At 38.3% G+C, this 222619-nt stretch overlaps 3 protein-coding genes, 1 non-coding gene and 1 pseudogene across 11 annotated transcripts; 2 read left to right on the forward strand and 3 right to left on the reverse strand.

Moving 5' to 3' along the window:
- Positions 1–7096: 7096 nt before the first annotated feature.
- LOC133096133 (small ubiquitin-related modifier 2-like) lies at positions 7097–7458 on the forward strand (annotated as a pseudogene).
- An 11957-nt stretch (positions 7459–19415) lies between these two features.
- CCAR1 (cell division cycle and apoptosis regulator 1) lies at positions 19416–71410 on the reverse strand. 6 transcript variants are annotated; one of them, XM_061181448.1, is made up of 25 exons: positions 71383–71410; positions 69837–69962; positions 58848–59020; positions 58390–58434; positions 56014–56046; positions 53347–53540; positions 51348–51462; positions 51053–51245; positions 48389–48518; positions 47969–48130; positions 45136–45361; positions 44431–44544; positions 43720–43886; positions 42775–42985; positions 41876–41959; positions 39173–39358; positions 34081–34272; positions 30790–31029; positions 30299–30410; positions 23455–23537; positions 22900–23046; positions 21924–22044; positions 21507–21692; positions 20766–20971; positions 19416–19693 (listed from the first exon to the last, which is right to left on the reverse strand). In XM_061181448.1, the coding sequence occupies exons 1-25, from the start codon at positions 71393–71395 to the stop codon at positions 19634–19636; spliced, it is 3519 nt and encodes a 1172-aa protein (XP_061037431.1). In that variant the 5' UTR covers positions 71396–71410; the 3' UTR covers positions 19416–19633. The 6 variants fall into 6 exon arrangements, with proteins under 6 accessions (XP_061037431.1, XP_061037443.1, XP_061037447.1 ...); XM_061181460.1 differs by lacking the exon at positions 71383–71410 and adding an exon at positions 71286–71359; XM_061181464.1 differs by lacking the exon at positions 71383–71410 and adding an exon at positions 71160–71199.
- On the reverse strand, positions 44018–44082 carry LOC133079381 (small nucleolar RNA SNORD98). The gene has a single exon (XR_009698178.1). It is a non-coding gene; the product is annotated as a small nucleolar RNA SNORD98 (small nucleolar RNA).
- Positions 71411–82448: 11038 nt separating the features above from the next.
- On the reverse strand, positions 82449–209459 carry TET1 (tet methylcytosine dioxygenase 1). Of its 3 annotated transcripts, XM_061197644.1 has the most exons (13): positions 209399–209459; positions 199993–202022; positions 173481–173534; positions 124793–127112; positions 121744–121834; positions 121107–121200; positions 100874–101085; positions 96082–96232; positions 95651–95737; positions 92115–92204; positions 90658–90795; positions 88595–88943; positions 82449–83525 (listed from the first exon to the last, which is right to left on the reverse strand). In XM_061197644.1, the coding sequence occupies exons 2-13, from the start codon at positions 201898–201900 to the stop codon at positions 82513–82515; spliced, it is 6507 nt and encodes a 2168-aa protein (XP_061053627.1). In that variant the 5' UTR covers positions 201901–202022; positions 209399–209459; the 3' UTR covers positions 82449–82512. The 3 variants fall into 3 exon arrangements, with proteins under 3 accessions (XP_061053627.1, XP_061053610.1, XP_061053620.1); XM_061197627.1 differs by lacking the exons at positions 199993–202022; positions 209399–209459 and adding an exon at positions 174073–174137; XM_061197637.1 differs by lacking the exons at positions 95651–95737; positions 199993–202022; positions 209399–209459 and adding an exon at positions 174073–174137.
- LOC133096142 (large ribosomal subunit protein eL32-like) lies at positions 136652–137089 on the forward strand. Its single transcript, XM_061197614.1, has one exon. It carries the CDS (start codon positions 136682–136684, stop codon positions 137087–137089), a length of 408 nt encoding a protein of 135 aa, XP_061053597.1. The 5' UTR covers positions 136652–136681.
- Positions 209460–222619: the final 13160 nt, after the last annotated feature.

Consider the following 222619-nt stretch of genomic DNA (forward strand, 5'->3'; position numbering starts at 1 on the left):
TCAGATGTGTGAAATTTGTCCTATCATTTTATTTAAGCTAGTCCAATTAACAAAAGAAGGGAGAAAGAATGTGAGGGGGAAACTTTTAAACTACAGTCAACTACATAGTCACTTATTTTCCCAAAGGATCAGCTACCATCCAGATATTTCCAAACTCCTACAAAATTGAACATGTCTTCAAAGTTAAGAGGGAAACTGTATGCCTCCAACCTGAATGGCCTGTATTACATGGCAAAACTAGAGAAACTGGAACTTCTCAAGGGCCTTCCATCTTTGGGGGTCTCTGCAGACCAGACACAAACATTTTAGAAGACGGACTTGTTATCATTCTCCACTTAAAGAGGCACAGAATAGTCAAACTAAAAACTAGAAAGTCTCAAGATGGAAGGATTTTTCGCCCCCAGTGGACTCTATGCCTGAGAAAGGACAAAGTAATTCTAACATTATATACAAATCCAAATGGCATGCTATGCAGTCATTAAGGATACGACAAAACTTTATATACTGATACAAGACAATATCCCATATATATATTCTAAGTAAAAAAGAAAACTAAATAGGTCTAGTATGATTTTTTAAAAAAGAAAGAAAAGAAAGAAATTAAGAAACTAAGAAAGAGAAAGAAAGAAGGAAAGAAAGAGAAAGAAGGAAAGAAAGAAAGAAAAAGAGAAGAAAGAAAAAGGAAAAAGGGCACATATATTCATGTGTGGCTGGAAGATCTCTGGAAGGGTACATAAGAAGCTGGTGATAACAGTGGTTACCTCCAGAGAAAGGAACAGGGGACAGGGTAAAAGGGAGGCTTATTTTCCACTATGTTTACCATGTGCAAATACTTGTTCAAAAAATGCTCTCAAAAACGTATATCAGAACATTAAGAGATAAGCTCTGGTCATTTTGAGAAAGACAATAACAACTGTCCAATTTATTCCTTCCAGAGTAAATAATTGCCAACAATTGACTTCACTTTTCCCCTCTCCTATTTCCAGATGATCTCTCTCTTGGCCACCTTATCAGACCTGAAATTCCTGCCCAGACAATCCCACCTTAGGGAAGACTGTGTCTCCAAAGTCACCATTAAGGGCATATGCATTGCTTCTCCCATTATCACTTTTTGTGAAGACTTATTTAGCTCATCCAATTTGCTGTTGACTTCAGAAATACAGTGGCCTTTCATGGGAAAGGACACAGGATCGGTAAAGAGCTTTGGGCTTCAAGACCACTGAGGAAGATTAAGATGGCTTGTCCTAGAGAGCAGGGAAAGGGAAGCTAATGCCTTTGACTGAATTGAGAGAGTGACACTGCTGGGAGATGCCTTTCCCAAGAGTACCCCATATGGAGGGACACTTGATACGTGTGGAGAGTAAACTCCAAGGCATCAGTCTTGAGAACCACAGTGAAAGGGTCTCTGAGGCAAGGCAGTCAGGACCATTGCAGGAGCCTCTCTGAGCCAACACAGCTTTGGAACTTGGTGGTCAGTGGAAGGGGAGGAGCAGCCCTTGACATTAGTACTGTGTGGCAGCAGGTACCAAGGTAACTATAATGAGCACCCCAGGGAAAAGATCAGGCCCCCATTTTCCCCATTTTCTGGGTATCATGTAAACCCCCAAGTTTTTTTGACAATTCCAAGGAGTGGACTTCCCAAAACATGCCAAGACATGGCCAACTCTGGCAAATGGAACTTGGAGTTTGATTTTATTTGGTTTAGAAAACTGGACCTGAAGGGGAACAAATTCATTCTTTTTTTTCCTATTTTTTTAAAATTAATTTATTTATTTATGGCTGTGTTGGGTCTTCGTTTCTGTGCGAGGGCTTTCTCTAGCTGCGGCAAGTGGGGGCCACTCTTCATCGCGGTGCGCCGGCCTCTCACAATCGCGGCCTCTCTTGTTGCGGAGCACAGGCTCCAGACGCGCAGGCTCAGTAACTGGCACACGGGCCTAGTCGCTCCGCGGCATGTGGGATCTTCCCAGACCAGGGCTCGAACCCATGTCCCCTGCATTGACAGGCAGATTCTCAACCACTGCGCCACCAGGGAAGCCCCCAAATTCATTCTTGCTACACTATAATTGTTAGAGAAGATAAACCGGATCATTTGATGCTCACATCTGCCTGATGTCTGTCCTAAGGAGAGCATTCAGTGCTCTTCACACACTTACTCCAGCCTGTCTTTCCAACCTCATCTCCATTTCCATCCTTGCCCTCCTCCTCCAATCCACACCAAGGATCTTATGCTCCAGCTACTCAAAATTACACACCTTCCCAAACATGCTCCCACATCTTTGCTTACACTATTCCCTCTGCCTAGAAGGCCTTTCCCCTTCCCATCAGGTGGTATACTACAAAGGCCAGCTTGTAAAACCTGTGACACATCCAGGAAGATTAAATCTGTTCTTGGAGCACCTCATTAACCCTCTTATAACACATGTGTGTTAAAGGCTGTAATATTTAGTTACCTGTCTCATCAGGCAACCTGAGATTCCTTAAGGGCCAGGCTTCTGCCTGATTCATCTCTGCGACCTAGCATGTAGCCCAGTACCTGGGCCATAGATTTATTCCACCTGAATCAAATCTAATTTAACTAGTGCTTGATCCACGATAACCCTGTTTTTCTTGCTTTCTTGCTAGCCTGGTGTCACCATTCACAAAAACATTTTTGGTTTGAGGGTGAATCACAGGAAGACCTTGGTGTCCAACAGTCAATGCCCAGGGCAGAGCCTCAAGGAACAGGCACACCCAGGCCTCACCTACCCAGGCATCTGAAGTTCAGTGGTTTCTCTGGAGTCTGTTTACAGACTCATGTTATACTCAGAATTAACCACCTCAAAATTTTTTCCACACCAAAATTCATCAGGTTGAAGTTCTTTCCCCTTAACTCAGAAAACCAAGCCTTGACACTTAAGGCTGATTTAGAAAGCATTTTATATATGGGTTCTCTTTATTATGACCATTTCTGCTTCTACAGCACATTTCTTCCCTTTATCAGGGGGAAAAAAAAAAAAAGCTGTAGAGACTTTTGTTTCTATTTATCAAAGAGAAATGTGAGGCTTTCCTAAGCAACTGTGTTGACTCAAAGGATAGAGGAAAGGAGGTGGGAGCATTTAATGCCACTTCTTAAAAGAGAAAGACATTTAATGCCACTTCTTTTTTCTTTCTTTCTTTTTTTCTTTAAAGTCAGCAGCAGCATACTTTGTTTTTAATTTTCTTTTGGCCGTGTCGCATGACATGTGTGATCTTAGTTCCCTGACCAGGGATCAAACCCATGCCACCTGCAATGGGAGCACGGAATCTTAACCACTGGACCACCAGGGAAGTCACAATGCCATTTCTGTTTAAAGAAAAAATATTACCTTCTTTATTCTAGCTGCTTAACTTAGACAAGACTCTGGACCACAGTAGCTCAATCTGTAAAATGGGAGTAAAAATACTTGGCTGACCTGAAGGATTTCTTAGGGTCCCTTCCAGCTTCATGATTCTACAGCTCCACCTTCACTCCCAACAGTAGGAACCCTAATGCAGTTTCAGTAATCACTGAGCCCAGTGAGGTCCTAAGAGACGCAAAATCAGAGCCTGAGAGCCAGATATCCCCAAAGCTAATTCTGATTTGCCTTTAAACATTTCACTTCTTTATCTTCTCAGTGGTAAGGGGCCAAAAAAGAAAATAAACATTGAAGAAAAAAAGTCCTTACCTTGGAACACTAAGAGGCTAAGAATACCAGAAACGGTTCTGTTGAACCTAGGGACAGGACAGGAATAAATACGCAGATGTAGAGAATGGACTTGAGGACACGGGGAGGGGGAAGGGTAAGCTGGGACAAAGTGAGAGAGTGGCATGGACATATATACACTACCAGATGTAAAATAGATAGCTAGTGGGAAGCAGCTGCATAGCACAGGGAGATCGCCTTGGTGCTTTGTGACCACCTAGAGGGGTGGGATAGGGAGTGTGGGAGGGAGACGCAAGAGGAAGGAGATATGGGGATATATGTATACGTATATCTGATTCACTTTGTTATACAGCAGAAACTAGCACAACATTGTAAAGCAATTATACTCCAATAAAAATGTAAAAAAAAAAAAAGAAACCCCATGATTCTGATGTGAGAAGTGATAAAAAAAATTATTCTGTACAGCAGAAACTAACACAACATTGCAAACCAGCTGTACTCCAATAAAAATTTTTTAAAAATAATTCTGACACTTGTTAAAATGGTAAGGAAGATTTTGTTCAAGACTATTGCAAAGTCTAGACAGCAAAGATAGCTGTAAAGCAAAAACAGCAAAGAAGCTGGGGATTTTTGCCAAGGAACAGAGTGAGGAAGTCAGTGGATAGAAAATTACTGATAGGAGACATCAAGGATAGGGGGATTCTTGCTAAACTGACCTAAGAGGGTCCTTGCTAAAGTCACCTCAAGGATTTATACATCAAGGGTGGGGGGATGCAGAACTTGATCAGTTATCAAGGGTTAAGGATATGCACTAAACTGATTTAGCAATATTCTTGGGCAGGGCAGGCAGAAGATAGGATGAGGCCCAATGTGGAGGCCTAGTCAAAAAGAGGGTTCAGAAAATAAACAACAAAAACCTACTGTAGGGGCTTCCCTGGTGGCGCAGTGGTTGAGAGTCTGCCTGCCAATGCAGGGGACATGGGTTCGAGCCCTGGTCTGGGAAGATCCCACATGTCGCGGAGCAACTGGGCCTGTGAGCCACAACTACTGAGCCTGTGCGTCTGGAGCCTGTGCTCCGCAACAAGAGGGTCCGCGACAGTGAGAGGCCTGCACACCGCGATGAAGAGTGGCCCCTGCGCGCCGCAACTAGAGAAAGCCCTCTCACAGAAACAAAGACCCAACACAGCCAAAAATAAATAAATAAATAAATAAATAAAAAGAAGCAGGGCTGTCAGGTTAGCTGTCATCTCAGCTGCTTCTCCTAACCTTAAAAAAAAACAAAAACCTACTGTATAGGACAGGGAACTTATTCAATGTCTTGTAATAACATATAATGGAAAAGAATATATATATATAACTGAATCACTATGCTGTACACCTGAAACTAACACAATATCGTCAATCAACTATACCTCAATAAAAATAAATAAATAAATAAATAAAAATAATACAAATAAATAAAATTTTAAAAAGAGTTCTCGTAAGAAGCTGACTATATAGTTTGGTCAAGGAGCCAGTACAAACTTCCCATCACTCTGCCCCTCCCTACTTCATTAAAGGAATTAATATCCGTAAAGCATTTAAAACACCCCTTAGGGCTTCCCTGGTGGCGCAGTGGTTAAGAATCCGCCTGCCGGTGTTGGGGACACGGGTTTGAGCCCTGGTCCGGGAAGATCCCACATGTCGCGGAACAACTAAGCCCATGCGCCACAACTACTGAGCCTGCACTCTAGAGCCCACAAGTCACAACTACTGAGCCTGCGCTCTAGAGCCCCCAAGCCACAACTACTGAGCCCATGAGCCACAACTACTGAAGGCCATATGCCTAGAGCCCGTGCTCCACAACAAGAGAAGCCACCGCAATGAGAAGCCCGTGCACCGCAACAAAGAGTAGCCCCCGCTCAACGCAACTAGAGAAAGCCCGTGCGCAGCAACAAAGACCCAATGAGGCCAAAAATAAAATAAATAAATAAATATTTTAAATAAATAAATAAATAATATAAAATAAAATACCCCATAATCCCATTTTTGTTTGGGGAGAAGAAAACTGGAATAATTATGATTATGTTAACAAAAGTTATTTCTAGATAGTGGGATTACAAGCAATTTTTATTTCTTTCTTTGAGTTTTTCTATACTTTCCAAATATTCTACAATTAAAAAGTGGCCCCAATAATTTTTGAGCTAAAGGAAGTAAAGGCAGCTGGCTCTTCTGCACTGGGGCCATCAAAGCCAGTAAGTTTTCTAACCAAAATGAGCAGACTCCATCACTCCACCTCCCCATTAAACTCAGGGTCAGAGGCCAGGTCTCAGCTGGAAAATATTACTTCTGGAAAGAAAGCTGGAGCAGCAGCCTGTCAAGAAGGTGTGCAACTAAGTGCCCTGCAGCCAGAGCAAGTCAGCAAAATTCCTATTATTTGAAACATGGAAAATGAGATTAAGTCTTTCCCTGACACCAACAAATAAAGTATGGAGGCCTGAGACGAGATGCCAAATCCAGTTTCAGGGTTTACCCGGTTTTGTTACAGCAGAGGGTATAAAGCTGGGCCTCATATCTCACTATTTACATGCAAATCTGACCAAAAATGAGTTGGCCCTACTCCAGGTGCCCAGATCTCAAAGGAACTCTGTTTCCAGTGAGGCCCATGCCTTCTAGGTACAAGTCTCTCTTCTCTGCTTTATTATGGGGGGAGGGGAAAAAAGATACTAAGGCATCTCCTTCACACACTGAAATCATCATGGATTGTGAAACAAAGTGTTGCTTTCCCCCTTCTGACAGTCTACCTGTTACCAGTTGTTTAAGCTTCTCAAAGGCAGGGATCCAGGATTACCCTTTATTCATCTGTGTGTCCTCTAGAATGCCGCCACAGTGCTGCTCAAAAGCAAGGAAATGGTTCCCTGAATAAGATGATAAAGAACAAAAGTGTGGGACAGGAGGACTAGATGTTCAAGTCAGTACCAACCAGCCCTGCTTTAGGCCTAAACAGATGCAGTTCCCTCGACATTCTACAGAGGATCTGAATAAAACATGAGGCTTTGTAGAAGTACCTATAATACAAGAACAAATACCAAGCCTGCTGAATTCCAGGGACTGCCTTGGGTAACAAAGAGGAAGATACAAAGATAAAGGATACACTTCCAGTATTTCAAGTAGTTTACAATCTAATGTTTTTCAAAACCTCAGAGCCTTCATGACAAGAAAAACAAAGCGGGGGAGGAGAGAATATAACTTAAGAGAGACTAAGAGACATGCCAACCGACGCAATGCAAAGTGTGGGCCTCCTGTGGGTCACTGAACGCTTTGAACAAACCGAACGTAAAACAGCTTATGAGAGGCACCCTCCCCCTTCTCCACCGCTGCCGCCTCCTCTTCTGCTGCTCTGGTGCTGCCTGCGTGCTCCTTCGGTGCGGATCTCGTTCCTCTCCTGTGAAGCGGCAGCTGAAGGGACTGCGGTGCTCGCCATGGCCGTGGAAAAGCCCAAGGAAGGAGTCAAGACTGAGAACAACGATCATATTAATTTGAAGGTGGTGGAGCAGGATGGTTCCGTGGTGCTGTTTAAGATTAAGAGGCATACACCACTTAGTAAACTCAGAAAGCCTATTGTGAACGACAGGGCTTGTCAATGAGGCAGATCAGATTCCGATTTGACGGGCAGCCAATCAATGAAACAGACACACCTGCACAGTTGGAAATGGAGGATGAAGATACAGGTGATGTGTTCCAGCAGCAGACAGAGGGTGTCTACTAAAAAGGAAACCTGCTAGTTTACTCCAGAATTCTGTTCCTCCAGACCAAGAAGACATTCTCAATTAGAAAACCGCAATTTGGTTCCACCACACCCTGACTACTACAGTATAGTTTCTCTATTCTTTCATATTCCCGTTCCCCATTCCTTTATTGTACATAAAGTAACTGGTGTTACTTTTTTAAACTAAATGGCCAATGGTATGTTTTGATCGACATCAAATGGAGATGGGATGGGGAAGAATACTGGCTCTGTGAAAATACCCCCTTTACTCCATTAGTGGCATCCTCATCCGCTCTTATCTTTATATTCCGGTAAGTTATATTGCTCTCATTGTTTAACACAAAAAAAACAACATAAAAATTCTTGCATACCTTGTTCGATTGGAGAATTTTAATGTTTTTCATTTATCATTGTAAAACAGGACAATTTTATAACTTCTTTGTACGTAGCTGTTACATGTAGGGCAATCCGTCTTTAAGTAGGGATAAATTACTCTAAAAGAAATGAATCTTAGATAGTTTTCCTTTCAAGTCAAGCACCTTGTTGTTTAAATAAACTTCTTGTTAAAAATGAAAAAAAAACAATTTATGAGAAATTCGAACATTCACTGAATATCTGATATAAAGAACAAAAGGAAAAATGAAGGGTTACATGAAACGTGATCTATGAAGAAATAAACATGCTCTTAAAATACCTTCACCTTTAAATATATATATCAATGTTTTGAATAAGTTGTTTGGTGATTTTCTTTTCTGCTCTTCAGTAAAAATGATTACTAACCCTCAGTCATCACCTCTAACAATAAGGTACACCTAGGTAGCAGAGTGCTTGTAAAATATACTTGCCAATAAGACACAAAAACATTAACATTTTTAAATAACATCTTTGAAGGAGAAAAATGTTTTCCAATAATCTCTGGCACTGTGTTTTCTTCGCTCACCAAAAACAAAAACAAAGCAAAAAAACAACAGGAAAGAAGAATAGCACTGGAGAAATAGAAGTGGTATGAATGAGCCTTTGAATGGAGTTAGGAGGCTACAATTTTTTTTCTCTTTAACATCTTTATTGGAGTATAATTGCTTTGCAATGGTGTGTTAGTTTCTGCTTTATAACAAAGTGAATCATCTATGAGGCTACAAATTTTGATCTTGCTATCAGAGTTGTGACATTGTTCCTCACAGTAGGACAAAGATTCACATTGAGGATATTAAGATTTGTTTCCTTTAAGTAAACTAATTTCCATTTCGCATACATAACATTGCTTGGGTTGACTTCTGCTCCTATAATGGAATCAGGAAATTTAATATTATGGCTAAAAGGAACTTTGTTTCATCTGTTCTGTCAAACATACTTCATGAAGAAACTGAGGGCCACAGAAGTTAAAGTGCCCTGGGTCCATAGCTAGTTAGTGTTTGAGCCAGGAGTGAAAGCCCCGGAGAGTGAGGGAAAGTCCCTCAGACACTCAGTCTAGAGCAGAGATGGGCAAACTAAGGATGGTGGGCCAAAGCCGGCCCACTGCTTGTTTTAGTATGGCCTGCAAGCTAAGAATGGTGTTTACATTTTTAAAGTTGGAGAAAAAATATCAAAAGAAAAATAATATTTCTTGATATGTGAAGATTATATGAAATTCAAATTTCAGTGTCCATTAAGTTTTTTAAAATTAATTTTTATTGGAGTATAGTTGATTTACAATGTTGTGCTGTCCATTAAGTTTTACTGGAACACCGGCACACTCTTTCATGTATGCGTTCTCTATGGCTGCTCTTGTCAGCAGAGTTGAGTGGTTGCAACAGAGACTGTACGGTCTGCAAAGCCTAAAACATTTCCTCTCTGGCCCTTTATAGAAAAAGTTTGCAGAATCCTGGTCCAGAGCCCTATTCGTGCCAAGATTGCTTTACAGAACAGGGCCAGACACATAGAAAGTATCCTTAATGCACAAATCGTAGGCCTTCTGGGCCTCCTGGTTCAACCCAGGTGCTTTGCGTGTTGGACGCTGCTGGAAGAGGGGAGAACTGGTAGCTGCCCTGCGTGTCCTCCAGCCAACATGCTGAACTGAGGTGGGGTGATTTAGTTTCTGTTCTCACTGCCCATTCAATCATGAGCCTCTCAGCTAACCCTGTCAACAGGGAGGCCAATTAGTGCCAATTTCTACGTGAAAGGCATTTCCTTAAGGCAGAACTGAGATCACCACCTCATTTCACACAAACAATTCAAGGCCACAAGGTTAACCCAGTTAGATTCAAACCAGGGCTTAAAAAGTGAAAGGCAGCCCTCTTACCAATCCCTAGAGCTTTCTGGACGCCTTAGGAAAAAGTGTCAAAGAATTCACCTCATTTACCACAAGGGCACCTAACACTTCAGGGGTAAACAGCAACAGGTGCTGCAAACTTAATATCCCTCCACAAGATTACTCTCAGATTTCCCACAGATGTTTATGGCAAAACTTTATTAGAGCCATGTGTAGTAATCAGCTTCCTTGGAATTCAATTCAAGAGCACTAGGCCCTCTGCTTCAGAGTTCTGAATATTTTAGGAAATCAAAGACCCACCTCCAAGGACCAGTGAGTTCTCAAAATCCATTTCTTACAAGTGAAAATTTTTTTTTTTTTGAAAAGGCCAGCTTTTTATTAGATCTGTGAAAGATTCCATTTAAGTGGATACTTCAGCAATACATTGCTTAGCTTGCCATGTCTGAGAGAGGGGACTTTTAGGACCCTAGTGAACCTTGACTTCTCTGAGGTTTCCAGGAGAAATGGAGATGTGATGGGAGTTTTCATAAAAAATAATGGTAATAGATACGAGGTGCTTAATTTGTGCCATTGATCTCAGCGACAGATAGGTACAGGGCAGGGCAGGGGATGGGGGGGCTCTTACTTTTCTTATCCATCATAATGACCCTATTTGTTAGGTATTATTATTTTAAATAAGATGAGCATATTTGTTATCAAACCAAACGTGGGTCTGCTCACCCACACGCAGCAAAGCCAATCCACTGATACTGGGTTGTGGTGAAGGAAAGTGCCACATTTATTGCAGGGCGCCATGCATGGAGTCCAGGCAGCTAGGGATCGAAAAACCCGAACTCCCTGATGGCTTTCGGGAAAAGGTTTTTAAGACAGGGTGAGGGAGGGGGGGATTGTGGGGTGTGTGATCAGCTCGCGGACCTTCTTCTGATTGGTTGGTGGTGAGATAATCTGGAGTCAACATCATCAACCTTCTGGTTCCAACCAGTCTGAGGTCTACATGCTTGTGGGCAAAATAGAGTTACCTTCTTCCACCTGGTAGGGGTTTCAGTATCTGCAAAGCAGCTCAAAAACAGAATATTATCTATAGCCTTTGAGGAGGAACTAAAGCCTTGACTTTAATGGCTAAACAATTATTATTTTATCTTGCTTGAGTGTTTTGCTTCATTTCTGCATTTTCTCACTTCTCTGATTAAATTTATTATTTGGAACTCGGGGAAGGCCTAGGAGGCTAAAGTTTTTCTACAGAAAAGAGGCAGGCAGAGGACATGGGGGTTCTATTAACAAGTGAAAATATTTTGATAGGCAACTTTGTTTTGTACTAGATAGCCTAAAAATTTACTGTAAATAAATTTTTATGTGCATATTGCAATATTTTAATAAGATGAGCAGAGCTTACTTCTTAAACCCTTTGGTGGATCATCTCATAAAACAAAGATAAAACTTTTGTTCCTGGAGAGTGCATAGTTTGTTATTCAAAGTAATTCATGATTTTTAAAAATTGATGTGCTAGTCACATAATATAAATTTCTTATTCTAAATAAATCAAATTGTTTATTCTAAAATGAACAATTCAGGGACTTCCCTGGCAGCACAGTGGTTAAGAATCCGCCTGCCAATGCAGGGGACACAGGTTCAAGCCTTGGTCCGGGAGGATCCCACATGCCGTGGAGCAATTGAGCCCATGTGCCACAGCTACTGAGCCTGTGCTCTAGAGTCTGCGAGCCACAACTACTGAGCCTGTGTGCTGCAACTACTGAAGCCTGCACGCCTAGAGCCCGTGCTCCGCAACAAGAGAAGCCACCGCAATGAGAAGTCTGCGCACCGCAACGAAGAGTAGCCCCCGCTCGCCGCAACTAGAGAAAACCTGTGCGCAGCAACAAAGACCCAACGCAGCCAAAAATAAATTTATAAAAATAAAATAAAAACAAGCCTCAGGGAACTTCCCTGGTGGTCCAGAGGTTAAGAATCCACCTGCCAATGCAGGGGACACAGGTTCGATCCTTGGTCCGGGAAGATCCCACATGCCGCGGAGCAACTAAGCCTGTGAGCCACAATTACTGAGCCCGTGCACCACAACTACTGAAGCCCCACACCTAGAGCCCATGCTCTGCAACAAGAGAAGCCACCGCAGCGAGAAGCCTGCGCACCACAACGAGGAGTAGCCCCCACTCGCCGCAACTAGAAAAGCCCGCGCACAGCAACAAAGACCCAACGCAGCCCCCCCCCAAAAAAAGAACTGCTGGGTTTAAAAAATAAATAAATATGAAAAACAAGCTGCAGGCTTATACATGAATGAAGGTTAAGTCCCCAAATATTTTTGACCATAAATTATACACTTGGTTTTTCTTGTTGTAGAGAGGACATATTATGTCAGGTATTCAGATAGGGTACTACTTAAGTCAGAGTCACCTCCTTGTTTCAGCCCCATTAATGGTGGAATCTGAATATGATCACTGGGCCTAAACTAAGGCAGTGGTTCTTAGACTAGTAAGCATCAGAATCACCTGGGAGTCTTGTTAAAACACAGATAGCTGGGTCCCATCCCCAGAATTTCTGATTGAGACGGTCTGGGGTAGGGCTCAAGAACTTGCATTTCTAACAAGTTCCCGGGTACTGCTGCTGCCTTTCTAGGTTAACATGCTTGGAGAACCTCTGAACTAAGGTATACACAGAGAGCAGTTTTTCCTACTGATATGTGATTTTTTTTTTTAACATCTTTATTGGAGTATAATTGCTTTACAATGGTGTGTTTGTTTCTGCTTTATAACAAAGTGCTGATATGTGATTTTTAAAACTCCAAGAAAAGTAGCGGTTGTCTTGGAGATATTATCTCTGAGCATTTTGGGCTTTCTCTGTAGGGGTAAATATTAATCCATTGGTAAATATTTTTACAATGGATAGAGTAGACACTGAAATATTTGTTGAATGACTGAAAGCAAGTCCGGGAACCTGCAGGGTAGTCACTGTGAGAAGCTATATACTTTGAAATAGTTTATAAGAAGGGTCACAACTGCTTAAGCAACTGAAGTAAATCAGTCTTTATAGTTTTTTTTTTTTTCACTTCTCATCCTCAAGCTGACATGACTGTATAATTCCTTTGTGAGGTATCAGATACTGAACATAATCTAACTAATGTGGAATGACTGACTTCACTGTCCAAAGTTCGGTCTGGTGGGTAGGAGAGTAAAGGGGGTGTGAAGATGGTAATCTTCCAGGCTTTGTCAGTATTACTGAAAATCAGGCAGATTATAATCTTAGTTCAGGGGAAATTGATCAGTTAGAAATAGACTTCAACCAGTGTCAAGCTCATGAACACAGAGTCCAGCCCCCAAAAAAGAGAGCATTTTGCAGACTGTCAGGATCCCAACCATAGAGGCAGGATTCAGAGCTGGGGCCTCAGGTTCAGCAAAGAAGGCGGAAGCCAGGAGCCAGATAGAAGCTCATCTACACAGATTTTAATTGAAGACTAGAGTTTGGTGAGGGTGGTGGCATTTGGGTTCACACCATGTTTAAAGACAATGAAAGTGATAAATCCTACCTAGTGGTGTAACGCCTCAAAACATGTCAGGCAGTTTGGATTAGATCAGAAACCTGGTGCGCCTAAATCTACAGTTTAAAGATATCTGAAACTTATAGCTAGGCAGGGCTGACATGCAGGCTTAACTGCCTCAGGTGGTTTTACAGATGTTTATTAATCAAAAATATCTAAGCATTTTCATATATTTAATATTTTTTTAGTGTGAGCCATCCTAATTTCAAACTGAGTGAAATCAAATCCAGGGTAAATCTGAATTTGGAATGAAATAAGAACCCTGCCATTCTAAAGCTTAGCCTTCAACTCCACAGTTAATTTTTTCTGTTTTAGAGCTTGGTCATGTTTAGCTCTTGGTTGCCTGGGAACTCTAGCTGTCTGCAGATAAAGACCACCTTAGGAAACTGAAGCCTCTGGAGGTAAAAGCTATGATCCACAAGCTTCTTGCTTTCCCAGACATTCAGCATTGCTCCAGCAGTACTCTTGCTTAAAAGCAAACTCAAGACGGGAAGCAAAACCAATGCTTTTTTTTAAAGAGTCCTTGTGTTTTCTATAGGAGATCCTAAACTGTTGTGAAACTGTGCGTTGAGATTTTGTTCATATAAAGTGTATGAATCTGTTAGGAGAGCTTCCTTCTAAGGGTAACAAAAATCTTATGGTGGGCATTGCTGGGGTAGTTTCTGGGTTATCTCTCATTGGATTTTCCCCCCTTGTATTTTCTAAGTGGATGTTTACTAAGTTATGCTAAGCTTTACTAAGTTATTTAAAAACTTTAAAAATATTTTGAAGTCCAGGTTTAGATATTTCAATCATCTTTTAAATATTTGGATCTTGGCATTGTTTTACATCTGCTCTTGAGGGCAGATGGCTTTCCAATTCACCAGTTTTAGAACGCATGTGCCCTGCACCTAACGTCAAAGAATGCTATGTAATCACTTTAATTTTTCTCCTTTATTGCAATACTGCAGTTTCATTATTGTTAACATGTGGTTAAGATGGTGCCTCTTCACATGAAGTTTGTTCTGGATTCTCAAATTTGGGGGATTAATTTAACTTCAGAATTGAACTTTTTCCAAACACTTTAAAATTAGCATTTGTGTTTTCATGGCTTTTGCCCTAAAAATTCTCTGGGCTACTAAATCAGGTGCAAATTTTACCATTGGTCCAACAACAACTGATACTGTGCTATTGCTCTAGCAATTCAGGCAGATGAAGCATCATAAAGAGCAGGGTACAAGTTTAAATGTGATCTCTAGGAAGCTGTTATATAGAGTTATTACAACACTGATCTTGGAGTTCAAAACTTTCTCACATCTAAAGAGACAAAATATGAGGAATTTGCATGCTGTGTGGTTTATGATCATTCTAAATTTTCAGATTCAAGATAAATCAAAAACATAAACTTGTCTTGGGTTTAGTTTGCTATGATAAATTCTCCTTTGCAAGGGTCATATAAGGGTTTGGAAAATTAATACAGCAGTTAGTAGCCTATGCTTCAGCAAAGAAATTTGTCATGTTATTTTTCCCATTCTAAAGGTGAAAAAATTCAGCAAAAAACAATGGAAAGTTATTCCCTCGTGGTCCCCAGCTAAATGGTAAAGGGTTTAATATTTCACATTATTTGGCCTCAGTAGAACCTCATATCCACTTAATAGTTGAAACTAGCCTCCTAGTCTTTATAAGATTGTATTTCCAAATGCAGCTCACTAGTTATCTCTAGCCTTTTTATCTTCCTTCAGGCATGGAAAGAACAGAATCTACTTCTAACATATAAAGAATAAATATTTAATGCCCATTCATTTTCTTTCTTAGATAGATAGACCTTTTGAAAGCCAGTTCCTGACCACACAAAGACCACTTGCTATTTCTGGCTATAACATAAATATTTAATTAAAACCTACTTTGAACCATTCTTCCTTAAAGCACAAAGTACACTAGCCTTGGGCTGCACTTATGCCATTTCCCAGATCCATCTGTTATTTAATCCCAGGGTTTTTACCAGCTTTGCAAACTCAGGAGGTATTCACCTGGCTGTTGGAAATGTTTCTAGGAGATGAATTTTTAACCTTTGAGATACTGTTTCTGGAAGAGAACCAGTCAATCTGGCTATTATGAATAATGCTACCGTGAACATTCATGTAACAAGTTTTTGTGTGGACATATCTTTTGATTTATCTTGGATATATACCTAGGAGTGGAATTGCTGTCATCCATTGAGTTTTTTATTCCTGTTAATATATTTTAAAAATTTCCCCCAGTTTTATTAACATATTATTGACCTACAGCACTGTATTAGTTTAAGGTGTACAGCATAATGACTTGCATATATTGTGAAATTACCGCAATAATTTTACTTAACATTCTTCATCTCATATAGATAAAAAAAATGTTTTATTCCTTGTGATGAGAACTCTTAGGATTTACTCTTTTAACAACTTTCCTACTATTATAGCTAATATAGATAATGCTGCGATGAACATGGGTGTGCAGACATCTCCCAGGGTTTTTTAGTTAAATGGGAAGAATACAGAAAAGTATGTCTATTACATCTTCCTGAAACTAATATTTTTCTTTCCTTCCTTCCTCCCTCCCTCCCTTCCTTTCCTTATTTTTTGGCTGCCTTGTGTCTTGTTGCTGCGCGTGGGCTCTCTAGTTGCGGCGAGCAGGCTTCCCTTGTTGCGGAGCACAGGCTCTAAGCACGCGGGCTTCAGCAGTTGTGGCTCGTGGGCTCTAGAGCGCAGGCTCAGAAGTTGTGGCGCATGGGCTTAGTTGCTCTGCAGCATGTGGGGTCTTCCCGGACCGTGGCTCAAACCCGTGTCCCCTGCATTGGCAGGCGGATTCTCAACCACTGTGCCACCAGGCAAGTCCTCACCCATATTTTAATAAGCAAACTCATCCATGTTTAACGTATTCCAAATGCCTTTCTTTAGCAGAAAATTAGAAATTTCCAAGCTTTTTTTTTTTTGCCCTCTAACAAATACTGCTTTTCTGATCAGAAAGAAGTGACCGCCTTTGTATTAAGGCACAACTGTCACTGTGGCACAAATCCTTGCTGTTTGTCCCCGTGATCTCAGCTAAGACCCTGTGGCCCACAAAACAAAGGCACCTGAGATTTTTCCCTCAGCTGAAGCATAGGTAAGGTACCTGAGAGCTGAGACTCTTGGGATTGTCATGGTCTTTGGTCCTGTGTCCAAGTTCATGTCTCCACTGGTGCTGAAGATAGATACTAAGATTTACCAATGTAAAAGCATCTGCAAGTGTCTTTCCTCTTGAGTCCACCTTTGACAAAAGTCCCCAAAGCTTGACCCCTTAGCAAAGGTGCAACTCCATATCCTAGCCACTCTTAGGGTATAAAGAGAGAATGAGTTGCCCAGGGGTACACAATGGATGGACTGTTCTCCGCAAGTCATGCACTTGTGCAAGGGGTGAGGTGCAGTTGTATGTAACACATGAAGTGTGCTCTGAGCCTTTAGGGTGCATAGAAAGGATAGATGAAAAGAGCATCAGCTAGTCTGTCCCACCTACCCCAGCCCACCCAGTTCAGGGTCTTCACATGTTTCTTTTGAGAGTGAAAAGTTGTACACATATAAAGTCTAAGTGTCACTGTAATTCTCTTTAAAAAGGATTTTTTGTGCTGTTATATTTTGAGGAGTAATTTTCTACAACTTAGGCAATATTCAGAAAGAAATATTAAAATCTTAAAATTTCATTGTCTTAAAATGACTTAAATGAGCATTAGAAATACAAAAACAGGCAACCAGAACACAAAAAAGATGGGAAAACAAAATTAAATGTTATCATAGACCTATTTTGTTATCTGATTAAGTTTTTTTGGTTTGGTCAATGTCAGTTGATAGAATATAAGAACAGACTGCATGTTTACTTCTGAATAAAAATCCAAAACAGTTTAGAAAGACAAAAACAGGTTCTCTTTACCTCATTTTCACTAAAACCAATTATTCTATATGTAATTTTTTCCCCCCTAGCTTAGTCATCTCATTTTCCACTTCTAATTTACCTCTAAGTAATAATATAATGGAAAGATTTATACTTTTTCTCCATTCTCCCAATATTATTCTCATTTAACTATCTCTGGGAAAAATAAGTCTGACAGGTAGACTTTATAATGATTTTTCTCATTCAAAATCATACTGTATTAAAGAACTATATTCTTCACTGTCTTTTAGTTAAACGATTATCTCCAGGATTTTCCTCTGAGAAAAAAACTTCCTAACTACCCTATAATGATTTATCTTACCTAAAAGATAGAGAAACATTTATACAGAAACTGTATAATTATGGATCAATCAGTAATTCAACCTCAGAGAAGTTCAACAAACCATTACAATCAGAAAGAGCAACTTAAGGTAAAAAGAAAAAAAATTGGTTTGAAAGAATTTTAGGTCTTTTAATCTATTTCTTAGTAAGAGCTACATGGATTCCATTCAGCTTAAGGCACATGTAACAGGGCACTTACATTCTCATATTAACCGTTTGGAACACCAAATCATTATTCTAGCAAAATAAAATATAAAAACCCTAATATACTGTATAATTCTCTGACAGTGAAACGTTCCAGGGAGGGTTATTTACATACAGAAAACCTGATATTTGCTACAGATGCAATTCAGCTTTCACTAGTGTTATTTCAAAGACATGTCGTTTTTAACCCTATACTCCTTTAGACCAGAGTTTTTCCAGCGGGGCACTACTGACATACGGGGCTTGGCAACCTTTTGTTGCGGGGGGCCGTCCCATGCAAAGCAGGTGATTCAGCCAAGTCCTTGGCCTCGACCACCTACATGCCAGTGGCACTCACCTCGGTGGGACGGGTATAGATGTCTCCAGACACTGCTAAACGTCTTCTGGGGGCTAATGCACCCCCTGTTGAGAACCACTGCTTTAGAGTATGTCGCATTTCCTACCTTTTCACTCAATAGTTAATAAACTATTATGTATCTAAAATTCTGAAGGAAGTACACAGACTAATAAAACAAACTATTTTTAATTAAGGAAGGTTTAACTTAAGGCATCATACTGACATCTACTGGCTTAGAACTAGACCGTACATTTGACATATACTGCATTAAAAAAAAAAACCCCTCAAAATTAAAAGTAATATAGCTGCTATTCTGGGAAAATAGAACAGTTAATTGAAAGCAGTTAACATTAAAACTATGTGTTTTATGTAAAGCCTAACATATATAATAACAATGGCAATTAACAATTATTTTCTTAGTTTTTGATGTACAGTCGTTTGGCTGAGTTAAATTTTTTTTTTCCAACACTTTTATTATTTATTTATTTATTTTTTGGCTGTGTTGGGTCTTTGTTTCTGTGCGAGGGCTTTCTCTAGTTGTGGCAAGCGGGGGCCACTCTTCATCGCGGTGCGCGGGCCTCTCACTATCGCAGCCTCTCTTGTTGCGGAGCACAGGCTCCAGTCGCGCAGGCTCGGTAGTTGTGGCTCACGGGCCCAGTTGCTCCGCGGCATGTGGGATCTTCCCAGACCAGGGCTCGAACCCGTGTCCCCTGCATTGGCAGGCAGATTCTCAACCACTGCGCCACCAGGGAAGCCCTGGATGAGTTAAATTTTTAATAAATGTTTTTAGAGACTGAAAATTGGAGAGGATTTTAGGACAAGTAAAAAAAAAAAAGTGTGGTCCAAAAAACTTGCAAAATTTAAGCAGAATCCTATGTTATTATTCATACTGAAATTTTTTTTTTTTAATTTATTTTTGTCTGCATTGCATCTTCGTTGCTGCCCGCGGGCTTTCTCTAGTTGCGTTGAGTGGGGGCTATTCTTCGTTGCGGTGCGCGGGCTTCTCATTGTGGGGGCTTCTCTTGTTGCGGAGCATGGGCTCTAGGCATGCAGGCTTCACTAGTTCTGGCTCGCAGGCTCTAGAGCGCAGGCTCAGCAGTTGTGGCGCACGGGCTTAGCTGCTCTGCGGCCTGTGGGATCTTCCCGGACCAGGGCTCAAACCTGTCTCTCCTGCATTGGCAGGCGGATTCTTAACCACTGCGCCACCAGGGAAGCCCCATACTGAAATTTTAAAAGGCTAAATTTTTAAAAAAAAAACTAGTAATGATAATTCTATAAATAAAATTACAACTGTCTAGGTTTTTAGTAAAAGACATTTGTAATTAAACACTACCGTCAATTAAATTGATGAACTTTATTGGGGTTAAAACTATAACAAAGTTCATCCTAAAACATTTTGCAATGCAAAATTATTTCACTTCAAGGAGTGTTTAATAATTTGGATGCCAGGAATTACAAGCAATTTTCAAAAGCAAAGACTCTCACATTCATAAAACTTTATACATCATTTGAACTAACAGATATTTATACTACTAGAATCAAACATGCATCACTTTCAAACATTTTTGTATCATGATTTTATATATTACATTACTTATCACCATTCTTCATCACTACATGTATTTTATCATACACTTGCACCATTCTCCTTGGATTTCTGATCTTTATCTTCATTCTTCACATTATCCTATAAAATACACAAAGGATAAGTATATTTTATTAAATTCTCTTAAATGTAACTTTAAAAATAACAAACATTAGTAAACAGAGATACTGCAGATAGCCCATTTCACCATCTATGGAAAATTGAACTGGGTGGGGGGAAGGGGAGAGTATGAAAGAAATCTCTCAGTTCTGTGCAGAATGACTTCTAGTATTTGAGAAAGCCACCTAAATCCTAAGAAATTAGAGGTTCTTAGGACTATATTACTAACAGCAGTATATTCCTTGCACTGTAGTTTTTTTTTTGTCTTCTTGTTCTCTGAGTGAGACCCAGGAGGTGGAAGGTCTCTCAATTACTGAAGTTAGTTTACAAGGGCACTGAGTTATGAGATATTTTTGAGACAAAGAATACTAATAAATTAATTCTGATAGTGTCAAAAAGTTTCTCAACTCTGCCCAATAAATGGGTTTAAAAAAGAAGTGAATGGCTTTTCTTCCTCAAGTTCAAACTCAATCTCTGATTCTAAAAGAAACGCAAGTAAAACTTGCTTTTTAAGAAGTCTGCACACAAGGACTTCCCTGGTTGCGTAGTGGTTAAGAATCCGCCTGCTAATGCAGAGGACACAGGTTTGATACCCACATGCTGCGGAGCAACTTAGCCCGTGCACAACTACTGAAGTCCATGTGCTGTAGGGCCCGCGTGCTGCAACTACTGAGCCTGCGTGCTGCAACTACTGAACCCCGCGCACCTAGGGCCCATGTTCCGCAATAAGAGAAGCCACCACACCACAACGAAGAGTAGCCCCCGCTCGCCACAACTAGAGAAAGCCCACGTGCAGGAATGAAGACCCAATGCGGCCAAAAATAGATTAAAAAAAAAAAGTCTGCACACATAAATCATGTTGACATCTGAAGTAAGTTCTAGGAAAATACTATCTCTGGGGAATTGCTTTTGACTAACCTAATGAAGGACAGAATGCTACCACTATTTTCTGTTAGAAAAGCCACTAAGAGCTTAATAATATTAAATTTGCCAGAAATAGACTTTTTAGAAAAGGAATAAACTATGAAAATGTTGAAGGTACAAAACAGCTAACCTTCTTAAGAACAGTGTGGATCTCATCCATTACTGTGGATAAGTTTCTGATTGTCTTATTCAGCTGGTTTTCAAATTGCAAATTCATGTTTTCTGAAATCTTTAAGTTTTCTTGTAACTGACTAAGGTCCTTTTTAACTTCTCTGAGTTCACCAGAGAGGTTTTTGTTGGAATTCTCCAAATTTAATATGGTTTTTTCATCTTCATCTGTCAAAAGACAAAACAAAACAAAATCAAATTCACCATCTTACCCCTTAAAATTTCCAATTTAACTCTGAGGTTAAAAATACTTCAGCTAGGAGAATAAAAAGTGTATATAATTCTTTAAACTGGCCACAAGTGTCAATTTTAATAGTTATAAAGCACACTGTAATAACTCATTTCATTTAAATTAAGTTTTACCTAAGTATTACTTCTAAACCCAAGTTCCATTTTAAGATAATTGTACAGACTAGAGAAAGTAGCAGAAACTGATGAAGACTAAGTGGAACTAGGGGAGGATTAAAAGGATGCAACAGAACAACAATTGAACCTGAGAATGCACATGAAGATCTAAGATTAATTCTTATAAAGCTAAGCAATTTTATAACCTTTAACAGAAATGGTGAAAAGTAAACTTACATTATGTGTCTAGACTAAAACAAGGTATGGATATGCACAATATAGGTATGTACATATGTGTGTACACATATATATCCCAATAGAGTGTTAAAAGTACCTCATATCCAATGCTTTTCCTTACCTGTCTTTTCTTCTAATAACTGCAGCTTCTGTTCCACTTCAGCTCGTACTTTTTCACTCTTTTCCAATTTTTGCAAGAGGCTTCCTACATCGACCATTGCACCATTATACACAATAAGGCCAACATTTTCTTCCACATCCTTTGATTCCTGTTTTACTATCGGTGTTGGAAGTAACAATCTGTTTCCTATAATATAAAAGATACCATATTCTTTTGGCCATGCCACACAGCATGTGGGATCTTAGTTCCCTGACCAGGGATCGAACCCGTGCCTCCTGCAGTGGAAGCACGGAGTCTTAACCACTGGACCGCCAGGGAAGAAGTCCCTAAAAGATACCATATTTTATTATGTTATTTTCTTCTTTAATTAATAATATGGTTATAAAATGGCATGATCTTAAAATAATATACTCAAACCTAGCATATCTTCCTGCAATGCTTCAGATTCTTCATGGTTTTCTTCATCTTTTGAGGTGTCCGTTAATTTTCGGTAAAAGCAAGATTCACGGAGTACTACTTTATTAAGAAGCTTCTTTACCTGTTATTTAAAAAGATGAAAATAAGTTTTTGATTCTCCTTGAACATCAGTGTTCTAATTTTCACATATGATAAACATCAATGGCATCTCAGGTATCCACTACCACTCAATTAGAGCACTTATGCTTTTAACTGTCTTCTCTATAAACCTAAAATCAAATTATCACTTGAAAAAAATTGTCAAAAAAAAGTCTGATAGAAACGTCAATACGTAAAGTATACGTACAAACACGTTTATTAAAGCATAGTTTGTAATTCTAAAAAATGAAAGCCATTTATCAACTGGGACTAGTTAAGGCAATAAAGGCACATCTATACCATGGAATACTAGGCAGTAATAAAAAGAACAAAATGGGTCTCCATTTTCATGGTAGAATGCCCATGATATATTATTAAATGAAAAAAAGTTGTCCATCAGTATGTTTAGAATGATCTCATGTGTTGTTTATAAAACTGGAACTCACATATATATATACATATGAGTTGCTTACAAAAGGATCTAGAAGTTTATATATTAGGCCAGAGGAGTGGAACTAGAGGGAGAGGAGACTTTTAACTTCTTTTACTTTATTTATTTCAGTATTGCTTAACTGTATTACTATAAGCCTGTATTGTTTTTTTTTTTTTTTTTTAATTTATTTATTTTGCATCACCGGGTCTTAGTTGTGGCATGTAGGATCTAGTTCCCTGACCAGGGATCGAACCTGGGCCCCCTGCATTGGGAGCACAGAGTCTTAGCCACTGGACCACCAGGGAAGTCCCTGTATTGCTTTTATATTTCAAAAAGTCAAAGGTACTAAAAAGACAAAGTTACTTAAACATGCTTTTCATTTTAAATATTCACAAGATAGATTACCTGAGCCCGAGAAAGATGTAGTCCAAGAGTATAAAGTATTTCTTCCAAATCCTTTTCAAGAAGGTAACCACAATGGCTTTGATCAAAATAAACAAATGCCATTAATAGATCTCTGTTAATTGTGATCATCTGCGTCTTTTCTTTGTCCTAAAGAAAATGCAGAAGATACAGTACATAATTTTTACCCCTAATAAGTGAGAAAATTAGACTGTGTCCATATAATACCAAAAATCTGCAAACACCTTCACCTCATCTTAGCTAAAATGAATTGATCTGATTTATGTGTATAGAAGAAAGAAGTAAGACATACTGATTATCTGACAAAACCACAAATACCAAAATACAACCGACTGAATTCTGATGAGTGGTAATATATAGATATACAAGGATCAATAAAGTTCATCACTTAGTTATGTTTAATAAGTCTGGATTATGTAAGAAATGGAAATTATCATATTATAAAAAATATAGTTTATACAGAAATGTCAAGTCACTGTGTTGTACACATTAAACATAATAATGTATGTCAAACATACTTCAGTATTTAATACATACCTTATCTTTAGAGGGCCTCTCCTTGCAGTATCTATTAATATCTCTTTTGTCATCTCGTTTGTTTATTTCTTCCTCATCCCGATCTGTAAAATAAATACAACAGCAGCAAAAGACTCATTAATAGATAAATTTTCAACTACTGTACAGATTGAAAATACTTTTCTATTACTGATCAGTTTTCAAAAGATAAAAGAGCAAAGAAATATTATACGACTAAAAACAGTTTGGATTTTATAAGAAACAATTATAAAGAATAAGAACAGGAAGAAACTTATAAAGAGACTACAGGGAAGAAAAAAATGGACTTTACTGATTCAAATATAAGGACTTAATTCAATAAATATTTGGGGGAATTAGTTCCCAAACATGAATGAATTTTATACAAAAAATTGAAACATAAATTTAAGCAAAACAGGGCAGAGTATATTTTCTACAAGATAAAAGGAAAAACAGCCAATATAGTAAAACTAACTGCAGATGGATTATTGCAAAATAAAACTACATATGAGAATTGAAATGTTCTTAATAAAGAAGACCTAACAGTATTAATACCCAGATTTGCTGACACTAATGTATGTGTCCTATGATAAAAGATAGGAAATTTGGTCTTCCCTGGTGGCGCAGTGGTTCAGAATCTGCCTGTTAATGCAGGGGACATGGGTTCGAGCCCTGGTCCAGGAAGATCCCACATGCCACGGAGCAACTAAGCCCGTGCGCCACAACTACTGAGCCTGTGCTCTGGAGCCCATAAGCCACAACTACTGAGCCCACGTGCCACAACTACTGAAGCCTGCACGCCTAGAGCCCGTGCTCTGCAACAAGAGAAGCCACTGCAATGAGAAGCCGGCGCACCGCAAAGAGTCGCCCCCGCTCGCCGCAACTTGAGAAAGTCCGCGCACAGCAATGAAGACCCAGCGCAGCCAAAAATAAATAAAATAAATTAAAAAAAAAAAGATATAGGAAATTCGATAAATTATTCTTAATAAATAAACAGAAAACTGGCAAAAAGTAAACTCCTTTCTCTTACCTATCCATAAGCTACCCAGTTCTCAAAGACCTCAGCCATCGCCCTCAGGTCAAGCACCATTAACAGCTCGTTATTCAACTAATACTGAAGAATAAATCTGTTATGGGTTCAACTGTTATCCCCTAAAATTCCGACGCTGAGGACCTAAGCCCCTAGTAGGTCAGAATGTTGCCTTATTTGGAGAAAGGGTGTATCTATACAGAGATAATCAAGTTAAAATGAGGTTATTAGAGTGAGCTCTAATCCAATGACTGGTGTCTTTACAGTAAGGGGAAATTTAGACACAGACACATGCAGATAGAAGATGATGTGACAATACAGGGAAAAGATGGCCATCTACAAGCAGCTGAGGAGAGCTGCTTGGAAAAGACCCTTCCTCACAGCCCTCAGAAGAAACCAACCCTGCTAACTCCTTCATCTCAGACTTGGCCTTCAGAACTGTGAAGACAGTAAATTTCTATTGTTTGAGCTCAACAGTTTGAGGTACCTTTCATGGTAGCCCTAGTGAACTAATACATCATCCTTTCAAGAATTATATACAACTAAAGAGCTTTTTTGCTGATATTTAATGATCTGTCAACAATTTTAAGAGAAATTTTCTTTCTAGAGGCTTCTGGATCTCTGAAATGGATCTCCATCAGAAAGCCCGGAGTAACAAAGGGTTTGTTGATAAAATAGGAGATACAGTAAACACTAGGAGTTAATTAGTCCTTGAGATATTACACAGCATAAATTTATAATATTTCACACTATATTCCCTTCTTGAACATCCACAACATACATAAGCAGCTAAGAAATTCTGTACTAAAACATGCAGACCTTCGCTTAGCCCAAGTTTCCCAAATTTATTTGACCCCAGTATACTTTATTAACCTTAATACCTGTTAATATTTTGGAACACTCTGAGAAAGACTGCTTTAGGTGAAAAGTTGTACACGAATAGTAACAATATAGAGAAAACTTTATATTAGATAGAATATACATGCTAAAACACACATGAACCTTGATAACATTATGCTAAGTGAAAAGAAGCCAGTCACAAAAGATTGCGTACTGCATGATTCTATTTATATATACGAAATGTCCAGAATATCTATAGAGATGGAAAGCTGACTAATGCTTGCCTAGGGCTGAGGAGATGGGGGGGAAATGGGACTGACTGCTAATGAGTACAGGATTTCTTTATGTGGAAATGAAAATGTTCTAAAATTGACTGTGTTGACGGATGGATATATTAAAAACCACTGAGCTGGGACTTCCCTGGTGGTTCAGTGGCTAAGACTCCACGCTCCCAATGCAGGGGGCCTGGGTTCGATCCCTGGTCAGGGAACTAGATCCCACATGCTGCAACTAAGAGTTCTCAAGCTGCAACTAAAAGATCCTGCACGCGGCAAAGAAGAGCCCACGTGCCGCACCTCAGACCTGGCGTACCACCCAAATACATATTAAAACAAAACAGAAACAAAAAAACGAGTTGTATACTTTTAAATGGGTGAACTGGATGATATGTGAATTATATCTCAAGTTGTTATTAAAAAAAGGAAATAGACAAATGTTCTAAAACTGGATTGTAGTGATGGTTTCACAATTCTATGAAGTTACTATGAATTATTAAATTGTTAAATTATTAAACTAAATTATATACACTTAAAATGGGTGAGTTTGTGATATGTATTGGAACCGAAATAAACTGTTTTAAAGAAAGAGATAATATGTCCTTGGAACCTAATTATTTCATATATATATAAAATACAGTACAGAGTGGTTCAGCTGCTTTATAGTTTTATTATCATGGGTAAATTGATTTACTGCTAAGAGCCTCAGATTCCTCAGTTATGAAATGGTTAAGTAACCTCTCCTTTCATTTATTCACATTTTACAGACATGACCCACCTTATTTTGAGTATTTAACTTGAAAGGTGTCACTTTTGAAACCATCTCTCCTGAAACCTATATTTTTAAAGTATTTTTAAAAAAATCCAGGGACTTCCCTGGTGGTCCAGTAGTTAAGACTCCACGCTCCCAATGCAGGGGGCACGGGTTTGATCCCTGGTCGAGGAACTAAGATCCCACATGCCGCACAGCACGGCTGAAAAAAAAATCCAAGTAATCCTTGCTCATCTTGGAACATGCTGTCTGTGTCTATAAAAACCATTTGGTCATCTTTTTCCACATCACTATCCTCTAACTTCTTTTTCAATGACTGCACAGAATTTAATTGCATGTCTATGTCAAAATGCATTTAAATAATTCCCTATTGTTGAATATTAAGACTGATTCTAGTTTTTTGTTTTATAAATAATTATGAAATAAATATTCGTGTTGGTATTTGAAAGGATATGGTTAATTAACATTTCCAAATTTCTGTCCAGAGAAGGTGCAACAATTTAAACTCACCCCAAGAGTGAAAGTAGTCTTCTCTCTACCCCTGTTAAACTGATGTTACCTTTTATTAGAAACTTAAGTTTCATCAATTTGACAGGTAAAAATTAGACCCTCACTGTTATTTGCTCCTCTGATTACTAAGAAGATTCAACACCATTTTAGACATTAACTGGTATTATACATACACACACACACAAATATATATACATATATATATTTTTTAACCACAAATTCTAATTTTCCATGGGGAAAAAAGTGGTCTTCTGGAAACCTGATTGGATAATGAGATGCAAAGTATGGGGAAAAATGATAACATAAGCAAGCATCAATTAGAAATACCAAGGAAACCAAAAAAACACCAAAACTATAATCATACCACCCTATTTGGCTTTGCAGTTTATGATATTAGTTCAACAAGTATCTATTTAGAGCCTATTTGGATATTTAGGCTGTTCTAGGAACTTCCAATATATATCAGCAAAGAAAATAAAGAAAAATCTCTCTTTTTCTTATTAAGAGCTTATATTCAAGTGGAAAGAAGACAGACAATAAACCAAGTAAACAGTATAGTAGACTAGGTTATAAGTTCTATAAGTAGAACGGGATAAGGAGGCATCAGGAATGTGTACTTTGGTGGGGGTGGGGAGGAGACTGCAATTTTAAATAGGGTAGGGTGCAGAGTAGACCTCACTGAGAAAGCGACAGCTGAACAGAGACTGAAGGTGTTGGGGGAGTCAGCAAGGTGGGTCTCTAGGAGAGCGTGCAGGCAGAAGGAACTGCCAATGCAAAGGTCTTAACACAGGAGCATGTATAATGGGTTCAAGGAGGTCCCAGTGACTGAGGTGCAATGAGCAAGTGGAAAGAGTTGTAAGAGACAAAATTAAAGACTTGATATGGGGGTTTCCCTGGTGGCACAGTGATTGAGAATCTGCCTGCTAATGCAGGGGACACGGGTTCGAGCCCTGGTCTGGGAAGATCCCTCATGCCGCAGAGCAACTAGGCCCGTGAGCCGCAACTACTGAGCCTGCGCGTCTGGAGCCTGTGCTCCGCAACAAGAGAGGTCACGATAGTAAGAGGCCCGCACACCGCGATGAAGAGTGGCCCCCGCTTGCCGCAACTAGAGAAAGCCCTAGCACAGAAACGAAGACCCAACATAGCAATCAATCAATCAATCAATAAAATCTTAAAAAAAAAAAAAAGACTTGATATGGTAGGGTCTTACAGGTCATTGTAAACACTGTGGCTTTTTTCATAAAGTGAAGTGGAGAGCAACTGTAAGAATTCGAACAAATAAATGACTTATACAAAGGTTATTCTGGCAACTTATTGTAAAGAGACTTTAGAGGAAGGGGATAGGCAGGGAAACCAGTATAAGGGACTATTAAAATAATCCGGCAAGAAACAACATGGGTTGGATTAAGGTTAGATCAGTGACGCTGGTGAGAAATGGTCTGATTCTGGGTATATGTTGAAGATAGAGGCAATATGACCTCCTGATAGACTGGAAATGGAATATGAGAGAGAGAGAGAGAGAGAGAGAGAGAGAGAGAGAGAGAGAGAGTGTGTGTCAAGGATGACTCCTAGATTTTAGCTTGAGCAACTCTAAGGATGGAATTGCCATCAAAAGAGGTGGGGAAGGCAGAAGGTAGAGGATTTTTTGTTTGTTTTCTTTATGGTGAAAAGGAAAAGCAGGAGTTCAGTCTTAGACATGTTTAGTTTGAAATGTCAGATAACTTAAGTGGAGATGACAAATAGGCAGCTGATATAGAAGAATAAGAGAAGTCTGACTTGAGATATAAATTTGAGAATTGTCAGTACATGCAGATTGTACTTAAAGTTGGGAGAATGGAAGAGAACACCACCAAGGGAGTTATATGGTAGAAAAGGAATAAAGAACACAACTAAGGGATAAGAGCTAGGACATTCTGACATAAACAAAACAATGAGAACACTGTTTAGTGATTTAACAAAAGCAGTGATAAAACAATACTGGGAGGATGGAGGAGAGAAAATGGGACTGTAAAAAAGGCTAATCTTGGGACTTCCCTGGTGGCGCAGTGGTTAAGAATCGCCTGCCAATGCAGGGACACGGGTTTGAGCCTTGGTCCGGGAAGATCTCACATGCCTCAGAGCAACTACGCCCGTGTGTCACAACTACTGAGCGTGCGCTCTAGAGTCCTCGAGCCACAACTACTGAGCCCACGTGCTGCAACTACTGAAGCCCATGCGCCTAGAGCCCGTGCTCCACAACAGGAGAAGCCACCACAATGAGAAGCCCGTGCACCACAATGAAGAGTAGCCCCTGCTCGCCACAACTAGAGAAAGCCCACGCACAGCAACCAAGACCCAACACAGCCAAAAAAAAAAAGAAAAAAGGGCTAATCTTCATTGAGCAGAGCAGGTAATGAAGATAAAAGAAATACTGATATATGCATATTATATCATTGCTACTGAATTATTAGAACAATTAAGACTACACATTAGATGGCATCAATAGATCGTGTATGACATTATTGTTAATTTTCTTAGGGGTGATTATGGAATTGTGGTTAAGAGAATGTCTTTTCTTAGGCAAGTTGAAGAATTCCTACTTTCAAATGGATCAGAAACATACACATGCAAACACACACACAACACAAGTAAGATAAAATATTAACTACTGAATCAACTGTGGGATATAGGGTATTCAATGCACTATTCTTTCAACTTCTTTTATGTTTGAATATTTTCATCACTTAGAAGAAAAATAAAATGCTGCGGTAGAAAGAAAAAATGTAGAGGCAAACCAAAAACACCTTAAGTAGTAATAATCCTCAAAGATATGTAGTACCAAAACAAAAAAACTCTTACGATTTTCTCATCTCAAAAAAAAATTTTTTTTAAAAAGTCCCAAATCTACATGGAAACTGACAGGTACTCAGTGGTACTCCATAAGTACTTTAGGGCTGGCATCTATGACTAGTAAAGTATTTTGAATATCATTACTACTGGTAAAAGTTTGTTATTTAAAACATGGGTGGTAGGTATATAGGTGCTTATTATTATTAGTCTTTAAACTCTATATGCTATATGTACTCTTTTGCTTGTATCACAGTCTTTAATTAATTAGTTTTCTAAAGAAGATTATATTCTATGAAACAAGGAAGACTATTATACCTTTTCATGACACAGCTGAACACCACACTTGGGAAATTTTTTTTCCCTCAAGCTGAGTTAGAATTATATATGGAACATATGATAGTTAAAAATAAACATTTCTTAAAACAATCCTCTCACCTAAAAATTAGTAAAACAATACTTAACATATTTTCACTAGAGAATATTTTACTGTTTCTAGTCTAAAAAATATTACAATTATAGATTTCAGCGATACAAAGTCCCCAAACAAAAATTGTATTTTTCATCTTAAGGGAAAATAAATTTGAATCATACCATCTTCTTCATCCTCAGCTTCTTCTGCCTCCATTGGATCATATTCATCTTGATTATTATCTTCTTCAGTTTCATCATCATCTTTAGAATCATCTTTTCTTTTATCTTCTTTCTGTAATTTAAAATGTCTTAAAATTAAGCAAGATCTCACCAAACAACTAAAAGAAAAACATTAAATTGACTAAATTTACTTGAAATAGTATCACATAAATATCTTGTAACAATAATATACTTTAAGAATAAACTACCATTCACAATATACATAAATCAGACCATAATGCTATATACCTTAAAGAATAAACTATCAGAAAACTCGTTATAGATGCTTATATAGGCTTAATTCAAAGACTTAAATTTCTAATAATACACTAAAATTTTTTAGTTTGGCCTTTACATTTTACTATTCTGATGGAATTCATTGTCATGTGTTACACTCCAGAAGACTAATTAGAAACTAAACCCGGTTGCTGGTCCTGGAAATATTTACAGACCTTCCTTTCATCTCTATCTTCTTTTTTATCTTTATCATCTCCTGATTTTCTCCTTTTGGGTTTTGGCTCATCAGTTTCATCATCTCTTTCTTCTTTTTTATCTTTTCTCTCATCTTTTTTGCTTTTCTTTTCCTTTTCTTTTTTATCCTCTTTCTCAGGAAGAGACAATAATGATTTATATATTCTGACGCCAAAATCTCTTTGAAGCATTTCATTGAAAAGCTCTGCAAATAATGAAACCTATAAAAAGACAAACAGTAACCCAGCCAACTTTAATAGAAATATTGAACAAATCCAGCAAATCAGTAATTTATCAAATGATAATCTATCACATCTGACAATTAATGTGCACTAACAATAACATTATAATAATTGATGTCAATGATGCTGAGTAGTCTCAAAATCCTCAAAAACTCTCCTGAAGATATAAATACTATGTTTGGTACACTTTGGGCCAAGTATTACAAAAAATAATAACTGCATTACTTTATCATGTACATTTATCATGAGATGTACTCAACAAGTTTTTATAAAATGCCTACTATGTACCAGGGACTGTTCTTGGCACTGGGGATACAGCAGTGAAGAAAGCAGATAAAAATCCCAACTCTCATAAGCTAACAATCTAGTGGGACAAAGTATGGAATAATCAAATCAACATTAAATTATAAGAAAAACAAGCAGGAAAAGAGCACAGAGAGTAACAAGGGAGTGTAGCCAGAGATGGTCTTTCTGATCAAGTGGCGTTTGAAAAGTGATGTGAGGGCAGCAAGGGAATGAGCCATTACATAGATACCCAGAAGAGCATTCCATGCAGGGGAAACCAAATCAAAACTCTGAGTAGGGAGTAAGCATTATTACTATGCAAGGATCCAGGGATAATGACCTTTAATATATTCATGAACCTAAAATTATATACTAAATATCCTATGTAAATATATCTTTTTCTTTTTTTCTTTCTTTTGGCCATGACGCATGGCTTGTAGGATATCTTAACTCCCCGACCAGGGATTGAACCTGGACCCAGGCAGTGAAAGCACTGAGTCCTAACCACTGGACTGCCAGGGAATTCCCTATGTAAATATATCTAAGGCAATTGCATTCAACAGATTAAAAGGGTCTAGAACTTGAAATAGTTACAACAGTTCTAAAATACGTAATCTTTGGCAATGTGTTCAGTATAATTGGTAAAACACTTCAGACTATTTTCCTGATCATAAAGAAATATACAATGTATTAAAACTATAATTGATCTTACAATCTATTTTTCTTTCATTCATGCCGTCTTCATACGTTTTAAATAAATCTATTATCAGTAAAATGACCATTAAGATGTTGAGAATTCTTTTCTCTTAATCATTAATGTAAAAATTAAATAAAATCTCCATTTGTGTAGGTAAATAGCAAGAGTCATATATTTTTCTTAGACCCTTCTATCTTCTATTACTCAAATAAAAAGCAATTAAGGGACTTCCCTGGTGGCGCAGTGGTTAAGAATCCACCTGCCAATGCAGGTGACACGGGTTCGAGCCCTGGTCCGGGAAGATCCCACATGCCGCGGAGCAACTAGGCCCGTGAGCCACAACTACTGAGCCTGTGCTCTAGAGCCCGCAAGCCACAACTACTTAGCCTGCGTGCCACAACTACTGAAGCCCACGCGCCTAGAGCCCGTGCTCTGCAACAAGAGAAGCCACGGCAATGAGAAGCCCCCGCTCACCACAACTAGAGAAAGCCTGCGCGCACCAATGAAAACCCAACGCAGCCAAAAATAAATAAATAAACAAAAAACAAACAAAAAAAAGCAATTAAAATGTGTTAGCTTGGAAGAAACCTAGAGCAGTAACTAGAATATCAGTATTAATTCTACATATCTTTTCATCTACAAGCAGTGAAAGACAAAGATACACCTAGCATTAAAATTAAATCAGTCAAAAATCTATTTATTATTGATATACGGTTTTTCTTAGTTACAGAATAATTTCTTTTAAATTCATATACCAAAATGACTTACATTCTAATGATAGATTAAAAGGAAACTAACCAAGGGGGTATGTTAGGTGGAAAGGAAGAAAAATAAAGGATCATTCTGCTAGCAGAGGGCTGTTCCTAAATCACCTTGTTTCCACCGAGCAGCATAAATTTGACATCCTCTTACAGCATCCGTTAGGTATACAGTATATACTTTATAAGCAGTAAGTAATACCAAAGACTATTTTTTTAATTTATTTATTTACTTCTTGAATGATTACTACATGATAGGCACTATTAAGAGTTAAATTTATGGCAATTGGTAATAAAAATAAAATCACATTGTATATAATGTTTAAGGACACTGGCTTACCGGAATTATCAATGTTTCAAAAAATGTAAATATGTTAATATTGTAACATAGTTTATTTCAAGACCAATAAACATGCATTTCATGTTTATTAATTGCCTCAGTAGTCCTCTATATTTGTTTGCAAATGTCTCTGGTCTAAGCACTTCATTTTTATCTTACCATCTGGTGAACAATGACCTCCTGGGTCAAGTAGGTATGACTGATTTTTACAATATAATTTATCAAATAACACAATGTGAGATATCTTAATAAGACACAATAATTGAACACAATTATAATTTTGTACAGGCTATTTATAAAACTGATATTTGGGGATATTTTACATTGTTTTGTTTAAAGAATGAAGCAATCACTTACTTAGGGATGAAAGTGCATTTCAACTGTTTTGAAAAATGACATGAACTGTTTGTTGTAAAGCTACTCTAAAGTAATGGTACAAAGAAACAGATTCATGTTGAAAATATAAACATCAATTATTTTATCTTACACCTAAATCAATCACAAGTAAAAGTTTCAATCCCACTAAATGGTATTTTAATTCTAGAGTAAATAATAAAGTGCTACCACATTCGCAAGAGAGGCAATTAGAGATTATTGTATCGTATGTCTCCCAATATCCTGATAAAAGAACACACCACTACACCACTACTTGTGATGTAGTCTTGGGAAAAAAATAATTGAACCTGAACCGGATTGAGACTTTAGGTCCAACTATCAATTTATGGGAAATAGAGAGGCCAGAAGAACATTTAAACCATATCACAGGAATGCAATCAGCAAAAAGTGAGTCTGTAGGGAACATTATCTGGTTGTTTTTTCCCAAAAAAAATACATTGTAAGGAAAATACAAAAAACAAAAACAATGAAAGAGGCACTCAAAAGAGATTTAAGAGATATACTGACCAATGTGTGAACCTTATTTGGATCCCAATTCAAACTTAAAACATTACCTCAAATGAATGTTCTTTATTATCCTCTAATCTGTAGTCCAAAAGAACACTCAAAGACATGATGCTACAATCAAACTTGCCACTTTTTGCAGCCCAGTTTGGATGTACAACGATGGCTGGCTCATCAGGCAAAATATATCTTCTTTCCCGACGCTGGCGTTCTAGTTCCTCTTGACGTTTTCTTTCTTCTTCCTACATATTTGAAATTTTAAGTAATGGTTAAACCTGCATGTACATTATGTATACATACCAAATGTACACCATATGTAAAGAAAAAGGGCAAATTTCTATGACTCCTTACAATGATAATACCAACCTTAAGGGCTAAGAAGGGAGCAAAGTTCAAATTTAATAAAGAGGACAGCAGCTTTTATGGCTCCTAATTCGCTTTCTTTTCAATTTCCCAGCGTAAGAAACTGCCTTCTAAAGAGGAAAAAAACCCCACAAACCTATATTAACATCATATAAATCAGGAGATTCTGGGAAAATAGTCGTGGTAACATAGTTTGTGGGTCTACCTGAATCCCCACATTTAAAAAGAGACAGAATAATCTAGATACCAAAACCAAAATCCATGTATATGCACCACAAAACGAGGTGATAAGGTATCCCCACAAACCCCAATATACAAGTAAGTAGGAAAAAGTCACAAGACCCCAAACATCTATGTGTTACTGACATCTGTGTGGGGGGAAAGCAGAAGGAAGCAACGAGGTTGCCTGTTGGATCTAAGAACAGGAAAACCATAAAATAATCAGGCAATGGAGAGCACAGCAGGTAAATTTAAGAATAGCAGCTGAAAATAGGGAAAGGTGAGTGAGGGTATACAAGGGGTCAGTGTTAAGATCTGAAAGGGCCCAGATATTCTAGCCCCACCTATGAACTTGCAAAGCTGAATTACCAGGGCATCCTTCCAGCACAGGGCCCCCACGAGGAGAAACTTCTGAGAGCAGAATCGATAGTGAGCCAGACAGGGACAACAGAGACAACGGAGACAAGGGAGGAGAAGGTCCAGATAAAAAGTGATAGAGGGCAATAAAGATCGAAATCTCAGCAAGCCACCATATTTTTTGACAGAACAAGAAAATAACAGAACACAGAGCTCTGTGAAGTTAGAAAAGCTATCTGAAGCAATCTCCTAATAAACTTTAGGCAAACTACATTCACATAAACATGAGCAGTAGAAAAGTACTGAGGTCAAATCCCAAAGTTATTATTAGAAAAAAAAAAGAACAAGGAGCAGAATCACATCTCTGGCAGACAATGAAAGTGGGCCAGAAAGCCATGGCCAAAAGGCAGATAAAAATCTTAACTTACTATTTTAAAGTGTGCTAAAAGACATTAAGAAAATGTTACAGGGACTTCCCTGGTGGCAAAGTGGTTAAGACCCCGTGCTCCCAATGCAGGGGGCCCGGATTCGATCCCTGGTCAGGGAACTAGATCCCACACACAGGCCACAACTAAGAGTTCACATGTCACCACTAAGGAGCTGGCGAGCTGCAACTAAGGATCCCGCCTGCCACAACTAAGACCTGACACAACCAAATAAATAAATATTAAAAAAAGGAAAAGAAAATGTTACAAGATATGAAAGAACAACATGAATAAGAATTTTAAAAGTAGAAAATGAGGTGACAGGGACTTCCCTGGCAGTCCAGTGGTTAAGACTTTGCCTTCCAATGCAGGGAGTTCGGGTTCGATCCCTGGTCAGGGAGCTAAGATCCCACAAGCCTTGCAGCAAAAAAACCAAAACATAAAAAAAAAAAAAAAAAGCAATATTATAACAAATTCAATAAAGACTTTAAAAATGGTCCAGGGCTTCCCTGGTGGCGCTGTGGTTAAGAATCCGCCTGCCAGTGCAGGGGACATGGGTTCGAGCCCTGGTCCGGGAAGATTCCACATGCCGCGGAGCAACTAAGCCCATGCGCCACAACTACTGAGCCTGCGCTCTAGAGCCTGTGAGCCACAACTACTGAGCCCACATGCCTAGAGCCTGTGCTCTGCAACAAGAGAAGCCACCGCACTGCAATGAAGAGAAGCCCCTGCTCGCCGCAACTAGAGAAAGCCCGTGCGCAGCAACGAAGACCCAATGCAGCCATAAATAAATAAATAAATATATTAAAAAAAAAAAAAAAAGGTCCATATCTAAAAAAAAAAAAAGAAAATGAGGTGACAGAATTTAGGGAACAATCAGAAAAGATAGTTTCAGAAATTTAAAAATAAACTAGAAGGAATAAAAAAGCAAATAAACTCAAGAGATAATGCCTTAAGAGAACAAAAGGTAATGTGGAAATCTTAAAAATCAAAAAGAAATGAAAAGTATTCAAGAAAAAGTGACCAATATTGAGGAAGCAAAAAAGGTCAATACATCAGAATTCCTTAAAGAAAACAAAAGCAAGGGAACGAACAAATAAAAAACTATTACTGGACTTCCCTGATAGCACAGTGGGTAAGAATCCGCCTGCCAATGCAGGGGACACAGGTTACAGCCCTGTTCCAGGAAGATCTCACATGCCGCGGAGCAACTAAGCCCGTGTGCCACAACTACTGCGCCTGCACTCTAGAGCCCACGAGCTACAACTACCAAGCCCATGTGCCACAACTACTGAAGCCTGCGCACCTAGAGCCCGCACACCGCAACGAAGAGTAGCCCCCGCTCACTGCAACTAGAGAAAGCCCACGTGCAGCAACGAAGACCCAATGCAGCTTAAAAAAAGAAATAAATTAATTAAAATAAAAAATAAAAACAAACAGGTAACCACCTGAAGATGGCAGGGAACCAATGCATTTTCATGAAAGCTGGATAAACAAAACAAAAACAGTGCTTGATTTAGCAGCACACACACACACACACACACATATATTTTTTGGCCACACCATGCGGTATGTGGGATCTTAGTTCCCCAACCAAGGATTGAACCCACGCCCCCTGCAGTGGAAGTGCAGAGTCTTAACTACTGGACCACCAGGGAAGTCCTAATATTCTATATTTTAAAAAGAAAGAAAGAAAAGAATCAAGTATTGATCCTGCCTTCTTCTATATGAATTTACCAAAAGGCAAACCTGTACCACCTGGGTAACCAAACAGCAGGTGAGGGGAATATGTGAACACAAAATAAGAATTATGATATCACCATTTTTGAACCCCAATAAATCAATGGATCTAGGATTTGAGCACCAATGGCCACTAACATCAGAAAGTGAAAATCAACCCTCTGCCTTCTTTTTCTGCTCTTCCTGTCCTGAACAATTCAGTTCTAAAGCAATTCCTACAAGCAAAGCAGGTGTCTATACAGGGGATGGAGGCTGTGAGGAAGGAGTGCTACAATGGCCCAGAGCAGATGAGCTGCCCAGTTACCAGGAATTGAAACCCAAATGAAGCAAGAAGGGTATCCATACAGAGAAAGCACAGGGCAGGGAATGAGAGCAGAGTGCGGATATTCAAACTGGAGAGGGAGCGTGATGGACACCTGAGAAAGCAAGCAAATATATTAAGTGCAATAGAAGGTATGTTTCTCATTATTGGAGAAAGGAGTTAAGATACATGGAAAGAGAGAAAACTAGAATGAACTCTGTGATGCTGGAGTAGAATTGGAGATATCAGTACAAACTTATGACTTTATTGTAGTAAATATGATGTACCATTCTTCACTAAAAGATACCAGGACTTGCTGGGGAAATGGCTGATTTCAGTAATAGGGCAGGGATAGTACACGGTGAGACTAAAACACTGTATTGTGCTGCAAAATAAGAAAGTCCTCAGAAAATGACAAGGACATTTCCAAGAACACAGAAGACAATTTGAAAGGCCTCCTGCTGGCCAACTCTGAGACAATTTCACTATAAAAATAAATATAACTTACATAGTAAAATAAGAAATCATGCATCTCTTCAAAACAAGGTAATTTTCCTACATAATTACAAAATCATTATCACATCCAAGAAATTTAACAGTTCTTCACTATTATCTAATATCACATCCATAATCAAATTTCTCCAATTACCCCAAAATTACTCTTCATGGCTTTTTCCCCCTCTATCCGGGATCCAGTCAAGTTTCGCTCAGTGCATTCAGTTGTCATGTCTTGTTAACCTTCTTTAATCTAAACCATTTTTCTTCTTTCATTACATGGACATTTTTTGAAAAGTTCAGACAAGCTGCTTTGTAGAATTTCGTACATTTTAAATTTATCTGTTTTCTTACAATTAGATTAAGGTAAAACATTTTCGGCAGGAATACTTCATAAATAACGACGTATACTTCACAATGCATTCCACTGGGAAACACATAATGTCGGTTTATCCAATTACTGGTGTTGTAACACACTTCTGATTTCCCCATGTTTCAAATTCAGAAAACATCCATAAGTTACTCTTCTGGGCATAAGATTGAGGCATAAATGGGAGTGAATAAACAGCCTCTGAGTCTTAAGGACTGAAATGCAATCAAACACACAGCTTTAAAGCAGCACAACTCTCAGAGAAGCACTTCACTAGAACTCCATCTCTGAACTTAGTGGCTTTGTCAACCAAATTTCATTTCATTTTTTATATCTAAAACATTATTATTCATTTTTAAGAGGGAGGATTAAAAATACGTGACTTGGAAATCACTCAACTGTGTCTCCAGTGGAGAATGAATAAACAAACTGTGATACACTGATACTATGGAATACTATTCAGAAATGAAAAGGAACAAACTATGGAAACACAATAAAATGGGTGAATCTCTAATGCATCATGCTAAGTTAAAGAGGTCAGACTAAAAAGGTTATGTAATTCCATTTATATGATATATTGGAAAAGGCAAACTATAGGAAAACAGATCAGTGGCTTCCAGCGGCTGACGGGGTGGGAGAAGAAAATGCTTACGAAGGGGTACAGGGTATTTTTAGGAGGTGAAAGACCTGTTTTATATCATGACTGTGGTGGTGGTGGTTACACGACTATATGCATGTGTCAAAACTTGCGCAACTGTTCACTAAAAGATTGAATTTTTCTATTCTGTAAACTATACCTTAATACATACATATTCCAAGAACCCTATAAACCAATATTATGTTTAATAGTATTTAAATGATTTAGTATATACCTCTTTATCATCTTCAGATTTCCTATCATCCTCTTCTTCCTCTTCCTTCTCAGATTTCTCTAATTCCTTTTGTTCTTCTTTTTGCTCTTCTACTTTAAGCTGTTTTGTCAATCGGGCTATTAACTGGGATTTTAACCCTTTGGAACTAAGAGCTCGACTTTCTAATTCTTTTCGGAGATCATTTACCTAAATATACACACCATAAAAACACAGAAAAGGAAAACAGGATAGTGAAATAGGTAACTGTGCAATGATCTTTTGTATGATTTTTTTTTTTTAATTTTGGTGAAAGGGACAGTTGTACAGCTCATAAAATGTCTGTGAAAATGCAAACCGACAGTATTTTTCAAAAATAATTTGCAACATGTTTTAAGATGCTTTGAAAAAGAAGTTAATGCTCTTTGACCCAGAAATTCTAATTTCTGGGAATTTACCCTAAGGAAATAACCTAAACACAAGAAAAAAACTTTTTATATCGATACATTCCTTGTCATAATCCCTCCCTCCAAAAAAGTGAAGAATCTAAATATCCAATAAAACGGTAATACCAAAGGAAAAAAAGCAGTACATCAACTAGATGGAACAGTATAGAACATCTAAAAATAATTACATGGGAAACATTATTATTAATTGAAAAGGAGACAGCAACTTTGTTACACAACATGATTAGAACCAACCAACCAACCAACCAACCAGCTTGTACCCAGAAAAAATAATGGAAGATAATACATAGAATTTTTAAGAAATGTTGTGTTTGAATGACAGGCTTGAGAAAATTTTTTTCTTCAATTTTTTATGCATACACCAATTTTTAAAATAAGCATGCTTTATATTTATAATCAAAAGGAATACAAGTTTTCATCAAAAAACCTACAAACAAGAAATGCCGGAGAGGGTGTGGAGAAAAGGGAACCCTCTTGCACTGTTGGTGGAAATGTAAATTGATACAGCCACTATGGAGAACAGTATGGAGCTTCCTTAAAAAGCTAAAAACAGAACTACTATATGACCCAGCAGTCCCACTACTGGGCATATACCCCGAGAAAACCGTAATTCAAAAAAAGTCATGTACCACAATGTTCATTGCAGCACTATTTACAATACCCAGTACATGGAAGCAAACTAAGTGTCCATCGACAGATGAATGGATAAAGAAGATGTGGCACATATATACAATGGAATATTATTCAGCCATAAAAAGAAACAAAATTGAGTTATTTGTAGTGAGGTGGATGGACCTAGAGTCTGTCATACAGAGTGAAGTAAATCAGAAAGAGAAAAACAAATGCTGTATGCTAACACATACATATGGAATCTTAAAAAAAAAAAAAAGGTTCTGATGAACCTAGGGGCAGGACAGCAATAAAGATGCAGATGTAGAGAATGGACTTGAGGACATGGGGAGGGGGAAGGGTAAGCTGGGATGAAGTGAGAGTAGCACTGACATATATACACTACCAAATATAAAATAGACAGCTAGTGCGAAGCAGCTGCATTGCACGGGGAGATCAGCTCGGTGCTCTGTGACCACCTAGAGGGGTGGGATAGGGAGATGCAAGAGGGAGGGGATACTGGGATATATGTATACACATAGCTGATTCACTTTGTTATAAGCAGAAACTAACACAGCATTGTAAAGCAATTATACTCCAATAAAGATGTTAAAAAAGAAAAAAAAATTTCTCGAGATAATATGGATAATTTGTCATCTTGTTTACTAAAATTTTTCTTTATTAAGGGAGAGATACTGAAAATTATCCCAATTTTATTGGAAATGTGCTTTACAAATAAATTTCTATTCATAAAAAAAAGAAAAGGAATACAAACTTTAAATAAGAAAAAATAGCAAAGCCATCAGTTTGACAAAAAGTCCTTGGAGTGCAGGCTTAATCTAATTTTCTGAATCTATAGGACTCTATATGAAACCTGATGTTGAGGAAAATAACCTGGAGTAGTGTAAGAAGGGCAAACATTCTTATGATACACATTCTCTACTAAAAAAGCAATGTTGGTTTAAAAACTACACTTTCATTAAAAAAAAACCTGTATTTTGCTGAGGACAGAAGTTAATAAAAAGGTCAGCTTTTATGTGTTAAACAGGAAGTTGCAAAAGCAAGCCAGCTTCTGATCTTCTGATCTATGTAGAATTTATGTATGTAGAATCTATGGATCTACATTCACAATATAGGCCCAGAGATACAAAACTGCAAAAAGATAATAGGTCCAGAGACGCTGGGGAGCAAAAAAAAAACTAGTTATGATGGGTTAATCAAAGCTTTTCAAAAAAGGCTCTTAAATTATCTTCTTCCTACTTCAGATGTATATCAATCCACATTTTATTTTTAAATTTTATTTAAAAACTGGATAATCTTTTTCCTATGTTTCATTTCTTCTCCTTGAATTTAAGTTAATTAAGTGCAGAAATTCCGCCTCTTGGTCAGTTCCCAAATCAAAAAAGCAAATATTGTTCATACTATAGGCACATGTATATTACATTCGACAGACAGTGGCTGAACTGATGTATGAAGTGACCTTTTAATTTTTACACACACACACACACACACACACAAAAACAACAAAAAATATTTATATAAAACCAGTGGACTTCATTTCTAATGGCTTATATCTGAAAAACTACTGTCCACAACATCCTCTATTCCTGTTCAGAGATTTCAAATTAAATACCATTACTTTCAAAGTTACCTTCATTGTCTTTGGATCAAGTTTAGACCAATGGGTAGGAGTGGAAATTTCTTTAGCTTCACCATCATCCTTCTCTTCTTCATCCTGATATACAAAGTAAAGAACAGAATTACTATTCTGAAACCTTAAAGTAAAGGTAATTTACTTTTAAAAGTCTGTTGCTGATCTGTGCAAGGTCACAAATGTTTCAGATTGTCTTCTCCTAAAGTTATTATTTAGGCAAGTCCACGTACATACATTCTATCACTTTTAACTGATCACAAAGACACTCATCAGCCAATCAAAGCCAGATCTGTGAAACACAAAAGGGTGATAAATTACAACACAAAGGATATCAGGGATGCACAAACACTGCCGATCTCCACTAACCAAACAGTGTGTGATCTTGCCCCAATTTTCAAGCCACCCAAAGTTAAGACTGATTTAGTCAGACCTTTCAAATGTACCAAAGACGATGCCACATAGCCTGAAATTTCAAATCTCTCAGACTTGTGGTTGTCCAATTTCAAATATCCATGACTAGAACTGATGACCGTGAAAGAGAAAATTTTTTAAATTTTAGAAAATGGCAAAATGTTTAAAATGGCTTAATACTGAATCTTGCTCAACAACTGGTCCCAGATTCCAGCAACTAGACCTATGATAAAAACAAAATTCTGTGCAATTTAAGCACAACCTATTTTCCTTTGAGGTCTCAGCACTCTTAAAGTTAGAATAGACAGTTTTTTTTTTTAAGAGAAAAGAACATACAACTATACTGCTGAAAGCTGGATTACCAGTCGCTGTTACCAGTTATGTTCCTCCATGTGTGTTTGTTATGTAGTGTGTGGTGTGCATTTGTGCCTGTGTTCCTGTGCCTGTGAGAAGCGGAAATAGAAAAAGGGATTAGCGTTCAGTGCCTGTTCTCCATCAGCCTCCTTGCGTTCACCCTGAAGCTTCTCGACCAGCTGCTGCTTGTATCCTCGGGAGAGGGTTTCCCACTCTGAGCGGGTGGGAAGGCAATGCCAAACATCCGGGAAAAATAAAACCACTGTCTCCACATGAGCTGGAACTGTACGCCCCTTGTGGGTCTCCTCAGGGCGATGGTAGCGAATCTCTGCAAAACGGTACCTGTTGCAAGGGAAGAAGCATGTTGGAAAAAAAATTCTAAAATACATTTTAAAGACCCTAGTTCACTTGTAGCACATCAAGTAAAGAAATTTTGCTGCAAGAACTTGAGGTTGGTCTAAAGAAAAAAAAATTATAGAAGCCATAGTTCCTCTTTTGGTACATTTGTACAATATTTTATGGTTAAAAGAAGAATATGTTCCCCAAGGCATTTTCAAAGTTTGATTACAGAGCTACCCATATTTTAGAGAATACCTGAAGAAGCTGGATAGCTGTTCAGATTTCATGTGCTAAAAAAAGAATATTCTCAATTAAGTCACAAGAAATATACTAAAATACACAGGACAAATAAGCCTCAAGAGAAAATATGGCTGAACAAAAATAATCAGCAACTACATCATTTTATAACAAAAGAATTATAATGAAATGAAGTTCTCTCTTGACGATCTTCTCCAGCTATGCATGAAATGAAAAATATTTTCAACATACATCCAACTTCCAAAGTTCAGCATAACAAAACATTAAAATTTTCAATTTATTTTGATTAGTTCTTAATCCTTTTCCCCCCAAACATTTTTGGCACCAAATAAACTTTTGCTAAAATTAGTATTTTCCTTTGAGATTACCTGAATGATCAAGATTGCTAAAATAAGGGGTGGGGGGGAAGGCTGATAGACAAGAACATCTATGTAACTATTAGAAAAACATTTCTAATCAAGAAATGAATTGGTACTTACCATTGTGTGCATACACTTAGATCAATGCCTGTCAGAGCCTTACAACAACGAATAGCAGTCTTAATCAACACAGAGGGGTCTTTTTCTGGGTCTGGTCCATCCAACGAAGGAGACCAGTGGCCTCCAATGGCCATGGCTTCATCCTTGCCTTTCATGCCCACTAAAAACTAATTTAAAACAAAGAATCATTTACATATATTATGCAACTTGTCAAATTACAAATGAAATACTTGAAAAGGAAAGGAACAAACCTTTCCAATATCATTTTTACTACCTCGGGTATCTGTCAGTCAAGGAAGAGTTCAGTTCATCGAGTTCCACACTGCATTTCAGCAATGGAATAGGATTTATACATCATAACTCATCCTTCTAAAATATTTCCTCAGATAAAAAGTTCTTTTAAAGAAACAAGCTATAATTCAAAGTTTAAGAGCATCCCAATACACTAAATCCATTATCACTAAGATTTTACTATGCTTCAAATATAAAACATCAAAACGACAGTTGAACTAGTGACATACAAATAAGATATAGCCGTTAATCTGCAATAAGAAAAACATCTACATCATTTAGTGCCGTAACTATATTAAAATTAAATATAAAACAAATCAACAAAATTTAAATGGTAGTATTTTTTAATTCTATATATATACAGTTAGAACTAAGCAAAGCAAATATACACCTAAAGTTAAAATAAATGTTTCACTTTACCTTAACAAGTCTAGCAGGATGTTGAAATCCATCTCGAAGTTCTTGTGGGTCTTCAGCAAGAGCACATGACTTATGATACAAATCTTCCATACTAGGGCTAGCCATCAGCATTACCTATTATAGTCAAATAATTCAATCCTGTCAAAAGTCTAAAGTAATGTAAAAAAATGAGAAGCACTACTAATTATCCTTACATAATAGTTATCTGAAGTTTTTTATAAAAATGGAAAGTAAAACGCTATAGCAGAAATGGTATTAGATACCTTATAATTATATAGTTTTAACTTTTCAAGGAATGCTTTTTGATCAATGTTTTTCAAATAGCAGAAAACTACTGATCATAAACAACAGACTGAATGTTACCCTGAAGACTCACATATACTGCATTCACCCAACATTACATTTTTATCTGGGGCTACCAGAAGTCATAGAACATTCCAAAAAGCTCAATAAAATGAACTTCATCTTCACATTTTTATAAGGTTCAAAATGTTAAAGCAATAACATTTTTACAGCTCAAGAGTTAAGGCAAAAAGAGGTTAAATTAAATTACTTAAATAACCAAAACAGAATCTGGCAGACAAGAAGAAAACACAGGCGTTCAGGTCTTAAACGTAATAACCACTTTCTGAAGATTAATTCCACATACACTCTTAGTATGAATAACTACTCAGAACTTTTAGCTGTGTATCACAGAATACAAACCTTTGCACTGTACAAGTGATCAGCATCTGGTGGATCAAGAACGGCCATATTTTTCTCTAAGGACTCTACTTCTCTGTGCATTACATAGAAATTGCAGTAATTTCCCAGCTGAAATGGTCTTGACAAAGGGAAAGCATCCACCCATGTAAACTGAGCATCAAAAAAGTCACTAGGTATATATAAATTCTGATAACGGCGCCTTAGTTCCATCATGTCACAACTAGGACTGAAAAACAGACATAAGTAGTGAATAAAGAGCCTTAACACCAAATACTATGCAAAGATTCATTCAATTCTAAAGCTAAATATATAATCTGATACAGCTAACAGCCAGTTGAAAATGAACAGTCACTGTTAATGAATGCACTATAGATTTACATAGAAGTACATGAAAATGTCATTTTCAAATGTTTACTTACAGTTTTGAATAAATAACTAGTATCTACGTGTTACCGTTATTTCTTTATTTTTTGTGTGTAGCTTAAAATTCATTTAGACAAGACCCTTTGAAATAACTTCAAGCTCCAGAAAAGATCTGAACAAAAGCAATTCTGCCTCAGTTGAAGCTGCATTTTTGAGAAAATTATGATTCATACAGAATGCATATAAAAAAGGAATAAGAATGGTACCAATTAGTATGAGTGCTCCTCAATCAGGTTTATACAGTGTCGGAAAAAATACAACCTTTATTCTACAGTAAGATCCCAGATCAGGCATAGTTAATTTAAAATTAAATATAAAAGTCTACATGAAAACAAAATCCTAACGTTTTTGGGATTATCCACATCTCCATACCTCTCTATCTAATGATTAAGATCCATACCTGATTATTTACTGTGTAAAGAGAGGATAAGTTTCTTGCCTTTTAAATCTGGCATAATGAATTTTTTTTTTAAAGGATGATTTACTTTTTCCTAAGAAACAGAGCTTTTAAAGGAGAGATCAAAGTAAATCAATCTGGTAATAGGCCAAGAGATTTCTGTTAAAAGCATAATGAAAAGTGGAAAACACCAATAGTCTGTAAGATGAAAAGATAACTACACCATCCTTTCAAATGACAACTAAAGGCAAGAGTACGAAATATGAACTAATGTATCTATAGGGATGTCTTTTTATGTGAAACCTAAAAATAAGAAATATAGAATGATAAACTTGTCAGTTAAGGTTGTTGACATAATTATATTTATATGGATAAAATTTTGCTGTCAAAATATTAAAAACAGCTATCTGAGTTTTGTTATTGTTTTTTAAAGACGTGCTACAAACAAAAAGTATGTGTAACAGTTTCCTAGTTTTTGAAGTCATGTTTTATCCCGTAGGAGAAAAATCTATAAATAAACAAAACATCATTTCTTGGCATATAGTCTCCTATAATCGTATTACTATAAGAAAATCTTGATTTCCACAACTATAGATGATAAGAGATATGGAAACTTTAAAATCACTTTTATTTATAATGTGTTCATCTGATGTTCTGGGGATTTACTTCTAAGTAATGAAGTGAAACTGTGAAGATTTAACTTGGAAGGAGAAAGACAGATGCTCAATTTATATCCTAAGTATCAACTCCTCCCAGAATAGCATTCTAGACTGGGAACAGATGAGTTTAAAAGCAGAGCTGCTCTAGTTAATATTTCTGGGGCTGGAGAAGTGGTTTTGTTTCCAATGAATTTCTCTGAAATATGCAGACAAGATATTTTTTAAGCACACAAGTAAATAGGGGTAACAAGAAGACTAGTAAAAATTAAGAATAGTTGATGATTTGACCACATGCAAGAGTAAATGAACACCTACTACATTAACAATTAAGCAAAGTCATCAAGCAAGATTTTTGTGGGCACTGAGTAGCTTAAATACTACACTGGTTTACTGAATCTAGAACTGAATAAATAGAAATTTTAACTTTTGTAGGCCAGTATTATGAATATTAATTATTATATTTGTTGAAATGCAGCAATACCCTCTCAAGACACTGCGCAGTTATTTGTTCCTATGCCGAACAGCTTTAAACACTATTAATGATTCATTTTTCTTATTTTACTGTAAATTTTTTTTCCATCTATTAATTTATCTTACACACAATTGCCAGCCCCAAGGCCTTCAGATGATTCTTCCTTTCCATTAGAGCAAATTAGTCATTTACCAATTTGCCTCTATATGAATTACGATTTTGCAGCTATTACCTAGTTGGCCACCACATCCCAACCACCACTGAGTATCTACAACTGCCATACACTGGGTTAAGTGCTTTAGATACATGAAATCAACTCAACCTCACAATAATTCTGCTAGTTGATATAACTTCCATTTCACAAGTGAAGCTCAGAAATTCTTGGTAACTTTCCACTTACCTCTGATTTCAAAGGCTAAAAAATGTATTGATGTATACACACATATGTGTATACGTTACGTGTCTTGTGAGTATATATGTAGACCTGTGTTTCTATGATACTACATGGCCACAGCTAACTTGAAATAATTGGTCACTACTGTATCATTACTTCATCATACACAATGAACTATGTATGACCTTAATAAAGTTATCAATAAATCTGAATCTTAAATAATTTTACCTTTAATGAACTACTCCATTACAGAGGGGCTGCCTTTTTCAGTAGCTGGTATCTTTAATGAGTGTATGAAAATAATGCACTCTTGCAAAGAACTAAAATGCTACTTCAAATGCATTTCTGCCCTTATATAACTAAGAGCACCAAATGTCAGGAAATGAAAGTTGTAAGAAAAATATCTCTCAATGTATCACATTCCTCCAAATTACACAAAACTATGAAATTAGTAATTTAAGAAAACAATGGGGAAAAAAAGAACTTACCAATCTAAAGAAAACTTTGAAAACTGAACTGTGTAACGTGGAACAACACGTCGAACTCTCCGAGGTGACCGCTCTCTCTCTCTTCGAGGAGATCTCTCCCGGGAACGTTTTCTCTGAGGAGATCTTTCTCTGGATCTACGTCTTTCTCTCTCCCTTTCACGACTTAAAGCAAATTTTTCTAAAATTACTATTATTTCTGGCATTACTGAAGAGTTCTTTAATGAAATAAATGTCATAGGTAATATAAGCAGGAATCCACAGTATACATTTTTTAATAACTTTTTGAAAATTGTGGTAAAATATAAATAATATAATACACTTACCATTTTAACCATTTTGAAGTATACAGTTCAGTGGCATTAAGTGCATTCACACTGTGCAACCATCACCACCATCAAAAGTATACTTTTAAAAACATACCTTCGGTCATCTTTTCTGTTGGGCACTTGATCCCCTCTGTCATTTCTTCCTGAAAATCTGGATGGTGGATCTAACCTTCGTGCTGGTTGTGGCTGTGAAACTATACGGACAGGAGGTTGCAATAAACCAGCTTTAAAAGACACAGAAGAAGATGTTTTAATTTATTTAAATGAAGTTCAAAAGCATTACTTGGTTAAATTTTATATAGAAAAATTTGGCTAATATTTTCGGTTTTGTGACCCATAAAGGGTAAATGGTAGAGACCATCTGCATATTTGTATATTTTAAAATAATTGTTTAAAAATGTAAAAACCATTTTTAGCTCAGGGACCATACAAAACCAGGCCACAGACCAAATCCAAGAGCTGTAGTTCGCCAATCTCCGACCTACAGACATTAAACCAAAGACCGCTATACAACAGGACATTCGCAGAGCACCAAAGTATCATCCAGACATTATGCACACAAAGAACAAGAACCTTTATAATGGAGAGATCTACGGCCACCACTTGACCAAGTAATCATATTTAACATCAATAACAGTAGAAGAATCTAACTACATGTGCCTTCTAGTATGATGCAGTATGAATTAGAAAACATCACCTATAATGTAGTCTTGCCAAAAGCCTTTAGACTTAACTTCTAGTTTATAGTTTATATGGCAGAATGAGAAACAAGGTGAAAATATCACAGGGAATCAAGACAAATCCAGAACACAACATTCCAAAAGAATCTACAAGTCAACTAGACCAATTTCTTAAAAAGTCAATGTTATAAATTAAGAAACAAAAAGTGGGAAACTATTTTGGAATAAAAAAGACTAAAGCAACATAACCAAATACAACACATGAAACTTGACTACCTTTTCGTTTAGGAAACAAAAAACAACCTTTTTAAAAGACATTTGGGAGACAACTGGGGAGGTCTGAATATAAATAGGATATCTAAGTGCTTTTTCTTAGAAGTCACAGTAGATTCTGGTAATATAGGAAAAGATTCTCTTCTAGGAAAGGCATGCTTAATGTAAACAGGGGTGAAATGTCATAATGCTTGCATTATGATCACTTACAGCAGTGTTTTCAGAAAACAAAAACTAGAAACAATCCAAACTTTAGCAAAGAAAAACATATAAATTGTACAATATTCATACAATGGAATATTGTACAATATTCATACAATGGAATACTGTACAATAGTCATACAATGGAATATTGTGCAATAATGAAAAGAAACTAGAGCCACATGGAATAAATAAGTATGAAAAACTTTAAAACATAATGTTGAACAAAAGTCTTACACAAAAGATTATACAGATGGAATCACACACTATGTAAAATTCAAAAACAGACAAAGCTAAAGTATATTTATGAGCATGCATACTTAGAGTAAAACTATTAAAAAAGAAAAAGAGTTAACAAGTAGTGATTACACGGGTGTTCATTTTAATAGCTCATTACACTGAAATGTTTTATAACTTTGCTATATTTGTGTCAATTTACGATAAAAGAGAAAATGCCACAATTACATAGACTTCTGCTAAAGTCAAGGCTATCATTTTTAATATTGTTTTGATAAGAAAATGTATAGAGTTTCAAATTATCAATTTGCAAAAGAAAATTTAAAACACAGCTCAGGGCTTCCCTGGTGGTGCAGTGGTTAAGAATCAATCTGCCAATGCAGGGGAAATGGGTTTGAACCCTGGTCCGGGAAGATCCCACATGCCACGCAGCAGCTAAGCCCACGTGCCACAACTACTGAAGCCTGCATGCCTAGAGCCCGTGCTCTGTAACAAGAGAAGCAAATGCAATGAGAAGACCGTGCACCGCAATGAAGAGTAGCCCCTGCTCGCCACAGCTAGGGAGAAACCCGTGTGCAGCAACGAAGACCCAATGCAGCCAAAAATAAATAAATTAAAAACAACAACAACAAAAAAACCCCACACAGCTCAGGGACTTCCCTGGTGGCACAGTGGTTAAGAATCCGCCTGCCAATGCAGGGGACACCTGGTCCGGGAAGATCCCACATGCTGCAGAGCAACTAAGCTCGTGCGCCACAACTACTGAGCCTGCACTCTAGTGCCCACGAGCCCCAACTACTGAAGCCCATGTGCCTAGAGCCCGTGCTCTGCAACAAAGAGAAGCCACCACGATGAGAAACCCGCGCACCGCAACGAAGAGTAGCCCCCGCTCTCCGCAACTACAGAAAGCCCGTGGGCAGCAACGAAGACCCAACGCAGCCATAAATAAATAAATAAATTTATTTAAAGAAAAAAAAAAAAACACAGCTCATTTATTTGATGCCCTATGGTTCAATGAGTAAAGTGCTGCCGCCAGACTCCACATGTATATAAAATGTTACGTTCATTAAGAAATAAGGCTCAAAACATTTTCTTCTATAAATGATAAGATGCCAATAGGGGGACAGGGGATTATTAGTTTTGATATTTAAGTTCACAAAGAGTATGTCTTTGAATAAGAGAAATAAAATAAAACACTTCCAAATCGCTATACAAGTAGAAGTGCTCAACACAAGATATTTAAGTTTCAAGTATTCTGGAAGTTCCTGCCTTTTTTGTAATTAATAGCATACTCTCATTATTTTAATAACCGAACAGTTGTGTGTTAGTCTGAACCCTAAAAGGAAAAGATACATTGCATGTAATACCTTTCTGCTGTGGCTGCTGTAATAAAGGCTGGGGCTGCGTCTGCAATAGTGGCGTAATAGAGGCTGCTGAAATCTGTGCCTGCAGCAGTGACTGGGGCTGGGGCTGAGCCTGAACACCAAATGTCGTCTGTGGTGCAATTGGCTGAAGTACAGCAGGAGGAGTCTTCAGTAAAGGTTGGGTTTGCGACTGATTCTTAACAAAAATAAAGAAAACAAATTTTTAAAAAGAAAAATCTTTGTAAATTGGAAGACCCAACCACCAAGTTTTCATAATACCTAATACTATTTTATATACCTGATTTGGTAGTGTTTGAATTCTTTGTGCATTCCATTTAAAAGGCATATTGGGATTATACGTAGCTTCAACCAATACTCTGTCACCCACTTGGGGGGTTTTCCCTTTGACAGCACTAAAAAAAAATTAGGTTAAATACGAACACAATTAGAAGAGATTCCTCCAAAAAAGATTTATATATTTAGCATTTTAAAGTAAACTATACCAGAAATGGAAGCCTAAAAAGCTTTTTTAAAAAGTAGACATACCTCCTAGACTTATTTTTAGAACCGATGTTTCAACTTTGCTTTATAAACAGTTTCAAGTGTAAGAAATAATTTTCTACCCTCTATCCTCCTAATACTGTGTCCCTCCCTCTAAAGCACTTTCTTTTATAACCCAAGAGTAAGATTTGCCTTGGGCTTTGGAAAGATGAGAGAAATGCAGAAAAGATGGAAAACAGGAGACCCACTTATACAGAGAAATCTTACATAGTAATTAAACTTAATTTCCCAAAGTATTTCTAAGGAAGCTCATTAGAAATACATTTGAAGTAACTAAGGAAATATATATTTCCTGCAACCACCACAACACTAACAAAATACTATTTCAAATCCATTAATCAGTCATTTATTCTGTTTTTTAAAATAAATTTATTTATTTAATTTATTTATTTAATTTTTGGCTGCGTTGGGTCTTTGTTGCTGCGCGTGGGGTTTCTCTAGTTGCGGTGAGCAGGGGCTACTCTTCGTTGCTGTGCGCGGGCTTCTCATTGTCGTGGCTTCTCTTATTGCAGAGCATGGGCTCCAGGTGTGCAGGCTTCAGTAGTTGTGGCAAGTGGGCTCAGTAGTTGTGGCTCGCGGGCTCTAGAGCACAGGCTCAGTAGTTGTGGCGCATGGGCTTAACTGCTCCGCGCACCAGGGCTCGAACCTGTGTCCCCTGCATTGGCAAGTGGATTCTTAACCGCACCAGGGAAGCCCAAGTCATTTAATCCTATCATTTTTTTCAACTAAAACATTTTACATACATGTCATTAGATATGTCAAACAGAAGATTAAATTTTAAAAGGCATATAACTATTTCAATTTTTAATCTCACTGTAAGTCTGCTCATGAATAGCTAGAAATGTAAACTCACTCCTACAAAACATTTATAAAGAATTCATGATGACTACTTTGTTCAATAATAAAAAGATATGTTCAGTCACATTCTCCATCAAAAAATGTCACAGGGGGGCTTCCCTGGTGGCGCAGTGGTTGAGAATCTGCCTGCCAATGCAGGGGACACGGGTTCGAGCCCTGGTCTGGGAAGATCCCACATGCCACGGAGCAGCTGGGCCCGTGAGCCACAATTACTGAGCCTGCGCGTCCGGAGCCTGTGCTCCGCAACAAGAGAGGCCGCGATAGTGAGAGGCCCGCGCACCGCGATGAAGAGTGGCCCCCGCTTGCCACAACTAGAGAAAGCCCTCGCACAGAAACGAAGACCCAACACAGCCATAAATAAAATAAATAAATAAATATTTAAAAAAAAAAAAAAAAAAAAAAATGTCACAGGGGACTTCCCTCCTGCCACAGTGGTTAAGAATCCGCCTGCCAGTGCAGGGGACATGGGTTCGAGCCTTGGTCCGGGAAAATCCCACATGCCACAGAGCAACTAAGCCCATGCGCCACAGCTACTGCGCCTGTGCTCTAGAGCCCACGAGCCACAACTACTGAGCCCGTGTGCCTAGAGCCTGTGCTCCACATCAAGAGAAGCCACCGCAATGAGAAGCCCGCGTACCACAACGAAGAGTAGCCCCCCCACTCACCACAACTAGAGAAAGCCCGTGTGCAGCAACGAAGACCCAACGTAGCCTAAATTAATTAATTAATTTTAAAAAAATGTCACAGGTACAGGTTGAATGATTAAAGCAGAAAATTAGAGCTAAACCATAATTCCATGCCACAGTTAAGTAGGTGTCTTATCAAATTACTTAATGCTAAATACAAGAAGGCATGTGTCAACACCTAATGAAGTTTACCTAAGCTGAAAGAATACATCTTCATCCACAAATCCAAATGTATCGTGTAGTTTTGTAACCACGCCTGTAAAAACACGCTGTTTCTGAGGTTGTGTCTGTTGCTGACTGGACCTTGGTGTTGGATATGATACAGTTATCTGAGCTGCTGGTTGAGGAGTTGACAAGCTAAGGCTTGTAGGCAGTCCGACAGCCGGCTATAAAACAAAATCAACATCAAATTAAGGTAATGATATGAGGCAGTCTAGAAATTAAAACTGACTACTTAAAAATAACTCAAAATGCTAAAACAATTTGAAGTTAGAAAATACATACGTACACCTTGAAGATGAAAATCAAGTCTGAAAAATTATGTTACTTTTGATCGATTTCATGATTAAGTTCCCTCAGATGAAAGTTTCCACAGGAAGTTTCAGGAAAAAAAAAGTCACCACAGTGCAATGAGTTAAAAAAACACCGCATACTCTAGCCCCCTCTTAGAAATTCAAAATCCATAATGGCATAACAAAGACTCAGGAAAGTCCTAGATAAGTGAAATAAGTCAGAGAAAGACAAATATATATATGATCTCACTTACATGTGGATCCTAAAAAAACCAAAGAATTCATAAAAACAGAAAACAGATTGGTGGCTGCCAGAGGAGGGGGTTTGGTGGGGGAAATGGGTGAAGGTGGTCGAAAAGTACAAACTTCCAGTGGGGATGTAATGTACAGGATGGTGATTATGGTTAACAATACTGTATCCTACATTTGAAACTTGCTAAGAGAGTAGACCTTGAAAGTTCTCATCAGAAGAAAAAAGAAATTCACTTACGTGAGGTGATGCACATTAACTAAACTGACTGTGGAAATCATCTCACAATATATACGTATTATTAAATCATGCTGTACACCTTACACTAATACAATGTTATATGTCAATTATATCTCAAACTGGGAGGAAAAGGTAACACTTTCATTGGTCTTTTCTGACACAATCAATCATGAATAACAACATATTACTGATTAAAACTTCTGTATGTAAACAGAAATAAAACCATTAAAAAGAAAGGAACAATCCTCTGATTCTTCAACCCAAACGAATTCCATAATTCATTTTACACCTGCCCAATAAAGCAAGTCTCTAAGTTCTACAATTAAAAAAAAAAAAAAAGCTAAGTCCTATATATGTAAAGGAACTCAGCATTTCTTAAACTATAGCCACAAAATTTTCTCACAAAGTTTCTTTAACATCCTAAGACAAGACACTAATGCTTTATGGGCACACTTCGGGAAATGTTATTCTAAGAAAAGACTAACTTTTACAGCTTTTCTACTCAGTCTGAAAATCCTACTATTGGAGATTGAAAATAGGACACAGGTGTTCATCAATTTTAGTTCCTTTTTTTTTGGTTGTGCAGCATGTGGGATCTTAGCTCCCTGACCAGAGATCAAACTCACACCCCTTGCAGCGGAAGCACGGAGTCTTAACCACTGGACCACCAGCGAAGTCCCAATTTTAGTTCTTTAATAAATACAAAGTGAGGTTTATTTCTCAATTGAAGTATACTTTATTTTTTAAAAGTAACAAACAGGTTCAAGACTATAAAGGTACAAAAGGTTATACAGTAAAAAGCTTCTCACCTATTCCTGTTCCTTAGCTACCTAGTTCCCTATCCATGGGGCAATCACTGTTTCCAGTTATTATTAGAAGTTCTGCTTTCTTTTTAACAGTTGCATACACTAGGGGTCAGTGAACCACAACCCACGGGCCAAATCCAGCCCACAGCTTATGATCTTTACACAAACTTACAAGCCAAGGGTCGTTTTTACACTTTTTTTTTCTTTTTAGGTTGCGGCGTGTGGCTTGCGGGATCCTAGTCCCCCGACCAGGGATCGAACCCAGGCCCTTGGCAGTGAAAGCGCAGAGTCCTAACCACTTGACTACCAGGGAATTCCCAGTGTTTACAATTTTAAAGAATTGTATAAAAAGAAAAAAAAAAAATGCAACATAGACTGTAAGTGGTCCACAAAGCCTAAAGTAGCATTACATATCAAAAGTTGACAAACTTTTTAATGTTGCTGAAAAATCAAGCTGATAATGCAACACAATAACTCACTTCCTAAGGTCAAACTAAAAAAGATATAACATGTACAAAAAAATTCTTAAAAATACTAGCTACAAAGAAAATGTAAAAGCCAAAATCAGTACTAAATTTAAAATAAGACCTCATATTTATTCAAACTAGATCACAGCCGGAACAGCAATCAAACAGCATAAAAGAAAAAACAAAAACATGTTTTCCATCTTTATTTAACATTATATTGCTAAAACTATTATGTGAATCCAACAAATATTCATCTTTAAACCCTGAAAGAGGGACTTCCTTGGTGGTCCAGTGGTTAAGACTCTGTGCTCCCAATGCAGGGGGCCCAGGGTTCGATCCCTGGTCAGGAAACTAGATCCCATATGCCGCAACTAAGAGCCCGCATGCCGCAACTAAAGATCCCTCATGTCGCAATGAAGATACCGCACGCGGCATGTCGCAACTAAGACCTGGCACAGCCAGATAAATAAATAAAGAAATAAAAATTAAAAAAAAAACCCTGAAAGAAAACCTAGAATAGGAATAAAACTTTGGTCTACTTTTCATTCAGATATTCAAAAGAAATAAAGTAATGCCAAACTAACCTGTGTTAACAGGGTCTGCTGAGGTTGCTGCAACTAAAAACAGGAAAAACAAAAACAGGAAAGATAAAAGAATCAATCAGAACTGCTGTTTCACAGATGTTTCACAAAAGGAAAAATTCCTATTAAATAAGTACTTTATCTCTAATTAAGAAATATGTGAAAAGTAACAGAGGTCATTAAGTATAAGGTTTCCTACAACTATTTTTAATAACTGCAGACCTTAAATATAACTAACTCATTCAATAACGATAAAGAAATTTTTTTGTGTTATTTCAGAGGAATAACACCCACCAAAAAACACCACAAGTCCCTAGTGGGGTAAATTTCTACTTCTGCCCCATATTAATTACCATGCTACAGAAATGATTCAATATCATCCGTATGCTACCTGTATCAAAAATATTACTGGCTGTCCAATTCATATATATCCCCCTAAAATGAGAAGCAGTCCTTACAGTCAGACTTGCCAAAGGTATGGGGATCATAAAGGACCACACACTCTAACATATATAGTTTTTCTGGCAATAGCAAAGTATAACATTACCAGAAAGCAAAAGGAATTGGTGGAAAGGGGGAAATTTTAAAACTCTGTAACAGAAGTAAACTTTCTGAAGCCTCAGAACTGTGTTTGTATTAACCATCAGGAGGGTCTCCAAAGAAATACTTATCCCTGCTTGCTCCCTGTCATCCTTCAGCATTCTCGTCAAGCTGCCCAGCTTGGAGTTGTCTATCATGCACTAGTGTCCCATGGTTACAGCTAGAAGAGCAGGAATCTCCTGATGATGCTTAATGGCTTGAGGAAAAGGTCTTTTTTCCTACTGCCGAGGTAAGCAGTCTGAGGAGAACATGGGCATCATTTCTGTTTGTGGATATCCTGGTCACGGTAAGATTTGGACTTAGGTAAGATTTCCCTTGGGACATCCTTAATGCTTATCAGCTTCTAACTAGTGTTTTAAGCCCAATGGCAGAATCTGAAGATCACAGTTCTTCTGTTCATGACTTTTTATTCACTATGACTAATAAGCTTCCTAATAAATCCTTGCCAGACTTAAAAATAAGCTAGGAGAAAACAATCTATATGACATTCTAATTCAAAACACTCAGTTTACCTAGGTCGACATGTATTAAAGGTTAAATCTATCAAATTTCCATTTTTCTGTAAGTTAAGAATGGATGAATAATGGCATTTTTTTAGGACAAGAACATTTGAGTATTGCCATTTTCATGTGGTTCAAAATAAAACACAGGCTTTAATAATGTATTTCCTAACAGTACTAAAATAAGTCTAAGGGTATTTGAAAACAAGACAGCCAACTTGGACACCAATCTCTTATCAACTTTTTAGAAGTTTAAAGCAATTATTAGTGGGATACTATAATCTTCAGGGCAAATGAAATGCTTCTGAAACCCAAAAGGCAAGGACGAAATTGGGGCATGGATCTAGGAACAAGTGTTAATGGACTGAGAAGCCTCTTGTTTCTCCACAGTGTCTCTGGATCCAAGTTTTTGGTCCTTGTCTCTTGTATCCCCTTTTCCTCTCCTGACTGCTATACTTTCCTGAAGCTTCCTTAATGGCACTGAGAAGGGACGAAGACTACCTCTTAACCCTGGAAAACCTAGAATGGGTGCTTAGACTAGAACCTATCTAGATTTGAGCAAGTCAAACTCTTCTTTGCTTGATATGCTTCTCCTTGGGTTCACTCTGTTACCTCTTTCTACCATCACAGATATAATAACCCTTGAAGAATATGATTAGAGTATAAGCTTAGGGAAAAGGAGCCAAAGAAACTTTGTTTAGTCTAAGAAAGGAGTTTTCAAATTGTTCAAATGTGCCTTGGGAATAGGGGTGAGAACTACAAGGGGAGGCTTCCTCCCATTTTCAACACTATTTTTATATTTTATATATTAGGTTTCAATACACAATTTCATTAGGGGAAAAAAGGGCAGGGTTCCATTGCTTTAGATAAATAAAGGCTGAAAGCCAAAGGTCTGTCTACAGTTTAGCTTCAAATGGGAAAAAGGAGCTTTTCATTTCCACATGTGGTCCAGTACAGCACAGTAGGGCTAGAGGTTTCAAACAAGAGTACTGGGCCAAAGACTCATTGATAGAGTGATTCTTTCCAGATTATCTTCTGCATGCTTTCTTAGAAACATGTGACAAAGACTGGCTACTAGATGAGGATTTGAGTCTTCAGGACCTCTCTCCTGTCCTCCTCTCCCTTGGAGACATTCCTTTTTACCTACCACATTTCCTCCACCCCAAAAGAATTCAAATCACACATTAAGGCTACTGATGGGAAATAAAATCTACAAAAATTTAGTTGGAACAAATGACTTCTTAAAAATCAGTTTTTAACATGGAAAATATAAACTAACCTGCTGTTGCACACTATACAAGGCCTGCTGAGGTTGTGAATATTGCTGGAAAAAAGATTTTTTAAAGAAAAATATGGATATTAGTTTTAGTCATTCTCAAAAAGCCATATACATATATATATACATTCAAATACATAACCAGAATTAAACTAAAAAGAAATTTTCTGGAACATCTACACTTCATCTAAAATAAACAAAATAATGATTACTTATACTTTGGGATTCATCAAGAATGGAATTTTACTCAAATAATTAAGATACAAGAACTTAAGAATTTTGACTATGCAACTACATCTCTCTGTATGTCCTAGGCATAAAGAATTTTTATCACCAGAATAAAACAATAGGCATAACAGAACCCCACAACTATTCATTCTTTAAAATGTGAAGGTACCTACCCTAGCTACTCAGATTTGAAAGTTTTGTATGTCACATATTAAAACCCATTAAAGATTCACCTGTTGCAATGCAGCTGCTGCAGCTGCGGCTTGTTGCTGCAATGCTGCAGTTTGAGTTAACTGATAGTTTGCTGGGGTTTGTGTAGTAAGGCCTGCTGCTGCCAATGCAGTTTGCTGTGTGTAAATGGTAGGAGATGCTCCAAGGAGTGATGGCTGCTGAACACCCAATGCAGCTAAAATGAGATTAGAAAGGGGGGGAAAAAATCAAGATTATTTGGATCCTTTCAAGAAATTTTCAATGAGTGCTTAGTAATGCATTAGTCTGTCATTGCTTAGTAAAAACCTAAAGAAAAATTCTACTAATGCTCGTTGAATTTAAATGATTCATACCCCACCTCAGATTCCAATGGCTTTATATTAAATATATGCTCAAGTCATGATAGATATAAGAAAACAATCTATAAAATTGAACTACAGAATGAACCCAACCAACCTTACCTAGACCAAGTGGCTAAAGTACCCTTGAGAAATATTTTTAGTAAGAAAAGCAGAAAATAAATTATCTTATTTTACTAATCTAGAATGTATTATCTTCAAGCAGATTAGAATCATACATTAAGGACAGCGTTGCTGGAAGTGATCCACCCTTAAAACATCCTACTGGACAGAATTTTCATGTACTTCTACTCTATTAAAGAACTGTAAAACTAGGAAACAGACAATAGGAACAGTTTAAAAACACAAAGTTAAATAGCAGTCTAGCACTGCACTTCCCAAAACTGTATCTCCTAGAGTAATGACTAGCTCCCTGGGACATTGAAGTCTGGGAAAAAGGGGTTCAAGGTTTAAAAAGTTTAGAAGACAGTGAATTAAGCACATATTTTTACTGCAGGAATCCTCAGAACCTTTAATATGCCACTAAGCATTGTGAATCTCAAAGAAGCCGCCATAAAAGCAATATTTGCTCATGTAACACTCCATTTTCTGAAGCATCTTGCTTATATCTGAGAATAACTAAAAAAAATGCTGCTCTATAGCTACTAAGTTAATAACCCTATAGAAAGAACAATATTGTGCCTTACAGGAAAAGAATAGAAATCATTAATGAATTAACCAAAGCATCTAGTCTAGAATCTACCAGAAAATCTTTAGAAGTTTGAGGTTCATCATCAATCAGTTGTTTAAGAGTCCAGGTTAATTCTACTCAAAAGTAAAACAAACCAACAACAAACTTACGCAAAAACAAACAAATCCCAGAAATCAGGTTTGGAATTCATATAAATTACAAATTATCCCCTGCTAAAACACTGATTTTTAAAAATTAAAAAAGGTTGAGGGAAAAAAAAAAGAATCTAAGGTGGGGAAAAAAACCTACTGAATGTCCTGAACACACAATTCTAGACCCTTACAACATTAATCTCTTATTCCCTTATTTTTGTTTTTTAAATTTTTATTGGAGTATAGTTGCTTTACAATGGGTTAGTTTCTGCTGTACAGTAAAGTGAATCAGCTATACGTATACATATGTCCCCTCTTTTTTTGGATTTCCTTCCCATTTAGGTCACCACAGAGCATTGAGTAGAATTCTCTGAGCTACAGTAGGTTCTCATTAGTTACCTATTTTATACGTAGTAGTACATACATGTCAATCCCAATATCCCAATTCATCCCAATCCCCCTGCCCCGATATGTCTGTTCTCTACCTCTGTGTCTCTATTTCTGCTTTGCAAATAAGTTCATCTGTATCATTTTTCTAGATCTCTCTTGTTTTTAAGGTAAGTCAGAAAAACCAGGACTAACAAAGTTAATTTAAATAGAGAGAAGTGAGGAATGTCTTAACACCAATGTAAATTCAAAATGAAGTTAACTGCAGTGAGAATGGAGATAAAGGTACTGAAACTAGGGCACAGGTTCTAACCAGTAGTTCCTGTTAACCTTCTGAAATTGTATATAAAATTACAGACAAGAAAGTCCAAAGCTTTCATTAGATTTTCAAAAGGATAACAGACCCAAAAAAGGTTAAGAACTACTGTTTTAGGATAACAGAAGCAAAATTCTCTTGTAAACACAAGACAGGGAAAGAATCTAGGAAAAATTATTAGTATTTAAAATTCTTAGATTGGGATGTTCTGCACTTGACAAAGTAACATCTTGTGATTCAAGTATCATACCCGCACGCATCTCCTTCACCCACCTGAGCTCTGACCTCAGATCTGCTGGTACCAATTTCCAGAACACTGGAAAGTACTGATAGCTGCCACAGAAGGGCTCAGAGCTAATATCTCAGAAAGGGCTCTTTTTTTCCTACACAGCATTTAGTAAGTGGGATGATAGCTGATATCCACAATCTCTTTTCCACGGCTGACAGTCAATGTGATGAATTAGAAACTACAAAGCAGACTGATTGGTACTGAAAGGCTCAACTGCTAGGAGAACTTTATGGGAAGGAAATTGACATTCTAGTAGTTGCTGCACACTACTAGCTAGTTATTTCAAATTTTGTGAAATCACTGTGCATGTGGTTGTGGCTTTTACATGTCTGTATAATGTAGCTCTCTTTAAAGTCATTTACCTTTGCGATTTTAACCTCGATAAAGTACATTTCATTAAAATTTATTAATGCTCTTCTTTTTTGTGGCTATCTAAGAAGGTATCCTTGAATACCTGTTTATAGCATTCTCTACTCTTGTGAATTACTATAATCAATATTCTGTAAGATAATTCTATACTTACAAAGTACAAAGGTATGAATCTCTGACTTAATCTTTCTCTCTCCATAAGTAGCCTAACACTTATCAGTTGGAGATTTTTTTCCAATTACCCACATTGGAACAGTCTGTTCATTTATCTGTACCTGATTCAATATGACTGTTGAAGGTCTCATGGCCCATCTGAAACAGATACACTTATAACTATGTATCAATACTTCCACAGACAAACCTATGAAATGAGCCCTAAATGACCAAAGGCTACCAGAGGTGAATAAGTAAATCTAAGGGGTAAGTTTCCTTAAAGCTTTAAGGGCAAATGTAAAATATATTATTTTCTAAAATGTAAAATCAGTTTCATATGACTGAAGCATTCATTTTATGACATACTAGTAGTTATCATATACTGAATACCAGTGAACACACCATTAAAACACATAACAGAAACCTGTCCCCTGTCTGTTGTCCCTTGATCTTATCAAACTCACAAATTTAAAAATCCTTATTACCCTTATACCTATCTTTACTAAGATGGGTCATCCTTCTGAAATAATAAAATTCAAAACCTCATATATATATACACATATGCATAACTGAATCACTTTGCTGTACACTTGAAACTAACACAACACTGTAAATTAACTATACTTCAATTAAAAAAAAACTACTTAGAAGCAACCTTAGACTAAAAAACCAAAAAATCTCTGGGACTTCCCTGGTGGCGCAGTGGTTAAGAATCCGCCTGCTAATGCAGGGGACACGGTTCGAGCCCTGGTCCGGGAAGATCCCACGTGCTGCGGAGCAACTAAGCCTGTGCGCCACAACTACTGAGCCTGTGCTCTAGAGCCTGCATGCTGCAACTACTGAGCCCACACGCCTAGAGCCTGTACTCCGCAAGAAGGGAAGGCACCACAATGAGAAGCCCACGCACCAAAATGAAGAGTAACCCCTGCTCGCTGCAACCAGAGAAAGCCCACGCACAGCAACGAAGACCCAACGCAGCCAAAAATAAATAAATTTATATAAATACATAAAAAATAAAAATAAAATAAAAAAACAAAAAACCTCAAGCTAACCCAAGAAACTTCATTGTTTTCATCTTTTGCAAAATTTTTTTAAGGCACTGGTCAAGCAATGCTTTATCCTTCGAAATTTCCATGTATCAATATATGTTCAAAAGCAATCTTACACTGTATGGAAAGAAAAACAACATAAAGACGTGGGGGATTCTCTTTATAACTTGTGGATTTACTAAAACACGTATAAACCCAAGTTTTAAATCAAGTGAACAAGTCTCCTAAGTGTCATCTTCAACCCAACATCCTTCCTAAGAAGTGATCTTCAAAGATTAGATTTCACAGAAATTCAAAACTTTTGATGCCCTCATGCACAGATAACTTTCTTACAATCAGACAACTCACTGGTCAAGGCATTGCTGTTGCTTTTTTTTCTAAGCCCATAATGTACCCAAATAACTGGAAATACTCATTACCTTTTAAGAATTAGAAATTAAGGCATTAAGAATAAGAAATTAAGGGAGTCAAAGGTACAAACTTCCAGTTACAAAATAAATAAGTCACAGGCATATTAAAAAAAATTAAGGCACAAAATAGTATTTTAAATATAACATATTCTAAATGTTGTAATCTTCTATACTAACCTCACTGTTCAATACACTAGCCACCAGCCATATATGGCTATTTCAATTTAAATTAGTGAAAAGTAAATAAAATTAGAAATTCAGTCCCTCAGTCACATTAACCACATTTCAAGGGCTCAAGAGCTACATGTGGCTAGTGGCTACCATATTAGATAATGAAGACACAGAATATATTCATCATCACAGAAAATTCTACTTAGTGGCGATAACTGTTTTATAAAGAAGAGGCAAAGCCTTAAATAAGTCAGTGTTATATGGGAGTCTCTATAAAGACTAATAGCCTAGCAGACAACAGCTCTTCCACTCTCTTGAAGTCCCATGGAAGTGATGACTAGTGATCCTGGCCATAGTCTCTTCTAGCTACTACTCAAGTACGTTGGTCAACCCTCCCAGGAAGTTAAAGACACCATTTGTAATGTCATGATTTCTTCCATCCTTGAATGCCTCAGATATTTATCTAGTTTTCAACTCCATTTCTTTCAACGAGTTTTGTATCACCCAAAGTTAATATTCCAACTTTCAAGGTTACTTCCAATACATTTTCAGCTATAATAGACCAAAATTATTTCCCAGATCATAAAACACATAGTGCAAGAGAAGCCACAAATGCATAAACATGAGTTGCACACTCAACTAAGCATAGAGAGACGGGGCACTCACTGGTGTGTAGTTTGGTATGTTGATGCAGCTCTCACTGGATGAGAGCACAAACAAGGCATGCTCAGAGGATAAGGGAAAAAATATGTACTAACAATGAGCCTTAACAGATTTCTGTGCATTTTGTTTTTTTACTCTTAGAACAATGTTTTGGAGACAGTTTCTTGTTACATAGCACTAGTAGTGTTTAAAAAGAGTTAAGCCCACACCAGTAGCAATCTTCTTTTTGGCCATGCTGGCTTGCAGGATCTTAGTTCCCCTACCAGGGATCAAACCTGGGCCCTGGCAATGAAAGTGGGCAAAGCGCCGCATCCTAACCACTGGACAGCCAGGGAATTCCTGCAATCTTCTTTTTCTACCAAATGAGTTGAAATATCCAGCACTATCAAGAGATAACTAATGTAAGTATACATAGTACATCAGCTATTATTTGTTTGAAAAACATCATGAATCTTGCAGTTTAACAATTTGAGCTTCTGACTCAAGAGATAGGGGTTTTAAAAGACAACCACTGGGCCAGATTAAAGAGGTAGAAAAGATGAAGTCATATTTTATGGAAGCATCTTTAGTGTTCATCAACAGATGAATGGATAAAGAATATATGGGGTATACATATACAATAGAATACTCCTCAGCCATAAAAAAGAATGAAATCTTGCCATATGCAGCAATATGGATGGACTTGGAAGGCATTATGCGAAGTGAAGTAAGTCAGACAGAAGACAGACAAATACTGTACGATATCACTTATACGTGAAATCTAAAAAAATACAACAAACTAGTGATTATAACAAAAAAGCAGATTCACAGATACAGAGAACAAACTAGTGGTTACCAGAGGGGAGAAGGCAGGGATGGGTAAGATTGGGGTGGGGGAGTGGGAGGTACAAACTACTGAGTGTAAGATAAGCTAACAAGGACATATAGTACAGCACAATAAATATAGCCAATATTTTGTAATAACTTTAAATGAAGTGTGACCTTTAAAATTTGTACAGGGTAGACTTCCCTGGCAGTCTAGTGGTTAAGACTCCATGCTTCCAATGCAGGGGGTGCAGGTTCCATCCCTGGTCAGGGAACTAAGATCCCACGTGCTGCATGGTGCAGCCAAAAATAAATAAAATTTTTTAATTTAAAAAATAAAATAAAATTTGTATAGGGAATTCCCTGGCAGTCCAGGTTAGTACTCGGTGCTTTCATTGTCATGGGCCCGAGTTCGATCCCTGGTCAGGGAACTAAGATCCCTCAAGTCGCATGGCACAGCCAAAATAAATAAATTAACTAATAAAATAAAATAAAACTCGTATAAAACAATTTTAAATGAAGTCACATTTAAAACAATTGTATTAGTCTCAGTCACCTGTGTTAAAGTACTACATAGCACTATGATCTTAACTCCTGAACTGGTTCATTTTTTGTCTATAACCAGAATGTAGTCATCTTACAAATGGTCAAAGAAATGGGTGAGAAAATAGGTCTGAATTGGCTAAATCCACCCAAACATTTTAATACTGCTGCAATTATGTACATATACACATGCAAATATTTTGAGTCAAATATACTGAAGATACTCCTCTAAGTCACTATAATTAATCTAAGGAATATTTAAAGATTCAGTCAGTGATTTGCCAGCTCTCTCTCTCAATGTCCCTTTACACAACAGAAAATTGTTAAGCTTTCAAACCTAAAAGCTCTGGTCCCAATTATGACTGTCACTGAATATGTAACACAGCACTTCAGCTAGAAGATAGAAAAGAGGGTAAATATTTAAAAAGAAGTATTTCAGTGTAGGAGATATGAGAAATGAGGTTGGAATACAGAAAATCTTGAATACCATCTCAAGAAGTTTGAACTGTATTCTAAAAGTCCTTGAAGATATTTTTGAGGATGAATAAAAGAACAGAGTAATGGAAGAAACAATAAGCACAATTTTGAGGTCCTAACATTGGACTCTTCTGTGACCTTCTGTTGATAAACAAATTTCTTCACTTTTCTGGGCCTCAAATTCTTCATCTGTTAGAAAAACGAGTTGAGACAGAATCTAGTTCAGGGCCCATTCAGCTTTGGAAAATTCAGTAATTTAGATAGAAATTATGCTTTAGGAATATCACATCTGACAGACACACTGGATCTGAGGGAGAAATAATAAGCAGCATATCCAGTAAAAGAAGAAAGCAAATAAAAGCAGTTAGAACTTAATAAAGGATAATAAATATAGAGTATGACTAAGTGATAGATGGGGAAAAGAGTATCCTGACTTAAGTGAATGATTTACGGTAAGCATTACAGATTAGGATATAAAGCTTTGGGAAAGGTATGGAAGGGCCTGAAAGTTAGGTGAGAGACTTTGGCATAGGATCTGCAAGCAAGAGAAAGCTGATACAGTTATCCACATGTAAAGTGCAGAGGGCCTAAATGTAAAATAGAGGAATATATCTGAGGCATTTTCAAGGGGGAAAAAAGTCAAGGTTTGATATATGCTTGAATATGGGGAATAAAGGAAAAGAAAATTAAAGATGACAGACACGTAGAAATTACTCACTCCTTAATGGAACAGACTCAGCATTAAAATTAATCAGAAACAATTCAAATACTAATTCTGGACTTTACGACAGATTTCAGCAATAAAGTGCTAGTGTGCATGCTTTTACTGAAGTTTTTAATCTTATTTTAAATACGTCATCTGTGTGAATGCACTGAAATTTTCAAATCACTGTTAGCTGAGAATTTTCAGAGTTAGTACAAATGCAAGATAACCTTGCTAGAAAATGGAATAGCAAAGCCATTAACTGAACAAAACCACCTTAAGTTATATACAAAAAGGAAACAGTAGTAATTTTTTATATTGTTTTCAGGAGAAAATGAGTCAGATACATAGCCACAAAGATCAAAATATTTCATTTGAACTGAATTATTCAGTTAACCTTTTTCTGTTGCGTGATTATTTGATTTATGACATTGACCTCTGATACTAATATATCTGGCATGCATATATATATACTTTTTTTTAACTAGAATAAAACAGGTAGCTATACTATTACCCAGATTAAGTCCTTTTAATGCCCTTTGCTGAAATTTTTTCTCAAATTGTAGTTGAAGCTGCCAGGAGAAAACTTAAGGCGTTATATACTTAGGCTAAAATGTTCTCCACTGAAATGAGATGTAAATAAAACTATAAGGTTTTTAAGGTGTAAATAAAATTCTAATCGCCTTAGGGTTGAAAAAAATTCAACTTTAATAGAAATTAGCTTGGCTCTGAGAATCAACTCTAATAAGATAATGATTAGTCACAAAGACTTGAAAATGAAGGCTAGAAAATATTATAACAGGCTTTCAGGAAACAGCTCAAAATATAGCACCTAAAAATTAAATATTTTAATAAAAACATTGTCACTAGAGTTCCACTTAGAACCTACTCCAGGATTTTTGTAAGAAAACTAAGCACAGATGCTAACAAAACACTTGCCTAGTTACTTAAGTCATAATGTATCAATAAAATATCAGATTTTGAAAAACTGTGATTAATGACAGGCCCCAGAAAATCCATAAATAATTTCCTACCGCACAAATAGAAACGGTTGGGCTTCCATGGTGGTGCAGCAGTTAAGAATCCGCCTGCCAATGCAGGGGACACAGGTTCGACCCCTGGTCCAGGAAGATCCCACATGCCACAGCCCGTGTGCCACAACTAATGAGCCTGCGCTCCAGAGCCCGCGAGCCACAACTACTGAAGCCCATGTGCCTAGAGCCCGTGCTCCACAACAAGAGAAGACATGGCAATGAGAAGCCCGCGCACCACAACGAAGAGTAACCCCCGCTTGCTCCAACTAGAGAAAGCCCGTGCGCAGCAACAAGGACCCAACTCAGCAAAAAATAAATAAATTTATTAAAAAAAAAAAAAAAAAGAAACTGTTTACACAAATTCCGTCATTTACATTTGGAAACTTTATTGTCAAATATGGAAAAGGAGACCTATATTTACTACTGACTTTGACTAGTTTTTGAACCTTTGGTGTCTCCTTTGCTCAGTTTTAAAATGAAAACAAAGAGTATAGCGCACATTTAAGTAATTACAATACAAATGTTAAGAGCTACAGACAATAGAATTCCACCATAACAGCTATTCTACTGGAACAATACAGGTACGAAATTAAAACAAATTATATGCAGAAAAAAACATGTCAACATGCTTAGTTTACCAAAATACCAGTATACAGCACTCGTTTCTGGACACAAAGTAGCTGCTAATAATTCCTGTTTCAACAAAACTAAGTCATTGGGACTTTCCTGGTGGCGCAGTGGTTAAGAATCCTCCTGCCAATGCAGGAGACATGGGTTCGAGCCCTGCCCTGGGAAGATCCCATATGCCGCGGAGCAACTAAGCAAGTGTACCACAACTACTGAGCCTGCGCTCTATAGCCCGCGAGCCACAACTACTGAGCCCGAGTGCTGCAACTACTGAAGCCCACACGCCTAGAGCCCGTACTCCGCAACAAGAGAAGCCACCACAATGAGAAGCCCACACACCGCAACGAAGCGTAGCCCCCGCTCGCCGCAACTAGAGAAAGTCCGTGCACAGCAACGAAGACCCAATGCAGCCAAAAAATAAATAAATTAATAAATAAATAAATTTATAAAAAAAAACTAAGTCATTATCAGGTTCCCCACTATTTAACACAGAGGAGAAATACATGGATCTGAATTAACATAATCTTTAACTATTATTTCATATTATTTTCAGTTGTCTGCAGAAGTAACTGTTGATCATTTAACCCCTCAAATCAAGAGTAATTAAAATAAAAACCCTAATGTACCCATTTCCTTAAAGAGAAAGGTCACCGGGACTTCCCTGGTGGCACAGTGGTTAAGAATCCGCCTGCCAATGCAGAGGACACTGGTTTGAGGCCTGGTCCAGGAAGATCCCACATGCCGCGGAGCAAATAAGCCCGTGCGACACATCTACTGAGCCTGCACTCTAGAGCCCGCAAGCCACAACTACTGAAGCCCGTGTGCCTAGAGCCCGTGCTCCGCAACAAGAGAAGCCACCACAATGAGACGCCCGCACACCACAACGAAGAGTAGCCCCTGCTTGCCACAACTAGAGAAAGTCTGTGCGCAGCAACGAAGACCCAACGCAGCCAAAAATTAATTAATTAATTAATTTTTTAAAAAAGAGAAAGGTCACCTATATAACAAGATAATCATGTCCATCATACTTAGAACACCGAAATTAGACGATCACATTGTCTCTGCAACTGACCTCAAATAACAAAATTTTAAGTAAAATGCAGCAAAGAACTAGTATCAGGTATGTCATAAATAAAAATATATTCAAATTAACAGAATAAGGTGAAACTTTTCTGGGTACTCAAAGAAACCCAAAATTTCATTCTGTAAACTCCTAAGGAAACTTGCTTTAATTTTTCAAACCATAAGTCAAGAAACAGTAAAAAAAAAAAAAAAAAAAAAAAAAAAAAAAGTCTTCCTACGAGCAATGGGAATATTGAAATTTCAAGCACTTTCAATGACATATTTTGTTACTTTATTTTGAAAATGACTTTTTGTTGACTTTATTTTGAAAATGTAAATATTCATTTGCTCCTTTTACATCTATTTATCATTTTCCTTTGCTTGATAAATTCTTTAGAGCTGGTGTTTCTACTTTAAATTCAAATAATTGAAAACCAGTCATGTATAGTTTTTATATAGTATGGATTAATACATTTATTTTAAAATATAACTTATGAATACTGACACCTTAACATGACAAATGAGGAACCTCTAACATAATTAAACCAATTAATCAATTTAATGTTTGAAAAACTATATATAACTGTCCAAACTGCTGTGTAAAACAGATATTTTGCTAGTCGGTCCATGAATTTTTAAAAGAAGCTTCACAGATAAGCTTAAAACATACAGCATTTGCAAACTTTTTTACAATATTATGCATAGCCTAATTCACATAGTTATATCTCCAACCCGACATACATCTACAGTACACGTGTTCAGAAGAAGCCTGACCTGGCTGAGATACCGCAGTGGCTGTAAACTGAGTAGCCCATGGCGGATTCTTCTGTCCTCCAAACTGAGCCATGATAAAAGGGGGAGGGAGAAAACCTTCACTTGTTTGTCTTCTATAGCAGCGATCTATTAAGAAAGGATCCACAGGTTAAAGTTCAACCAAACTACAAATATCACAAAAGTATTATTTTAAAGAAATGTTCAATTTGTCAAGGACATCTTCGTAGGCCAAGTATAAATAACAAGGGGCATATGAACGTCCGATATGCAGCAAAAACATTTCACATCAAGTAGTTCACCAAAAGTACCCAATTTCAATATATGACATTTGGGGTACACTTACAAGAAAGGCACTTCCTTCTGCGACTACAAACTGTCACATTTAAAGAGAAGACCATCTGTTGTTTTCTATCCAATTCTTAACAATAAAAAGTACACAGCCTTACGTTCAAAAGAAATATAGCCTGCGTGTTTCTTTTGGCAATGAGCTGGGTACTGAAAGTGGAGAAACCAATAACGGAAGCTGGGACGAGACACCGAATAAAGGGATTCAAGAATATCTTTTAAATAACGAACATCTCCTTACTTTCTAGAGCAGGGAAGGAACTGGGGGGCTCCTTTTCTCTCCTCTCCCTCGAGGGGAAAGACAGTTGAAATAACGGATGCCCCTTAAAGAACCATCGCGAAGACCCCCTCCCCCCAAAATCAAGCCAGAAGAGGCGAAGATCTCAGCCCGCGCACTCCCTTTCCCCCCACTCCTCGGAGGAGCCAGAGCTCTGCCATCCATCTTCCTCCAGCCCTAGCTCCTCGGGGGCCGCACACCAGGGGAGGCGGAATCCTCCGTCCCACGAGACTAGGCGAACGCCAAGAGGGGGATACCGAGAGCCCTGACCCCCTTAAGCCCCCGGCGGAGCGGAGAAGGCCTCCATCCCCCAAAAGCCGTGCCGCCGTGAGCGGCCCCGACGTCCCGGACCGCAGCCCAGGAGGCTAAAGCCTCAGCGGCTCGAGAGCTAGGGACGGCGGTCAGCAGTCCCTTCGAGCCCGCCAGGCCGAGGCTGAGGCTGATGGTCGCCGGGGACACCCGAGGGGCCGCCGGAAAAAAGCGAGGCGGTGGGGGAGGGGCCGGCCGCGCGGGGCCTGCTCCGACCCGCACAAAAGGGACCGTGTCCCTCCCGTCCGAGTCCCACGAGAGCCCCACCGTCGCCGGCCTACGGACGCCGTGCTACCAAAACGGTCGCTCTCAGCCCTTCCGCGGATCCGCCTGGACGTTAAGAACTCTGGCTCAGCCGCCGGCCGCTCCAACCGCGAGGACCAGACCTTCACCTGAATCCGGTCCCGGCTAACACCGAAGCCATTTCAAACCCGTCAGCCTTACGCGCATGCGCCAACTTCCCCCTTTTCCTCCGCGCCTCTCCCCTCCTCCCCTTCTCTCCGAGGAACGGCGCTTACGGGCCTGCGTTCTACGTGCGCGCTTCCCAGCAAGCCTTCAAGGCGCTCACCCCTCGTACTACGCAGCTAGAACTAGAGCGCGCCTAAAAAGGGTTACCTTGGCCTCGCATAATAATGAGGCTGTGTCTCTGCGCAAGCTCAAAGGAAAAGGCTTGCCTGAGTGTGGGAAGGAAAAGAATCGGCAGTCACGTGATCCGATAAGCCTTCCGCCATTTTGTGTGTTTTCGCTTTTTTTTTTTTTTTTTTTGGTACAAGTATTTGGAAGAATGGATATATCCAGTGGCATCTGCTAACTTTTTTAAAAAATTGAGATGAAATTCACTTAACATATAATTCACTGCTCTAAGTATTTTATGTTGTACAATTCAGGGGCTTTTAGTATCTTCATACGAAAAGCAACCACCATCGCCTCCTCCCTTGAGACAAACCCCTACCCATTAAACAGTCACTGCTTAATCCCTGCTCCTTCCAGCCCCAGGTAGCCGCTAATCGGCTTTCTCTCTATGGACTTACCTGTCCTAGACATTTCATATTAATAGAATCATACAACATACGGCCTTTCGTGGCTAGCTTTTGTACTTTCCTATATTGTGTCCCAAGGTTCATGTTGTAGCAGGCATCAGTACTTCATTCGATTTTATAGCTAAAATGATTACTTTTAATGGATAATACCACATTTTGTTTATCCATTTGTCAGTTGATCTTTTGGGTTGTCTCCACTTTGGGGCTATTATGAATAATGCTGCTATGAACATTCATATACAAGTATTTGTTTGAACTCCTGTTTTCAATTCTCTTGGGGTTTATACCTAGGAGTGGAATTCTGGGTTACCTGGTAAATTCTATACTTAACTTTTTGAGGAACTGCGAACCTGTTTTCACAGTGACTACACCAGTTTACATTCCCAGGGTTAACAACATAAAGTATCCATTCTATGAATATGGAATATCTTTCCATTTATTTAGGTCTTTTTAAATTTCTTTCAACATGTATTACGTATTGAATTTCTCACATCTCTTTTTCCTGGCCACACCACAGTCTGTGGGATCTTAGTTCCCAGATGAGGGATTGAACTGGCCCTGCCAGTGGAAGCCTAGAGTTGTAACCACTGGACCGCCAGGGAATTCCCCCCAAGAACTGTTTTTAAAAGATTACTGTTTTAAAAGATCACTCATGGGACTTGGCCCAGGTTTGGTCCCTGGTCAGGGAACTAGATCCCACATGCTGCAACTAAGAGTTCACATGCTGAAACTAAAGATCCCACACACGGCAACGCAGATCGTGCATGTTGCAACTAAGACCCTGATGCAGACAAATAAATTTTTAAAATATTTATTTGGTTTGCGGCACGCAGGCTCCTTAGTTGCAGCATGCATGTGGGATCTAGTTCCCTGATCAGGGGTGGAATCTGGGACCCCTGCATTGGGAGTGCGGAGTCTTAACCACTGCACCACCAGGGAAGTCTCAATAAATATTTTTTAAAAAATAAAAAATAAAATATTACTCAAGCTGTTGTCTAAAGAGCATCTAAAAGATAAAGGCAGGAATTTCCTGGCGGTCCAGTGGTTAGGACTTAGCACTTTCACTGCCTGGGTTCAATCCCTGGTCCCTAGTCCCTGGTGGGGGAAATAAGATATAGATAAAGGATATTAGTTGAGCTGTTTATTCTTTCATCCCCTAGGGTGTTGCCCAGGTCTGTTTGTATGTTCAGCATCTCACATGTCACCCTTTTAACCAGTCAGGAAGAACGTGGAAAATGTAGTCTCTAGCTGCCCAGCTAAACCTGGGGAGGAGGTGGGGAAGGGGAGGTGGAGGGGAATGGAGTTGTTCCTATCACTAGAAGGAAGAAGAGGACTACCAGGATGCTACAGAGAAGTAGGCTTCAAACTAGATGAATTTAAAGTAACTTAGTTTTCTGTGATATTTGCTGGAATATCACTAAACACCTATTGTCAATATATTTTTTCATTTCAGGTTTCAATAAATACTTTAGGATGTCAACTTTAAAATACTGTTGGCATACTGTGTTCAGGATTAAGTTTTATTAAAATAATGATACATCCAAGGGAGGGCATGAGTCAATCTAGAACCAAGATGATTAACAGCTTTGCTAAAAACTAGGGGTGTGAGCTTAACCACTTTAAGATCCTGAATTGATCTGTAAAGTGGGGCTGATAAGAGCCCTTACTTAATAGCATCACTGTGGGGATAAATAGTTTACATAAAATGCAAGGTTTCTGCCTCATAATAAGGATTCCATAAGTGTAGCCATCTTGATTTTGTGTTGAACCCAATCCATACATTTGGTCATCTCCAAATATTAAATCTTATAGTCCTTTGTAGTTAAAAATGTGTGAATTGTATTGGATATTAAATTTTAAAAATGTGATTTTGAAGAGGAAAGAAAAATTAGACCACCAGGTGCAAAATAGAAGTATAAAATTTATTTAAAACGACCCACAAATTTCTGTGTAATCAGGAATGATACAATTTGCAATAGTTTTTTTAAAAACTCATGACAAAGATTTAAAATATAATTTCAATTACAGTATTCATTTAGCCTTATTCAGTTAGAACAATCAAAAAAAAAAAAAAAGAAACTTTATGCTCTAAATAAATGAGACACACAGGAAAATATAATAGACACTTTTCACAACTATCTTACATGTATGTTTCAAAACTAGTACATTTCAAAGCATTTTGCTACATAAACATGAAATCATGTACAACTGCTGTGCACCAAAATTTAGCTTAATTAGGTCTTTCAAGTAACATGCAATTCCAACTCACAAGTCTTCAAGTACTGCTAGTAAGTGTTCCCTTGTATGCAGAGCACTACATATTGATCCTGAATTGAAATCATCATAATTAAGATTATCTCTTTCCCTTCTACATGTTGAAGTGCTTTCTCTTTAAACTGTTTCCCCCTTACGTTAAGAACCAAAAACGGATATATGTGGGGTTTGAAAATCTTTTCCTCACTAACCTATTTCAATGTATGGGATATTTAATACAGTAGGACGGCAATAGGTAAAATCCTCCAAAGGAAAAAACCAAAGGTACAAAATAAATAGTAAATACACCCCAAAGAGAGAAAAAGTCATCTAGAGACAGGAATATTATTTTGTGAAATTGATAATTCTCTACTGGGAATTTAGTACTACTCTACTTCACCATGGTGAAGAATCTGAATATTTTACTCCCACTAATGATGAATATAATGTCTTCTCCTTCAAAACGGGATATTGATATGCATGTGAATCTATTTGGTAGGTCACCATGTATCATAAGAGAAAATGAAGAAACCAGAAATCAGTGCTTTTCTTTCTGCTGAGTAGTTTTTCGACCTTCTCTTTAGGGAACACTTCGTGATTTCTTAGTAACCCAAAGAGGACCATCCACCCATATGTAACAATGCAAAAGCTGCCCTTTATTTTTACCACAAAACCATTCTGGAAAAATAATTCTCTCAAAGCACCTATCACAATGTTATCTCATAAAAGTTTTTTTTTTTTAAAGGCCATATATCTTTGTGTTTTTTTAAGAGCTCTTTTTGTAAAGTTCTATGTCATCAGCCATTTATTTTACAATGTCACAAAGAGGCATTAGTGAGGCTAGACAGTTACTGAACTGAATCACCAAAAATGTTATTTGACTATTTAGGGCAGTCTGGCCTATGTTTTTTGTTAGTAACCCATAATCTACTGATGAAATAGGCCAACTTTCCTACCTCTTTATATTTATAAAGAGCTTACTAAAAACTTTACTAATACATCTCATTATTTTTCTTAACTCTCTGGGCCAAGGTATGTTTAATCTTTGACCCAGAGATTTTATGTGGCTGGAAAAGTGGAACAAAAAAACAAAACAATTTCGAATAAGTGGGAGACAGAGCTATCTCTTAGAGATGCCAAAAATTTTACATTTTTACCATGAGTGCCTGGGAACTAAAATAATCAGTTTACCCAGCACATTCCTTTCAAGGAAATCGCATTTCAATTTACAAAAACATTAAACTTCGATTATGAATTGCTGACCTTGGTCTTTAAAAATATTATTTAGGAGGTTTCCCTTTGTTTCAGTAGTACAGGGACATTCTTTAAACAACAAAGAAAAAAAATTTTTTTACAGGGGAAAAAATAAAACTTCATTAATCTAAGCCCTAACGCAGAAGTCCTAGGAATTTGGGCAGACCTTCCAACGTATGAATGAGAAAATAGCTGGCTAAAATAAATAGTGGAGACAAAATACCTCAGAAGCATATTTTCTCTACAATAAGTAGATTTTGTATTATTCTTAGATTAGGTCTGACAAAATTTCCACTCAGTAACACTCTCTAAGTCATAGTTTATGGCACAGAAATGTGTTCAGCAGTCTGCAGATATTACCTGTTTTAGTTTCACATGGGTTGACTTGCTGTGTGATTTGAAGCAAGCCATTTGCTATTCTTGCCAATCTGCAGCTTCCTCACCTGTGAGATGGGAACATTGTTCTGTCCAACCGTCAGTGTTGGGGAGAAAAAAGCAGCACCTAGGAAAGCAGTTTGATAGCCTAAAACATTATAAAGTACAAGGATTATAATTCTTCTTACTTCCATATTTGCTTTCAAAAGGGTTCCGCATTTTGAGCTGCTATTTTTCAGAAGAAACTGGTATGGAGTGGGGAGTAGAAACATTACAACTTGCTTTTGAGCTGGTAGGTGAACCTGCAGGCTGCTTATAGGAACAAAATTCTCCCTCTTTTCTGCCCCTTAACTTCCCCCTAGTGCACTCAAAAGAGCTTCTGATGACTGATTTATATAAGAACTGTTCGGATTTCTTTCTGTCCATTTTTTTAACTTTCTCACCCAGATCGTAAAACAGTTCCTATTATTGACAACAACCAAATTCCAAAGGGGTAAATTTACATTAGAAAATAGAAACCATCCACAAAATTGAGCTGGGAGATAAGGAGGAAAACACGCAAAAAAAAAAAAAAAAAAAAAAACAACTTTCTATTCTATACATCAGGGGTCCCCAACCCCGGGGCCGCACAGCAGGCGAGCCAAGCTTCATCTGCCGCTCCCCATCACACCCGTCGCTCGCATCACCGCCCGAACCATCCCCTCCCAACCCACCCCCCGTGGAAAAATTGTCTTCCATGAAGCCGGTCCCTGGTGCCAAAAAGGTTGGGGACCGCTGCTATAGATCACACTTGATAATTCAAAGTCACCAGTCAGACAATTGACAATTAGTATGATGCGTTATACAGAAATAGCAGAGCCAAACAGAGTGCTAGAATATATAACTTCTTACACAACTTTTTGTAAAACACTCAAACGCTAATAAATAAGTTGAGGGTCAAACATTGCTGGGTTAGGTAAGGGGAACACTTGATACTAACCTGGGGTTCCTAAAAACTGAATTTGCCTCTAACTGAAAGGGCTGAATAAAAGCTTTTAATTCTTTTTGGTATTATTCCAAAAAGGATTGGTGAAACAATTTTAAAAGACAGGAAAAGACAACCTGAGCCAGATCACTGCTATCCTTAAAATGAACCCTGTGTGTTTGTGTAGGGGACATGGGGGATGGAGACAGAACAGAGAGGGTGGAAGCAATAGAGTTTTAATTTAAAGAAAATTAAAGAGGATTAAAAACTGTAAAAAGAATGAAAGTACACTTAGTGACATTGTAGCTTCAGTAAAATGAGAAAAGAAAAATAATAACAAGCAGAATTTCTAGTCAAAGATGATAAGGTTATGCCTAGCCAAATGGAGAAGAAACCAATTTACTTTCCAATATAGTTTCTCCAAAAATGAAAATGTTTCTGACGGTTGCGAGATTTTTTTCCTGATGAATGAGACAAGAGAATGCCTTTCATAACAGCTGCTAGGAAATTTTTTTTTTTTTAACTTTTAGGAAAACTAGGTTTATACTGTTACCCCAGGGTTTCCAAAGTTGCACTCATACATAAATGGGTTAAATCAACTAATATATAACATTTCCACCTTAGACTAAGTTTTGCTTTAATTTAAGGGACATCTATGGCTGAACAAACTAGAAGAAAATTTATGACCCAGGCAGGGTCACGGACATCACAGTAGGGATGGGAAAGGAGTACAACCAACAAAGAAAAGATTAATGTTAGACTTTTAAAGCTGGAAGTATTAAACATTGTATACTAGCCAAAGAGAAACACATTTTGGTGCCCTTACAGAAGAAGGGAAAATGAGGAGTGGCAAAATTAGAAATACATTTGGATTACTTGAAGGAACAAAACACATGCCCTTTGAAGCGAACAATGGTATTTGATTGGGTGCCCAGAAGAAACTGGCATTGAAACAAAGTCATTCAGGTCCTGGAACGCAGAGAATTAAAGTTTGTAGAGTTCATTGTGGACAAAAACAGTGATGTCCTGCATAAAAGCGAGCTCCACCACCTCCAAAATTAAGAGGAACTTACACTCTTAATTTATACACTAGAGAAAAGCAAAGATCCCAATGATTCTCAAAACATTTTAAGAAAATACACAAATTGCACTTCTGATAAAGGACATACTGATTCTTTCCAAACTGTATTCCAGGGCCGTGGATGGCATCTTTTTTTTTTTTTTTTTTTTTTTTTTTAAGTTGAGTATTGTGTTTTACTCAGAGGACTTTCTGAGGAATTCAAGCCCAGGAGGCAATCTCTCAGATAGTTCTGAGGGACTGCTCCTGGCATCATTTTCTAAACCTGTTAGAAGAAAGCTCAACATGGAGCATAATTTGATTTAGATAAATCCAGACTTCTTCAGAAATCAGAGCACTGATTCTGTCACTTGGTTAAGTGTGCCACAACCACTGACATTGAAGTTATACAAGTTCGATACATTTATGGGCAAGTTTAGGAGCTGTGCACAACAAAACTATTCTAATACTCATAAATAGTCCCATCAAAATAAACTATGCTGGGACTTAGTTGTGAGGCCAACTAGGCAAGAGTGTGAATAGACTGTACAACTATGGCTAGGGAGTATGTACAATAGAAATATACTTTCCCCAATTATTCCAACCATTCAGTCTTTTCTAACTCCTTATATATGCCAAACACTTGTTCGAGGGGAAATAAAAACCTTTACCCTATCAGTACTTGATATTTGTTTATTGAAATAGCAAATAGGACTATTGCCACATTTTGTGAGATGAATTAACAGGACAGCTTCATAGGTAAAAGTCATCTAGATTTCCCACACAAGGCCCACAAAACTCTGCAGGCAGGGAAATCTTGATCCAATTTCACTTAAATTCTTTCCCTGAACCACTCAGAAAAAAACTCAAAGCCATTTTATTTTTGACTTGTACCAAAAATAAGGTTACTTCGCAGCGATAAAATCCCCTGTGGGTGAGCAGATCAAGTCTGTTTTCCTACAGTCCTCCTAACCACAAAGTGGCCTTCATTTGACTGTTTAAATTTTAATTACAAACATAATTGCACATTGACACTCACATCTGCTGTCTGGGCTCCAGTGATTGAATTGTATGTCTTCTAAGGTGTCTTCCAGGGCTGTGAGAGGCCTCTATATTACCTTATTTCACAATTCTCATCAAAAATTTCTACAAAAGATCAAAATTCCCAGTTGTACTAAATCTAGACAAAAAAGATTTCCATGCATCAAGAAGTTGTGAAATAGAAGGTAGCTATATATTAAAGGTCACATACAGCTACTGATTTACTTGGCACATTCAAAGGAAATGTTGTGCCCATATTCAGTGGAAGTTGTCATGCAATGTCAAAAGTTTGTTCCAGATAAAAGATATAATTTGTTTTAAGAAGACTAATTTAAATAGATTGGGGTGATTTTCATACATGCTCTTGTGAAATAAATGATAATCAGTAGGAGTCCACTGAAGTAGTAACATTAGAAAGTAGGTTACTTCATATGAATTAAGCCAGTATCTCATTTACACAGGGGTATGCATTCAATTAACTATGCAGTGGGGTTATGTCTAATTGCTTATGAATCTCATCTAGTTGAAATTCTATATTTAACAAATGAAATTGTTTCATCCACATGCAGATTGCATAATAAAGTTGTGGAAGGTTATTTAAGATGCAAACATTTTGCTAACATGTTGCAAAAATTTACCTATAGTTAAACATTTTCAGCTAGCCTCACTTTCCAATAATATATTTCAATCAGGTTTATGACATGATGTATTGGTACTTTGTGGATGAATTGGAAAGATGTAGGTGAGGCTGACAAGCACAAGAAAAACTTTTCATCGATGGCCTGAGATCCATTAGAAGCAGGATTTTGAAGGGCAGCATGACATTTTGTAGGATTCTACAACAGGTAGGAATTATTCTCTCATTATAGTTGGTAACTTGGTAACTACTATGAACAGGTTGGGCTAACTTGGGAGTCAAGTATCAATGGATTCAATTATCATACCATGAACAAAGGCAGAAGATTGAAAACCCAACGAGTGCTATAAAAGGGGTAAAACAAAAGGTGATAGTACAGTAAAACATAACAGAAGTGTAGAAATAATGTTAGATGACCAGTTTTCTGAGTGAAAATGTCATTTCAAACAAATTTATTTCCTTGCTTCATGAGAAAGAGCATTCTAAAAACAGTATAGCCAGCATACAATCACAATGCTGCAGGACACTGAATAAGCATGAGCTTTGAAAAAAAAAAAAAAAAAGTCACAGGGCAAACAACGGGATGGTACACTGTGTAATTTAGGAAATAGAGTTCAACAAGGAAGGAATCATATGTGGGTCCCACCAAGGGGTTATCAGTTGAGGCAGGCCATTCATGGTGTTACTTACAATAACAGAATGGAAATATTTTAGTTGAGATAGGGTATTTTCATGTACTTGTTTTGGTAAATTGCAACTAACTTCACAAATCCAAATATTCCCCTAAGTCAACATTGGTGCTTCAAGTTTAGATTGTTTAGGAATTTATTTAAAGTTGGTGACAAACTGATTTGAATTGCTGCAGATGTATCACAATGGATTGTTTTGAAGGAAATTTGCTATTTTTGAAAAATATGTGTTAGATTATCTTTTAGGATTTTAATTCTTCAAGTTTACTATGTCATTGGGTGGTGACAAAGAAAAACAAAAGCTAATACTTAAATTTGGGGGACAGTCAATAAAAATTGAATGGAAGAATGGATAGATGGGTGGATGGATAAAGGGTCTTATAACTTTATCCATTAAATCTGGTGAGGAAATAATTTCTAGTGGGAGCTAAGGCCTAAATTCTAAAACAAAATATCACAAGGGTGTATTCCTGATAGTCTAATACTAGTAATATCTTATTGAAGCAGCTGAAACAATAAACAATCACTTATTTATATACTTATATGTATAAGTAACCTTAGGCTCACAAAAATATACATGTTTTAAAACAAATCTAAGGCACACAAAATACTAAAACAAGTCAATGAATTACTCTATTTTACATATTCAAGAAGCAGAAATCTACTTGACAAGATGATAGTCTATCAATGGACATTTTGTTATTTACAATCCCTTCATATTCCTTTATTCAAAATTAGTCAAAAGCTTGAAACTGATACTTTGCACCATATATTATTTTAATATAAGTTACAATGAGTTTTCCTTTAGAGAGCTTGTTGGAACTTTTGCTTTTGCACCAGAATTGTGAGTGTTAGCGGTTGTGGTCTTCCTATGGCATTTCCAAGGGAGAAGCACCAGTAGGTTTTCCATACTCCCAAGGAATCTGACACTTTGAATGTTATAGCACCTCTGCATTTTAACAGAATCAAGTATTTCATTGAAATTTCTTCTTGTTCTAAACATTTTGTTTGGGGCAATTACTTTTGTTTTGCTATAAAATGAGTCAATAAAGTAATGGGAAAAAATAATGGGGGGGGGGGGACTAAAGTAAATGGAATGCCTATTTTCCCATTACCTAGAAGAACATGAGTTAACATTTCCCCAGAACAATATACTTAGATGAACTACTTTGGATTAGCTCTTAATGGACAAACCATGCTTATAATACCATTCCTACTGTTTGCTTACAGTGTGTGTGGGGGGTGTGATGACGATGATAGGGAATTTATTTTCAAAAGATTTCTATAGGAAATTTATTCTTATTCTAGACCAGAATGACTTTCAGAATGAATAAGGCAATTTGGGGTAGATAAGGTTCTTGCTACTTAATTTTTGTATTTTATCACCTTGAAACTTTAGAAGCATTTGACTCTTCAGAATCCTATTATGTCTCATCTCCTTTTGGAAACACCTTTCATGGATTATATTGAGAAAGCTGGGGTGAAAGTAAATTAGGGCCATTGTTGTTCAATAAATCAGAAGAGACCATTCTTATTTAGTTCCAAAGAAAAGTTAATCAATATTGGTAATATGCTTCCTAATTCCAATTTTAGAGAGAATTAACCATTTTTACATGACCTAACTATTTTATATAAGTAGCTAATCTTTGAATGAGAAAGGACTCATTTAAACACAAACCATATACATGATTAGAATACATATTGCAGGTAACAAGATGGAACTCTACACAGCAAGAATAAATGATTTCTCTTGTATGCAAATATGCACAAACAACAGACAATAGGATTCTTATACTATACTATTTCAAGTTACTTTTAAAAATAGAAAGTGCTTTTAAAATATATATTTACAATTTATGAACAGCCTCCAACCATCACCAACAATAATGAATTATTTTATACAGGAGAGAGATTTTAAGAGAGAAAACATTTCATTGGTTTATTTCAAAGGAATATGCCGAGTTTCTAGCAATGATTGGAAGATGTTAGAACAATGGCACCATGAAATAATAATTCAGCTTATTTTTGTGTCGATGTGGTTAAGCACCAGAAGCTGTGTAGAGTTAACACTGCGTGTCTTAATTTTACATCATAGCACATGAACCTGTTAAAATCCTCTAAAAATGACTCGTTTCATAGTAAACAATTTAAAGCACCAAACTGAGTGATTCTACCAAGGTTAACACCTAACCAAAACATCTCTTTATGTATTTAAAACTATAAAACTTTTATTTTTGCTTAAAATGTGCACCTTCTACCAATTGTCAAAATATAGTCACAGTTAAGAAATACCCACCCCCCATTTTTTTTTTTTTTACCTCAGCCTTCAAATGGGTGAGATGAAGATATAGTAAACGACAACATGACTTTCTTTTAAGAGCACCTTGAAAAAATACACTGCACTCGCAAAGGCATTAAGAAGGGGAGAAAAGCCTTCAGACCCAATGGTTATAGGGCCCCGCAACATGTGTGAGAGCATAAGGGGACACGGTGACAACATTGTCATGGGTTAATGTCAACGCTTTGTGGGAAGGAATCTGGTTAAATTCATTAACTTCAGTGGACAGTTCAGGACCCTCGTTAGCTGCCTGGTCTTTCTGCTCGGAGGCTTTAGTTTTCTTATTCTTTGCTTCTTTCGCCTCGAACTTAATCTTGTTTAGTTCGAAACCGTGTTGGGGCTTATTCAGGTTTTTGTGCTGGTAGAAGACAAGAGAGAGGCGTGTAGGGTGATTCCGGTTGGGGTGTTCGACAGGAGTCGTGGCGTGAAGCTCTCGCCTGGCGCACTCAATCAGAACAGAGCCGTGGGCGGGCGCTATGGCCACCCCACCAACATTGGCATCCAGGAAGATGTGCTCACTGTCTGACCAATACTCAACAATGTGGGGCAGTTTCTCCTCAGCAGGTGACAGGGGGTCGTCTGATAGGGGGTCATCTGATGGAGGCTCATCTGCTTCAGAATGCTGCTCGTCTTCTTCCGCCAGAGAAGAAGCAAGTTCATGAGGAGAAGGGATGAATGGGGGCTGCTGGTTTGGCTGATTAGAAGTTAGCTGCTCAGATGGACCAGTGGGAGGCTCAGAATAACCCAGGGAATCTGTCATGGGAGTAGACAAGGTGGAAAGAGGAACCATTTCACCAGGCTGTGCAATCTCAGCACATTCCCCAGCAGCTACGTTAGCACCACTGTGTCTTGCAGAAGGCATTGTGCAGTGGGGACTGCTACCTCTTTCTGAAAACCCGTACGAAACTGATGCATCGTTCTTAAAAGGAACTGTTGTGACCGAAGCAGTCTTAGGGGACCAGGAGAAGCCTGGAGCTAAGTTTGCCTCTTTCACTGGGTGAGGAATGGATGGGGTCGGTGAGTAGGTTTTAGTGTTGTCCGAACCTTTGAAGATAAGGTGGGGTTCAGTTTCACTTTTTATTTCAGGTTGCACAGTCTCTGTTTTATTCCCTAAACAGAGAAAAGGACACCAAATGTGAAGATAAATACAAACTACTTTTGGTAGTTGTTGTCTTTAAACAGTATTTTTAAAGAGAAGTACAAAGAATAATAGAACAAAACACTGATGATGGCAATGTTGGCCAGCTTTGTTCTATTTACTTTAAGCCTGACATATGCACACGTTAAAAATTGTAGGTAGTTTAGGTATGCTTTTTCACCAAATATTTTTTTCTTAAAGAACTATTTACATTGGAAATAATCATAAATAAGTTCACAGATTTAGCCAGAAGGATATCCATTGTCTAAAATGGTAAGATATTGGAAATGACCCAATTGGCTATGAAGTAAATATTAAAACCATACATCAGAATACAGTGCAAGTGATAATATGGTGACCAAGAACAATATTTCACTACCCAAAGAGCTGTTTAGATACATTTTAGGTATTGCACAATCTCATTTTTGAAAATGTTAAAGAAAGTAACAGTTTATAAAGATTTCTGAGTAATGAAAGCATCATAACTGGCAAAGTTAATTATTAGGCAAAGAAAAGTCACATAAATAAGCTATTCCTACCCCTCAGAACAAGTGCATTTAAGCTCTGTTTCTTTCTCACAAAGTAGGTAGATCATTATTATGACATTGGACAAAAGGTGGGCCATGTGCTCTGACATAGCCACACAAACCTAACATCAAATGGAAACATTTTTGTTGAGGACATTCTCCCTGTTTTGATGTTCTAATAAAATGTTTGCAAGGCAAAAGCAGTAGATTTTAAGCACCAAGAAATAGCAAAAGTAAAGTTGTCTTGTTTTAAAATAATTAATATAATAGTAAACATTTATCTAATTCAGAAGATCTGCAATTTTCCCTCAGATAATACAACCTGGAGACACAATAATTCTCATGTCTAAAGAGAACTTATATACAGGACCCAAGGAGTGGTATGTCAAGAAATCTGTGCTACTATCTGTGGCTGCATCTACTATTATAGAGGTTAAGTTGTCAACAAAGTACAGCTCACAGGAAGGAAAGATTTAAAATATGATGAGTCTTTTACTGAATTGGAAAAACCTGTAAAAAGGCTTTCATGGGTAATATTACAAAAGGACAAGAAGTTTTAGGCCAAATATTGTGCATTTGGCTACTAATAGGGTATATATATATAAAAGTAGAGCATGTAAAGATGCTATTGGGGAATGACACAAAGATGAAAATGTTATGACTGCTGTTAACAAGCAGCATGGAACCAGATATGTGAATCTTAAAATAAACCTAAATTAAATATCTGTAAAGTGGAACTACAAGCAAAAAGGAATGATAATTGTCCCCTGCCTTGCCTCTTCACTATCTCTATTGAATCTTTCTCAGTGTTATATGAATGTCTGCACTGTCAGTTGTCTCCTCTTAAACAAACAACTTCTCTTAAAGATATAAAAATCAAAGAAGTTAAAGAATACACTGTAATTCTTAGTTTGAATGTCAGTTTAAATTAATAGTGTTTTTTTATTTTTTATGCTCCTTGGAGGAATGGCTGATTTTAGATATGGGGCAGGATTACATAAGAGGAACCTGGAACATCTTGTCAGAACAGAAACTAAGGAAGTTATCAAAGACAATCGGGGTCATGACAAAAGAATCAGAAGCCACCTTGAAGTGTTTCTACTGATCCAAGACAGGAATTTGAATGAAAGCATATGAATTTGAAGCTTTTTAAAGCATTTTCAAATATAGTGAAAAAAAAGTTCTTAATATGCATTGAAATATAAACTATGTTAAAAAAAACATAAGTTCAAAATGATACTAAATTAAAAAAAAAGAAAAACAATTGATCACACTGGAAGATGCTTGGGAACTAACTTGTATTGTTAACACTGGTGAATAAAGGCAAATAGCTAAGCATTTATTCTGATTTCTTTAATCACCCATACCTCAGAATTAACAAGTTATTACAAGGACAATTTCTTTTTAAAAGAAGATTTAAAAAGTGGAAAAAGAATGACAAACTCCTAATGAAATAAAGAATATGTAATATGACCATAAGTGTTTCTAAAACCATTAGGTAGAAAGCTGTTAGGGAACATTATAATCAGTGAATTAGGTTAACAACACCTGACCTAGTCTTTTTTCTTTCGGCTGTGTCATGCGGCATGTGGGATCTTAGTTCCCCTACCAGGGATCGAACCCACACCACTTGTAGTGGAAGTGCTGAGTCTTAACCACTGGACCTCTGAGGAAGTCCCCTGGCCTAGTCTAAACATCACAAAAAGACACACCAAACACTATGTACTTCCTGATGTGAAGAAATAGGAGTATATAAATCACAGATATTGTTCTGGCCATAGTAATTTTTTTTTTTTTAAATTGAGGTTGAATTTGCCTCTATGGACAATGGTTTCTGCTATAATGAAAAGTGAAAAAACAAGGGAAAAGAGGAAAAGCAAGCTTTAAATTAAAAAAAAAAAAAGGTATAGGAGACATATCAACTAAATATAATGTGTGACCTCGTTTGGATACTGATTTAAACAAACCAAATGTAAAAAACAAAAAATCAATTAGGAGACAAGTGGAGCAATTTGAACACTGATTGGTATTAAGACGTTATTTGATTTTTGTTTGTTTGTTTTAGGTATTGTGGGTATAAAGATTCCTTCTCTTTTAGTGACACATAAAAGATGATTCAGTGGGTAAGATATGACTTCTACAATTTGTTACCAAAAAAAAAAAAACAACAAAAAACTGCACAAGTCATATCTTTATATTTTCATACCCATGTGGCCTGGGTAATGGTATAGATGACATAGAATGGCTATGTATTGAAAAACTTTTAAACTAGGAGCCTATGAGGGAAGTGGAATTCATTATGTAATTCACTCACTTTGTACATTTTTTTATATTTCCATTTAAGGAAAAAAACCTCAACTCTATAACCTTCACTCCATTCAGTTGACCCCCTTTATAGCCAACATGCATGTCTTCCATTTCTCTCCCATTTCCCTATAAACCTACTTCCTTCATTCTCACCACTGTTCTGCAGACTCTGCTCTAGCAGTCGTCTTCAAATGTAATGATAAAATCTCAGTTTTCCTCTCAATTGCCACAGGAGCAGCATTTGACAGGGCTGATCACTCCTCTCTGTGGTTTCACACCTACCACACCACACCTTCCCAGTCTAAGTCTCTCTTGCTGGTTCGTCCACATCTCTGAAACCCCTACAAATTGAAAATTCCCAGGATTTGTCCTCGATCAAGTTTCTTTTTCACCTCGTTCTCTGTGATTTCATTCACACTCAAGGCTTCAAATACCATCTCTATCCAGTTGACCTCTTAAATTTTATCTCCAGTCTGAACCTGTTCTCTGAATTACACTCTTATTCAACTGCTTACCTAACATCTAGACTTGAATGTCTACAGGTGTCTCGAACTTTTACCATGTCCAAAAGTGGGCCTCTGATTTCCCTCTTTATCTTGCCAAATCTGTTCTTCTCCCTCCTTTCCTCATGATAGTTGGTGGTTTAACCATCCTTCCAGTTTCTTCCAGCCAATAACATCAGGGTAAATCTTGACACTTTTTTTGGTCCACACTCCAGACTTAAATCTATCAGAAATCCCCAGGACTTCCCTGGTGGCGCAGTGGTTAAGAATCCACCTGCCAATGCAGGGGACACAGCATCGATCCCTAGTTCAGGAAGATCCCACATGCCACGGAGCAATGAAGCCCGTGTACCACAACTACTGAGCCTGCGCTGTAGAGCCTGCAAGCCACAACTACTGAGCCCGAGTGCCACAACTACTGAAGCCCATGTGCCTAGAGCCTGTGCTCTGCAACGAGACGCCACCACAGTGAGAAGCACACTCACTGCAACGAAGAGTAGCCCCCACTCCCCGCAACTAGAGAAAGCCTGTGCGCAGAAACGGAGACCCAACGCAGCCAAAAATAAATAAATAAATAAAATACAATAATTAAAAAAAAAAAGAAAAGAAATCCCATTGACTCTACCTTAAAAACATCCAGAATCAGACATTTCTCCTGTCCTCCTCATTAGCCACTCTGGTCCAAGCTCCATCATCTCTTTCTTGAGTTGTTAGGATAGCCTGTTTATGATCACCCTACTATTCTATTCTCTACCCCACTTGACTCTAGTTTCAATCCAGTAACTGGGATGTTAGTTTTGAGTCAGATCATAGCCCTTCTCTATTTCTCACTCAAATATAGGCCAAAGTCTTGACAGCAATCTACAAAGCCCAAGATGAATTGCTCAGATGCCCCTCTTACCTCTCTGATCTCACATCCTACAATTCTCCCCATTTCACACTGTGCTCCAACCATACTGGCCTCTTTGCTTACATCAAGTATTCAAGGTAAATTCCTGTCTCCTGAACTTTGCACTTGCCACTTCTTCTACCTGGAATGCTATTTCTCCAAATAAAAACATTGCTGATCCTCATTTCCTTTAGGACTTTACTCAAATGCCTCATTCTCAGTGAATCCTTTTTTGACAACCCTATTCAAATGGAATTCTTTCACAGCACTATGTCCCCTCTTATTCACTGCTACATTTCCGATACCTAGAACAGTTCAAAGTAGTGCCCAGTAATATTTGTTGAATGGACTACTTAAACTGATGCTAAAGCTGATGAAGAAAAAAAAAAGCTGATGAAGTAAGACTTCAAGGAAGTGATGTCATTTTATGTATGCTGAGAAGGGGCTTTGCTTCAAAATAGCTGGGGAACAAACAATAAGAACATGTTTCATTTTTGCTTTTTTTTAAAAAAAAGAATATAAATAGAGAAAAAAATACCAAGAAATACTGATGGGTCACCTTTTTGTTGGCTTTTAATTTTGGCAAGTACGTAGAAATATATTCACCGTCTTAGTTTAAACTCTAAACAAACTATATAAAAATAATTAGCTAACTTGATTGGTAGATATCTGATCTAAAGTTTTTCTTTTCATAATGCCTCTCTCCTAAGAGAGTAGCAAAGATAAAAAAGAAAAATAAGATGCAAAGACAAGTGCAAACCGAACTGCCAGTGAAAAGTTGTGCACAGAAAATTAGCAGGCTCAATAAGCCTTACCTAAAAGTGGCAGCGATGAAGCCTTACTGTTGTTTGTCATTGAATTATTCTTCCGCTTGATTCGAGGAATAAATTTCTTTTCCACAGCCCTTATCTTATGTGCGAGAACCTCTGTCATCATTGCTGCTCTCTTCTTCCCAGAACGAGGAACTGGCTGAGTAAATCGTGTTCTTTTTCTGCGGTGGGGTGCGAGGACCATGATGGCCCCAGATTTGATCTTGGCTTCCATTCCGTCCCTTGAGCCAAACTCATCTGTGTCTGAAAGTTTATAAAGAGGAAGTACATGCAGCTGCTCATCTTGAGGAATAACACCAAATGAGCGGTTATCTTCTCGTGTTAAAGTGCAGACCTGATAGGAAGAAAACATGAAATGGGAACTAGAGATCCTGCACATTCATAATAGTTATTCCTACCTTCTTATTGTTGCCATTGTGAATGGGAACTGTTTTCAGTTGGTTACTGCTGGTATATTCATTCATTTTGGAAAAATATTTTATATATCAAGCCACTCAATGCTTTTCAATTTGAATAACTTATCAACTGTTTGTAAGCAGACCAGTATAATGTTGAGTTGATTTTATAAGTACATATTATACATGTTTATGCATTTTATAATATTTTAAATAGCCTTCTTTGTTACATTCCATCTTATTTCATTGCCTAAGTTAAGGAACAGTCACTGAATTGTTCACTACCTTCATATTAAATATTAACTAATAAAAAGATATTACTTTAGCTTATAAATCACACTATTTCTTAATATTTAAATAATGTAGACTTCCCTGGTGGCACAGTGGTTAAGTATCCACCTGCCAATGCAGGGGACACGGGTTCAAGCCCTGGTCCGGGAAGGTCTCACATGCCGCGAAGCAACTAAGCCCGTGTGCCACAACTACTGATCCTGTGTGCCACAACTACTGAAGCCTGTGCGCCTAGAGCCCGTGCTCCACAACAAGAGAAGCCACCGCAATGAGAAGCCCACACACCGCAACGAAGAGTAGCCCTCGCGCAGCAACAAAGACCCAACACAGCCAAAAATAAATAAATAATTAAATAATTAAAAACAAAAAACAAAAAACAAAAACATGAGAAGAGGAACTAAAATTTAGTTTGACTTTAAACCTAATCCAACCTGATCACTAATATTCTGTAATGAAGCAACTCACATAAAATGTACTAGCCAAGCATGATGTTGAATCACTCTTTGGCTAAGATTCATCTGGATGGATTTATAAAATTTCAGCATTTGGAAATAACATTGGTCTCAGAGACCATAGTCAACATCAGTGAAAAGGTGTGATAGGCAAGAAGTTGTTTTGGCTCCTTAATCTGTTACTGATAGACCTCACTGAGCAAATAAGGAAGGAAGGCTGCCTTTTGATGGATCAGACTGTACACTTCCAATCAAAATGTAATAATCATAGCTATGTCTTCTAAGAGGCCAAAATGGTGTAGTGCAGAAATAGAGGCAATCACTCTCTATTAATCTGTTTTACTAGGTAAGAAGATAACTACTTGAAGCAAACTCATTTCCCTTATAAAAGGACTATTGCATGATTTTTCCTGAGGTCTTCTCCTTAATTTAAGATTATCTTGATTGACTTCTTGCTATGGGCATGTGATTCTTTTCATGGCTATAAACATAGTATGCACATATACGTGCAAATATTTCTTCTAAATATTTCTACATACTAGCACTAAGAACCAATATTAATAAAAAGGATGGTAAATTTGGCACGGTTCCCTCACAAAAAACCTGAAGTACAGATGGCAAGAAACATGAAGTTGCTTAACTTCCTACCTACCAGTTTGATAGCACAGAATGGTTGCTTCGAATAATCATGTAGTTCTACAACCCAACAAACCTACCACAATTAAATGTATAATTCAAGACTTTCAACAAAGTATTTCAGGCTGGTTCTGTAACTTTTTGGGAGCACTATCGATATATACTATGTGGAACAGACATAAAATAGGATTTGTCACAATAATCATCCTTAAGGACCTCAGCTTGAGCGTACAGTGATGGAGCCTTTAGAATGAAAAGCCACCCAGGTACATACCACCGTGCTCCCATTATTCATGTTGTGAATGTCCCTGTGGGGGTGGGCACAGAAGTCTAGGCAAGCAGTGACCCCAGAGAAAGGACGACCTTCTTTCTTGCCAAGCCGACATTCTTGAGCAACGTGTTCAAGCGCCACCTGAAAAATAAAGTATGACCCACGGTTTTAAGAGATAGAAAGAATCACCTTCAACAAAGAGTAAAACTCACTTTCTGATAAAGTTTATGAGTTAATTACACTTTATAATTTCAGAGATATCTGACACTACAGTATATTATTTTAGTGATTGTCTAGTTTAGTAATATTCAGGGTAAAGAATTTGAGACTGCATGGATTAAAATGGTAATTACTGAAGGCAAGGTGAGGGCATTAATACCTGCTGGTGGTGGATAAACAAGAACAGTAGCCTGAAATATTTCATTAGGAAGAAAGAAAAATACAGTGCTTTGATCATGTATCCAGTTTTCAATGTCTATAAAAAGTAGATGTACATATATATTCATGAACCAGTATAGAAAGTAAATTAATAACTTTTTTAAATGAAAGGTTGGAATTTAACAGAGAGCTTGTTATTCATGATAATACAAATAAATATTTTAATTTTTATTAAATATTTTTAAAATATGGACTTCTGGTTATGTTTCTGTTTTTGTTTTTGGTTGCGCCACTCTGCTTGCAGGATCTTAGCTCACCAACCAGGGATTGAACCAAGGCCCTCGGCAGTGAAAGCGCAGAGTCCTAACCACTGGACTGCCAGGGAATTCCCTGATTATGTTTAAAATTAGGTATTTTACACACTTATTTTCTCCTTTCTCTGATATATGATTTGCAATTATTTTCTCCCAATCTGTGGTTGTCTTTTCATTTTCTTTTTTAGAACAATGTGTTCTGCCAACTCAGTTTTATTGAGGTATTCCTGACATACAACATATGTAAGATTAAGGTGTACAATGTGATTAGATACATGTATGTATTACAAAATGATTACCACAATAAGGTTAGTGAACATTGCAATCCGTTCACATAATTACAATTATTTGGTGTGTAGAAGTAACATTTAGGATGTCTTTAAAACATTTAAGTATATAATACAGTATTGTTAATTATAGCCACCAAGCTGTGCACCAGATCCCCAGGTCGTATTTATCTTATAGGTGGGAGTTTGTACCCCTTGACCAACATCTCCCCATCTCCACCACTTCCCAATTACTTTCTTGATGATGCATTTCTGCTTTTATAAGTTTTATTGCTAGAAACAATCATAACTTTGTCACTCTGGAGATTTAATTCAATTGCCATAATAGACTTTTTAAAAAACACTAGACAATTTTTTAAGCTGTCTGATAAAAGATCTACATTAAGTTCAGATTTGAAAAAATTTTCTATTTACAATGACATTGTTTAGATATAAATTTCAACCATGTTTAAGAGTACTGTATAAGGAACCAAAAACATACCTGGTTTTGGTAAGCAACTGGAGCATACTGCTTATAAATTGGAGCTAATTCTGTAGCCAAACTCTGTAAATTATCTTCAAGGTTTTTTTCCTATAGGAAGAGACAGTCCATAAAAGTTGTTTCATAATAACATTAAGATGAGTGATGAGTTTATTATATAACGTATGAAAATGAATTATACATCATTGCTGATGTGTGGTTGATGCACGGTTCATACTTACCCAGATAAAAGAGCTACCATAGAAAATGATATGGATTGTTTTCATAAAATCTAAACTATTAGTCATTGTTATGCTTGAATTTAGTCTTTTGAAATTAAAAGTCTATGTTATCAGCTAATGAGAAATCTAACTGGTGTTAGAGGTAAGTTGCAAAACTGCTCATGTTGTTAAAAACAAGAACCATATTTCATATCTATTCAATAGTACAGGGCACTTGAAGTAAATCAAGACAATTTTCCTGCTAACAAGTGGAGACTTGGAAGAATTCTGACAGTGAAACAAGTTTCTATAACAGAGATGGGAGAGCAACACACATAAGGCACATACTGTGTATCAGATCCTGTGTTAAGAGCTTCAAACGTAATAAGTAGGCAATGGGCTGTCTAAAACCAGTGTTTTCTTTTCTACACAGGAATGGCTATAAATTGAGGAAGATTTGATAGAACTGTGGAGAAGCCTTAACACCATTTCAAGATTCTAGATTCTAATGACAGTAGAAACATGTAAGATTTTTTCAAAGGAAAACCGTCATGACAAGAATATTAAAAATGTCACTGATGACAGCATGAGGTTCGAAGGACAGAAAGGAGCCTTTGGCAACAATAGTTGGAAAACCATTGTGGTAGTTTTTCAGAGATGATTATATCCTAAATCAAGTCAGAGACTTGATAAATGATCAGTCACATCTAAGGAAGACAAGTGATGGAGAACTGACAGCAAGGATGAATGAAGGACTTAAGAAGGTTTGAAGGCTTCTGCCTCATTTGAGATCTGATGGATGCCTAGAACTCAGGAAGGAAGTCTTCGTGTGGACCAGTTCACCTCTGGTATGAAGCAGACTATTATAAAAACCAAAGCCAATGTAGACATAGGAAGTTAATTCTTGAGTGCTTTTTAACAAGCCTCAGTCTTGGCAACTGCAAAGCATCAGTGATAAACCTTTTGGTTTCCTACTCATTTATGTTGGTGCTTTCATTGAAAAGGATATTCATGTATATAGGGTCTATATCTAGATTGCTCTGTTCCATTCATCTGTCTAATTATGTATTTGTTACTCAATGTAGCTTAATAAATATAGTCAGGGAGGTCAGACCCCTACTTTAAAAACACTTCCTAGCTATACTCACACATTAATTATAAATTTGAGGAAAACTTAGGAATTATTATTTAAATGCCTATTAAAAAGACTATTATATTTTATAACACTTGAAATATTGGGTGGGGTAATTGTGTTTTACTGCTAATAGAATATTAAGAATCATTCAGTGTCACAAGTCAGACTGGGCAATTTGTCATCTTATGGAATATCTCATTTATTATGTGGAAATGAAATGAAGTAGGCAAACAGAAGCTAATTAAATAAAACTTAAATAGATGATTATTAGTATCATTTTTGAATGTAGGTTCTTTATTCATATTGTAAAAATCCTGACTTTCTAATGGTTTCATTAGAATGAATATGTCGGATAGAGATTTCTTATCAGATCTTTACCTAATGGGGCTCACACCTACATCCCTCTGCCCTTCTGACCCTGTACTTCATCTCTAGGACCATCTTCTCCATATCAATGCCTACAATTACCACCTGGCCCAAAGACCACCCCTTGAGCTTCAGGTTCTTATTAATGACCTGACAGCCTCACTTGGATTTCTCTTAGGAATCTCCAAGCCAATGCATCCAAACTGAATTAATAATCTGCCTTCTATAAACCTGGTCCTGTTTCAGCATATCCTATGTCAAGGAATAGTACCTAATAAAAAAAAGTCTTTCCAGAACAACCACTGCTTATCATTTCTTCTGTCACAGCCATATTCTAAGTCACTACTATTCCTTCCCTGGACTGTTCTCATAGCTAGCCCATCTTGCTATACCAACTTTTGGCCAACTCCAATCCACAGAGCAGCCAGAAAGATCCCTTTTTAAAAAGAAAAGTTTAACTATATCACTCTCCGCCTTAAAATTCTTCAATGATCTTCCAAAATTCTTGACATGGTTTACAAGGTCGCTTTATGCACCTCACTTTCCCTTGCCTGCTGTGCTTCACTGGCCATTTGTCAGTTCCTGGAAAGAGGAATGCTTCTTCCTGTATTATAAACACTACATAAACGTTACTCATTGTTAATAATAACCATAAGCAAAAACTGATCTTACATTCATTATATAACAGAGTTATTTGTTATAGAATAAAAATTTAACAGTCATGTCAATATAAATAATATATTTGTATACTAACAGCTTTATCAGATACTTATTTGGAAAAAAAAAACTGGTTAATTTTAAGGGAGAATTCACATCTCATTATCAAGTGTTCTGACCTTTGAACATGGTACCTTCTCATTATCAGGTATTTTATATGTCCTTTTAGTAATTTTTATAGTTTTCTCCCTAAAGTTCTGATAAACTTCTTGTTAGATTTCTTCTAAGGTACTTTATCTGCAAAAGATAGTTCTCTGTCTAGAGTCATTTCCTTCTTTTATTACAGTAAATGGGAACTCTAGAAAAACCAAATAATTTTGATTGCCTCTTTAAAGGGATTATTTATTTATTCTGAGCTTTCCTTGTATATTATATTCCTTGTATTATAGATACAATTAGATTAATTCCTGCTGTTTTATCGATTCCTATTTATCCTGTATCCTAATGATTTTTTAAACTAACTTTGCTGACTGATGAATGGATTTTTTTTCCACCACTAGTTCAAATGTTATAAATTCTATTCGTATTCATCTAAAAAATGTTTAAACATACACTTTTCAAATATGTTTTTCTGACAATATCTAGAGCAGTGTTTTCCAAGCTGTGGGTCATGACTCTTTAGTGGGCCATGAAATCAGTTTAGTAGGTCAAAACTAGCATTTAAAAGAGAAATGAAATTTCATAAAAAATATTTTACTGAATCATAGTGATCCTCAGCAATAACTATATAGGATATATTAACTTTTTAATATCTAAATATTATCTTTGTTACATATAATAAGGTGAAGTATTGTTTTGTGATAGTTTTATTTATTTACTTGAATATATATATGTCTGTAGAGTTGTTTGTAATATAAAATGTTTTTTACTCGTGGTCACAGCACAAAGTTTGAAAAACACTGATCTTGGAGTTAATCAGTATCTAAATCCTCCCAACTCCAAACAAGCATAAAACATTACCACACTTAGTTTATATAGGTGCCCCACCCCCTCCCACTACCTACCCACCCCTGATTTGATAAGAGTATTGAATTATACTTATTGTTATTTCAATTAAAAAATGTAAGTACTCAACTTATTTAAACTTAACAGTAAGGTTGACTAATTTCTTTGCTCACCATGGCCTCGTGTTCCGGACAGATTGGTTCCGGTTTCATATATCTTCTTTCTGGATTACGTCCTTTAGTAATTCTTTCATAGTAGTGCTGTGGGTAGTAAACTTACTGAGTCTTTGAAATGTTGGCAAATAGCTTTATTTATTCTTCCTACTTTGGCTGGGTATAAAACTCTAGATTTTTTTTTAACAGTGATTCTCTTTGGGGTTAGGGGAGAAGAAGGAGGGAGCCAGGGACAATTGGAATTTGGGTTGATAGTTAAAGACTTTACCTAAATTATTTAGAATTTTAAACTATTTTCATATATATATATACATATAGTTACTATTTTGTCACTACTTGTTAATATTTAATTTTTTTACAATTAAAAAAATTTTTTAAAGGAATGTACTCATATATTCATTGTGCAATTCATAAGTAAAAAGGACACTTACGTGTAAGGGAGAACTTGGATCAATTCTAAATCTTCTAGGACTTGGGCTTCTACCAAATTTGCAGCCATTGAAATACATACTCCAAGAACAGCCAAAAGAGAAGGAAGCTCCGCAAGTCTCTGGATCAATTCCTTGACATGTACAGGTACGACTGTAAGATGGTAATTGCAAGGGAATGAACTGATAAAGTAGGACAATACCTCAAATAGAACATTTCAGGTTCATATAACTATAGAAGTATAGATGGATAATGAAATGATTTTAACACATCTATTTTATTACTTATTTAAAGTAGTGCTATGTTAACAACACAAGGCTAACTGTACTTGAATATAACTAAATCTTCAATGAAATGTTTGTTCAAGATTGTAAATCCAAATAAAAGGCAACAAACTATACAGATCTGATATATCCGTAACTTGTTTGATTTGGAGATGTCCAAGGAAGGGAAATAAAGGGCCAGGATTTTAATCCTAGATTGGTTTCCTGTCAGAAGTGAAAATTAAAGCATCTCATTATCTCTTTGGACTTCATCCTTCCTTTGTAAAATGACATTGATATACTCCTGTGAGGACTGATTAAGGATAATATGTGTTGTATGTGAATCACTTTGTCAATTTTAAAGAAAGCCTTTATAAATGTCATGAGAAAAAATTGAGGAGGAAGCTCGTTTCGTTCAGTGACTGAGCAATTTTATAACCTTGGGGGCATTTCTGAAACCCCAAAACGACTCTATACTAAGGATGACAATGATAAGAACATACATACAAAGATGTGAAACCAAAGAAGGAATGTACATCCTTGTGGTTCCTATTTGCATAATGCTTGAAACTTCTAATAGTATGGAATAAGTACTTATATGACTTAAAAATACAAACAGGGACTTCCCTGGTGGTGCAGTGGTTAAGAATCTGCCTGCCAATGCAGGGGACACGGGTTCAATCCCTGGTCCGGGAAGATCCCACATGCCGCGGAGCAACTAAGCCCGTGTGCCACAACTACTGAGCCTGCGCTCTAGAGCCCACGAGCCACAACTACTGAGCCCACATGCCACAACTACTGAAGCCCGCGAGCCTAGAGCCCGTGCTCCACAACAAGAGAAGCCACCGCAATGAGAAGCCCGTGCACTGCAACGAAGAGTAGCCCCTGCTCGCCACAACTAGAGAAAGCCCGCACGCAGCAACGAAGACCCAGTGCAGACAAAAATAAATAAATAAATAAAATAAAATTACTTAAATAAAAAAATACAATTAAAAAAACACATTTTTAAAAAACAGTGAGTAAAAAGAATATAGAAATTTAGAGATCAAATCTGTAAGTATTTTTGGACTCCCCCTGGTGGTCCAGTGGTAAAGAATCCGCCTTACAATGCAGGGGATGTGGGTTTGATCCCTGGTCAGGGAACTAAGATCCCACATGCTGCGGGGCAGCTAAGCCCGAGTGCCACAACTACTGAGCTCACACACCTTAACTGGAGCCGGCGTGCCGCAAACTACAGAGCCCACGTGCTCTGGAACCTGCGCGCCACAACTACAGAAGAGAAGACCCTCACGCCACAACTAGAGAGAAGCCTGAGAACCACAAGGAAGCGCCCGCGCGGCACAACGACAGATCCCGCACGCCTCAAAGAAGATCCCGTGTGCTGCAACTAATACCCGACACAGCCAAAAATAAATTAAATAAATAAAATCTTAAAAAAAAAAAAACTAAGTATTTTTAGTTGTGAAAGTCAGGAAAATGTCTGATATATTTGAATATAAAAAGGATCATTTAAGACACTGTGAAGGAAAAAAAGGAAGGAGGAATAGTTCAAATATTCTAACTTCCACTAAGATGGAATATATGCTTTTAAAGGGGAAAAAGATTACAATAACTTGAAAAGGAAGAAAAATAGGATATAAATAGGATCAAAGAAGGTAAATTTGAAATTGCAGAATTTCAAAGAAGTTGCCAAACAAGTAGAAAAATGTAGTTTAACTCTTAACTGTGAGACCTAAAAGTTTCTATTAAACAGTCAACATCACCAATGATGAGACAAATAGACTTAAAATAGCTCCTAATATTATGGCCTGCCAATAATTCCTGAATTGAATTAAATCAGGAAGAAACAATCCTACAATCCAAAATTGAGCAACAGTCTATAAAATTAGCCTGTCCTTTTCAAAAAGGAAATGCCATGAAACACAAAAAAAGACTGAGATAAAAGGATTAAGAGACCCAAAAGACAAAACAACTCAATCCATCAAATCATGGGTAGGGGAAAATTAGTATGAAGTATTACTGGAGAATAGATGATATTTGAATTAGAGAATAGTATTTTATCTAAGTGAAACTTCCTGGTTTTGATAATTGTACTGGTGTTAAGTAAGAGAATGTCCTCATTCTTAGAAAACACCCTCTGAAGTATTATTTAGGGGGAAAAGTCATAAAGTTTGCAACTAGTTCACAAATTATTCCAAAAGAAAGTATAGAAAATCAATAATGATAATAACATGTAAGCTTGTGTGTATGTGTGACCATGTGTAAATGTAACAAACCGTTAACATTTGTGGAATCTAGGTAAGGGGTATATAAGAGTTCACTGAGATATTCTTGCATCATTTCTGTAAATATAAAATTTTTAAAAAGCGATAGGCTGGATCTACATTGAGTGAAATAGAATAAAACTATTTATGAATTCTTGGGAAAAATAAGTTTATATGTATATCATTTAGAACTGTTTCTCTATACAAGAGGTATTATTATTATTGTGAATCCACATAACAAAATAGAGACATTAAAAATGATGTATACAACTAATATGTATAAAATAGGTAAGTAATAAGAAACTGCTGTATAAAAAACAAAATAAAATTCAAAAATTCAAAAATTAAATGACGTATACATACTTGGGATTAGGAAGATTAACAAAAATATAATGAAATGATTTTAAACATAAAGGAATGTTCTGGAAGGTACACAAATAATCTTGTGTGGAGGTTAGAGAGTGAATGATATATATTTTGTTTATAATTTGTATAATGACATTTCTTTTAAAAAAGAAAGAACTTTATGAGGAAAACTACACAAAACACTCTTGAAGAACATAAAAGTAAACTTTAACAAATGGAAAGAAAAATCATATTATAGGACTGGAAGATTCAATATCATAACAATGTCAGTTTATTCTAAGTTAATTTAATGCAATCCCATTAAAAATACCATTAGATTTATCTTAAAACTAGACAAATTGATTATAAAGTTCATTTGGAAGCACAAACATAAAATAACAAAGAAAGCCTTGAAAAAGAGCAAGAATAGTGAGCTAGCCTTAGCAAATATTAAAATATATTATAATGCCTCTATAACTTAAAAAATGTGGTATTAGTACGTGAAAAGACCAGACAGTGATACAGAATTCATATAAAAGAGAGGACTCCATTATATACAGTTTTTGTATAAGGTAGTATTTCAAATCAAGAGGAAAAGAAGTACTCTTTAGTAAGTAGTATTGGGATAAATGGAAAAAAGAATAGAAATGGATCTCCTCTTCCCACTTCTGTCCAGCATAAATTTGAAATGCATCAGAGATTTACATTTAAAAAATTTCCAATTTCAACAATAAAAGAAAACATGGGTGAATTATTCTATAACTCATGTGAGAGAAAAATGTTCTCAAATACCACTCAAAATTCAGACACAATAAGGGGAAAGATAGATACAATAAATTACATTAAAAAGAAAACTTGTGCAAAAGGTGACATAGCAGAAGTAAAAAGACAAATATCAAAGTGGCAAAAGCATTTAGAAATTAAATCACAAAGGGAGAGAAAAAATGAATACTCCTTTTGAAATAGGGGGTAGAATAATTAACAGATGGCTGACCATAAAAAAGGACAAAATAATGCCATTTGTAGCAACATGGATACAACTAGAGATTATCATACTAAGTGAAGTAAGACAGAAAGAAAAAGACAAATACCATATGATATCATTTACATATGGAATCTAAAATACGACACAAATGAATAAACCTACAAAACAAAAACAGTCTCACAAATATAGAGAACAGACTTGTGGTTGCCAAGGGGTGGGGGAGGGAAGAACTGGGAGTTTGGGATTCGCAGACGCAAACTGTTATAATATAGGATAGATAAACAACAAGGTCCTCCTGCATAGCACAGGGAACTATATTCAATATCCTGTGCTAAACCATAAATGGAAAAGAATATGTATATATATACATATATATATACTGAGTCACTTTGCTGTACAGCAGAAATTAAACACAACATTGTAAATCAATTATGCGTCAACAAAATTTAAAAAATAAAAAACAAATGGCAAATGCTCTTAACCATATGAAAAAATACTCTTATTCATAATATGAAAAATTCAAATCAACGTAAACTGATGACATTTATCCCCTATTAGATGGGCAAAAACTCAAGTTTGACAACATTGGAAAACTATAGAAAAACAGATATTCTCTTACAGTGCTATAGGAAATGCAAAATTGTACAATTCCTTATGGAGGAGCTGTGCCTTTATAGAAAAACCTCTCTCCTCCAGACTCCAGGGGTGAGAAGGATCAGGTACCAAAGAGAGAAGCAAGAAAAGAATATTCTAAAGGAGAATATCCTAAAATGGTCTTAACCCACTATGAAACCAAGTCTCTCTTTAAAGAAATGTTCACTCTTTAGTTGCACAATACCTAAAATTCTGTTCTCCCATATAACATATGTAGTTGGTAGTTAATTTAACATGATATAATAGACTGAATGGCAAAACAGTACAAAACAGATTTGATTACTTTTCATTGAGAGTGCATCTTCGGTCTGTGGGATGACCATTGTATGACTTTAGACTTTCCGTAAGCTGCGAGTACAATTTGTCAGCCATTGGAAGAGGGATGCCGTCCCATACCATGATGAGCACCACCATCACAGCTGTTGGACAGTGGTGGCCTGCACGCTGTCGAACGAGACAAAGAACTTTCTCTTCATCGCTGGTTCTTCTTAAAACCTGCCAAAGCAGAATGCATACATTTATGGAAAACAAGAAACCTAATGTCTAATGCAGTGGATATTGGTTTTAAAGCTCTGCATCATTACATTCTAGTTTTTAAAAAATTACTATTTCTTAAAGGGTTGAAGCCTATAGGACCTTCAGGTGTTAGACTAGCTGCCTCCATACAACTCATCGCAGGGTATCCAAGGTTACTTGACTAACAAACAACAGGCAGAAATCTGTGGAAACAGTCTGTGTTTTATCTCACTGTTGATACAGTATTGCAAAACAGACAACAGAGGATCCCATGGAAAAGAGCCTAATTAACTCATCTGCTCTTCCATAATTGCCACAACAGGACAAATCTAGCTAGATAGAAATAACCTAGTACTCCCAGCATTAAAAATAAACTCTGAGCACTGTATTTAGCATCTGAGGAAAGTTATTGATGTTTTCCTTGGGCACATGGTTTTGCCATATAGAATAACTAATACATAAAGCAATACTCCTGCAATTCCTGTGATTTTTTCCATGCTATCACAGGGATTTATCATACCTATCTTATCATAAGATTGAGGTGGTCTACCTGACATGGAGAATGCAAATTATAACAATTCATTTTGAATATTTATCCTTTTATCTTACACTGCATCATAACCATGAGTTGCTAAAAAAGGATTCCTAAGTATTTAAAATACTGCCCAGTGGTCCTAGTGTTTATCCTAGTGTTTATTTTTTTAATTACATTAAAATATTGACATCATGTAAAACCATCCATCTATGTTTAAAAGTCCCTCCATATATCACAAATTTACAGTGAGACTCATCACATTAATCAGTACATAATCAGTAAATGATGAAACTGCCCACCCCTGTGACGAGAATGGAGCACCCAATAGCATAATTAATATTCCATTTTTGTTGCTATAATATTACAAAAACTTGAGATGAAACTTCTTAAGATGTTAGTTACCCAATATCACTTTCTTCTGTCACTCCAGATGGTTAACAATCATTGCTACCAAGGCATCCCTTGAGTAGAGTTGGCTTTAGGACCTTCCCCCTAAACACAATTACGTATATTAAAATTTTTTTCTATATTTATATGTCCTTTAACAGCCAAATAAGAATACATTTGCTTTCAAATAAGCTCAAACGCAAAATGATATATTGTACCAAACAAAATTACACCAGATAAATCTTCATGTTGTCAAACCAACAAAGTTATAGTGATCCAGTCTTTGTGTGGGAAATGCTAAAATGCTATGTATTCATTGTATTTGTGCCTTTGCCAGATCTTCCGTATTTCCTTCAGTGAATAATGGAAAATTAAACATAATGAGTCTTTAAATTCAGATATAGGTTTAATAAGCTGCTTAAGTATTGCTATGGTATGGGTATTTATGTCCACCCCCAATTCATAAAATAAATCCCAAATCCCAACAATGGTATTAATAGGTGGGGCCTTGGGGAGGTGATTAGGTCATGAGGGGGAAGCTCTCATGAGTGGGATTAGTGTTCTTATAAAAGAGACCCCACAGAGCTATGCCGCCCCTTTTACCACGTGAAGACACAAAGAGAGGAGGGACCACCAATCATGCTGGCACCCTGATCTTCAAGTTCCAAACCCCAGAACTGTGAGAGATAAATTTCTGTTGTTTATAAGCCACCCAGTCTGATATTTTCTCATAGCAGTCTAAAAGGAGTAAGACAAGTATTAAACCTGTATAAGACCTTTGAAAACTATAAAAATATTATTGAAAGAAATTAAAGAAGACCTAAATAAATGAAGAGAGATACCATTTTCATGAAAGAGTAATTATTATAATGACATCAATTTCCCCGAAATTGGTTTCTAGATTTGATACAATTCCAATCAAAACCCTTCCAGGGGCTTCCCTGGTGGCGCGGTGGTTGAGAGTCTGCCTGCCAATGCAGGGGACACGGGTTCGAGCCCTGGTCTGGGAAGATCCCACATGCCGCGGAGCAACTAGGCCCGTGAGCCACAACTACTGAGCCTGCGCGTCTGGAGCCTGTGCTCCGCAACAAGAGAGGCCGCGACAGTGAGAGGCCCGCGCACCGCGATGAAGAGTGGCCCCCACTCGCCGCAACTGGAGAAAGCCCTCGCACAGAAATGAAGACCCAACACAGCCAAAAATAAATAAAATAAATTTATTTTTTTAAAAAAAAAAAAAAAAAAAAAAAAAAAAACCCTTCCAGAGGGACTTCCCTGGTGGCGCAGTGGTTAAGAAACCACCTGCCAATGCAGGGGATACGGCATCGATCCCTGGTCCGGGAAGATCCCACGTGCCACAGAGCAACTAAGCCCGTGTGCCACAGCTACTGAGCCCATGCGTCTAGAGCCTGTGCTCCGCAACAAGAGAAGCCACCGCAATGAGACGCCTGGGCACCATATCCAAGAGTAGCCCCTGCTCACCGCAACTAGAGAAAGCCTACGCAGCAACGAAGACCCAACACAGCCAAAAATAAATAAATAAATAAATTCATGTGTGTGTGTATATATATATATGTATATACACATACATATATATATATATAAAACCCTACCAGAATTAGTTTTGTTTGGGGGTGGAATTGACAAACTTGTTACAAAGTTTATATGGAAATGCAAAGGACCAAGAAGTGACAAGGAACAAAGACAGAGAAAGTGATTTACCAGGTATCAAGATCTACTGTAAAGTTATAGTAATTAAGATACTCTAGTATCAGTGCAATGACAGATAAGGAGATCAATGAAACAAAACAGAGTGCAGGAGATCCATATAAATATGGTCACCTGACGTATAACGAAGTTGACACTGCAGTGAAATGCAAAAAAGCAGTCTTTCAATAAATGGTACTGGATAGACATCCATATGGGAAAAAGAAAAGAATCTTGATGCCTACCTCACACGAGTGACAAGTTATGTTGTAGATCTAACTATGAAAGATAATCATTAAGTTTTTAGAAGAAAACACCTTCAAGACCTGGAATAGGTATAATATTTTAAAATAGATTACCAAATTTAATAATCCTAAAGGAAAAAGTTAAGAAACGGGAATATATTAAAATTAAGAACTTCTGTTTATCAAAAGCATTAACTAACAAAAGATTAAGTATAAAGGCAATCAATACAGTGGGAGACATAGCTGCAATATATATAATCGACAAATTATTCTTACCCAAAATATATAAAGAACTTCCTCAAATGAGTAATAAAAGCAAAGTAGAAAACTGGCTGAAAATATTAAATAAGCTCAACACAAGACAATATCCAAACAGATGTTGAGCATATGAAAATATGCTCAACATTATTAGTCATCTAGCAAAGTAAAAAAACTTAAAAGCACTACATATGTGGGTGGGGTTATGAAATGGTGTAACTGCCATGGAAAACAGTATGAAGTTCCTCAAAAAATTAAAAATAGAACTACCATATGACCAAGCAATCCCACTTCTGAATATATATCCAAAAGAATTGAAAGTAAGGTCTGAAACAAATATTTGCAAACCCATGTTCATTGAATCACACAAAGGAATATTATTCAGACTTAAAAAGTAAGGAAATCCTGTCATGTGGCAAATGGATGAACCTTGAGGACATAATTCAAAGTGAAATAAGCCCGTCATGAAAAGACAAACATTTATGATTTTACTTACAAATCATATTCAAATTCATAGAAACATAAAGTAGAATGGTGTTAGGGGCTAGGGTCATAGAAAAATAGGGAGCTGTTTAAGGGGTATAGGGTTTCAGATTTGCAACATGAAAATGTTCTGGAGATCTGTTTCACAACAATGTGAATATACATAATACTACTGAACTGTACACTTAAAAATGGTTAAGATGGTAAATTTTACATTATGTGTTATTTTACCACACACACAAAAAAAAGAGAGGGCTTCCCTGGTGGCGCAGTGGTTAAGAATCTGCCTGCCAATGCAAGAGACACAGGTTCGAGCCCTGGCCTGGGAAGATCCCACATGCCGCAGAGCAACTAAGCCCGCAAGCCACAACTACTGAGCCCACGTGCCACAACTACTGAAGCCTGCGTGCCTAGAGCCCGTGCTCCGCAACAAGAGAAGCCACAACAATGAGAAGCCCGGGCACCACAACGAAGAGTAGCCCCCACTCACCGCAACTAGAGAAAGCCCGTGCACAGCAACGAAGACCCAACGCAGCCATAAATAAATAAATAAATTTATTAAAAAAAAAAAAAGAGAGAGGAAAGTCTTCTTTAAAAAAGCACTACAGGGCTTCCCTGGTGGCGCAGTGGTTGAGAATCTGCCTGCCAATGCAGGGTACACGGGTTCGAGCCCTGGTCTGGGAAGATCCCACATGCCGCGGAGCGGCTGGGCCCGTGAGCCACAATTGCTGAGCCTGCGCGTCTGGAGCCTTTGCTCCGCAACAAGAAAGGCCGCGATAGTGAGAGGCCCGCGCGCTGCGATGAAGAGTGGCCCTCACTTGCTGCAACTAGAGAAAGCCCTCGCACAGAAACGAAGACCCAACACAGCCATAAATAAATAAATAATTAATTAATTAAAAAAAAAAAAAAAAAAGCACTACAGACCCAGGAGATTGTCTAAAATGAAAAAGATAGGAAATGTCAAGTGTTGATAAGAATGTAGAGCAACTGGAACACTGGTACATTACTCATATGAGAATGTAAAAAAAAGATAACCACTTTGGAAAACTATGTGATAGTATCGACCAAAGCTGCACATATGCATATTCCGCCCCCTCAGCAATTCCACTTCTAGGTATATAACAAACAGAAATGTATCCTTATATTTCCTAAAGATAACACCACTATTGATGACAACCCAAAACTGGTAAAAACCCAAATGTTAATCACCAGAAGAATGGCTCAGTGAGATGAGAATGATCTACAGTTACAAGCAACATGGCTTAATCTCACAATTATAATGCCGTGAGGAAGACGACAGAAGACGTATGCAGAAGAATACATATTACAAGACTGCATTTTCATAAAGTTCAAATCAGGCAAGATTAATCAATAATGTTAGAAGGCAGGAGAGTGGTTACTCTTTAGGGAGTAGCTAGTGACTGGGAGGGGGCAAGAGTACTTCTGAGGGGCAAGTAATATTGACTGCTGGTTACACCAGTGTGTACACTTTAGAAAAATTCTGTGACCTTAGGGATTTCTGAAGTCTTCTGCATGTATATCACACTAAAATTAAAAGTGTACCTTAACCTAAATTTAAAACAAAAAACAGAAACTGCTTAGTCATTTACTGGCTCAGGACATTGTAGCAATTTTATTAACCTTTCTATAGTAGCACAGACCTCAGATCTAATAAATATTACCCACTATTTTGTCTCTTTGCTTTATTACTGCATACTTGGCTCCTGAGCACAGAACTCAGCTCATGGGAGGCTCTCATCAAATATTTGTTGGGGGCTTCCCTGGTGGCGCAGTGGTTGAGAGTCTGCCTGCCAATGCAGGGGACATGGGTTCGAGCCCTGGTCTGGGAAGATCCCACATGCCGCGGAGCAGCTGGGCCCGTGAGCCACAATTACTGAGCCTGCGCGTCTGGAGCCTGTGCTCCACAACAAGAGAGGCCGCGATAACGGGGGGCCCGCGCACCGCAATGAAGAGTGGCCCCCATTTGCCGCAACTGGAGAAAGCCCTCGCACGGAAGCGAAGACCCAGCACAGCCATAAATAAATAAATAAAAATTTTAAAAAAATATTTGTTGAACGAATGGTTAAAACCCACAAAAACCCAATGTGGTTGCATTTTATGAAAATTTCAAAAACAAGTGATACTATTAATAAGATGGAAACTCTCATTTCAGAAACAGATTTTAAGTGATACGAATAGTCTAAATTTTAAAACTTTTGGAGATAACCACATTTTTTTGTAACTGGAACAAAGTATTGATTGGCAAGCTATTGAAGCTGGGGCCTCATGACAGACTTACTTTATAAATTTATTTTATTTTATTTTTGGCTGTGTTGGGTCTTCCTTGCTGAGCGCTTACTTTCTCTACTTGCGGCGAGTTGGGGCTACTCTTCGTTGCGGTGCGTGGGCTTCTCATTGCAGTGGCTTCTCTTTGTTTCGGAGCACGGGCTCTAGACACACGGGCTCCGTAGTTGTGGCTCACGGGCTCTAGAGCGCATGAACGGGCTTAGTTGCTCTGCGGCACGTGGGATCTTCCTGGACCAGGGCCCTGCATTGGCAGGCGGATTCTTAACCACTGTGCCACCAGGGAAGCCTGACACTCACTTTAGATGGTAAATGATGCACCCAAACATCTGAGTAATGTAATGATCATGACTACTGTCCTGTCACTTTTTAATATTCTTATATTACATGCTATGCAATTGCTATATCTGTGAAACATCACACATTCTTTTAGGACTTGTGCTAAAATCATAACCCAAATTGAATAATGTTGGAATGAAGAATGTTTTAAATAAATGGCTTTTGTAAATACCATCCACTTGTCTTTTTTTTTTTTTTTAATATGTATTTATTTATTTGGTTGCATCAGGTCTTCGTGGCAGGCGGGCTCCTTAGTTGCGGCCCACCAGCTTCTTAGTTGTGGCAGGTGGGCTCCTTAGTTTCGGCTCGCATGTGGGATCTAGTTCCCGACCAGGGATCAAACCCAAGCCCCCAGCATTGGGAGTGCGGAGTCTTAACCACTGCGCCACCAGGAAAGTCCCACCATCCACTTGTCTTTTGATATCACTTTATTGAAACGTAATTTAAATATCACGAAATTCATCCTTTTAAAGTATGCAATTCAATGGTTATTAGTACATTCAGAGTTGGCCAACCATTACCACCAATATATAATTTTAGAACATTTTCATTCTCTGAAAAGAACCCCATTAGCACTCATGCCAAATTTCTCTCTTTTCTTGGCCACCATTACTCTACTTTGTATCTCTGTAAGTTTTGCTTATTTGGGACATTTCATATAAATGGAATCCTCTAACATGTGACCTTTTGTTTCTGGCTTCTTTTACTTAGCATAATGTTCATTAATGTTTATAGTATTTATCAGTATTTCATTCCTTTTTATTGCCAAATAATATTCCATTGCATGGATATTCAACTTTATGTTTATCCATTCATTGGTTGCCATTTGGATTGTTTCAACTTTTGCTATTATGATTGATGCTGCTATCAACATTCATGTAACAAGTTTTTATATAGACACATTTTCATTTCTCTTGGGTATATACCTAGGAGTGGAATTGCCTGGCCATATGGAAGTGTGAGTCTTCCAACTTTGCTCTTCTTTCTCAAGATTGTTCTGGCTACTCTAACATATTTTACTGTTAACTTAAGATAGGACACTCATACATTTAGAGATGATGCTGAGAATGTAAACAGCAGCTGAAATCAAATGACCAGTGATTGGAGATTGGTATGCTCTGAGAATTTATTCCCATACTTAGTATTTATCCCTGTGACCACTACATTTCAATACTTTGTATCACAGAGAAAACTGAAGTAGGATTTCCACAGAAAAAGCCATTCTCATTAATTAATGTATTAAACACAACTTTTCTGATTAAAATTTGTATTCAAAATCCATTGTATTGTTATCACTATTTCTCTCCTGAGTTTAAATCCTGCATTTTCTATTTTCTCTAAATTATCATCAAAATTATTTGAGCAAAAGAGTTCTGGGTAGCTATTAAAGCTGTGTCTAATCAAATCCTCCTATAATTTCTAGAGAAATTAACATCAAAAGCAACTATCAAGGAAAAAAATACTGCTGCAAACTAATTTGGAGAAGGAAATGAAGACCTTATGCTCTCAATTTTGAAAAGTAGCTGATAATGAACAGTAAGTTTCTAAAGAGCCTAATCAAACTTATAAGCTTTTGCACAGCAAAGGAAACCATAAATAAGATGAAAAGACAATATACGGAATGGAAGATATTTGCAAACGATGTGACCAACAAGGGATTAATCTCCAAAATGTACAAACAGCTCATACAGCTCAATAACAACAACAACAAAAAAACCCAAACACGCCAATCACAAAATGGGCAGAAGAGCTAAAGACATTTCTCCAAAATGGAATACAGATGGCCAACAGGCACATGAAAAGATGCTCAACCTTGCAAATTATTAAAGAAATGCAAATCAAAACTACAATGAGGTACCACTTCACACCAGTCAGAATGGCCATCATTAAAAAGTCTACAAATAATAAATGATGGAGACGGTGTAGAAAAAAGGAACCCTCCTACACTGTAACAATATTTTTATATTCTTAGGGCATAGAAAGAAGGGTCTCAAAGACCAAGAGCAGTTTCCACCTTCTAGCCATAGTATATTTATATAGGTAACAGAAAAAGTAAAGTAGCTTTTTAATTCCCCTGCCTCCAAAATCCAGAGAACATTAGATATATACATTCTTGCTTTGTACAAAACAAAAAAATATTCATAATGTCAATGAATGGTACACTGACATTTAATTATCTTCCACTGTAATCACTAATTTCCCTTACTGGTATATAGACTTTGTAATTGTTATTTTGGAAACACATCATTTTGTTTGTTGGATCAGAATTACTACTACATTTGCTGGTACCTGCAGATATTTGAACATACAAAGGCTAACCAAACTATTACTTCTGAAAACTTGGATTAAAGGTGAGAATTTAGATCAAATAGACAATGTGATAAAAAAAAATAAAAAGAAACAAGTGGTATTATAATTGGAAGACAATTTTTTTTTACAGAAAATTCTTTCTAGAAAATTCAAGAGAATCAAAGAAAACTCTACTGGATTTTTAAAGAGAGTAAAACAGGTGGCTCCTTATAACTGTTGAGGACTCAACAGCTTTAATATATACCAGCAATAACCAAATAGAAGTCTGGTTTACAGCTTAAATTAAGCATAGCTGTAAGGATTATCTTAAGGGAAATTCATGTAAATAAATCCTAATTAAGCTGTTCCTAGATGGAAGGTTAGACATTAAAAGATTTTAATTCTAGCCACTAATCTACTGTCCATTCTAAGATATATTTAGCTTGTTTCTAAAATTCATATGAAAGATTACACGAACATTAAGTCATGAAAAAGATTTTTTAAACACCTGAGAGGGAAATGTCCTTCTAAATTTAAAACTTTTCTACAAAACTATAGCAAAAAATGCAGTACCAGCCCAGCAATGGTCTAACCTAATGGGCCAATGAACAATGTCAACAAAAATGGACATGCACATGGGACTTCCCTGGTGGTGCAGTGGTTAAGACTCCGAGCTCCCAATGCAGGGGACCGGGGTTCGATCCCTGGTCAGGGAACTAGAGCATGCCGCAACTAAGGAGCCCGCCTGCCACAACTAAGACTGGGTGCAAGCAGATAAATACAGATAAATAAATAAATAAATATTTAAGGGGGAAAAAAAGGACACGTGGAAAATGAAGTGGAATTTTTTTTTTTTTTTTTGGCTGCGTTGGGTTTTCGTTGCTGCTTGTGGGCTTTCTCTAGTTGCAGTGAGCAGGGGCTACTCTGTCGCGGTGTGCGGGCCTCTCGTTGTCGTGGCCTCTCGTTGTGGTGGTTTCTTTTGTTGTGGAGCACGGACTCGTGGCGTGTGGGCTCAGTAGTTGCAGTACACAGGCTTAGTTGCTCCATGGCATGTGGGATCTTCCTGGACCAGGGCTCGAACCCGTGTCCCCTGCATTGGCAGGCGGATTCTTAACCACTGCGCCACCAGGGAAGTCCCGAGATATTGACTTTTTACTTACTAGGTAAACAATGACAAAATAAATTTCACCAGTAGATTAATTTTTTTTATAGTAAAAACGTTTTTAACAACAAGAAAAATATTTATTCTTTACTAAGTATTATAAATTAAGAATTTGGGAAGAATCCATCCTTTTTCAGCCTTTTTTTACATTAAGCAATTTCTTTGAAGCCTTTTTTATAATTTCTAATACTGCATTCAAACAACCCATGAAGAATTGAGCTATATATTCTATTTCAGTATGCAAAGAGAATCAAAAACTCTTGAGTAGCCTGTGCTCGAAAACAATCCTATGTTCATTTAATCAAACTTTCTTCAAATTTAGGAAGTTGTAGAATAAAAAGTTTTTACCAGAAGTTTTACTGACTGTCACTCTTCTGCTTAACATGCTTCAGCAGTTGTCCATAATTTTTAATTGCAATTTTTAACACCCTAGCTCTTAGTTTGGGTATACCCAAAATTGCTAATTATCATCTCAGAGGGTAAAACTAAGATGTGTTTTAAATTTTGAAAATAATAGACTTTTAAAATTTAATTTTAATTTAATATGGAACTTTAATTTTCTGATTGGATACTTCAAATTAACACTGAATTTAATTTTAGTTTAAAATTTAAATTTAATAATTGTATAAACATTACAGAACTATGTTACTTAAAAAAAAGAGCAAATAAAATAATCATTGTAATACAATCTTAGCTCTAAAGATACAGCAGTGACTAGGGTCCTACATCAGCTCCAATAAAAATCTGGGCTCCACAGAAGGACTTGGCTAGAATCACAGCTAGGAGCAACGTTTATGTCAAGTGTCGGGTATATTACCAAAGAGAGATCACTTTTGAGCTTATCCATACCCATGTGAGAGAAAAGTAGGGTTAAATTTTCAACACAAAATGATGGTGGCCACCCCCCCCCCATAAAACCAAAATCATCCATTTAAATCCGCCTATATATTATAGTTAATGAACTTCAACCTTTGGGGGTGGTGGTGGTGATGATTAGGCGCATGCGGGGTGTTCTGGGGTGGTGGTGATAATTTATTTCTTGATCTGGATGGTTTGACTTTGTAAAACTTCAATGTGCTACACACTTGTGACTTGTGTACTTTCTTTGTGTATATTACAGTTCAATAAAAAGTTTCCTTAAAAAATGAACTCTATGGGACATCCCTGGTGGCGCAGAGGTTAAGAATCTGCCTGCCAATGCAGGGGACACGAGTTCAAGCCCTGAGCTGGGAAGATCCCACATGCCGCGGAGCAACTAAGCCCATGCGCCACAACTACTAAGCCTGCGCTCTAGAGCCTGAGAGCCACAACTACTGAAGCCCGTGCGCCTAGAGCCCGTGCTCCACAACAAGAGAAGCCACCGCAATGAGAAGCCCACTCACCACAACTAGAGAAAGCCCGCACGCAGCCAAAAAAAAAAGAACTCTATAAGCAAGCAAGCTAACATAAAAGTAGTTCTAATGGTACATTAGTGGACAGTAGGATTAAGTGAAGAAAAATGTTTTATAACAAAAGAAAAGCAAGGACAGTGAAAAATGTAAGTCAGTTTAACATCAACTGATAGCATCAACCTCTCGGCTTTTGCCTAATTTTGATCACTGAAATATAAAATGGTTTTTTCGCATTAGCAAGATTTTGCAGACAGCAAACAAGTAGCCCAGGACACCAACTACCCCTTTATTATGTTGACATGGTAATACACAAAGAGGTGCCTGATTTGGGCACAGAAATAAGCAGTACCATGGTATAGGGTGAAGACAACCAAGGCAGATACTAGGCAGAAACTTGGAACAAAGGAATAAAAAAAGGGAAGTCTTTGAAGATTATATAAATGTATAAATCCAGGTTAGATGGTTTTAAAACTTTTAGATACTTCAGCTTGGTTTACACCTCACCCCAAAAACTCTGGTCACATCACACCTAAATAGGCAATAAAACATTCACTTGTACATACTCATTGCCACACCTGCTCTATTGACTAATAAACAATCTTACATAGGGGAACCCATGAACTGGGGGCCTGGTGTGAATTACTTAGCACTTGAACCATCTGGGGAAGCTTGCTGTTTGAATTCTTCTCCCAACTCCAGTCATCATCTCAAAGGCTCAGTTGGGGTGGGGCGGGTGGGGGGTAGTATAGGGAGTTAATAGAGCCTACTATATCCAAGAAACTACATCACCCTTTCCACCAAGATCTACTGAATAACAAGGTAACCACTCCCTGACCAGATCCAAAGTGACGGCAGAGAAGAGTCACAAATGTCTGTCAAAGGCTAACAATTAAGGAGGAGTGTTAATGACCACCTGGCAAAGAAACATTTCCAAGATTAAAAGTGTTAAGAACAAAGGCAAAACATTGTGAAACTGGCTTAGAAAGTTGTGCTACCCAGTTATAATTTGTCGTTAGGCTTTCTGTGTGTGACCTAACCCTAACACCTCCCTTCAAGAAAAGGAGGCAAGGGCAGCATGATAAAAGTAAGATAGAGGGACTTCCCTGGTGGCACAGCGATTAAGAATCCGCCTGCCAGTGCAGGCAACACAGATTCGATCCCTGGTCCAGGAAGTTCCCACATGCCGCGGAGCAACTAAGCCCGTGCGCCACAACTACTGAAGGCTGCACGCCTAGAGCCCATGCTCCGCAACAAGAGAAGCCACCGCAATGAGAAGCCCACACAACACAACAAACAGTAACCCCCACTCACCGCAACTAGAGAAAAGCCCATGCACAGCAACGAAGACCCAATGCAGCCAAAAATAAATAAATAAATAAATTTTTTAAAAAGTAGGATAGAATTCAACCACTATTTCTACACATAAGTCTGCACACAGAGATGAGAAAATGTACATAAAATCACAAGATGCTTGATTTACGTTAATGTTTAATATCAAATACAGGACAAATGTAAACTATGCAAGATGAAAAATGTAAACTATGCAAGATGAAAAGTAAGTTTGGAGCAATACAATCTACCAGTTGAAGGTTTATTAGATTCCTTAGTTTAAAATGATTGACCTTCATTTCCTCTCTCTCCTTTTTCTTCATTCCTGCATTAAGTATCCATATAAGACGCTTTTTTCTTTTTTAAATGGAGAGCTCAGCTTTTTTTTTTTTTAAATAAATTTATTTATTTTTGGCTGCGTTGTGTCTTCATTGTTGCATGCAGGCTTCTCATTGTGGCTTCTCTTGTTGCGGAGCATGGGCTCTAGGTGCACGGGCTTCAGTAGTTGTGGCACACAGGCTCAGTAGTTGTGGCTCGCGAGCTCTAGAGCGCAGGCTCAGTAGTTGTGGCGCACGGGCTTAGTTGCTCCATGGCATGTGGGATCTTCCCAGACCAGAGATCGAACCCGTGTCCCCTGCCTTGGCAGGCGAATTCTTAAACCACTGCAACACCAGGGAAGTCCCTCCATATAAGACCTGATTGTGCTAGTGTCATTCAAAATAATAAAGTCCTAAAAACAATGTAGACTATAGAGAAACCTAACCATTTCACTCTATTTTTTATTTAACCTCAAGAGCTCAAATTTGGGTTGGACAACTTTAGCAGACTATTAGTTCTAATACTTAAAGTGGCCCATGTCTCCCTCTTTCCTGAGGGAAAGAGCTAATAATGTATACCAGAGCAATACTATTTCAAGATATCAATTCCAATTGAAAATATTCAATAACAGTCTTATTTAAGCTCTATATTCATTTACTCAACAAAAATTTATTGAGTCCTGAATATGTGCTGGGCATTGCTCCAGACACAAGCAACATAACTTGGAAATTTTGCAAAAAATAAACTTTGATTAACATTACGATTTTTCTAACATATATAATCATTTATGAGGCTATTTTTTTCACAGATACACAGAATTAATTCTTGGTTTTGTTATCAAGATTATTCTTTTGCCGGACTTCCCTGGGGGTCCAGTGGCTAACACTCCGCACTCCCAATGCAGCGGGCCTGGGTTCGATCCCTGGTCAAGGAACTAGATCCCACATGCCGCAACTAAAGATCCTGCATAAATAAATAAATAAATAAACAAACAAACATATAAAAAGATGGGGCTTCCCTGGTGGCGCAGTGATTAAGAATCTGCCTGCCAATGCAGGGGACAGGGGTTCGAGCCCTGGTCCGGGAAGATCCCACATGCCGCAGAGCAACTAAGCCCGTGTGCCACAACTACTGAAGGCTGCGTGCCTAGAGCCCGTGCTCCGCAACAAGAGAAGCCACTGCAATGAGAAGCCCGCGCACCCAACGAAGAGTAGCCCCAGGTCAACGCAACTGAAGAAAGCCCGTGTGCAGCAACGAAGACCCAACGCAACCAAAAATAAATAAATTAATTTTAAAAAAAGATGATTCTTTTGCATTGTCATTAGTAGACATCAAAATTTGCATAAGTTCTTAGCAACTATGCTTTATTTCAGTCTTGTCTCTGAATTGTTTTTGTATTTGTGAAAAGAGCCAGATTCTGAAAGAAAAATTGCAAAAGGTAAAGTAAGAAAATAATTTTGCTATAGCTGCTTCATGGAAAATGCTATATATCTTTTACATACCTAGCAACCCTTAAGAAGACTTAAGCCATTAATAGGACTTTAACAGAAAGTTGCTGCCAAAATCTTTAAGCTGCAGATTTCATATTTGTCTTCATAAAAAAAATAGAAGTATTGATATATATCAAAATTCTATCAGTGTAATTATTATTATGCTAGAGAAGGTTTGAACGGCAGGAAGAATCATCCAAAATTCTACCACTTAACCCAGCCACCTTGCTCTTTTGGGTCACTTACTCAAGAGGTAGCCAGCTGCCATAAGCATATTTTCACCCTTTGCTACTTAAAGGCAAACAAGTAAAATATTCAGAAATATCTAACAGATACAGATTAACAAACCTATGTAAACTATCAGTGCCAAATATTGGGAACCAATCCCTACCACTTATTTCAGCAAATATGCAAGGTCGTATGTGGGGGAAAACACAAAAGAACAGTAACCATACCATTAAGAAATACATAAGGGGGGCGGGGGGGAAGCAGGAAAATTATTACCACAAAAGTTAGGGTGGAGGGGTTCTCGGGGCTTCTGGGAACCTAGAAAAATTGTATTTTTCACCTGGGTAGTTGCTTGATGAGTGTTCAATTTATAACCATAGGTCAACTCTACCTTTATATTTTACAAACTTTTTTTTGATATATTCCGTAACGAACAATGTTGATGCTTAAGAGCATTATTTTGTGAATAAAGATTCACAAATTAAAGTTTTTTGCCTTTAGAGATGATAGGGCTAAGGAAGATAGATTAGATTAGATGTATTATATATTAAATATATCGGATACGGCTAAGATAGCTATATTTTACAATGTCAATGTAGTATCCTTAACATGTTGATATTTTTAGTGAAGAAGAGATATTGAACTTTGTAATAGCCAGTCTCCAAGATGCCCCCAATCATCACCACCACCTGGTATTTATGCCCCTGCATAGTCCCCTCCTACACTAAATAAGGCTCAGTAATGTAGCAACTTCCAAGGTTAATGTCATAAAAGACATTGTGGCTTCTTCCTTATTATATTTTGACTGACTCACTCTGGGGGAAAACAAGCTGCTATGACATGAGAAAACACTTAAGAAATCCTATGATAAGAAAGTGAGTCCTCTAGTGAACAGCTATCAAGGAACTAAAGCCTCCTGCAAATGACATGGGAAGTGGACCCTCCAGCACCCTCCTCCCCAGTCAAGTTTGAGATGATAAAGACCTCTTCTGGAATCACCCTCCTAAGTTACCCACAGATTACTGACTCACGAAAGTGATTAGATAATAAATGTGTTTTGTTCAAAGCTACTAAACTTGGGTAATTTGTAAAGCAGCAACAGAGAAATAATACTAAGCTTAACAAGTAATTACTTAGAATGCTCTTTATAAAACATAAACCAGATAGAGAACACATCCCTAATTAAAATACTTCAAAGGCTTCATGTTGTTCATGGACTAAAATTCACTATGGCCTACAAAACCATTCATGCTCTGGCTTCTGCCTACCTTTTTACCTTCTCCGATTTCCATTCTCTACCTCCTCAACTTCACTAGACTCCTCTTAGATTATTAAAGAATGTACTCTCTTCCTTGACCTTTGTACTTGCTGTTTTCTCTGCCTAGGAATGTTCTTCCTTGCATTCTTGGGGGTATTCTTTGCATGCTCAGCTCCTTTTTGTCACTCAGTAGTCCTCAGCTTAAAAGTTCTCTCCCCAATGAGGTCTTCCCTGACGACCCATTCATAAGAAGAAAACCCTGGAAGGTTCCCACTAAAGAGAGGAAAAAGATGAGACCATATTTAAAGCAATATAAACCTGGAGTTAGTATGTTAGACTAACCGTATTAAATGAAAAAAAGAAATTACTAGTTTAAATTTGGAAAGGAGAATATAAATTTGTCATTACAGATTATGATTGTACATCTGAAATACATAAGAGAAATAAATTGGAAAACAAGAAGCATGTAAACTCTATGGGAACAAAACTTTAGAACACTCCTGAAGGACAAAAGAAGGCATCAACAAATGGAAAGGTATAGCATTTAGCATTTAGGATAAGACTAAACATCAAAAATGTAAATTCTCCAAATTCTCTCTGTAATATGATTCCAATAAAAACACCAAAATCGAGGGACCTCCCTGGTGGTCCAGTGGTAAAGAATCTGCCTTACAATGTAGGGGACGTGAGTTCGATCCCTGGTCAGGGAACTAAGATCCCACAAGGCGCGGGGAAACTAAGCCCGCGTGCCCTGGAGCCTGCATGCCACAACTAGAGAGAGATAACCTGCATGCCACAACTAAGACTGCACGCTGCAGCGAAAGATCCCATGCACCACAACAAAAGAAAGATTCCGCATGCCTCAACCAAGATCCCGCAAGCCGCAACTAAGACCTGACGCAGCCAAAAATAAATAAAATAAATCTTAAACAAAAAAACCCCCCCAAAATCGACAAGGTATTTCTTGCAAATAGACAAGGCGATCATAAACTCATACGGAAAAAAAAACAAGGCAAGAATATTCAGGAAATTTCTGAAGAATTAGCTCTATCAGATATTAAAACATATTTTTAAACCCAAATAATTAGAGTAATTTGATGCTGATACATAACATGATGTGACAGAACAGAAAATCTACTAATATAAACAAATACAAATCAGTAGGGAGAAGAAAGACAATTAAGTGGTATTGGATAGCTGGGTAGCCAGTTGAAAAAACTTAAGTTGTGACTAACATTCTACACACAAGATGAATAAAACAGTTAAGTGCAGAAAAAATGAAATCATTAAAATATTATAAAAAGAAAATTCGAGATTTATAAGGTAGAAGTGGTAAAGATTTTTCTAATTAAGATACACTGAAGCCATAAAAGCAAAGTTTTCCATTAAAAATTTAACTTAACATTTCATCTCATTGGGGACTTCCCTGGTGGCACAGTGGTTAAGAATCCGCCTGCCAATGCAGAGGACATGGGTTCAAGCCCTGGTCTGGGACGATCCCACATGCCGTAAAGCGAATAAGCCCATGTGCCACAACTACTGAGCCTGTGAGCCACAACTACTGAGACAGAGGTGCCACAACTACTGAAGCCCACGCACCTAGAGCCCGTGCTCCGCAACAAGAGAAGCCACCATAGTGAGAAGCCTGCGCACCGCAACAAAGAGTAGCTCCTGCTCACCACAACTAGAGAAAGCCTGCGTGCAGCAACGAAGACCCAACGCAGCCAAAAATTAAAAAAAAAATTTTTTGTAATTTCATTTCATTAAAAAAAATCTGTATGTTAAAAAATATGACAAACAAGGACTTCCTTGGTGGTCCAGTGGTTAAGACTCCACCCTTTCACTGCAAGGGGCGTGGGTTCAATCCCAGGTCTGGGAGCTAAGATTCCGCATGCTGTGCAGCACGGCCAAAAAAACAAGACAAAGAGAAAATATATTTGCTACTTATCACAGTCAATTTTCTAAAGGATCTTCTATAAAAATCAATAGAAGCCTAATAACCCAACAGAAAAAACGGCCCTTTTGTATTATTTCCTACTTTAAAATGTTTTGGATCGACCGTCTTAACTTTCTCAAGAGTGAATAAAATATAAAAATAAAGATCACTCTGACTACTGTTTAGATATATCTTCACCAAAACTCTTACATGTGGGGACTGACTTGTGTGGGTGAATGTTTTGTGGAAGTTGAGCAAATTGAAGGCAGGTATCTTATTTGGGATTCGATTCTATTTAATGTAACAGAAGACTGCCTAGTAACAGGTTTTAGAAGTGAAAAAAAATTCTCTCGTGTTACAGAAATCCAGGTTTAAGAAGCCTAAGGTTGGTACAGCGCTTCTATTGGTACCATCAGGGACTCGGGCTCCTGTCTTTCTTCTCCCCATCCTAGTACATATCTTCTATTATCAAGTCAATTCATGGTTCCATTTGGCTGTTGGAGCTCCAGCCATTAAACCCATGTTCTATAAATGTTGAGGGAAAGGAGACAGACACAAAAGTGTACATTCTATATGACTCTAGTTGCATAGAAATCATGAAAAAGACCTGTATAGTAATGAAGTGGTTATATAGTGGTTATCTTTGCATGGAGTTACCAACTGGGAGGGGCCAAAGGGAGGCTTCTGGGGTGCTAGAAAGATTTATATCACTATCTGGGTAGTGTTATACATATGGAGAATTCCTTGATATGTTCATTTATATTTTGACAGGACTATGCACTCCAAACAGATTGAAGAAACTGAAAGTACTCTAACATATTTAGTGTTCAGTGCTCAGCTCTTGCTCTCATCACTGCTGTCACCCTCCAAAGGCTGAAAAGTAACCAAGACAGGGAATTCCCTGGCAGTCCAATGGTTAGGATTCTCCCAAATTGGTTTGATACAATTTGATACAATTCTAATCAAAACCCTACCAGAGAGACCTCCCTGGCGGTCCAGTGGTTAAGACTCCGCTCTTCCACTGCAGGGGGTATGGGTTCAATCCCTGGTTGGGGAACTAAGATCCCGCATGCCGTGCGGCGCAGCCAAAAATAAATAAATAAATAACCAAGACATACAGTCTGCTGGAACACATAAGGATTTGGCAATTGTCTCGCTTTAGGAATAGCGTGGTTCCAACCCTATCTCCATTTTGCATTTAATGTTTTTTATTCTTCTGAAATGGGCATAAAAACAATGACTTTTCCCTTTTCCAAAATCATGAGTCCCTCTATAGGGATTTATGAGACAATGTATGTCAGGTTCTTAATATGGTTCCTGATATTTAATGAGAGGTAGTTGTTATTATTTTATTATGATTATTATAGTCATCATCATTATTGACAAATGATAGGACAGCATCTCAAATGATCCTTTGTTCAAGAATTCCAAATAAACTGGTCAATATCCTGGTGGATGTGAACATCCTCCTGATATGATACTGTTTCTCAGTTGAGAACTTCCTAAAGAAGCTAAATCCAGTTCTTACTTCTTATAGCTCCGCAAATTTAGAAAACTCAAAGTAGTCATAGAAACAATTTTGGAAATATGTTGTAAGAAGTTTGGTTTTGTTTTCAATATTGTATGATCTTCATTAAGGTGGCCCTATGAGACAATGAATTAGAACGAATTTCAAAATAACTGATAAAAGTAAGATATACGTGCAACTAGAGATTATCGTACTAAGTGAAGTAAGTCAGAAAGAGAAAGACAAATACCATATGATATCACTTATATGTGAAATCTAAAATATGACACAAATGAACCTATCCATGAAACAGAAACAAAATCAGGGACATAGAGAATAGACTGGTGGTTGCCAAGGCGGGGGGCTAGGGGAGGGATGGAGTGGGAGGTTGGGGTGAGCAGATGTAAGCTTTTATATATAGAATGGATAAACAAGGTCCTACTGTCTAGCACAGAGAACTATATTCAATATCCTACGATAAACCATAATGAAAAAGAATATGAAAAAGAATGTGAAAAAAAAAGATATAGGAAACAATATATATAATTTAGTACCATTTATTTATGCTGTCTAATTATAAATGCACTGAATGCTCTCTAAAAGTAACAAAAAACTCTAAGACTAATGACCCTATATCACAAGATACCAACTGAGAATGGCCATACCCTTTTGTTCATTAACATAAAAAGCCCAGGCTAAGACAAAATAGTTCCCTTTTTTCCCTGGGAATAATGGGGGTGGGTATTTTTCTAGTCCACATCTTCATGGAATAAAATTGATTTAGTTTATATGTGGAATATATCCATTTTGAAAAATGTATAAATGCAAAATACTTACCCACTTAGCAACTGGACACCCATTAGAGCTTTTTCCTTCTTTCCCCGTGTACACTACTATTTCTATCCTTATTGCGTTTCCTTTTTGACCATACCTGAGTATGAAACACAGTGAAGGGAAAATAATTGCAATACACTTTTAACATCTTCATGTGCATAAGATATAGATTTACAGAAGTACAAAATTCAAACACTCCTCATAATTATAACTTTGTTAAAAATTTACTTTCGTGTGGCAGATATTTTTATTTGTTATCCAGTTCTGTTTACTTGTCCTTAAGGATCACTCGTTTAAAAAATGGCCTGGCTCCAAGACAAGCAAAAGGAATGTGAATGCGGTGTTGACAGAGGTAATTTTAACTATTTCTACCATTATACAATAATATAAAAAATAAGTATGTCTGCATTTAACAAAGATAGCCTTGCTTTGTGAAGGTCTTATTGAGTGCCCAATGGCTCGTGTAAGTGACTCAGCAGGGACACCAGGACTCTCTGCTTTTCCTGGGCCCTAAGAAACATCAAACTCATGCTCCTGAAAGTTTTCCATTCACCTCAAGTTTGTTCCCAGAGATGATTTCTCTGCATTGAGTCAGATCCCCAATAATGAATGATTTTAACAGGGAAGCATATTTCCTCACCTATTCTCCATGATTTCCCTGACAGCAGCAACACTTGGTCCTGCCCCAAGGTGTGTATAATATGGGCCTTTGTCTTTTTGTATAACTCGATCTGTGGAAGGAATAAGATTATTAGACCCAAAACTTTACAGAATTGCATAGGGGCAAGGAAGAGCTATTTTTTTTTTTTTTTTCAATTCAGAACAATGAATCTTGACAAGATTTTGGTAAGCTTTAGTAATTAAAGTCTAGGACAATAGGCCCTGGAATTTAACTTATCCCTTTCTTTCTGCTCCTAATTAATCCACTCTTTCTCTAAGAATCAGAGGAGGAAAAACATATTTTAAGTTGTGGTTCATATTTATTCTCAGATCTCCTGCTTTAAAAAAATTCTATAAAAATTGAGGTACAAAATTAAGCTACCCAAGAGCAATACATCTTAAAAGCTTGGCCTCAGAATCCTATTAAAATTGAGCCCAACAATTGCACTGCTAAGATTTTATTCTATTACACATGCGCACAATTATGTATTTATAATACACATGTATACAAGAATATTCCTTGCTACAATTGTACGTAATATTAAAAAAGAGAAACACTCTTAACATCTTTCAATGAGGTAAGAGTTAAATAGTATGTTTTAAAAGGCTTAAATCTTGTAAAACTGGAAACAAAATTAAAATCACTAATAATGTTAATTTATATAGAAAAAATATAACAGCCGTTTTTCTCTAGAAAAAGACATTTGCACCATATTTCTGTACCATTTGAATTTTTGTGTAAATTACAGAGTTCTTAGAAAATGGTATTTTAAAACTTGGCCTCTGAGATTCACGTCTAACTAGAATCACTGGGAAATGCATGTCTACCTACACCAAAAGATCACTACTTACCATTTTAACTGGACATCAAATATACCATAGGATTATTTCTGTGGCTACTTAAGCAAGATACGGTGAATAATTTTTAACTTATTGGTAATCTAGAGCAGTGGTTTTTAATCAGGGGTATTTTTGCCAAAGGGGACATTTGGCAATATTTTGGGTTGTGACAACTGCAAACGCGCACCCGTGTGTGTGTGTGTGTGTGTGTGTGTGTGTGTGTGTATCACTAGTGAGTAGAGGCCAGGGATGCCACTAAACAGCCTACAATAGATAAGGTGGTCCCCCTACAACCAAGAATTATCCCACCTAAAATGCCAATAGTGCTAAATTTGAGGAACCTTGATCTAAAGGTTAATTACTCTAATTTTGCTAGAACATAATAACACTTTCACAGAAATCCTTTACCCTCAGATATGATGGGGATCCTTTACTCTCACTTGGGATGATTTCTGAAGTCTACTTTTTTGTTTCTCTTTTTAAGTTCCGATTTCCACACAATGAGCACAATAACCTCAAATGTAACGATTAAAGGAAAACATGTAACTGACAAGTGTATTCAACAGTTCCAGGTCCACTACAGATACTGAATGAACTTTTTTTTTTTTAATTAATTAATTTCTTTTGGCTGTGTTGGGTCTTAGTTTCTGTGCGAGGGCTTTCTCTAGTTGCGGCAAGCGGGGGCCACTCTTCATCGCGGAGCGCGGGCCTCTCGCTATCGCGGCCTCTCTTGTTGCGGAGCACGGGCTCCAGACGCGCAGGCTCAGTAGTTGTGGCTCCAGGGCCTAGTTGCTCCGCGGCATGTGGGATCTTCCCAGACCAGGGCTCGAACCCGTGTCCCCTGAATTGGCAAGCAGATTCTCAACCACTGCGCCACCAGGGAAGCCCCTGAATGAACTTTGAATGCCTGGCTGTCTTGACTCTGACACTGTGATAAGGTAGTATGTATAAGGAAAGGGTCTTGAAACTAGACAATCATCCTATTGAAATTTATGTATGCAGTCAAATTAGACGAGCTCAGGTATATAAATCTTACTGGCATTTTAAATTAAAGACCTTTTTTCCATTTTTAATGATATTCAGAGAAATAGTCTCTTTTTCACTTCAGATTTTTGAAGCAACAGAGGATGGAAGTTACAAATACAGCCGCTGGAGCTGGGACTAACTGTCTTTGAATTCCAGTTGAATCATTTACTAGCTGTGAACTTCTCTGACTCAGTCTCCTCACTTGTAAAATGCGGATAATAAGCATTCCCTTTGGTGGGTTGTTGTGAATATAACAAGTCAAGGGTGTAGGACAGTTTTCAGACTTGCAGTAAAAGATCTGGAATAGGAGCCATTATCATTATTACAATCTTCTGTCCTTGGTCCAAGAATCTCTCATTCTGCCAAATCGACCCCACTCAGACAGCATTGCCACCCCTTCCAGATTGTCAGACCCTCCTCCCTGGAGGCTCTTCATTCTCAGAGGAGCCTATCTTTGGTGCCTGGTATGTGGTAGGCTGTCAAAACTGAGTGTTGAATGATGAGCAGAGAAATGGAAGGATTCATTTCAGAATATCAAATGCACTTTGAAAAATCAAGAACTAAAAGTCATTGCTACACTTCACTATTATTTCTATTGTGGTTACAAAAATATCAGAATGATATACTTACTTTATCCTTCCAATCAATCCTTTAACCACCCACCCATTCTGGAATATACTAATGAACCATCTGCTTCTTGATTGGGTTAGCAATTACACAGATACTTTTTTTTATAGTTATTTGTTAAGTTGTACATATATTTTATGTTCTCTGTATGCATGTTATACTGCACAATTTAAAAATATATATATTTTAAACAAAAGGCTTAAAGGTTGAAATTCTTTTGAATATAGGAAGAATAAACTGTGATAACATATTACGGGACTTCATTCTTATGATATGCACAGTAAACAACTTGAGAGACATCTAGCTTGAGAGAAATCAAATTTTCCACTTAAGAAAGTTTCCAAATTACCAGTTGGATTTCCCATTTATCTGAGCAACATCAATAAAGGTCCCACAGAAAAATGGGTATAGAATTATTTAGTCCATCCTAGCTAGACTATGAATGGGGCAAAAATGTCATATATAAAAGGTAAAACAAACTTGATTCAGTCACGACTTGAGGCCATTAATGCAAGAAAATGAAGAAACTCACTTACCAAGACAGTTGCAGGTAGGCAATTCAGAATCTTTTGTTGTGGACACCAGGGTTTTCGTAGGATTAGTAAAGAAGTTCATCGCATAATCATTAAAACTTTTCTGTGCACTGTCTAGTGGGGAAAATTCTGATGCTCCAACACTAGATGAACAGACGTCCTCTTCACTTTTGGTAGAAACCACTGTAATTCCACCTGAACATACTACGTTTAGGTTCCTGAGAATTTGTGCTGGGTCCGGTAAAGGGGTCTCATGAGAGATACCAGGCAATGTTGGCAGCCTCTGATGTGTGACTTGGTCTTTAACATCCTGTTGGAACTGTGTTTGGTCATTGTCAGCCATCACATTAGCACACTGGTTAGTTGGAGAGGATGGCTGGAGTAAAGGATGAGCTTTCTGATTGACATTCACTGTTGGCTGTACCTGAGCATATCCATTTTCTGTAAACGCCTGTCCGTTGGATTCTGTTTTTAACTGGATTATGGGGAGAGAATCCAAGGGTTCAACCTTCATCTTTTCCTGTGCTAATTCAGGATAATATCGCTCAAATTTTATTTGAGTGAGTGGAGGAAATAATTTTTTGTGCTCTAATGCTGAGCTCCTTTGAGTCAGTGGTTTCCATACTTTGGTTAGGGGAGGGATTTTTCCCAATAGAATAGGAAAGTCATGTGGACCAAATTGACCAAATCTTTGAAATTTAGATGCTATCCAAATGTCATGTAACTTACTATATTCATATGCCAACTGTTCCTGTTTTTTCTGGTCATTTCCTTGACAACTTATGATCACAGGCTTCTTTTTCCGTCGATCTCTTGATGGGGTAGATTTTGTCTTTTTTTGGATTGTGTTCTTTTGCTTTGTTACTGAAGGTCCTTGATTATTTTGTACACTGGAAGGTGGTTTATGCTCTATTGTGCCCTTCTCCTGGCTATAGTTTTGCTGTACATTATATGCAACAAGGCTTGTTGGTGTACTTTCAACTTTTTTGTCCTCCGGTTTTATACAATTGAATTTAATTATTGATGCAAGTTGTGTTAACTGTGCAGCAACATCTTCTTCTATCTTACTATGAACTGTATCTTGACATGAGGGATCATCCTTTGAGTCCAACTTGATGCTGCTGTCCAGTGACTGGTTACAATACTCCGATTTATTAGTTGTTGTTGTCAACTGATGCAAATTGTTGGAACTGTCAAGAGCAATTCTACCTTGAGCAACATTTTTATTGGTATTGGTTTTAGATGAATTTGAATTTGGTATAAAAACAGATACTGAATCTGTGACTGTTGAATATTCCTGTGCCTTTGTGGATGCTTGGTCACTAGGTGAGCTGTTGTGTGACTTAGAAATATTTTGTCCATTGAACACCAATGTGTTGCATGAACTTTGCTTTTCCAGAGATGGACAGTGATGAAGGCTTTGCGGCCCCCCTTGTAAATTTGGGTCTTGGAGGTCTTTTCTTACAGAATACAGGATAGCTTTACAGCTATTAAGCAAACTAGCTGTTCTCTGTTCTGTTTCTTCATCCTTCTCTGACTTCGATGGTGAGGAATTTTCTGATGGGGCTTCTGAAAGTTGTGTTAGAGCTTCTATGGCCACTACTTGTTCTAGCGTTAATCTCCTATCTTTCATTAGGGATAGAAGACTTGGTTGAAGCGTTGATCCTTCTTTTAGTTCTCTATTTGTTATAATTTCTAGGGATTTTGGTTGATCACTTTCATTGTGTATACTAGTATGACTATTTAAGTTGCAGTTTGCAGGATCTGGAAAAGACTTACAGTTAAAGCCAGGCTTCTGAATGACCAAAACATTACTTCTCCCCTTGAGATGATCACAGCTCGCACTAGTAGCAATGGCGCTCATGGCATTGTTATGGTTTGCAGTGTCTTTCAGGAATTTGTAAGGATTGTTTTCAAATGCCTTGCCAAGTTCTTCAATGTTGATTTTTTTAAAAGACAAATTTGTTTCAGTTGGCAAATAGTGTACATTTTTAATGCCGTTTCTTACAGTTTGTGCAAACAATTTTTGAGGTTCAAGGAGGTCAGTAAGTAGGATTTTTTTCCTGTCATCTTCAGAGCTTTTCAAATTTTCAGCTTCTGTTTTAATTGTATTAAATTCTCCTTTAACATGATCATTTAAGTGTGATTTCTTGTTTTGTGTCCACTTTTCCACTTCAATACCTGTCATACTTTCTTCGTTTTTAGTTACATTTTCTAAGGGACATGAATTTAATTCCAATCTTTGTTCTTCCTCATGACCACAACTACTGTATTCCATGGATTCTGACTTGGGGCCATTTACTGGTTTGTTGTCAAAATCTGCCTATAAAATAAACAGAGAAATTACTCTTATAATCTGCTCAAATATCTGAGTAAGAGCTGTAAGAACTTTACAATTTAAAAGCAACTAAATGTGAAGTCCCTGAAAACATTTTATTTTCACTTTTTACATTTTTAGAAGTTATAAAATACCAAAAAGGGGGAAAGAAAAAAAAGAGAGGTGGAAACCATCATATTCCCATGACTGTTAATATTTTGGTATATTCATTTTTTTCCAAAATAAAATTTTAAAATATTTTTACATTGATGCCATTCAATGAACAATACTTATTATTTCAATGCAAACTGCACTGAAGTAGAACACACACACAAAAAAACATATAAATCGTAAATATATAGCTTGTTGAATTTTCACAGAATGAACACCTATATACCCAGATCCCAACCAAGAAACTTACATCTAATAAATAATAAGGTCCTACTGTATATCACAGAGAACTATATTCAATATTCTATGATAATCTATAAAGGAAAAGAATATAAAAAAGAATGTGTATATATATATGTATAACTGAATCACTTTGCTGTACAGCAGTAATTAATACAACATTGTAAATCAACTATACTTCAATTAAAAAAACAAAAAAATTTTTTTAATTAAAAAAAACACATCTAGTCATCACTCCACTGTCAAAGGGTAGCTACTGCTATCACATCTATCAGATTTCTTTGGCTTATTTCCCAACTTTATACAGCTGACTTCCTTTTACTCAAAATTATATTTCTGAGAGTCATCCACGTTGTAAAGTTTAACTGTAATCCATTCATTCTTACTGCTATACAGTAACTCATTGACTGAATACACTACAATGTATATCTCTATTCTACTGTAAATGGACATTTATTTTTAGTTTTTGGCTATAACAAAGAACACTGCTATAACATATTACTGTTATATTTGGGTGAACTTGAACTTGTACAACATTGCGTGGAGTGAAAGTGCTCAGTCATTCAGTGTGTGTATATATATGCACGTACTTTAGGAGATAGGCCAAATCATTTTCTACAGTGGTTATCAATACACACTCCCACCAGAAATTATGAGTTTCAATTTTTATTAACAATTAGCTCACATTCTTATTAACAATTAGTATTTTCTGTCTTTACACATCAGCCATTCTGGTGAGTGGGTAGTGACACCCCTATTTAAAAATTTTTTTGAGGGTTTCCCTGGTGGCGCAGTGGTTGAGAATCTGCCTGCCAATGCAGGGTTCACGGGTTCGAGCCCTGGTCTGGGAGGATGCCACATGCCGCAGAGCAACTAGGTCCGTGAGCCACAGCTACTGAGCCTGTGCGTCTGGAGCCTGTGCTCCGCAACAAGAGAGGCCGCGACAGTGAGAGGCCCGCGCACCGCCATGAAGACTGGTCCCCGCTCGCCACAACTAGAGAAAGCCCTCGCACAGAAACGAAGACCCAACACAGCCAAAAATAAATAAATAAATTTATAAAAATAAAATAAATAAATAAATAAATAAATAAATAATTTTTTGAGATGAAGTTCCCATGAAATAAAATTCATCATTTTACCATTTGAAATCGTGTAATTCTGATTTTATTCACAGTGTTGTGCAAAAATCACCTCTAATTCCAGAACATTTTCATCACCCCTAACAGAAACACTGTACCCATTAAGGAATCATTATTCCCCCCTCTAATCCCTATTTTTTTAAACCTTGAAACAGCTCATCCAAAATTATACCACAGGAGGAGACAACAGGGGACATTTTGGTCAGGAGCAAATAGAAAATAACCTCTATAATATCTAACGTCACTCTGGATGCTCTAGTCAATGCCTTGAAGACAGTAAAATCTAAATATAAAAAATTAGGAGACTTCCTACTGAATGATGATTACATAACTGACTCCAAAGAAAAACCAGGAGTATCGACTAAAAAAGAGAATCAGAGTTCAGAAGGGCCATATCTAATTTCTTTTTTTTTTTTAACTGTGGTTTTTTAAAAAGATTTATTTTTTATTTATTTATTTTTATTTTTGGCTGCATCGGGTCTTAGTTGTGGCACGCGGGATCTTCGCCGAGGCATGCAGGATCTTTCGATGCGGCGCTGGGGCTCTTCGTTGTGGTGCGTGGGCTTCTCTCTAGCTGTGGCGTGGGGGTTTTCTCTTCTCTAGTTGTGGCGCACAGGCTCCAGAGTGAGTGCACGAGCTCAGTAGTTGCAGCATGCAGGCTTAGTTGCCCTGCAGCATGTGTGATCTTAGTTCCCTCACCAAGGATCGAACCCACGTCCCTGCATTGTAAGGCGCATTACCACTAGACCACCAGGGAAGTCCCCTAATTTCTTAATCAGGGTATAGGTTACATAGGCTATGTTCAGTTTGTCAAAAGTCATCAAAATATACAATTATCATATACACATTTTTCTATATTACATTTAAATAACAACTTTGTAAAACTAAATGAAATAATAGCTGATTTTTTAAAAAAGACAGTAATATTATAATATTTTTAATATTAAAAGGAACAATAAGTTTAACATGCAGGGTAGATAAATTAACAGACTAAATTTAAAAATATTTTAATAATTTATTATTAAAACGCTGGCATTTATAAGCAGTAGAGAAAGTATTAATTTCTTTCTTTTTTTAAATCTTTTTAAAAAAATTTATTTATTATTCATTTATTTATTTTTGGCTGCGTTGGGTCTTTGTTGCTGCGTGCGGGCTTTCTCTAGTTGCTGCGAGTGGGGGCTACTCTTCGTTGCGGTGCGCGGGCTTCTCATTGCAGTGGCTTCTCTTGTTGCGGAGCACGGGCTCCAGGTGCGTGGACTTCAGTAGCTGTGGCACGCAGGCTCAGTAGTTGTGGCTCATGGGCTCCAGAGTGCAGGCTCAGTAATTGTAGCGCACGGGCTTAGCTGCTCCACGGCATGTGGGCTCTTCCCGGACCAGGGCTCGAACCCGTGTCCCTTGCAGTGGCAGGCGGATTCTTTACCACTGCGCCCCAGGGAAGTCCCTTAATTTCTTAACAACGATGAGGGAAGTTTGATTCCTATCTCATAATATGCAAAAAAAATTCCAGATACATTAATAATGTAAATATAAAAAGATGTAAGAATAAGAAAATTTAGAAAGTAGGAAAAATCTTCCAAAGCAAGAGCAAAAAGTGATAAGCCATAGAAGAAAAGATAAAATTCTTTGACTACATATGATATTAACAATCTTAAAGGCAAAGACACCATAATATGCTTTTCAAATTGCTGATCACAACCTATGAGTCCCCATACCAATATCATGCTTTGTGACAAGTGTTTTTTAATGGAATATTAAAGAAAAATGTGTACACTACATTTAGTAAAGATAAGTACTATCATATAAATTTTTATGTATGTGTTTGTGCATTGAATCGTGATGTAAAATGTATTTATTTCCTGATATGCGTACCTACTTGTAAAGGTAGAAGAAATATTGCCAAAAATAAGTTGAAAAGTCAAGTGACAGACTGGGAAAATATTCGCAATACATATAAAGAGTTACCATTCTTAATGAAAAAGAGCTCCAACAAATTAAGAAGGAAAATGACTCAATAGATTAGTGAGGAAAGAATAGGCATATGCAATTCACTTAGGTGGAAATCAAAAGGATCAAAAGCTGCTCAACTTTACTAGAAGACAAGCAAATGAAAATAAATGTCATGTTTTTATCCATCCAAACTGCAAAACTAAAAAAGTAGAAATGTATGTAAGCAAATCATAATACAACATAACATTTACAGTAGAGAAAGTATGAAATAAACTCATATAATCAAAATGTGAAAAATGTGCAGCCATTACTCTATGTATCAATATTCTTAGTATATCATTAACCAAAATAAGATGCACATGTGACATTATCATCCCTTTTCATTTAAAACACACGAACACTGGGAATTCCCTGGCTGTGCAGTGGTTAGGACTCAGCACTTTCACTCCTGTGGCCGGGGTTTGATCCCTGCTCTGGGAACTAACAACCCACAAGCCTTGCAGCACAGCCAAACACACACACACACACACACAAATTGGCCTAGCACAGAAAAAAAGGGGGTAGTATAAACCTAAAATGTTAATAATAGTTACCACTGTGAAATAGAATTAAAGTAAAGGGGAATTTTATTTTTTTTTACTTGAAGCTTTTAATTTTATAGGTATGCATATCCAAACACACTGGACTATACATTCCCCTACAGAGACGATCTTGAGGTCCTTTTAAAATTTATGTACTAAAAGCATAAGACAGTCTCATTAATTAATGAGCTTAATTTAAAAGCAACTGACCAACACAGAAAACAAACTTATGGTTACCAAAGGGGAAAGGGGGAGGAGGGAAAAATTAGGAGTTCAGGATTAACGGATACACATTACTATATATAAAATAGATAAACAACAAGGACCTACTGTATAGCACAGGGAACTATATTCAATATCTTGTAATAACCTATAATGGAAAAGAATCTGAAAAGGAATATGTATATAAATATGTATAACTGAATCACTTTGCTGGACATCTGTAACTAACACAAATTGTAAATCAGCTAAACTTCAATTTTTAAAAATGTGCTTCCAACCTAAATGTCCATTGCCAGATGAATGAATAAAGAAGATGTGGCACGTATATACAGTTGAATATCACTCAGCCATAAAAAGGAACGAAAGTGAGTTATTTGTAATGAGGTGGATGGACCTAGAGTCTGTCATACAGAGTGAAGTAAGTCAGAAAAAGAAAGAAAAATACTGTCTGCCAACGCACATATATGGAATCTAAAAAAAACAGTACTGATGAACCTAGTGGCAGGGCAGGAATAAAGACACAGACGTGGAGAATGGACTTGAGGACATGAGCAGAAGGGGAAGCTGGGACGAAGTAAGAGAATATAGCATTGACACATATACACTACCAAATGTAAAATGGATGGCTATTGGGAAGCTGCTGCATAGCACAGGGAGATCAGCTCCGTGCTTTGTGACCCTCTAGAGGGGTGGGATAGGGAGGGTGGGAGGGAGGCTCAGGAGGGAGGGGATATGGGGATATATGTATACATATAGCTGATTCACTTTGTTGTACAGCAGAAACTAACTCAACATTGTAAAGCAATTATACTCCAATAAAGATATAAAATATATTTATATAAAATAAAATAAGATAAAAATAAAAATGTGCTTCCAAGAATTCTGATAGTGCTAAACATCTTTACTTTATGGTACCCTCTAGTTTCCAGACCACCCCTACCTATTCACAGTTCATTTTGCATCTTCTGATTTTCTTGTTTTCCTACTCAATCTAGATCCCTTGGACTGCTGTTTCAATAGTTTTATTCTTTGATCTCCTGCATTTTTCAAAGACAAAGCAGGTAATAGAACATACTTGATATACATATTAGAAAAAAATTGACTTTTATTATTAAGTTATATCTAATGTAGTTTTTAAAAAACACTGGGTATCACAAGTTTATAAATACATGAAAACATGTCCTACACTCTGCTAACTATAAAACTAAACTTTAAGAAAATATGGAATTCCCTGGCAGTCCAGTGGATAGGACTCGGTGCTTTCACTGCCAGGGCCCCAGGTTTAGGTAACTAAGATGCCTCAAGCTGTGCAGCACGGTCAAAAAACAAAAAAAAAATAGATACATCCAAATAATGTACTCACCACAAAGTGGGTATAGAGGGAACACACCTCAAAATAATAAAGGCCATTATGATAAGCCATAAGCCCACAGCTAACATCATACTCAATGGTGAAAAGCTGAAAGCATTTCCTGTAAGATCAGGAACAAGACAAGGATGCCCCTCTTGCTACTTTTATTCAACATAGTATTGGAAGTCCTAGTCATAGCAATCAGACAAGAAGAAGAAATAAAAGCAATCCAAATTGGAAAAGAAGTAGTAAAACTGTTACTGTTTGCAGATGACATGATACCATACATAGAAAATCCTAAAAAATTACCAAAAACTATAAGAGCTCATCAATGAACTTGGTAAAGTTGCAGGACAGAAAATTAATATACAGAAATCTCTTGCATATCTATACACTAACAACAAACCATCAGAAAGAGAAATTAAGGAAACAATCCCATCAAAAAGAATAAAATACCTAGGAATAACTCTAACTAAGGAGGTAAAAGACCTGTACTCAGAAAACTATAAGACATTAATGAAAGAAATTGAAGCTGACACAAACAGATGGAAAGATATACCGCATTCATGGATTGGAAGAATTAGTATTTTTTAAATGACCATACTATCCAAGGCAATCTACAGATTCAATGCAATCCCTATCAAAATACCAAATAAAAATTACCAAATAATTTTTTGTATGAAAACACAAAGGACCCTGAATAGTCCAAACAATCTTGAGAACAAAGAACAGAACTAGACGTATCATACTGCCTAACTTTAGACTATACTATATAGCTACAGTAATCAAAAGAGTATAGTACTGGCACAAAAATAGATCCATAGATCAATGGAACAGAATAGAGAGTCCAGAAATAAACCCATGTACTTATGGTCAATCTACAACAAAGAAGGCAGGAATATACAATGGGGAAAAGATAGTCTCTTCAATAGGTGGTGCTTGGGAAAGCTGGACAGCTACATGTAAAAGAATGAAATTAGAAATTTTCTGACACCACATATAAAAATGAACACAAAGTGGATTAAAGAACAAAATGTAGGACCTGAAACCATAAAACTCCTAGAAGAAAACATAGGCAGACACTCTTTGAAATAAGTCACAGCATTATTTTTTGGATCTGTCTCCTAAAACAAAAGAAACAAAAGTAAAAATAAACAAATGGAATCTAATTAAATTTAAAAGCTTTGCACAGCAAACGAAACCATCAACAGAATGAAAAGACAACCTACTAAATGGGAGAAAATATTTGCAAATGATATGACCAATAAAGGGTTAGTATTCAAAATACAAAAACAGCTCATACAACTCAATATAAAAAAAAAGCAGGCAATTAAAAAATGGTGAGAAGATTTGAACGGACATTTTTCTGAAGATATAGGATGGCTAAAAGGCACATGAAAAGATGTTCAACATCACTAATCTTCAGAGAAATGCAAATCAAAACCACAAGAAGATATCACCTCACATCAGAATGGCTATCATCAAGAAGACCACATGTAACAAATGTTGGTGAGGATGTGGAGAAAAGGGAACCCTTGTACACTGTTGGTAGGAATATAAATTGGTGCAGCCACTGTGGAAAACAGTATGGAGGTTCCTCAACAAACTAAAAATAGAACTACCATATGATTCAGTGATTCCACTCCTAGGTATATCTAAAGAAAATGAAAACACTAATTCAAAAAGATACATGTACCCAAATGTTCATAGCAGGATTATTTAAATAGCCAAGATATGGAGGCAAACTAAGTGTCCATCAACAGATGAATGGATAAAGAAGATGTGGTATATTATATACGATGGAATACTACTCAACCATAAAAAGGAATGAAATTTTGCCATTTGCAACAACATGGATGGACTTGGAGAATATTATTCTTAGTGAAATAAGTCAGACAGAGAAAGACAAATACTGTATGATATCACTTATATGTGATATCTGAAAAATAAAACAAATGAATGAATATAACAAAACAGAAACAGAATCCCAGATGTAGAGAATAAACCAGTGGTTATCAGTGGGGAGAGGAAAGGGGGAAGGGTCAAGATAGGGGTAGGGAATTAAGACGTATCAACTACTATGTATAAAATAAATACATTATAAGGATCTAGTGTACAGCACAGGGAATGTAACCAATATTTTATAATAACTTTAAATGGAGTATATAATCTATATAAAAATTTTGAATCACTATGTTGTATACCTGAAACTATAACATACAATTATATAATATTTTATATATAAATATTTTATATGTAACTATAATATATAATATTTTAAATAAACTATACCTCAATTTTTAAAAATACATAAAATCAACTTATTTAAATATATACATCTAAATAACGTATACATACATCTAAACAAACTATACACAGGTTTTTTTTTTTGTTTTTTTTTTTTTTAATTATTTATTTATTTATTTATTTATTTTTGGCTGTGTTGGGTCTTCGTTTTCTGTGCGAGGGCTTCCTCTAGTTGTGGCGAGCGGGGGCCACTCTTCATTGCGGTGTCGCGGCCTCTCTTGTGGCGGAGCACAAGCTCCAGATGCGCAGGCTCAGTAGCTGTGGCTCACGGGCCTAGTTGCTCCGCAGCATGTGGGATCTTCCCAGACCAGGGCTCGAACCCGTGTCCCCTGCATTGGCAGGCAGACTCTCAACCACTGCGCCACTAGGGAAGCCCCACAGGTTTGTTTTTAAATAAAAGTGTTGAAAAGAAACTAACCTATGTGCTATTACTGGTTAATCTTGAACACTAAGATAGGGAAGAGAGCAATCCTTAGGAATTGTGTGAGCCAGGAGACGCTACTTAGCCTAAACTATAGTTTCTTCCTTCTAAGAGATCATATATGATTGTGATGGGAATTAGATGAGATAATATGACTCAAGAGCACAGTGATGATGAGCTATCACTGAGAGAGCACAATTTCATTACAATAGTTATAATTCAAAAAAAGTTAGCTGTATTCTAATATACTCCTTACTTGCAATAACTCAATCTTCATACAATCCCGATGAAAACACTGTGAAAAGGTGCTCAACATTAAAAGAAATGCAAATTAAAATGACACAGATAACATTTTTCATTTATCAGAATAACAATGAAAAAGTTTGACCACCTAGACCCTTGGGCAAGCTGTAGGGAGATAAACTTTCATATAATGTTGGTGGAAGTACAAAATGGTGCAACCCCTATGCAATTACTCCTAGGGCAATTTGGCAATAATTAATTATCAAAATTAAGTGCAACTTTAATACAGCAGTTTGAAATTTATCTTAGTTATACCTGCATATAATTACTTTTTGACAGCTTTGTATATTTTAACAAATAGCTGAAAATATCCCAGTGTCCATCTGTAGCAGACTAATTCAATTGTGATACAGCTATATAATGCCTTGCAACTATAAAAAAGGATGATAGGGACTTCCCTGGTGGCGCAGTGGTTAAGAATCCGTCTGCCAATGCAGGGGACAGGGGTTCCAGCCCTGGTCTGGGAAGATCCCACATGCCGCGGAGCAACTAAGCCTGTGGGCCACAACTACTGAGCCTGTGCTCTACAGCCCACGAACCACAACTACTGAGCCCGTGTGCCACAACTACTGAAGCCTGCACACCTAGAGCCCGTGCTCCGCAACAAGAGAAGCAACCACAGTGAGAAGCCCCCGCACCGCAACGAAGAGTAGCCCTTGCTCACCGCAACTAGAGAAAGCCCCGCACACAGCAACAAAGACCCAAAAAAAACAGCCAAAAATAAAAATTAATTAATTAATTAAAAAATATATATAGGACTTGTATATGAAATATTTCTTTTTGTATAAAAAGAAATAATATACACATTCACATTTGCATTAAAAAACTCTGGAAGAATACAGTTCTTCTTCAGCACTGCCTTTGGAGGTGGCAGCCGTCTCCAACTCGGCATCATGGCTGCCCTCAGACCCCCCGTGAAGCCCAAGATCATCAAAAAGAGGATCAAGAAATTCATCCGGCACCAGTCAGACCAATATGTCAAAATTAAGCAGAACTGGTGGAAACCCAGAGGCATTGACAACAGGGTGTGCAGGAGATTCAAGGGCCAGATCTTGATGCCCAACATCAGTAACGGGAGCAACAAGAAAACAAAGCACATGCTGCCCAGCAGCTTCCGGAAGTTCCTGGTCCACCCGGTCAAGGAGCTTGAAGTGAGGCTGATGTGCAACAAAGCTTACTATGCTGAGATTGCTCACAACCTCTCCTCCAAGAACCAAAAAGCCATTGTGGAAAGAGCAGCCCAGCTGGCCATCAGAATCACCAATCCCAACGCCAGGCTGCTCAGCAAAGAAAATGAATAGACAGCTCACGTGCACATTTTGTTTGTTTTAATAAAACCATAAAACTCGGTCAAAAAAAAAAAAAAAAAAAAGAAACTATGGAAGAATACAAAAGAAACTAATGCTGAATAGGAAGAGTTTAGGAGCAATACCTAACAGTGAGAAAACAGCAAGGGGGCCTGGGAACTATTTAGACCCAGATCTGATTAAATACTGTTTTGACTTTTTAATATGTTTCCTTTAAAATTAAACCAAAATTGACAAAGCACTCTATGGAAAGATTTCTAGGGTACAGTTAAGTGAAAAAATCTAAAATGCAGAATAGTTTATGTAGTATCAAATTACAAACAAATTAGAGCAAAAGGAAGAGTGCAGAGTACATATGTATTTGCTAATACTTGTTTAAGATATTTCAGGAAGGGTACATACAACTGTCAACATTTGTGTTATAGAAACTGTACTCAGTGGTATTCTGTTAAATGTTTAACAATCAACTTGGGAAGTGGTGGGGAGGAAGCCCTGTTTTGTAGGGTTGGCCAATTTTTGTGGTGTAAATACACCCACCACGGTAGATTGTAAACTATCAGTGTGCCCACCTGAGCAAGAGTTGGGAAGAAATGCACACATCTAGTGAGCTGGAAGGAGCTGTCTCCATGACACCACTGAGAGCACTAATCCAAAATACTACTCGAAACAGGCCCCAGTGGCTACATTTTTTTAATGAAGATTTTATTGACATTTAATCTGCTTAGGTATAGTGTATTTCCTGAACATCCATCTTGAATCTCAAATTATTATTGTTAACATCTATCTCTAAAGAGAAGCCAACTCTCTGAAGGAAGTGAAGTGTTTCAAGAATATTGGAATGGTGGCTGTTTTATCCCCGCAAGTTTCATATACACTCTGGGGACACCAAACTCATGCCACCTACCCACCTGTGTTTGTGTCTCTTCTCCTCCTCCTCCAACCCCCTCCCCCTCCGGTCCCACTGCTGTCCTCTGCTACTCCAAAAGGGCCCAAGGGTACAGTTTACAAGACAGTAAGTGATTAAAAGTCCCCTAGTTGTCTGTCTTCCACTCTATACCCATTTCAAGATTATAGGTTGTTCGCACTCTGAACTAACAGGAATGTTGAACTCCTTAGATCAGATCTGGGTCCAATAGTTCCCAGGCCCCCGCCATTTTGTCATTTTCCCACATTCCTATCATCAGGATACTCTTACACCCACTCTTGAAGGAGCTCAAATGACACTGAGCAAAGGGGTATTTTATTCTGAAATGACCCTGCCCTATGGACCAGATCTGACTGTAGCTCCTCCCAGCACACACTCACATTCCTTACATGCTGAATGTCCTGTATCAAGAAACAGGTGCCCAGGGGGCTTCCCTAGTGGCGCAGTGGTTAAGAATCCGCCTGCCAATGCAGGGGACACAGGTTCAAGCCCTGGCCGGGAAGATCCCACATGCCACGGAGCAACTGAGCCCGTGCGCCACAACTACTGAGGCCCTTGCGCCTAGAGCCCGTGCTCCACAACGAGAGAAGCCACTGCAATGAGAAGCCCAAGCACCGCAATAAAGGCCCAATACAGCCAAAAATAAAACAAACAAACAAATTAATTAATTAAAAAAAAAAAAGAAACAGGTACCCAGATCACATGAAAAAATAAAGACTTTCGAAGCATGTTCAGAGATGTGGTCCTACAAGACTATGACCTTTACTACACAGGTAGATCAGTGTGTTTCTCAACTCTCTTTTCATTGTTTTTCATCCCTTACTGCAGGAGTCTTAGTTTTTTTTAATTTTTTGGCCACCCCGTGGGCATGTGGGATCTTAGTTCCCCAACCAGGGATCTAACACGGCCCCCACCCCACCCCACCCCTGCCCCGCAGTGGAAGCACCGAGTCTTAATCACTGGACCGCCAGGGAAGTCCCTGCAGGAGTCTTTTAAGACATTTTTTTCCCTAATAGCCCTCCCCGTGAGATCTTAATACCACAGATATTGTGGGTATCTGTTTACGTACTGTGGCCCCCTTGTAATATCTAAGATTTTTTCACCCCGCCCCACTACCAATATAAACCCCCTCAGAGTAAAAAACAATTTAAAAAACATGTAGAACAGGAAGAGCAGCCCACAGCTCATTTATTCCTAATCAGAAGTGACACCTTCAAAATCTACGTTCTCAACCTGAAAATTGAGAGCTTGGAGAAAATTTTGAGGGAGAACCGCTGGGGCTCCATTAATTTTGACTTTAAGATGACACAATCATGCCTGATACTGTATTTTCCCTCCCACATTCCCTAAAAAGAAGCATGGAGGTCAGCCCTGCTCTGCAACCTACCACCATACAATGCTCACCACAACGCTTGATAACAAAACCAAATTTAAGTCAAAAGTAAAGATGAACCAGCTACTCATCAAAGATCCGCCTAAGGAGATTCTAAAGTAAACATTTAACACACATACACCAAAAATATCCTCCTTCAAAGGGGACCTGCAAGAAGCTACCTTATTTTCCTATAGCAGTGAAATTACCTACTCCAGAATCCCAGCCATTAAGCTCTCTTTTTCCTTTTTTTAGGCATAAAAAGGGAATACCTGCCCGACCAAGTTTTGTAGCCCTAACATTCTCTGAGCTTTGCCTCTAATCTCTGTTTCTCCAGTTTGCCTAGAGCCAGCCGGTGAGGGGTTCAAAGGCCATAGAAAGGCAGGGCTGGGTCAGCCAGGAGAGGGGGAGTCTAAGGAACTAGGTCAGCACGCGTCCCCACCTGCCCTACCTCATTGCCATACGGCCTTACGACTTTTCCAAGCTTGTGCCGAATAGGAGCCATGGCAGAAACTTCAGATGTTTCTCAATTCTCTCAGTCAGATCCAGACACCAGATCCAGACAGCTTTTCTAATGTTTTTATTCTTATCCCCAAACAAAAACTCCACCCTCATTTGGCCACAGGGTCTTAGTATCCAAAGTAATTCCTTTAAACTTGGGGGTGGGGCAAAGGAGGAGAGTTACTAAAGGGAGGGACAACTTCTATTTAATCAAAAACCAACTTAATTGCAGATTAGTTCCAAATGTATACAAAACTGACCTAAGAGCTAAACCTCTCTAGTCACAGATGACCTTCTCCTAGACCTCTTCCTCTGCAGCTAAGAGCCAGTATAATTTATTCCCAGTCAAAAAGATAAAAACCCACTCTCTGGGCTCGGACCTAGTTTGTGGTGACAATGCTAAAAGCACTAAGGTCAGGATTGTTGGTAAATACGGGCCCATTACGCTGCCTCCCTCAGGAAGGTACTGTAAGACCAGTGGAAGGTCCACCATCTTTAACATTGCTAGCCTACAATAAATGGGTTAATTCATGTAACAACAAAAGACAAAAAGCCCGTCAGACCCCAAATCTGCCTCAAGCTATCATCCCGTCAAATTCCCTCCTGATTCAAATATCTTAAGTAGTTATCCCCCAAGGTTATAACTCATTTATAGAGTTCTCAACTGCCAAATCCAATCATTCCTTAAATATTATAGACCTAACCTGCTCTTTTGTGGATCCCCAAGGAGATTCTCAACTGAAACTATAATCTAGGTCTCCCCTGGAGCCTCACTCTCGCGTGTCTGTCCCTTGGTTGTGGGTGTGTCCCCCTGAGCCCATTCCTTAGAGGATTCTAAGTCAAAACCCACTGCCTTTTTGTTCTTCACACTTTTCATGAACAATCCTATCCATGCTTAAAGTTCATAACCAACTCTCATGTTCAGTGTATTTTTTTTTTTTTTTTTTTTTGGCCACACCTCACGGCATGTGGGATCACAGTTTCCCGACCAGGGATCAAACTCACGCCCCCTGCATTGAAAGTGCGGAGTTTTAACCACTGGACCTCCAGTGGAAGTCCCCAGTTATTATTCTTTACACTATTTTTAAAATATATATATATATATTTTTTTTAATTAATTAATTAATTAATTAATTTGTTTTTGGCTGTGTTGGGTCTTCGTTTCTGTGTGAGGGCTTTCTCTAGTTGCGGCAAGTGGGGGTCATTCTTCATCGCGGTGCGCGGGCCTCTCACTATCGCGGCCTCTCTTGTTGCGGAGCACAGGCTCCAGACGCGCAGGCTCAGTAGTTGTGGCTCACGGGCCCAGTTGCTCGGCGGCATGTGGGATCTTCCCAGACCAGGGCTCGAACCTGTGTCCCCTGCATTAGCAGGCAGATTCTCAACCACTGCGCCACCAGGGAAGCCCTCTTTACACTTTTTATGTACCTTAACTGTTTCGTACATTTTTCATAATGTGAGCTTTACTGGAATCAAACCGGTGACTCTCCCACTGCTTACCAACCACATGGCATAGAGCGAGTCCTTGCTCTTTGAGCCTCAGTTTCCTTAAGATAAATCAAGACTATGGGATTAACTTATACACACTACTATACATAAAATGGATAACCAACAAGGACCTACTATATAGCACACGGAATTATACTCAATATTTTTAAATAACCTATAAGGCAAAAGAATCTGAAAAAGAATATGTGTGTGTGATATATATATATATATATATATATATATATATACCTGAATTGCTGTGCTGTATACCTAAAAGTAACACGATATTATAAATCAACTATACTTCAATTTAAAAATAATAATAATAATAATTTCTCAGGATTTAAAAAAATTATTTAAAAAAAGATAAATCCCTACTGTATAGCACAGGGAGCTATATTCAATATCTTGTGATAAACTGTAATGGAAAAGAATATGAAAACGAATGTATATATATGTATAACTGAGTCACTCTGCTGTACAGCAGTAATTAACACAACATTGCAATTCAACTCTACTTCAATAAAAAATAAATTTAATAAAGATAAATCAAGACTAGTAATAACACTTACTGAAAAGGTTTATTGTGGGGATTAAATCAAACAACTTATTTATACACATTTATAAGTGTTGGATCTTATGTGTAGAAACGAACTATTTAAGGGAAAAATACATATTAGGTAGTTCTTTTTCTACATGTCCTTCAATATATGGCAAAAACTCAGTAATTCCAGTCTCAAATCCACAATTAAGAAAAGAATATTTATTAATAGCTATTACTTATGTATTGAGCATGTACTGCTTGCCAGGCATCATTATAAGCACTTTATATGAATTATCTCATTTACTTTTCCTACTGAGATAAATGTATTTACAGGAATTCCCTGGCGGTACAGTGTTTAGGACTCGGTGCTCTCACTGCCAGGGGCCAGGTTCAATTCCTGGTTGAGGAACTGAGATCCCACAAGCTGTGTGGCGCAGCCAAAAAAAAAAAAAGTATTCACTTCTCCAGTCTTCTAACAAGGAAGGTTCTGATAAGGTTAAGTCACTAGCCAAAGTCAGATCAATGCTCTGAGCCAAAATTCAAACCAAATGTCTCTTTAGAGAGGTCCTAGTGTTAGTCACAAGGTCCTAGTGTTTAACCAAATGCACTGTCCTAAAAATAATCGTGTCAGCAGCAAGCAAGTATTAACATTTAAAACAAATTCCTTTACTTACTAATATTTACTAATGCTTACTGAACTAAGATTGCCATAGATGCTTAGAACTAAAAAGAACAACACAGTTCCTATGGAAGTTTCCTTTGTTAGATTGTGGGAATTATCCTTCTGAACTGACTGGCCTACTTTTTTTTTTTTTCTTCACATCTTTATTGGAGTATAATTGCTTTACAATGTTGTCTTAGTTTCAGCTGTATAACAAAGTGAATCAGCTATATGTATGCATATATCCCCATATGCCCTCCCTCTTGAGCCTCCCTCCCACCCTCCCTATCCCATCCCTCTAGGTCCTCACAAAGCATCGAGTTGATCTCCTTGTGCTATGCAGCAGTTTCCCACTAGCCACCCATTTTACTTTTGGTAGTGTATATATGTCAATGCTACTCTCACTTCATCCCAGCTTCCCCTTCCCTCCCTGTGCCCTCAATTCTGTTCTCTACATCGGTGTCTTTATTCCTGCCCTGCCACTAGGTTAATCAGTACCAATTTTTAAACTTCCATATATATTCATTAGCATACAGTATCTGTTTTTCTCTTAGGCCTACTTTTATTCATCTGTTTGTGAGTTGTAGCAGTACAGCATTGCTATTCAAAATATCATAACTTTATCTCCAAATTCAGTATATGCACACTGGGTTCACGCAAAGTTATTACGGAAAGGAGTAAAATTGGAACACAATTTAGAATCTAGTTCTTAAGGAAGCAGTCGAAGGTCACTGTCTATTTCCTCCCGCAAATGTTCCTTGGCTTCTAACCCTCTTTACTTCTGGATAACCCTGAGATGTTTTACCTTCTAGCATAACTTTTTCCTCAAAATTGTTAGTTTCTGACACTGCAGAAATACAAAGGATCATGAGAGGTTACTATAAGCAACTGTATGCCAATAAAATGGACAACCTGGAAGAAATGGACAAGTTCTTAGAAAAGCACAACCTTCTGAGACTGCACCAGGAAGAAAGAGAGAATATAAACAGACCAATCACAAGCACTGAAATTGAAACTGTGATTTAAAATCTTCCAACAAACAAAAGCCCAGGACCAGATGGCTTCACAGGCAAATTCTATCAAACATTGAGAGAAAAGCTAACACCTATCCTTCTCAATCTCTTCCAAAATATAGCAGAGGGAGGAACACTCCCAAACTCATTCTACGAGGCCACCATCACCCTGATACCAAAACCAGACAAAGATGTCACAAAAAAAGAAAACTACAGGCTAATATCACTGATGAACAAAGATGCAAAAATCCTCAACAAAATACTAGCAAACAGAATCCAACAGCACACTAAAAGGATCATACACCACAATCAAGTGGGGTTTATCCCAGGAATGCAAGGATTCTTCAATATATGCAAATCAATAAATGTGATAAACCATATTAACAAATTGAAGGAGAAAAACCATATGATCATCTCAATAGACGCAGAAAAAGCTTTTGACAAAATTCAACACCCATTTATGATAAAAACCCTCCAGAAAGTAGGCATAGAGGGAACTTACCTCAACATAATAAAGGCCATATATGACAAACCTACAGCAAACATCATTCTCAATAGTGAAAAACTGAAACCATTTCCACTAAGATCAGGAAAAAGACAAGGTTGCCACTCTCACCACTATTATTCAACATAGTTTTGGAAGTATTAGCCACAGCAATCGGAAAAGAAAAAGAAATAAAAGAAATCCGAATCAGAAAAGAAGGAAAATTGTCACTGTTTGTAGATGACATGATACTATACATAGAGAATCCTAAAGATGCTACCAAAAACTACTTGAGCTAATCAATGAATTTGGTAAAGCATCAGGATGCAAAATTAATGCACAGAAATCTCTTGCATTCCTATACACTAATGATGAAAAATCTGAAGGAGAAATTAAGGAAACACTCCCATTTACCATTGCAACAAAAATAATAAAATACCTAGGAATAAACCTACCTAAGGAGACAAAAGACCTGTATGCAGAAAACTGTAAGACACTGATGAAAGGAATTAAAGATGATACAAACAGATGGCGAGATATACCATGTTCTTGGATTGGAAGAATCAACATTGTGAAAATGACTATACTACCCAAAGCAATCTACAGACTCAGTGCAATCCCTATCAAACTACCAATGGCATTTTTCACAGAACTAGAACAAAAAATTTCACAATTTGTATGGAAACACAAAAGACCCCAAATAGCCAAGACAATCTTGAGAAAGAAAAACGGAGCTGGAGGAATCAAGGTCCCTGACTTCAGACTATACTACAAAGCTACAGTAATCAAGACAGTATGGTACTGGCACAAAAACAGAAATATAGATCAATGGAACAGGATAGAAAGCCCAGAGATAAACCCACACACATATGGTCACCTTATCTTTGATAAAGGAGGCAAGACTATACAATGGAGAAAAGACAGCCTCTTCAATAAGTGGTGCTGGGAAAACTGAACAGCTACATGTAAAAGAATGAAATTAAAACACTCCCTAACACCATACACAAAAATAAACTCAAAATGGATTAAAGTCCTAAATGTAAGGCCAGACACTATAAAACTCTTAGAGGAAAACATAGGCAGAACACTCTATGACATACATCACAGCAAGATCCTTTTTGACCCACCTCCTAGAGTAAGGGAAATAAAAACAAAAATAAACAAATGGGACCTAAGGAAACTTAAAAGCTTTGCACGGCAAAGGAAACCATAAACAAGATGAAAAGACAACCCTCAGAATGGGAGAAAATATTTGCAAAGGAATCAACTGACAAAGGATTAATTTCCAAAATATACAAGCAGCTCATGAAGCTCAATATCAAAAAAACAAACAAACCAATCAAAAAATGGGCAGAAGACCTAAATAGACATTTCTCCAAAGAAGATATAAAGACTGCCAACAAACACATGAAAGGATGCTCAACATGACTAATCATTAGAGAAATGCAAATCAAAACTGCAATGAGGTATCACCTCACACCAGTCAGAATGGCCATCATCAAAAAATCTACAAACAATAAATGCTGGAGAGGGTGTGGAGAAAAGGAAACCCTCTTGCACTGTTGATGGGAATGTAAATTGATACAGCCACTATGGAGAACAGTATGGAGGTTCCTTAAAAAGCTAAAAATAGTACTACCATACGACCCAGCAATCCCACTACTGGGCATATACCCTGAGAAAACCATAATTCAAAGAGTCATGTTCCACAGTGTTCATTGCAGCTCTATTTACAATAGCCAGGATATGGAATCAACCTAAGTGTCCATCGACAGATGAATGGATAAACAAGATGTGGCACATATATACAATGGAATGTTAGCCATAAAAAGAAATGAAATTGAGTTAATTGTAGTGAAGTGGATGGACTTAGAGACTGTCATACAGAGTGAAGTAAGTCAGAAAGAGAAAAACAAATACCGTAAGCTAACACATATATATGGAATCTTAAAAAAAAGGTTCTGAAGAACCTAGGGGCAAGATAGGAATAAAGACACAGATGCAGAGAATGGACATGAGGACACGGGGAGGGGGAAGGGTAAGCTGGGACGAAGTGAGAGAGTGGCATGGACATATATACACTACCAAATGTAAAATAGATAGCTAGTGGGAAGTAGCTGCATAGCACAGGGAGATCAGCTGGGTGCTTTGTGTTCACCTAGAGGGGTGGGATAGGGAGGGTGGGAGGCAGACGCAAGAGGGAGGAGGTATGACGATATATGTATATGTATAGTTGATTCACTTTGTTATACAACAGAAACTAACACACCATTGTAAAGCAATTATACTCCAATAAAAATGTTAAAAAAAAAAGAAATTAACTTAAAGTAGTTTAAAAAAATTGTTAGTTTCATATAATTAGGAGACTAAAATTCGTTGAAAACTTCTTGGTATTAAATAGTACCCCAATATGAATTGCCATATTAATTTAAAAAACAAAAGAATGACATACAAATTACAGATTATTTAATCCAATCACACTAGTTCTTTACAAATGCAGTTTACATGCACTTTTTTTTTCTTTCTTTTTTTTTTTTTTTTTGTTAATGGCACTTAAATGCTCCTCAAGATTTCAGGAGATTTGTAATCCTTTTTTCCATTAGGGTTTGGCTTCTATCAAGTCACCCCACCTGGAATGCTCCCTCAATCAAAGATAATATTCAAGGACCATGCCTCACCTAACTCCCTCCAGAAGGCCATCAGATAACTAGTTAATTCATGATCCTACAAGGCACCAAGACAGGTTTCAGCTTTTAGTTCTTTCCACATCGCCCATGTGGCTTTGGGTCTCTACTCCCTTCCTCCAAGGTGTTCCTTTGAAGAAAATATATCTATTTCAGTTTAGACTTTCTAACAATAAGAATATAATCTTCAAGAATACTGAGTATTTATTCAGCACTTAGCTGGTGATGATATGCACAGAGGTATTTACACATTCCTAACAGAAAAATCAGAGAGCATTCTGGAGCCAAAGATCTGTAAATCTTTCCCATCTACCTCCTTCCCCACAGGCTATAACAAATTTAAATCTTTTCTATTTTAAGAAAACGAAATCCTCCAGAAATATTTAGCTCCCACCCTACCTCACTGTCCTGTTTTACAAAGGACTCCTCCAAACTGCAATCACCCTATCTATCCTGCACTCTTCAACCCATTGTAATTAGGCTTCTGCTCCCACCACCTCACTGAAACCACCCAAGATTCACCAGTGTAGTCCAATACCAAATTCAGTGGACTTGCAGAATATCTTTTGATACCATTTCTCACTTAAGATCCTCCCTTCAATTCTCTGTCCATCATTTCAGTCTCCCTGGCTGGCTTCTCTGCCCACTTATAAACAATAGTGTCTCCCTTTGCCTCATCTCCAATTGCCCATTTATCCACATACTTGCCCTTCAGTCTACGCTTATTTGCTGTTAATTCTCACAACAAGGCAAGATATTTCTCCTGAATGTCAAATTCAGTCATCCACCAACTGGACTTCTTCACCTGGCAATTAAAACTGAACCACATCTTGGGGCTTTCCTGGTGGCACAGTGGTTAAGAATCTATCTGCCTGCAGGGGACACGGGTTCAAACTCTGGTCTGGGAAGATCCCACATGCTGCAGAGCAACTAAGCCTGTGAGCCACAATTCCTGAGCCTGTGTGCCACAACTACTGAAGCCCACGTGCCTAGAGCCCGTGCTCCGCAACAAGAGAAGCCACCGCAATACGAAGCCCGTGCACCGCAATGAAGAGTAGCCCTCGCTCGCCGCAACTAGAGAAAGCCCGCACGCAACTAAGACCCAACGCAGCCAAAAATGAATAAATAAAATATATAAATTTAAAAAAAAAAGAAACTAACCTTTAAAAAAAAAAAAAGCGGAACCACATCTAAAAGTTAATGAATTACCTTGTCCTTGGGGCCTGCTTTAACCCCCAAATCCACCTAATGATCCATGAGTCTTCTAAGAAGCCTCCTAGTTCAAGACCCAAATTCAGCCACAATGTTCGATGGATCTTATTACTTAAAAATCTCTTCCATTTATCCCTGCGTTCCCCATTCCTACTGCCCTGCCTCAGTATATTCATTCAACACATTTATGGAGTACCCATAACATGCTCTAGGTATGGTTAATAGGAGAGAAAAGGTACCAGCTCTTTTTTTTTTTTTTAATTTTTATTTATTTTTGGCTGCATTGGGTCTTTGTTGCTGCACCGTGAGTTTCTTTCTCATTGCAGTGGCTTCATATTCTAATGGGTGTTAGATAACAAACATTTTCAGAACCTAATCTTTCATCTTGTACCGTTATTAGATTAATCTCTGAATTGGGATTGGCTTCCAGAATGTAGCACTCCCAAACCTTCATATTCTTCTAAGGAAGCACTGTCCAATGGAAATACAATGTGGACTACAGAAATCATTTTAAAGTTTTTAGGAGGTATTTTCTTTAGGTACAAAGAAGCATGCGAAATAAATTATAATATATTTCTATTAAAGTCACCACATCAAACACATTATTTCAACATGGAATTAATATAAAAATCATCAGATATTTTACTTTTTTATATAAAACCTATGAAATTTAGTGTATATTTTATACTTAATGAATCACAATTCAGTGCTAAATATTCAATGGTTAAAGTAAAATGTAGTGGTACCAAAATAAAGTTGTATTTAATGGGAAAATATTTCACTTTGCTTCAGTTTTAAATTTGAAATTAATTAAAATAAAATCACAAAGTCAGTTTCTCAGTTGTCCTATCCAAATTTCAAGTTATTAGACAATGCAGTTATTTATGGAATTCATTTTAAATGCAAATCTCATTGCTTTAGGCTGTATTCCACACCACCTGGCTAAACATCAACATCACCCAAGTGGGTTTTAGAAAACCACAGATTCTAAACTAACCCCTGCATGGCTCCCTTAGGTCTGAAGCTAAAAACCCCATAAAGATTCAGAGAGTAGCCTGGTAAAGGAAAGTGGGAACCACTAATCCCAAGAGCAAAATTCACATTTTTCAGTCCAGCAAGCAAATCAAGGCCTCCAGTTCTAGCCCTGGCCAAAGTTTACAGACCATCTTGTACAACAGTATTCCCCACACCAGCCCTACCCCCAGCCCTGCTTCCTCTAGGCTATTTTAAGCAGCTTCGTCTTTTCTCAAGTAGCAGCTTCAACATAGAAAGCTCTTTGGTCATTCAACCCTCCCCCATCCAATTTGCCTCTAAAGCGCGAATTCACCTCTAGAGAACTAGAGGAAAGGTGAGCAGTGGAATCAAGTATTTCTTAACAATCCCCCAGCTGGTAGAATCAAGTATTTCTTATCCTTCTGCCTCACTCAGATAAAACTGAACACTCCTTTCTGTACTATCTCTGCACAGATATTTATCACATCAATTGATTGCACTTACTCATTTGTTTGCAATGCTGTCTCCTCATTTTGGACTTTAGTCCCCAGAGGACAGATCTTGGTGGCTGTCCTCTAGACTCAAATATGTGTGCTTTATTTTGGGAAGAAATCAAAATATAGGCTAGATATTAGCTAATACTAGGAAATGGTAATAATGGTATGATTGTGCACAATGTTAAGAGATTTAACCTTAAGGATGATACCTACAACTTTCCAATGGTTAATACACATACCAAAAGACAATTATTGAATTGAGGTAATGGGTACTGTGGTGTTCATTGCATTATCCTCTCAACTTGTTTTATGCTTGAAAATTTTCATTTAAAAAGTTGGATGTTGGGACTTCCCTGGTGGCACAGTGGTTAAGAATCCTCCTGCCAATGCAGGGGACGTGGGTTCGAGCCCTGGTCCAGGAAGATCCCACATGCCACGGAGCAACTAAGCCCATGTGCCACAACTACTGAGCCTGCGTGCCACAACTACTGAAGCCCGTGTGCCTAGAGCCCATGCTCCGCAACAAGAGAAGCCACAGAGATGAGAAGCCCAAACGCACAAATGATTTTAAAATAAAGAAGAAACAGGTATTGCACAGTGGCTTAACCTGGGGAGATTTGCAACTCTGCATTTGTAAATATTATTTTAGAATAAAGGAATAGAGTCCTTCTCTTTTCTAAATGTCAACTTTTCCAATACTTCTTTTCAGAATGTGGCTCTTTTGGAACCAGACACATTAAATAGCAGGTGGTTAGGAAAAGCTATTTTAGATGCCCTTGTTCTACTCTTTTCTTGCCTCTTGCAAAACAGTCTCCAGGATCTAGCATCAGCTTTGTCACCCACCACTGAGTCTGGATACAACACCCTTCTCCTTAACCACAGCTCTGGTCTTTTTCCATCTAATTCCTCTCTTAATGCATGACTCAGGTTTGAAAAGTCAGGAAGAGAAACCAAGATAAGCACTTACAGGCAGAGTCATGAAGCTAAGAGGTACTACACACTAATCAAAATTCCCATCATGAGTTGTCCTTTTTTCCTCTTATTCCTGTAGATAATTTACAATGATGGAAATTTCTCTTTATCTTTCCCTTTTTATTAAAAGTAATAATTTAAAAATATTTTTAGATTTTTCTTTACTAAGAGTAAAAAAATATGAGAATATTTATGTAAGGCTTGATTGAGCTGCGTCATAAGAAATATTTCAAAAGAATACAGGACTGGGTGAATGAAGTACGGTATGATATGTCTATACAATGGAATTCTAGGTAGCCATTAAAATAGCATGCACTGAAATGGCAAAAGGTTCAAAACATAGCATTAAAAGAACAGCTGAAAAATTACATGTGATACAGTCCTCCATGTGTATGTGGGGAGTGCTGGAGAGAGTTATCTATGTAAGTGTAGATTTAAAACATCTGAAAAAATACACAACCTAGTCATGAGGTTACTGCTGTGAAGTATGAGATAGAGAGGAGGGTACAAAGAAAACAGAGAACGTTTATCTTTCAGCACTTTGCTATTTTATTATTTTCTTCAACCAGCACCTGTTACCTTTATTATAAAGGTTGAAAAAATTCTAATTACACAAAAAATTGAAATAAAATTCAGAAAACCAAATCTACCAAATTTCAGTATTAATAAACTTTCTATGAAAAAAAAGTTTCCTCCCATTAATAATAAAGAAATAAAAATTAAGGACCTAAATGGACATTTTCCCCAAGAAGACATACAGATGGCCAACAGGTACATGAAAATGTGCCTTGATCATTAATCATTAAGGAAATACAAATCAAAACCACAATGAGGACATCCCTGGTGGTGCAGTGGTTAAGAATCCACCTGCCAATGCAGGGGACACGGGTTCGAGCCCTGGTCTGGGAAGATCCCACATGCCGCAGAGCAACTAAGCCCGTGTGCCACAACTACTGAGCCTGCGCTCTAGAGCCCTCGAGCTGCAACTACTGAAGCCCACGTGCCTAGAGCCCGTGCTCAACAGGAGAAGCCACCACAATGAGAAGCCCGTGCACCGCAATGAAGAGTAGCCCCTCTGACCGCAACTAGAGAAAGCCCATGTGCAGCAACAAAGACCCAACACAGCCAAAAAAAAAAAAACCACAATGAGATAGCGCCTCAAATGAAGTAGCAGCATTCTTTACAATAGCCAAGGTAAGGAAACAACCTAAGTGTCTGTCCACTGATGAATGGGTACTGGGTAAAGAAAATGTGGGATATATATACAGTGGGATTTTATTGTCTTTAAAAAGAAGGAAATCCTGTCATTTGCAACAACATGGATCAACCTAATGCCATTATGCTAAGTGAAATACATTAGACAGAGAAAGATAAATATTGCATGGTATCACATATATGTGGAATCTAAAAAAAAAACAACAAAAAGGCAAACTCACAGAAACAGAGAGTAAAAAAGTGATTGCCAGGAGCTGGGGGCGGTGAGGGAAATAGGGAGCAGTTGGTAAAAGGGTGCAAACTTTCAGTTATCGGATGAATAAAGTCTGAGGTTCTAATGCATAACATGGTAACTCTAGCTGATCACTGTACTGTATAATTGAAATTTGCTAAGACAGTATAACTTAAATGTTCTCACTAAGAAAGGTAAATCTGTGAGGTTATGGATGTGCTAATTAACTCAATGTAGGGAATACTTTCACAATGTACACTTTAAATAGCTTACAAATCTATTTGTCAATTTTTTTTTTTTTGGGGGGGCTCGGCTGCATGGCTTGTGGGATCCTAGTTCACTGACCAGGGATTGAACCTGCGCCCCCGGCAGTGGAAGCACAGAGTCCTAACCACTGGACCGCCAGGGAATTCCCTCTATTTGTCAATTATACCTCAATAAGGCTGAAAAAAAATCTCAGTAATAATCTTAAAATGAAAATAATGTAATCACTTAAAAATTTCAGACTGACAAAGAATAAAGATTGATAATATTTAGAGGTGATAAACTTGATGCTCTTGGTTCAAGTTTAAATTTAGAGGGCAATAACTATCAAAAATTTTCAATTTACACCTAGAAGTACATTCTATTTTTGTTTACATTTCTCTGGAATATTTTTTGCCCATCCTTTGCGTTTCAATTCACGTTGCTTTTAGGAGTGTCTCTTGTGGACAATATATCATTTAATTTAGATTTTGTTTTATTTATACAATCTGTGGCATTTCTTTTAGATGGGGACTATATTTCATAAGCATTTATTGTAATAATACATGTTTGGTGCAGGCAGGTTTTTTGCTAAATGGGTTATTTTTCTTTTTTTTTCTCTTTTCCTCTATTAATTTAAAAGACATACACTCTACTTTAATTTTATGACTGATTCCCTTTATGTCTTTAAATAGTACTCTTAAATCCATATTTCTCAATCTATTAAAATTATGATAGAAATCTACTTACCGGGACCCGAAAAGAAGTACGTCAAGTTAATATGAAAAGAATGAAGCCTCAAAAAAGTAATATAATACAATCTAATTTTTATAAAATAATAATAAATGTTAGTGTAGTCATAGGAACATAAACCAAATGTATATTATTTGGTATGGGATTAGTTACTGGTTACTTTCATTTTTTATATCATACATTTCTGTAGTGTTTAATTTGTATAATGATGTCAAATAACTTTATAATAAACATGATTGTTTTTGTAATGAGAAAAAAATAAAAATTTTAAGCAAGAGAAAAAATAATTGCTTTAACTACATGCCACCTCCCTCCTAGGTATTTATCCTATAGAAATTTACCCTTAAGAACTATACTATCGAAGATGAATACAGGAATGATAAAACTTTATATAGAAGAACAAAGAAATGATTATCCTAAGGGCAGGAGAGAAATTTCCTCTTGGGGGTTGGTAGGATGATGAGATGGTAGAAGTATATGCACAGATGGTTGCAGTATTGGCAATATTCTATTTCTTAACCACTTGACTGGTGATTGAGTGTTCCTGTAATAATTCTGAACTACACAAACATCTTACACACACTCTGTGTGTATTATTTCAGAACTCAAAAAAAAGTTTTAAAAAGTATATGGCAAAATATATTATAGTATGATACCATTCTCTTTATGTACTTATATATGTAACAAAGGAGATCTGAAAGGGACTTCCCCGGTGGCACAGTGGTTAAGATTCCAAGCTCCCAATATAGGGGGGCCCGGGTTTGATCCCTGGTCAGGGAACTAGATTGCACATGCATGCCACAACTAAGAGTTCACATGCCACAACTAAGGAGCCCACGTGCCACAACTAAGGAGCCCATGAGCCACAACTAAGAAGCCCGCCTGCACAACTAAGACACAGCAAACCAAATAAATAAATAAATATATTTTTAAAAAAAGATCTGAAAGAATATTAGACAACCGTTAATACTGTCCAGCTGGGTGAGTTGGAGGAGGCTAATAGTCCACAATAAATAAATTTACAATTAAAGGAAAAGATACTTAGTAAGTGTCTAGAATATCATCTGCCTGGACTCACATTATTTGAAATAAAACACCAGCACATGAGTTGCCACCATTGTTTCATGTACTTCATAGTGCAAACAAAATGCCACAGATGAAAATGAAGGCATTACACAAAATATGTAGGCATTACCAAAAAAAAAAAATATTAGAAGTCATTATAATCATACAGAGGAGGACACTGCATTTTCCCCCTTCCTTTTAAGTATTTCTTTAACAATTATAAACAGACAAATTCAAATCTGGGCCTCCATTACTTTTTAATTCCTCACAAACATCTTAAACATCATGGAATATAAATCAAATAAAGGAAAAGGACGACAAGAATAAAGTCATAAATCAGAAAGAAGATTCTGAATTTCACAGTTCCCAAAAGACTGGTGTTATATAATAAAATAGGATATCATTGAATTTTAATATCATACACTGAATTTGGTTGTAAAGACTGATAGCTGAGTGTAAGGCTTTTAATAAAAATAAACAAAAATAGCAACAAAATGGTTTCCCAGTCTGTGAACACTGAGGGCTTTTTGCTAACACTGAATTTTTCTCACCTCTCTTTTAAAAATTACAAAGTTACAACCTGACCCTAAATTACCTCTATTCTGCACCTCTCTGGAAAGCTGCGAGCTAGACTTTTGTGGCCTGTTCCTAAACCACTTTGATGCTTGCTAACAAATGAGATGACAACCGTGGAAACTAATAAGAGTTTTGAGAACACAAGACTCCAGGCAGGAAAAAACCTCAGCAGATGTTATACATTTGGGCATTGATAATGAAGCAATTCCAACAAGGTCTCTTGGTATTTTACTTGCAAAACTGATTCAAACCAATCAGCTTGGGGATGAGCAATCAGAGGGACTAAAAGCTGGATTAAATATGGTAAACAAAGGACCCTTGCCAGGGGTGAGCAGAACTTGGCTAGTAGAGATTCAAACAATATCTAAGACCTTTTAACTAACAATTAATTTAAAAACACAGCAAAGAACAAAATGTGGGCCAGTAATAAATGAGACCAATGCTACAAGCGACTAAAAGGGAAGAAAATTTCAGTGACATTCCAAAAGAACATAAAAATGTGATCATCATTTCACAACATACACATATATCAAGGACTTCCCTGGTGGCGCAGTAGTTAAGAATCTGCCTGCCAATGCAGGAGACATGGGTTGGAGCCCTGGTCTGGGAAGATCCCACATGCCGCGGAACAACTAAGCCCATGTGCCACAACTACTGAGCCTGTGCTCTAGAGCCCAGGAGCCACAACTACTGAGCCCACAGGCCACAACTACTGAAGCCTGCGCACCTAGAGCCCGTGCTCCACAGCAAGAGAAGCCACCGCAATGAGAGGCCTGTGCACCACAACAAAGAGTAGCCCCCATTCGACACAACTAGAGAAAGCCCACGCACGGCAAGGAAGATCCAACACAGCCATAAATTAAAAAAAAAAAAAAAAAGACATATATCAAATCATCACAGTGTACACCTTAACCTTATATAGTGTTATGTGTCAATTATACCTCAATGAAGAACGGAAAAAAATAATTTTTAAAAATGTTTCAATCAAAATAAAGTTTGATTTTAGTAAAATAAATAAATAAAAAATACAAAATAAGAAAAATAATTTTGTTAAAATAATTATGTTGCTTCAAGGAAGTATCATGGAAATAAAGACAAGTATAGAATTCATCTGATAAATAAGGAAATCTCTGGAGGGGAATAAATCCAAAGCTGAAATTCTGAAGAAGTGATGAAAAGGATTTGAAGTGGCATTAGGCAACAAATCATAAAGCAATGTACTCGGTACTAGGAAACACAACTATACCAGCAAATGCAATAATCTCCTTTACACATCCCAAGAAGAAGTCACCTTGAGCAAAACTTACACATCATAATGTTTAGTTCTAAGAAGTGAGAACTGAGCTACAAAAAAATAGTGGAATCTGTCAGGTCTGGCATTTTTAGATTATTTACACTGAAGTTCTATACACCTTACCCTTTGCCTGCGGTGCCGGCTGGGTTTTATTAATTATGGGACAGATACACCAGGGGCTAAACATGCTCTGATATAAAACCCTTACTGCACAAGCTTAGTGGCTAAGTAAGTTATAAAGTGGCCATCTGTGTTTTCTGCTTAAGCTGCTGAGAGGATCTCAAGGTTAGAAGAGATCTTCAAGGGCATGGAGTGATGCTAGGCATGAACTATCTCTGCATTACCTCTGTTAAGCAATCCATCAACCTCTGCTTAAGTACTCAAAGTAAGAAGAAACTACCTGCAAACAGTCCAGTGTGCTGTTTTGTCCCACCCCTCACCCATCTGTCCTACTTTTTCCTTGGAACCCAACAGGGCAAGTCTCCCTTAACCCTTCATTTATCTAGCAGTGATGGATTATACTCCACAGAATAAAATAAACAGTGTGAGTCCATACTGATATAATAAATAATTGAATGAATAAATAAGTTGGAGAAGAGGGACAGTGCTTCTTTGCAGTGGAGTTCCCATTAATAGATGGAGAGGAATGGTGGAAATAGAAAATGACCACTTGGTAAGAACAACATTAATAATTGTTGCAGGCAATAATTATCCATGGGGCACTTCCTTGGTGGCCCAGTGGTTAAGACTCTGAGCTCCTAATTCAGAGGCATGGGTTCCATCCCTGGTCGGGGAACTAAGATCCTGCATACCACTCGGCACAGCCAGCAAGAAAGAAATAAGCAAAGAAAGAAAGAAGGAAGGAAGGGAGAGAGGGAGGGAGGGAGGGAGGGAGGAAAGAAGGAAAGAAAGAAAGAAAGGAAGGAAGGAAGGAAGGAAGGAAGGAAGGAAGGAAGGAAGAAAGAAAGAAAGAAAAAAAGAAAATCAGAAAGAAAAAAAGAATTACCTATGGATGCTAAAATAGTGGGTAAAAACATGATGGAAAACAGGATATTTGCAGTTAAGGCAAGTGAACAATGTTAACTCAAATATGAGACCTGATAAGATATCTGAGAAAGGTACACTGCTTCTGTAGATTTTTGCCAAAAGTACATATCCTAAATTTAATCATGAGGGAGCATCTAACAAACCCAACTTGAGGAACATCCTACACAGTAACTGACCAGAATTCTTCAACAGTGCCAAAGTCATAAAAGACTTCAAAATACTGAGGAACTACTACAGTTTGGAGACTAAAGAGACCTGCCAACTAAATGCAATGAGGGATCAAAATTAAATCCTGCACTGAAAAAAGAACATTATTGGGGAAATTGGCCAAATTTGAAATAGGTCTTTAGAATTGGTAGTAGTATTGTGTCAATGTTAATGACCTAGTTTGTTTTTGGGTTTTTTGGTCATGCTGCCCGGCATGCGGGATCTTCATTCCCCGGTCAGTGATCAAACCCATGCCCCCTGCAGTGGAAGCGCGGAGCCCTAACCACTGGACCGCCAGGGAAGTCCAATGATATGGTTTTGATCACGGAACTATGGTGATATAAGATGTTAACATTTGGGAATGTTGGGTGAAGGATAAAATGAAATTCTTGTACTATTTTTGCAATGTTTATATAAATTAAAAATGATATCCAAATAAAAAGTCAAAAAATATATACCTATCATAGTCTAGAGCCCATTCCCCTTTCCCAAAGACCCCTGTCCCCTCTCAAAGCTTAATTGGAACTTTCACACAGAGGGAATGGTTTTCACAATGTTCACTGTGCTGATCACTCTGCTTTTTAATCATAATATTAGGGTTTGTGTTTTTGTTTTTTGGCCTTTTTTTTGTTTTTTGTTTTAATTTTTATTGGCGTATAGTTGCTTTACAATGTGTTAGTTTCTGCTGTATAGCAAAGTGAATCAGTTATACATATACATATATCCCCTCTTTTTTATATTTCCTAGGGTTTGTGTTTTTAAATTTTAATTAGAAATTTATTTGCCTTTATTACATTCTCAGAACAGAAAACAAACAAACAAACAAACAAAACCCAGCAGACATAGATAAGGAAAACCACAGGAAAGACTCCATATCATCTACCCAGGAAAAACTAGTACGTAGTCTGCCAGATTCCTTTTTATGTATATAAATATATTATATTTGATGCACTATATTTTTAAAACAAAAATAAGATCTACACCATATGTCATTTTGTAACCTAATTTTTTTCACTTGAAAAATACATTGTTGAAGCTCTCTTCCTTTCTTTAGACTGAAGTAGGCACTCACACTTTCAAAACTATCCAAACTGCTCTCCAGAAAGACAGTACCAATTTATTTCCTCACAGAGTTCCAAGACTGTCCCATTTCAACTCACATTTTCCTTATTTGCTAATTGTGTTCTTTTACCTTTCCAAATTCATATGGAAAAAAAAGATATAATAATGTATGTTTTTCAAGTTATTATAGAGGCTGACCATTTAAAAATTATTTCTTGGACATTTATATTTCTTCTTTTGTGAAGCTGACCACTTAGTAAGTTTTTTCCTTTATTTTAAACTTCCGGGCACCTCCTTCATTCTCCATGACATCATAAACCTCACCGATGGTATTTAAGTGCTCTTATTTCCAACTACTCTCAGTATTATAGGATGTCATCTACCTTAATTAGAAATCTGAACTCTTTTTAGACAAAGTATGAGGCTTTGTTTTGCTTTGTTTTGTTTTTTCTTTTTCCCATCAGACGTCATCATTGGTCCAAGTATGAAGTTTTTATGCTATCATGAAACATCCTGAACTTTAATTCCTCTTCTCTATGTTCTATCTATGCTTTAATCTAAAGATTAAAGGCAAATAAATGGCAAACTACAAGATAAATTGTTTCCTCTCTACAGTTACCAAAATTAAACACGAACCCTTAAAATAAAAAAAAAATCTCACCTCACTTTTAACTTTATTCTTCTTCATATTGTTATTACAGGCTTAATGTTATATGACATGCTCAGAGATTATATAATATTTTTTTAAAATCTGTGTTCAGTCAAGTATGTTTACTTTAGCAATAATTATAATGATGAAAAACTGGAAGCCAATTAATTCTCCTGAACAATAGTATTTTCCCGAAAATGTTATTGTAATTGATAATGCTACTATTTTAGGTAATATATAGAATATTATTCAAAAATAAGTTAAAAAATAAGTTAAAGCAGTTATTATAGAGCCATTTAATGGGTAACAATTAACAAGAACAAAGCTATCATTAGAATGACTAAATGAAACGATTGACACACCAAATGTTGGAGAAGATGTGGAGCAACTAATAGTCCCTTAATTTCACTGGAAGATTGTTAAAATATTAAACATACACCTACCCTACAGGCAATTCAATTCCTATTTATCCAAGATAAGTGAAAAATATATGTTCACACCCAGAAAAAGCACTTGTATAAGAATGTGTTGGTCAGAATGTAGAGAAATTGGACCTCTCATACACTGGCAGTTCCTCTAAGAGTTAAACACAGAGTTAATATATGGCCCAGCAATCCACTCCTAGGCATATACTCAAGAGAAATTAAAACATGTCTACACAAAAAAACTTGTATGTTAATGACTATATCAGCATTATTCACAAGAGCCAAAAAGTGGAAACAACCCAAATGGCCATCAGATGGTGATTGGGTAAGTAAAATGTGCTGTATACATACAATGGAATATTATTCAGGAAAGAAGGAAGGAATGAAGGAAAGAAGGAAGGAAGAATACATGCTGCAACATGGATGAATCTTGAAAACATTACGTTAAATGAAAAAAACCTCTTGACAAAGTATCACGTTTTATATGATCCTATTTCTATGAAATAGGTTATTTCGGGGGATAATGAAAATGTTCTAAAGTTGATTGTGGTGATCCATGCACGACTGTGAATATACTAAAAGCCACTGAATTGTATACTTTAAATAAGTGAATTGGGTAGTATAAGATTATATCTCAATAAGGCTATTAAAAAAACCCAACAAAAACAAAAACAAAAACTAAGGATGGGGCTACCCTGGTGGCGCAGTGGTCAAGAATCCGCCCGCCAATGCAGGGGACACGGGTTCGAGCCTTGGTCCGGGAAGATCCCCACATGCCGTGGAGCAACTAAGCCCATGCGCCACAACTACTGAGCCTGTGCTCTAGAGCCCGCGAGCCACAACTATTGAGCCTGTGTACCACAACTACTGAAGCCCGCGCACCTAGAGACCATGCTCTGCAACAAGAGAAGCCACCCCAATGAGAAGCCAGCCAGCGCGCCACAACGAAGAGTAGCCCCTGCTCGCCACAACTAGAGAAAGACTGCGCACAGCAACGAAGACCCAATGCAGCTAAAAATAAATAAATTAAAAAAAAAAAAAAAACAACTAAGGATGTTCAAAACCATCTACCTACCTAGTCCTGAGTCAAAGAAGCCAAGTACCCCCCAAAAGTATATTCTATAAAATTCCATATGTAAAAAATTACAGAAAAGGCAAAACCAACCTAAAGTGATAGAAATCAAATCAGTAGTTGCTTGGCGGGGGAGCAGGTTGACTAGGAAGAGGGGCTGAGATGACAGAAAAGATTGGTGTCTTTCTGTGCATTCATCAAAACTGGTTGAGTAATATATTTAAGACCTGGATATTTCACTATATATAAAGTACATTTCAAAAAATAAGGCCGTTGTTTAGAAAGAATGAGTTGATGCAGTTGTATATATACACGACATATATGTAACTATAGCTACACTGGTATGTATACGGACTTTATCTGGAAGAATACCCACAAAACTACTAAGAGGTTATACCCCTCAGATGTGAGAATAAGGAGGATGAACGAAGGGAGGGACAATGAGTATAAAGGAGAACATTTTTCCTTTCCTTCATACACTTCTGTTTGAATTCCTTTCAAGATTATTCTTTTTTTTTTTTGTAATTTAAAACTATTTTTAAATGAGTTCATTGGATTTCCTTTTAAATCATATTGATGTTTGCATTTTCTTCCTCAACAAAATTTTGACTAAACTTTGATGTTTGTCTCAGATCACTAATTGTACACAGGATTTTAGTATGCTTTTGCTGCTATTCTGATAACCTATAAAGGTCACCTGGAGTTAATTTTGTGAGTTTTGTTACTTATATACACCCTGAAAGATGTTTAATGTAATTTGTTTCCTATCTGGCTCATACACAAATCTTTTTCCTTGTCTTTAATGCTACTTTGTCCTAGACTGAGGGAGTAGGCTGTCACTGTTTGACTGTTTATCTTCTATTTTACTCTGTCTCCATTGAGTTCCTCGGAGTTAGGCTTCTTTCTTTTGTATTGAGTTCTTGGTAAGATAGGGTTGTCGGGAAGATAAAAGTGGAAAGGACAAGATAAAGAAGGAATGAAGTCTAAGTCACATTCTCTTGGAATTCTATGCCTAGTTAGCCTCATCATCCTCATACCTGCATTTTTTCAACATCCCAGATCCTTACTATACCCATTTTATCACACAGTGACCTGAGTCCAACTTTCTCAACCAAAATTAACCATTTGGCTACACTGTGCAATAGGACATTAAATAGAGTTATAGGCATTTTTCATTATTACTTAAAAGTTTTATTCATTTAATCTCTAAAACTTAAAATATGTGCCATTTCTATGCCCAAAGGAAAGTCAAGATGCCTTAAAGGTAGCAAAATACAAAATAAAATGTTTAGCTTAAAATGGAGTCCATCATAATTACATCAGACAAGAAACATGGATGGATACTAAAAACCAATGAGAAGTAACAGAAGTTACTTAATATCTCCACAGGAGATATTAACTGCAAAAGGTAAAAGAGTAACTTAGGAGAAACCTGGCAGATGCCACATTAACCAAGTTTTCAATGTAAAGATCGTAATAATGGAACAAACTGACATCACGTGCCTCCAGATATGATTCACCGGAAAAAAAAAAACCACTAACTCACTTCTGTGGCATTCTTGTTAAAAATGCATAACGTGAATCTAATCATGAGCAAACATCAAATAAACCCAAATTAAGAGACATTCTAACTGACCTGTACTCTGTGAAAAATGTCAGACTGATAAGACTAAAGAGAACAACTGAATGAAATTCATAATCTGAGATTATCTTTTGATATGCTCTACATTATTAAGGGCAAATAGTGAATTCTGATCAGTAGATAATAATAGTATTGTGTCAATGTTAATTTCCTGATTTTGATCATTGTACTATAGTTATGCAAGAAGAGGTCCTTGCTTGTAGGAAATACGCACTTTAGTACTTATGGGTAAAGAGAACTCATGTCTGAAATTACTCTCAAATAATTCAAGGGGAAAAATTTATATATGAGGAGAGAGAGAGAAAGCAAATAAGATAAAATGTTAACATGGGTAAACTGGGTGAGGGATATATGAGAATACTTGGCACTACTCTTGCAGCTTTTCTGTTGTTTGAAATTATGTCAAAGTATTTTTTTTAATTTTAATGAAGCTAACAAAAATGAAGCAGGAAGACAAGATGCTTTCTCATTTAGTAGTTGAGCATATTACACTGCTTGACCAACAAATTTGAGTTTTCTGACTCAAAAATCAAAATAGAAAAACACATTGTTTATATTGTCTTTTTTTCTGACCATGGGCAGCACATAAATTAATCTTGACAATTTTTCAATATAAATTATACTGAGCAAAAGTTAGCCTGTCCCTTATATAACTATGGTATGTCATGATGTGTAGTATCTTAGGAAATGCGGCCCAGATAACTCAGTTTTCTGATGGTCCTAACTTGTTTGTTTGGGTTTTTTTTTTTTTTTTTTTTTTTGGCTGCGTTGGGTCTTTTTTGCTGCGCGCGGGCTTTCTCTACTTGCAGGGAGCAGGGGCTACTCTTCGTTGCAGTACGCAGGCTTCTCCTTGCGGTGGCTTTTCTTGTTGCGGAGCACGGGCTCTAGGTGAGGGGACTTCAGTAGTTGTGTAACGCGGGCTCTAGAGCGCAGGCTCAGTAGTTGTGGTGCACAGGCTTAGTTGGTTCGTGGCATGTGAGACCTTCCTGACCAGGGCTCGAACCCATGTCCCCTGCATTGACAGGTGGATTCTTAACCACTGCGCCACCAGGGAAGCCCTCTTAACTTGTTTTAATGAAGTGATCAAATATCAGAGGCTTTAAGTAAACCCTGGACAGCTGGATTAAACTTCTGATGAAATATTCTAAACTGCAGCTATTTTATCCTGTCCATTAAGTGAGGGCATAAACTAGATTTCATGGGTGTAGAGTGACAAAAATCAACATTTTGAAATAGCTTCTATTTATTTTAATCAGCAAATAACATTCAGATTTTTATAAGGTTCATCAATACCCTGACTTCAAGCCAATAGTACTGAAAGTGCTTCCCCATGGCTCTATAAATACCCCTACTTCATTTTTTTTTTCATTTGTTTATTTCAGTGAAACCATAATTAAGGTATCCATTTTCTCTTCCACTCCCTGCTACTACCTGGTACAGATGGGGCGGGACAATTTAATCTCTGAGTTTAGCCAACTACATTTATTTTTTCAATCTGCTACTCTCCTCTAATTAAGAATTTAGGATACAATCCAGGAAGCATTGGACAATCTCTGACAAAGACCCCAACAGTTAAATGTAGATTGGACAACCTACCTGATACCTGAAATTTATTGTAATTTACCCAGATTGCTTGATCTTCAAATCAAAACATTTTATAAAAATGTAATGAAAGAGAAGTAGTGTTCAAAATCACCAATCAAGAAACACACACACACGGGCTTCCCTGGCGGCGCAATGGTTCAAGCCCTGGTCCAGGAAGATCCCACATACCGTGGAGCAACTAAGCCCGTGCGCCACAACTACTGAGCCTGCGCTCTAGAGCCCACGTGACACAACTACTGAAACACGAACGCCTAGAGCCCGAGCTCCGCAACAAGAGAAGCCGCCACAATGAGAAGCCCGCGCACTGCAACGAAGAGTAGCCCCCGCTCAACGCAACTAAAGAAAGCCCGCGCACAGCAAGGAAGACCCAACGCAGCTGAAAATAAATAAATTTATATAAACACACACACACACTCAAAATAAAATGATAGTAAGACCAAATAAAAGGAGAACAAAGAGACAAGACAACCAAATCCAAGACATGATTTAAGATTAGAGGCTAGAACAGGAGGAAACAGCTAAAAAGGATTTGGGGGGCGGTGCAGGGGGGAACGATGGAAAAGATTTTTTAAATGGACAGTACCTTCTGAATCATTAACTATCCTCAGTGTGATCACTGTACTGCAGTTAAGGAGAGGCCTGCTGAAGCATTTATAGGTAAAATGTCGCATGATCCAGCAAAAAAAAAAAATATTGATGTACAATGTGTTATTCTTTCAACTTTTCTGTAGGTTTGATTTTTCAAATAAAACTTACAGAACAATTAATCAAATTAAAATAAAGATATTAGATATATATCCTGATTTCCATAGCAATTCATTATCAACACTATTCAAGGCTGGCCTGATGATTTCAGAAAGTACAGTTTCCCTTATATACCCAGATGTCACTATAATAATTTCTACACTTCATACTTAACTGACTAAATAAAGTTAGGCCATGAAATGCATTAATTCAATCATTCATTAAACCAACATTTATTGACTTGTAGGCACAAGATATTACATTAAGACTGCAGACACAAAGTTGAATGCTGCTCTAAGCTTAAGAGGTTTACAATCTAGTTTAACGAATAATAAAAGCAACTAAAAATCTAAACACATCAGTATTCTATAAAGGATTTTATTTTATATTAACGACCATAACAAAAACAATCATGATGATGATAGCTATCATTTATTGAACATCCACTCTGGATGGGATAAGTTCAGTAAATTTAAAATTATGTAATCTGCTAAACAACAGTGTTGTTTAGTTATTGTTCCCCTTTTAAAGGTAATGAAAATAGGGCTTCCCTGGTGGCTCAGTGGTTAAGAACCTGCCTGCCAATGCAGGGGACACGGGTTCGAGCCCTGGTCTCAGAAGATCCCATGTGCCACAGAGCAACTAAGCCCATGCGCCACAACTACTGAGCCTGCACTCTAGAGCCCATGAGCCACAACTACTGAGCCCACATGCCACAACTACTGAAGTCCACATGCCTAGAGACCATGCTCCGCAACAAGAAAAGCCACCTCAATGAGAAGCCTGCGCACCACAAGGAAGAGTAGCCCCCGCTCGCCGCAACTAGAGAAAGCCCGCACACAGCAACGAAGACCCAACACAGCCATAAATAAATTAATTAATTAAAAAAAAAAGTAATCCAAAAAAAAAAAAAATGCAAATAGCTCTCAGATAGTTCAATTAAATTTCCCTCAGTCAGGCACGTTCCTTTGGGTACTGCTGATACCGCAAAAAGACACATGGTTTACATTTTAAAATTAAAAGTAATCAAGGGCTTCCCTGGTGGCACAGTGGTTGAGAATCTGCCTGCCAATGCAAGGGACACGGGTTCGAGCCCTGGTCTGGGAAGATCCCACATGCCGCGGAGCAACTAGGTCCATAAGCCACAATTACTGAGCCTGCGCGTCTGAAGCCTGTGCTCCACAACAAGAGAGGCCGTGATAGTGAGAGGCCCGCGCACCGCGATGAAGAGTGGCCCCCACTTGCCGCAACTAGAGGAAGCCCTCGCACAGAAACGAAGACCCAACACAGCCATAAATTAAAAAAAATTTTTTTTAAATAAAAGTAATCAAAAGCCCTAAATACCTATGATATCAAAATTAAATACTCGGGGACTTCCCTGGTGGTCCAGTGGTTAAGACTCCGCACTTCCAATGCAGGGGGCGTGGGTTAGATCCCTGGTCAGAAAACTAAGATCCCACACGCCAAATGGCAAAAGAAAAAATTAAATACTCAGAAAATTTCAGATTTGTGTTTGCTATTTTCACAGAAGTTATGTCTAAAATAACATTAAACTTACTTCAAGAAGTGGAATACACAGTTATTAGATTTTTTTCCCTTTCTAAAGTAGAATGAATACACAAGATATTAAGTAAAAACATTTTTTTCTAAGAAAAAAATACATTCAGATATCTAAGATAAATTTTGTGATAATTTAGTAAGAACTTTCTTATGTGATTCTTTTTTTTTTTTTTAAAGAGCACATCCCTTTTTTTTTTTTTTTAAATTTATTTATTTATTTATTTTTGGATGTGTTGGGTCTTAGTTTCTGTGCAAGGGCTTTCTCCAGTTGCGGCGAGCGGGGGCCACTCTTCATCGCGGTGCGCGGGCCTCTCACTGTCGCGGCCTCTCCCGTTGCGGAGCACAGGCTCCAGACGCGCAGGCTCAGTAGTTGTGGCTCACGGGCCTAGTTGCTCCGCGGCATGTGGGATCTTCCCGGACCGGGGCACGAACCCGTGTCCCCTGCATTGGCAGGCGGATTTCTAACCACTGCGCCACCAGGGAAGCCCTTATGTGATTCTTATCTGGAAGAAATCATGCTCAAGGCACAGAACTTGCAAACATCACTATAACTTATATCCTGTTTCAAATGTGTTCATCCTAGTCCAAGTTTTTCTTTGCAGCTGAGTTCTATAATTGAAACTAACCATCAGCTGTGAGATTATTTTTCATAGTGATGATATTCTAGTCTTTATTATAGAATTATTGATTCTATAAAATATATACATATAAATAAAACAGGAAAGAGAGAAATTTAATCTATTCAAGGTTTAAAGACTCCTTTCTGATAATTCTTATTACAAAAAGCAGAAGTGACATTTTTAAAAGGAAAGAAAAGGCTTTTTGTAATACAGGTTTATATTTCTCAAATAAGGCAAGGATAACAGGGTTACTAAAGATTTTTTTTCTGTGCACACTTGTGCTAAGAAAATACACATTTTCTTAAAGGCTCACTTAATATTTTTAGTAGGATAAATTATACCTTTAGATGTAATACTACCACTAATTGAGAAATTACTATATGTCAAGCTGTCCTAGGCAATGTAACATGTATTAAATAATTCACTTAAGTCTATAATAATCTTACGATCCTATGAGTGTGTATTTTATGAGTGTGTATTTTTGTATACTATATTTAAAATTAAACACACAATATAATGCTTAAAATAAATAATTTAGTTACTTAAAAATAACTAAGTTGCTAAAATAAGTTTACTGTTTAACATCTGGTTCCCTAGAACCATGGAAAGAACCTATGCTTTAATCAAATTCATATATCATTAATTTTAAACGTAGATAATAAAACTGTAACATCTCTTCCCTTAAAATGTTTCATGTGCAGTAAGTCCTGTTTTTAGCTCAAAAAGGACTAAAACAGTTAGTATTTAAAACTACGAAGCATCAGAACAGGTTAAAGAATGACACTGTAATCTTCATTCTCTGGAATAGGGCACTGTGGTGGATAAATCTTGCCATCACATCTTTTTTTTACCAAAGGTTTTTAAATGATGTTTTATTTATTTATTTATTTATTTATTTAGGCTACATTGGGTCTTTGTTGCTGTGCGTGGGCTTTCTCTAGTTGCAGCAAGCGGGGGCTACTCTTCGTTGCGGTGCATGGGCTTCTCACTGCGGTGGATTCTCTTGTTGCAGAGCACGGGCTCTAGGCGCCCGGGCTTCAGTGGTTGTGGCTCATGGGCTCTAGAGCACAGGCTCAGTAGTTGTGGCACATGGGCTTAGCTGTGCTGCAGCATGTGGGATCTTCCCAGCCCAGGGCTTGAACCCGTGTCCCCTGCATTGGCAGGTGGATCCTTAACCACTGCGCCACCAGGGAAGTTCCCTTGCCATCACATCTTTAAAAACATTATTTTTATGACGCATTTTGAATATTGAAAGGCATTCCATTATAAAATTAATTATAACTTGAAAATGACGTAAGATACTAGTGAGGTTTTAACAAAAATTTAACAGTTCTTATTTGGCTCTTTTTACCTGTCTATTGAGATGATATTCTAGCCAATAGATGGAGAGCTATACAATAAGGAAGGCAGACCTCAGAAAACAGTATGAATCTAGCACTCTCAAAACACAAACACATTATCAGATGAGCATAAGGGTTCAAGACACAAAGCATATGTTCTTTTCTAAGCTAGGAAAAATTCAACAGACTTTTTTTGTAGCCTGAATGAAATTTTCTTCAAGCCTATTCACCCCACTTGGCTTCTATTCACTCTGATTCTCTGTTTGGGATCATTCCTAGAAATTACAAAATGGACATGAATTTTGAATCACTGGAAATGTTCGTGTTCCGATGATAAATGAATGATTTGACTGTGTGTGAGCTGACTTAGTGAGAACTCAGCCCTGAGTCTGAGTTCTCAGCCTGAACTCAGTCTCATCGTCCCTGGTCAAAATGCTATGTTACAATTTCTGGGTATGCAAACCAGAAGCCCCATGTGTGCCTTTGAGCGTGTGAATAAACACTGATGGATAAGCACTAGTCTTTGATAGTTTTTGCCAGCTTATGACATGAGGAAAATAAGGACCATGTGTTGAATCATAAGGCTAAATTATTAAATTTTATATGACCACCCTATATTCTGAGATTATCTTCTTCCAATTTATATGTTTGTGGGGGTTTTTTGTTGTTATTGTTTTGTTTGTTTGCTTGCTTTGTTTATAAAGCTGGTATCCCTTTGTGGATGCTCTCACCACTCTGAATCTCCCCCACCCTCCCCCCCCCCCCCCCACTGCCCCCATGGTCTGTTATATTCAGAAGTCTGGGATTCTTTGCCTGGGACTATGTAAGACTATCAAGGGACTTCCCTGGCGGTCCAGTGGTTAAGACTCCATGCTTCCACTGCAGGGGGTGCAGTTTTGATCCCTGGTCAGGCAATTAAGATCCGCATGCTGCATAGTGCAGCCAAAAAAAAAGACTATCAAATGGCTTTTTTTCCCGCCTGAACAACCATCAAGCTCAGTATAGGATGTCACTAAAATTTGTAACATGTTGCTGCTATAAGTCATGGAATGTTACTTTATAACTAGAGTTAAGAAAAGTTTATCATTTTACCAATGATTTCTTTAACTAACTGAAACAAAGTTGTAGATAAGTGTGCACAGAAAAAAAATCTTTAGTAACCCTGTTATCTTTCATTTCTTATAGCTTAATGAGTTTTTAAGATAAACAGGGTAACTCAATTGTATCTAATTTGGTAGTTTTAAACCCTCACTAGTGTATGTAACAATTTACAAATGAAGGGAATAGTTCTCAAAGATACCAAGTAAATTTCCCTAGGGGGTGTTTTCCCCTGTCTTGGCAAATTTTTTTTTGTTTCTTTGTTTCCTTCAAAGTATATGCCACAATTTGTAATTTATTAATTTGTCTTTAATTTTTTTTGGCCTTTCCTCAGCAACATTTAATCTCCTTGAGGGCTGAAATTACTTTGGTTTTACACACCATTGTAGCCCAGCATTTAGTATGGGCTAAAAAAGTATTTATCGAATGTTAATAATACTGTTGTTCAAGAAACAACACATATTGAGCATTAACTGTGTGCCAGGCAATGATGGTACTAAATATTTTGAATAACACTGTCATGTAAATCAAGACCACATATGAATGTGATTCATTTACGATTTGATTCTCCTTTTAAAATGTTTCTAAAAGACTTATCACTATAGCTACACGTCAGTGTCATGTCCTTCTCTCCTAGTGAAACATGTCTTATTTACCCCCATCCCACCCCCTGCCCCCCCAACAACGACTCCTTCTACTTTTATCAGCATCATCAAGGAAGGAAGGAAACAGTGAAGAACAGGGCTGCCAGCATAGAAGCTAGCAGGAAGATCACTTAGTTTTCTTTTTTCTTTTTTTTTTCATTTCTAAATCATTTGTAGACAGTTTCCTGGTTTAATATCCACTGACATTTCTTTATATTTGTTCACCCAGTTCTTCCAAATAATACTTTGATGATATTTTATAATCAAATAGCTAGAAAATGTCCCTTACCAGACAAGAAATTACAGAATGTATAAATGCAGTTCATTCTCAGGGATACCCACACTTTTTATTTTGACATGATTTTAGATTTTCAGGTAAGTTGCAAAAATAGTATAGAGTTCTTATATAAACTTCACCCAACCCTGTCTAGCATTACTTTCTTACATAATCATGATTCTGGTACTATTTTTGACCCTACCATACTGACCCTGTGGTCAGTAGTGATGCTGAATATATGTTTGGTTTGCCTTTCAGGTCCCCACTCCAACTTCTACACCTTCTTACATGACACGGGAGGTGGAACAAGATATATTTCATCATCAGTAGGCTCCCTTTTTCCTTTTGGCTTCTTAATGGGATCAACCAATGAAAGCAGCAGGAAACTGGATGGCAGAGTATTTATTTCCATACCCACCTCCCCATGACTTTCTCTTCAAGAAAGATCCCATTATCAAAGGCCACACAAAAGCCCCTGCCCCTTCAGGCCTAGGAGTGGCAATATCTCTCTGCTGTCATTAGTCCTGGGATGCTTTGTCATCCCTAGATTTTTCTGAACCCTGCCCACACCTTTTAAACAATCCCTTTATTAAATTCTCCCCAATACTCCCAACTGACTGTGTAATCTGATTTTCTCTAGGGACAGGGACTGACAACATAACCAAAGTGATATTGACTTTCTCCCATGCCGAAACACAAAATAGAGATTATTTACATAAATGTTTCTATCAAGAGGAGTTCCAAACCATGCCACTCACAAGTACAAGTTCATGAATCAAGGCCTGAAATCATCTCATACCTTCACCTTACTCAAGAGTCAAGCAAACAATTATAGCACAGCTAACATGCTGCCATCTATGAAGACAGATCAACTCCAGTGATCAACAAGAGCGCCTGAGCAGGAACCTGGTCCTTCAGCCCCAGTGGGGGCAGGAGTTTGTGCTGAGCTCCCCCACCCTCACCCCTATCATTTGGAACCCATTCTGGCCATTAGAGTGCTTTGGACAGAAACTGTCATTTCAGCTCCAGGAAAATGCTCTCTGTAGTCTGGGATTTGAGATCACTATGTATAGTTTTAAATTTCGAATTGTAATAGAATGCATACAGGTTTTTAATATAGATAATAGATTGTTTAAAGATGAGAGGTGTGAGACACACCAGGCAATTTCAGCCCCACAACTGGATTCAGTATTTAGTTAGCAGGTTCAGAGTAGGATGAGACAAGCTTCAATTCTATTCCCAATTTCCTTAGTCAGACTCTTCATTTAGCCAACTACCTCCCAATAGATGAAGATGAAAATGAGTCAGGATACCTATGGGTAGCAGCCACCCTGACAAAGAGCAAGGGACCCAGGAGATGTGAAGACTTAAGAGGCCAGAGTCAAAGGAACAAGAGTAGAACTCTGGCACAATGCCAAAAGCAAAGAAAGAATTATGAAAGGAAACCAAGTTGTAACCTGTAGATTCCCGTGACTGATCCCCTGGGTAGCAGCCAGCTGGAATGTTAAGTTCTCACCCATAAAATCCTAAATGGAAAGTTTTACTTTTCCTCCACCCTCCCTCCCAGAAGTTGGATTTAGTTTTCTTAACATCTCCTTCAGGGTTATATAATATTCTACACTTGCTCTAACTATATTTTACACATATCAAGCTAAAATCTGAAAGTATTTGAGCATTTCTACTGTGGAGCAGAGAAACAAAGCTTTCTTTGAAAAAGAACAAAAAAAATCATGCCCAACAGAAAATTAAAGAAAACATTTAAAAATGCCAACATCAGAAAAAAAATTAATTTTTTCCTTTTAGAGCATTTCTCTACTCTTGTACAACAACTGATAACTACAGAGGAAGTGAGCAACAGTTTGGTTCTGCTTGCTGTGGCACATGAATTCCAGCCATCCACAGGCACTTATTTCTTTTTAAAAGTCAGGGTCCATTGCCATGATTCAAAAAAGCAATACACAGTATATTTACTTCTGAAATTTATTTCAGGTGACAGGACACCCACAGACTAACAAAATAAACATAGAATTAAATAGTATTCCCAAAGTCCAAGTCTACCTTGTAGGAAAGGCAGGTGATGATTTAGCTACCAAGATTAGTCCATGTTAGTTTGTCCATGCAGTCTCCATCCCTTTCTTCCATGCTGCTTTCCCACCCCACGCCACCCCCCACCACACAAATTTGAGAGCCATTTATAACAGCAGGACTAAAACTATTTCTCACTTGAAGATTTTAAGACAAAACACCTGAGATGGATACACCCAACACAGAAAGTGTAAAAAGAGATTAAGAAATATACTTAGGGATTTTAAGGATATTCTTCTATAATTGGGGGAGGGGAAAGGATTAAAAGGGGGCAGGTGGATCAATATGCAGGAGAAACACAGAGAAGGGTTGAATTTACCTTGAAAATAACCAGTATTCTATTTGTCCAGGCCCAGTGAGAATTTGTGCCAAGCAATTTCATTCATTTCACAGTGCCTGGCACATTGATGACTGTGTGGTAAATATTAAATAAATACTTGTTGGTTGATGAAAAATATACATGGCAATGCTGTGTACACACAGGAAACAGAAACTTAAAGTGGTCAGACAAATTAGAAAGCAATGCAAGGTTTGGTTCTGCATGTCAATAGCATTTTCAAGGTACACAACTGAGGAAACAAATGAGATTTTAAAATGTGCTATATCTATAGTTCAAACATGTTGTTCCTCTATGAGTGCCAAAACTTTATTTGCAAAAGGAAAGCTAAGATTAAGGTAAGATATTTTCAATTATATATACACAATACAATGTTAAAGACCAGTCATTTTATTGTTTAATATGCCTTCTTGAATTAAAAAGGTTGACTGCTCAGGATACTTACATTCATAATAGCAATATACCACTTGAAACCTTTAACACATAAGCACCTATTTGCTAAAGCTAGTCTTGAACTTTTAGTAATGTCATATGCTTTTAAATTAACCATTTTAAATACTGTACAAAGCTCATAACACAGACTGCTAGCTTATAACTGAATTAGGTAACTACTAAATACTCATTAGGCAAACTACTGAAAATAAAGAAAACATACACATTCCTACCCCTCCATGAATGCCCAAATTAAAGATGATATAATGAGAATTTGGGATTAAGCAATTGTAATTTGGCTGTAAAACCTCAATGGCTTACACATTTTAAGCTGAACTAGACCCTCTAAGCACCCTTTCCTTTGGAAAAATCACACATTTTAAAATAGTGTCTAATGGAAGGTCCATTAAAATCACAATGGATCATAGCTGTCAACTTTAAATAGTGTCTTTCTCCTTAAGAGCTGAAGTTTACACACTGGTGCAACACCACAAATGCAGATGCTACAAAGGGAGCTACAAAAAAAAGCCACAAATTTTATTCACAACACTTGCATATAAAGTTTTCTTTCTGCAGACTCGTGTGGAGTTGAAAATAAAGGATGCTAATATGCATATTATGCAGCATATCAAAAAAAAGAGAGAGAGGGAGAGAGAGAGAAAGAGAGAGAAAACACTTTAGTTGAGTGAAAATTCATTTATCTACTGAAAATCTGGGAGAATTTACATCCACTGTACTCCAAGTTTACCCCTAAGTGACAGAAAAATGCTATATGAAATGGAAAAATATTAAATATGAGTTAATCAATAGCTGATTACCTTTAAAACTTTGGGCTTCTTTTCCCTCTGGGGCCTCTTGTTTTCCTTTATAACCTAAAAAAAATCAAATTGCAAAATGAGCCTCCGTATAAGAGAAAAAAAATTAGCTCCCACCTCCCCCCCCCCAAAATTTTTGGCTATTCTCTATAAAACTACTTATACCATCTAAAATCATCAACATGTTTGCTAGACAGAACCTAAAGAGCTTATGTAAAATGTATACTTCAAAAGTCACTGAAAAAAAGCCTTGCATAAAGATGAAGTAGGGAAATACCCTTTTTTCCCCTTAAAGTCTGTCTTAATTAGCCTCTGCATTCTTCACAGCGAAGCCCACGAGGTAGCCATCTTGCTTGCTTCTGCAGAGGAAGCCTCTACAGTTGAACAGTTCTGCAAACTGCTTTTTGGTATTATTATCATGGTGTTTAAAGGCAGCCCTGGCCTGCCAGCACTGTAGACGTGCTGGGCATGCCTTTTGCAAAAACAGCCCCACAAAGAGTGCAGCCAATGGCAATGCAGAGCTTAGCAACTCCAAAGTGATCTTCTCTGCCTAGCCTTCCTAGACAAAGGATCTCCTGTGCGGCTCCGCTCTCACCACAGGACACAGGCAGCCACAAGCTGCGACATGGAGTTCGCTGCAGAGGATCTGGTCGCGCCGAAATCACAGGAGGCTTCAGCAAAAACAATGCACACAAATCCCCCAGGTCTCCACCATCGGATCGATGGCGGATTCTCCCTGATTAGTAACCTCTTGGCGGCTCCGAGGGCAGGTCTGCGCGGGGGGAGGGGTGCGCGGTCCTGCCTTTAACGTACAGGAGATATAACTGAGCTGAGGGGGGCATTTGGGCTTGCTGAAACTCTGGAAGGTATTGTGCATTTTTACTTTATAAGGCAAGGCTAAATATTGGCGATATTTAAGGCAGGGAGGTTATGTGAGGACAGTGTAGGCTCAGCTGTTGGGCTGCGTGTCTCATTCCTCGGGAACCACACCTCTCTGCAGCAGGCGCTTTGCCCAGAAACACAGCAATTTGATTTCTGTCAATAAATGTCCAATGATAAAGGCGGATTAAAAAATAATAATAAAGCCACTTAAAAGGGAAAGGACAGGATGAGGACAAGGAGAGGGGGAGGAGTTTTCAAAATACACTTGCCACTCTGAGTGGCTGGAGATTTCAAAAAGATTTCTCTCTCTTGCTCTGGACATTTCTGATGACCTTCATTTCCCAAAGAAATCCATCCCTTCCAGAAGGCGGATTCATAACTTTGGGACAGAAGAAGCACCTCTGGTTCCGCTGCCTCCCAAGATCATCAACTGTCACTGAGCATCTCTCCGCAGAGCTGCCAAGCAAGTCTCCACGTGGAGCCTGTCTGTGCATGGGCTGATGGACAGACACAGCCACTTACTTCCCAGGGATTGGGAGCTGAGCCAGAGGTGGAACAAGCAACCAGCCACACTCAACACACCTGAACTGCCCCCATGCCCAGTGGGTGGTAAGCACTGGGAGAGCTGGGCACCACAGTTAGAACTTGCCAGACCCTGGAAATGACAGAGCCAGAGGAGTTTAGCCCCTCCCTTCAGCCTCCCGGACATGTAACAGTGGCAGCAGACGAAGAACCAGGACAGCTGTTTGAGCTGGCAGGTCTCAAGGTCACTGCCAAAATGCAGTGCAGAGGCCAGTCAAAGTCCCATCACAGCCACCTTGACAGCTGCACAGATCTTGGGAAGACAGCCTCAGCTCCATCCTCACAGGGCCAAAGTTTCAGCAGCACATTTGGGGGATTGGCAGGAGGGCCTCACTGGCTGCTCAGCCAAAGATGGGTTTTCCACTTGCAGTTGGATTCAGAACAGATTCCCACAACCAGAAATCGGGAACAGAGAGAGGGCCGGAAAGCCTGTATTTCATCACCCTTGATTCCTAGCCTTTCAGTCTGCCACAAAAGCACGCTTTTCTTGTTGGAATGGGAAGTCCAACATGCATTGTTTCCCCACTTTAAACTACCTCTCCCTCACCCACCCACTTTCAAAATTTTTAACAAATGTAAGCAGCAAGCAAAACCAGTGGATTTTGACCTAACCACGTCCACCACGGCAACTTTAAGCATACTGAGCCCACGCTAAAAAGCTCTCTGTGGGGAATGAAGCAACCGTGAAATGAATGGGTAGAAAAACAGGACCAAATACCAGATTTGAAAATGAGTGCAAAATCTTTTAACCCTACATTTCTTTCTGTTTGGAGATTTTTGTGTGTGTGGTAAAATATACATAACATAAAATTTTCCATTTTAACCATTTTAAAGTGTACAATTTAGTAGCATTAAGTATATTCACAATGTTGTGCAAGTATCACCACTTTCCATTTCCAGAACTTTTTCATCATTCCAAACAGAAACTCTGTACCCATTAAACAGTAACTCCCCACTCCCGTGCTAACTTCTGTTCTACTTTCTGAGTCTATAAATTTGCCTGCTCTAGGTACCTCATATAAGTAGTATCACACAATATTTGTTCTTTTACATCTGGCTTATTTCACTTAGCATAATGTTTTCAAGGTTCATCCATGTTGTAAGATGTATTAAGAATTTCATTCCTTTTTAAGGCTGAATAACAACATTTTGTTACCCATTCTTCTGTTGATACACTTTTGGGTCATTTCTCCCTTTTGACTGTTGTGAATAATACTGCTATGAACATGGGTATACAAGTATCTATTTGAGTCCCTGCGTTCAGTTCATTTGAGTATATACCTGGGAGTAGAACTGCTGGATCATATGACAACTCTGTTTAATTTTTTGAGGAACCACCAAACCATTTTCTGCAGCCAAACTATTTTTTACCATTTTACATTCCCATCAGCAATGCATACAAGGGTAGCCCTACATTTCTTAAAGTGTCTTCCATTTCAATTACAGATTACGCCTCTCCCCTTGAATAGCCGAATAACATTTTTAAAAAGCATCAACATTTTCCCAGGTTGATTGCTCACTATTTAGTAAAATGGCCATGATATATTAAGCTATAATTATAGGGGAATCCCCTGGCCGTTAAGCGGTTAAGACTCCGTGCTTCCAGTGCAGAGGACGCAGGTTCGATCTCTGGTTGGGGAACTGTGATCCCATGTGCCGTGTGGCGAAAAAATAAAAAAGATATAATTATATATTTTAAATCATTTTATTACCTGTGTGATCCATATGATTGCCTCAGTAAAATAAAATCAGGATCAGAGTGTTAGGTCTACTGAATATCCACACTGGTGAGAGGTCCATTTTTTAAAGCCCCATGGACAGGCGTTTTCACTGTATGGGATACTCATGAAACCACACAACATCGCACTTGGCAACCTAAGCAAACATCGAAGGTCTATGTTTAGTGTTCTGTAAAATAAGTTAATAATAAAGCCAAAGCTCATCCCAGCTAAATGAGGGTTAAGGGAAGTGACCAGAACTAACATTAACTCCAAATATCCAACTGATACTACACCACGAAGATCTATACTTGTTTGAACACAGAGTAGATTGGTAACATCAATTAGTTGTGACCATCTATTCTAAATCCTATACCTAGCGATTTGTCCATCTCAGCTCAAGGCTTAGGTGACATGAATTTTGATGGAGAAAATAATCAGAAATTACTAGCAGAGAAAGTGGAGGTCGAGAGCCATTCTCATTATCTTATTATTTAGGGCAAAATGCATACAACTAGATCCAGTTGAATGAATGACAAGTTGAGAAACTAAGACACATTGTGTTGTAGTCCAACCTATTCAGAACTTATTTTTGTCACTTAAATCTATTTGTTTTTCCCACAAGGAACCACTATTAAGTTGCATGAGTTACTTAATTTTGTAATAACTCAAGTGTATTAGGTTTTTTCAAATATTACAAAATGAGATCTATCTCTTTTCTCTTAAAAGTCACATGATTACAGAGCCAAAAAAAGAACATTAGAGAAAATTTAGGTCATAGATAAACTGAGGCCCAAAGAGGTAAAATTACTTAACTCAGGTTACACAGCAAGTTAAAACCTGAACTTGAGCCTGAATCTAACCATTTACACTGCTCTCTCTATAATTCCTCTTCATTACTCAACAATAGAATTTGCAAATATCCCAAAATAACCTTAAAAGAACCATCTTCACACACAAAAAAAGGGACTTCCTTGGCGGTCCAGTGGTTAAGACTCCACGCTTCTACTGCAGGGGGCACGGGTTCAGTCCCTGGTCGGGAACTAAGATCCCACATGCCGTGTGATGCGGCCAAAAACAAAACAAAAACAAAAAAACACTTCAAAACCACACCCTTAGTTATAAAAATATTGAATCACTATGTTGTACACCTGAAACTAATACTGTAAATCAACAATACTTCCAAAAAAAACCCCCTCACATGCATCATTTTTAGGCTAGAACAGCAGCTCAAGAAGATTAGTATTTTTTTCCCTAATATTTGTTTATTTATTTATTTGGCTGCACCGGGTCCTACTTGCGGCACGTGGGCGTTGCGGCATGTGGGATCTTTAGTTGCGGCATGTGGGATCTAGTTCCCTGACCAGGGATGGAACCCGGGCCTGGAGTGAGGAGTCTTAGCCACTGGACCACCAGGGAAATCCAAAGAAGATTAGTTTTTTTTTAAATTAATTAATTAATTAATATATATTTTTGGCTGTGTTGGGTCTTCGTTGCTGTGCGTGGGCTTTCTCTAGTTGCAGCGAGCGGGGGCTACTCTTTGTTGCGGTGTGCAGGCTTCTCATTGCAGTGGCTTCTCTTGTTGCAGAGCACAGGCTGTAGACGCACAGGCTTCAGTAGTTGTGGCTCGCAGGCTCTAGAGCGCCGGCTCAGTAGTTGTGGCACACGGGCTTAGTTGCTCCGTGACATGTGTGATCTCGCTGGACCAGGGCTTGAACCCGTACGCCCTGCATTGGCAGGCGGATTCCCAACCACTGCGCCACCAGGGAAGCCCTAGGTGTATTTTTTAAAAGATAATATTGTGTGCCCTCAGAGATAAATTTATGAGTAATTTCAAAATCCTACTTCTCTTTCTAAACATAAGCAATTCTGTACCCACAAGAAACTAGACATACAAACACTGCCTAGGAGCCTTCTTCTAAATTAATCTCGAGTTATTTACTATTCCTCAAAATTGACACCTGTGCAGCACAAAATCCTTCCAATATTAGCCACACTCTCGTCTCCCATGAAATCCTCCTATATGTCTCTTCTTATTTACTGTTGGAGACATAGCTTTTGCTGTGATACTTGGTTAAGATATTCCAAGTACCACCTTTTGTAAACTTCCAATCAATATGAATAACAAAAAAAAAGGCGGCTCATACTTTAACAATTCTAATGGATATCTTTTTTTTTTTTAAATAAATTTATTTATTTATTTATTTATTTTTGGGTGTGTTGGGTCTTCGTTTCTGTGCGAGGGCTTTCTCCAGTTCCGGCGAGCGGGAACTCTTCATCGCGGTGCGCGGGCCTCATCACTGTCGCGGCCTCTCTTGTTGCGGAGCACGGGCTCCAGACGCGCAGGCTCAGTAGTCGTGGCTCACGGGCCTAGCCGCTCTGCGGCATGTGGGATCTTCCCAGACCAGGGCTCGAGCCCGTGTCCCCTGCATTGGCAGGCAGATTCTTAACCACTGCGCCACCAGGGAAGCCCCTGTAATGGATATCTTAAAGTTAGTTTGATTTTATGTCGTGTGAGACATAGGAACCTGAAAGGCTAACACTGGAGATCTCAGTTTTTAATCGTGAGTGATTGAGTCGATCCCCTGGCACAGCTTTTCCCTGGCTTCCCTCCCCCACTTCCTTCCCTGAGGCTTATCTGCAGTAATGCTTTTTCCCTCTAAGGGGCCTGGTCTACCAAGTATCCAACTCCATTCTCTCTAGCAGTCCTGCTTACTGCTGGTAAAAATAACTGCTCTTCAATAGCAAGAACTAAGGAACAAGTAAGCAAGCAGTGATCTTTAGCAGCTGCCAAGTGAAAACAGTTGACAATGAGGTGAACCATAGATAATGCCAGAGACTAAATGGGGCTAAAATATCACCTCTCCCCAATTTCTTTTCAACAATTCGCAGTATTAACTTGAAACTGACAAGTCTACTCCCTCTATTACAGTCTAGATCCATAATTTGAACAGCGAAATCCAATAACAGCATCTATGGCTTTTTGTCAAAAACAAATCACAAAGGATGCTGCAATTTAGAAAAATTTCCCCTTTTGTGAATGATATATTGAATGCTTCTTATTATTCCTAGTCTATCCTGTGTATTTTATAATTAATGTTATTCTTTTTTTTTTTTAAAGGAAGTTCTGTACCTTCGGGCTCCTTCTCTATGTTATTCATGCAAGAGAGCTGACTCTAGAGAGCATTGTACCCTCAGGTTTTTTTTGGTTTTATTAATTTATTTATTATTTATTTTTTATTTTTGGCTGCGTTGGGTCTTCGTTGCTGCACACGGGCTTTCTCTCGTTGTGGCGAGTGGGGGCTACTCTTCGTTGTGGTGCGTGGGCGTCTCATTGTGGTGGCTTCTCTTGCTGCAGACCATGGGCTCTAGGTGCACGGGCTTCAGTAGTTGTGGCGCGCGGGCTCAGTAGTTGTGGCTCCCGGGCTCTAGAGCGCAGGCTCAGTCACTGTGGTGCACGGGCTTAGTTACTCCGCAGCATGTGGGATCTTCCTGGACCAGGGCTCGAACCCGTGTCCCCTGCAATGGCAGGCAGATTCTTAACCACTGCGCCACCAGGGAAGTCCAATACCCTCAGTTTTTTATCTAATAGCAAAATCCTAAAACTGTCTTATTTCACAGAGAAGCTCAAAGCATTTACACACATACAACTTCTTTCTGAGAAAGTTAGACCTAGGTGTCTCCTAAGTTTAGCAAAATCAAGCCAATTTGTTAATTCATGATTTTACAATGAAATTCCCCCATTTAATAACCAAAAACCGTTAAAACAATAGTGTTGTTTTAAAACAAGTGTTGGGCACTTTCAATATGCAGACATGGTGCTGGGCTCCCCACTCCCCGCCCCCCCCGGAACGTACCATCTCAGGAGAGACACAAACAGATAATTATTATGAAGTAGTATAGAATGGGGATGAGCCCAGAAATCTATGCAAGACCAGAGAAGGCTTCCCAGAGGAAGTGACATTTATTTCCACTGTAAGTAGGAGTTGGTTTAACATAGAGGGACAGAATAAAAGTATATGCCCCAGATGGAGGTAACAACAGGTACAAGGACACTGGGAGCACTGTGGCTATTGACAGTCACACTATGGGGAGAAATGCATATAAATAGATACGCTACAACATGGGCATTAATGCTGGTCATTGAGAATGCATATGAAGAGATGTAATCAGCCTTAATTCTCTACCATTCTGGTTTGAAATATTTCTGTTCCATCCTTCAACTTTCCATAATTGGTCCTTTCAAAAGACAACAGTGATACCCCTGTTAAGTTGTTCATCACAAACAGCTACCTTTTCAAGAGAACTAAGGAGAGGTGACTGGTTTATCCTAGGTCTGAAATCTTTGTATTTTAGCTAGAAAAACCCCTCATGTAACTAAGTCTCTTAATCAGAGTAAAGCAGTATTTTGAGAATAAGTGTATGTAGGTTTTTGTTGAGATGAGATCAGTTACTCAGGAAGGGTTAACCTCTTTAGTTTTTGAACTAATTTACTCGAGTCCCACACAATCTATGGAGAAGCAAGATTTGCCTGCCAAGAAATGTTACTCTTTCAGCTGGGTAACTCTGGTTGTACCGGAGAGATGCTTCTGATGTTTGGAGAAAGGGATGCCCTTCCTTTGTTCATTTCAGAAATAGAACAGAGAACACCAGCTATATTCGAGGCACTGCTTAACACCTGTGGAATCTCTGACAATGAATAACTTTTCCATTGAGCTTAACTCAGGTAGAGAGAAAAAACAAAAAACTTGACACGGAGCCCACAATATTTATAATTATAGAATGCCTAAAATTAATTTTTTCTAAAGTCTGTTTGACTTTCTTGATATCCAAATACTTAGTCAGTGGGCACATAAGGTCTTGTTTAAACTAAAATAAATAAACAGTCCTTGATATTCTTACTAGAGACTTTTTTTTTTTTTTTTTTTTTTTGGCCACAGAGCATGTGGGATCTTAGTTCCCCAACCAGGGGTCGACCAGGGATGGAACCCGTGCCCCCTGCAGCGGAAGCACAGAGTCTTAACCACTGGACCGCCAGGGAAGTCCTAGAGACATTTCTTCTAACTTGAGATTACCATTTCGCTGTCTGAGGGGATCCTTTTGAGCTTTTGCAATGTAAAGCCCTTTAGGAATAACTTGTGGGATCAAGAGGAGATATATTTGTCATAGCAAGAAAACAAAAAAGTTATTTTCCCCACAGTCCACCTTAGAAATCAACAAGTATGGAGCTCAAGGTTATACCCGTGTTAACTGTGCAGATTTAAATGAAAAACTTGACTATCTTTATCAGGAATGCTTTAGCCTAAACGATTATAATGGCATTTCCATAGATACTCTTAATGACTAGTTAAGAAAATGCAATTTTCCCCCAAATCTGTTTGATTTACCTGACTTCCAAACACTTATTCAAAGTGTACATTAGCTCTTGCTGTTTAAAATAAAATAAATGGTTCTTAATGTTTTTACTAGATATTTATAAACTGTGAATTGATATTTTCCTTGCTCATAACAACAGTTCTTTCATGCACATCATTTGAGAATAAGTCAAACTGCATTCATTGATGCTGTGATTGTTTCCAACTTTATGAATATATACCATATTTTTATAAGGCTACTTTTGCTAATCATCATAATAAATGAAGCATTAGTGGGTTTGGGGAGGGGGTGGTGGGGATGAAGGACCACTATACCTAACAATTCTCTTAATCATAACTATGTATGTGATAAAAGAAAATTAATTTAGATTTTTTGAAAAGAAAGTATTATTTCCTCATGGCTTGTCCACCTTAAGATGTCATATCATACAATATCAAAATATGATCTTATACAAGATCAGTATGTCCTTGGTGGGATCCAAATCCCAATGATGCTTATTAACTATGGGACCCGGAGTAAGTTAACCTCCCATAGACTCAGTGAGGGACAAAGCTGACTTTAGGGTTAAATGCGGTAATGGCTATGAAAAAAGCTTCTGGTATGGCAGCTGACTTGCAGGTGGTTCCACTACAGCAACGGAGAATGATGGCTGTCACATGAACATGTGCAAATAAACAAGGTATTAAGCAATTAAAACTCATTTAATATAAAAATGGAGATATTCAAGCAAATAATATTTTGGGACATTGGAACCTCGCCCAGATAAGTCTAGTATTAACAAGATTTCTGCTAGAGTTAGGGCGTGCTAATTTCACCATACCATTATAACATAATCTTACATTTATTAGTTAAAAAAGAATATGAAACTTTCACTTCCAGTGATAACAAAATTGATAATTTGAAACAACCTGCCAGCTGAAGACAATTAGAAAAACTACACAAAATAAAAAAACATCTCCTTGAAGGCATAGGAGAGTGAAAAAATTTACACCATAGTGTAGAATTAATTACCATCCCAGGATTCAGAGGGTAATGAGGTCCAGGGAGTGTAAAATTTTCTTAGGTAAAAATTAAAAATGGAGAAAAAAAGCTAAAAAGACTGTTAAAGAGAAGTGTAACCTTGAAATTAAAATACAGAAGCAGTGGAATTGGCAAACTCAAAGAGTTTAAATAGTTGATTTATGTCAAAAAGTTATATTTTTGCAAAATGAACCTTTAAGATTTTTTTTTTTTTAATTTTTATTGAAGTATAGTTGACTTACAATGTTGTGTTAGTTTCTTTCTTTTTTTTTTTTGGCTGTGCCGTGTGGCATGCAAGATCTTAGTTCCCCCACCAGGGATCGACCCTGTGCCCCCTGCATTGGGAGCACGGAGTCTTAACCACTGGACCATCCAGGGAAGTCCCTAGGGAGCTTTTTTTTGTTTTGTTTGGTGTGTTAGTTTCTGGTGTACAGCAAAATGATTCAGTTACATATATATATGCACATATATATATTCTTTTTCAGATTCTTTCCCATTATAGGTTATTACAAGATACTGAATATAGTTTCCTGTGCTATACAGTGCTATATAGTTTCCTGTGCTATACAGTTTCCTTGTTAAAATGAACCTAGTATAAGATTCTTACACAACATCTCTTTCAAAGTTTCAAAAGTCTAAAAGACAGCAGCAATCACCTTAGCAGGGCTATCCTCAACCAGTCCACATTTTGGTCCCACTTCTATCTTCCAGGTTCTTCATATTTGGCTTGTTGCCCTTGCTCAGAAACATGGTGGTTAATTTTATTTATTTATTTATTATTTTGGCCATGCCACGCCACTTGTGGGATTTTAGTTCCCTGACCAGAGATCGAACCCTGGCCCTCGGGAGCTGAAGTGTTGAGTCCTACTAATGGACCTCCAGGAAATTCCCGGGAACATGGTGCTTTAAATGAGCACTTACCATCCAAGCCAAGGGCTCTAATCCAAGATCAACTGTGTAGTCTTAGACAAGTTACTTGGCCTGTCTAAGCCTCAGTGTCTTACTTTACACATTGGGGGAAGAATGTATGTTTCATAGGATTATTACAAGGATTACATGAGATAATGAGCATGTCAGTGCTTAATACAGTACCAGGCACTTAGTAAGTACTCAATATATAATAGTTGTTATTAACCCCTTCAGATATCAATGTTTACTACATACCAGTTCCACGTCTATGACTAGTATCATTTAATTCAACCAACATTTGTTTGGTGGCTACCAAATGACAAGCACTACACAATGTTTGTGTCCCCCCAAAATTCATTTTTTGAAATCCTAAAGCCCAATATAATGATATTAGAAGATGGGGCCTTTGGGAGATGCTTAAGTCATGAGGGTAGAACCCTCATGAATGGGATTAGTGCCTTCTAAAAGAAGCTCCAGAGAGTTCCCTAGCCTCTTCCACCATGTGAGGACACAGTGAGAAGGCACAAACCATGAAGGAAGTGGGCCTTCACCAGAATTCAACTATGCTGGTGCCTTCTCCAGAACTATGAGCAATAAATTTCTGTTGTTTATAAGCCACCCCGTCTGCAGTATTTTGTTATAGCAGCCCAAACGGACTAAGACAGACTTGAATAGACACTTCTCCAAAAAAGATAAACAAGTGGTCAATAAGGACATGAAAAGATGCTTGATATCATTAATCATTAGAGAAATGCAAATCAAAACCATCCTGGAATACCACTTCACACCGACTAGGAAGGCAATAATCAGAAAGTCAGATAATAAGTTTTGATGAGGATGGTTGAATCTAAAATGGTACAGCTGCTTTGGAAAACAGTTTGGCAATTCCTTAAAGTTAAACAAAGAGTTACCATATGACCCAGCAGTTCCAATCCTAGGGATATACCCATAATAACTGAAAACACATGTCCACAAAAAAAACCTGCACACAAATGTTCGTAAATGCATTATTCATAGTAGCCAAAAAGTAGAAACAACTCAGAAGTCCATCAACTGATGAATGTTTATACAAAATGTGGTTTATTCATGCAATGAAATATTATTCAGTCATAAAAGGGAACGAAGTACTGATAAATGCTATGACATGGATGAAACTTGAAAACTTTATGCTAAAGTAAAAGAAGCCAGATACAAAAGACCAAATATTGTATGGTTCCATTTACATGAAATGCCCAGAATAGGCAAATCCATAAATCCATAGTGGTAATCCATAGGCAAATCCATAGTGGTAACCACTAATTTGCCAGGAGCTGAGGGAGAGAAGAATGGGGAGTCACTGCTTAATTATACTGGGTTTCTTTTTTGGGGTGATGAACGTGTTCTAGAATTAGATTGTGGTAAAGGTTGCACAACTTTGTAAATATACTAAAGACCGGGAATTCCTTGGCGGTCCAGTGGTTAGGACTCTGTGCTTCCACTGCAGGGGGCACTGGTTCGATGTCTGGTTGGGGAACTAAGATCCTGCAAGCTCTGCAGCCAATATATATACCACTATTGCACTATTGTACACTTTCAAAAGAGTGAATTTTATGATACGTGAATTAGATCTCAGTTTTTTAAAAAGAAGAAATTATTTGATTCTCCTTTATCATAATGGAAAGAGTGCCTCTACTACTTGCTAGCCAGGGGAAATTAATACATTTTTTAATGTGGGTTTCCATTTCCTAGTCTGCTAAATGAGAGTCCTAATACTTAACACTTCATGGGTTACTGTCAGGATCAAATATGGTAACATTAAGCCTTCTAGCACAGTGTCTGGCCCATAGTAGACTCTCAATAAATGTTAATTTTCCCCTTTTTCCTTTCCTTTGCCAGTTTCCTGCACTGCAAGTCAAAGAAGTTTAAATTTTGTTAAAATCTTATGCACCTAATTATCAATGAAGACAAAGTTCCCTGGTTACTGACTTTTTTAAAAGAAATAAGTTAAACACTACTTTGTTTTGTTTTCCTTGTTTTATTGATTTTTGTTTGTTTTGACATCTCATAGTGTACCAGAAATGTCCCTAGAAAATGGAAGTAGGTGAATAAAGAAGGTAATTTAATTTTATGTTGCCTAGTAGACAAATATCCCTGCAAGTCTGTGTTAATTCCTAAACAAGTTACTTACTCCTGCAAGAGTGGAGGAAACTAACCCACACACACACACACACACACACACACTTTTCTCTCTAAATCTAAACTGGATCAGCTCCCTCCAAAAGTCCATGGCTTGGATCAACTGTGGGCTTCCACTGTCTTGTCCTCCCACTTCCTCCTGTCTTGATCCTACTTTTGCCCTTTAACAGAAAACTCACCACAAAATGGTGTTCCATATGAAATATGATACGAAAATGAGCTGTGTAGTGTAAATGTCTAGAATATGGCAGAAACACCAAAACCCTCTCATTATACAAGGACAAGAAAATAACTGTGGCATCGTCTCGCCGGAAACCACAGCTATAATTCTGCATCACATGGGAACAGTGAAACCAATTCATTCATAATCCTAATCCTCTTGCAGGAAAAATGCATTTGCAGATACTGTGAATGGTGTGTACTGGCTACTTCTGAGGACTTCAGTTACTTTCCTCTAAGTAACGTGAGCCAAGCAGCAAGAGGGAAATGGGTGAAAGTAATGAAATGAATAGGCAAATCTCTTCAAGGATAAAACAATAACCACCACATTAAGCACCTACTATGTAGCAGGGACTCTGCCAGACCCTTTGTAGACATCACTTCTGCTCCTCAGGCATCCCTGCTTCAGGGCTCTATCACAATGTTACAAATAGATCCATTCTCACACTGAGGACCACATGGTGGGAATATAGGATCTTAGTATAACTTAACCAGAGTAACAGTTGTCAATTTCACTCCTTCAAAGTCTTAAAAGATTGGTGTGATCCCCTTACTTGTTTTTACTTTGGGGAGTAGGAGACATGATTTACATTTCTGTGAAATCTAATGAAAGCTGAAGACCATCTCTCCAGAAAAATGCATATAAAACAATATGTTACATATAATTTTTTTATATAAATTTATTTATTTTATATATTTATTTTTGGCTGCGTTGGGTCTACGTTGCTGTGCACCGGCTTTCTCTAGTTGCGGCGAGCGGGGGCTACTCTTCATTGCGGTGTGCGGGCTTCTCATTGCAGTGGCTTCTCTTGTTGCCGAGCACGGGCTCTAGGCACGTGGGCTTCAGTAGTTGCGGTGCATGGGCTCAGTAGTTGTGGCTCGCGGGCTCTAGAGCGCAGGCTCAGTAGCTGTGGCGCATGGGCTTAGTTGCTCCGTGGCATGTGGGATCTTCCCGGACCAGGGATTGAACCCGTGTCCCCTGCATTAGCAGGCGGATTCTTAACCACTTCGCCACCAGGGGAGTTCCTACATATAATTTTGAGGGGATGGGATCACAGAGCACTGAAGCCCATCCAGATTAAAAACCTCTGATGTAGAAGTTCTAACTTTATGATTTTTGAAACATCATATGAAAGACAAGTGTTGGGATCATTTAAACCAGGATCAAATTAGTCTTAGGAACTCTTGTCTAGTAACCAAAAAACATGTGGAAAATTTAGTGAGACTAAAGCACTAATATAATAATAATAATTTTAAAATTCTGGTTTTTTCCATGGTAGCTAAAAATACACCAAGTACCTAATCTGATCTGGCTAGTGTCCAGTCATTTAGCTACGCTAATGAGATATGCTTAAATGCTGGCTCAACCCCCATCTTTGAGAGGGCATAAAGATGTGTTTACCAGAAAAAAGGTAAAAGAAACTTTAGTTTCTCTTTCTGAGAGAATGAAATGGACCTGACTTTCCAAAAAATACCCGTACTACAAACTTTAGGTTTCCAAAAGTGGTAAAGATTTAGAAACCATTAGGCAATAATAAATCATTAACAAAATACTAAATATTTTGGTTATGCTAATACTTCTAGCTTGAAATACAGGACTAGTAGATTCCAGTGTCAAGAACATAATTTGAGGGGACTTCGCTGGTGGTCCAGTGGTAAAGAATCCTCCTTGCAATGCAGGGGACGCGGGTTGGATCCATGGTCAGGGAACTAAGATCCCACATGCCCTGGGGCAACTAAGCCCGCATGCCACAACTACTGAGCTCTCGTGCCTCAACTAGAGCTGGCCTGCCACAAACTACAGGGTCCACGTGCTCTGGAGCCTGTGTGCCACAACTAGAGAGAGAAAACCCGCACGCCACAACTAGAGAGAAGCCCACACACCACAACAAAGAGCCCGCACTGCAACAAAAGATCCCGCATGCCGCAACTAAGACCTGACGCAGCCAAAAAAAAAAAAAGAACATAATTTGAAATGGGACCCAAAATAATTCATCCAGTCATGAAAAGCAATTTAGTAGGTTATGTTCATTTACCCAAAGGAATATTATACACATACTTTTTAAACCTTTACAAATTTTTACTTACAAGGGAAATGTTGATGATATACTGAGTTAAAAAAAGAAGGAAAAATTTTACCCCATTCAACTTTAAAGATGTTATTTATTTTCTTCTCTGTGTGTGTATACACGGTTAGTTTTATTGTAACAAAGCAATTTTTTTTTTTGTCCGCGTTGGGCCTTCGTTGCTGCGCGGGCTTTCTTTAGTTGCAGCGAGCAGGTGCTACTCTTCGTGCGGTGCGTGGGCTTCTTATTGTGGTGGCACGGGCTCTAGGTGCCCGGGCTTCAGTAATTGTGGCACGCGGGCTCAGTAGTTGTGGCACATGGGCTTAGTTGCTCCACGGCACGTGGGATCTTCCCAGACCAGGCATCGAACCTGTGTCCCCTGAATTGGCAGGCAGATTCTTAACCACTGCACCACCAAAGAAGCCCACAATTTGTATACTTTTAACGTTTACAACTGAGCATCATCTTTCCAGTGAAACAAAAAGAAAAAATTTTAAAACTCTGTTATTTTTTAAATGCAGGGACCTCCCTGGTGGTCCAGTGGTCAAGACTTCGCCTTCCAATGCAGGGAGGTGAGTGTTCGATCCCTGGTTGGGAGCTAAGATCCCATATGCCTCAGGGCCAAAAAACCAAAACATAAAACAGAAGCAATATTGTAACAAATTCAATAAAGACTTTAAAAATGGTCCACATCAAAAAAATCTTTAAAAAAAAATAAATGCAGAAAAAATACTGGAAGCAAATATGCATCGTGGTTGCATCTAGGTAGTAGAATTAAAGTTTGTCTTTTTCCTGCTTCTAAGCTTTCCAAATGCAAATTACACTACTTTGATTTTATTACTTTTTAAAGTAACACAAACTGTTTATGTAGAAATTCAAACCATGTAGAAAAATTTAAGCAAAATTTAAAGTCACTTATTTTCTAATACACCCATCCTCCATCCAAAAACTCCAGTCCTCAGAGGTAAACACTTCCAACAGTTTGGTTTGGTAGGTCTATATCCTTCTAGAATTGTTTTTCTAAACTCCATTTACAATTAGAAAAACATGATTTTGAGCTTTCACTGTCCTTTTCCCTTTAGAACTTTGAGGTGTCCAAACTTTGCATCTTGGTATAACTCATAATCACAAATGGACATAGCAGTAATTTTAAACAACACAAGCAGCTGCTTTTTAAACATATTTTTAAAGCACTGTGTACTTCCTATAAACTTTTTTCTCAAGTCCTCTACTTGAATTTCTGCTACAGATATCCCATGAGCCTAACATCTTTGGTACTTGAAAATGACATATATAGAATAAACCCCAAAATGTTTTGAGGTACTAGCTGCTGAGATGATATATTAAGTACACATGGGATATAATGGTTTACAGTGCATTTTTTTTTTAAGAGACATTGGTATGTGAGATAGGCTGAATCTTACATTTTTGATGAGATTTCATTCATTCATTGAATCATTTGTTCAGCAAACATTTATTGAGCACCTATGATGTGCTAGCACCCTCTATAGCCTGAGCTTGGGCTTTAGAAGTAATTTAAACATCTCACTTCTAATCACTGCTTTCTCACCATGTCCTTCTTTTTAAAACTGTAGCAGTGTTAACAGGACATAAATAAATCAGAAAAGAGCAAGATTTCTCTTGTTGCTTACTAGCAGACACGAAGAGCTGACGATAATTAGCCAAGACTTTCTGGATAATCATGACTTGAGCACTGAGTCTCATTATCAAGGTAATGACCTGAATTGCTTAGATTAGTCTGATTCATTTGTTAGCTGTGTCTTATTTTAATATGATAATAGTACAAAAATATATGATCTCACCTTCTCTCCTAGCTGGTTACACTAGTGCCACATCCATCATAGTACTACAGTGACTGGCTACTTTATAGGGAGAATGACTTTTGCAGTTTTGAAACCATCAACTCTTGAAATATTACTCTGGAACAAAAATATCAAGAAGCTGACCAACAAAGACACAGGGAGATAAGCTCTGTAGCAAAATAAACATGCACCAAACTACAGTGCTCACTAGTAAGTGATAGTATAACTTGGATTATACTGATACTAGATGAAGGTGTTAAGTCAGTTTCACACATTTTTCTTTCTGGTTAAGATGGTCTACACAAAATGGCAAGGTAAGACTTGAACCATACTGACAAGATTGCAGAAACTAACACCCACCAGTCATAATCAATCAAGATCAGCATGGTTTTGTTGACATGCTTGGGGTTTCTTTTTATTTATTTATTTATTTAATTGAAGTATACTTGATTTACAATGTTGTATTCATTTCTGGTGTGTAGCAAAATGGTTCAGTTATACATATATATACATATTCTAAACATGCAAAGATCCTAGACGCCACAGGCTTTGTTTCCTATGGTCAGCTCTGTGGTGAGGTATGCTACTGAAGTCTCAGTAGTGATCCAAAGAGATTCCTTAAAGGCATATTTAGGGACATATAACATCTGCCCTCAATTGCAAGAGTTGGTAGCAAAAATTTGTTCCATATGCCATATGTAACATATGCCAAAATGAAATCTGGCTGTTTGAAAACACTGAGAAAAGCAGTGGCCAGAAGAGGCCTGTCCCACGCAACTCCCACTAAAATGGATAAAATAAAATTAAACAAGTATGTCAACCAATTCTGAAGGGACATCTCCGGAACTAGACTGTTATCACACTATCCACAGAATAGTGAACAGTCAGTGGTTCAATTTGTATCATATAATACTACTTAACTTTTAGCATTTCAAGCACAAACTATATAGGTATTGCTATTTTTCCAGGTGTAATTTCTATTAGCTAAGAAGGTAGCATGGTAATAAATAGCACATTTTACAGTGTTATTTAATATACTGCTATTAATCTAACCAAGCATATAATAACCCTTTAATATTTGGAGGAAAAAAAATCAGTATTAACTGGAGAAGGGAATTCCCTGGTGGTCCAGTGGTTAGCACATGGAGCTTTCACTGCCATGGCCCAGGTTCAATCCCTAGTCCGGGAACTAAGATCCCACAAGCTGCCTGGCATGGCAAAACAAAAGCAAAAACAAACAAAAAAACCCAAGAAACAAAAAATATTAATTGGAGTAAATATTAAGAGACTATTTCACTTTGGCAACCAACTCACAAACTGCTTAGTCATTCAATTCATGTTAATTAAATGTGTGATACTATACCAAATCATCAAGCTATAGATATATAATTCAAAACCCTGCCCTCAGAAGCATACCTACAAACAACTGTGTTTTGTTGTTGTTGTTGTTGTTTTTGAGCATACTAAAAAGTGTGTGAAAGTGTAGCCTGGCCAAAGCACCTACCCTTTAAGTCCCTAAAAAGCACCTCTCCCCGCCTTTTAACATCACTCACTATTCAATAAATAGAATAATGCATATGTCTTAGTATGCTAAATTACAAATGCAAAATGAGGAATACCTAGCCAGGAGCAAATTCCTAGATGACTATGAGTTATAAAGTTAATGGTTTTAATTAACTGTATTTCTGAATATGGAGAACACTAAGCTGAACTAAACTTGGCAAAAAATAACACTTTATCTCTTGGCCAAAGAGATGACTGGGAAGACTATCTAATCACCTTGTTGTTCAATTAAAAGAAACAATTGGGAGACAAAAATATAATCTATGATCAAAAAGAGTAGATCAAAATTGTTTTTAGTTCTCCCAGACATTAGTAGTTAACATTCTGAGAAATGGCATATGCCTTTGGGGGCTAAGTATATTTTAGAAGAAAAAAAATTCTAACAGTTCTGTTTTTAAAAATGTACATTTGTTTCATATAATAAAATATTATTATAAATAAATAATAAAATAAATATTCTAATAATAAAAATATTAACATTTAAAACTGTAAATGTTATTTTCTCTTTCTCACTCCAACTCTCAATAATAAGTAAAATAATTCTGATGTGAGGAACAAATACATGAAATATATTTGCTTACAAATATTCTTACTTATCAAAGTAAATGGGCTTCAATCATTGATGTGTGTAAAATAAATATAAAAAATTTTTGATATTAAATACCTAAAAATAAAACAAACTAGATAACTCTATATTGAAAGCTACAAAATGTTATTGAAAGAAAGTAAGTCATAAATAAAGATATACTATGGTCATGAACTGGAAGATTCAATATTGTAAAAATGTCAATCTCTTCAAACTGATGAGAGGGGGTATAGCTCAGTGGTAGAGCATTTGACTACAAACGGATGTATAGATTCAACACAAACAATAAAAATTCCAACAGGGTTTTTGGTGGAAATTTACAAGCTGATTCAAAAATTTTGATGAAGGGATTTCCCTGGTGGTCCTGTGGCTAAGACTCTGAACTCCCAGTGCAGGGGGCCTGGGTTCGATCCCTGGTCAGGGAGCTGGATCCCACATGCCACAACTAAGAGTTCGCATGCCACAACTAAAAAGACTCCGCATGCAGCAACGAAGATCCCACACACACGCGACAACTAAGACCCAGTGCAGCCAAATAAATAAATAAATACATATATTAAAAATTTTTTTTTGATGAAAATGCAAAGAACCAAAAAAATAGCCCAAATAAATATTGAAAACAAAACTGAAGGACTTATACTACCAGTTAGCAAGACTAGTTGTAAAGCCTAGTAATGAGAGTTCAGACAGAAAAATAGACAAAAGGCCAATGAAACAGTCTAGAAACAGATTGAGAACTAATCAATCACTTGATTTGTGACAAAGTTGATGTTGTAGTAGTGGGGAAAGGACAGTCATTTCAGTAATGGTGCTGGTCAAGTAGATATCCATGTGAAAAAGAATGAGTCTTGACTCCTATCTCATGTGATACACAAAAGTCAATTCCAGTTTGTACATCTAAATATGAAAGGTTTAAAAAAGTAACTTTTTAAGAAGAAAACAAAAGAGAACATCTTCATGACCTTGGAATTTGCAAAAAACAGACAAAATTTTCTTTTTTTTTAAAGATTTATTTATTTATTCATTTTATATTTTATTTTTGCTGCGTTGGGTCTTTGTTGCTGTGCGAGGGCTTTCTCTAGTTGTGGCGAGCGGGGGCTATTCTTCATTGTGGTGCTCCAGCCTCTCACTGCGGTGGCTTCTCTTGTTGCGGAGCAGGGGCTCTAGGTGCACGGGCTTCAGTAGTTGTGGCACGCAGGCTCAGTATTTGTGGCGCACAGGCTTAGTTGCTCCGCAGCATGTGGGATCTTCCTGGACCAGGGCTTGAACCCGTGTCCCCTGCATTGGCACACAGATTCTTAACCACTGTGCCACCAGGGAAGTCCAACAAAATTTTCTTAAACAGGAAATAAAAAGTTATCATAAAGGAGAGGATTGGTAAACTGGACTACATTAAAGTTAAGAATTTCTGTTCATTAAAAAGCACAATTGGGACTTCCCTGGTGGCACAATGGTTAAGAATCTGCCTGCCAATGCAGGGGACACGGGTTCGAGCCCTGCTCCAGGAAGATCCCACATGCCACAGAGCAACTAAGTCTGTGTGCCACAACTACTGAGCCTGCGCTCTAGAGCCCACGAACCACAACTACTGAGCCCGCGTGCTGCAACTACTGAAGCCTGCACACCTAGAGCCCATGCTCCACAACAAGAGAAGCCCCTGCAGTGAGGAGCCCACGCACCACAATGAAGAGTAGACCCTGCTCGCCGCAACTAGAGAAAGCCTGTGCACCACAACTAGAGAGAACCACACGCGCCGCAACAAAGACCCAATGCGCCAAAAAAATAAAGAAAATAAATATTTTTTAAAAAAGACAGAAAATATCCAGTGTTGGCAAGGATGTGGAGCAAGTGGAACTTTCATACACTACTGATGAGAGTCTTAATTGGAACAACCACAGCAGTTTGGTAATATTCATGGAAGCTAAACAGACGCATATTCTATGACCCAGCAATTCCACTACTAGGAATACACTCAATAGAATGCATGCATATAGTCACCAAAAGACTTTTATAAAAATGTCCAGGGGGCTTCCCTGGTGGCGCAGTGGTTAAGAATCCGCATGCCAATGCAGGGAACACGGGTTCAAGCCCTGGTCCGGGAAGATCCCACATGCCACGGAGCAACTAAGCCGGTGCGCCACAACTACTGAGCCTGCACTCTAGAGCCCAAAAGCCACAACTACTGAGCCTGCTGTGCCACAACTACTGAAGCCCACGTGCTTAGAGACCGTGCTCCACAACAAGAGAAGCCGCTGCAATGAGAAGCCCGCACACCACAAGAGTAGACCCCGCTTGCCGCAACTAAAGAAAGCCCACGCACAGCAACAGACCCAATGCAGCCGTAAATAAATAAATAAATAAATAAATGAAAATAAAGTTCCGTTAAAAAAAAAAATACTATAGAGACTTTAACATAGAAAAAAAAAATGTCCAAGGAATTCCCTGGTGGTCCAGTGGTTAGGACTCTGTGCTTCCACTGCAGGGGGCAAGTTTGATCCCTGGTCGGGAAACTAAGATCCCACAAGCTGCGCGGACAGCCCACCCCACCCCCAAAAAAATCCATAGTAGCACTGCTATGTTCATTCTACTGTTCTGTTCTGTACTGTAACATTTCACTTCCCATTAACAACAGAATGGATACAGGTATTGTGATATACATACAATAGAATACTACACTGCAACAAGAATGAACAACTATAATTATAAGCAACATTATTGGCAAATCTCATAAACATAATATTAAGCAAAAGAAGACAGAAACAAATGAGTGTACAACTGTTCCTTGCTCTCTCAGAATGAAATTCCTCAGAGAAGTGTTCCCTATGTTCTCCTCTGCCTTTCCACATATTGTTGGATGAGTAGGTTTCTCTACTGTCAGAGTTCAGTATAAGGACAACACAATACATTCTTCAGAATCAGCTTTGTCAGGGGTAAGGGCGATCTTTTGGGAGAGGGGGAAAGCAAGAGAGAGCAAGAGAATATGAATATCATAAACTATAGGGGACCTTTGAAATAGAAAATAAACAAATAAACTAATTAAAATTGTATTTCAAATGAACAACATAACTACATTGAAGCATGAGGGTGGTGTGTGTGTGTGTGTGTGTGTGTGAAAGAGAGAGAGAACTAATTCAACATATGCATAGTCTAACTTTTGAGCACACCACTGACATTTCAGCAACAACGATAACACCTATTACCAAGATCTTGGTTTCTAAGTATCATTCTCCACCAAAAAGAACCAAGTTTCCTTGGATAAACAGCTGGTCATCTGGTCTGGGGCAGGATGGAAAATAGAAAACCTTAGAACACTTGTCCCAGAAAATAAAGAATTATTCAAACAATGGTTGAAGGTGCTCTCTGGCCAAATTTGGGGAAATTTGAGCATCAAAATAAGTAATGATAATAAGGGAGTATAACTTACTGAATATAACAAAAATCTACAGGTTCACACTGAAACAAATAAGAAGAAAAAGCTCTTCCTTGGAGTTTAAAACTAATTAACAGATTTAGAAGAAACAATGGAAACAGAACCACTATTTGGCAACTATCAGGCAAAAATCACTGATGAACATTAAAATTGGGGAGTGAAAGTTTGAGGGATAGCAGTATATTTACATGTCTTGATCTCCCTGTAAGATATTTATTAAATACAAAGTGAAAAATACTGATTTAACAATGGAGAAATCTGGAAGACACTACCTTTAACCGAGTGATCAAAATTAAGATCATGGACAAATGGACATCATGTCCCTCCTATAAGAAGGTATTCATACAAAAATGTATAATCCAAATCTAGTCATGAGGAAGCATTAGACAAACCCAAAGTGAGGGACAAAATAAGTAATCAGCACTTTGCAAAAGAAGCAATGTCATTAGAAACAAATATTGAGGAACTATGCTAAACCAAAAAAAAAAAAAAAAAAGTACCTATTATATGATTCCATTTATATCAAACTCTAGAAAATGCAAACTAATGTATAGTGACGGAAAGAGTGTTTTCCTGAGGAGAAAGGGTGCAGGTAGGAGAGTAGGGACTATGAAGGGGTACAAAGAAATTTTGGGGAGTAATGAATTTTGACTGTGGTAATGTTCACACAGTGTATATATATGTCAGACTTATCAAACTGTACTCTTTAAATACATGCAGTTTATTATATGTCAATTATACCTCAGTAAAGTTGTTTTAAAAGTTTGAGGAACTATTCCAAATTAAAGGAAGTCAAAAGGATATTTTCTTATAGGCAAAATATGAATGAAGTCTGTGGGCTAGATAATAATAATGGTTTAATGTTAATTTGCTAATTTTGATAATAATAGGAGAGAATATCGTTGTTTTTAGGAAATACATTCTCTAGTATGTAAGGATAAAGGGATATCATGTCTATGAAAAACTTACTCTCAGTTGATTCAGAAAAAAATATATACACGGGGGGGCGGAGCTAAAAAGAGAGATAAAGTAATAAAGTAATGTGATAAAATGTTATCATTTGGCTGAAAGAGAAACCAAATTCTCCATACTACTCTTGCAATACTTCTATAAAACTGAATTATGTCAAAATAAAAGAGCTTTTTGTTTTGTTTTTAATAAAGAATGTGGTGCTTAGGAGAGCAATAGCCAAGGTATTCATTCATTCATTAACAAATACTGGTTTTTCTCACACGGAATGACCTTGACAACAGTGGCCACACTTGTTTGCCAGAGCAAGTTTACAGAAATAAACCACATGCCAACATCTAAATTTGTAAACATGATTATTTGAGTTACAAATATATTCTTTTCATTTAACTAACAAGTGTTTATTTAGCACCTATCACTGTACCAAGGCTAGATAGGCACTAGAAAAACAAAGTCCCCTGGAATGAAACCGGGGGAACATGCACAGATACAGGTGTGGCACAGGGAGGGGTGAGTGAATGGGTGGAGTCTTGTCAGATAGGGAAAGGAAGAATATGTACCATGAGCAAGGACACTGAGGCAGGATCATGCGCGGCGAGCTTGGGGAAATATAAGTAGCTGGATACAGTTGAAACTTCAAGTATAATGTGAGAAGTGACAGCAAACAAGACAGAGGAGATCAGTCATGCCAAGATCTTGAATATTGGCACCTTCCCAGTGGTCCAGTGATCAAGAATCCACCTTCCAATGCAGGTGACCCGGGTTTGATCCCTGGTCGGGGAACTAGGATCCCATATGCTGCGGGGCAACTAAGCCCACATGCCACAACTACTGAGCCTGTGTGCCTAAACTAGAGAGCCCACGTGCTGCAAACTACAGACCCCACGCCCTCTGGAGCCCACACGCCACAGCTAGAGAGAGAAAACCCGCACGCCACAACTAGAGAGAAGCCCACGCGCTGCAAGACCCAACACAGCCAAAAAATAAAAAATAATAAATAAATAAATATTTTTTAAAAAAATCTTGGTATTCCACGCTAAGAGAGCTAGGCTTCATCTATAACTGGAAGGCGCTGAAAACTTTGCTCTATTTTCTTTTGTTTTGAGTGAGATAAATTACATATACAGAAGAGCACTAAATGTATTAAACTAGGAGAAACAGGGTTATAGAAAGAAAACTTGAACTGTACCTAAGGAGAATTGTTGTTCAACATCCTGACTTCCCAGCTAGCTGGTACCCTCAACCCAGAGTAGAAGTGCAATAAATACTTGCTGATAATAAAGAGGACACTGAAATTGTCCCAGTATGAGATAAAGGCTCAACTACAGCTGGAGCCAAGAAAATGGAGAGATAGAAGTGCTCTGATGTTGTAGAACAAGAGATACTACAAGAGTGAGAGAAAGGCATTAAACATGACTGAATTTTCCATTTTGGGTGACTGTGTAGACAGTAAGCCGTTAACCAAAAATGTAATGCAGGGGCTTCCCTGGTGGTGCAGTGGTTGAGAATCCGCCTGCCAATGCAGGGGACACGGGTTCAAGCCCTGGTCTGGGAACACATTGCCACATCCCACATGCCGCGGAGCAAATGGGCCCGTGAGCCACAACTACTGAGCCTGCGCATCTGGAGCCTGTGCTCCGCAACAAGAGAAGCCGCAATAGTGAGAGGCCCGCGCACGGCGATGAAGAGTGGCCCCCGCTCGCCGCAACTAGAGAAAGCCCTCGCACAGAAACGAAGACCCAACACAGCCATAAATTAATTAATTAATTAATTAATTAATTAAAAAAAAAAAAAAAAAAGAATCAGCCTGCCAATGCAGGGCATATGGGTTTGATCCCCAGTCCGGGAAGATCCCACATGCCTCCGAGCAATTAAGCCCCTGTGCCACAACTACTGAACCTGTGCTCTAGAGCCCGTGAGCCTCAAAAAAAAAAAAAAAAAAAAAAAAAAAAAATGTAATGCAAGAGGAGGAGCCAGTTTAGAAAAGAAGAGAACAAACTTGTTTATACCTATTAGAGATAGAGTACCTTTGGCAACAATGTCTTTTGGCAATGTTACAAATCAGGAGCTTACCAGGGAGATCACTCTGTTATAAAAATATTGCTACTAAGTGTTTTAGATGTAAGTATGTAGACTATTAAGTTACTGGCCACATTTTGATCTACTCCCACATGTGTGAAGTGACTTGAGTAAAGAAGATAGTTCATTGCAGTAAGATTTATAATAACAAAATATTTTAGAAATACCTTAAATGTCATCAATACATGATTGGCTAAATGTCTGATCTCTTATTTGCAATATGTCAGTCAAATAGGAAGTCAGCATTTTTGGACAGATAATTTAAGTCCAGAATGAAATAGAAAAAAGGTTGACTGAAATTAAGTTCATAATATTTTAAATTAATCTATTCTACTACACCCATATTCATAGTAGACTCAAAATAAATATAACTTCAAGTGAGTAATCTAAAAATCATAAAACACCATAGCTGACAGCTATTTTAATTAAAGCAAGTTTGAGTATTAACCAACCTCCATAAAATCCTTTAAACAAAGTCTAAGTCAACCAATATTTTTACTACCTTAGTTTCATAACTGTAATAATAAGTACAAATGTTTGTATGTCACTTTGGAGTTTAAAAACCATTTTCAACTTCTGATTACCATTGAATCTCAACAATCCTGTGAGCAGGTGAAAATCACAAGCCAAAAGTTGAGACGAAAGCTTTATCATTACTATACCTCCAAGGCAAAGTTTCAAGATTAAAGATAGAGACAGTTTTATCCTTTCAAAAGAAAAGAAGTTTAATTCCTCTGGTTTCTCAGGCTGCAAGACAGTTAGTGACTTTGTTCTCCTAATTTTTAAATCTGTAACTCCCCAAAAAAGACACACAACCAGCCAAAATGAGGCACAGTGGAAATCTTTCCAAAACCACATTTCATACAATTTTCCTATTCTCCATCAAAACTTATAATGGAAAATCTTTATGTTCTAGTTTTCTGAGACAAATTCTAAAAATAAGCTAATGTATCACTCAGTGCACAAGACATACTTCAGGTAGGTCCACAAATTCCTAAATGCAACTTAAAGCAACATTTTACCAAAGCAAAAGGATGTAATACAGAAGCAAATTGTCTCCACACAAATCACACTACTAAGTCTCACAGGTGTCCCCAGCCCCTTGGGTATTTACTTACCTCCAAAGGCACAATGATGGATGGCTTCTTTTTCAGTTCCTCACATTTCCTCTTCTTACAGATCTGATGGCTGTTCTTTCTATTCTTGCAGTAGGTACATTCACCACAATTGGTCTTCTGCTGGCAGGGCTCACAGACCCCACATCGCTTTCGTTTCTTCTTTTCCAAAGTAGGTAGCAAAGTTGTGTAGGAAGGAGAAGAGGAGGTACTGACAAGTGACACTGGCCTAGACATCACTGTGGTGTTGATGTCAACCATGCTGGTGGCACTGATCTGGGAGCTCCCTCCTTCCAATTTGCTGGGACTGGCCTGGGAGAGGTGGACAATGCCCTGTGAAGCATGGTGGAGTCCTCTCTCAGGGGCTATTGTGAACCCCTGAGTGTTAGCTGGCAGAAAGCTTATATGAACCTTCTTCTTATTTTCTATATTGTTTATAGCCATTGCGGGAGGTACCGAACTTATCTCTGAGTTTGATGATGGTTGAGGAGTGTGACCTAAGCACGAAGGCAAAATCTGCAGAGTGCCCTGGACCTCAAGCCCAGATGAAACAGTGCTCTGGGGCTCAGGCCATTCTGGGAGAGCATTACAGGTAGCAATTGGGTTAAGAGGAGCAGGAAGAAAGATATCGGGGTCTGAGGCAGTACCACCACCCATACCGAGGACTTGTTGATTTAATACAGCACCAAAGACCTCTCCTTGGACTGGAATAGCACCAGGAATCTCTGGTGGGTCTGGGGTCTCACCCAGAGGCTCTCCATGAACTGGGTTAGCACCAGGAACTTCCCATTGATGTGGGACAGCACTAAAGGCCTGTCCTAGGACAGGGGTGGTATCAGGAACTTCCTGTTCATCTGGGGTAGATTTGAGTACCTCTTGATGGTCTGGTTTAGCACCAAGGGTTTCTTGTTCTGAACCTGCCAAGAGGAGTTTTATTAATGAGGTAGGATATATTGACCCACCAATAGACAAACAGTTTCTAAGGTCCAATTCAGGTACAACCTTATTAAAGCTGGAGGTGGGGCAGCAATCATGTTCACTTTTGATGGGATCCAGGTAAGAATCAGATAGCTTAAGAGATTCTACTCGTGAACCCAAATCTTCTAACTGAATGCTGGGGTTTCCTTCAGAGGTAACCCTGAGGGCTGCTTTTTGGAGCAAAGGAACACAGAGAGTGTCCTGAGCAAACATTCTAGGGGAATCACTGATATCATTCAATGTCTCTCTAGAGAATAGTCCTTCACCACCACGTGTCCCTTCCAATGACCCAGAAAGAACCTCTGCTGCAGGGCCACTATGAGTAGAGCGATTTATTTTGGAATCCTCCACACTTTGGGACCAAGACTGGGTTGTCTCTTGGCTCTCATCTTTTATTAATGATGCATTTTGTATGCCAATTAGATTCTCTATATCAGGAGGGATTGAGGGGTCTTGCACTGGGACTGAATCACTTTCTGCGTGCTTTACTCCCATGTCAGTAAGTACCTTATAATCACAATCATGTTGCTTTCCTAGATTCTTAGGAGGTGGAACTTTCTTGGGTTTGGCTATGACCGCTGGGGGTTGGGAGAGTCGTCTGCTAAGAGAGGTGCTTCGGAGAGCCATTGTAAACCCATTGCAAGTTAAGGACTCTGGGTTCTGAAAAAGAACCTCAGTCCTATCCAAATTCATTCGTGCTGCTCCAGCTCTTGTCAGAAGGCTTCTGACTGGCATAGGCAGTTTGGGTTCTGTTTTTTTCTTAACACCTCTTTCTTGAATTAATTGCTTTAATTTTCCAGGGCTCACAGTCTTGACTGTCACCACATTTTTGTTGGCTGGCTTAGATCCCTTCTTCAGTTGGCTGTTTTTCTTTTTGTTTAGATCTTCCCTCCTGACTAATTTGGAAGGCCTTGCATGGCGAGATCGAGACATAGCTACGGAGTAGGAAAAACTGAAAGGGCATGAGGAACAGAGTCATTGGTCCTTTGGAAAGTCTCACTTCTGAGGAGAATCCGGATGCACCATGGTTGTGCTCAGTCGCAGGAGGTTTTGGTCTGAAATAACAATGACAAAACATTGGGAGTGAGTCTTCTTCCTATGCAATCCCTCATTTGAAATAGAATATTTACTAGCAATTATTAATTAAAATTAAGGAACTGAGAATATTGACTGCAAAAGGAAAATATAATAGACATAAAACATACTAAAGTATCCTATAAATCCTGGATTCACAAATAAAGCTCCTTTAATTTCTGTGACAACTGATTAAGTTGATGAAGTTCTTTGAATAAGCTAAGCATGGGAGTTTCTTTACATTAGAAACCGCAACTATGGACTTCCCTGGTGGCGCAGTGGTTAAGAATCCGCCTGCCAATGCAGGGGACACGGGTTTGAGCCCTGGTCTGGGAAGATCCCACATGCTGCAGAGCAACTGAGCCCACACACCACAACTACTGAAGCCCATGCGCCTAGAGCCCGTGCTCTGCAACAAGAGAAGCCACCGCAATGAGAAGCCCGCGCACCGCAACGAAGAGTAGCCCCTGCTCGCCAAAACTAGAGAAAGCCCGCACGCAGCAGAGAAGACCCAATGCAACCAAAAGAAAAAAAACCACAACTATCATAGTTACATGTAGTTTAAAGCTCAAATCCTAATCTTTACAAATATGGATACTTAAAAAGTTATCTCTTAAACTCTTTCCTAAGCACATCACCATACAGGCAGAGGTATCATCTGTTGGACAGTAAAGCCGGTAAAGCCAGAGGAAGAAGAGGCTTGTATTATACAAGAAACTCTACTCTTTGGAGATCCAGTAACATTAATACCATATTCCAATTAACCATCCACAGATTTTGAGTTTTATACATGCACACAAAAGTAGCATAAACTCTTGGGAGTTAGTATTTACAGATTAGGTTACAAATAAGACTCACAGGTCCAACAAATATCTGTTGAGTACCTCCTCTGTATAAGGAATGCATTGTGGCGGGCACTGCCCACACCCAGAAATGATGTCCCTCCTTCCTCTTTCACCCGACTTAATCCAAAGACTGATGGTTCTAAACTCCCTTCTACCAAGGGTCCCAAAAGTCTCATGATGAATGCCTAGGCAAAGAAATTGGAAATACAGAGAAAATGAGATAATTAGAACAGTAAAGCATACTAGATAAGCAACTATTATTTGAAAAGTAAGAAAAGAGGAGAAAATGAAAGGGGACTGACTTAAGAGTCATCATCAGTTGCATTTTTGTCTCCTCAGATTGCCTACCCTGACCCCAAATAAGACCAAGCTATGAGGAAGAATGAAGCTCACCATACAAAATATATCAGTAGGGCTTCCCTGGTGGTGCAGTGGTTGAGAATCTGCCTGCCAATGCAGGGGACACGGGTTCGAGCCCTGGTCTGGGAAGATCCCACATGCCGCGGAGCAACTGGGCCCGTGAGCCACAATTGCTGAGCCTGCGCATCTGGAGCCTGTGCTCCGCAACAAGAGAGGCCGCGAGAGTGAGAGGCCCGCGCACTGCGATGAAGAGTGGCCCCCACTTGCCGCAACTAGAGAAAGCCCTCGCACAGAAATGAATACCCAACACAGCCATAAATAAATAAATAAATAAATAAATAAAAATTAAAATTAAAAAAAAAAAAATATCAGTAGACTTCCTAAAGATCATGGAATCAAGAGTGTGACAACAAACTGGGTGAGGATTCTTTAACAGTTGACAGGTTGCTGGATTTGTAAGAAAATCTGGTGTAGGAGAATGCTTACCAAAAACTGGTCTGCAACCAAGTGATCACCAGTCTGTGGTGAAATGAGGAAAAAAAAAAAAAGAGGCTGAGTACACCTGAAACTAACACAACACTGTAAATCAACTACACTTCTATTAAAAAAAAAATGAGGCCGTATAAAGTTTTTCATAAGGTTGAATTTATTATTATTTAATCATGCTTTCCTGTTTTCTCTCATTAAAATGTCCTTTCTAAATAACGTGGAGAATTCCCTGGCAGTCCAGTGGTTAGGATTCCGCACTTCCACTGCAAAGGGCACATGCTCGATCCCTGGCTGGGGAACTAAGATTCCGCAAGCTGGGAGGCTCAGCCAAATAAATAAAGTAATAAAAGTCCTTTTTTTGTGAAAAGGTGGAGATAGGCTTATTTATTTAATGTTATTACTTGGCAAAGTAAAAATGTGACAGCCCTCTACCAATTCTCAAATTTTGGTTTTGTTTTTGTTGTACTCATCTGATCCTGGTAATCCTGGGATGCACTAGTTGCTTTAGTGGCTAGAGATGGTGTCACATCAGAAAACCCTGAATTTGAATCTGTGGTCACCAGCTGTGTCCTTCAGCAAACTACTTAACAGGAGGTCAAGTTTTCTGCATCTGAAATGAGGTTGTTTTGAGATATCAATGGGCTCCTCTGAGGAAAACCTAGTGGTAGTGGTTTCATCCTTGTGATATCTGAGGTAAGAAGAAGGACTTTGGAATTAGGTAGACGTGGGTTCAATTTCCAGATCAGAAACATTACTAGCCATAAGCTTAATGGTAGTTATCATTATTGTAGAACAAGTTTAATCCTCAGTCTGTCATATCCTGCAAAACAAGATCTAGTTCTTTTGTTTCTGTTCCCATCTAACATGCTGTAGGCCACACACTATAATAAAAGATCTCAGAGAACAACATTTAGAGGCAAAGCATTGAGCCTTTAAGAAAGACTTTTAAAATAGACATTAGTGATAACATTAACCACAAGAAAAATAACATTTTGATAAACCTGTGCTGAATACAAATACTAGGCCAGAGAATACTCCACTTGAGTTCTTGGCATCTAAGCTTATGGCTTTCCCCCTTTTCTTAAAAAAAGAAAAAAGTTTGGCTGCACTACCTCTTTGGCTGTGAAAAGCTGTAGGATATTTTCTCCAAAGACCACTGCTTTTTGTACCAGCATTTTTAGAAAACAAAAGACATTCCAATTCTAATCTCCAGAAAGTCAGCAATCTTTATAAGGATGTTTTTTCGGATAACAAAAAACAATCCATTCCATTCTCTAGAAATTCAACAATATCTGTCTAAACATGCTTTATCGCTTATATCAGGATTACCTTGCTAAAAAATTATTAAGAGCATATAATCTAAATATTGCAATCAGCCATAAAAATTAAAATTCATATATGTTGCAAGTAATCTGAATATGCCAGAGGGTGTCACGGGATCTGCTTTTGAAAGTAGTTTATAAATTGATCTCTGTCTCATATATTCTTTTATATTTTTAAATGGAAGTGCTTTAGAAATCCAGACTTGTAATTAAGATAATGTTTACTATTCAAACCTTATCTCTTGAAAAAGAGCCTGTCAAGGAAATGGAAAAGATATGAGCAACATGGATTGGAAAGATGTGGTCTCTTTGAATGGTAACAGCCTTTTTATGAGATCGTGAAAGAGGCCAATGACCCCTGAAAAACCCAAATGCAGGGAAGAAACCACTGGGTACCACCCAGCCAAAAAAACAATCAGAAACAAAATAAGGACTCCCACAAGATCTTAATTTTACTTGGCTCCACTGATGAAATGTAACCCCCTTTTGTAAATAAACTAAATTATCCCCAGGGCTGGGGGGGGGGGGGGGGCGGAGGGGGGAAGGAGTCCATTCTATTATATAGATCCACATTTAAATATGGAATTATCTGTACAGATCTTCTGAAATTTATTTTCCTTATTAATTTGTAAACATTATTAAATGCTTTATTTCCTTTTTTTGTGCTTTTATTTACTACAGAGTGTTTAAGTCATAGAAAAATACATTTACAATTAAATACTAATTCCACTTCTGTTTTTCATTTCTGATGAAAACTGACATTTCAATATTTCTCAAAATCAGTTTTATTCTACTCTAGAGTATATTCAAGAGTCTGAGTGCTACTGAGGTTGCTACAGGATAACATGATTGGAGAGAAAATAAGAGAATAATGTCCCTGTTATCAAACATATATAGCAGGCCCCGGAGGGAGAACCACATGCAATTAATTGACACTATCCTGTGAGTTTTTGTTTTCCTAGAAGAGAAAACAAAGTGAAACAAACAAACAAACAAAATTCCCAACAACTGTGGGATGCAAAACATTACTTAACTAGTCTTTTCACCAGAGGGCACCAAGACCCCTAACCCATAATAAAAAAAAAAAAATTTTTTTTTTTCCTAAGATGTCCTGTGACATAGGGGACTGGAGTAGTGTATGAGATCCAAATATTACTGTCCAGGAGATAAGGGCCAACACATAATTTGAAACATGAAAAGAGATGCCAGACCAAAGAAGAAAATATAAGATTACAGAGAAAGTGGAGAAGTAGCAAGATCAGGCCCCAGGGCCTATGAAAGGATCTGCTAATTATTCACACATAATTTAAACATACCTAACCAAACTGGTCAACAAACAGGATCAGACTTTTGCCTCAATATTATCTGAGCTTACTAAGTAGTCAGCCTTTCCCTAAAGTCTTAAAAAAAAAAAAAAAAAAAAGCAATTATTTGATGTGATCACCTTGCCTAGAAACTGAAAAGCTGACTTCCTAAACTGTATCAGTTGTCTGTAAAGGACAATATCGACAGTACCGTGTCAGAAAAATTCTCTCCCACTTACACCCCCCCTCCTCCTTCTGGATCTCCCAAAGTCCCCTGGGCAGGAAGTGGCTGAACTGATGTAACCATCCAGCCCACATGTCAATTTAAAATTATCCTGCAATCCTTCCCACCACCAGCAGTGGCCAAAAAAGTGGTATTTGCATACATAGAGCTAGTTGCAAAAGAAACTCTGATTCAATAGTCACTCCATTCAGCTCCTTAGAATTTAAAGGCTACTGGACTTGACTGAGAAATACAAGACTTAAAACATTTCTTTTTAAAAGGCACCACCTGGCTTAGTTTCCTCCAGCAACTAAGTTCTAAAGGAAGAGGAGGTGGGCGGGCTGCTTGCTGTTCCTAGATAGTTTTGTACCACAGGAAGTGTGAGAGCCTTCGGCACATGGAAAGGCTGTGGAGGGAAACTCACTAGAATGCCAGCAGATTTAGTCAAAGGCTCCTTCCATATGTAAAACACCCCTGCTGCCCTGCAGAGAGCGAAGAAAAAAAGGCCAAAAAGGGCCACAGAAAAGGGAAGGGACAAGTTAAATGGAGATGGAATGATCATTCCAAAAACAAGAAAAGCATAAAACACGTTGGGAAGAAGAGGAAAAAGCAGAAGGAAGAAAATGTCTAAAATGGAAAAAAAAAAAAGCCAAAAAGTAGAGGAAGGGGAAGGACTATATAGTAATAAAGCTAGAATATAAAAAGACAACTGGGATCAAAATGCTGAAGACTAAAGGTAGAAAGATGGAGGGGGTGGAAAAAGAGAAACTTAAGTGTACAGAGAAGGAAAAACACAGAGGCAAAGAAGAGGGTGGGGGAGGGGAGGGACGAACAAGATAAAGAAGACTGGAGGAGGAAGAGAAACAAAGGGCAGGGACAGAGGTGATCCAAACCTCCAACCGATCAATTCTGGAAGACCAGAGCTGGGAGCCATAGTTAACCCTCATTAAAATGGTAAGCGGTGATCCAGGAGTTCTTAATCTGAGCTACCAATCTTTGCAAAGAGATACAGTGTATACTAATAACTCTCGTACTTGATTCGGAAGTTTAATTGAAATCATAACATTGTTTTAAACACTGTCATACATTGACAACCAACCTAATTAAGATCTCTTAATTGGGGAGGCAAGGGACTTGGGCTTTAACCTGTGTAACTAATACAAACCAATAAAACCAATAAAATCAGGAAGCGCACCCAACGTCACGTTACCTGAGGCTTTTAGTTCTTAGAAACAACGCTGACCAATCCCCAAACATCTCCTTATCTACACACCCGCCTTGTTTAATTGTAGACAAAATTCCTAATATGCCTTAAAAAGCTCTCGCCCTAACTGGTTCACAAACACCTTTTCCATACTCATTTTGGCATCCTGAGTGAGGACGGAAGAAGCCAACGTTTTTATTTTACTCTTTAACGTTGAGATGGGGAGGAGAGAAGGATGGTCCCTTTTCGGTTCAGGGCGGACCTGGGGTTGCTACCCTGTAGCGCCGCCCTTCAACTCATGTGGGTGCAGCGCTCAGCGCACCCTGCCGACACTAGGCTGTGCACCTAATCTTTTCCTCGCTCAGGGTCTTGAAACACTTTTCAAACATGTCTTTATAAACTGATCCTTACTATGATATATCATGCAGCTCATTGTGTGCCCGAGAGTGTTACGGGCGAGGAGAGAAAGAGGCACTGGAGCGACCTGGTTAATTTGGGAGGAGGACGAGTTGCCGGCGGGGGAAAAGACTCCTAGTTCAAGCAATATCTGTTCTCTTGTTGATACATTAATTTTTATTGGGTCAGAAAAGCCCAATCTGTGTTCCCCATTACCGCGGAAAGTGTACTGGGGCAGGCCAGCAACTTCCCGACCACTTTCTGTAGAAATGTATGGACTGCACACAGCCCCTAGTAGCTGAATCGTTTGGGAGTGTGGGTGAGAGGGAGGGAGGGAGGGAGGGGAGGGAAGGAAGAGAAGAGAGGGGTGAGGGGGAGACGGCGAGAGACCTAGCCCAGCCCCGGCCCCTCACGTGCCGCCCGGCCGGTCCCCGGCACCCGGCTCTGCGGACCTCTCACCCTTGGGGCCCGCTCCGGGATTCCGCCCTAGTGGGACTGATGCGACGGCAAGCCAGCGCGTTCGGCGACCGAGTGGCGCTCCTAAGAGTTTTTAGAAGGCCATTTTGACAGAACACTGTTCTATTACTCCACTCCCTTCTTCCCGGATCAGCGTAACTCCAGGTCAGCCTCTGGCAAGACTCTCCTACTACCTCCACCCCAAAAGCTACGTCCCTGCAGCCCCCTCCCGGAAAAGCTCAAGGAGGCAAGTGCCAAATGTTTTCTCAGGGAACCGGCCCCCTATATCAGCCTAGGGGAAGGAGAAAACTTGTTCGGGGGTACGCTTGAGCGTGGGACAGCCAGGGTTCCCTACCCGCAACTTGCCCTATAACTCTTCCCTCTCCTCAGCCCGAGGCGCATCAATCGCCGGCCCAGTCAGGCATCCCCCCCCCAGGCCGCACTTGCCCTCCCCCCCAATCCGGTTTCCAGCGGAGCCCGGGGTCCTACCTCGAGGCGCTCCAGCTCTCCCCACCCGGCGCCGCAGCCGCGTCCTCTGGCCGGGGGGCATTGTTTACCACCCGCAACAAAAGCGCCCCAAGCAGCCCTGGGTGGGGAGTCGCCGCGGGGAGCGGGCCCACCCCCGCGGCCCCGGCGGCCCCGCGGACGCCGAGCCCCGGCCCACGTCCAGCCCCAGCGGTGCACTGCCCCTCGCAACGCCTTCCGGCCTCCGCGTGTGGCTCCCCGGACCCCTGCCCTCTGCCCCAACCCCAACTCACCACTGGCCCCCTCAGGCTCCGAGGGCTGCGCGCGTCCCCCCGGCTCCAAGCCTGCACCAGCCCTCGGGCGAACTTTCCAACTTGCGCTCGTCCCCACAACTTCGGAGCCCGGGGCCCCGGCGGGCGCGAGGGGCGCGGGCGGGCCCCGGGCGAACACCTACCGGCTCCTGGCAGGGTCAGGGCCCGAGCCCCCGGGGTGGGCGACTGCTTCCCAAAGGTCCACAGCGGAAAGGCAGGTAGAGTTGCATGACTGGGGCGGGGCAGGGGGGCGTCCCGGGGGGCAGACCCGGGAGCTGAGGGCCCAGCGGCTGCGCGCACAAAGCGGCGCGGGAGCGGACTGCGCTGCCACTCCCCGCCAGGTCAGCCCCCCGGAGCAGCACTGTCTCCCCAGGACAGACCTCAGGGAGCGAAGCTGGGGCTCTGCCTTCCCTGGACCCTGCACTACTGAGCGAGCGGCAAAACGCGAGCTGGATTTCCCCAAACTGGAGCTGGACTCCTCTCTCGACCCTTACCCCTCCCCTTGGCCCTCCTCTCTCTTGACATTTTTTTTTTTTTTTTTTAAGGTCAAAGGAGAGTATTGAAGAGGGGGAGCGTTGTCAACGTTTTCTTGTCATTATCTTTTCTCCGAGGGACTCTCGGGCTGAGAGAAAAGTTTTAGGGTCTCTCAGTTGAATGTTTATAGGTACATTAATGGGACGCCAGGTCAGAGATGACACCATTGAGGCATATCTGCGTCGCAAGCAATGGAAAACTGCCCTCAACACCTTAGAGAGAAGCCAGAGGAGGGTTGTGTTCCCTTGACTCAGAGCTTGATGTCTGCAAAGGTCGTCATAACATTTTTGTGAGTTATTTGCCCCCGTACTTTGGCGGTATTCACTTTATGGATGAAGAAATGAAGGCACAGGAAGAAGTAAGTTTTTATCATTAGGAGGAATAACCAGTAGCATTATGCCAAAATTAAGACTGACTGGGGCATCTGAATTTCTCCCTAAGTGTTTGATGGCTGTTGCTTCTTCCAGCAGTCAGTTATTAAACAGACCTGGGAATCCAGATCTTCAGTGGAGTCACAGTGGTAAGGAAAATGCTGTTCATGGAACAATCATTCCTCCCAGGTCAAACTTCAACGGAAGGGAAAGACTCCTTCTATCATTGCCTTCCACGCCATTCTACCCCCATTCTGCACATAATTTTTATTCTTTGTTATACCTGCATTAATAAGCATAACCAGATTGTTCTTTTGAGAAAGATTCCTAAACTTTCAACCTTTCTCAGTGATTGATTCATTCAAACTTATTATTGAGTTAGAAGCTAGGCCTACAGAGTTGAATGCAATTTGCTTCCTACCCAGGAGGAACACATTCTGGGTTTGCAAGCAGAACAAACTAATGGCTGCACTACAGTGTTTTCAGTGCTACAGTCAGATAAATACATTGATTGGAGAAAGAAATGTGGTGTTTAAAATAAATCTTATCTGAAAAATGGGACTCTTCTCAGTCAATGTTTCCAAAAGCCTAATTGTTAATATCTTGTCAGAGTTTGACCAAAACTTGATTTTCTTAAAGAACAAAAGGAGAAAGACTATCATGTAATAGCAACATCCTGGCTTTTGTCAATTAATTGAAATGATTAACTTAAAAAAGTATTGAAATGGGAAAATCACACAAAGATGTAGAAAAATGACCATGGTGGGACTTCCCTGGTGGTCCAGTGGTAAAGAATCCGCCTTACAATGCAGGGGACGCGGGTGCGATCCCTGGTCAAGGAACTAAGATCCTACGTGCCCCGGGGCAAGTAAGCCCTCGCGCCAAGACTACTAAGCTCGTGGGCGTCAACTAGAGAGCCCGCATGCCGCAAACTATAGAGCCCACGTGCCCTGCAGCCTGCGCACCACAACTAGAGAAGAGAAAACCTGCACACCACAACTGGAGAGAAGCCTGTGCGCCGCAATGAAAGATCCCACATGCCTCAACGAGGATCCCATGTGCCGCAACTAAGACCAGGCACAGCCAGAAACAGATAAAATAAATTAAAAAAAAAATGACCATGGCAATGCTTATTCTCTTCATTCCATAAATATTAGTTGAGTCCATACCATGTGCCAGGCACAGTTCCATACTTTGGGGAAACAGCAGTGAGCAAAATGAAACCTCTGCTCTTGTGGTGCTTGCATTCAATCACGGAACGGGGCCAGGAGAATAAAAAAGGCTAGAAAGCAGAATACATATAGTGTGTCAGATGGTGATGGTCAGAGGGAGGGGAAGAAAAGCAGAGAAGGGGACAGGGAGTAATGGGGAAGGCTGCAATTTTAAATACAACGATCAGCTCATGGAATAGATCTGAAAGAGATTAAGGAAGGAAACCGGGGAAGATTTTATGCTTAGGAAGGAGCAAGTGCAAAGGCCCTGAAGGTAGGTTTGTGTCTGTGGCAACACAACAATTTCACTGTATTTCACAATGGTAAAAAAAATTGGAAACTGTAAGTGCCCATCAAAAAAAAAAAAAAAGATAACTCCCACTGACCAAGTCTGAGACAATTTTTAGTTTGGAAAAGAAGTTTAGCTTGGAAAAACAAATTTGGAAGTCATCAGCATGTAGATGACATTGAAAGCCACCTTGGCATCTGAGACTTAAACATAGCACCTAGCAACGTCATGTCCATCTGAACCTGTTAGAAAAGGGGTCTGATAATTATAACAGAAACTAAAAGGTTGAACAAGTCATGGGAAGCTAAACAATAACATGAGGTGTCTACCCAAGGAGAAAAAAAAAAATGCAATTCTTTCCAGTCCTCAATATCAAAGAATAAATGTTTAAGCAATTTCCCACTATCCTTATCTATTCTTTCTTAATAACAAAACAAGAATTCCTGTCTTATTTCCAAACACCTCTCTAGGAAAGAGATGTGAAAATACACATAAGGTGAGTATTGGAACTGTGCTTATATAGCTTCCTAAATACATAACTGTACTTTCATCTTAGCTGCCCTGCTTACTAATTACCTTAGGCAGTGTCCTAGGGAAAAATATATACTCCCCTCAAACACACACACACACACACACACAAACACACACACACACACACACACGGTTTCTTTCCTAAGGAATATAATCTCCATTGACAAAAAAAAAAAACTTTTTTATTCCATTGGAAAAATTTCTTAAATTGGCAATACTAAGTGTTGATGAGGAACTCTTACACATTCCTAGTAGTATAAATGGTACAAACAAATAAGAAAGGCAAACTTATGATTCTCTATAAAAACAGCAGGGATAGATAAATAATATAATAGTAGGTAGGAAAACGTTAATAGTCTCTTGGTGACCTGGGACACTACAATCTACAAGGTCCTGGAAGAGCAGGGGAGGCTGGGCAAGATAAACCTGCAATAATAGCTCAGCATTGAAAAAGATATAACGCAGTCAATTCTGCTAGGAGTCCAAGAGAGCAAGGAAAACTTAAAGTAGAAAAGACCCAAGGGAATTCTCAGAGAATTTGCACGGAGCAGGTTTGCAGGAATTGGTATTTACTGGTCAGTTTACTGGCAGACACAGACTTAAGGTCTTCTTCTCACTCAAGCTTCTAAATTGAATCCAAAGATTGTCAAGAATACACAGGATACATACAATACATGGTAGGTACAAACCAAAAGACACCTCAGTAGAGAAGGTGGAAGAGGAAATCAAATTGATACTGTGAGGGAGAAAAAAAAATTGGGATTGCCAGAATTGGTTTTGGAAGGAATTGGAAAAATTAGCATACCTTCATAGTAACTGTAGAGCATGAAGATATAGTCTAGTTATGATAATGAAACAGGATCTTTTATAATATAGTCAGCTTCCAAAAGGACCGTATATCAAATCAAGAACTTGAGTGTGATCAAGTATGGTTTTGGTGAAAACTCCTTCCCTACTTCCTATGACAAGACAGGCCATTTTCTCCATTTATGCCTTGTCCAGCAACTTTAATGGTAAGCTTTCCAACCCACTAATTCATTTGTCTGCTTAACCTCTCCCAAACTCAACCTGGAAGCACCCTGACTTGACTTCTATATCCCCATCATTCATGTTCTCTGCTGCTTGCAAGCGGCAGAATTCTGTGGGAGCCTTAGCCAGCTTTGAAATCTTAAGACCTAAATCTGCCTGAGGTCTTTATTTCTCCTCAGCAATCCCTATTTTGGAAGATTTTGAGTATCCTCCTGCCATGGGACCTGTTCTAAGCCTTCCTATGCCTCACCTCCAAAGCTGCCCATAGCCCAGGCTGTCAAGAGAGGCCTTCAAGGGACTTTCCTGGCGGTCCACTGGCTAAGACTCTGCCCTTCCACTGCAGGGGTCAGGGAAATAAGAAACTAAGAAACTAAGATCTCACATGCCAAGTGCTGCGGCCAAAAAAAAAAAAAAGGCCCTCAAGAAATAGGTTTCTTTTTTTCTTCTTCAGTTTTATTGAAATATAAATGACATACAGCACTGTGTAAGTTTAAGGTGTACAGCATAATGATTTGATTTACATACATCATGAAATGATGACCACAATAAGTTTAGTGAAGCTTTATCTCATATAGATACAAAATAAAAGAAAAAACAATATTTTTTCCTTGTGATGAAAACTCTTAGGATATACTCTCCTAACAACTTTTACATTTGATGTACAGCAGTGTTATATTTATCATGTTGTACATTATATCTCCAGTACTTATTTATCTTAAAACTGGAAGTTTGTACATTTTGACCACCTTCACCCAATTCCCCCTCCCCCCTCCCCCCACTCCCCACTTCTGGTAACCACAAATCTGATCTCCTTTTCTATGAGTTTCTTTGTTTGTTTGTTTTTGAAGTGTAATTGACCTACAACACTATGTTTGTTCCTGGTGCACAGTATTTCTATACATTACAAGATGATCACAATAGATTTCTTATTAACCTTTCCCTCCCTTGCTCAACAGCACAATTTCCTTCCTTACCTGAAGTTTCTTCCCTGTTATGGGGCTGTCCATTATCTTGTGCCCTTTAGCTTAGTCTCCATGCTACTTTTTTTTTTTTTTTTTTTTAGGCTGTGCTGGGTCTTCATTGCAATGCGCAGGCTTCTCTAGTTGCAGTGCCCAGGCTCAGTAGTTGTGGCATGCAGGCTTAGTTGTGGTAGGTGGGATCTTGGTTCCCCAACAAGTGATCGAACCCGGGCCCCTTGCATTGAGAGTGCAGAGTTTTAACCACTGGACTACCAGGGAAGTCCCTCCATGCTACTTTATTTAAGCAGTTTTTACTACATTAATGAGCCCTTCCTTCTAGCATCTTCAGTCTCTACTTCATTAGCACCTTCTTCTCTGCTGTCTAGGGGTTGTCCATGTTTATCATGCCCAGGTCATGCCTTTGCTTGACCTTGCTCTCCCATCTACCTTTAGCCCTATTTCTCTCCACGACAAATTCTGTTTCTTGCTGTTTCTTGTTCCTATAACATCTGTTTATTTCTGAGTCCACTGACCTACTCTCCTGACGTTACATTCACAACACAGCTTCATTCTCTTTTTTTCCCCCTACATTTTGAAATTCCTCAGTCCTGGAATTCTGCGACACCTATAGGCCATCCTGGTTCTCCTCCTATAAGTCCAACCAAAATGCCTTCACCATCTTCTTTCTCTGGATGCTTCCTTCTTCAGACCCCTCTTGGCACTGCAAGCACTTCGAGACGCCTGGTCCAGCCGAAGACTTCCAAAGCTGACTCTCCAGCCATGAATGAATGGGGTTTTTTTTGGTTTTGTTTTGTTTTAACTTTTTGGCCTCACCCCGTGGCATGTGGGATCTTAGTGTCCCGACCAGGGATCCAACTTGCGTCCCCTGCATTGGAAGCACGGAGTCTTAACCACTGGACCTCCAGGGAAGTCCCTAGCCCTGAAGGTTTTGCTCTGTAACTGCAGCCCATTATCTCTAACCCCTGAAGAACTGTGCTGTGTTCCTGACCTCTTTTTTTGCATTTTTCACCTGAGACATTCTGGGACCTGCTCCGCTCTGATTCTTCCTTCTCGTTGCCTCACACATCGTGACCTCTACATAGTAGGCACATTAAAAACAACTGACTGAATTATTCCTGAATGTTTTCTTCCTCCCCTCTGAGAATTCATTTAAAGCTGTCTTGATTATTTGGTGAGTCTGTTCTAACAAACATACTTTCTCCAGCTCTGTGAATAGAGGGGATGAAAAAGTTGGGACAGATACAGGTCTGCCTGGAATGTCCTTCTCCCTCCGGTTCCGTCCTCTCCTTCCTCTACATTATTCTCATTCTTGCCAACCTGGCAAACTTATCTTCATCCCTCAAAACCCAGCTCACAAAACTCCTTGTCTGTGAAGCCTCATGTAATAACCCAGGCGGAATTAGGAGCTTCATAGCTCTCTCCACACTGCTTCTGCAGCAGCCCCAGACCTCTGTCATAGCACTTCTGACACACTCCACTCCAGTTACCAAACTGTATGTCTCTCAAAGGACTTATCTTCCTTTTTTTACATTCCCAGTGCTAGCTCAGGACTTAGCACAAAGCAGATACCCAATAGCTCAAGAAACTTTGTTAAATGCCTCTCAGAGGACTTCCCTGGTGGCACAGCTGGTGAGAATCCACCTGCCAATGCAGGGGACACGGGTTCGAGCCCTGGTTCTGGAAGATCCCACATGCTGTGGAGCAACGAAGCCCATGCGCCACAGCTACTGAGCCTGCGCGCCACAATGAAGAGTAGCCTCTGCTCGCCACAACTAGAGAAAGCCCACGCGCAGCAACGAAGGCCCAACGCAGCCAAAAATTTTAAAAATAAATAAATAAATGCCTCTCGGAGGTCCTTTTTAAACTCTGTGACTGCGATTATGTAATTCTATATATTTGCACAAATGAGGCTAATTTCTTGATAAACTTCACAGTGTCACAATACCTTAAACCTGACAGAAAATGGAAAGCACCTACTACAGGTTCACACAAAGCTGGGACTCTGTGGGTCCCTTTCCCATTCCCTCCTCTTATATTTCAAAAATAGTTATCATTGTCTTAAAGGTTTCTAAGGCCTTCATCATCTGTAGAATTCTATTATTTAAAATCCACTGACAGGGACTTCCCTGGTGGCGCAGTGGTTAAGAATCCGCCTGCCAATGCAGGGGACACGGGTTTGAGCCCTGGTCCGGGAAGATCCCACATGCCGCGGAGCAACTAAGCCCATGCGCCACAACTACTGAGCCTGCACTCTAGAGCCCGCGAGCCACAACTACTGAGCCCTTGTGCCAAAACTACTGAAGCCCGCACACCTAGAGCCCGTGCTCCGCAACAAGAGAAGCCACTGCAATGAGAAGCCTGCGCACAGCAACGAAGACCCAACGCAGCCAAAACTAAATAAATAAATAAATTTATTTAAAAAAAAAAAATCCACTGACAACTCAGTTCCTCCAGGAAATTGTTCTTAAACAACCCCACCAAACACAGATAAACTCTGAATTATCACCTCTCCTCAGCATTCATGAAGAATAGTGTTGAACTTTATTAATTTGTACTCACTGATTATGTAATTTTGACTCTGCTCATTAGTATTGCATATGTCAACATTTTGTTCCCCCAACTATGTGAAAGCTTAAGAGTAAGACTCATATCTTCTATTTCTTTTGTGTCTTATCTTTTTATAGGACCTAATACTATAATACTCTCAATAAATATTGCTGACAGGTCAAATACTGACTGACAGAAGCAATTGGATAATATCTCCAAAGTGTTTTTAATCTTCTCAGAGAAAAACACTAAGTAAATCCATCAGTGTTATTATTGCTCAAGTGTGTGAATAACAATTGCTACCGTTGATTGAGTAATGTCTTTGCACATTATACTATGCTTTCTAAATAAACATGGCTTTAAGTTGTAACGTAAATGCCCCAAACTTCCAAATTTATCTCTCTAGACTGAATCCCATTGCTCCAGACTTTTCTTTTTTTTTGGACGCGCCTGCGGGATTTTAGTTCCCCGACCAGGGGTTGAACCCGTGCCCCTTGCAGTGGAAGTGCGGAGTCCTAACCACTGGACAGCCAGGGAATTCCCAGAATATTTCAGCTTAGATCCTTCATAGACATCTTAAACTCAACGTTTCCAATACTACATTATTTTTTTTAAATAAATTTATTTATTTATTTTTGGCTGCGTTGGGTCTTCGTTGTTGGGTCTTCGTTGCTGCGCGCGGGCTTTCTCTAGTTGTGTAGAGCGGGGGCTTCTCTTTTGTTGTGGTGCGTGGGTTTCTCATTGCGGTGGCTTCTCTTGTTTCGGAGCTCAGGCTCTAGGCGCGTGGGCTTCAGTAGTTGCGGCACATGGGCTCAGTAGTTGTGGCTCGTGGGCTCTAGAGCACAGGCTCAGTAGTTGTGGCGCATGGGCTTAGTTGCTCTGCGGCATGTGGGATCTTCCTGGACCAGGGCTCGAACCTGTGTCCCCTGCATTGGCAGGCGGATTCTTATCCACTACGCCACCAGGGAAGTCCCTACATTATTCTTAAAACACTTCTTTCCATTGGCTTCTATCCTACCCCTCCACCCCCTCACCCACACACATCTCTAGCTACTCCTCTAACTCCTTTACCGCCTCATCATTCTCCAACTGGCCATTAGGTGTTGCAGTTACTCAAGGCTGAGGTCTAGGTTCTCACTCTCTCTCTTTAGGCTTGACTTACTAATATTATATCTTCAGCCCGGGTTGCTCCTTATATATTCTACTCTTTAATATCTCCTCTTGGATGTCTCTGAGGCCTCCGCATACTCAGTGTGTCCCAACCAAGCAACTCATCCTCTCCCCTGTCCTTCCGCTTTGCCCTAAAGCAACAACAAACTGATCCTCTTCCAGTGATTCCTGCCTCAGTGAGTCCATCCAGTGGCGTTTTTTGTGGGTTTCTTTTTGGCCGCACCACGTGGCTTGTGGGATCTTAGTTCCCTGACCAGGGATCGAACCCATGCCCCCTGCAGTGGAAGCACGGAGTCCTAACCACTGGACTGCCAGGGAATTCCCCATCCAGTCATGTAAACCAGGAACCTAGGAATTATCTTTATCTCCCTTTCCTCACCCCCTAATTGAATCCATCACCATGTTCTGTCCATTTCATCACTTCAGTGTGTCTCAAATCCATCTACTTCCCTCCACTCCCATGGCCTTTACTCTAGACCAGTTGCCACATCTTGCACTAGTGTACTCACCTCCACTTTTGTCCTTATTCCATTGTCCAAGCCATGAGCAGAATGATCATTTTGAAATACACACCTCACCATGTCAGCCACAGCTTAATACTGGCTTCATATTGCTTTAGGATAATGTCAAGACTCCTACAGGGGCTACAAGGCTGCCAGTGCCTGTCAGACTTGACCTATTTCTCTATCTCATCTTATATCACAAACATCCTAGTTCTTCTCACTCCAGCCTCAGTGGCTTTCTTTTGTAATTACAAACCAATAATTCCACTCTTGTAAACCAGTAAATTTCATTTGCAGAAAAGTTTCATTTTAGGCAAAGCAAGCACTTTACAGTTCTTCAGTCTAGCAGCTCCCTCTATTGTCTTACACATTTGTCAATGTGAGTGACCTGCCTGAAGACTGGAAGGACATAGCATGGTAATGTATTTGAAGTTGTGATCAGACCCTTGAAGACACCAAACTCTTCCACCATAAGCTCTGTTTCTTTTTTCTGGAATGCTTTTTCTTTTTCCTTTCCTCAGTTAAGCCCTAGTCATTCTTCACCTTTGGGTTCAAGCATCATTTCCTTAAGGAAGGCTTCTCTAAACTGGTTTAGGTCAATCCCTGTCTTATGGTCTTTTTTTTTTTTTGGCCGCGTTGTGCGGCATGTGGGAACTTAGTTCCCCAAAGTACTTATTCCAGTTTAAATTTTACATAAATTTCTGTGGTTACTTGATTAAGATCTCTTTCCCACTAGACTATAAGCTCCCTGAAGTGCAGGGACCAAGTTTTTATTTACTACTGTATCTTTGATGCCTAGCACCTGTACAAGAAATACGTGATGAACCACAACAAAAATAAATTAAATCAGTTCTCTAAATAATTTCCAGTTCATTGCTATATCTAATTGTAACTACACTGAGATGATGTAGTTCCTCTTCTGAAATATTCAGAAAACTCTTACTCATTTTTCAAGGCTCAGCTCAACTCTCTAGGTCTTCTTAATTTCCCCCCACAACCCCACCCCAATAGAACTGGTCTCTTCCCTCTTTGTTCCTTATAGTACTCTATGCATACCCCTAATACTGGACAGATACTGACAAATTATACTTACTTTTTTGTAACTGCTTGCTCTCTTACAAAAGTCTTTGTAGGAATTTTATCTTATTTTCATAGCTTGACCATCTAACATAACACCTGGCACACAGTAGGTGGACAGTAAATATGTATGGATTGAACGAATAATGATCTGTTCTGCAGGTCTAGGGGTGCACATACTAAGGAAGTGAAAGGAATATAGCACATATTATGTGCTGTACACTGTGGTAGGTCCTTTGTCTAAGTGATTTTATTTGATATCCATATCATATCTGGGGGATCACCCATATTTTTACAGGTTAGAAACTGAATATCAGGTATTTATTGTCTTTAAGATCACTTACAGGACCTCCCTGGTGGAGCAATGTTTACGAATCTGCCTGCCAATGCAGGGGACACGGGTTCGAGCCCTGGTCTGGGAAGATCCCACACGCTGCGGAGCAACTAAGCCCGTGCTGCGCCACAACTGCTGAGCTTGCGCTCTAGAGCCCACAAGCCACAACTACTGAGCCCGTGTGCTGCAACTACTGAAGCCCACGCACCTAGAGCCCGTGCTCCGCAACAAGAGAAGCCACCTCAATGAGAAGCCGGTGCACCACAATGAAGAGTAGCCCCCGCTCACTGCAACTAGAGAAAGCCCATGCACAGCAACGCAGATCCAAGGCAGCCAAAAAACAAATAAAATTTAGAAAAAAAGATCACTTACTTACTAAGTAGAGAAACAGACATTCAATGTTTCTGTTCTTTTTCACTATACTCTGTTAGAAATTTAATGTACAGCTTTGGAGGACTGTAGAAAAAGATTTGACTAAAAAATGTCACTTTTCATTTTTTGAATACCAGATTACTAATGCCATAATAAAAAAGAAACCTGAAGCTGTTTCCTAAAATCCCTGCTTTCCTGATTAAACTTTACCTCATGTTCACAAACTTTTTCAACTGTACACTAGCCATGGAAAGCTGACGGCACAACTTAAGCATATCTAATATTATTTCTAGAGTCAAAAATAATAAGAATCATATTTATCTTATGCAATTTCTTAAGATCTAATTACCTAAGGTCAAAACATAACCAAAGTATGCTTTTAAAAAAAATCAGGGAGTTCCCTGGTGGCCTACTGGTTAGGATTCCAGGCTTTCACTGCCGTGGCCCAGGTTCAATCCCTGGTTGGGGAACTGAGATCCCACAAGCTGTGCAGCTCCGCCAAAAAAAAAAAACAAACCATATAAAAGAGTGTACAAATGATACTAAAGGAGCAAAGATCATGTGTTATATATCAGATAAATTATATATGACTCCAAAATTATTTAAACTATAAGGCATCTGTGATATATGATGCTTATTCCTGGTAAATATAAGTAAATAAACGTGAATGATCTGTGGTCTAAAAGAGACTACCTAGCCTAACTTAAAGACAGCTAAGGAAATTCCCTGGTGGTCCAGTGGTTAGGACTCTGGGCTTCCATTACAGGGGGCACGGGCTAGATCCCTGGTCGGGAAACTAAGATCCTGCAAACCGCACAGTGTGGCCAAAAATAAATAAATAAATAAATAAATAAATAAATAAATAAAATAAAGATAGCTAAGGTCCATGACAATGTTTATTAAAATGGGGCCTCCCCTGGATTTTGGGAGGCCCAGGTCAGAGTGGGGGTTGGGGGAAGGTGTAATGCCCCCCAGGCAGGGACGACCCCCTGTCCCCGTCTGGCCTAGCCTACTCAAACCTGGTATATGAGTGGGTGAAGGCGGCCATCTTCTTCAGCATCGTCAACACCGTTGCAACCCCTTGGACCCTCCCCAGCCTCCCAAGTGCATCACAGCTCTATGTCTTCGTGGAGTCGCACTTTGACAGTGGCATCAACAACTGGCTTTGCAAGTACATGTATGACCACATTGGTGGGGAGCACTCTGCGGTGATTCCAGAGTTGGGGGCCAATGTGGCCACATTTGCCATCACCACTCTGTGGCTTGGGCCTTGTGATAATGCCTACCTGTGGTCATGTCTTAACTGCTTTGGCCTCAACTTTGAGCTCTGGGTACAGAAACTGGCAGAGTGGGGGTCCCTAGCGCAAACTGAGGCCTCTCTGTGGGAGCAGATGTCCCGCAGGGTCTCAGCCATCTTTGGGGCCATGAACTTCTGGGCCATCATCATGTACAACCTTGTAAGCCTGAGCAGCCTTGAGTTCACAGAGCTGGTCGCCCAGTGCCTGCTACTCACAGGGTTCCCCCAGACCACACTGGCCATCCTGTTTGTCACCTACTGGGGTGTCCAGCGGGTGAAAGCGCGAGAACGGACCCTGGTGCTGGAGGAGGAGCAGAAGCAGGACAAAGAGAAGCTGGAGTAGTAGGGAGGGGGATGGGCTCTTCTCAGCTACTCTTGCGCCCAGGTCTAGGCCAGGCCAGGTGGGGCCTGACTAATATAATAAAAGACTTTTCTGGGCTCCCCTGGTGGCACAGTGGTTGAGAATCTGCCTGCCAATGCAGGGGACACGGGTTCGAGCCCTGGTCCGGGAAGATCCCACATGCCGCCGAGCAACTGGGCCCGTGAGCCACAACTACTGAGCCTGCGCATCTGGAGCCTGTGCTCCGCAACAAGAGAGGCCGCGACAGTGAGAGGCCCGCGCACCGCGATGAAGGGTGGCCCCCGCTCGCCGCAAGCCCCCGCTCGCCGCAACTGGAGAAAGCCCTCGCACAGAAACGAAGACCCAACACAGCCATAAATAAATAAATAAAAATTAAAAAAAAAAGACTTTTCTACCGCGAACAACAACAACAACAACAACAATAATAATAATAAAAGGCACATTGATTTACCCCTGTTTCATGAAACGTCGGGGTATGTGTGGGGTTGGGTGAAGCTTTCAAAGAAGGCTTTTTACATTTATTTATTTATTTATTTATTTAAGCCGCGCCCTACGGCATGTGGGATCTTAGTTCCTCTACCAGGGAAAGAACCTGTG

Source organism: Eubalaena glacialis, chromosome 1, assembly GCF_028564815.1.
Source record: "Eubalaena glacialis isolate mEubGla1 chromosome 1, mEubGla1.1.hap2.+ XY, whole genome shotgun sequence".
Classification (NCBI taxonomy): domain Eukaryota; kingdom Metazoa; phylum Chordata; class Mammalia; order Artiodactyla; family Balaenidae; genus Eubalaena; species Eubalaena glacialis.

Coding starts and splice junctions, on each gene's coding strand:
- CCAR1 (XM_061181448.1), bottom strand. Junction 56,047..58,389: donor TGTATAGTGTGCAACAGCAG/GTTAGTTTATAT, acceptor TCCTGTTTTTAG/TTGCAGCAACCTCAGCAGAC. Junction 34,273..39,172: donor AATCTGAAGATGATAAAGAG/GTATATACTAAA, acceptor TCAAATATGTAG/GAAGAAGAAAGAAAACGTCA.
- LOC133096142 (XM_061197614.1), top strand. CDS start 136,682: ATGGCTGCCCTCAGACCCCCCGTGAAGCCCAAGATCATCAAAAAGAGG.
- TET1 (XM_061197644.1), bottom strand. CDS start 201,900: ATGTCTCGATCTCGCCATGCAAGGCCTTCCAAATTAGTCAGGAGGGAA. Junction 95,738..96,081: donor ATCCAAGTTCTCCCTTACAC/GTAAGTGTCCTT, acceptor TACTACCCACAG/CACTACTATGAAAGAATTAC. Junction 83,526..88,594: donor TTCATCGCTGCCACTTTTAG/GTAAGGCTTATT, acceptor TTCTCTGTTTAG/GGAATAAAACAGAGACTGTG.